At 42.0% G+C, this 288,358-nt stretch overlaps 1 protein-coding gene, 1 long non-coding RNA gene, 2 other non-coding genes and 1 pseudogene across 15 annotated transcripts; 3 read left to right on the top strand and 2 right to left on the bottom strand.

Annotated features, from left to right (window-relative positions):
- Positions 1 to 65,855: 65,855 nt before the first annotated feature.
- Positions 65,856 to 156,508, bottom strand: TLE1 (TLE family member 1, transcriptional corepressor). 12 transcript variants are annotated; one of them, XM_076008589.1, is made up of 21 exons: positions 155,233 to 156,501; positions 154,376 to 154,476; positions 152,878 to 152,941; positions 152,721 to 152,765; positions 128,147 to 128,209; positions 126,517 to 126,621; positions 112,630 to 112,834; positions 111,877 to 111,893; positions 98,360 to 98,476; positions 95,051 to 95,104; positions 94,403 to 94,555; positions 92,845 to 92,989; positions 92,150 to 92,251; positions 91,615 to 91,805; positions 89,736 to 89,812; positions 75,321 to 75,570; positions 73,164 to 73,411; positions 69,736 to 69,883; positions 67,649 to 67,799; positions 66,625 to 66,701; positions 65,856 to 66,480 (listed from the first exon to the last, which is right to left on the bottom strand). In XM_076008589.1, the coding sequence occupies exons 1-21, from the start codon at positions 155,254 to 155,256 to the stop codon at positions 66,373 to 66,375; spliced, it is 2,445 nt and encodes an 814-aa protein (XP_075864704.1). In that variant the 5' UTR covers positions 155,257 to 156,501; the 3' UTR covers positions 65,856 to 66,372. The 12 variants fall into 12 exon arrangements, with proteins under 12 accessions (XP_075864704.1, XP_075864705.1, XP_075864706.1 ...); XM_076008590.1 differs by having other exon boundaries at positions 112,630 to 112,831; XM_076008591.1 differs by having other exon boundaries at positions 126,547 to 126,621.
- LOC142874719 (small nucleolar RNA SNORD47) lies at positions 82,371 to 82,427 on the top strand. The gene has a single exon (XR_012922358.1). It is a non-coding gene; the product is annotated as a small nucleolar RNA SNORD47 (small nucleolar RNA).
- LOC142874659 (U6 spliceosomal RNA) lies at positions 148,599 to 148,705 on the top strand. The gene has a single exon (XR_012922315.1). It is a non-coding gene; the product is annotated as a U6 spliceosomal RNA (small nuclear RNA).
- A 280-nt stretch (positions 156,509 to 156,788) lies between the features above and the next one.
- Positions 156,789 to 271,651, top strand: LOC142874269 (uncharacterized). The gene is made up of 3 exons (XR_012922079.1): positions 156,789 to 156,922; positions 267,617 to 267,958; positions 270,222 to 271,651. It is a non-coding gene; the product is annotated as an uncharacterized LOC142874269 (long non-coding RNA).
- Positions 204,695 to 204,748, bottom strand: LOC142874710 (uncharacterized; annotated as a pseudogene).
- Positions 271,652 to 288,358: the final 16,707 nt, after the last annotated feature.

Below are 288,358 nucleotides of genomic sequence, written 5' to 3'. Positions count from 1 at the left end.
GCCAACTCTATATGTAATATTATAAAACAATCTCCAAAATATACTGGTGCCTTTAAAAGCAAGGTTCAAAAGAGTTCTATAGCATGAACTCTTGCAAATGTGTATATAAAATAAGGAAGGAAGGAGCCCCATTTGATTTCATGGTACTTGTAGAGTTGGACACTTCTATTTTCAGCAGCCGAGTGCATTTAGCTATGCACAAACATCACTTTGTTCCTGAGCATGAAATATTTTTGCCCTATGGCAAATTCCTCCTTTCTTCTGCCTTCCTTGTTGAAGGAGCCTAGTATCTAATGTCAGTATTCATCTTCTTTTGTCTTCAGTATGAATGGATATGTTCCTCATCCTATCACTATGAACTACTTGGTTGGGTGCAGGCATTTCCCAAGTGCATGATAATGAAAGAGGTTTTCAGTAATGTCACTCAAGGCTAGGAGGGAGATAGACACTCTTATAACAAGGCTCAGAAGACATCCTAGTGGTGCACAAATCTTCAGAGTGCAGGGTGCCCGGTTGTTTTTGTTATTAGGTATTCGCTGCCAAGCCAGACCCAATAAAGCCTTTTCCATTCCCCTATAGCCTCCCTGACCTTAATAGCAGAACCAGGGAGAAAAAGAAAAAAAACAATGATAACAACACTAGAAACAGTAACCAGAGAGAAAGAAATTTCAAAGTGAATGGCAGTGGATGGAGAGAGAGTTTTCTGAGGACAAACTCCAAAATGGGTCTTTTCAACAATTTTTAAGATAATGTGTTAAGATGATAACTGGCTTGCGAAAAGTTATGGAAGCAAGAATCTTTCTGTTCCACACATGAGCTGAAGTTCAGTTGTCAGACCATAAGCACTTTTTTGTGGGATTGCTCTTCTACCCGTTAAAGCACTGGCCCTCTACCACCATCACCAGTCCCCAGCCCAGGCCCCAACCTCAGCAACTAGAGGCCCAGACGGAAGCCACCCCAGAAGATAAATATGGCGCTATTTTGATATGCTAGCTCTTTCGACGTCGTACCTAGCTGCTCTTGTTAGGAGTGGACTAAAGACAGCAGAATCTTGTAAAGGAAGAAAAAGGACTCAGGAAAGAAATTCCAGGGGGAATAGTCTCAGCCAGCATCAGAAGCAGCATCCAAATCCACTCACCTCATCTCCACCAGTGGTCCCGACTCAGAGCTGCTATCCTAGTCTCCTGGGGTGCTCTCGGGATAGGCACCTTCAGAATTTATCTGATTTGACTCAGGACTAACATTTTTGTTTGTGTGATTATGGCATTTAACATTTCACCATTCTATCTTTGCCTCTAAGGCATAACTCCAACTCCGTAAGCCAAGTGGTAGTTTAGAAAGGGGAAGGGGAATCCTTTTCAACTTCAAATTACTCCAACAGATCTCTCAGGAGGCTATCTGTCTCTCCTGCAGTTTCTAGAACCAATTGAGTTGAGCAAGGAAAGGGTCACTCTGGAATTACCTAAAAGTGCCAAAAGTGAGTCATGACCTTCCTAATTTAGGGAATTGCATTGGTCTCTGTGGCTTCCATAAGGAAACAGAAATTCTCACAAGGGTCAAGAAGTTACTTAAAGACCTTTGTCACATCTGAACCAAGAAAACCAAAGTGTTAGCTCTTCCTTTTAACTGTTAAAATTGCAGTAAAACCTCCTCAATTTGGAAAATTTCAATCCAACGTTTGCAATGGTTTAAATATGCAAGGCTAATGTTTGTCCCTTTTACTGCATACCAAGTAGAAGAAAACAATCATTTAAATCAGGGGTCCTCAAACTTTTTAAACAGGGGGCCAGTTCACTGTCCCTCAGTCTGTTGGAAGGCCATTGGAGAGTGCGTCACACATTCCACACATGCGCACTGTGGGCCCGGGACCAATCGGCTGCTAAGCAGGACAGGCCGCGGCAGCAAAAACACCCGGCGGGACACATTCCATAGTTTGAGGATTTAAATCATCAAATTCACCTCTCTTCAATCTCTCTAAATTTTTTGTGCCCATTTGCATACAGAAAATATAATTACAAATGTTACACATATGATCATTAAGCAAATTCAAGAAAATCCTTTTTTGTTGTTGTTTTTTGTGTTCTGTTTTGTTTTGTTTTTTTTCTTATTTTTCAAGAAAATCTTTACTTGGTAAACTTTAATAGGTATTTTCACCAAGAACTACATACTTAAAGCTAGGTGTTCATATAGGTACATATGCAGGATTAAGAATTTTTTATTAATTTAGACTGTCTCTCCTCATGTTTTATTATTTTAAACAAGCAAAGGTATCCTGCAATACAATTTATGCTGATTTTCTATCTTTCCCACTCATAATTCACTGAAGCTGAACAAAACATTTATGAGAAAGACTGGAATCTGAGAAGTACATCAGGTACTATGGCTTCCAAAATGCCTGCAGAAATATTGATGCTTCTTGAGCAAATTTCTTAATACCTGTGAAAATGTGCAGTGGATTGGGGTGGGATGGGGATAAGGGCAAGAAAAACAGATGCCCCTTAACAACATCTAAAATGACACTTTTTCAATAACTACAGCTATAACAAAAATACAGAGGAGGGGAGGAAATGACACAGTATTCGTTCATTCATCTATTCAACAAATGCATGTGCCGGGCACTGTTCGAAGTCTGGCTACACATCATTGAATTAAACAGGGCCCTGTCCAGTTGGACCTTGTGTACTTGTGGAAGAAAATACAGTGTGTTATGTAAACATGAAGAAAATGAAGCAGGTTAAAGGGAAAGAGAATAGAGAAAAGATTTAGATAGAATGGCCAGGAAAGGCTTTGTTAGTGAAGTGGCATTTGTGCAGAAATCTGAGTGAAGTGAGAGAGCAATCCATGACAATGTCTTCAGAGAAAGCTCCAGACTAAGAAAATAGCAAGTGCAAAGGCTTCAAGAAAGCCCAGATCTTCTCAGACTTGGTAGGCTACGGTAAGTGCTTTCTGTTTCATACCGAGTATGATGGGAAGCCACTTAAGGGTCAAAATAAGAGAATGACCCAATCTGATTTAGGTTTGGAAGGAATCATTCCAGCTACTGTGCAGGGACCACTCTATGATGTGACAAGAGTGAAAAAAGAGAGGTTAGTTGAGGCGATCGGCATAACCCATGCAGAGACTACGCCAAGTTGGGCTAGCGTGGTCTGGTCACAGTGGTGATGGTAAGAAATAATCACAGTTTGTGCATGTTTTTAAGGTCAAAAGCAACAGATTTGCTGATAGAATGAATATGGAGTATGAAGGTGGGCAAAGGAGTCAGGGTTTGTGATCTGATTAATTGGATAAACAAAGGTTTCATTTATTGAAATGGGGAATACTCAGATCACAAAGATTTGGGGCATGAAACTCAAGATTTCAGATTTATACTTTTAAGGCAGAGTTACCAATTCACTTTCCAAGAGGAGTTGCCAAGGAGGCAAATTGGACGTAAGAGTTGGAAGGTCGAAGAAGAGATCTGAACTGCACAGATACAAATTTGAAAATCTTTGCTTTATAAATGGTACTTAAGGGCATGGACTAGATGCAGTCACATCTAGCAGTATGTAAAAAATGTGAAAAACTAGGAAGACTGAACCCTTGAGAACACTGGCATTAAGAAGTCTGGAAGATGAAGAGTATCTCACAAAAGAGACTGAAAAAAGAGTGAATAGTCAAGAGAAAAAAAAAATGTTGTCCCTGGAAGCCTGTGAAGAAAGGCAGTGATCAACTGCGTCAAATATCCCATCGGCTAGAATAATGTGAAAGTAGAGAATTAACTGCAGAATTTGACAATGCATGGTCACTAGTGCACTAGTGACTTTAGCCAAAAAGGTGACAGTGAAGAAAAATCTGATTGGAATGGAAAATGAATGAAACATGGATAATGAGAGAGGGTGGTCAGAACAGAGCTCCTCTAGAATGTGCTTATTCACACCCCAACAAAAAACATGGCCCCTGTGTGCCCACAAGCACAAGCAGGCACACACCCACGCACCTGCTTATAGGATTGTTGTCTCCGAAGTTAGGGCCTAACCCAACTTCTAGGGCCATTAGCTGTTTTCTAGGATATTCCACTTCGATGTACAACTTTACACACTTACAGTTTTATTTGACAATTTGGAATAAGTTCTTGATAAAGAGTGTCAGAAGATGAAGAGTTGTTGAGGCAACTAGAAAATATGGTTTATCTGGAGGATAATGTTCCCACTAAAATAACTGCTCCCTTCAGCAGGGCATGAAGATGGCCTCAAAGACCAAGGGGCCATTACTCTGTTGACTTTGCTAATCAGGGTAAACACATTTTCTCTGAAAGGCAGAAGCCACAGAAACTTCTTCACCCAGCCACCTGCAAGGGTTGGAGTAAGCCTAGACCCTCCAAAACACGGAAGTGATCTGGTCATTGCTCGGGGTCTAACAATAGCCAACAAACTAGAGATGCTTCAGCAGACGACTCCTGTTCTTACCAAATGGGCTGTTTAACGCACAAGCCTTTATTTAGGGTTTCTGAGCTCACCAAAGGGTACAAATATCACCTCTCAGCTTGAAGAACAAAAGAATAAATGATACACGTCATCACTTTACCAGGAGGGATAGGTACTGTTTAAATTAATGTGCTAACCTCTGATGAAGACAGTAGACATTAGTTAAATGAGCAAGCCATTAGGGTGGGAACATCAATGCTGGCGCATTCCCAGATCATCTATCCATGGCTGCTGGATATTAGCTGCAGCCTACAAATCCTAAAATGAAAGGAGTAAAATGTGATCTATTTCTAAGACTGAAAGTTCCACTGCTAAGTGAAATTGATTAGGTCTATATTAAAAGAAATTAACTGGGTCTCTCAAAATGGCTGCATCTCAAAGGCATAATGTTGAAGGGAGGGACATGACGCTCAAAAAGAATGATACAATTTGATACCACTTATGTACATTTCAAAAAGTACTCACGAAATAATACTACATATTGATTATGGATATGGAGAGAGAGAGATAAAGATAGACAGATAGGTTAGAGTTTTTATAAAAGTATATAATGGCACTCATCAAACTATCGAACGTTTGCCTTTAGAGGGATTGGGAGGGGAAATGGGACAGGAAATGATGGTTGAATGGGATATTAACAGTCACTTCTGGGTGGTGGGAATACAGGTGTTTGTTACATTTTCTTTTATACTTTACCATACTTTTTGATTTTAAAAAAATTTCTAAATAAAGGATAACCCATTGAGAATCTACTTCATGAAGTTCTCGAGACAGGAAGGAATTATGGAGATCTGCAGGCCACATGAAGAAAGGGTCCACAGATGGCCACCACATCAACAGTGACGTGGGTTGCCTGCTCCTCACCCTTAAGTCCCTCTGTGCCTCCGTCACTGCCGTGAAGTCTAGTTATCATTTCAGAATTCCCACATTTATCCTGGGATGGAGTCACCATGGAGTTTAAGATGGAGTGACAGCTTAACTGTAAAGAACTCTTGGTGGTCCAAGGAACTTACAGCTTCTGGCCCAGACTGTCTTTCGGGTGCAGCTTCTCAGCCAATCATGCAACCATTCATCAAGCTCCACCCAGCCGGACATCTGAGAACCAGGACGGACCACCCTGGCTCCTTATTGGACAAGGACTACAAGAAAATGAAGGAAATTTAAGAAGATGATGACTTTTTAGCAGGACTCAGAAGCCACCACTGAGTAAAAGCTAAGTAGCAAAGAAGTAGCAAAGCTTGTCAACAAATCAGACTCAGGAAGAACAGTAAAGTATCAATTATGTTAAAATCCAAATTATCATTTTGGCGGTGCAATTTGGCATCCAGATGGACCATGCTAAACAATTCAATTCTACTTAATTATTTAAATATCATTTTGCAAATCTCTTACTCGGCAAGTAGAGCTGCTTAAAATGTGTTTTATAGGAACCACATTGCAGTTTTGCTATGTAGGGGAAAACTTTCTAGCATTTATAGTAAATAACTCTGCTTCAATTGACTGCATGTTCTAGCGAGGAAGAAGGGAAATAATATTCACTAAGTTTCTTATATGTGTCGGGCCCTGAGCTACGAGCTTTCCCCACATCATCTCAACTCATTCTCACAACTGAGCAAGATCATTCTTGAGATGAGAAAACTAGGCTTCAACTGTTGAAGTAACTTACCCAAAGTTGTAGCACTGGGAAGGGGTAGATTTCAAACCTAGATTTGAAACCTAGATTGCTTAACTTTAAAGCCTTTGTTCTAAGAGACAGCTCATTTTTTAAAAAGAAAAAAGCAATACTGATTTTAGTGGAAATATCATGAGCGGCGATCACAGTACAAGGAAATGAAAATACTGTGAGAAAGCTGGAGGGTTTTGTTGGGAGAACCTGCAGAAACATGAATTCTTTTGCCCCTACCCATACCTGTGGACTGTGGAAATCTCCCTAATTGAGATTTAGGAATCCATGGCCAAACTTTAATGAGCGGGGGAGTCCCTTAGGGGTTTTGTTAAAAGGCAGATTCAGATCAGCTGGTCTGGGATAGAGGCGAGGTTCTGCCGGTCTAACAAGTTCCCCTCACTGTGATAACAATCTCACCTCGTGGGCCACACTTTGAGTAGAGAAGTTATGGAATATTTAACTATTTTCAAGTGATAATAGCCCCAGGGACAATCTTCCACTGATGGAATTCGTTCAACCCTCTTGTAAATGACAGGATTTACAAAGCTTTTTTTTTTTTTTTAATTCTTATATTTAAATCTTACAGAACACACCCTAAAGGATGATTTACCTACAAAAGTGCTTCTCTCAACTTCCCCAAAATTTTACAGATCCACCATTTCACCAAACAAACTCCTATGTGGTCTCTTTTTCCCCCCATTACGTCGCACACATTGATTTCTTAGTTAAATATTCAGCATAAGGAATAAGCTAGTTCAAGATGAACTTTTTTACCATTGGCCCTGGGCACGCTCTGCTTCACTTAACAGAGGAACTGGTTAAAACCAGCAGCAACTATTGAACAACTCTAAGCATTTTTTTTTTAATAAAATCTGTCTCTGATCTCAACAAAATGATCCCAAATACTTAAAGATCATTTGAGAGACTTTCTTGCAACATCACCTTGCCGATAACACTGAAGTTAAATAATTTCAAAGGACTGTTTCAAATGACATTTAAAAAAGGACTGCATTTCAACAACTTTTAAAAAACTTTTATTATCGCAATTTGATACAAATCTTTAAACTAGATATATACTCTCCAATAATTAAAAAGAGAATTGTTGTCATTCTTATCCATTCTGAGAACACAATCTTCCTCTAATTCTCTAAAGAAGATAAACGTATTGGTCAATTATAATCAGGTGGAGTGTTCATTTTGATTATAACTAAACCAAAATTATAATTTTTGGCCAGCAGCGGTCACAAGATGAATAATGCTAAACAATGCTGCTCCTTAGGTTCACTCATTTGATTAACTGGAGTGTATTTTGCGGTTAATGTAACCCTGATAAATCTATCAGAATGCCCATCTCATCAAAATTTAAACTTTTACAGGACAGAATTGAAGAAATCTCACCCTCAAAATTTTCCAAGAGCACTGACTATTATGTTTGCCTGCAAAAAATTCCACTCCCTCCTCTCTTGTTAACTACTCAGCTCTCTTTAGATATCCATATTCGTATGTAATCATACCCTCCCAGCCCCGGGAAGCCAATGTGTTTTGGAGGAAGCCAACTTCACCCCTAGCTAGTCAGCCCTAAACCAAACAGAGCATTCCTTTCCCTGGGCAGAGTAATTGGTTCAGGAATGGACTCCTGATCCAACTGGAAGTCAATAACATATGAGTAAAGTTTTCTTGTCGCAATCTGGGACACAAGCTTTTTGACCACTGAGAAGGAAGATCCAACAGGAACCCTCTCTTGTCTGTTATCATGCCAAGTGTCAACGAAGCCATCTCTTAACCACAAGGGGGAGCCAACCCTCACACTGAGGTGGACACCACCTGCAGGGAGTAGAGACAGAAACCACGTGCTGGTTGTTGGGTAGAAACTACCCTTCACATACCCTTTCAATCTTCTATCCATCCGATATTCCTCTAAGTGATCTATGAAGACATTTTAAAAGCCTTTTCAAGTGCCTTGCTTTAGTTTGAAAGTCCACGCAGCCACATTCCCCCTGGCACCATGGTCCAATATATCTGTCAAAGAAGGAAATGAGGTTACTGTAATGATGACCCAACCACTTCCTCTTCTAGGAACTCCAGGAAATAAAATAAAACTCATAATTCAATAGTTTGCAGAATCTCTCTTCCTCTTTTTGAAAACTGGATGGCAAAATAACATTTGCCCATATCTGATCTTCTACCATACCTCACGTTTGCTGGGATTACTCAATACTCTCATTTACAAGCTTGTTTTAAGATGTTGAAATATAATTTACAGAAAAATATGCATTTACAACAAGGGGGTGCTTTACCCTCTGTTTATAATCTCTTTACCCATTTTGGTTCTCTCTTCTCCTTTGTCCAGGCAGAGCTCCCTAAAGCACAATTCTAACTAAGAAAGTATTGCTATCATTTTCTCTCCTGTGTTAAATTAGAAGTTTCTTTGTCCCAGAAAAGAAGTCCAGAGGTAGCCAACCCAGGACAGGTGTGGCAGCTTCACAGTCATCAGTCTTTAACATGCACCTCATGGTCCAAGCTGGCTAAGAGTGTCGACCTTCTTGTCCGTATTCCAAGCAGCACAAAGGAGAAAGAGGGACAGAAGAATGTGCCTCTCTTCAAAGGACTGCATAGGCTATCTTGTGCTATGTCATGCTGTGGCAACAAACTCCAAAACATTAGAGGCTTACAACATGTATTTTTCACTGTCTTCACAGGTTGTCTATGGGGTAGCTGACACTCTGCTCCACATTTGGGGATTGTTATGGGCTGAATTTCTCACTCCAAAAATGTACATTTGAAGTCCTAATACCCAGAACCTCATTTGGAGATGGGGTCTTTAAAGAGGTAATTAATTTTAAAATGAGATAATTATGGGAGCTCTAATCTAATATAAGCAGTGTCCTTGTAAGAAGAGGAAATCAGAACACAGACATGTACACTGCAAAAACAGGGAGAAGATGGCCATCCACGAGCCAAAGAGAGAGGCCTGGAATGGATCTTTCCCTCATGGCCCTCAGAAGAAATCGACCCTGAAGATACCTTGATCTTTGACTTCTAGCCTCCAGAATCATAAGAAATAAATTTCTGTTGTTTACCACATTAACTGTCATGTGAGTTGTATTTAACTCACGCTAGTTTTGAGCCCAGGGCCTTGTGAAGCATATGTAACTCACACGTCTCTTCACCTTGAGAGCCACAGGAACTATTTTTCAAGATGCATATAACTCACACACAGAAAACAATAAAAAATAACAAATTTTTCATTAAATTAGAAAAAGATCATTTTATTTTCAAAGTTTTAATTCTATTTTTATAATAAAACACTGTGGCCCCAAGGGAAAAAAAAAATTGTTTCTAGTTGGTAGTCAATGTGTTAGGCCAACCAGCCAGTCTGCGGTACTCTGTCAGCCTTAGCAAACTAACACAAGAATCCAATCTGAAGAAACTGTCTTCAGTCTCATGGCAGAGGGAGGAGGGCAGTGGCTGATCTACACAATTTCTCTCAAAGCTTCTGCTTGGATGTGCCATTTGCCACTTCTGCTCACGTTCCATTGGCCAAAGACAGTCATCTGACCAAACTCTACTCCTCCTAGAGAAAAGCATTGCAAGTCACATGGTCATGGGAATGGACACATAATCCTTTCACAGGTGGATGGCAAACAATAAAAACAATAGTACCATCTACTTACAAAGACACTGCTCTGGTTATCTGTTATTGCATAGAAACTATACCAAAACACAGTGGCTTGGACTTATTATCTCTCACGGTTCTATGGGTTGACTGGGTTAAACTGAGCAGTTGTCACTTAAGGGCAGCTACAGTCAGATGGAGCTGTGTCATATGAAGGCTCAGCTGGGAGGGACATCTAAGATGCTTCACTCATGTGGCTGAGAGATGATGCTGGGTGGCAGCTGGGAGCTCAGTTGGGGCTCTTAACCAGAGCACCTGCACATGGCCTCCGCATGAACTTGGGGTTCTACAGCAAAGCAGGTAGAAAGCAGCCTCAGAGTCTGACCAGGTTCAAGGTGAGGGGGCTTAGACTTCATCTCTCAGTGGGAGGAGTATCAAAGAATTTATGGCCATTTTTAAACCACTATTGGTACATCCTACTTCCAGTATATCTTATTGGCCAGAAGTTAGACATCTGACCTCATCTAGCTTCAAGGGAAGCTGGGAAAGTACTATATGTAAAGCGATGTGCTCTGCTAAAAATTGAGATGCTATTACTGAGGAAGAGTTAGAGGGACATTGGCATCAGAAATTAGCAGTGTCTGCCACATATGCTTCTCATCATTTTTATCCAGTTTTCTCCCTTAAAATAATTCCCAACCTCTCTAGAAACTCTTCATTTGTTTTTTGCACTTGTTTATTACTATCAAAGGGATAAACACACAGTTTTTCAGTTAAACAGCTCCAAAAGTCTTATTACAAAAATTTAAAAATAACCCTTAGCTGTTTCTTATCATTCTTCTTTGAATATTTACCTCAAAATCTCTAAACAGAAATTGTCGTCCTTCGAAAAGATTTCCCATCCCACCCACTCCTAAATTGCCCACAACACAATTTCAGGAAGACCCATAGAACATTTTGTGTTCTGGCCAGATCCTCCCATCCCACGGCCACATGTCTCCAGCCTCACGTTACACACAATGTAACACACCATCCGGAAGGCAGAAGGCATGGTAAGGGCTGATTTCCATGTCCCGTAAAAATGATCGGGACTGCATGCATCATGCACCGTATCCTGTCACACCCCAGAGTCCACTCCCCAAGTTCACCTCTCACCGCTTAGACTCTGTCCCCATGCAGGTTGTTTCTCCTCTACTCTGACTCAATCTCCCACACCCTCCATGACTCCCTAACACCTTGCCCTGTGCCCTGTAGAATCCCAAAGCCTCTGTGCTGGTGACTTTCTCTCTGAAAGTTGCTTTTCACCACCTTGCTCTAGCTGGAGCCTTCAGGTACCACTTTCACGGCAGCCCTTTCAAGCAACGGCTGCTTTTATTCTCATACCCCACATTCAACAAGGCTTGGAGATGGGCTAGGTTCTCCCCTTGCTCCTTATCTCTACTACCAAACTATTGTTCCCCCCATCTCCAAAACTCCCCAGTTACATGGAAGCACACATTATTAGATTAAATTACCAGATTAACCTGTCCTTGTTGCAATAGTCTACCTTCCATTCACATTGATGTCCTAGATGTTGTCATTTCCAGCAACTGTACTGACCTCAAAATTTCCTTTTCAAGAATCTCACTTCATCTTCTCCTATTTTTCTTGTGCATCCCTCCATTTATCCTGAGCTAGTATGCTTCAACCACATTGGAACTTCCCATTGACTGCCTGCTCCATTTTTCACTGTGTTATACAGTCTCTGTCTCATTTGCCTCCCACCCTAGTCGATTCCACAATCCATTATCATAATGTTGCCCTTGCATGAACCTGCTACCTCCTTGTGCCTCTCTCCTGCTGGCTTACAACCCTGGCAAGATCCCAGCCCAGCAATGTGCCCGCATCTAAGAAGCCGAACATTGGGAGAACACGTGGAGGAGGAAGGCCGGTGACCACACTGACAGCTCACATACTGAATGTTTGTGCAGACTTCAAGTGGGGCCTCAGCACTGCCAGACACGCCTTGCTCCAGGTAATCTGCTCTCTCACTCTTCGGGAGGCCCGTCTCACTTCTATCCCCTTTCTCTGCAAACCTCTCCAATGACAGTTACTCCCTATTCCTCATTTTCAGCTTTCTTTTTTTTTTTTTTTTTGCTAAGAAAATAAAAGCAAACCAAAAGACCACCCACCTCAAAATTTCACTGAAAAGATAATGAGTGCTCTGGATGTGTCTGAAAGAGAAGTAGGGAGATAGGTGGAAAAAGTACAAAAAATAACCCAGCATCTGCAACAGACTTAAACTTCTTTACATCTTTTTTAAACAACATCTCAAGTTGCTGTGTAGGAGATCCTGCAAATGTAAACACTCACCCAGAGTCATGGAACCTCCACCCTCATCTTGGTTGTACCCACCTCACTGCTGCACAAAACTTACTGCCCTAATGTGAAGAATTGCCAACTTCATGAAAGACTAGAAACTGCAGAGACATTATTTTTCTTATAAAATGTCATAATCAATTTCTATGCTTTATTTCCTTTTTCTTTTAATGTATGCAAATGAATGGGGAAGGGGGAGTGGTTTGACTCTTCTATAAATCTATTTAAAATCCTTTGGGGAAAGATGTAAATAAGCTGAGCTACATGTTCATTGTAAAGACACAGATGTGATATTATCATCATTAGTAATAATTTAATTATATCAACTAATTGTCATTACATTCTTATGCACTCATGTGGAAGGCAAATTTTGTCTTCTCGCTATCTTTGCCATTAAAACAAAAGAATAATGCTATCTTAGCTGATAAGAATAATGGCTTCACCTGTCAAAATAGATTTATATCTTGAGTCTCAGACAGTCTCTGCAGTATGTTTTTGCCAGGAATATTCACTTGTTCTTCCCCTTCTTTCTTTCTTTCATTTTTTTAAGGGAAGAAGACAGAAAGCAGATTTCCACCTCTCCATTTGAGCCTCACTGTCCAACAAAGCTCCAGGCAACAACCCTTCAAAATTAGGTACCAATCAGTGCCAATTCCTTTGGTAACCATTGTAATAACATTAACATGATGAACTAATGAGATATTAATGTGATTGTAGCAGACATTTCCATAGGAGTTCCATTGTAATTGAGTAGGTTAATAATGTGCCTTAATCTGTGCTTGGCAAGTGTAATGTATGATGAATTGGGAAAGGCAGAATTTTGATGACTTTCAGTATATAAGGTGCTTACTCTTTCAGAAAAGAAAAGAAATTCCTGGGTGTTTTTTTTTTTATTTTTCTTATTTTTAAAAAATTCATCTTTCTTTTTTTCTAGGACACATGTTGGAAGAGAAATGTCCTGTTTTTAAAAGCAGGTGCATGAGTGAACATTTGAGAAAACTGAGCTCAGAGAGTCGTAACTTCTACTCCTCAAAGCATCTCAAGGCATTTTATACATTTAACTTTCTAAATGGCAATCGATTTGGGGACGGAATATTTAAGATCTTTATTTATATTCAGTATGCATCCAGTAGTTCATCCATTTATTTGACTTTTAGTCTATCAATACTTAGCAAATTATAATTATGGATGGCAGAGCCTTATTTTTATTTTTTATTTTATTTTCTTGTTTTTGAGACAGAGTCTCTCTTTGTTGCCCAGGCTAGAGTGAGTGCCGTGGCATCAGCCTAGCTCACAGCAACCTCAAACTCCTGGGCTCGAGCAATCCTACTGCCTCAGCCTCCCAACTAGCTGGGACTACAGGCATGCGCCACCATGCCAGACTAATTTTTTTCGTATATGTATTTTTAGTTGCTCAATTAATTTCTTTCTATTTTTAGTAGAGATTGGGGTGGGGGGGTGAGGTCTCGCTCAGGCTGGATTCGAACTCCTGACCTCAAGCAATCCGCCCGCCTCGGCCTCCCAGAGTGCTAGAAGTATAGGCGTGAGCCACCACGCCCGGCCTGCAGAGCCTTATAAATTCAGAAATGGTACAATCAGTGTTGCTTTGAAAGAAAGAAGCACCACACACAGACATATATGCACAGACACACACAGACATACACACAAATGCACACACTTACACACACAAGCACACACGTGCACTCATACACACAGAAGAGCACTTAGTGTCTGAGAGAAATAAAGAGTAAGGTCAAGAGCCTGGAAAGAAATAAAAAGGGATACAGTAACAGGGAAAAAAAAAGGCAAGATTGAAAAGCTGAGACATTCAGAGTCTTTCAATTGGATTCAAGAGGCTACCTGCAAATAACCCTGGTGTGAACTCTGCCGAGAGAGGGAGGAAAGAGCGAGGCCTTTGTATGATTATTTATTCCAGCAAACAACAGCACATGGCAACTCAGAGCCTTTCTATTCCCTGAGCTAATATTTGGAAGACATTGTATCTCAAGGGCAAATTCTAAGTGTTCCTCCTCTCTCTAAAGGAAAGAGGAAAGGGGAGAAAATTGGAGGCTTCCATCATCCAAGGATAAAAAAGAAAATACTGATGAAATTCAACATTGAACATCGTATGAGGAAGATAAAAAATTAAGGGGAAAGTGCGATGAAAAGCTTTGCTTGGCAAATACAAATGAAGGCTATGTAAACCGTGTGATTTTTTTTTTTAAAGGCAGACTGTTTCTAAAATTAACTGGCAGCATTTCAAAATCTCCTTAACAGTAAATGTTGCTGCCAATTCTCTTCATCTTAACCCCCTCTGTGCGAGAGCCACTTCCTTGGACTTCTAATAATCTCAGCTCTGAACCCAAGAAGGCGGCAGTCTGAGAATTCTCTGGTTTCCTCCTAGCTTCCCCAATTCCATTTGCAGCTGATATTAACATGGCCTCATTTCTCTGCTTCTCCTGGAAGTAGTGACTTCCTTAGTGTGACCCGGCACCATGTGTCTGCCTGGAGGACAGCTAGCTTCCAGGTCATCCACTTTCCTCTGTCATCATAGCCAACCTGCAATTATTAGAGGAAATTATCCAAGTTCTGGATTATTCTCCTTCCCTGCCTCTATTTGCATCCATCATTTCACTACCTACCAGTGGCTTTACCAGATTCTTTGATCTGCCTGTATATTTGACAACAGTAAGCGTTTTCAATACAAAGTCTTTTGGGGTATTGAGTGGGCAGACTATGTAGGGTGCAGACCATTATCTTGAGATGCAAGAAGGAGGGCCTATTTTCAAATTCTGATTATCTTCGTGACCTGTCAATCCCTTCCCATCTATAAAAACAGGACAACATTATCAACGGTTGAGATGCAAATGAGACAGCCTCTGAAAAGTGCAGATCCCATGCATTTGCCCAAACAAAAGAAAAGTACAGAGCATGACGTCAAGAACTTTGTACTCTTGTCAAATGAGTTTCCCTTCCCCTTTCGAGCAAACATATTTACATATAGCAGGTACTTTTTGTCCCCCATGACACTGAATAATAGTTCAAAACTGCAAGTTTTACTCATTTCATCCCTAAGTCTTAAAAAAGGCATAGGAGGATAGGGGAACCGTTTTCTCCATATCTCCCACTCAGCCCTAGGTGGGTGAGAAGCTCAGGAAATGAAGAGAGGAAGAGCTGTCACATCTGTGACGTTAATATCTGACTGTGCGTTTTGGGGGGGGGGACTGCTATTCCTGAGAAAGCACCTGCAGCTGTCAGAGAACCTCTCTGCCAAGCAGCCCTTTCCCCCAGTCCCAACCACTCCGCCAAAACCTCTTTCTTCACTAGATATTTGCAAGAAGTTTTGAAAACCCATCTTTTCCTGATTATCCTTCCTGATCTTCTATAATCCCTCAGTTAGGTTACTTCCCGAGACGGTAAACTAGAGATGAACTAACTTGATGGGTGATTCATTCATTTAAGGCACATTGAACGAGTAATTATCACATGATAGCTCTGTGCCAGGCACCGGGAATTCAGGGGAAAAAAAGTCAAGGTTGCAGCCTCAAAGGAGCTCACTATGTAGTGGTAAAGGAAGGTGAATGAAGAGATAATTACAATGGATGGAGGCATTATGGGAGCACAGGAAAGGGGAGATGGACCCAAATGTCCTTGGGGGTGGAGAGTTGGAAGAGGATGGGAAGGATGCAAAGAACAGTCTAGTGTCATTTACAGAGGAAATGGCACCTAAGAGAATTGATAATGATGGGTAGAAGTTACCAAGGTAAAGACAGGAAAGATATTCCAGACAAAAAGAAAGCCTTGCCAGTAGGACCCTGTCTTTATCACCACCCCAATGATGAATCTTATGTTTTAAAAAATATGGTGCGTTAGATTGGGTCCTCCAAGGAGCAGATACCAAGACAAAATGAATGTGCAAGGGATTTATGGGGGAAGCCACCTGTGGGCGAAAACAGGGCAGGGGCAGGAGGAAGCTGGGAAAGCGGTCAGGCCACAGTGTGGGCCTGACTGCTGTGAAGGAGAGGGGAGGAAGGCAGGCCAGGTAGGAAGAGGCCTGGACTGCCACGCAGCTCTAGGGGAATCTCGGCCAGACTGATGGGCAGTTCTGGAGCTAGAGCTGCCTGTCACAGGAGTGGAATGGAATGGGCCTGCCTTAGCACCTCTGCCACACGCAGTCAGTGGTGGGGAACAGCCAGGACAAGTGGGGCCTTGGCGTGAACATGGTGGTGGACGTCCGTGTGCAGTGGCTTGGGGCTTTCAATTACACTCCTCGAAGTCAGACATCTGAGAGTCCACGTTCAGGCTGCCAGTCTACGTTAAAAAATGTATATATATTTTATTCATTCCTTTTCCCATTTAAAAATACAACATAGATAGTATATGATAAAATATGAGCTACCAAAACAAATATTAAAGTGACTTGATTAAGTATGTGGTATATATTAGCTTATATGTTTGTGAAATATTGGAAACAACTCCAAAGTCCCCTTTCTTACCGCATTACTTTGTTAGGGCTGCTGTAACAAAAATAACACAGACGAGGAGGCTCAAACAACAGAGATTTATTTCTCATAGTTCTGGAGGCTGTAAGTCCAAGATCAAAGTGCCAATGGGGTTGGTTTCGCCCAAGGTCTCTCTCTCTGGCTTACAGGTGGCCACCTTCTTGACGTGTCATCACGTGGCTTTTCTCCAAGGGCACACATCCTTGGTGTCTTTCCCTCTGCTTATGGGACACCAGGCGCGTTGGACTAAGGCCCCACCCTTGGGACCTCATTTAACCGTAATTACCTCTTTAAAGGTCCTGTGTGCAAATAAAGTTACGTTGGGGCTTCAGTATTTGCATTTTGGGGAGACACAATTGAGCCCACAACATTTACCCTTAATGATTTCAAGAATGTCCAGAGTTTTCATATTCTGTGATGGGAACTCCTGAAATGTACACAGGAAATAAGAAGAAATAGGGAAGGCCAAAGCAAGGTGTATTGTTTTGGGCCAGTATCTGTGCAAAAGGAGGAGGAGGTGGAGGAGAAGGAGAAGGGGTGTTAGAGAGAGGAGGAAAAGGAGGAAACTTAGCTCATATATTTTCCCTGTACCTTATTAGCAAAGTTCTACATTTATTATTTATCAGAGATAACTAAACAATGGATCATTTTATTCTTCTCTTGTATTAGGAAACACTGCACTAACCATAGCCCACACGGCCAGAACGTGCAGCATTCTAACTTCTGTCCCCGCCATTGACTAATATGGTCATCTTAAATATTACCATTTTCCTCTGTTTTTAGAGGAAATCAAGTATTGCATAATATACTATAGTGAAAACAAAACTATGTTATGCTGCTCAGCAATTATAAATAACCAGGTAACCCTCATCAAATTGGAGGAATGCTTAGAGTCCACCAAGTCCATTAGCTGTGGTGTCAGGTAAACAGAATTTAAAGAGAACTCTTAACGAGACACAGATCATTGCTAGCTCTGCCCTAACCCTCCTCTGCACAGATACAGTGACGTGCAGAACCTTGGGACCCTCAGGTGATTCGACCCAGTGGAAACCTAACCCAAGGTTTGCCTCACCCTACGTTAGTCAAGGAAAGGTCGAAGTCACCATATCTTCCCAGCAACAGGGCCCATGAGGCCCATCTGTTAGCTCTGTTTCCTGACACACCCATTGAAACCTTATAAGAACACCTTCCCTTTCTTGGGCTGGCTGGAGTGAGTTTCTCTTTTTGCAATCAAGGGAACCATCACTTCCAATTTGGGATCTAGGACTTCAGCTTTTCTGTGCCTTTCAGTGCCATCAGAACCAGGAAAACACTCCAACACCTGAGTATCTCTCAACCCGGTACCTCCTAAAAGGACTTTTTGTTAGTATTTTGTTTATGCTATGACTTCTTCTGTTACTGTTGCTCCACATTCAAAGTGCGTGCAGGCATCAGTCAGGACTGAAGCACCGTAACAGAGTATCTCCATTTGCAAAGAATTTATCTTGGTGTCTGCAGATAGATTTACCTATAAATAATAAAACATGCCTTGAGCCAAAGAAAAACATTGATTAGTGTTCCCCAGTAGAAAAAAAAAAAAGAATCAAGAGATAAGTTTTCAAATCGGAGGTCTTACCCTTCACTGTGAAGCTTCAATCACAGGATGGTAAATAGAGAAGCCCAGAGCTAGGAATCCGGAGGCCTAGACAACTGGGCCAAATCTCCCAGTAACTAGCTCTGTGACCCAGGGCACTCAGCCACCAGTACTTGTAGTTTCCTTACCTTCCTCATGAGGATAAGAACATGTACCCACACTGTTGACAGGGTCCTTACCAGGAGTCACCAACAAAGTAGATGCATGAAGGACTTAATAACTAGAATGCAACATCAACAATAGGTTATTAAAAAACGATATATTATTTACTGGTCTAAATGCAATTCTGCCTTAATTATTTCAAAGTGGTGCTAATACTTCCATTTTGAAATGCAAGAATGTGATATTCAAAATATATGGAAATGTCCTTTTGTATAATAAGTCTCCACTTTGACATGCAAAATCTACTACCAGGAACCTCCAAGTACAGTTTTCTTGCTGTTCCTGACCTCAGGCCTGACTTGGAAGTGGTCAGACTTGGACAGGGTGGCTAACAAGAATCGTGCTTCCTCATCCATCCAAGCCCCACCTCCTATCTTCCTGTTTCAGTCTTAAGCATCATGTGGATAGAAGGGCAAATCCATCTTGCTTTGCTTTATACACTCGGTGCTCAAACAATACCGGCTATTCAGTACATATTGTTGAACAGTTTTCAAGGATATAATTAAACTTCCTTGAAAACTATTCCTTCTCATGCACAAATTTTCTCTTCCCCTCATTTTTATTCTGACATCTTCATAATATTTAAAAATATACATATCTATGTTTTATTCCTCCGATTTGATTTTAAGTTATTGAGGTCAGGAAATATGTCTTTGTTTCTTTGTATTTTCCCCAGGGATTTTTAAAGCAATAGATGCTTAATGAATAATGGTTGGTTAATTGGTTGAAATTTCAGTGACACAACTAACAATTAAAAAAAAAAAAAAAAAAAAGATCTGTTATGTCATGAATTGACTAATCAACTCCTTAATCTTTTAACACCCAAATAGACTCTTCACACTTTTGAGGAGCAGTGATTTGAACCAATAGTCTTTATGGGACATTAGGAAAGTCATAAGGTTTTTCATTCTTAGACTTCTTGTTCCTATCTTGTTCTATTTTATTGTTTATTTTGTATCCTGAAAGTCTTCTTTATTTTAATGGAGAAAGGATAGCAATAGAATAGGTAAGAGACACCTTTGGAAAAAGAAGAGAGACAGAATTTGAAGTTTTCTAGTCTGAAAAGATTTTCTTAAGAGGCATTCCCAAAATAAAACAAGTCAGCATTCTCCGTGCCAGAAAATGACAGTGACTAAAAAAGACTTTCCGCCTGTATGAGCACTGTCCTCTGTCCCCATCGCTAGTGCAGAGATGTAATTTATGATGGATTCACAAACAAAATGGTCAACGGTTCAGCACAAACCAAACACGAGCAGACACATTTCTGAACCCAACCGTCATGCTGCTTACACAATCTGTTGATCCATTGAACAAATATATGTTGAAAGATTAAGCGGGAGTTGACTGCCATTCAGGAAGATAAATGTAGAGTAGACTCATTTTCCGCCTGACTTAATGCTTAAGGATTTGTATTAGAAGGATGTTGGGGAGGGCCATGTCTGCGGGGCCGGGGCGTGGGGGAGGGAAATTCCAGTCACCCAGATCTTTAGAATGAGATTACCTCGGGGAGGACCTCACACAGAGGTTTTTACACCCTGGACTGTCTTTTCCCTTTATTCTTTTATTGTGGAGAAAAAAAAATTTTTTTTTCAGGGAAATGAATGAGTGCTGCAGGGGCACTTGCCTTGGCTATTCAGGCCGGGTTGATGGAACGGTAGGAGACAGATTGTTTTATACGGTACAGTTTGAGATTTCAACGGGGGAAAAAAAGAGTCAGGCTGTCATAAAGGCACATTGTTATCCAGCTGTCTCAGAAAAGGTCTGTGAGCCATTAAGCTATAAAGAGCATTGAAAGCCTGAAGCTGGAAACGCAGTGTCCCCGCTGGTGGGGTCAATGCCATTCCCGGGCAGAAAGCAGGGCCAACCTGATTCAGTTCATACTTGTTGACATCTTCCTCAATTGAAGTATGAGGCCCGGCTTCTGGAGTTGCATTTGTCTGGCTTCGGCCGGCTGAAAAAGACAGCCCTTCACTGCTGTTGATCCTGTTATAAGTGTTTGAGCTTCACAAGAGAGAGCTTTGTTAGAAAGAAAGGAAAGAAAAGAGAAGGGAGAGGGGAGGAAGAAGGAAAGGAAGGAAGGAATGGAGGGAAGTTGAGAGTAAGTGAGAAAGAGAGAGAGAGAGAGAGAGAAAGGAAGGAAGGAAGGAAGGAAGGGAGGGAGGGAGGGAGGGAGGGAGGGAGGGAGGGAGAGAGAGAAAGAGAGAGGGAGGGAGGGAGGGAGGAAGAAGGGAAGGACTGAAAAGAGAATCAAAAAGAAAAGAGAAAAACAACCATTTGTACAACATAAGTGGAATTTCTGTGATTTGTAAACCTGGAACATGGCAATAACACAATAATGCAATCATGTAGCTTCCTTGTTTAGCAAGCTGTGAACAATTTTCAGAGACATCCAACAACTCTGGCCTGGTTGGGAATGCATTCAAAAAGAAAACCACTGAGCACTGCAAAAAGAGATGGATCTTGACCCACTGGAGTACATGTGCCAATAAATGCACTAGAAAGCAATTCACTCTGATTCAACATTTATTGAGCGTCCAATGGGTCATGACACAGGAGCAGAAAGCACATGGCTACAAAAGACCAGCTCTTGCCCTTGCAAAGCACACAGGGCAGCAAAGACCGTGTGGATGCGTGTAGAATGGTGTGTAGACGTCCAGGAGAGGTAATTCTTTTTGTATTGAAGAGGAAGTCGAATCTCCTAAACTGGGAAAAATTTTAGGCAGGTGCTAAATTAAGGCAGGTGCTAGATTTAAGCAGTGCTGTGAAGAAGGGAAGGGAGGTGAGCATGGAATGTTCTACATACACAGGGTAGACTTGAAGGCCAAAGAAGAAATGGTATTCAAAGTAGGCTAAATACGTCTTTATTTGCCAAGCAAAGCGATGAGTTTGGAAACCAAGTAGGTGTTGGGTAAAAATGACTGATGAAAGGTCTTGAAGTTATTTTTAGCCAGTCATATGAGCCCTTGTTTTTCACTTTTAAATGCATCTAGTGCAAGATAAAGCATTGCTAAAATGTACGTGGATGTACATAATTCTCAAAATCAGACTTCTTTGGGCTTCTTTTTTTTTTTTTTAACTTTTAATTTTGTTTCTTCTCATGAAATGTGCTACTCTGAGTCATCACAGGCCTCCAGGTCGAAGAAGTTAATGATCAACATATTCTAGCCCACTGCTTCAATTTCTTGTTGTTGTTTTAATTTACTGGGAAATTCTGCTGGGATTTTAAATGATGCCACAGAACAAGTGGGTTTGGATCATTTCTTCAACATAACACCCCCATCTTCTCGTCAGTGCCACCATTATTAGCTTTATGGTTCATGACCACTTGACTTCCAACTAAAACCAACTATCTAATAGCATACAGCTCAGTCAACAAGTTGTAACTTTTGGACCTGTGAGCCTGCAGTCTATTTTATTCCATTTGTTTATCTTAACCAAATATCATTGACTTTGAACTGCTTAATCTTAAGCATCTGATCTTTCCTCTCCTTGGATGGCTAGAACCTGGCGAGTCAAAATGTTAACTGCAAGAATAGAAAAGAAGAAACACTGAAGTCGCTAGAAATGGTTTGCAGTCTAAAGAGAATATGACCATCTGGATTAAGTTATTGTAGGTTATGGATTGAGCTTTCGGTTTGGTTTGGTTTGGTTTGGGGTGGAGGGAAGTTTTTCTTCCTATCACCTTTTTATACTATGTCTGGCAGCACAGTCAGATAGCACGTGTATGTGATTTGGTCCTTATGCAAGGCTAATCCCACTGGATGAGAAAATCTATGTGAGTCTTGCACATGATGGAAATTGGAAAGTGTTCTCAGGTATATTCACACAGCTTCCGAAATCTTTCTCTCCTCTGCCCTGGGGTGCACAAGAAACACGAGGATTATGTTACCCCCTCAGCAAATCCAGTCACCACAAGTCCAGGTGAGCAGCTCTGTCTTAAAATAAGTCCACAGGTGAGTATGTGCTAGCTCACAGCAGAGCATAATCATCCAACAAGGGCAGGGACTGTGACAGGCTCTCCTGACTGATTTGTGGTGTCCCAGGGAAGGGAACAGAGTGGGTGTGGGCCCAACCCTACCTTGGCAAGAGGTAATACTGGCCTAGATGCCCCTCAATAAAGGAATACAGGAGGACTAAATCATCACTGGATGGCTTCAAGGAGAGGAAAGGTGATGATTCTGCCACAAATTCTATTCTGAACTGAAAAAAAAAAAGAATTCTGTTTTTATCCCCTAAACCTAAGAGAAATTCTTACAAAATAGCAAAACTAATGGTAGCCAAAGCTAAGGGAGTGTTCTAAAAAGTGTTTTATTCTTTCTCAATGAAGCTCCCCACGTATGATGACATTTTCAGAAGCAGCTAAATGCTATTTTGCCAAAATTAAAAGCACAGTTAGAAAATCTGCTGCAAATACAATGGGCTGTTGGATTTGAAATATTGCTCGAGAGACGAGCCCCACGGTGCAGGAGAATACCTGAATCAGCAGAAGGTGGGGGGTGGCACGAAGACTGCATTTATTATGTCTTGAGATGACTCCGTAGGTCACTGCCGATTTCTGTTTACCCTGCGCTGACCCTTCACACTCCAGAGCAGTTTGTTCAGCTGCGATCTACAACCAAGAATACACGCAGTACGTCATCTGCTGGGCCCTGCCCTGGCCAACTGGTATCCCAAGAATAGAGGCAGTATGTACTGAGAAATGCCCACTATTCTGCAGATTTATGAATTGTCTATCTTCTCCCTTTGCACTTTTATGCTAATAAAAATTTACACGTCTCGAGACACCAGTGTAAAGCATGATTCTTTAACAAAGCAGTTATTTCCACTTTGTGCTATGGTAATTGGAAAATGAGACCGTTAGAAACAATCCTATCTCTAGGTCATTATTTCACCCATCCCAATTAGGATGTGCTCAAATACTGAAGTGCAATATAATACTTTTTGTGATGGCCTGTGCCAATCCTTTTGCAAAGGGCTATTCGAGGTCACCAAATGATGGTAGCAAAGAAACCACAGGCATTGCTTTTACCCTTTGAGACTGACCTGTACATTCTGACTTACTGAGGGTTTCTTTCTTGAATTTAGAGCTCCCTGATCAGTTTGCTCACTCATTCAAAAGCAGAAGATTCCACCTGTTTGTCCTGGTTGTGAGCTTAAACTACATACACTGCCACAGGAAAAGTGTTTTTGTGATTTTCTTTTTTGAGGCTAACAATAGTCTCACACACATAATGTAAGCAATAATTATATGGTGTTTGTTTTCCACACAAAACTCTAATTCCAGGGACCTGACTAATTGGGTCATTCATTCTTAAACCACGGGGGTAGCTCACGTGGGGTCTCTCAAAGAACTCCCACATACAGATTAACCTTGATGACGTCCTCCTCTAGAAACCTTCCACACCTGCCCCTCCCCCGTGTTCACTCAGCACTTCGAGCTCCCCATATCATGGCCCTGGACATACTCTGCCACCAGCCACACAGCAGGCTATTTGAGGGCAGGACCTAGTCATAAGCGGAGCCCCCGTGCCTGCTACAGTGCCTGCCACACACCAGGAACACAATAATGTGTGCTGTACGAATGAATGACAAGGTCTAGGGCACTATGTCATGGTACTTTAAGTCTGGTAAGAATCCATGGTGATGAGATGAGAAGACGAATGTCCTTCATCAACAGACGTCTGTCTCTCCTTCCTTTCTCCAATCACTGGTGCTTTTTTTTTTTATTTTGGCATATTATAGGGGTACAGATTTTAAGGTTTCAATAAATGCCCTTTCCCCCCCTCCCCCCACAAGTCTGAGTTTCCAGCATGACCATCCCCCAGATGGTGCACATCTCACTCATTATGTATGTATATACCCGTCCCCCTCCCCCCTCCCACCTGCCCAATACCCTATTACTGTAGTACCTATGTGTCCACTTAGGTGCTACTCAGTTAATACCAGTTTGCTGGTGAGTATATGTGGTGCTTGTTTTTCCATTCTTGGGATACTTCACTCAGTAGTATGGGTTCCAGCTCTAACCAGGAAAATATAAGATGTGCTATATCACCGTTGTTTCTTAGAGCTGAATAGTACTCCATGGTATACATATACCACATTTTATTAATCCATTCTTGGATTGACGGGCACTTGGGCTGTTTCCACAGCCTTGCAATTATGAATTATGCTGCTATAACTTTTTTGAAGCCGAGGGAGAGACCTGCTTTAGTGCAGGCGTATGCTTAGTGACTGAACTTGTGTATAAGCTTCTCTGACGTGTAAGGGCTTCAGGGGCAGGGATCGTGCCTTATTTATCTTGGGTTCTCTATCATCGGTTTACAGCAGGTGCTTAACGGATGTGTATTAAATAAATCTCATCTTCCATTTTGCAATAAGTCATGAGACACAGTATGTCTTATGCCATGGAACGAATGTGTCCTCTCAAAATTCATATGTTGAAATCCCCAATGTGATGGTATTAGAAGGTAGGGCCTTTGAGAAGCGATGAAATCATGAGGGTGGAGCCCCGTGAATGGGATTGGTGCCCACATGAGGGGGACTCCAGAGAGATCCCTTGCCTTCTTTTCACCATGTGAAGACACAAGAAGAAGACAGCAGTCTGTGATCCAGGGCAAGGCCCTCATCAGAATCTGACCATGCTGACACCCTGATCTCAGGCTTCCAGCCTCAGCAACTGTGAGAAATAAGTTTGTGTTGTTTACAAGCCACCCAGTCTTTGTTCCTTTTTTATAGTGGCCCAAACTGACTGAGACACTTTATTTTTTTTTTTTTTTTTTTTTTTTTTTTTGAGACAGAGTCTCGCTTTGTTGTCCAGGCTAGAGTGAGTGCCGTGGCGTCAGCCTAGCTCACAGCAACCTCAAACTCCTGGGCTCCAGTGATCCTTCTGCCTCAGCCTCCCGAGTAGCTGGGACTACAGGCATGCGCCACTATGCCCGGCTAATTTTTTTTTTTTATATATATATATCAGTTGGCCAATTAATTTCTTTCTATTTATAGTAGAGACGGGGTCTCGCTCTTGCTCAGGCTGGTTTTGAACTCCTGACCTTGAGCAATCCGCCCGCCTCGGCCTCCCAAGAGCTAGGATTACAGGCGTGAGCCACAGCGCCCGGCCTGACTGAGACACTTTATAACACCAATGACTGTGAGCTGAGAATCCACAATATATTCTTGACTAGAGGAAGGGACAGTGATTCTTCTACTTTTCCTTTAAAACTCATTGGTGTCTCGGGCTCCAGGGCTTCAGATCCCTTAAAAAGAAAGAAAGAGCAAGATAGAGAAAAAGAGGAAGAGGGCAGCGGGTAGGGGGGTGAATGAGAGAGGAGGAAAGAAAATAAAAGAACAAGAGAGATTTTTTTTAAAGAAGGAAGGAAAATAAGAAGAGAAAATAAAGGGAAACCCATAGCTCTGAGTCCAACATAAGGGATGGTGGGATAATATAAGAAGTAATGTTGATGAATATAAAGCGATCAAGTAAGCACTATTTTTTGAAGATGATACAAAACGGAATTTAGAATTCTATTTCCAGCAACATGGCAAACTAATCCCTCCAGGCATAACTAAAATGCTGAATAAAATATTTAAAATGTCATTTGAATGCATGGCTTGGCTGGCAGGAAAATGTAGGGATGGATTGAAGGCCAGAGACGAAAAGTGTGAACTAGAAAGATAAATAAGCAGTAGAGAAGGCATCTAAGTGGTTTGTGGCTTGTATCATACCGGGCTGCCCCGTGCCATTTGGGGCTCTCAAAAAGGAACAGGTCAGGCCAGAGAGCTTGGCATAAACCCTGCTCCCCCATATATATTTATTCTCGGAGCGTAGGGAGGAAAAGAATCCACGCATGTTACAGAGGGAGATGCTTGGTATTTATTCCTCTGTTGACTTTGGCTTTGGATTTGGGTGAAGTATAATAAAAAAAAAAAGTTTAAGCCTTCCTCGTAAGGATTTCTAACCACAAGCCCCATTTCTGTGGGTTTGATGTCAGAATTCCCACTGTCTGTGTGGCTTCCAAAAATATTCGGACTAGGAAAAAAGTTTTCTTTAAGTGGTCCTCTCACATTCATATGCTATGAAGTTGTACACAACATCAGTTCTGGCCAGAACTTGGTCATATGGCCGTGCCTAGCTATGAAAAATGCTGGGAAAGGTAGTCTTCATTCTGAATGCCAGGGTTCGGATAAGGAAGAAAAACTGCAGAATGAATCCCAGGAGTGAGGAGTGGGCATAAGCTCTGCCTTGATCTTCACATGCTGCAGTGACCCCCAAAGAGAGAATTAAGTAATATTTGCCCCTTGGATATCTTTCCAATCAGTAATGGATAGGATTTTTGAGACTTATTGTGGAATAAATCAGTTTTGTTTTGTTTGTTTTCAACTTTTCATTTAAAAAGTATAAAAAATATATTTGAAATTGGGAATCAATTTCTTAAATAATAAGAAAAAGGAAAGAAGAATCTAAGAGCAAGAAATCATATAAACTGCAATTAAATTAAAGTTCTCTTTCTAAGGGAACTTGAAGTCCCTAGGATAGACAAAACTGATCAGAACTGAAGCGGCCTTATTGTTTTTTCTCTGTTTTCTTTCATTTTGCTGCTCATAACATAAGTTTCCTCAAAAGAGTGTAGTGGCAAAGCCCTCCCACAAATCTAAAAAAAAAACAGGGAAATAACTGAATTGTTTCCTTTTGATGGAATGTTGGTTTTTGTTCTTTGTTGTTTTTTTAGGTGTCTGACCAAAGCATAGGAAGTTGCACTGTTAACATTTTAAAAGGTTTTAAAAGGGACATTTTCTATAATAAGATAGCATCTTTTAAAACACACACACAAACTGAGCATGGTGGTGTGAGCCTGTAGTCCCAGCTACTCATGAGGCTGAGGCAGGAGGATGGCTTGAGCCCAAGAGTTTGAGTCCAGGCTGTGCAACATAGCAAGATTTTGTCTTTTTTAAAAAAAATAGTAATAATAATTATTAAATTAAATTTTAAAAAATTCATTCAAAAATAAAAATAAAAAATAAACACACATATACACACAGCTAATGCTCTAAATGTTCTTGACAGAAGGAAATTGTCTGTTTCTCTTTATAAGATTAACCTTGAAATATTTAAAAAACAAATCAGGGCACCAAATCTGAAAATCCACAAGAAGGGTATATGCAATTTCCCAAAAATAAGGGAAATATTGTGTGTGTGTGTGTGTGTGTGTGTGTGTGTGTGTGTGTAGTGTTTCTAGCTAATCTACAAGAAAAATTAAAATGGATTATTGTGTAAATGTCAAAATGACAGTGACTGGAGGGAATAATTGTCCTGGCTAAGTCAAGGAGAGGACTAAATTATGGGCCGATTTGGGAATGCAAAGAGGAAAGTTCTCCTGTTGCAGGCTTACACACACATACACTCTTGCACACTCATACCTACACCCATGTACGCCTGTGGTCCCCAACCCCCAGCCCCCAGGCTGCAGAACTCCGCTGCCCCACCCCCTCCCTACTCTACCCCACACCCGTCTGTGGAATAATTGTCTTCCATGAAACTTAGGAAACAGAGTGTGTGTGAGGGGCACACAGCAGGAAGTGAGTAGTGGGCTGGAGAGGGAAGCTTCATCTGTATTTACAGCTGCTCCCCATCATTCACGTCACTGGCCGAGCTCTGCCCCGACCCCAGGCCATGGAAAAATTGTCTTCCATGAAACCAGTCCCTAGTGCCAAAAAGGTTGGGGACCGTTGATGTGCACACACACCTGGGTGAGTCATAGCAACTGCTATATGAGCACAAAGGGCTCAGCCCTATCTATTATCTGAAATTTCAGATTTCAGATCCATACTCAGTCCCTGCACGTGGACAGCAATAAATCTATTATAATCTAGTGCCAGAGAGGGGAGGAAACGAACAAAAAAAGCCTCTGCTAAAACATGGGTTGCTTTTTGAAGAACAGATATGGTACATACATCTTGTCATCTACATTTTAAATGAGTGGATATTTATGTGTTGAGTTTATTCCTTGGAGCGGATCATACAGCAATCCTCTGCAATGCAGTCATCCTTCCTTCCCCTCTGAGGCTCCCTGGGTCTGGGATGGGAAGGCACCAACATGTAGAATTTAACCCGTGGGTTTAACTCTCAGAAGGATTGGGATTAAGAAAAATATTAAAGATATTTAACGAAGTCATAACTTGATACAAGTATATTTTTGAAAATTATTTTAGGTTCAACCTAATGTAGATCCATATAAAAAGGCTTCGCCAAATAGGATTTTCTTTTTTTTTTCACGTCACAAGTCCAGGAACAGGCCATCCTATTCTGACCATGTCTATCTTTTCACTCTGCCGTGTTTAGCATTTTGCTTTCATCCTCATGTTCTTAACACAGCAGACTACTCCTCTGGGCTCAAATCCACATTCCCGGCAGGAAGAAGGAAAAAGAGACAAAGAGGAAACAGGAATGCCCATATCAGGAGAGCAAAACTTTCCTACATTTCCCTAATAGAATTTGACTTAATGCCTCGCTGACCAGAAGTGAGAGGAAAGCTTTAAAAAAGACTGGAAAACGGTCTGTTCTCAGTTATAATCCCTTGTAGCCTCAGATCAATCAAGGTCCTGATAGTAAGGGTGAGAGTGAATAGTACAAATAGTTTCTGCCAAAATTCTAGAATTTCAATCCCTGGGGAAAGTAATTAAGCTTCTCCGAGGAAGGTGTAATATCATATTCACATTTTGTTCTTCATGTGCTGACACACAGAATGTGCTCATTCAAAAACTATTTCTCCAGTTCCTGTGAGGTGCCAAGTGCTATTTTAGGTGCCTGGGAAATACCCAGATAAAAATTCTTGTCCCATTAGATCTTATATTCTAGCAAGTGGAGACAGATAAATATAATAATAATAATAATAATAATAAACTATCATCACAATAAATAAATAAAGTCTACAGTTTGTTCACAGGTGATAAGTTCTATGGAAAAAAAAAACAAAAATATACCTGAATAAGGAAAATTATGAATGGTAGATGGAAGGAATGGGTTGTAATAAAAACAACACAAGAATTACGCATTAATCTGTTCTTTCATTCCTTGGACCTTTCTAATTTCTGGAGAGTAAGTATGTTTTATCTTGAAAAAAAAAATACATTTCATTATTTTTTCAACTGCCATTCTTGAAAGTGCTGAATCCACTGCTGTTATTTACACAAGAAATGTCAACGATTGTGTCAGGCAGTATGGTGGGCTAGACATTGCTTCACACGGGGGAGCTGTTTGCAATTTACTTAGAGGGTCTAATTCCATAAGGAAGAAGGAAAATTCAGGGGGAAAAAAAGCGCAATCAACAAAGAGAAAATGCTCTCCTGACCTTGAGCCTTTTGAGTGTCAGAGTGTGGCCTTTCTGGGGAATGTGGCTTTTCAATAGGCATAATGCTATTGGATTAACCCTCCTCTGCTTTAAATCATAAAAATAAGAACTGTACACACACACACACACACACACACACACACACACACACACACACAGGAGGTACATCTCAGATTTTTTTTTTAATTCCAAAATCAACATCTCCCAAGGGATTGGGGTTTGATTGATTTTATTTAAAGTCTGGGTGGGTTTCTGACCACTAAATATTTGCTTAATTATCCCAGCAATGAAGAGCGATGCTCTCATTAGCAGAGGTTAGAAGCCCATCTGTGTTCTCTGTCGGTTTTTTGTGCAGGATTGTAAACCTGCAAATTGCATGTACAGTTGGGGAGTCAGAAAACTATAATTGCGGCTCTGATATCCATTATCCCATGAACCTGGGTAAAGCCATTTTTTCCCTGGGGTCTTGGCCTATTTGTGCATAAATTGTAGTTAATAGTACTCCACTGCAATACACAATTTCAATATTTTATGCTAAGCCAAAAAGCCTTGCCTCGTGCACTGCTCATTGGCAAAAAGCAATGCCCTATCAGATCCTGAAGCTGAGGTTATTGCAGAGCTCAAAGAAACTGCCGCACAATTAGAACACAAGAGGCATCGTATCACTTTGGAACTTGCAAACACAGAGATCACAAACATAGCTGTCCCTCTCCCTGAGGAAAACCAAAAAGGAATGCTTCTCCAAGAAGAATCACTATGAGTTGAATTTCACGAGTGTTTAGGGAGATGACCTAACAAAAGTCATTTGATAGTTATTCTCAGCAGGAACAAATCCAGATTTTGAGGCCTGAAGCTTTTACATTTTTGTGGGATAAAGGCGGGTGCTCTTTAGTAAAAGTAATACTTAATAAATATACCTTTAGAATGAAAAAAAGTCACAACACATTACAAATTTTTTAAAAATGTAAACTACCTATGACAAACATCACAAAATGCATAAAGACAAATATTTACAACTGTCTGATATACTTTTATATTATCTTCCCTATGGTTTTTTTGTCTGCATTCTTGACTACTGCTTTATAGAAAAACAATTCTGAAAAAGCATTTTCAGAAGCAGATTTACCATGAAGCTCTAACTTCACTCCCATGGCTCCCTTACAACCTTGCAAGGAAGGCCCTATACCAATCTCGTATTTTCCTCAATTCCCATTACACATACACACACACAAAAATGATGGTGTCTTTATAATCCTGCATGTTGCATTGTTGGGTTGCATTCCTAAGAAGAAAGAACTTCTATTTACTAGGGTTTGATGAGAATGAAATTTTCTACTTAGAGCTGAGGATTGGAAAACATTTCCATACTAGCTTTTGACTCTGTATGTTTGCCTCCACTACTCACCCACTTGCAATGCTGGACTCTATAGTGCAAGAAAATTCTTCCCCACCCCTTCACAGCACAACACTGGGTCAGTTAGCACAATGGGCGATGGAAGTATTCATAGAGGCCATTTCCACAGCAGGACACACATAGCCTAATTCTTATTCTAAATAAACGTTCACTAGGTACTTCCAGAAGTAACTGTGAACTACATAAATGCATTCCCCTAATCCCAAACTATTAATTCATGTATTCCTAACTCAACCTCCTCCTCTTACCTAGATTCCCAACATCTATGGTGATTCCAATGCCATCTTGTGTGAGGGAAAGAGCAGTAAAAGGGAAGTTGGAATGGAAAGAGACTGTGATCTTAATATGTTTAAAATGTCTTACCTTTGCAAATGTCACAGAAACGTTTGACCTTACAAGTGAGTGGCCCTAAAACTTAAGCATCATTAATTTTGTGGTGAACCCTCTGATTCTGAGTCCTCATGGCTCCACAGATGTCCCCATTATGGAGGTGACGCCTTAGAGGAAGTAGATGGCTGTCCAGATATCCAATATTCTAGGCTTCGGAAGTAGCATTTTGGAATTTCTAGCTCCCTTGAATCTGGAGTTGTGGATTCTGGTTTGGACTTTCATTCACTCAGCTGTGGGTCACTCAGTTACCTATCAAGTTATCCCCCAAAAATACTTCCTGAACCCTATCACCATTAAAAGACTATGCCAAGAATTGTGGCTGATTGAAAAATAAGTAAGCCGTGGTCCCTGCCCTCAAGGAACCTAGTCGAGGAGAGGAGACAAAAACATACATAAATGATAAGGCAAGGCAGACTGCATTGGAAGAACAAAGGAAGTAGATGACTAAGTTGGAGTCCAAGTGTTCAAACTGGGGGCTTATTCCTTCGAATAATTGTATAACCTCTGATCTTCTCTGATCCTCGGTTTCCCCGTCTATAAAATGCAGATAGTGATACTCATCTCACAAGACTAACATAAGGATTAAAGAAGAAAAAATTACACAAAATTGCCTAAACAAGGTTTTCTGTAAACCTTACACTTAATAAGTGAAAACAAACCTATTATTTTATATATCTATGTCTGTTACATTGCTTTGTAAGTCTCTGTTGAGACAGGAATAATGAACAACAGGGTAAATGAGATGAAAAATAATAAGAGGCACAAGGGCATCCCAGAGAACATTTGTCCTTACCCATGCCTCGAAGGATGTTTTGGACATGGTGACGAGATACCAAGGATGTACTGGAACGCACTGGACATCAGTGACGACTGGTGGAAACTCAACTCAAACTGGCTTAAGCATAAAAGAGGAACCAGTTGGCTTATGAAACTGAGAGATCCAGAGGAAAAATTAGCCCTAGGCTGGCAGAACCTTGGGATTCAAACACTCCTGGAACCGGTCTCTTGCTATTGCTTGGCTCTGCTTTTCTTCACATTGGCTTTATTCCCCACAGGTGCAGCTCCAGGAGTATGTGGGAAGAGTCTCCAATGTGGGACATGTTGACGAGCCCCACGGCGGAGATGGTTGGAGGGTGGTACACAAATGGAGGAGGCATTCGGCCTAACTTGAGTCACTGAGAAGGGGAGAGGAGAGGGGAGGGGAGGGGAGGGGAGGGGACGGGAGGGGAGGGGAGGGGAGGGGAGGGGAGGGGAGGGGAGGGGAGGAGAGGAGAGGAGAGGAGAGGAGAGGAGAGGAGAGGAGAGGAGAGGAGAGGAGAGGAGAGGAGAGGAGAGGAGAGGAGAGGAGAGGAGAGGAGAGGAGAGGAGAGGAGAGGAGAGGAGAAAGTCCAGCAGGTAAGTAAGAGAAGGGAGAGGATTGCCGTGGAATTCTCCTACAAAGCACACTTCAGATAAAGAAGAAAAAAGAGCAAATGCACAAATGTTTACTGAGCACATACTGCCCTGTGTCTGCGAGGATACAAAGGTGAGGAGAATTTGATTCTTACCTCAAGTAGGGGAGGCAAGGCCTCTGAAGAATAAACATTCATAATCCAAGGTAGGAAGTGCGCAAAGCCCTGGAAGGGTCGATAAATGTCATTCGGTCAGAGGAGGCTGAGATCTTTTTGAGCTGGAAGGATCAGAAACTTTTCAGAAGAGATGTGGCTCCTAAATCGGATTTTGAACATGCTTGTAGGGAAAATGTTGTTCGTAAATCATTCAAAAATTGAAATGTCTCAAAACCAGCCCTAATGTTGGCCTTTGAAACTTTAGAGTTATTTAGGGTTCTGCTAAATCAGAATCTCGTCATTTCTCACATCATCATCATGGCCAAAGATTAAAGTGGAAACAAAGGCAGATAAGGAAGGTTAACGGAGTGGTTTGTATTGTGGCAAGAGCTACACTATCTGGGTTAAAGTCTCCATTTCAAATTTTAAGTAATTACATCATCTGACATTTTTGTTCCTTCATTCATCAATGGAACTAGATCTCCTTCTTTAATTGAGGTAAAATTCACGTAATATAAAATTAACCGTTTTAGAGTGTACCATTCAGTGGCATTTAGTACATTCACAATGTTGTTCAACTATCACCTCTATCTAGTTCCAAAACATTGTCTTCTCTCCAGAAGAAACACGGCACCATGAAGCAGCCACTGCTCATTAACACCCCTCCCCCAGCCCCTGGGAACCACTAACCTGCTTTGTATCCCCATGAATTTACCTGTTTCTGAATATTTCATGTAAGCGGAATCATACAATATGTGATTTTTTTGTGTGTTGGGCTTCTTTCACTTAGCATATGTTTTTGAGGTTAACTGAACACATTCATTTTTTTATACTCCTTCCCATATCCCGTAACTTGGGGCCGTTAACATTAATATCCCATAAGATTAACTATACATCCACCCTATACCTAAACTCTAATCCCTGGCAGCCCTCTTGTGATGGGCCTTTTATCAACCAGTGTCCACTCAGCCTGGTAGTCATTTGTCTCCAGGGATCATTTCTTAAGAACTACTTAAGGGTCTTCTGTAGCTATAAGCAAGTATTCGCTTGATGTATAACAATTAGCAAATTAGCTGGTTGTACATCGGGTGTCTGTAGATTCCAAAATACATTCTTTGGCCAAACAGAACCCCTTTCTAAGGACAGTCAATCAAGCACAAGAAGCAGGTAGCCAGCAGGATGATGGAGCTTGACTTAGGATCACCAGCTCAGCCTTCAACCCCACCCCTAGTCTCCTGCACTTTACCATGGAATTTAAAATCTGAACGGGTTCTCAGAGAATATCCATTTTTTAGGGAATGAAACTGAGGCCCTAAAAGGTTAAAAAAAGAAAAAGATTATTTAAAGATCACACAGCTAGCACATCAGAGCCCATATAGAAGCTCAGAAAATCTCAGGTTAAATTCAGTGCTCTCTGATACGGCACGGTCCAGCACTTTTCTCTAGAAACGAGAACCAAATATAAGAAGGCAGCACGTATAAGAAATCCTCTGGACTCTGGAAAAGCTGAGAGGAGTCCCGTTCAGCAATTTTTCAATCTGTACAAACAATAAAGGGAGTGACATCGTACTTCACAATGGAAGAAAAGCCAGTATATCAAAACTGAGAGCGATTTTGATTTGATATTATAATATGAGCATATGAATGAATGAACAATGCTTTCTATTATGTATAAATTTGCAGCTACCATTGGAGTGATTTTTTCCTGAGTGGGGTTCCTCCTTGTCAACATGGTCCATATCTTACTGCTTTACAGCAATGATGGTCTGCATTCCACCATCTCATTTTGAATATGTTCCCAAGGGCACCAAAAGTAAATGGCCCAGCAATGGGAGGGGGACAGAGCTGATGCTGAGGGGACAATATTTAGGATATAGCAGCAGCGAAGGTATCCCACCAGTCAGGAGCTGCTCAGCGGCTGTTCTCCCTCTCCAAAAATATCACTCATATATGGGAGCTCAGATCCTTCTAGGTAGAAATGCAAGCCTGTAAATACCATGTCAGGGTCTTTATTTTTTTGTGACATAAAGTTAATGATGCTTAAAATATGCACAATACGTACCTCTGTGGAACACTAAATTATCTTGATGTCTGAGCTTCTAAGGATGGTCTATAAAGAAAATAATTCAGAAGCGAGTAGAAATCGAATTGTAGAATTGTGAAATGCTATTGGGGTTTGGGGGATAGCCCCAGAGATATGTGCAGCAGAACAAAGAGGGAAGCCAAACAGTGCTCAGACGTGCTCATCTTTGTTTTTTAATCTCGTCTTTGAAAGATTGACTTCCTGGATTTTTTCCTTAGAGATTCGTGAGCATTTCCTTGAGATAATTTACTTTTTTCTTTGTAACTCAGGGAAAAGGTGCTTTCAAAAACAAGCCAAATGGGCTGTTTTCTCCCTGCAGAGGTACAACACTCAAACCCTCTCCAGCTAAAACAAACAAATAAACCAAAATAAAAGAAGAAGAAGGAAAGAAACCTTCCTAACTAATATTTAAGCTTTCAAAAGCAGGTTGGCTGCGAGCTTCAGCAGGATAATCATTTGCTCCCTCCTCTAGCCACATATAATACAGTCTTTATTCGGCAAATAGCAAAGCCGTTTCCCAGAAAGTCAAAGGTCAGTTTTTGCTGTATTAATAGCTGCTCTGGGAGGGTCAGTGTTGTGCTATCCTACATTTTTTCCAGGACCTGGAGATGCAATTTCCTACAATCTGCAGGCAATTTCCCACCAATTTTCTTGGGGAGCTAATAGGCTGTGACAGGAGATGGAGCTAGCAAGCAGCAGGCGGCTTCAGAAAAGACAAATTGCATCTCTGCCACCTAACTGGGCAATCTAGATCGACAGAGTTTATAGCTTTGTAGTGTTATTGGGCCCCATGCTAACAGCAAATCATTCACGCTGCTTGCTGAATTTCATATTCCCTTCCTTCTGAATTTGTTATTGCCACATATCACTTTGTAACACTTTCCCTGGAAATTGCAGTAAAAAGGGGATCACATATATATTAGTGACTTAAATGTCTCCTAAACTGCTTACCAGAAATTATTAGCATTCAATAATTTCTGCTTACGAGCTAGAGCTAAGCTGGTAATTTTTAAGTGGTGGGGTGGGATGGTTGGAAAAAAAAAACAAAAACAAAACAAGAGGGAGGGAGAAGGCACTGTGCAACAGGTCGCAGCCCTTTAGACAGCAAGTAGAGACTCTTTCTTAGATCTAGTGAGTCCCTGTGCTTGTGTGGAGTCAAATGCATCTCAAAAAATAATATAAGCGTTTGCAAAACATGCTTGCAACATTGATTTATGCTTTGCCTAGATTGTTTTTAAAAAGTTAACCGTTTAACATAATAGCGGAAATGTTTTCATAAATTAAAAAGAAACATCCTTATTTTTATTTAAGTCTTTTTTTGTGTTACATAAATAATACATGTTCAACCTAAAAGATTTGGACAGAATAGATAAAGGGGCTTGGGGAAGGTCTGATTTTAAAAAAACAAAGCAAAAACCTAGTCATTGTACCAAATCAAGCACTTTTTTTTTTTATTTAACTTAATTTATAAAAGACCACTCTGTGCCAGGCCTGGCAAGTCCTGAGGCTACAAGCATGCAAAAGACAGAATCCCTGATCCTGGGGATTTCACAGTCTAGTGGAGAAGATGGCGTGTAAGCAGATAAATTGCAAGATGTCGTGGCCACGGTTAGCCTGCATGCTACTTTTGAAGAAAGGGGGAGCAAACTGCCTACAACAGTAAAATGAGAAGAGAAAAAGCAGAGCTCAGATGGAGTTAAATAGCGAAGGTAAGTACACAGCAGGGATGCAGTCAGCACAGCTTCCCTCAAGTGGTTCTACCGGAGAGGACCAGTATGGAAACAGCAGCCAGTGCACTCTGTGATTATTAGTATCTAGAGGCTGTCACTTGAAAAGCACAGAAACAGTAATGTGGTGGGCAACCTGATCTATGCTCCAGCGATTGCTCTAGCATTAGGGTCATTGCGCAATCGCACTCGCACCCTGGTATAAAGAGGCCGGGGTGACCCTAGGGGTTACAGGAGCCCACGGGAAGGGGTTAAGAGCAGAGTGTGTGCCTGAGAGAAACGCAGAATTCCTGGCTCATCTGTGAACCTCATTCCTGGATGGTATCTATCTTCAAAGAACTTAAGAAGGCTGAAATGGAAGGGAAGGGGAGGGGAGGGAAAAAGAGGGAAGGGGAGGGAAGAGGAGGAGAGGGGAGGGGAGGGGAGGGGAGGGGAGGAGAGGGGAGGAGAGGGGAGGGGAGGGGAGGGGAGGGGAGGGGAGGGGAGGGGAGGGGAGGAGGGGAGGGAGAAAGACTAAAACTAATCACTTCCTAAAAATGAGGAAGCACCTAGATTTTACAGATTAGCAAGCATTGTGTCAGAAACACCTCCCATCTCTCTGGGCTAGATGAGCTTCAGGAAGGAGTAGATAGTCTCCGCAATATTTACTGATATTGATGATACTTCTATTAATATGAAAAGTACTGTTATGATGCTTTATTTTTCAGCCCATTATCATACCAAGTATGTGTAACAGTAGGCAAAAAAGATCACCTCAAAGAGAAAATGGGACAAGTTTTGATGTGAAAATTTTCAAACTTTGCAATTTGCAGGGTGCCTCTCAGCAGATCACCCTGGCTTACTGGTTTTGAGGACAAGCAGAGGAGGTTTGCCCGAGCAACAGAAAAGTGAACGGTCCCAGCAAAATCTCGACTCCAGACACCATCTTCCACTTGCTGGTTGTGCAATCTGAAACTTCATCATTCACATTTATTCTCAACCTAAAATATCAGGAGTCTTAAAGACAGAGTATTTTTAATCCCCAAGTGGCCAGAGCTAGGCCTCTAATAATCCTGTATACCCACCGCTTGACTGAACAGACGGAAGAGTCCCTTCACTGAAATGCTAATGCTCAGGGGTAGAAGCCAGTGACTATCCCGTGCACGCCCACCCCGGGCGATTCCAGTTGAATAGCTTTAGGGAAAGGCCCCCTGGCATCTGCATGGCTGATTCTGCTGCAAAGTTAGGTTTGAAAACCCCTCAGATAGTTATGGGGTGAGAGGAGGTGGAATGGACAGTACATGTATACCCGTAACAAATCTCTAGGGATGGTAATGACACACAGTGGAAAAGCATGGCAATGAGCCATCAAGGCAAAGCCCCATTTTAAATCTTACAAGCTAGGGGAATTTAGCCAAGTGACCTAGTCAGGACTTTTTGTTTTCTTATCTGTTACAGTGTGGGTGGGTTACTGGAGGTAATGCTTGTGGAGCTCACCCCATTATGGCCAGTGCTGGCCAGAGCGCCTTATGCAGGGGATTCTCAAAAAAAAAAAAAAAAAAAAAAAAAGGCAGTCCCTCCTTCCTCTCCTCCTCCTTCTCCTCTTCCTCCTGCTCCTTCTCCCAGGTTGGCCATGGATGATCTGCTCCCCATACCCAAGCCATTCTCTGATATATGACATGCAAAGCCTTCCCCAGGTCTCAGGTGCCACATGGAATCAGCTTAAGCACAAGGTACAGTGTTCTCTCTCCTTCCTCCCTCTTCCCTTCCTCTGCCATTGCATGTCTCTTGGGCATAACTTCCAAATGGGTGAGCCATTAGAGAACATTATTGCTCCATGAGTGGATGCACTCAGTTCCTTATCATTTCTAGATATAATGGCTTCTAATCAGATTCTGAACCACTCCTTGTATGCTGCATTCACTACTCTCTTTCCATAAGTCACAGAAAAGTGAACCCTAAAGTTAATACCACTGCAACAATAATACACAAAATATTATAGCACCCTTTGGGCTGGAAGAGAGTCAAAGGGCTTCACTGAATGTTCTACTTGCTACTTCAAGAGCAGGAATTAGGCAAAGGGGAGAATTTGACTCATTAAATTTCTTTCACAGATAAAGACAAGGTAAGGGCTTGTCCAAGATCACACAGCATTTCATATATTCCTCAATCTCAAAACTAAAAGAAAAATGTATGGGCATATTTTCATAACCTTCGTGAACTTAGATACAAGAAGGGCAGACCCTGTAACTTTTCCGAGGGCAATTAGGAATTAGGAATAAACTTAGAAATTAGGAATAAACTTAGAAAGGTCACTGGTTAGAAAAAATATACATATATCTTTCATTTATGCTTAAACTTTAATATTAAATGTATATCAGTTACTAAATCTAAGAATATTTAGAAAGAAATGCTGTTGCATAAAATTAGTAAGGCTTACAATTTTTCATGATAGGAATAAATGAGATAGAATTAAAAATATTTTCTACTTAAATTAACATTGTCCAGTGGGAAAGAAAATTAGTTTATGTTTAGTGTAAGGATAGATAAAGTTTTACTATAATTCAGCCCTAAGGAATTTTTTAATTACCTCAGTAATGAAAAATCTGAAATTACTGTAAGCGTGTGTGCTAGGATCATTCAACACCCACTCCTCAGTTTAAACCACCTGCCATTTTAATATATAATTTCATAAATACAATATTTCCAAAATGTTTGGCCCTTCAGAACAAGTAAATGCATGGTAACATCTAGCTGTAACTTGCACTCAACAAGAAAAAAATGGTAATATTCATGAATTGTACAAATCCAACAGTGTTTAAACGCTAGCCAGTAATTTCTTAATCAGGAGCAGTGACAAAATCACAAATTCCTTTGCTGCTCTGTCTTCAGAATTAGGTCCAACACATCAAAAATAACAACCTTCACTAGTTTGTGTGGTCTGGCAAAGGATTAAGCCAAAACATAAAATAATAAAATATTTTCCTAATCAGCAAATGTTCCTACGAATGGATTGGCCAACAAGCCCAAGTACATTTCCTTGAATTATATCTTGCATGCAATCCCATTTTTCCAATGATCCATTAGTTAACCAGAAATACTGTACATATTTTAATGGGTTAGGAGACCTTCAGGGAATTGATGCATCTCAAATGAATGCCTCGGGGGACTCTGGTTTATTGCATAGATGATAATTCTTTCCTGAAAAGGAGCAAGCTTCATTTGAAATTAAGATTTGGAGATCATAAATGGAATCAATTGAGCCAAGCAGTCCTTTGTAACGTCTGGCCCATGGGAGGCGAATAAGCCTTTGCAGCAGGTTACTGGAGTAGTGAGAGCGAGGCCCAGAGGTGACAGAAAGCTTTTCCCCTACCTGTGTCACCTCAGAGCCTGTACACAGGATGTTTTGTGAAGGAGACTTAAAGGATTTTCCCGGTCAGTGTGCTGCACTAAGAAGCTCATTCTTTAGGGGTGGGGGAGAGAGACAGAAAGAGAGAGGGTGAGGGCATGAATGTTGGTCGCATTCCAGAATACCTTGAAGCAGTTAACCACAAAATAAGTTATTAGCTTATTGTAAGTGCAGCCAGTTTTTAAAGTAATAGAGTAATCCACTGTGGACTGCAGCAAGGAAGTGGAACAAAGGGTGTGAAATGAACAGAAGGATTTGATTTTAAACAAATTAGACCCATGACAAGGGATGTAACAAGTCATTTTTTAGTTTTCCACGCTATGGGTTAACTTCTCTTTGTGACCTTTCCAGCCCGCGAGCTCATTATTCCTCTACCAGGAACTCAGACCTTTCTGGGAGAGCAGCTTTTATGCTCTGCAGTTGTAAACTACTGTCTCTGCACTTCCACCAACCGGATCAAACGAGGCACCACGGGGACTGCCTCCACAGAATGCCTGATTACTTAATCTCCAAACTATTTGTTCTCTTAATCTGGTACTCTTTCCTGGACATGTTGATAAATACAGGAACAAGTGTTCCGGGGGCGTCACACCTCTGTAACCCTGGATTCTGAGAGTTTTCGACAGTACCCTATTGGCATACCCTTCGATGTGGCTGACACTTACTCCAAGCGGACTCATGACATGGGTCATCTTTGCCCCTTCCACTCTTTCTTAAATCCCACCCCTGCCTCTCTGTGCGGTGAGACACACCCGTCCACCAAGCCTGAGCTCGCTGCCATATCCACCGCTGCTCAACACCCTACTGCCTCCTCACTGTCTCAGTAAACCCTCTTCCTGTCCTTAACTGCTGATGCCATCCACAGCTTTGGAGGGCAGCCCTGGGTGTTCAGAAACTCACACTAAGAGGTGAATGATGGGCCCCTTTGACTTAAATTGCAAGTCGTCTACCAACCCTCCCCCCTAGTCTACCTCCACAGAGCTACTAGGGTGACCTGTCTAAAATGAACTGACCAAGTCCGGATGGCTCCCTGTGACCTACAGAAAATGTCGAAGTCCCCGCCCTCATTCCCCGTGCATTTCTACTGCACCCGTCAATCCTCCATCTCTGCCCATACTGGCATGGCGACCTTTCCTCTACACTTTCTTAACTGAGAACACATCTCCTCAGTCACAATCATTCAGCAAAATCTGAGGTCAAAATCTTAGTTCAAGCGCCCCCCCTCCCCTCTAGAAACCTGACCCACACCCACCCAAGCAAAGGTCCTGGCTCACTTCTTGGTATCAAAATCCTACCCAGTTCATGACGGTGACGCTCAGCAATATTCACCTGATTTCTGCAAATTCAGTCCTACTCAGATTGTCCCATTAATCACCTGTAGGATGTGACTGGCACGACACTCTTGTATTACCAGAAAAACAAAATAATTCGGTGTGTGAGTAAATGTCATGAAACGAGAATGTGTGGTTGAGGGGAGGCCTGTGGCCTGTTTCCGTTCCCAGAATGAGGGACACGGAGGCCATGTCCTTTAATCTCATCCGGTAGTGAGGTGCCAGGGAAAGGCCCCCGGGACCTGAGGTGGGGGAGAAGCCACCACGGTTCCGGAGCCTGCCCGCCCCATAGCCACCGTGGGAACTGGTGAGGACTCCCCATGGTTCACTTCTCCCAGATACGCCCTCCAAGCCCTGCTCGTCCCTACAGAGAACGCTTTGTCAGCCCAGTTCTCAGTTTTGTGGTTACTCAGAATCCAGAAAATGCGTAGCAGGAAGAGCGGGAGAGAGGCAGCTGGGGCCAGAATGATGACTGCTCCAGGGCTCCTCTCAGTTCCTGCTTTCCTCGTTTCTGTGGAGGGAATCAGAGGGCAGAAGGAGCAAACCAGGGAGCCTCCGCAGGGGAGGGAAACCGAAAAGGTACAGGGGCTGGGTCTAGGAGATTCTCTAAGTTGAGCCAGTGAGAGGCTTTGAGACCATTCAGGGGAGAAAAACTAAATCGGGCAGCAGAGAGAGGGGTTGTTGAGAAGTGTTCCTGCGGATGTCACAGAATGGTGGTTGCCATGCGTGTGGGTCTTGATTGACAGAGAAGGGACAGAGAAAGGAGCATTCTGTGGCCCTGGAAATGTTCTATATCTTAATCTGGGAGGCGTAGGCTTGCCAGGTAAATTAAAGACACCAAGTTAAATATTCAGGACATACTAATACAAAAAATTATTTGTTTTTATCTGAAATTCAAATGTAACTTGTGTTTTGATTTTCTAAATCTGGCAATCCTAAGGTGGAGGTTCCATGGGTATAGACCAGTGCTTCTCAGCTGTGGTGATTCTGCCCCAGGAGATATTTGGCAATGTCTGGGGACATTTGGGGTTGTCATGACAGGGGTGGGCAAGCTCCAGGCACCTGAGGGTAGAGGCTAGGGATGCTGCTAAACACCCTGTACTGCACACAACAGGCTCCCACGACAAAGAATTACCTAGCCCAAATGCCAATGGTACACACCTCTGTAAACAGTCAGCAAGGTGACATTTGCTGAAAGAACACTTATGTATATCACAATAAACTGATGACGAAAAATAATTCTGAACTCATAAAATTTCTTATTTTTTAGTATAAGAGACCTTAAAGTGGGTAAAAATTTGAATTACATGGGACAGTGGATCTCAATAACATCAGAAAAAAATATTCCATTGTTAACAACATTTGTTCATTGGAATATGCTTGTCTAAATTCGAGTCCATGAGGAGCAGTATGGGGTTCCAAGATTTTTTGAGTTGCATATAATTTCAACATTTACATAAGACCTCATGGTTCCCTGGGGCACCCCAGCAAACTCATAGAGACATCATGACACATTTTACATTTTCAAGGGAAACACAGAGGTACTTAACAACTGCCAGTCATTGTACAAACTGCTAGCTTCAGCTAGCTAGTTCACAGTTTTAACATTAGGTCACCAAAATCAATATGTAACAGTAAGTAAGGCTGGTAGTTTTCAATCTGCTTCCAAAAACTTGATAAGCTGTGAAATTCCTAATTAACATATGCATTTCATTAGTGAGGTCATCTAAAAAAAATTTTTTTTTCTTTCACTTTATGTGTATTTAAATATCCGCAAAGTTTACAGGACACAGGTATTTTTAAGTAGTTTGGATCTTACTACTTAATAAGAAGAACTGTTAGATATTTCTTTAGGCTTGGGGTACCATGAAAACATCACGGGGTGCCATAAACAGAAAGTTTGGGAACCGTCTGCCTAAGAGCACAGACTGTGTTAAGTTCTACAGTATTTTATGCTACACATGGCACATTATTTTGCAGTTTTTGAAAATAAGTGTGTCTCCTCTCCTTGAGGAATGGGATTGTCTTATTCATCTCTTGTCTGTCCAAAGATAGGGACTGTTTGCTAAATGACTGTCAAATGAAGGGGGGAAAGAGGGAGTTTGTTACTCCCAGAAGAGTGTAGCTAACATGTGGTTTCAATTGATGAGATAAAATGTGAAAACCCACAAAATAGAGAAGAAAGGAAGGAAGGAAAATTTTAGATGGGAAGATGGGAGGACCGGGGCTTTCCCTGTGTCCTGATGTGACAGAGCAGACACAATGGCCTCTTCTGTTCATGGGAGTGGCTTGGCCTTTGTGTGAGCACAAGAGACACAAGATAAAATTCCTTGGGCTGAACATTAGAGCAGCTGATGTCACTGTATTGATCTCATAATCACCAGTGGAAAACAGCCCATGCACCTCGAGTTGGCATAGAATTTTTCAGTTACGTTCAAAGCATTGCCACAAACATGCTCATTTTGTCACCTGCTTCTTTCTCAGTTAGCCAACAGCATGAACATCGTTTGGGCTCCAGAGCCTGGCCCAGGTTCAAATTCCCTGGCTTTCCAGGAGCCACCCAGGCCTCTCCGCTTTTGCACGGGGCTGCGGCTCCTTGACCTTTTGCAATTTTCCACGGTTGTGTAGTATCCAGTCACTCGCGGGAAAGCACAATTAGTTGTATTGCCAAGTGCCAGTGGAGAAATGCCAAGCTGGTGAGGAAGTGAATCAAAATGAATCGGAATTACCTGCAGAGAACTGATGAGGAAGACTCAGGCTGCAGCAAAAATCAATGAGTAAAACGGAAAAAAAAAAAAAAAAAAAGGTCTGCCCGAGAAAAATCAATGAAACCCAAACGCGCTGACCATAGAGAAGAATTCTCACATACACACAGTCTGGGCCTGACCTTAGATGCACCCAGCAAATCCAAGGCTCGGCCAGCTTGCTAAAGAGAGCACAACCTGGCTTCCCAAGCTCTAATTTGTATATGAGTCACCTTGTTAACTTGCAGCCTCTGATTTAGTAGGTCTGGGGTGGGGCCGAGAGTCCACATTTCTAACAAGGTTCCAGGAGCTACTGGGCCTGCCGGCGTGTGCACCGCACTCGGAGTAGCAGGCGTCTAGAGGAGTGCGGTTTCTCCAAGCGTGGCCCTGGCGCCGGCATCACCAGCGTCACCTGGGAACTTGCTAGAAATTAAAATTCTTGGACCTCCTCTCCAGACAGACTGAATAAGGAACTCTGGGGGTAGGGTCCAGAAATCTGAATTTTAACAAGTCTCCGGGTTATTCTGGTGCATTCTAAAGTTTGAGAACCACCAGTAGTCTAAATCTGGACTCTGTTTCCATGTAGGTTCGTGTCCTTCTCTAGAATGAAAACTTCTCATGTTAACCAAACCCTAAGATTTCTTGCCTTCTTCTGAAATCATAGATTTCCATTTTATGTCGTTAATTTTTCACACGCCCTAATTTATCTCCCGTATTGTTTCAATATTTCGAATAGCTCTTGTGTCTTACAAACTATGTCAAGGTCTACATCAGGGCAGGAGCCCTCCCTCATTCACTATGCATCTCTGACTTCGCACCGTGTTTGACACCTGGTATGTGCTCAATAATTGCTGCTTGGTAGGCTGATGGATATTATATGGATTCATGGTGAAACCACATATGGTTAAGTGGTGTGCAGGAATTCAGCGTCTAGTTTTGGCATCTTTTTCAAGTGAATAAAATGTAAGTATTTTAAAAAATAAATAGCAATCTTGAGACTGATGAGGATGAAGACTAGATTATAGATTACTTCTACCCCCTAAAAACAATGGCAGGTTTCTGTGCTTGCCTTGTGGCTCTGTAAATGCACCCATGCAACATGATTCTCTTGCCATTTATACTTTAATATATATATATATATATATATATATATATATATATGTATTTGCATGAATTATCTAATGCTGCATAATAAACCACCAAAAAACTTAAAATAATACTCATTTATTATCTCTCATGGTTTCTGTGGACCAGGAATCTGGGACTGCAGAGGCCGGCAGTTCTGGTTTGGCTTGGAGTCTCTGACGAGGTTGCAGCCAGAAAACGGCAGGCTGAAGTCAACCAAAGGGTTGATTGGGCCTGAACGACCTGCCTCTAAGATGACTCACTCATGTGGCTGGAAGATTGGTGCTGACTGCTAGCAAAGGCCTCAGTTCCTCTCCACAGGGTTGCTTGAGGGATCTCACCACCTGGCAACTGCCTTCCCTCAAAGGAAGCAATCTGAGAGACCAAGGCAGAAAGTCCCACGCTGTCACTTTCTTGCTATTCTATTGGTCACGCAGGTTAGCTCTGATTCAGTGTAGGGGGGGGACTACACAAGGGCATGAATAGCAGGAGGCAGGTAACTGCAAACCATTTTGAAGGCGGCTGTCATGGTGTGTCTCTGGGTAGCCACAGATACCCATTTGTTCTCAAGGAGTTCACATTCTTGGAGAAGAAAACAGTAAGCAAGTTCACAGATAAGGATTTAAGATAGAAATACATGCATGAAAGAAATAAAACAAGGAGAGAAGGGGGCATGGTGGGGGTGACTTTAGATACTGAGAATAGAGACTATTTGTGCTTGATATTTCAGCTGAAGGATGAGAAGGAAGTTCCACAGGCCAACCAGACAGTGGGAACAGCTTGTGCAAAGGCACTGGGTAGGAGGAACAAGCTTGGCATGTTTCAGAAGCAGAGAGAAGGCAAGTGCGGCTGCAGAGTAGTAAAGAAACAGGAGAGTGCCAGTGAGGAAGAGATATTAATAGAATCCAGAGAGGCAGGAGGCGAACTGGAAGGGTTTGGTGTCTCCAAAGCCAAGAAAAGAGAGTGTTTTTAGAAAGACAGAGCCATCAACTGTTCTAAAAGCTGCTGAGAAGAACATAAAGAATTGGCCGATAGATTTGGCAAGGAGTGCTTCGGAGACCTTGTCAGGAGCAGTTTCCATGGCTTGGTTGAGACTAAAAGCCAGATGAATGTGTTGAATTGAAGCCAGGACATGAGGGCATGGAGGCAACCAGTATAGCATTATTCTGAAAGGAGCTGATGTCATAAGAAGACAAATAGAGCAGGGTCTTGGGGTATGGAGTTAAGAAAGCTTTTTGTTTTGATTTGGTTTGGGGCTTTGGGTTTTAGGTTTTTGGTTTTGGTTTTAAGACGGGAGATGGGACAGCCTACATGGGCTGAAGTACACTGCAGGGAATGAGGTAAGACACAGAAGTCTCTGGAACATACCAGTCACTCAATACATGCAGTTCCCATTCCTTACCCTCGAGACTGAATTGGAGACAGCTAATGTGGCAACTTGGGAGATTTTTGTTCCTGATCTAATTGAGAATTGTAGTTATTTTGTTAACTTTTCTCATTTAAACTCAGGAGCTACTTATGCTTTAGTGTCTAATTTGTAGAGTTTCTGGAAGTACTAAAGCTATCTTTTTTCTAAAATGTCCAATTTTAAATTGCCATTGATTTCAACTCGTCTCCTTTCCTCCTCTCTTTGCTGATTCCTATTGAGTTTTTTTGTGATGAAACAGGGTTGGGTGCAGAGACCCAGCCCTAACTGGGCTCTGCCTGGGTGTCTCCAGTGATCTCAGGGGGTATTGACATTTTTCCTACAGATGATTGAAGCAGTCAACTTCCATTTACTTTAATTAAATATATACGCTGTAAGGAAGGGCTTTTTTTTTTTTTTTTTTTTTTTTAACAAATAGATGAAAACTTTCCACCTTTGCCCTGAGGCACACGGGAAACCACAAGTTCCCCCCAGTAGTTGGGATCACGGGATTGGTGACCTCTATTTTCTCCATCGTATCTTATGGAGATTTTCCTTTTCTGTATGCCATGACCTGAAGAAGTTTGGGAAATGCTGATTTACAAATGTTGTGTGGGAGTCCAACGTCAGACCTGGCCTTCTTGCTTTTCTCCTGGGTCTTCCTAGCTGGGCCCCTGGGCATTCTCCCCACCTCCACTGCCAGCCCTGCTGGTCTTTCTGGGAGAATTCCTCTCCTTTTTCTGCTCACTAGCCTTGCACAGGGCAGTGCTGTGCGTGGGGCTGCTGCCTGGAGAAAGGAAGGAAACAAATGAAATCACCGATGTGCACGTGTGTTTTAGTTAATGTCAATCTCCCCGGTTGCTGTGAGTCAGCACAAACTACTCAGGAATCCCCACTCCAGGGCCAGAAAATTAGGAGGTGAAGAACCCTAATCAGGAGTCCTTTCTCCAGATTCTGCAAATGCTCCAAATATCATCAACTAAATCAGTGCCAGAAGGTTCCTTAATTAGCATATGGATGTTAGGTTTAAGTTTTTCATTGGGAAAATAAGTGTTTTCAAGATATATGCTTAGCTAAAATGGTTATGCATGCACCACCACCCTGCAGGAACAAAGTAATAAGCACCCAAGGAGCCCTGCAGTCCACATCCTTCAGAGCAGCCCGGCAGTTGCAGAATCCCACGTGGTCCCGAACAACCCCATTCCCAGCCTGATCCAGCCAGACTTGCGGATGCTTCCACGCAGGGTTCAGAACGCCCAAAATGGCGGGGAACAGGGGCTGCACCAAGCCTAGCAGAAAGGTTGTATGATGCTTTTGAACCTGTTTTCTTACAAACGTCTGTACACATGGAAGAATTCTGAGATCAACTTCCATTTCTAATCTGTTTCAGTTACCTGCTGCTACTTGTCAAACCACCCCGAAACATAATGACTTGAAGCAATGATTTACTAATTTTCATGATTCCGTTGGTTGGCAGTCTGGGTCATAATTCTGATGGTCTAGTGCAGGTACAGTTGTCTGATGACTTGACTGGGGCTGTCCTCAATCCCATGTCTGGACATGGGTGTCATCTGTCAGGGGGAGTCATGTGATCCATATAAGCACCCAACCCCAGGAGACTAGACTGAGCTTTGTTGTGTTACGATGATCTCAGGCTTCCGAGACCATGAGAATGGAAGCTAAATAGCCTCTAGAAGAGCTTGCTCAACATCACTTCTGACATGTGCCGTGGTCAAGGTGAGTCGCAGGCCAACCCAGATTCAAAGGGGCAGAAAAAGAGACCCCATCTCTCAATAGGACTAGCAGCAGCATCACATTGCAAAGAGGAGTGGCCACAGGGGGAATAATCCATGGAGGACATTATTATAATGATCAACTCACTCATCGGGTAGTGCAATGGTAGGGGAGGAAACAAAGAATTTCTACCCAGTTCTGATCATTTAACAAAAGAACCCAACAAATTAGGCTGAAGTGCATCTTTAGTCAGAGTGAATATAAACCTCTTTTTTCTTTTTGAGAGAGAGTCTCACTTTGTTACCCAGGCTAGAGTGAGTGCCGTGGCGTCAGCCTAGCTCACAGCAACCTTGAACTCCTAGGCTGAAGCAATCCTCCTGTCTCAGCCTCCCGAGTAGCTGGGACTACAGGCACGAGCCACCATGCCCGGCTAATTTTTTCTATATATATTAGTTGGCCAATTAATTTCTTTCTATTTATAGTAGAGACGGGGGTCTCAGTCTTGCTTAGGCTGGTTTTGAACTCCTGACCTTGAGCAATCCGCCTGCCTCGGCCTCCCAGAGTGCTAGGATTACAGGTGTGAGCCATAAATCTCTTTTTTCAAACAGTCCTTCATAAGTTTGAATTTTTCTTCATGACAAACTTCCTGTTAGATCTAATGGAAACCTCCTTTTTTGTCTTTAACCTCATAATTTGGCTATTGAAGAGTTCCAAGTGCTCCAAGCAGGAAAAGTGTCAGCGTGGGCATTTTTGATCACTTATGCTTGCATCATTATATTATCTTCAACTTCCAGCTCCATTGCTGCGGGGGTTTTAAGACACCTGTACAATCGGTAAGGGTTACTTAAAATTGGATAGGTTAATACAGAAGAAATCTGTTTTACCTGCACATGAAATTCACGACGCATCACAATTCGCTATTAGAACATCACTGCTCATCACTCTACACCATTCCTGCCAGCCCCCGAGATGCCTAGACCGTGTGGCCTGCTGACATCTAGACCAAGTAGGGGTTATAATGTCAACCTACTATTAAATATCAGTAAGCCTCATGTTATTATTTTTGATTATATATACAGTATATATAATTTTTCTTCTTATGCCTCCAGTGGATCATCTTTCACGCCTCTCTTTAGAGACATAACAGCTACCTTAACCCTTTGCACTCACTTGCTTTTTTCTCATCATCCACTCGGACATCCAAATGCAAAGGGTTAATGCAACACATCATCTATAACCTTTGAAAATGAGCTTTGTGTGTGGCACCTGCAAGTGAGGTATCTGTCATGGGCACAAAATTTAAGGGGGCACCAGAAAACTTTTATTTTTTTAATCTTTTCCGGTTAGAATGGCTTTTATTAAAAAGTCCCAAAACAACAGATGCTGGTACATACATGGTTTTTTTAGGCCATTGTAAGGTCTTTGGTTTTAACTCTGAAGTAAATGGAGAGTCTCTATAGGCTTTTTTTTTTTTTTTTTTTTTTTTGGAATATTACAGGGGTACAAACACTTTGGTCACATAAATTGCCTTTGTCCCACCCGAGTAGAATCTACAAATGTGCCCATTCCCCAGACAGCAGGCACCGCACCCATTAGGTGTGAATTTACCCATCCCCTCCTCCCCCCTCTCCCGCCTGCCTGATCCCCAATGAGTATTCCTTCCATATGTGCACATAAGTGTTGATGGTTTAGTACCAATTTAATGGTGAGTACAATGTGGTGTCTATTTTTCCATTCTTGTGATACTTCACTTAGAAGAATGAGCTCCAGCTCCATCCAGGATAATATAAGAGGTATTCACCATATTTTTATGGCTGAGTAGAACTCCATGGTATACATACACCACATTTTATTACTCCACTCATGTATTATGGGTGCTTGGGTTGTTTCCACATCTTTGCAATTGTGCATTGTGCTGCTAAAAACATTTGAGTACAGAGTCTTTTTTATGGAATGTCTTTTTTTCCTTTGGGAAAATCCCCAGTAGTAGGATTGCTGGATCAAACGGTAGTTCTACTTTCAGTTCTTTGAGGTATCTCTGTACTACTTTCCATAGAGGTTATACTGGTTTGCAGTCCCACCAGCAGTGTATGAGTGTTCCTCTCTCTCTGCATCCATGTCAGCATTTGTTTTGATACTTTTTGATAAACGTATTCTCACTGGAGTTAAGTGATATCTCACTGTGGTTTTGATTTATATTTCCCTGATTAGAGATGTTGAGCATTTTTTCATGTTTATTAGCCATTAGTTTATCTGTTTCTGAAAAGTTTCTGTTCATGCCCTTTGCCCACTTTTTACTTGGGTTATTTGATTTTTTTGTTGCTGAATTGCCTGAGTTCTTTATAGATTCTAGTTATCAACCCTTTATTGGATGTACAGCAGGTGAATATTTTCTCCCATTCTGTAGGTTGTCTATTTGCTGTAATGATTATTTCCTTGGCTGTGCAGAAGCTTTTTAATTTGATCAGGTCCCATTTATTTATTTTTGCTTTTGCTGTGATTGCTATTAGGGGGTCTTCTTCATAAATTCTTTGCCGAGGCCGATGTCCATAAGAGTTTTTCCAACATTTTCTTCTAGAATTCTTATGGTTTCATGCCTTAGGTTTAAGTCTATTATCCATTGTGAGTTCATTTTTGTGAGAGGTGAGGATCCTGTTTCAGTCTTCTACATGGGGCCATCCAGTTTTCCCAGCACCACAGAAAACTTTATAATCAAAATAAATACTATTTAATGCAATATTTTAAAAATCAAAATTAATGCAAAAAAAATATATCTATGACAAACACAGTTTCAAAGTTTTAAGTAAAGACAAGATCCAATAGGGCCAAGACTATGGTGAGACAAGGGAGACAGTTTTGTGCCAGTGCACAGTTGCATACTGTCTTTGTTTTAAAAGTTCATATTGTGGTGATCATAGATTTTTTAATAAGACCTTATATTTTAGAACAGTTTTAGGTTCACAGCAATATTGAGTAGAAAATACAGAGTTGCCACATACACTGCCTGTCCCTGCAGCCACAGCCTCACCCCCCCCACACACCTGAGTGGGACATTTGTTACAATCACTAAGCCTACACTGACTCATCATTATCCCCCATCGTTTACACTAGGGTTCACTCTTGGTGTTGTGCATTCTATGGCTTTGGGCAAATGCATAATGATATGTATCCACCATTGTACTATCATATAGCATATTTCACTGCCTTAAACATCCTCTGTGCTTTACCTAGTCATCCCTCCCTCCCCACTGAGCCCTGGCAACCACTGACCTTTTTACTGTCTCTTTTTACTTTGCCTTTTCCAGAATGTCATAAAGTTGGACTCATACAATATGTAGCCTTTTCAGATTGGGGATCTAATACTTAGTAATATGTATTTAAATTTCCTCCATGTCTTTTCATGGTTTGATAGCCCATTTCTTCCTTTCCTTTCTTTTTTCTGAGACAGAGTCTCACTCTGTTGCCCAGGCTAGAGTGCTATGGTGTCAGCCTAGCTCACAGCAACCTCAAACTCCTGGACTCAAGCAATCCTTCTGCCTCAGCCTCCCGAATACCTGGGACTACAGGCATGTGCCACCATGCCCAGCTAATTTTTTCTATATATTTTTAGTTGTCCAGCTAATTTCTCTCTATTTTTAGTTAAGACAGGGTCTCGCTCTTGCTCAGACTGGTCTCAAACTCCTGACCTCCAGCGATCCTCCTGCCTCAGCCTCCCAGAGTGCTAGGATTACAGGTGTGAGCCACTGCACCCAGCCAGCACATTTCTTTTTTAGTTCTGAATAATATATTCCTTTGCCTGGATGTATCACAGTTCATTTATCCATCGTAGCAGTCTGGGTTCTCCAATAGGATGGAGATATATATATATATATATATACAGGTGTGTATATGTGTATATATGTATATACAGAGGGTGGGGACAGATTGATTGATTAGTTCTGTAGTTGGCAAGCTAAGATACAGTACAGGAGAGCTGATGATATAGTTCCAGTCCAAGTTCAAAGACTTGAGAATCAGGAAGCCCATGGTTTAAATTCCAGTCTGAGTCCAAAGGTGGGAGAGTACTGATGTCCCAACTCAGGGATAGGCAGAGAGAGAAAATTCTCTCTTAGCCTTTTTGTTCTAGTCAGGCCTTCAACAGATTAGATGAGGTCCACCCACATTAGGGAGAGCAATCTGCTTTGCTCAGTCTACCAAATCAATTGTTAACCTCATCCACAAACACCTTCACAGACACATGCAGACTAATGTTTACCCAAATATCTGGGCACCTTGTAGCCCAGGAAAGTTGACACACAAAATTAACCATTATATCCACTCACCTACTGTAGGGCATCTTGGTTGCTTTGGCAACCAAGTTTGGACAATTATGAATAAATCTGCTATAAACATCCATGTGCAGGTTTTTGTGTGAACATAACTTTTCTTTTTTTTTTTTTTTTGAGACAGTCTTGCTCTGTCACCCTGGGTAGAGTGCAGTGGTGTCATCATAGCTCACTGCAACCTCAAACTCCTGGGCTCAAGCGATCCTCCTGCCTCAGCCTCCCGAGTAGCTGGGACTACAGGGGCACACCACCGTGTCTGGCTAATTTTTCTATTTTTAGCAGAAATGGGGTCTTACTGTTGCCCAGGCTGGTCTCAAACTCCTGATCTCAAGCAATCCTCTCACCTTAGCCTCCCAAAGTGCTAGAATTACAGGCGTGAGCCGCCGCGCCAAGCCAATAAATTTTCAACTCATCTAGGTAAACACTAAGAAGTATGATTGCTGGATCTTGTGGTAGGAGTACGTTTACTTCTGTAAGAAACTGCCAAACTGACTTTCAAAGTGGCTGTACCATTTTGCATTCCCACTAGCAATGAATGAGAGTTCCTGTTGCTCCACGTCATCATGAATTTTTTACGTTAATTCGGATATTTTAAACAGTGCAATAAAATGTAATGGTCACTCAGTATTTTTGGCAACATTTTAAATTTTGAGCCCAAGGCCAGGGCCTTCCTTGCCTCACCCCAATCCTGGCTCTCAATTCAGCTCCTTCTGGACAGAAACCATTTCTAATAATTTTTAAAATATGGCAAGTTAAGTACTTAGTAAAGTGCTTCACATACAGTAAGTGCTCAATAAATGTTAATTATAGTAATTACTATTGTGTCTCTCAAGCAGCACCTACCAGTTACTTGTACATCATGTTTGTTGAATAAAGTAATAGCTTTTTATATAGTTGAAATATCCTCTTACCTTTCACCTGTTTAAAAACACATGGTTGCCTATTTTGTCAGGCTCAGCAAATGTGTTATTTGGGGCCTGTCCAAATCTTTATATTCACCTATCATTTCAAAGGTTGCATTTTAAAGAGTCAAGCCTTTACTTGTAGGTAGCAAATGCTTCCACCAAGTCCTAGACAGAGAAAAGATTCTCTATTCAGCGTAGAAAAAAAAGCCGGTTTCCTTTGCCTTTCTTGTTATGGAGTGTGATGAGGATGTGTATGTGCTCTGAGATCCTACTGGTGATTAAAATAACATTATAGTTCAATAAAAAGTGCACCAGGCAGCTTCTCTTCCACATGACTACATGTCACTGTGGTGGTTTTCTATTTAAAGTTCAAAAAAACAAAGTATAATTCGGTACAGGCTTTAGGGTTTGCTCCAATGTTTTCATCTACCCCAGTTTTATTTGTAAAGATCAGCATTTATTTCTTCTGTGATTTTCCTGACATTCTAGAATCATTGAAAAGCTGATCCGAATGACTTAAAAAAAATCTCAACTGCTGGCAAATTACAGAATCGTAATTCTTAAAACCAAAATAGCCGTAAGCCAGAGTACCTCAGAACATAAACAAAGATGACAATTGAATCTTGTGAAACAGCCTATGGAAAGGCTGGAAGAAAAATGTTCCCATTCTAACAGGAGAGTCACTGATATTTTTGTGACCATGACAAGAAGCTATTCCAAAAGTTCTCGTAAGTACACAAGGAAAAGCCATTTAATAATCTGCTTTTGAACAGCTGACAATTGCCAACATAAGGAACCACATTTACCACACACAATGAAATTTCTGTTCAAATCAAATCAAAGGTTCATTTACACACATCTCTGTATCTTCCAACCGAACTCAACAAAACCATAGTACTTTATCCAACCTTAGGTGGGATAGTCTAGCCCATCTCACAGTCAATTTGGGGAAAGAGAGTAGGGAGGGGAGAAGGGAAAGTGGTCCGTTTACTGTTTTTTAGCTTGCAATAATATTTGCTAACTGGTGATTTATTTCAGTGCTTCTCTGCCCCCACGAGGGGAGAGAAAGGCCAGCACCAAAATCCATCTCAACACTTTTCTGTGACTCATTCAACCAACCGAGTCTTCATCACCTAGCTCTCAAAAACGTGTTGAGTTGTAGCTACCATGAAAGCCTCTCTCAGCTGCTGGTAAGAGGAACGTGGCTGACAAGGGTGGAATGGCCACGGTGAGCTCCTCGTACGTGAGTATTGCATCAGATTTATCACACAGGCAGGTCTGTGCTAAAAAAATTAGTTCATATATTTTGTACCACTATTAACATGTAGCAATTGAAATTTACTAAGTGCAAATCATTCCTTGAAATTTAAAACTTAAAACAGTTAAACCTCTATTCAATTTATTTTAAATAATTTAAGTCTAATGCAAGTAGAGGAGCTCAGGGTGGATAGAATGGTGAATTGTATTGACTTTAACAAAAGATGACTGGAAAGGCTAAAATTCATCTAAAATTGATAATGTGGGAGATGTGGGATCTCTACATGGCAAAGGTGAGAGTTGAGATCCCTTTTCCTCTTTAAAGCACTTTGTTTTTGTTTTTTCTTAAGAGATGGGGTCTCGCTATGTCGCCCAGGCTGGAGTACGGTGGCTATTCACAGGCACAATCACAGCACACTGCAGCCTTGAACTCCTGGGCTCAAGTGATCCTCCTTCCTCTGCCTCAGGAAGCTGACACTACAGGTGTGCGCCACCATTCCCAGCTTCTGTTCCTTTTTAAAAAGTCCCTTCTGCTACTAATTTTTCCACATCACTAAGAAATAACCACCCCAATGTTAAAATGCTCAATTGAATTATGGCCATGATGATGCATTGTTGAATAGTATCTCTTTTACCTGTGTAGGATTCTACTCCACAGATGCTAGCAACAACATAAAGCTTTTCAACTGTTTAGATGTGTACATTAAGATTTCTAAATATCACATCCTGAGAGTCCACGTCTGCCAGAAGCCAAAACACCTAAATGGATATAAACTTGTACATAATATGACTAAATTTTTAGGCACTAACAAAGATTTTTTTTTAAAAAAGGTGACAACACTAACATTTACATTCTATATGCCGAAGGGACAGGAGGTCTGCACCTTCCAAATCTCAAAACATGTGATATAATAGCAAATTACAGCCCAGAGGAGATGGTTACCATGCCATGAGGTGTTAGGTCCAGAAACTAGAAAAACAAACATGGTAGACAAGGCGTCTTGCACACTGATAAAGTGAATATCGTTGAAATCAATAATAATCACCTGGGCCATTTTCCTGAACAATATGATTCGTCTGATACAATGTTAGAAGGACAGATCTCTTGACTAGGTGTATTCCTATCTTATTCACTCTTCACATAAAAGAGTCTTTCCAGCCCAATGATATGTCATTGGCACTGTACAAATTGGCATTTGCGGGTATCAAAAGGATGCCTGCCACCCAGAGAGACACGCAGGTTTGCCGTCAGTTGCTGCCTGTCAGTGGCTTTTCTGATCCTGTTTCCATGGAAATTGACATTAGATAGGTGGGGGGAGGGCGGGGAGAGTTATGGGTTGTGTTTTTTCATTTCATTATTTCAAATAAGATGTTTGAACCCTTTACCTTCTTTGCACCCATCTGAAACTGGTTTCCCTGGCAACGGAATCAGGGATGCGGGCCCCCCAGGAGCCGAGAACTCTTCCTCTGCCAATCTCAGACCATAGCACTGATGAGGACAGTCACACAGGCTGAGACTCGACTCCTCGAATGGGCAGAAGGGAGTCAGGAAGAAAAGCAATTGGAAGCGGCCGGAAACTTTGTAGGAAGGCTTGACAAAGAATACACCAGGGTTTTATTTCAAAATCTAGTCAGTCAAGTAAAACAAATGTACAGGTGGTGAGGCCTGCCTCAGACCCCAGAGACTGACCTGCCAGCCCGCACTGAACTCTCTAGCCCCGCTGCCCTGCATGGCTCTCCCCTCTGCCGCTGTCAGCACCTGCTCACGCATTTTCTTATCCCCCATGCTCACTTGGCTTGGGGGTGGGGTGGGGGAGGAAAATTCCAGATGAGGGCTAATTAGGTCATTTTTTTTCCCATTGATCTATGTTTTTTCATACCGAGTTATCTGCTTTCCAAGGGACTACAGTTGTTTTTAAAAGGATTTTCCCTGCAGAGGGCACGTTCAACGGAGAAATGTGGTAGCACTAAAATGGCTGTATGCTGAAAAAAATACTGCTATACAAGAAACCATAGGGGAGAGAAAAGAGTGGCCATTAAACTAAACTATTAAGAATGGTAGCACTTTACATTCCAAACGCGAAGGTATGTATCAGGGTTATTACAATTGCAGAGCGCTGAGCCCTGGATTCAGCAGAGCGGCCACGTAAATTGAAAAGCAAACTAATGTCTCTTCAAGCTCTGGAAACCACAGAAGGAATTTGCTCCCAAGTGGAAAACTCCAGGCAATCAACCAATGAATCACTCACCCAAAGAACAAGAGCTTTGTCTTTCTCAACTGTCTCTTATGCAGAAGTAAGGTATGGGTCACTTCACACAATATCAGAAGGAAACCAAGAAGGCACAGGCTTCAGCACAGGCCTTACTTGGGTGATGAAGATTTGTATTATGGAAAGGGAAGCAGTTTGTTCCTTTTCTCTAATTTTGTCACATAAAACATTCTTATGAGAGGTTATACCTAAGATGCTTGGTAAAAATATAAAACTCTTGATTGACATGCTTGGGTTGGGTGGAGGTAACAGATTTTACGTTCATGCACACCAACAGAAATGAAAAACAGGCCTATACTATATTCACACCCTGTGATCTAGCAATCCCATTCTTGAGATTATTCCCAGGTAGTAGTTTTGTCAAAGGAAGAAAAAAGCTCTCTATATGAAGATGTTTAATAGAGTATTAGTTAAAATGTGGTCAAAAATAACCACAAACATTGCAGTAGTCTAATAAATGGTAGTCTATCACTTGAAGTCAATAAGAACAGAAGATTATGCAGAAATATGAGGGGAAAAAAGAACTTGTGAGAGCTAGGGAGAATAGCAGAATGCAAAATGCAATGTGTGCTGTGCGTACATTATGTATGCAAGGGAAATACACCAAAAACAGAAATTCTAAGATGGGAGAGGTTTTTTGTTTGTTTGATTTTTTTAAGAGACATAGTCTTACTCTGTCACCCAGTCTGGAGTGCAGTGGCGTCATCATAGCTCACTGTAGCCTCAGACTTCTGGGCTTAAGTGATTCTCCTGCCTCAGCCTCCTGAGTAGCTGGGACTATAGGCACCTGTCACCATGCCTGGCTAATTTTTTCTATTTTTGGTAGAGACAGGGTCTCGCTCTTGCTCAGGCTGGTCTTGGACTCCTGACCTCAACAGATCCTCCTGCCTCAGCCTCCCAGAGTGCTGGCGTTACAGGTGTGAGCCACTACACCTGGCCAAGTTTTGTTCTTTAATGCTTTGTAGCCTCTTCTTTCAACGACATATAAAATAAGGCAGTAATTCAATGTTTGAACCTTTCCTGAGTCACTTTTGCAAGTGGCTTTGGGTGTTGGCTGTTTCAACTGCATCAGTTTCGTAGTGTACAGTAAAGCTGAGTCATTACACCAAGTTATTTCTCTAAACCTAGAGTGAGGAAAATAAAGAAATAGTTGCACGCCCCATTCATAACAAAGGCAATGACCACTTACATCAAGAAATTGCTGAAATCCTGATAATTAATGGAACAGGTGGAAATTGCGAAAGCCTTATTATAGCTCATTCATTTTGAACAAAATGGATAATAAATATAGCCTTTTAGTTGCAAGAGATAAATGCCACCCAAACTCTAAGGGATGTTGAAATACACATTTCCTTCCCATGAAGAATGTTCTGAACAATCATTGTTCTAAGAAATGAAGGGTATCCTCTCGACCTAACCTATTAACTTATTAAATAACCCATTTACTGACACCACCACTACCTTCTTCCAGAGCTGAGAGGAGCTACACACATTGTGGACAAACACCAGTTGTCAACTGATCATGTCAGGACTTAAACAAGTCTGCTGTAACCCTACAACCTGCACAAGCGAGAAAATGTGACAAGTGTCTTCAGAAATTACGCCTTTTCACAAGGTAACATTTGGTTATTTCTAGGAAAAGATGCCACTTTGGAGTGTCCTAGATGTTGAGGCCTGAATTCACAACCACGCATGCAAGCTTTCATTAAAGTTCACCCTGAGACCATCTACTAGCTGCCTGAAGCAATTACAAGTAACGACCAGTTTGATAGGTTTCCGTGGTCAGCCAAACTGGGCCTAGTGGCAACTTCTCAAAGAAATGCATATCCGGCACCATGTTAAATTCTCAAAATGTAGTATCTTTTTATCCCTTCGACAACCCAGTGAGGGAAGCAATTTTATTCCAATTTTGCAGTTGAAAAAGGATCCTGAAAGAGGCTACGGAAGTTACTCAAAGCTCTACAGAAACGATAAACATGTCTCACATCTGGGATCTATACCTGGTCTGGAGTCAATTCCAAAGGCAGAATTCTTCCTAACACACCACGGTGCCCACTGGGCTGTTTCCGGTTTGCACTCTCATTAAAAACAGGGTTATTATTCATGCAACTACGGAAGAACTTTTTATTTTAAACAATAATCTAGAGGTAGGTTATAGGTTCTCACTTTTAACTCGTTATTGAGGCTTACTTACCATTATTGGGGTTTCTAAATTACCCCTTGGAGACAAGCAAAGGATAGCAAATGAAAAATAACACAATTCTTGAAAACTATAGCTTTTTTTTTTTTTTTTTTTTTTTGAGACAGAGTCTCGCTTTGTTTCCCAGGCTAGAGTGAGTGCCGTGGCATCAGCCTAGCTCACAGCAACCTCAAACTCCTGGGCTCAAGCAATCCTCCTGCCTCAGCCTCCCGAGTAGCTGGGACTACAGGCATGCGCCACCATGCCCGGTTAATTTTTTCTATATATATTAGTTGGCCAATTAATTTCTTTCTATTTATAGTAGAGACGGGGTCCCGCTCTTGCTCAGGTTGGTTTCGAACTCCTGAACTCAAACGATCCGCCCGGCTCGGCCTCCCAGAGAGCTAGGATTACAGGCGTGAGCCACCGCGCCCGGCCTATAGATTCTTAATATTGAAAATAAAACATACAAGTTTATACAACAGAAGCCTATCAAGAAAATTAGATACTCATTTTAAGCGTCTGAAAGAAGCTATCAGGAGCTTTTCTGGGAAGGATGGGGCTACATAGTCAATGAGCTGACTCCTTCAGGATGTTTTCAAAGAATGAATCTAAGAATAAAACTAAAGAGGAAAAAGAGAACTGTACTGCCTATCATTGACAAAAAATTATTTAGAGTTAAGAACATTAATGAAGTTGACCTGACACAAGATGGCATTGCCAGGCTTTGCTGGGGACAGTGTAAATAGACCCAATATTTCTGGAAAGCATTTGGTCATGCATGGTACCAAAGATCTGGAATATTATTGTATCTTTTGATGCAGTAATCCCATTTCTTAGGCTTAATCCTAAGGAGCAGAAATAAGAGAAACTGACATGAATATTTTCTTTACAAGGATTATAGTATCTTAATGTTCAAAATAACCTACAAATCTGACAAGTGAGAAATGGGCAAATTATAATATAACCAACATTGTAAATTATGAATGATGAAAATAAAATAAGAAGTTTATAAAACTTCACGGACATGAAGTAGAACAGTAAAATTAAGACTTTGGGGTCTGACCATCTGGGTTAAAATGTGACACTCACAATTTGCTGCGTGATCTCAAGCAAGTTGCTTAACCTCTGTGTGCCTCAGTCTCCTCGGTGTGGTGAGTTGATGATTTCATGGCCAAGTCAAGAGGACATGCTTGAGAAGTAAGTGTGAAATGAACATGAACCCAGTGGAACTACCTCATTGGGCTTTTGTGAACATTCAGTGGAGATAACACAAAGTGCTTAACTGTCTTTTAGCAGCAGTCAACACTCAACAAATGTTAGCAATTATTAATAATCAGGATTATATTTGACATGGTTGGCATGAAAAATGATAATATAGTTCTAGGTGGAACAATTATGGGTTATTTTCTTTGTTGCACCTTGCCCTATTTTCCAAATTGAAAAATCAGAGGTGTATGATCCTTTTATGATTCAAAAAAGGTTAAAGAAAAAAAGAGGGATATTTTTATTAGTACACAGGCACATCTAGTAATTAAACGTAATTAAATGTGAGAACATATGGAAGCCCTTGGCATAGTGCCTGGCACACAACAAACAGTCCATCCGAACACTTGTTGGAATGGCACCGTTGGGTGTCCTAGCCAGGGGCCAGCCGACATCCAGTTGGTAACTTGCATCCAAGACTGCTGAGAGCTGCCCGCCCATCCTTCCCGCTGGTTTTCCCAGGGGAGTGCCTCACCCCCAGCCCCTCCCTCCCTCCCCCATCATTAGCGGCCTCGGGACTCTTCCCCAGTGCCCCCCACCCCTCGTTTGGAATAATTCCATCCTTGTCACTGGGCCAGTGACTATCTTGCTGACCACATCCTCAATAAATTATGGCGGGTTCACTGATTCTAGTATGATAATTTAAAGAATAAAAACACTCTATAAAAGCAAGCAGCTTATTGTTTTACACAGTTAAGTATTCCAATTTTCGAAGAATGATTTCTAACTTTTCACTATGCGTCACCAGTCCAATTAAACATTGTGTACATTCTTGAGGCCTCTTCTACATTAGGTCATTGTGGTACATTTTCTAAACTTTCCACACTCACATTGCTTTTTATGACTAAGCAAAGCAACTTTAAGAATTCAATTTCAGTGTGAGTTTCAGTTTGAGATCTATTCTAACATTCCGCTTCAAAAGCTGGTTTGGGGAACCAGAGACTATTCAAAGAACAGATGTTAAGCAACTTCTTGTATGCACTTTGCTTTTAATCATTTTCCTTTTAATCCTCAGCTCCCAAGCCTAAAATGTGGGAGGGTTCTGGTCCTAAGAAAATATGAATAGCCTCTAACAGTTTTTATTAAATTGTTAGCTCTATTGTGAAGATGATTACTGTAGATCAGCACTTCTCAAAGTATGGTCCCTAGACCAGCAATCTCAGGACTACCTGGGAACTTGCTTGTTTTAGAAATGCAAATTCTCCAGTCCCTCCCTGGTTTAGTGAACCAGAAACCCTGAGAGGCTGGCCTAGAAATCTGAATTTCAACTAGTCTCCCCAGGAATGCTGATACAGATTCAATTTTGACAACTTCTCTAGAAACCTGAACCTGGTTAAGAACAAAACCTGTACCTGTTTATTAAGTATTAAAGTATGCAAAGAAGCTTTGGTTATCTGTATGGTAAATTCCCTGGGGCAGAAAATGACCTTAGCTAAGCTTCACCTGACTCAGGGAAGCCTGAGGCTGTGGTGACCTGACTTCATTGCCAGGTGAGAGGACAACCTCCAGAAGTCGAGGATCCACGGGCCCACAGCAGAGTTTGAAAAGTCACCACTTAGTTCCTTCCCATGATGACAGAGGTCGCAGTCTCCTGATGGAATTAAGCAACATGCTGAAATTAAGACTGGCCCCTCTCTCTGATCTACTGGAAAATTTGGGGAGTCACAACCATTAGCAAAAGTGTGATTTTTAAAATCCCTATTTGAACGCTCTATAGCAGGGGTCCTCAAACTTTTTAAACAGGGGGTCAGTTCACTGTCCCTCAGACGGTTGGAGAGTGCGCACTGTGGGCTAAGCAGGACGGGCAGTGGCTGCAAAAACACCTGGGGGGCCAGATAAATGTCCTAGGTGGGTGGCATGCGGCCCGAGGGCCATAGTCTGAGGACGTCTGCTCTATAGCTTTGGAGCCAACTGCTACTTACTGGTCATGTTATCTTAAGAGTTAACTCACCAAAAATCCCATTGCTCAGCCCCCAAGAGGGGTATTATAATTTATGTCAAACACCTAGCCCTGTCACCTCACAAATGACAGAAACTTAATAAATGTTAATGATCGTATCGAGAAAATATTTTGTTCTTAATTATAAAATAACCACTAGAAACATCTAGCTATGAAAAAAGCATTACAAAACCATTAGGACCTTGATTTTTCTTTTATCCAACTCCGCAGAAGGATTACATGGTAGAAATGTACATAAAAGGTATTTTACGAGTAAAGACTGTGAGTGATTAAAAATCCAAAATTAAATATATATATATGATTTGTTGATTAAAAAATGAAAAAAACAAATATTTACATAAATTAAGTTATAAATTAGTGAACACAAACCTATCTGTACAGCTGTAACACAGAGGAGGGGTGGCACATAAGGTAATTGTACTATCAGTGCCAACCTATGAGATTTGAAGAAACAACAGACAGGGCTGTAGTAAAACCTTGAGTTTGGTCTATCTTCTGTGAGGCCGGGGGACACAACGGCCCTGACCTTTGCTTTAGTTAAATAAGGACAGTGACAACCACCTCCCAACACATTTCTACCTGAAACTGCCTAGCACAGCTCTTGGCACACAGAGGTGACTAATGTTTAGTTGAACCTAAATGTGTTGTATCCTACTTTGTAACCAAGTTCAAAGCAAGAAGTACAGAAACATCTGGTTTACTGAGTCTCAATGGTCACACGATGCTAATCTCCCGGGGCAGGGGAGTGGCAGTGCCCGCCGTCACAGCTGGGGAGGAAGAAATCATTCTCCCATTAGAGCTCTCATTTGTGAGGTCCTGTTATACACCTAAATAACAGTTGTATAAAGAAAGAGCCCTGTGGCCCTCAGGAGGAAACGTACATGGTTGCTGCTCACAGCCCTGCTCACAGCCCCACTGCTGAGCCTCCAGACCCAGGACAGGCACGGTGACTTATTGTTCCCATCTTCCAAGTGGGAACCACTTGATTGGGTAATTTCCTAAGATTCTGACCCCGAGTGGTGAGGCTCGCACTAGAACACCCTCCCTGCCCCCCAGGACTTTTGCCACCAACCCGGTCAGTGTCTCATCTAGAATCAAATGAAGGCCAGGCGTGGTGGCTCATACCTGTAATCCTAGCACTCTGGGAGGGCCAAGGTGGGTGGATCGTTTGAGCTCAGGAGTTCAAGACCAACCTGAGCAAGAGCGAGACCCCGTCTCTACCAACAAATAGAAAAAATTAGCTGGGCGTGGAAGCACATGCCTGCAGTCCCGGCTACTTGGGAGGCTGAGGCAGGAGGATCGCTTGAGCCCAGGAGTTTGAGGTTGCTGTGAGCTAGGCTGACACCACGGCACTCTAGCCCAGGTGACAGAGCGAGACTTTCTCTCAAAAAATAAAATAAAATAAAATAATAAAAAAAATGGAAGCAGCTTCATCAGACTCAAGATGACCTATGAGTGGTAAGGCCCAGCCTCTCAGAAAAATATCATTGGAGAAAGAATATCAAAAGCTTGGGAAACTGAAAAAAAAAATAAAAGGAGCAATGCCACCACCAGAAAATATGACTATCTCTTTCACCCAGAATTTTTTCTTATGGATAGCCCCTTCTCCATGGGCACATAGCTACATAGCAAGACACTACACTTTCCAGTCTCCCTTGTGGCCATCACATGACAGAGACCCTGCCAATGGACTGGCAGATAAAAGTGATGGAACAAATTCTAGTCACCTGCCTTAGAAGCACATCCTTTCCCTGGACTTCCACTCTTTCCCCACTGCTGGCTGGAAGTGGGGGCAATTGGAGCCAAATGGCTGGCCTGGGTCCCCCGGTCCAAGTGGGAGGAGATAAAACCCTGGTGGTCTTTAACCCACTGCATTGCTGGGTCTCTATCACAGTGACCAGACCTCTACCCTGCTATTAGAGAAAACAGAGAAGTCAGGCAGGGAAGGAGACAGCACAAAAGGTAAATACTCCGTTAATAAGCATCTTAGTCTGTAGGATAGAAACCTACTTCATTATACAAGGAAGGGATGAGAGCAAAATCAGCTTCAGTAATTAGGGGTTTGCCATTTGCTTAATGAGAAGTGAAAATATTTAACAAACTCTGTACATAAACAATTTTTTTTTTGCAAAAAGCAAACAAAGTAACGTTTTAAATATATTAAAAAGAAGAAGGTCTCAGTAACAAACAAAAATATGAAGTCAAACTGCCAACAACGTGCCGGATCATAAGAAAATAAGAACATTAAAAATTCCTTAGGTGCTATTTTTAAAACAGCCAGGAAAATTGGCTTGAAATCATTAGCCATTACTTTCTAAAATATAACAATAAATAATAGGTATACAAAGAATGAACCACGTAGCCTTCAGGAAGAAACCTGAAGGTTTCTTCCTGAAGACTACGTAATGCATAGTAACTTATTAAAAGCCCAGGGTTACAGATTTCATCTAATCAAATTAGTAGAAGGTTGTCCAGAGAGATAAAGACCAAAGACAAATGACAGATAACAATGGCTGGAGCTGTAGGGAGAGCCTTAATGAGAAGAATAGGGTGAAGTGCTGGGTATGGTTGCCTTAAGTAAATTAATATAATAGATCAAGTAAGTATTAATGAAGACACAACCAGCTGAATTCCCGCCTTTCTTTTACAGGTTAATGAACTCTACAGCTTTCCGTGCATCACAGGTTATAACACAAAACCCAAGTGAAGCTTGTAAGAGAAAGAATATAGATTTGAAAAGATTGGGCCTTCCTAGAGAAAAGAATATTCTGCCTTCCAACGAATCAACAGGAAAAAGTAGAGCTTTAATTTGTGAACTTGAATCAGATGAGTGTCATACCAAAAGAATGAGTCTTGATGAAGTAATTTTAGCTTCCTAAATAAAACTGTCATTAATACACCTTCAATTACTCAGTGCAACAGGAGTCCGCAACCAAATATACTTAAGCCTGAAGAAGTATGTTTCAAAACTTCCTCTACAAATGTCTGGACTTTGCTTATAAAACCCACATTGATGGTCCCAAAGCTTTGATAAAAACCCTAAGGAAGGAAAAGGAAAGCCACTTATTGGTACTAAAGCCTTTACTGTAATAAACCAAATATATTTACAATTTATACAAATGCTTAACCTTCAACAAAAATACAAAAGAACATTTCACAAGATGCAAAACCAGGAAACAAGTTCACTGGAGACACCACTGCTCTACAAAGGACGGGACGTGAGGCGAACTGCAAGGAACAGAAAGGTAATCCCGCTCTCGGGCAAGGCGCGATCGACAGCTCACCCAGAAAGAACGGGCTCTGACCCGGGCCAGCAGATGCTGTCCCTCAATCCCACAACCCTTGGCCCTCTGTCCACTTGGCCTCGGTGCTCCATCTGGTCTAGGTTGACAGGTGACCTTCCGCTGATGGACTCGTCCACTCCTCTTTGTAGACTCAAAGTAGTTGTTTTGTGTCAAGGTTTGGAAACAGGTTTTTGTATGTTTTTTTTTTTTTCTTTTAAAGTTACAACTTTTCTATTTCTACAAATTCAAAACATTTTGGCCCAATTCAACTATAAATGTTAAACCACATAATGTTTTCAGTAGATGACTTCATAGACTGTAGCCTTCTTGTCCCCTGAGCCAGTGACTATGTACTTATCATCCACAGAGATGTCACAGCTCAGCACTGATGAGGACTCTTTGGACTGGAAGAGAAAACAATGGGTACATGTTTAATGTGGAGTAAGGACACTTGGGGGCCCTGCTCCCTTAGAGGTACCTTCACGTCTAGCTTCAAAGGTGACCCTGTGGTTAAACTGTCATATTTTAGGTAAGGGGCATGTACTCACCTGGAATATACTGGCTCCATAGGGGGTCCGCCAAGCATTGAGGAGGTTATCTTTTCCAGTACTCACAAACCATTTACCTAGAAGTAGCAAAGGAATATGTGCTGTTAGCAAGATTAAAATTCCTACTATGTCCAGCCTGCACGACATGGCAAGACCTCATTTCTTAAACAAATAATTCCTGCTATCATATTATTAATAACAAGCTGGACTTAAATCACACCGAGAGCATTTTTAATGCATGAACTATCATGCCCAAAGGGTTGGTCTAGGACATGAGCAGAGGTTTTAAATCTGGGCTCCTCGGTGAATTGCCTGTATAATCTTAGGCATAACTCAAGAGGTGTCGGCCTCACTAGTTACTGGGTGACTAATACCATCATATCCAACACACGGTAGGCCCTTAAATATTGAATTAATGAAGTTGTTCTCCTTTGGTCAGTCTCCTTGTGACAAAATGGGACCGGGAAGGATGAAATGACTATGCAAAATGCCAGTCACATCATATGGCATACAGAAGCAGGCACCCATCTATCTTCTGAACTGACCACCTTCAGTACAAGAATAGTTTCCACCTGAACTTCTCCCCTCTTTATCCCCACTGCAGAGTGTGAGAGTCTGGGTCCAGCTAAATGTCCCCCTCTCTGACCCTGCGTTCCTCACCCTGGCCAGCTCGTAACACCTTCCACTGCTCCTGTCCTGTTCTTCTGCAAGTTTCCACCCACCCCTCCTCCGAGTGGTAATTAATTGTCTCCTATGCCCACTAAAAACAAGCATGTGTCCAAACCTTGTACAAGGCAGTTTCATCGTCTGCTGGCTTTTCTCAAATTAGCGAAACAGACTGAAACAGACATTACTGTGCTCTGAAGAACATGTTAAAACAATAGAATTATTGCATCCAGCTGCTCGGAGAACAACATTTTTTCCAGATAGGATCTCTACCATATTTTCTTTTTTTTTTTTTTTTTACAAGTATTTTCCATTTAGGCCACCAATGGCCTCCAGTTTCCTTTCAAGCTGCACTCACCACAATACGCGAATTTTAGGGACAGCACACAGCTCTCGTGCAGGTGCAGCTGGTACTTGTCGGGCTTGTTCACATGCAGCACCTCCACGTTGCTGCTCTCCATGCCCACGGCCAGCCACTCCCCGGTGGGGCAGTAGCCCAGGGAGAAGATCTGTAAGGAGCAGACAGGCTCACTGGTGACTGAGCCCAACAAACTTAGGAATTGAAAAGGCAACACAAAAGGGGGGGAAAAATAGCAAGAATGTGGGGGAAGTAATCCGGCAAATCCAGACCACGGGGAGGTCCACAGGGCATGAGGCTCAACCCAGATGAACCAAGCATCAAAAAAACTTTATGAAACAACTGAAAAAGTTTGAACGCTTCCATCCTAAGTGATGAAACTGAGAAATTATTCCTAATAATAATGGTACTCGTGTGTTTTAAAGGAGGCCTTATCTTTTAGAAACACTAACTGCAATATGGTCATGCATCACTTAATGGGGATACGTTCTAAGAAATAGGTCGTTAGGTGATTTCGCTGTCCTGTGGACATCATAGAGTGTTTACACAAACCTGGGTGGTACAGTCTACTATACACCTAACCTATATGGCATAGCCTATATTTATACCCATACATACAAATACATATATACACACAAACATGTATGTGTGTTTATGTGTGTATATATACACATACATATATATATAGTCGCATGTTGCCTGACGACAGAGACACATTCTGAGAATTAACATCGTTAGGCAATTTCGTCGTTGTGTGGACATCATAGAGTGACTTACACAAACCTAGATGGCAGTGCCTACTGCACACCTAGGCCATATGGTGTAGCCTACTGCCCCTAGGCTACAAACCTGCAGAACATGCTACTGCACTTAATACTATAGGCAACTGTGACACAGTGGTAAGTTTTTGTGTATCTAAACATAGAAAAGGTATAGTAAAGACACAGTATTATAATCTTATGGGACCGCTGTCGAATATGCAGGCCACTGTCAATCAAAACATTGTTATGTGGTGCAGGACTGAACTTATGGATAAAATGATATCTGGAATTTACTTTAAAATAATCCAGTGTTTGGAGGTAGGGATGATAGAATAGGTAAGAATGGCCATGTGCTGATAACTGTTAAAGCTGCACGATGAACATGAGGTCTATTGTATAATTCTCTATACTTTGATATATGCTTGAACATCTTCTGTACACATTTGAGAATTTCCATAAGTTTAAAAAAAAATGATAGACCAAGAATAGATCACACTTATGTTGGGAAAGAGGGAGAATAGGGAAGACTCTGAGAAGCTCAATAAAATGTTAATAGGAAAATTAAATTTAGTAGTATATATACTTGTTTTCCATTTTGCCCTAGTTTTCTGAGTTCAATTGTTTTTATTACCAAAAAAAGGTAAATAAATGCCAAGTAATGATCAAAATAACAATTCTACCATCAGAAAGCAATGAAAACGGCCAAGTACCGTCTTTCCCAAAAGAAGTCTATATTCAGACACTCAACGTCCAATTATTTTTTCATAGGCCACAAAGTTCCCATTTATATTATTCCAAAACTCCGTACATCTAGTCAGCCATGACTTCGTTTTTTTAAGGGATGAGGAATGAAGTGAGCATCCACCGAGATACCTCTGCGTTTTTTAAAGCTCCCTAATGCAGGGGAAATGAACGAACTTGCAGAGCTGTCGTGACTTTACTCTTAGTGACATCACTGCGTATTTCTCAAGCCCTATTTATATGGGAATCAAATAATCACCTTTCACTCCACATTAGAAGGTGAGAGCATGCGCAGCAGACCAAAACAGTGCTGAGGGAAAACTGCACATTCCTCACTGTAGGAACCCCTTCAACACACTCATGTGCAAATACAACACAGCTAGCATGCCTTCACCTACAGGATTTTAAAAACCACTAAGAGTTTGAGGGGGTTTTTTTGTTTGTGTTTTTTTAAGAACCGGTTATCTCCGATTTCAGCCCGATCTGTTTGTCTAGCTGCCACTACCCTGGGGTGGGAAGAGGGGAGAGGACGACACACCCAGGCCACCTCACAGTCTCTGGGGCAGACGAGCGCCAGTCAGTCACCTGGGAGGTGAAGTCGTGCTGCTGCAGCTGCCGTCCCTCGCGCAGGTCCCAGGACCTGACAGTGTTGTCCAAACCGCCCGTCCAGAGCTTGGTGCCATCATTAGAAATGTCAATACAGCTGGCTCCGTCTGTGTGGCCCTGGAATTGCCTGATAAAACAAACCAGATTGAATAATGATTTCCTGCCAGAACTCAAGGTAAACACTGTTGTGTTGTTAGTTTTGGACTCTGTGCATGTGTGTCATCTCGCCAGCGTCTGCCGACGTGCAAGATCAAACTAACCTTCCCCCGAGGTGGACAGGAAACAGCACCTGCAGATTGTCTTTTTTCACAATCCAAACGCTAAAGAAAAGGAACGCCACTGCAGGTCACTACCCAGAAGTTAAATATGCTACTCTGACAAATCCGTCTGGAAAGCAAAACTCTTTCCAGGTCTGGAAGTATTTAAGTGTTAAAAGAAAATAAAGGACAAACACACAAAATCCCTAGTGTATTCCTTAAGGAAAGATGAAGGCCTGCCTTTCAATTATGAAGGCCTGAATTCATGAGAAAGAAGTGGCCACATTACAAGCATGGGCTACAAAGTATTCCGGTCTCCATGAGTCAATCAACTCGGCAATGCCCTTCGTGCCAACAGAGCATGAGCTCATGTGTTTACTCAACCTTGTTTTCTGTGTTATAAAGAGCCCTGCGTTAGGAAATCTGGACTCCCAGAGACAAAGGGTCATGCATGCCGGCCTCCTGACCTCAGAGGTGTTGAGCGGAGACAAAGGCAACTGCTGAGGCCTGAGGCAGACCCACAGCACTTCAGCGAGACCCCGCTTCCAAGCTGAGCGCAAGGCTGTTCTTTAAAGGGAAACTTTGTGCTTTATCCAAAAAGCACGGCCGTTCAGCCAACGGGGATTTGCTGAGTAGGGCCTGCTGGAAGGAGGTCAGTGTGAGCCACTGCAGGGTCGGAGGCTGTCCTGGACTCGGTTTTGCACGCCAAGAGAGAGCCGGTGGGAGAGCGGTCGGAAAAGGGGAGCAAGGTCTGGACTCGCCCTCAGAACCAGACAGGAGAATTCCAAGAGGAAAATCTCCATGGCTTTTCTTCCTGTAGGCTCTCATACCTCATACCCACAGAGCTGCAAACTTTTAACCTGAGCTTGGAACATAAAAGAGTGCAAGGGAAGGAAAAAGCACCACTGTTGCCCTGAATTCTGAGCCAAGAGTGAACCATCACTTCCAAAATCTTCTCTCTGCAAGCTGTCCCAACTTCTGCAATTCAGGGTCCAGGCTCAGTCCTCTCTCCACTGCAGCTGTGCTCGTGGACCCCAACTGTCCCCTCCAAGACTTCCCCACAGGCCAGGCAGGTCCATGGCAGTCCCTGCTTCGCTTTTTCAAAGTGCCACTTTTTTTTCCCTTCAAACAGCTCTGGAGACCCAGTGATCTCTTCACCCTCTGACTTCTTTTGACCCCTCTGACTCATTAAATGCTCTTGCTCCTTGGCTAAAAACATCTTTGTCTGCTGACGTACAGCACTTGGTGGGTGTTCCTCCACGCCTCCACCCTCCATCCCCATGTCTCAGCATCGCTCCCTGGCAGACCCTATGACTGACTGTGTGCTGGGTCACAGTAGACACAAAGACATTCAAGAGGCTTTATGTTACCCTGTCGCACAGGGTAGCCACGTGTGGCCAGTCCCAACTGAGAAAAATCTATGAAGTGCTACACTCTATGATATCCAACAGGTATTTATTTACTCCCTGGGAGCTGACGCAGAGCAGGGGGGTTCAGAGCACAGGTGAGAGGCAGAAGGCCTGGGCTCTGATCTCAGGTCCCCCTGCATAACCTGGGGTGAGCACCGTTACCTCTCTGTGCCTCAGGTTCCTCATCTATAAAATGGGCAGAACTACCGTACAGATGTTATGAGGATTCGATGGAGTGATATTTGAAAAGCTCTTAAAATTAATATTTTGAAAGTGATAATTATTAAGTTAAAAAAAGGAAGAAAAGAAAAAAAAAGACAAGTAGCTTTTGCTAAGCTAAAAGGTCAAAGCGGCTTTCGGCTGTGGCCCCATTATTCCATTTTGCTCACTCTGCTCCACACAGCAAGTGGTAAGAGGAAAATAACTGTCGCAGCGTCACCCACACGCAGGGACAGGGCCTGGCTCGATGATACTTAATGGATTTCTACAGAGGAGGTCTGCAGAGCGAGTAAGCTGTCATGACGACGTCTGCAGGTTGTCCCTTCTCTCTGCACACGGACCTGGAGCAAAGAGGAGGTTTGCCAAATAGGCCCCGGGCCTCAAACTGTGCCACATGGAGACAGTTTCTGAGCCAAGATGAAATGTAAAAGAGGGAAACACATGCTAATTTTATCACTGACATTTCACTAATGCTTACTTTTTAAAAGACTTTTCTAGAACATCTCTGGTGTGAGCTCTGACTTTCTTCGGGGTGCGTGTGGTGGAGGAGCTGAGGACAGACACAAAGGTACAGAGCCACAGCAGCTGCTACGGTGAGGAGGGCAGATCCCAGGAAGCCAGGAAGACCCCTGCTAGCTCCTGGGTGGAAGCGACGCTGGGCAGGTGTCTTATTTCACTCTTGGGAAACATGGATACTTTAAAACCATTTTGTGGGTGAAATTCATGGCATCTCCTTTCCTCGTGTCCCTGTATTGATTTTCTGTTATCTTTTATCAGTTGGTTCCTGTTTGCACAAACAAGATTCTAGCCAAAGCCAGAAACATCCAGTATCAAGGGCTCTTCGTACTGCCATGCAATCCACATTAGGCAACCCCTTGGCAAAAGCCAGGAATATTTTTTTTGAGACAGAGTCTCACTCTGTTGCCCAGGCTAGAGTGCCGTGGCGTCAGCCTAGCTCACAGCAACCTCAGACTCCTGGGCTCAAGCGATCCTCCTGCCTCAGCCTCCCGAGTAGCTGGGATTACAGGCATGCGCCACCATGCCTGGCTGATTTTTTCTATATATTTTTAATTGGCCAATTAATTTCTTTCTTTCTATTTTTAGTAGAGACGGGGTCTCACTCTTGCTCAGGCCGGTTTCAAACTCCTGACCTTGAGCAATCCAGCCGCCTTGGCCTCCCAGAGTGCTAGGATTACAGGCGCCACTGCGCCCGGCCTGGGAATATTTTTTAAACAAGTTTGATGTCTGTTAAGTGGGCCCAAGGAATGGAATATTAAGGACACAGTGACGCTGGGCACAGCGGTAAAGTTGTTAAGCTGCCCAAAAGCAGCGACACAGCTCTCTGTCTCTGTACCCCCGACACCTAGCACCGAGCTCCGAGCCTGGCATACAGTGGGAGCCCGGTGTGTGAGCCGAGAGCCGGGCGGTGGGGCAGCCAGAGGGAAACGGAGGTACCAGGAGGAGGTCTCCCGGCCCCGCCACTCAACGGGGAACTCTCCCTCAGACGACCACCTTTGCTCACCTCACCAGCGTCTGGTTGTGCAGATCCCACACGGCGATGTTGCCATCGCTGCAGCACGAGAAGCAGACCTTGGAGTCGGGGCTGATGGCCAGGGCGTAGCAGGCGGGGGCCGAGGACGTCAGCTCTGCCTTGATGCGCGGGGTCGGAGCGGCCAGGTCCCAGATGGACAGAGTGCTGGCCTCCCCGCCAACGATGAGAGTGCAGCCATCAGGTAGTAATTTACAGGAACGGATGTAGTTATCCCTGTTCTGTGAAATAAACATCACTCAACTGCTATAATGAATTACTGAGCAATAACAGCACCACACTCTCTAACTACTGTATTGGTTTTTGACTTAAAGAGTGGTATTTCACAGACGCTCTAACAAAGCCAAGAGTTCTGCAGTAAGATGGGTGTCCGACTGCAACTGTCTCCTTCAAAATAGCAAACAAAACAAACTCACTGGATTGCCTGTGTGTGGTGAGAGCTTAGAGAACTGTTCCTGATATTCTGCTTCATCGACAGAACTGAAATCATCTGGGTGTGTAAGGTGGGTGGACGTGTACTCCTGTTTTCTGTGAAGAAACCACTTTTCAAAAGTCATTTATAGGCCACGTGCAGTGGCTCACGCCTGTAATCCTAGCACTCTGGGAGGCCGAAGCGGAAGGATCTCCTGAGCTCAGGAGTTTGTGACCAGCCAGGGCCCTGAGCAAGAGCGAGACCCCCATCTTTACTAAAAATAGAAAAAATTAGCCGGGCGTGGTGGCAAATGCCTGCTGTCCCAGCTACTTGGGAGGCTGAGAGGGAAGACTGCTTGAGCCCGAGTTCGAGGTTGCAGTGAGCTCTGATGACGCCAATGCACTCTAGCCGGGGGTGACAGAGCGAGACTCCATCTCTACATCTCAGGAGGGAGTGGGGTGGGGGGCACAGGATGAGGAATGTAGTTTATAAATCTTTTACCTTCCATTATTAACCATTTGGAAGCTGCAGACCACTGTCCATGTTTTGGTTTTCGTTACTCTTAACACTCTACCCAGTGCTGGACTGTGTCTTCACTAGACAGAGGATTTCTTATCTAAAGCTCCATCATCACACACGAAAGGGGGTGGGGGTGGGTGGCACCTAATATGACCCATCCCTGAAAGAAATAACTGCTATCCTCCTAATTTAAATCCAAATAGATAGGGCTGAAGTTTTCTTACATGCTTTAACACTGGCCTGTCTTTCAAAGATGAGAGAAACCTACAGCACATTCACTTCAAAAAAGGATGCTCCCATGGCTACAGAAAGCTGAGCTGTATTTCAGTATGAGTTTCATGAATGGAGAGATTTTTTTTAAGTTATCTGATTTTTTTAAAATACACTAATCACTACCACCAAAGTCTCTGTGCCACTCTGCTTTTTGGAAACTCTCTCTGGAATCCTCCTAGTTCTCCAGGCATGCAGCGGACACCAAAGCAGAGCTCGGGCAGACACCGTCCCGGGCAGTGGCGTCTGCGTAAGGCCAGTGGCATGTGCTCTGTAAATCCCGGGGTTACAGTTTAGAGATCGGACATGTCCTGGCGCGTTCTACGTCCCTGAAACATGCAAAATGGTATTCTCGGACTGTGGGAGGAGGTGGCTTAGGGGCCTCGGGATAGCATTTTCCTGCATGACTGATGGCTGTCCTGATTTTCTGCAGTGAGATCCTTTAGCCCTTTCTTGAAGTTGAGGTGGTAAAACCAGCTCTCTCAGGTCTCCCTCAAAAACACAGACCCTGTTCAGAATGGTCTTCATGCCACGTTATCAAATGTTTACTCGTCTGTGTTTATCTGCAGGCTGTAGGGAAATTAAACGTGGAGCGCAGTGCAGGGATCAGAGTCCAGGCCTGGCTGCGCTTTCGTCCACTAAATGGGAAACCCCCTTTATAGTACATGCTCACACAAGGAACGCTTCTGTAACCACTGTAAATAAAATATTTAAAAAAAGAAATCCGTCAACTCTGGCTTTAACCACTGCGATAGCAACAGATGAAACCTGCACACTGGGGAAAGAGGGGAGAGTTGAATAGCTGACACAGGAAACAGAAGGGGCTTCTATTTCCTCATAATGGGAATAAAACCCAGGCCTGGACAGCTATTTCCTTATTGGGTCTCCAGGGAGAAATGACCCTTGTGCTCCAGTTCCTGCTCACTCACCAGACAGTCGAGCTGAGAGACAGGACTCTTATTGCCAGGGTGGCTGATGTCCCAGACCTTGACGCAGCCCTTCCCGCCCGTGTACACGTGTCTCGTGGGGTTGCTGATGGTCACCGCACACACCACCTCCCCGTGGTTGAGCGTGTTGATCTGGCGAGCGTGGCGGGGGATGCCGGGTCCGATGAGGGCGTCAGGGGGAAAGGGGACAGGCTGCATCTGGCCGTCTGCGGTCACGTGGAAGGAGTACGCTCTTTTGTAGAGGGATCATCGGAGAGAAGAGAGAAGACGGAAAACACATTTATTACGACGGAATCAGTCATTACACCTCAGCACTGTTCTAGGAGAAAGATGAGGGAAGATACCCTTGTTACGGTCCCTGTTGAAATGAATACAAGTTGAAGATTTACTGATGGAACAGATTTAAAATGAAAAATAGCGGGGATCTAGGGTATACAAAAGGACACATATATTTTACATTTTCTTAAGATTTTAAAAATCGTGCTTATCCACTCTAAAGCATTCCCTCAAATCTTATTATAAAACACTTAACTGTGCTTCCAAATTAATGTAAAAAACTTCCTTCCGTATATCTTGTGTAGCTGTATGATTTCTTAGTATAATTTAAAATGATTATTTTCAGTGCTTAAGATGAAGCCCTTAAAAACTTATAATAGTTTATTTACAAACAGCGAACAGTATATTTCAACGCTAACAATAACAAAGCAGCTTTCTAAACACACCAGTTTAAAGCTTGGACTTAAAACTCTCTTTTGCATAAACAAGAGAAAATGAAAGAGATTCTCTTCCATCAGATGGCTTTGTAACAGAGATTTTAAGTTTCCTACTCATCAACCTCCCCTCCCTACTGTGGTCACGAACCCCAGTTTTATCTAAGGCAGAAAAGTTTCCAGCTGGAAATAGATTACTCTTCTACTAGCTGAAGAAGAGTTCTATGTTCTGACCAGTGAGATTTAGGCAGAGGCCACTGAGTGGCACTTTGAGGTCTTAAATTGAAAGAGAGGGGAGGGACCAGGGGAACTCTGTACTTTCTGCTCAATTTTGCTATGAACCTAAAACTGTTCAGAAACATAAAATTTATTAACTTTAAAAAAAGGAGAGGGGATATGCCTGCCCCATTCTCTTCTTCCTTCCCCATGCCTGAACTATAAGCAAGACTGAGCTCCTGCAGCCTTTTTGGCCCACATGGTGACTTTGAAGATGGAAAGAGACTACTGAGGGAGGTAGAACAGAAAGATAGGAGGCAGAGGCCCTGGTGACACTACTCAGCTGTGATACCTGCCTTGGGCTGCTGACAATCAGTGTCTTTTATGGGAGAGAGAAATAAACTCCCATATTATTTAAGCTACTGCTTTCTTCCCCTGTGAAATACAAACAAACCTAATTCTAGTTGCATACTTCTATTTCCACACCAAAATTCAAAGCATTGTTTTTTTCAATGAACTAAATTTAAACTCCAAGAGCTAACATATCATGGACATTACAAAACATGCACAAAGAAAAGACACTTTAGAAGACAGAAAAAAATAGAATATTTCTACTATTTTCACTGCTAAGATTTTCATATTATCCCAACAGAAAGAATTACACACATCCCACTTTGAAGATTACTACTTTCGCTTTCTTATCTAAGACATCACTAGGATACCTAGAAAGTTCAAAATATGAACAGTCAATGAAATATGTACTGTTTCTTCCTTCCTATAATTCCCTAAGGGGAAGTCTGGGTTTTTCTCAAACTTGTCATTGGCACCTTTACACCCATAAACACATAAAGACCGTGAGTACTAATTTCATTTGATTCTATTTTCATTTTGATACTAACTCAGATTTTGTAAAATCACTTATCAAGCACAAAATTGAAAACTGATAGAAGATATCAGGTCTCTACCACCTTACATTTAAAACTCACATACTCTCTCTTGAAAATAAAATACATGCTATTATTTTCCTTCTTTAAAAGCAAAATTTCAAATACATACGTGAAGACTTTTAAACTTCCACTCCCCTCAACCAAGGGACACAATCTTAGATATGTTATCTCCTGGCAAATTGGTTCCAATAACTAATATTAAATGGCTATTTGGCCAAAATCTTTAATGTTACTCTTAATTTGAAAAACTAAGCATATAATGAGAACGTCCCAGGAAATAAATATGCATATAAACCAGTACAGCTCAAAGCCCTCACATCACCAAACCACTAAATCTTATTTTTTTTTATCCAACAGGACCCTTTGGTGTCAAATCCACGAGATATTTCAATATACATACATGACAGCTGAATAGGGGCCTAAGCCACTTACTATGGGATATTTGGAGTTGTAATTAAATAGTATATAATTGCCCTTTAAGACAATCACAGAACTGGGAGCTTAAATCTATTTAAATCTACTTATATATTACAACAATTCTGGGCTTTCAAGAATTCTCACAGGGCAAATACATGACCCAGAATCAGGTACCATGACCTGGGTCTGAAAGTAACAAATATCCCAAGTGATGCTGAGCAAATTCCAAGTGAGCTTCCATTAAATAAAGCAACTGAGTCGCACATATTTTGTAAGAACGGCCACCAAGGGGGGAGAGAGAACCACAAATCAACGTGGGCACCTCCAGGTAACGCCAAGTTTCCAACACTTGCTCTTTCAGCAATGCCAGATCTTCAGGGGAGGGAAATTTTATCTTGCTTCAAGTGGAAGCCTGCTTATTATAGAGTTAAATGTCCCAGATTAAAATAGATGCACAGCGTACAGCCGGGAGATGTGCGTGCTGGTCCCTGGAAGACACCCACTTGTCTCCCAGGTGTCCTCTTCTTTAAACTGCACAGTAGGTCTGCGATCATCACACTGAGGCAATTTAAAATTGATTCACAGTGCAGTGAAACTGCTGTCAGAAGCTGTGAACATTCATCCGTCCCCGGGGAAACCCATATGGATGCTAATATATCAGTCATAGGGGGCCTCGGAGGAAGCTGGCGCTGCCCGCTGAGCTGGAGCCTGGAGCGCCTAATCAAATGAACAAAGCAGAACGACGCACAGGGCTGATGGGTCTTGAGGAGGGGGCAGCCGGAAGGCAAGGACCAGGGGAGCAAGTGAGACCACGTGGAATTATTCACCTGCAACAATGACGGGGACTTCCTCGATAAAAGGCCACGGTGAGGGCACATCATAATGATGTTAAAGAGATCCTGAAAGGAAACTCACCTTTCTCTACTGATTCAGGAACTAAGAAAAGTAAAACCAACCAGGAAAGGGAATTTATAAATAGATAGTTGAGTATTTATAAATGTCTCTCAAACCAGAATTCAGAATAAAGCCAGATACAAAAGAATGTATGTGGTGTGATTGTATTTACAGAAGTCCAAAAACAGGCAAAATTCACTTATGGTATTTACTGAAAGGCAGAGTAGGACGGCGGTTACCCTCAGCAACTGGAAGGGCTAAGAGTGGCCTCCGGGGCAATAATCCGGCCCTGTTCCTTGATCCAGGGGCTGGTGCCCATGGTGAAAAGTCGCGGAGCTATACACCTATGATGGATGCACCTTTCTGCACGTATATCCTATTTCAATTTTTAAAGTTTAGATTCATTTATTTATTTAAGAAAAAGGTGAAGGGGGAGCTCCTAACCAAGTCACACATTACGGGAGGCGCCCGGCCAAGTCCAGAGCGCAAACTCCGCTATCAGATGGACCTCAGATGGGGAGCCCGGGCGTGCCAGCCGCTCCAGCCGTGGTCTTGTTCGCTGGCCAGCCTGCAGCCTACAGTGTGTCTGTTTCCTGATCCATACGATAGAAATAATAATAATAAAATATAGGGGTCACAGGAGTTGTTGCAAGGATTAAAGAGATACCAGCTGCAAAACACTCACCACAGCACTTGACACCTGCAGTGGGTCTCCAGGAAGTGACAGTATCGTTATTAAACCACCATGACTTTTAAAAAAGCAAAGGCTTTTCATCTCAACCAGTGGACCGGTGTGTGGGTCAGGGCACGCGGCAAGGGAGGAAGATGCACGGCGTGAGTCAGGAAAGCACAAGGGCAATGGCTAGGCGAGGAAAATCACGGAATTCCTAACTCACAGAAGAAGGGAGTCCGGGGAGAAGGCAGTCAGCAAAGACTTGAACAAACCTCCGAGGAGGAGAGAAGGGCGTCTGGATAGCACCGCGGCAAACTGCAGGGTGGAAAGAAAGAGTCCCCGGATCCCTGGTCAGGGGCCGTACCACTAAGCCCACCGGCGGGTCTAAGCATCTAAGCGGGTCTCAGAACTGAGCCTCCGCCCCGCCTACGTGACAGGATGGCTTCTGATCCTGAAATCTGGCTGAAATAGTGACGAGATAAAGCCCGCTAGACTTTACATAGTTAAAAATGAAACGAAATCAAAACTCATTCGCAACAAGGGCTTTTCATTTACTAGGCACACCGCAGAGGTGAAGGAACTGGAAGGAAAGACCGCCCCCTCACCCCCCCGAGAGGAAGACTGCCCGAAGGAGCAGCAGTGAACAAGAGTCTCGCTTCAAGGAACAGGTTGTTTTTCCCTCGCAGACTGGCTCCTGTTAATAAAGGCATGCTGTGTTCTGTGGCCAAAGGAAAACAGGTGTTTACAGAGTTGTTGCTGTGCTGGAAATAGACGGGAACTGCAGGTACACAACGATGATGAAGTACGCAATAATAAAGAACCAGGGACCCCAGAGATGACGGGGGCTCCAATCCCCCGGTGCCTGTGGACCTGGCACTGTTGATGTGAAGTTCTTTGCTGTATTAACAAGTATCAAAAATCTGATTGTGTTAATCCTTCTTTTGCTCCTTAAAGCTCGTTAGGACTCACGAGGCCCTTTAGAATTTAGTTCCAACAAGTCTTAATTCGTGTGACCCTAAATGCCCAGCCACATAGGACAACAGGCCAGTCCCCTAAAATATCACATGCTGTCATGTCTCCAAGTTGCACACAAACCATTCCCTCCCGCCTAGAACAGCGCCGCCTCCCTCCTAAGTCCATGTCACTTCCTCCCTCCCTCTGCCTGCCTGCCACGACCTCCCCAGGCTGGATGATTTTTCTCCAGGGTCTTGGCTCTTCCTACAAATCTCTACTATAGCATTTATCACACTGGGAACATTTCTGCCTTTCCCATTCCAGAGTTCTTCAGGGGCAGGTGGAATGACTTCACCAGCCAGCATACAGCTGGCGCTCAAGCAGTGAATCAGAACACCCCACATCATCTACAGCTACCTAGTCGCTTATACACTGAGACGTGAAAGGTGGCAAGGAAAATCAGCTACAGCAAGAAGGCAGGCAACCCTCTGACTGCCTGGGTCACACCAGCCAACTTCTCCCAAGGAACATCTAGCAGTCATACCAAATGTCGCTAAGAGATGGCAGCAACCTGCCCAAGGGAGAAAAGCAGTCCCTAGAGAGCTGATTTGGATCACACAAAGGACAACAAAAGCATCTATAGTGATAAAGTAAAATCCACGTTTTTTCCCCAAGTTGGCTAAATCCAGCAGGTGTTGGGCCTTTCCAAAGCAAGCTGTGAGCCCGGGTGCAGTGGCTCACGCTTATAATCCTAGCACCCCTGGAGGCCAAAGTGGGAGGATTACTTGAGGTCAGGAGATTGAGACCAGCCTGAGCAAGAGCGAGAAGCTGCCTCTACTACAAATACAAAAAATGAGCCGAGCAGGGTGGCACACGCCTGTAGTCCCAGCTACCGGGGAGGCTGAGGCAGGAGGATTGCTTGAGCCCAGGAGTCTGAGGTTGATGTGAGCTGGGCTGACGCCACAGCACCCTAGCCCAGGTGACAGAGCGAGACTCCGTCTCAAAATACGAAAACAAAAACAAAGCAAGCTGCAGCAGAAGCAACCACAGGTCATACGATGGAAAAAGCTCCAGCCTGTGTCTGGGCTTTCAAAAGCATGGCCCACAGAGTAAAGTACCAGAAGCGAGGGAGGAGACACAAGTTACGGCTTCAGTTCACTCACTAGTTAAGATGCGGGGACCATGCTTAACTTATGTGGGAGCCTTGTTTCCTTGTTTTTACAATGTGCCCTGACAAAACTCGCTAGCCTGCGAGCAGGGCTGCTGCAGTGTGGGGTAAATGAAGGTACGAGGGAAGGTGCCTTGAGAAAAGCATGAAGCACAACATATGCTCAGCCTCTGCTGACCACGGCGCGGGAGGTCGTTTCCTATCCCTGATTGTTTACAGATGAGGGGAAGAGGCACAGGAGAAGCTAGGTAACTCGCCCACGCCCACCCCGCTGGTAAGCGGCAGAGCCCACATGCTGGTCCAGGTGAGCCCCACTGCAAGAGCAGGGCCCGGGCAGAGCCCACATGCTGGTCCCAGGTGAGCCCCACTGCAAGAGCAGGGCTCGGGCAGAGCCCACATGCTGGTCCAGGTGAGCCCCACTGCAAGAGCAGGGCTCTTAACCTTTCCCGTGGCTTCCTCATCAGCACTGCCTTCGACAGCATCCCCCCTCCAGTGGGGTCACGCAAGATGGAGATGCTGCACGTAATGAGCAGTGTGAGCGTGTGGACATCACCAGTGGGTTCCTTACAGGGCCCACAGTCGAGGGACCCAGCACCGGAGACACCTGGCTTCTTCTATGATAGATGAGAATGAGAATTATGTAATTTGTGATTTTGAGGGATACTCTTCATCTGAAAACTAATGAAGGTGGTGGTCGCTGGGGGTATGGGATAATGATGTGGGAAAATGAGAGCCTTATTATCCTAAGATTTCAGGAAAAGAAAATAGGACTTTAGGTGTATAATTCACTTTCTCATAGGTAAAATCTCCCTCTGCCATAAGCTTTACTTTTAATTTTATTTTGGGGGGGGGGTCTGTACATCTAACCGATAACATCTATAAAATTCTTTACTTCTGGCCAAGATTTTTCCAATTCGGAAAAATCCTTCCCCTTAGGCAGCCTCCCGAATAGCAAATACGCAGATCAAGGTACAATTTGTATCTGTTTGGAAGATACCATCTCTCTATCAATGCAGGGCTTTATTAACTGTTATATTAGAAGTAGAGGACTTCAACCAATGATGTAATGATTCTGCCAAATGAAATAGAATGATACCACTTAAAAAAATTATTTTAAAAATTAAAAAAAAAAGAAAATTAAAAAAAAGTAGAGGACTTCAAAGCATTAGGATGGGAGACTCTGTTTCTTTATTTAGTTGAATATGTCTCTGTTCTCAATTTTTAAAAAGGCAAATACAGAACTTCTTAAAATGGATATGAACAAGAAGATTACAAGTAGAGAAAAGAACAAGAGACAACCTAGCTGATAAACAAGGAGGTCGTCTAGCCAAAGTCAGCATTTAAGAATCTGGGTTCTAAGACCTGCTTCCTCCATCAATTGCTTCTAAACTTCTCAATGTGCTGGGCCAGTAACAAGGCTCCCATGCAGGAGAAAGACACAGAGTGAGAGATTCCTACAGGAAAAGTAAAACAGAGAGAGGTTTCATACACTGTTTCATATACTGCTGTTTCAAAGCTCAATTCAAAAACGTGAGCAAAGGAACCATCCACTACAGCCAAATACAAGCATTATCCAAGAAATATACAAACTACGTTTATATCCTAGAAACGGAAAGCCATTTCTGAGGAAGAGGGAGAGTAAAGGGAGGCCCAATTTTAATGTCAGTCACCAAACATGATTGACCTTAGTTCAACCTTCACTGAACGTGAAGGGCCTTAGTTCTCAAGAAATTAAGCTACACATTCCTAGATCATCAGAGGGTAGAAGAACAGAATTTAAACTAAAACCTACAGTAATAAGGCACAGAACAGGCACATTATTTTTAGCATTTAATGGAAAAATATGTATATATTTATATATATATAAATCACCTGAATATCATTGTGATGGTTAATTTCATGCATCACCTTGACTGGGCTAAGGGATGCCCAGATAAGACATAATTTCTGTGAGAGTGTTTCTGGAAGAGATTAGCATTTGAAATGGGTACAGTGACTGAAGAGCCATCCTCACCAACGTGGGTGAGCATTACCGGCAGCTGAATAGAACATAAAGTCAGAGAAGGGCAGATCTGCTCTCTGCTTGCATGGGGACATCCACCTTCTGCTCTCAACACCAGCAGTCCTGTTCTAGGGCCTTCCGACTCAGAGTGGAACTACACCGCTGGCTTTCTTGGGCCTCAAGCTTACAGACAATCATGAGACTTCTCAGTCTACCACATCATATTAGCCAATACTTCAAAAACCAATCTCTTTCTCTGTATCTCCATCCTATTTATCTATCTAATTATCTCTTACTGGTTCTGTTTCTCTGGAGAACCCTGAATAATAGATTCACACCAAGTAAAAAGAGGGCTGCATTTTTTTTTTTTTTTTTTTGAAACAAGCAACCAAACTGTGGAATCGAGGCATGGCCAACAGAGCGACAGAAGAAAGCTCGGGAACAGACAAGAGGAGGAAAGGGGGATCATGCCCCTGGGCCACTGAAACTTCTCCTTGGCCAGAAGCCTGGGAAAGTCTCTAGTCGCTGATGCAAAACATGTTTTCCTAACAGGCAATTTTACCCCAAATGTAGTTAAGATTTCTTTTCCTTTAGGCTCTAAATCCAAAAAGGTACTTGAAAGATTTAAACACTAAACAAGTGGGTGGAAGATTTCTAAATTATATGTCTGGCATTAAAACACAGGGTGAAGGAACCTGGAACTAACCTAGAATCTTAAGCCAAACTATTATTAGTCTGAGTTATTACTGACCTCTAGGTGCTACTATATGAGGCAGGTAGAGCACAGCCCGCAGGTATTTATAGGAAGAAAAGCAGTGCTACAGTGCCAGAAAAAAAAAAGGCTAACTAAACTTGGGAATTTCTCTTACCAATGATCTCCACAGAGCTCAGGGGAATAAATGTCCTAAAACTAAAAATGAATTTTAGTTAAGCTGACTAAACAATACCAATTAAATCTAGCCTTGAGGGTTTGAAAACAAACTCTGGGTTATCTCTTATAAAATCGACACTACTTAATTCTAAAATGCAAAATGGGAATCTCCTTTCGAAAAAGATGAACCACAGGGTCTTATAACAATCTTGGACTCGTCTCCCACCCATTTGATGCAACAAACATTTCTTTACTGGGTATCTATGCTCAAGGGACAAGAAGACTTCAGGAACTTGCATTCTCCTGGGAGGAAGCAGACAGAAATGAGACTTGTACACATGATTATAATCCAAGGTCAAAGTGTGAAAAGTGTAGACACAGACATTACAAGGTGCTACTAGAGAGAGATCAGATACAGGAAGGCATCCAACTAGGGCTTCATGAAGAAGGCAGCAACTGAAGCGGGCTTGAAAAGACAGAAAAGACTTCAATAAGAGATGAAGACAACGAGAAGGGAAGCTGCTCCAGGCAGGAGGGGCAGGAGCCATCAGGGAATACAGGGTCTTCCCATCTGGTGAGCACAAGATGCAAAAAACACAGGACATGAGGCTAGAGAAGCAGGCGGGGCAATACTGCCAGCAGGGCCTTGAATGCCACACCAGTTTATACAGGTTGAGTGTGCCTTATCCAAAATGCTTGGGTGCAGAAGCATTTTGGATTTCAAACTGTTTGCATGTACATAATGAGATATCTTGGGGATGGGACCCAAGTCTAAATCTGTAATTCATTTATGTTTCACACATACTTTACACGCATAGCCTGAAGGTAGTTTTATTTTTCCCTCTGGGATGCTGAATAAGCATGTGTGTTGTGCATCTGCGTTTTGACTGCGACCTGTCATTCGAGGTCAGGCATGGAATTTTCTACTTGTGGCGGCACATTGGTGCCCCAAAAAGTTTTTGATTTTGGTACACTTTGGATTTCAAATTTTCAGATTAGGGATGCTCAATGTGTATTCAACTCTTGAAGATCTCTGAGCAACACATGGACCTGAAAAGAATAAACTGAAAGTGATCTGATTGAGGCAGGAAGAAGGGAGACAAAACACATCTAGGATCTTACAGATAAAAGTGGATATGAAAAAGGAAAGAACTTCAACAAAAAATAAGATTGGGTAAAAAAAAATGAGTTAAATGAGAAAGACTCTAAGACTAAAGTGTGGGTCCAGTTATCAGAAAGAATGGGGATGACGCTTTAACAATAATAGGGAAGTAGTGTGGGCATGTGAGAGGGAGAGAAAATGACAAGGCTCGTCAGGAAACCCTATTAAGAACCAGGAAAAAGTATGGAATGGTGGCAATGTGAGTCGTCTTGCCCTGTTCCGCTCTGAGGCCACAGGGCCTTTGCACATGCTAGTCTGTCCACCTAGAGGTTCTCCTGCTGCCCCTACTGGGTTAGTGCAGCTCTGAAAACACTTGCCCAGGGAGTCTCTGCTTAACTCTCCCCAACAGATCAGGCTCACCATCCCTTGTCACATGTCTTCATAGAACAACGTTCCACTGTCATAGCTCTCATCTTTAATTCTGTATTTGTTTTTGTGATTATTTGATTCATGCTGTCCTCCTCCCTGATGGATTTTAGGACATGCCACACCAAAATATGTCACTTTGGCTTATTGATTATTTTGGGGTGAAGGCACTTGAGAAATGGGAGAAAGTAGAAAGGACCTTCTCCTTTCTATATAGAAACAGGCCATAAAATTTCCCATGAGAAAGGTGCCCTTCCTGTACCAAAAAGAGAAAAACATCCTATCACCATCTGGGAATCAACACTGAAATGGACCTATACAAACAAACTTACCAAAATAACCCGTGTCTTCCACTAGTCTTCCCCACTGTATCTCTCAGTCACTCCCCCACAATTTACTACCTCTAGCCCAAACTCTTGTCATTTCTTCACAAATTTCTCATTTCCTTGTATGAAAAGTACACAAGCTGTTTTGCTTCGGTCACTTCTTTTGGTCTTCACTTTCTTGTGAGGACTTCCATGTACGTGTAACATTTTAGTAAAGCTTGCATGCTTTTTTTCTCCTGTTAATCTGTCTTATGTCAGTTTGATTCTTAGCTACAGACTCTAAGAGGGTAATTTTCCCTCCCCTATACACCATTCTAGGTTATGAGCTTCCAATAGGGTCCCCTGTGCTTGTGCAGGGGGTCTCCCTGAAAATCTGGGGAAGCGTGGACAGGAGGGAGGTGACAGTGTCTGCATTTTAGTGAGCAGGTGTCGCGGGAGCCCGAAATCGTATCTCACAACCACAAGATAAGGCTGAAGCAACAGACACACCGAGCCAGAGGAGAAGCCTTAGAGTAGAGCAGAGGGCTCCGGAATGAAGAGCTGTCGTGAGGATGACGGATTAGCTGTGCGCTATATGGTTTCAGGGGCTAGGAAAGAACCAGGATTGATGGGTCAAGGTTCCGGGGAAACAGATTTCAGCTCAAGGGCTGGACGAGTTCTCACACAGCCACAGAAAATGCACTGCTCTGCAGAGCAGCGGGTCCCTGGCCCTGGATACCTACAGGCAGAGGCACAGAGTCATGTGGCTATCCTAGCAGACTTGAACCACAGATGAGTATTTATACCAAAGGACTTTAAGGTCCCTCCAGCCCCAGCTGAACTCTTCTGGCTGTTAACGCTCTTGGGAGGTACTCCCCTGTCTGTACACGCATTCTCAAGCTCCCCCTGTGCACAACACGTGCTGCCCTGCCCCCAAGGACGCATTCCTTCCCGCACATGCTTCCACTTTCAGCGCACGTGCTTCACCCCAAGGAAGTCTTTCTCACCCTATTTTTGGTCACTTCTTTACATGCATCCCTGTCGTCCACTGCTCTGCCTCCACTGCACTTTATCACTAGTTTAACTGCAGTATTCACTGTTCTTTTAATGGCTGGGGAGCACCCTCCTTCCTGGAGCTTGCTCAGCGTCTTGCAAAGCCTGACGCACACAGTTCATGCTCCCAGTCCATGAATAGCCATTGCGTGTTCTACTACCTCACCCACATTCCTTTGACAGGTATTTCTCAGAGAATTATTTGCATAACATTTACTGCCTTGTTCACCCTACCCTGGACATTCTGGTTTGTCCCCATTTCTCTTGAAGGGCCCCAGACCAGCCCCACTCAACCCGTGGTGTGCAAACATTCGCTACTGTTTGCAATGGAATGAGTATAGTCACCAAAGGTAATAAACATTTAGAAACTTTAATAGGGCAACTTGGCAGTTTATGGCTGTTGATTCTCGTGACAAAAAATTGAGACTTGAGTTTTTCTCTCTTTCTACCCCATTCATTTCTATTATTTGCTACAAAAGTATCAATCTTTGGCATACTGGGAATAAACTGGTCTGTTACTATAAACGGTTTAAGAAGCACTGCCCCAGGTAATATTACTTTGCTAAATGAGAAGAATAGCAAGTCTTCTTGTACTAATTAATGGATTAATGTGGGCAATAAGACTGTATAACTCAAATCCTGGCAACAATGTATTTATTTTTCCCTCTGATATTAGTTAATTCTATCTTCCTCACATAATATGGCTCACCTCAACCATGAAAGAGAAGCCTAAAAATTATATTTTAACTGTTTTAGAGAGAGCAGTGATCACTCAGATCCAAAAGCCAATAGCCCTTTTGACCAAGGTGAGAAAAATGCCTTTATCCATGACTCTCACAACCTTACTGCTGTGTCCACAGTCCTTCACCCTAGGCATGTTGTAACTATAGCTTGCACGGCTTTGAACACAAAGAAGTGCAAGGTGGCTCACAAGCCAAGGGAACGAATATTTGGCTGTAATAAGTACGATACCACTACTGTCTTTTGTCTAATCACACTAAGCACACATGCAAACATGCGTGTGTGTGTAAGAAACAGGGCCCAAGTTAACGTGCCCTGCACATGGGCTTTCCACGCCAGCACTGTAGCTCACAGCTCTGCCCACCCGCTCCAAACCGACTCCCACTTCACGCTCAATGTGAGGTCTTCACGGCTGAACACAGCCCTATACCTCTGACTCTTGAAGCGAGCTTTCCCGAAGGATCAGCTGAACTCAGCCTGATCTGCCTATTATTCCTCGAAGAGTCATCAGTTACTATTATCATGGCTGCTCAGCACGATGTTACTCATTTGCCCTTTACCTGCTCACCAATCAGTAGACACACGACAGCTACACTGCTGGTAACCACAGATGAGAAGTGCCCACAGGTACCCTGAGCATGTCCCAGGCTGGAGGCCAGGGGGCGTCCCCAGAAAACACACAAGGTGGGAGCCCATCAGGCCCAGTTCTTCTCTGGGCCTGGATGTCACCTTAAATTCTGAACACCGCTACTAATTCCTACTGTAGAGAGAAGCCTCATTTCATCATGAATCAAATTACCGTAAAATAGATGTTATAAAGCATGAAAAGTGGAGCGATGGGAATTTGCTTTCCTAAAAAGCAGGTGATGGAGTAAGGAATTCAATTTTTCCTCATGCTGGTGGTTTACCTGAAACAAGGCTCTTGTCAAAACCACACAAGAGTGCCCAGGCAGCTGAATGGACCACTCAAAATAATGCACCAATGTGCCAGGCAAGTGACGCACAGGTGAAAGCTGAACGCAACCACAAGAGTACGGGCTGTGACAAAGATAAGCTAAAGGCCTGACCCATGGACCGCCAGCTCCTCTATGCAGAAAAATCAACACCATGAAAGACCGTCTGCCCTGTTCTAGCTCAGGAAGAGGCAGAGTACTTGCTGGGAAGTAAGACAAACCCTCATATTCCAATTTTGCTCTGTATAAAACTTGAGAATTTTAAGAATTCTTTAAAATCGTGCTTCTCATTCCTAACAGTATGGAAAGCAAGTGATTTTTTTAAGTGACCCAGGAAAAAAGTAACAAGTTTTTTTTTTCCCCCCAAATTCCAAATGTGCATTTTTAACTTTCCTTGCTTCCCAACGAAGACACTTTACTTTTTACAGCGCTAGATCTCTCGGGGTAAGGCACTCATCAAAACTTTCCCTGGAGGTCGACCTGGGATGCTGGCATTCAAATAACTCTCATTTCCACCACAATAAGGAGAAGGTGGCACTGAGCTGGGTGGAGAGGTGACACATTTCAAATTTCTGAGATTTCCAGAGCCCGTGACAGCTTACCGCCCACGGCAGGGCACTACTGAAAACCTCCGCCGCTGCCCTCTCCCCACATGGCAATGTGCGGCAGCCTCCCGCAGGGTCAAGCGTGCAGGGCCAACCACCCCGGCTCTTCCCTCCCGCCTGGCCCTCACTGCCAACAGCTTCTCTCCAGAAATAACCAAATGTATGAGATCGCCCACAGGGAGAAGACGGAGGCATGACACCTACGAGTTTGCCTATTTATAGAAAGTGTTAACACTCCTCAGGAAAAGACACCAGAAATCTCCTTGGAAACGCCCAAACCCGTACTCCCTTTGGTATTCTAGCCTGCTAATACCGACGACTGAGTCACTGCCGTTACAGCAGGGCCCGAGAGGTACTTACGGCTTCCCCCCAGGGATCCCTGCCAGGTTTGGAGGGATGGCAGGCACTCTCATGTGAGGCGGAGGGTCAAACCCCACCTGGAAACAAAAGCAAAACATTGTAGGCTCAGTCTATGCAAGGCAGGCACTTTGAGAACACTGATAAAGTCTTTTCATTAGAAACGCATACATCCCCAAAGCAATATATAAAATGAGAACAATAACAGGGCCTCATAGTAAGGGGAAAAAAAAAGGCCAGGCATGGTGGCTCATGTCTGTGATCCTAGCACTTTGGAATGCCGAGGCAGGAGGATCACTTGAAGCCAGAAGTTTGAGACCAGCTGGACAACATAGCGAGACCCCATGGCTACAAAAATTTAAAAATTCGCCAGGCGTGGTGGCATGCACCTGTAGTCCCAGCTGCTCAGGAGGCTGAGGCACGAGGATCGCTTGAGCCCAGGAGTTCTAAGCTACAGTGAGCTATGATGATGCCACTACACTCTAGCCTGGGTGACAGAGTGAGACCCTGTCTCCAAAAATTATAACAATAATTCCAGAAATAATATAACCACCTCTAACACCACAAGACAACTTCTTTTTAGGGAGGTGGAGAGGAGGTATGATTATTTGTGCACTGAGAATCAGCTTCCCATGGAAAATACATCCCACAGACTTAAAACGGTCTCTCGTGCCCAAGCAAATACAGAAAGCATTCTGTTGTGTAAGGATTTCTCAACCTCGGTGCTATTGACATTTTGGACCCGATACTTCTTTGTTGGGGCCTGTCCTAGGTACTGTAGGATGTGGAGTAGCATCTCTGGCCTCTACCATTTATGTGTCAATAGGATTTCTCTCCCCAGTTGTGATAATTGAAAGTATTCCCAGGTATTACCAAATGTCGCTAAGGGATTACTCCCGGGTGCACACGACTGGTCTGAGTTAATGCTTAAGGAGTCATACACGGCCTCCCTGTGTTGCACACATCAAGGAGAGCGGCCGGTCACTCAACTGCCCACCTCACTCACTCTCTTGCCCTCTACTGCACAGCCTTTGCTGTGAGTGCAACGTAAGGAAAGCTCAGCGAACTTTAATATCGTCCCAAACTACTGGAGGTAATGCCATGTGAAGAGGAGACAAGAGAGAAAGGTACTTGATATATTTCAGAAAACAAAAATGACTCTGGGACTTTAATTCGCCATGGGTGATCACCTACAGTTTTCCTGAAGCAATCAATGATCACACAGTCAGTTTTACCCTTCGCATGTGGTTTGTATCTATCTTCTTGGTCATTTGCACAGTGGCAGAAGGCAGGGTGAGATGGTAGGAGGGCCCGCCCCTGTGGTTTCAGTGTGTCTTCCATTCTGCCCACTGTGCAGAGATGGCTTCTTACACAAAAGCCACGCTTTTGGACTTAACGTATAACACAGGCATGGAAAGAGAAAGCTGGAGCTTCTCAAATGTTTTTTCCTAAGGTTTAAAGAGGAGGGGAAAAAACAAAGGCTCAAAGAAAAAAAAAAAAAAACCCGAATGAAAAGGCCTCTGTGAGCCATTTGAGTCATTTCATCGCCTTCAAATAAAAAAATCTCCTTTGGTAGGAGAAAACCAGATGTCGCCTGAACCACGGAAGGAGCTTCTCAACACTGCCTTCTTCATCCACAAAAACGGTAAAACAAAAGCGCCCGGCCCACACTTAGCGAAGCAGCATGCTGAGGAAGGCTGACAGGAGCAAGGCGGTGTGGGCCGGACACTGGGCATCTTTGTTTCTGAGGCGTGTGGGGCGGGCTGGCTGCCGCTGCCCACGCAGCACCGAGGGGCCTGCCGCCCGCCCTCCCCGGCCCGACGGTGCCCACTGATCACGCCGCTCCCCTGACCCCACCACAGCCCACCCGGCCTCGGCCTACCATCGGGGAGCGCCCGTAGGCCACCACCGCGGCCGCAGCGGCCGCCGCGCTCATCTGGGGAGACATGTTGTGTAAACTGGCGTAGGCGGCGCCGGGGCTGGTCAGCTCGCCGTTCATGCCCGCGTGGGGGACCATCCCGAAGGGAGCAGGGTACGGGCCGGGCACTGCCAGGGGCGTCCTCAAACCAGCTGCTGAAAGGAAACACAAGACGCACGTCACTCAACCGACCCACTCCAGTCACACCTGAGCAGCAATTCTCGTGTCATTTGTGAGTGTCGTTCATTACAGGGAGGAAGAGGCTTATGGAGAAAGGGTAAAAAAAAAAAAAAAAAAAAAAAAAAATCACCTCCAATTTATACACCGGATCCATTCATCCCAGAGCCAAATTCATCTCCGGAAAGCAAAGACCCCAGGGGAAGCGCAACCCACACATCTTCTCATTGGTCTATGCGGTGGCACCGGGCAGCCCGGGGAATTAAGAATTACTATCCCCAATTGACGGAGGGCAAACCAAGGAAGACGCTAAGTGTTTTACCTGACTTAATCTCAAAAGAAGATTTTCTTGATAAAATCCAAGATTTCTCCTTCAGTCCGAACTTTCCATTCCCTGGTACCAATTCCAAATGAAAACCCAATCCTGGATTTACGTAAACCAAAGCAAGGGTTTAGGAGGAATATTCTGGTGCCTGTTCTCCTCTGAGCCCAGGTTGCTACTTTTTTCTTTTCCCAGCGAGAAAGATCAGGTTGCAAGTTATGCAATTTATTCATGGGCCGGAGTCTCAGTAAAACCCTCCCAGTTTCTACTGAAGAAGAGACCGCCGACTCCTGCCCGAAGCGTCCCCCAGCAGCACACCAGCCTCGCTGACAGGAGGGGGCCAAACCGGCCGTTTCGGTCAATATTAGCAAAGTCAGACACACAAGCATAGTTTGGGAAGGAGCTTGTGTCTGGAATGATTATCAGAAACTTTAACTGAAGTCCCTAGGATTTGGATTATTTGGAAATTAAAGAAAAGCTGAATGTAAACAGTTGGAGACCGAACAGGGTGCAGCTGCTGAAACCCAAGGACAAACATCTGTTTCTTATCGGGGCCTTTTCGGAGATGGGAAGGGGGATGGCCGTAAGTGCGTTTCATATGCACGGGGAAATTGCGTCATGAGATTAGCAGACAGCAAATCAAGCTGGGAAAGGGAGAAACAAAACACAGTGCGAGGAGAGAGGCGATGCTCTACCCGCTTGGTTAACGAGGGGGTCCACGGCTGGAGGCTTGCCGAGGCCTGGACGCAGTCCTGGAGTGGCGCTGGTGCCCGGCGTTGGCATGTCGCTCCTCGGCGTTGGTGTGCTGGATTTCAGAACAGGCGTGCTGGCTTTTTCATGCTGGTATCATTAAACAAATTAAATGAGTATTATTTTTAATCCAAGCCATATTACACAATTTATCACAACAGCAGCTGGGACACTGGGCACCTTCTTGCTACTCCCTCGGCCAATTTTCATAAATCCACGCAATGTTGGCAGCATTAACTTGTGAGTGAGAAATGTTGACCTTTCCTGTTCCTGCCAGAATGAAAACTCGAGCTAGAGACGCAGAACAGGATCACGCTTTCTTCCTCCGCAGATTTTATTTTAAAAAGTACTTTCCATCAGGCTTGTGGACTCTGGATCTGCGCCAAGCTAGAAGGGTGACCACCCAGAGCACGGTTCCCAGTCACAACAGGTGCCCCAGCTGCCAAGAGTGTCCGAGGGAAGACATCGTTTCTAGTTTCACCTTAGGTAGCCCCGGGAGCAAGACTAACAGGTGAAAAACACACAGCCAGCATCTCAGAGGCAAAAGCCCCAAGCCTGGCCTTGCCGTTTTGTTTTGTATATGCAGAAAAAGAATAACCCTCCGGAGTTAAGTACCTCTGGTCCACTTTCCCACATGACCAACGTGAACCCCCCAGTGCAGATCACACTGAACACCAGCCAGGAGCCTTTCGGACCTGAGATAGTGACAGGGCATCTTCTTTTGCATCACAACATTTCGTGTCCTCTACAACGCAGTCCAAGAGGCACTGTGGTGTGGCAAAGCGCACAGGCCAAAGAAGAGCTCCCAGCCCTTTCTGGCCTTGGATCGTGGGCCAGGGCTGTGTAGCCTTGGCGAGTGACACAGGCTACCTTCCTCATCAGTGAGATGGGATAATGCCTACTGGGACTGTGTAAGGGTTAACCTTGGGACAGTCATGGAATGCTACCGTTAAGCGATGACGCACTGCACAAAGTTGGTTAACTGAATGAATGAGTGACGGTACGAATGGGCTCTGATGAACTCTGTCCCTGCCCCCCGCAAGTCCCAGGCTTCCCCCAGGGCCTCCTCTGTACACCACCATCCTGACGGGCTCCCCAGCATCGGGGCATGCTCCACGAATACCCCGATATCATGGGTCAGTCCACCAGGTAAATGGCCAGCATAAGAAAATGAGGGCTTATTAGAACCTAAGAGGTCTGAACTGTCTGCTAACTGGGAAGTTGCAGAGAGCTGCATACCAAGGACACAGCCCCCCAGTAAGAGAGCAATGAACACAGAAGCCTGTTCGCCCTCTCTCATCATGGTCCAAAAGAGACAACCAAGAAGGAAAAGTAAACCTTGTAGGGGACAAAGAACAGAAGGTTGACTTTCACTTTTAAACTCTTAAAAATACAACCTTCCCAGCAAAACCCCCACATTTCTAATAATATTTCAGGGTCCTCTGGTCCACAAAGAGAAATACACTGCTGCCAAGTAGGTAAATGTGAGTTCTCTTTACTTACCAAGCTCATTTCTTTGGATTTCAAAGAAGTGGAACTTCCTGAGGAGGCCGTGGAAGCTGGACTGCTAGAAGCATCTTTCTTTAGCAGGCGGTTTTTGTCGATTCCGTTTTCCCGGGGCGAATGGGCGGGACTTGCTCGTGGAGAAGAAGGGTCCTCAACAAGCATAATCAAAAGTTTTCATGATTTAGCTTACAATGAACAGACTCTCCCCTTCCATGTGCACCTCTAAACTAAAGGAGAATGCTCCAAGTCCCTCGGGTCAGGGGTATGCAACAGGTTGGGACAACGTTGTTATAATGAACAAGATGTTGCCTGCAAACACACCCATGAACATACCATAAAGAAAACAACTCCACAAACAATCATATCCCTCCTCAGCCTCAAGCTCCTTGCTTGGAGGGCACTGGAAGGAAAGAGGGGCCAGACACCCAACTGAGGGATCCAAAGGGACTTGGGAAACAAGAGTTTGTTTTAAAGGGAAATAAAAGTTCGTGCCAGTTAAACCATATACCAACAACCATTAAGCTCCTAATGTATAAAGTTGGAAGAGACCAAAACACTGTGGCTCTACTTCCTTCATTTACTGTTAGAGTTTTCCCCACTATTCGAATCATTTTGAAGATAGAGTTTGATGAAAATAATGGTTACCTCATTAGAAACATCCACAACTAAGTTGTCATCACTTTTGTCACCATCACTGTCCTAGAAAAAAGAAGTTTCAGTGCCATTTAGCAAAGGCTAAGAAAAAGGGTTTGAGGCCCAGTTAAATTTCTTTCTATAGTTCTTGGTAGCAGACAGCTAAAAAAAGCTTCCTAGGACATGCCTGCGGGCTCCATTCCAGCCTGCCAGTCCCTGGGAATTAATACCACCTTCCCCCTCTTCCCATCTGACCCGGGCCACACGAAGCTCTGAGGGGAACTCTGCTGCAATAGTAAAGCAGCTGTCCAACCACAACGTGCATACAGGTGAGGGCAAGTTGCAAATACTTGGCAGACTGTGAGAGCTCAATACAAGTTTGCAACAGGAGAATCACTCCATAATCTGAAATCTCTTGTTATCTGCAATCTTGTAACTTGACATCCATATACCCTTATATCAGAGTTCTTTTTCCATGTGATTTCAAACGAAGTACACAATTTCATGTTGTTGGATTTATACGTATCACCTTGAAGACAGCCAGCCAATCTGGTGCTCACAGACAATGCCTAATTATAGAAACAAAGTTACTTAAACCATTTTCCCACGGGGTTACTAGTTACTACAAAAAACAAAACAAATAAAAAAACGAAAAACAACTGAGTTGGCTACTGGATGGAATAAGAGACCAAGATCTAATCTCATGTTAAGAATAAACCTCTTTAGCAATCAGCCTGGAATATTTTTGGAGAAATGGAAGAAAGATGGCAACATCTGGAGGGCACTGGCATCCTGCAATAGGGTTTTTATTCTCTCTTCATAAAGCTATAAAACTTACTAATCAGAGGAAACTTCAAGGTTGCACTGGGTTTGGAAAAGATTCAGAAAAGCTGTTTAATTTAATGATGTGCTCACTACTACATTAAGTTCAAGGCAGGCTGAAAAGTCTACTTTATTAGCCAAAAGGTCTCATGTTCTTCAGTGCACGGTGATACAAATGGGTGTATGGAAAAAGTAGGACATCTCAACAGATCTGAATTCTAGAAAAGGAATAGTTCTCTAATTTATGATCTAAACAATCCTTTTACTGATGTCTTTGTCAGTTAAGAATATACAAATAGTGTCTGAGAAATATTACTACGTAAAGTGCAAATCTTACCCACACTGGCCTTCTGTGGGGCCACATGTCTAAGCTTGAAAGTTTACCCTCAAGTCCAAGTTTAGATCTTAAGTGGTTTTTTTCTAATCATGCCCAGAACACCACATGTGGGAGATCCAATTTACTTTCTTCAATAGTGTGTTACAAAATATACCTTAGCCACTGTTACAAAGGTACTATGCAATTCACTAGTAACAACACAAAATTACAACCAATGAGGAAGCCTGAGTAATCTAAAATAACAGTCCATTGAAAGAAACATTTGCACATAATAAAGAAAAAAACTAATACTAACAAAAATTTGTTTTCTCTTAGTAAATCACATAAAAAAGCACAAATGTTCTCAGGTGTTAAGTGGTGGTGAAAAATGTAAATTAAAAAGGTTTCCCTTTTAGGAAAAAAAATTATAAGAATGGCTAATGTAGTGTACAGATGGAACTGGCAAAAAGTAGCAAATAATGACTTTATTATAATGCAATTCTGAAGTGAGTTCTTAAATTTTCTGTAATTTAAATTTTAGCTTTCTACCTGACCCTTCTACAAATATAAAACCCTTCACAGCACAGAATACTCCTAACATTAATGAACTAAGGTCTGAGGCCTTTGTCCCAGATTTTCCTACATAATATCAGTACATTGCCCTCAATCGTCAATCAGACATACCTACTACATACAGGGTACAAAACTGTCACGTCAAGCTATGAATTGTAAATCACTCATTACTAAATAACTTCTTATATACATGAGCCTCATGAAGAGCAACTCAGAGTGGTATATCAGCAACTTTCTGCAAGTTATGAACCTTCTGACTTGCTAATTAACATTTAAAGTCACAAAGGAAAGTACACATGTGGGATATTTGCTTTAGGCAAAAGACAAGGGGAGAGTGAAATGTTTTAAAAAGGCTTGGGCTTGGGTGGGGAGGACCAGCAATTCTGTATCTTAGGATGGTATTACAACCATATTGCAAAATGTGAACCCCATTTGAGGATCTACTGCAAAGTATCCAATCCTATAGCTGGGTTTGGGAATCTTGGCATAGTGATTAGGAGCAAGGATTTACCACCAACTGTGACCTTCAGCAAATCACTTAAAAGCACCCTGCTCCTATGTCATCAATCATTGGGTGTTGCAAGAATTAAATGAAATAATCCAAGTAAAAGCACAGGGTTGTTGACCCTAACTCCAGTTGGTGCTCAAGAAATGTTACCTACTGTTAGCTACAGCCTTTAGTAGACAGCGGGAGACACAAAGGGCTAATGTTTGAAATTCTACATAGTCTGCACAGTAGACACCTCTTCCTCCAAGGGCAACAGGGAAATGGCCCAATTCAGCATTCTCCTTTCATACTGTTCCTGAGAACACACTCATCCTGAAACAGAACTCAGGGACACACAAGGCAACTCCAAGGCATACTACGTCAGCTGCAACGTCTATGACCTCGAGACTAGAGCCAATGGCCATTTGGCTTGATTTGCTTTCCTTTCGAATGTGGCTTTAGCTGGATCTGGGACAAGAGTCCTCACTCCATCAACTAGTTGGGTGATCTCATTTGCAGAATTTGAACAAGATGCCTCCGGTGTTTTTTTCCACTTTCACCATGAACTTAGATGACTGAAATGCTCACTGTGGAAGAACTCTGTGAACTCTGCCTTGAGGAACTAATATGAGCCTGAACACAAGCCTGAACGTATCAGAACAGCATCCAAAAAGGTATATTGTGACATCAAAATTGTTACTCTCATTTTAGCTGGAGCAGCTACCAAATTTGTAGGGCCCGGGACAAAATGAAAATGCATGCGCAGCCCTTGTTCAAAAATTGAGAATTCAAAGACGGCGAGATCAGAGCATGACACCCAGAGTGGGGCAAGGCCCTTGCAAGAGCCGGTCCCTCTGCAACCAAACAGCCCGTCTGCATTTTCATATCCCCTCTCGTGAGCAACGAGGGCAGAAAGTCTAAAGTGTGACACTGAGCCCAGCAGAGGCATCATTTACAGTCCTAAAGGGAAATAATATCCTACCATGTAAGAACCTCTCTTCTTTACAGTATTATTTTTAAGGAATGTGGAATTATCACTAAGATCTTGAAGTACACTTGGATACTCACTCAGAAGGTGAGCAGTAAGCAAACAAATATTATTTTAAGTCCTTTAATTACTTACATAATGGCTGGAGTCCTTATCATCCACCTTCCTCTTCTTGATGTCGTTGGAAAACTCAGGCCCATTTCTGCGTTTATCTGTGCCTCTTAGACTGTCTGGGACCAGGAGGGAATTACTCTGCAAGACAAAAAAAAAATTAATCAAAGATTTCTTCCCAAGCCTCTTTGTACACATAAAAACCTAACCTGGATGTGAGAACATTTCAGAAAGGTGATACCTACACAGCCTTCATTCCATTTAATTCATCTCACCTAAAGGCTTTGATGGCAAACATTCATAGAGGTTTATGCACTTAAAAGGGGGACCCTGACTTTGCAATCGAACCATCCAAAGCCTGGTGGATCCTTCAGGCCTCATTCAGAATGTGCTTCTGTTCTATTTACAGTGAGAGAAATAGGGGCTAGCTGTGGTGTACGTGCATGTGTTTTTATTCTTTCCCCCTGCGACTTCCTGGCTGGGCCTATGAGCAAATCTTGAGATTACTCTATTAGACAGATTCTTTAACTGTAAGAGTCAATGTATACCACTCTAAAAAGACACAAAGGACGCGGTGGGATTAACAGCATGGTTTTCCAAAAGGCAAATCACATTTTCCACAGCAACAATGAAGGAACTCTTTTGAAATTCTTTTAATTTATTGTTGAAAATAAGGGTTGGTGTTCCTTGCCAATAGCACTGAAATTTAAGACCCGAAGCGGGAATGTCAGCCAGTGAATCTTCAATAGCGAGGCCAGCTCCCACACACAAAAGCAGGAACAAGGACTAATCTTTTCCACAAACCACACAGGATACTTTCATTCGCATATGCTGAGTACAAACTGTTGACCCAAAGAAAACAGGCATTTTAGATATTTTGGGGTCACATGACATGCTCTGACATCCCTTCAATTCCCATCTCCCCTTGGACTACAGCATCAGAACATGTTACAATGAGTTCTTTTAAGTGTGGGATTAGCATATGCAAGGGGGCAATTTGTTCAGTGATGTGTTACAGCCTTGAACAATGCTGAATGAGCTGTGGAAAAACCTCCTTTCACAAAGCCCAGATAACCCCAATTTCTGAAAGATGTTTGAGAACTAAGAGGGGGGTGTCCAGGGCCAACAGACAATTATGTTACCTTTCTCTGCCACAATTGAAAATAGAAGGGGGTAGGAGGAACTTTTACATGAGACCACATCTAATGCAAGGGTATGCACCGGGAGCAAATACTCGATGGTATGTTTTTTAAAGCCATGGGTTTTCTTTCCTAACCAGCCAGAGGTAATCAGCCAGGTGGCTGGCTCTCAAAGCTCCCCCCCCCCAAAAAACATGCACCCCACCATTGGAGTGTTGTTGCCAGCTCAACCATATGCAAGAGGAAATCAAAACTGGGGACCAGAAGGCAATCTGAAGCCTCTTGGCTGGCCCACTTCAGGGGCTAACTCTAAAGGAGCTGAGCTCTTTTATTCATGACTGTTCAAGCTACACAAATGCCAGGAGGCTTAGATAAAAGAGGGTGGGAGGGACCAAAGCAATTCAATAGAGAGAAGCTCAAAGTAATGTCTTTACCACAGTGTTTGGGGCTGAAAGGTGAGCTGGCTGGATCCCTGAACTAATTACCTAGATAAATGTCTGCTAAAAACTAACCCCTCCGACCCAGACCCATGGTCTGGCAAAGGCTGCGGGGAGACTTAACTCTCGCAAAGTGCTAACATGCACTCTGAAAATCTGAGCCCCGGTAGCAGCTGCTTGCTCACACGTGGGAAGAGTGTTTAAATACACCTGTCTCTCTTCTAGATTCTTTTAGCCCGGAGGTCTCCTCCTCCAGACTCTGAGCAGATGCGTCCACAACAGGGCTATATCTTACTCTGCTTTACATCTGCCCGAGTGCCTGGCAAAATGTGGCAGAGTCTGCATCGGCTGACAATTTTTAAGTGAAAATCTCTCTCCCACCACCTTTCCAAGTCCTGCTGCTGTAGTTAGCACTGGGCATGCAAAACATTTGGCCATTCCAAGACAGCTTTCTAATGTCTTATTTTTTTTTTTTTTAATGATGTCAAGTGGTATTGTGAACGTAAAAGTAAACCACATTTGTTAGGAACAATCCAACTTCTGTTAGAAACAATAACATTTCTACGGCTAGATGTTTCAGACTATCAAGCTTTGAGGCCTCTGCATCTATGTGTTCGAAATCACTACTGTAATTTCCGCTTGAGCAGCTTAAATGAGGCCTATAATCTGAATGGGTTTTGAAAAGCTCTAAAAGTTTCTCCAGATTTGGACAGGGCTAGTAATTAGCACCCCCGCTTATCTGAAAATTGGCCCCATTCAACTGGCAGACTTCGACGAAGTTACGAAACAAAATGTCTTATCGTACCTTTGATGCTGTAAAACTGATTCAAAACAAGGCAGCAAAGAGTCTGGGCTAGAAAGGGCTGGGAGAGCCACAGTCAGACAGACCCAGGGGAATCCTTGGCCCACGCAGCTGCAAGATACCTGGCAGCTCTCTACTTAAAGGCCACCCTACCCAAACAGACTGCTTCCTTTTACCCTCATTCCCATGAACCCAGGTTTCTGTAACTGTCCCTGACTTCGTCCAGCCCTGACGCTGCTTCCACTGTTGTTCTTGATCTAATAAGCAAACAGCTCCAGCCTCATGAGAGTCACTGGCAGCAAGGGCTACCATCTTGGTTTTTTCACCTTCGTGGTTCCCTCACTGGCTCCCAGAAACACAAAAGTGACTTTGCAGGTATTACTGAAGGTCTTGAAATTTTTCCCCCCTCATGTTGTGATTTTCTTTCATGCACTACTACTTACTGTCTGTTCCTCATGGCTCATGGGTGGAATATGGCCATTCTGTATTGGTCACTATGAGCCACTTTATACATATTTTAAGAATTAAGAGATTAAACCTGGGTATTGACTAAATATCCTTTTGATCGATCCTTCAGAATTTAGAATTCCATACTATCCAGGTCCAAATCTAACAAATCAAGCCATCATTTAAGAGACCATTTACAAAAGAATGAAACTGAGGTTGCTTTGCATTAAATTACTTATTAAAAGTCATGCATTCCGGCCGGGCGCGGTGGCTCACGCCTGTAATCCTAGCAGTCTGGGAGGCAGAGGCGGGCGGATTGCTTAAGGTCAGGAGTTCAAAACCAGCCTGAGCGAGACCCCGTCTCTACCATAAAAATAGAAAGAAATTAATTGGCCAACTAATATATATATATATATATATATATAAAAATCAGCCGGGCATGGTGGCACGTGCCTGTAGTCCCAGCTACTCGGGAGGCTGAGGCAGGAGGATCGCTTGAGCCCAGGAGTTTGAGGTTGCTGTGAGCTAGGCTGATGCCACGGCACTTACTCTAGCCTAGGCAAGAAAGCGAGACTCTGTCTCAAAAAAAAAAAAAAAAAAAAAGTCATGCATTCCAAACACAGAAGATAAGTAGAATCAAACCTGAGAGGAGGACAAAACAACCTTTAAAGGACCTATGTTCCTCCCTTTCACCTGCCCTTCTTTCATCTAGAGGACTATGTTGTCCAGAGAGGAGAGGTGATTTGTCTAAGGCCAAGAAGCTCTATCTACCACCTGCCAGTCCCCATTATGTCCATGTGCCTCCCCTCTCAGAAGAGTGATTTTTAAACACAGAATACTTGTACCCAACAACTTACTTAAAATCCACGCTGGCTTTCTGAACCATTGCACTTAACTTTCTGATGCCACACAGTAATACCCAACGCAATCCCCCCTCCTATGCCACAGTCTCACTCTCTCTCTCTCTCACTCACACACACACACACACACACACACACACACGCACGCACGCACGCACGCACGCACGCAGTCTCTTGATTATCTGGTTGATGCCTATCATACCCAAAATGTAAACATATAATTTTTTAAAAAATGAACATTTTATAGCCTTCTTTAAAATGAACTAAGAATAGTCCCAAATTCTTGCCTTTCCATTCATGAATCCTTCCACCCAAGATTAACACTCACAGAAACCTCAGCAGAGGGCAAGAAAGTGGTCCAGTTACGCTCTGCAAGGGTCCCACCGGACGCCAACCACTGCAGGTGACAGTTCTACAAGCCTATTTGTCACCATGGATGCCTCTTCCCAGAGTTTCTATTTTGAAACATTTTTAATCTACCACACACCATTCAAGTAGAATTCATTCTTCAAATATTTATTTGCCAAATAAATATTTAATTGTGAATCGGAGCTTCTTTTGATCAACATGAGAACCAGTGTTACCACATTGACTGATATACTCTAATTCTAGCCAAGAAATGCAATGTTTTATTTCACCTTACAGCTGGTAAAATTTAAGTATCTGCCAGGATTTTTCAAAAACTGTAAATATCGGGCAGACTTCTATTACAAACTTCCCAAGGACTGGGATTTTCCAGACTGTATGTACGTTTTCCTTTGTTTTAAAATTTTGTTAAGAAATAAAGTCATCCTATTTACGTCTCCTACGGAATTCAAAATAGGAGTTATACAGCCCACGGGGGATATTATAAACCTAAGCAAATCAAGATTTGAAAACACACACTTTTCAAAACAAATTCTAAAACCATAATGATTTTCTATACCTTATGTGTTGCACACACTTATGGGGATAGAGCCAAGTAAAACGACAAAGGGAGAAGGATGTCTGACAAGTCTCAAAGAAAAGATCCTTCTAGAATGCTCAATACTAGCGACAGAAAGAAGGTCTAAAAGTTATCACTTAGCATGACTTTCTCTCCATTTATATGTAGAAACTACACAAAATGATAAGAGGAACTGCAAGAACAGAGAAAACAAACTCCACAACAAGAAGGGACTGCTCCTTCTTTAAGAAAATCTGGAATTCTATGAGAACACCAAATCTCAGAAGGCATCTTCACTGGCAACAAATTGTTCGGTATTCCTAATATATGCTTCCTAAGTAAGAGTCACGGCAACTTGCACTAACAGTGATGACAGAGTAAAATGGCTCTGACAGTTAGCAAAAGAGCCAGTCTAAAGGAAAAAGAAGTGGCAGACCTTCCAATATTACAACCTGTGTGTACTCCTGTAGTCGCACCTAGAACACAATTTCATAGCTGTGGGAACCATGTGTAAACACATACCAGGACCTTTCCCTGCTGTAGCTCAAGGGATGCAAGTTAACTAGGCTCAAGCAGTTGACAGAAGAGGCCAATGTGTTCTTTTAAAACAAAACAAAAATAAACATCCCGATGCAATGATGAAAACGTACCTTCACATAAGCATTTACAATGTAAGTAAATGAATCTATTAAACCTAAAAGACCACCCAGTAGAGTCAAAAGAAAAACGCCAAGATTTAGACTTTGTATTATCTTTATCCTGACCATTTTGGACAGTGATGTGTCTATTTCATGCTCTAAACACCCACCTTCAAGACTAAGGTAGCAAAGACCAGCTGCTTCGACAAGGATAAAAACCAGTCTTTACAGTCTTGTTTCAAGAATTTTACTTTTCTTTAGCCATTTAAGAGTAACGGTTGTTCACTTCTACTGAGATATTCTGGAAAGTAACTCCAGAAACCAGGAAAGAAAGCAAGTTTAATGAAATGTTACACTGCTACCAAACACTAGTTACAAAAGCCTTCGTGAATCCTGAGGCATCCAAGCAGCTCTTCTGCCAACAAGTCTAAACCTTGAAATCACCAGCAGCAAATCTGAAAGGAAAACCCACTCATGAACACAGCAAAAGCAAGACAGGTTTCCCTAATGTGAAAATAATGTACATTATTCAAATGGATTTCTTTAGCTGCCATGCTGATTCCCCTTGGGAACTTTCTCCTCCCCGCAGGAAAAGTGTTTGTGTCAGAGGTACAGATTGGAAACTCGTGACACCTCATTTATCCTCAGTTACACTAAGGCAGTAGGAACCTAATTTGCTAGCACACTCCATACTGACAATTAACTTCTCGGTGAACATTAAAACAATTAGGTAACGACGCACCCCATCACATCTGTGTGCCTGCTCCATCTACACCTGGTACCAATTAAGCCATCACCCTGCGCCATACTTTCTGCTGCAGTCCAATTGGTCATTCATATACATTCTGCCCGACATTTCGACGAATGCACTTTTATCCCATAAAACTGAAGAGATCCTTACTTGTCAACAACATGGAAAAAGTGGAAAATGTGCCCACGTGGCAACTGCATCCTACCTCAGAACCCAGCCTGTTGCAGTGGGTCTGAAGGGCACACGTTTGTGCTTCATACAGTTTAAATGCAAAATATGGGGAAGAACCAGTGTATTCCTGCACCTTGATCTTGGAACTGAGCACTGTCGAAAACAGGTGAATGACACAGGCAGTGGGATTCCTGGAAAGGAAAGTTAACCGTGCAGACGTAAAACATACAGAGCCTGTAAATGGTGGGGCTGGATAGGGCACTAAACCACATGATGCCTTCATCATCGCCCTCTTCCTCTCAGTAAAGCAAGACAAAACAAAAACTTTAGAGCAGACAATAAATCCAACTATTTTAAGATAATTTTTAAATGACCTCATGACACTATCATTGCCCAACTCAGAACCTAATCACAGCAAAAATCAAATCTGTATGTCAAACCTTTATTTAAAAAGCATGTTGTCTAAGAGCTACTTAGCCCCGTCTGTGCCTCTTTGCTCGCCAGCCTCTGATGAGATACTTTCTAATGCAAGAAAAGGCCCTGAAACTAGAAAGCATTAGGTCAGGACTTGACGTTATTTGGGTACCAGATGGCTCTTCCATTCATGTCTCCTTACCTCAAAGGTGAGGACACAGAGGTTGCTGCCTACCTGTGTTCCAGCAAGGAAATGACAGAAATTACTAGAGGTCAAGGGGAAACAAAACAAAACAAAAAAACACCTGCTCACAATGATGGACACTAAGTTTTCTAAGTACAGAACACAAACTCAAGTTTTAGTTTTGGAGGAAAAAAAAAAGTTCTCTGCTTTCTTGTTTCTTTAGAATAAAGATGCCCTATTTTGTCTCATCACAGTGAGACAAAATCCGAATGTTAATCCAGTTGTGCAAAAGCCCCAATATCCACCTAGTGAGTTACTGCATCCACAGGAAACAGACACCTCCGTCTGGCCAGGTACACACCCCTCCCAACAATCCAGAAACCACCCTGGCTTTCCTTTCTTCTGGGGTTCACCCAACTCAGGGCAGTGAGGACAGTTTTCCCAAAGAGGATTTGTTTTTTTTTTAAGCACGACGTTTTAAATTCTGCCAAAAGGGAAATGTACTGAGGCAACTGCTTAAGAAAACTCTATGTGTTTTCCACTGTGCCTAAAAATTTAAATTTTAGGTGACTCATCTCAGTTTTAGCCTTTAATTTCCAGGCAATCTCTTAACATGTCAAGATTAATGGATAAATATTTAGGCATATTTAGGCAAAACCAGCTCCTCCTAGGCCCTGTTTACCTTTGAGAAATTTGAGTATCATAAGAGTGATCAAGTTAATTTGAATATTAGGAGGCTGGGATCAGTTCGATGGTACAGACACACTGAGAACCATCAGAAACTGCCACCTTGGCCACTGAGCCTCTCATTCCCACAACTGTCTCCTATAATCTGTATTTTTCAAAGGAGAAGAAACCACAAGTAACCGCTCTGAATGCGACTAATAATACATTTATCGTTGTCTTGCTCCTCTGCAAATGGGAGCAGGGAGGTATATTCCTTAAGGTAGCTGTCTGCTCTCTTCCCATCTGAGGTCTCCTAACCCTGTCCCTGCGAGGCAGCCACCACAGTCTCCATTTATAGCTGAAACTAGGAAAGCACAAACGGATGAAAAAGGCTTGCCTGTGCAGTTAGAATTCCACTCAGGTCTGCCTTTGTCCAAAACACATGTTCTTTCTACCACCTGCCACACCACCGTGATCCCCAAAGGCCTCTGGGAATGTAATAGTTAAATTTTTTCCCCCCGGAAAAAGACCAACAATATTATTCTCCAAAGCAAGCCTCCTGTCTTTTCTCCTCCTTGCCTTCTATAATGTTTACTGTTGTTTGGAGAAAAAGTGAAGGATGGTTCTGAACTAGGATCTGGTCCTAACCCTGCCAATTAGCTAATGAACAACAGCCAGAGAAGAAAAACAAAAGAAAGAACCCACCTTATAAAGTCATGGTTGTCATAACTACCTTAGAGTAGGTTCTAAATACAAGCTTCCGACTCCCAGTACCTTGAGAAGTCAGTTGTGGAGTGACAACACAGTCCTACAGACCTGGTCTAAATCTCAACCTTTATTAACTAAGTAACTATGCAACCAGATGTACCCAGACTCCTTGATCTTGTGCAACGATGGGATGGCACAACAATGGTGTTGTGCCATACCATCTGTAAGGTTAATGAATGGTGCTTAGACTTTTCTGGGTCAGGAACCCCTTTTGAGAATTTGGTGAGCTATGATCTCTCCCCAAAATCATTCAAAAGAACACAGACCCACAACACTCTGCATACAATTGCAGAGCCCATCCATGAACCCTGCCTAAGTCCACACACCCTCTGCTCTGTGGTAGCACCCAGATACCCCCAGAGTCCCCTCTCTTTTCCAAAGAGCAATCACATGGGTTAGGAATTTCAGTGTTTTATAGTCAACAAATATTTAACTGTGACTACTGTGACATGAAAAGGGACTACCTACCTCAAAATGACAGCAAGTATACACAGTGCCTCTAACAGTGCTTAGCACATAGTAAGTGCTCAAAAAACACTTGTTAAATGACTCAAAGCAGGTAAACGTGTTTTAGCATATGTTTTTAAAAGCTTTGTAATTTTTTTTAGTCAGTTCTCTAATTCCAAGTCTTTCAAGCATATGTATTTAAATGGTATTCCCTTTGGCCAAAATTCAATGCAATTTATCTTAAAATTAATGGAAATATCTGAAGTTTTTATTACTACTAAATACCACTGAAGCAATAATGGCCTTTCTTAGGTCATTTCATATTTTGTTTCTTTGCTCAAGAACTACACTTATTTTTAAAAACATACACACACAACACCACAGTTTTTCTGAATTAGTAAAAAGTCAAATTTTCATTTAAAAGCAACAGCCAAACAAATTTTTAAAACCACAGCAAAAACAAACCCCTAAGAAGTTACTAGCATCATCATTCATCCCTTTCAGAAACAAGAAACTTTAAACTAGCTTTCATATTTTCACTCTGCTCTTAGTACAGTCATGTGTCATTTAACAACAGGACTTTCTGAGAAATCCATCATTAAGCAATTTTGTCATTGTGTGAACATCTGAGTGTCCTTATACAAACCGAGATGGTACAGCCTGCTGCAGACCTAGGCTATATGATATGGCCTACTGCTCCTGGGCTACAAACCTGTACAGCATGTTAACATACTGCATACTGTAAGCAACTGTAATACAATGTAAGTGTATTTAAACACATCTAAACATAAAAAGGTACGGAAAAACATTATTATACTCTTATGAAACCAGCGTCATCTATATGCTGCCATGGAAATGATACTGTACAGCACAGGCCTATACTTCCACTGTCTAGGTTTTATATTAAAACATATTGCTTATATTAAAATACATTTATTTTCCTATCATAAAAGCTTTAACAAATTAATTGTGTCATTAAAAATAAACAAATACAAACTACCTACCAACCAGTTTTAGGCTCACAAATAAAAATCAATACATACCCACATTCCCCCTGGATCTACATAAGCCTCAGATTTCTGCATGTGATATAAATATGTTTCATATAGAAAGAAGAACAAGCAAAAATAACAATAAGAAAGAAAGCCTCAGTCTTATTTATGGCTGAGGTTCTCAGAGTTTGGTCCAAGTACCCTGAGGGTCTCAGAGACCTTTACAAATCTCCTTGTGGGCAGATTTTCTTCCTAAACTTTAACTAAGACAATGTATCACAACAGACTGAATGAAGAAGCTGGTAAGAATCCAGCTATCTTATAAACCAAGCATTAAAGACATTTGTAGACATGCAAAACAATGCCACTATTTTGGAAAATAATTATTTTTCATTAATAATAACACTTAAGTAGCTCTTTATCTGTTTAACTTTTTTTTTTTTTTTTTTTTGAGACAGTCTCGCTCTGTCACCTGGGTTAGATTGCCATGGCATCAGCCTAGCTCACAGCAACCTCAAACTCCTGAGCTCTGGTGATCCTCCTGTCTCAGCCTCCCAAGTAGCTGGGACTACAGGTGCACACCACTATGCCCAGCTCATTTTTTATTTTTTGTATAGACAGGGTCTTTCTATGTTGCTCAGACTGGTCTTGATCTCCTGAGCTCAAGTCATCCTCCTGCCCAGAGTACTAGGATTATTTCTAACCCAATAACTATCAAAATATGTAATCACAGATAAATAAAATTATTTGGGATTCTTAATAATTTTAATTCAAGAATGTAAAGATCCTGAGACCACAAAAGTCACTGGCCTAGGCCAGGAGTGGTGAAAACTCATGCCTGTAATTCCAGCACTCTGGAAGGCCAAGGAGGGAGGACTGCTTGAGGTCAGGAGTTCAAGACCAGCCTGGGCAACATAGACCCTGTCTGTACAAAAAAAATTAAAAAATTAGCTGAGCATGGTGGTGTGCACCTGTAGTCACAACTACTTGGGAGGCTGAAGTGGGGATCCCTTAAGCTCAGGAGTTTGAAGCTATAGTGAGCTATGATCACCCACTGCACTCTAGCCTAGAAAACAGAGTGAGACCCTGTTTCTGGAAAGAAAACCACTTGCCTGTAGCAACTGCCCTTAACCCCTCATTGGGTGAAAAAACAATAGCAATACAGAACAATTACCTCATTTTATCTAACAAGTAAAATTAGACTTCATAATTCAAGCCACTTTATTAAAATGAGTATCATAATATTTAAGGCACTACAAGTACACACCACTCATTATCCATTGTTTCTCATACACAACTTTTATACAAAGTCTGAAGAGCTACTTAATTTTATATGACTACAGCAAAATTCCACTTTTGTGGACAGAGAAAAATTTAATTCCTCTCTACAGACTGAATTAAATGTTTAGGTTACAATTAGTTAGTACAGTTCTCCCATCTTATATCATCACCACCCAAGAGTTTTCTTTAGTAATTAGGCAGGAAACATAGTATCCATACGTACTCTGAAAATACTCATTTAAATGATCACTAAAGTTGTCAAAAATTTCATATGCAAAAGGGTCCATGCCAATAACACTGAATGAAGTCCATTGCATTTTGACTTTAAAGTTCATTGGCTGCTAACTCTAACTTACGGACTTAAAAATAACTCACAGCTGCCTGAAACTCAAGAACTATTTTGCACTTAAGAATACAACTAATCACCCTCTCTCTGCCCACTGCAGTGAACCCATGAAATAAGTACTTGCATAGATTTTTTTTTTTTTTTTTTTTTTTTTTTTTTTTTTGGAGACAGAGTCTCGCTTTTGTTGTCCAGGCTAGAGTGAGTGCTGTGGCGTCAGCCTAGCTCACAGCAACCTCAAACTCCTGGGCTCGAGTGATCCTTCTGCCTCAGCCTCCCGAGTAGCTGGGACTACAGGCATGCGCCACCATGCCCGGCTAATTTTTTTTATATATATATATATCAGTTGTCCAATTAATTTCTTTCTATTTATAGTAGAGACGGGGTCTCGCTCTTGCTCAGTCTGGTTTTGAACTCCTGACCTTGAGCAATCCGCCCGCCTCGGCCTCCCAAGAGCTAGGATTACAGGCGTGAGCCACAGCGCCCGGCCTTTTGCATAGATTTTTTAGTCAAAAATATAAATAAGCTATTAGACACACTCAGAAACACACAGAGGTATGAAAAACGCCTCTAGTGGCTTAAGCGTGCAAACTTCGACTCATTCATGCTCCTGGCATCTCAGGGAGGCACATACCACATGGTATCACTTCCACAACTGTGATTATCAGGAAGTTGTAGAACTTTTGTTGAAACTACCTATGGTCTTGTGTCTTCTAGTATTTTTGTCACTTTGTCTCAATTCTCTAAGAAAGGGCTTTGCTCTGTGCCCCCATACCTCCAATCACAGGTATATGTCCCATCCTGCCTTACACACATTAAGCACTCAATGAGTACAGAGTCATTTTAAGGTGAAACAGTAGTACTGAGGGAAAAAAGTTAAAGTCCCACAGCTAGAATAAGTTCAATAAATTAAAAACATGCAGCAACCTAAAGGACATGCATTTTCCCCAAATATTTTCTGCCATCTGTTTTCTGGTCCAGGGTTAGGCTTTTTAAATTTGACACTCTACTGAATGAACACAGCAAAAAAGATGACCATCAGTGGGGACACAAACAGCAAAGCAGTCACCTCCACAAATCAAAGCCAACTTGCTTAAATTTGCACTTTGTGCATCAGCTATTTTATTTCCTAGCTATTATTTTGTAAACCCCTCATCCTCTTACAATTTTCCAGAGAAAACTTAAAGCACGAGAATTTAAAAACTACCCACCCTTTCCTATAACCATTACCCTCTCCTCCATCTGCATCCTGATAAACGAAGTATACCAAGATCCGTCTCAAAGGGAAATTTTAAAATAACCACCATTCTACACAGAATAGGGTAAAAAAGAACCCTAAACTTTTCGAACTGAAAAGATTTACGTATCTTCCCCCTCAAACTCATAACTAAAAAGTTACCAGAATGATTTAAAAGTTCAGTATCCTGTTTGTTTCCATATTAAACATGGTCAAAATACTATGTTCAAAAAGAAGTAAAACAGGCAAAACCCATAGGCTATCCTAGATGAAAAAGGGCCAAATTCTATTTGTTCCATAACATTTAAGAGGTGCATTTTAGATACATGTCTCCCTATAGCTAACTGGCAAATGCAAGTACAAATTAAATGTGCGTCTTGTAGAACAGATGCGATTTAGGCTGATGACAAGATGAACTCCGTTAAGCATAGAGCCCGTCTGCTGAATTTCCTTGTTTTTAAGAGCTTACTCACATGCTCAGGTCTTAGGTCTAAAATAAAATTTCAGTTCAAGTTCACACTCCAAGGACAATTACACAAAGAAAACTAGCAATGGAAACCTAACAACTAAGATGCATTTGCAGAGGCTAATGAATGGTTTAGGTAGAAATAATACATTGCTAACCAACTTCACATACAGATTGTGATCTCTTGCCTGTAAAACCGATTTAAGACGTAAAAGTGAATATTCTTTTTAAACTACAGCCAACCAGGACTTGGAATGCAACAATAAACATTTTTAAAGTGGGTCTGGGGCATACAAAGTGTATTTCTAAGTGACGAATCACAGCAAATAAGCTCTGCCTCCAAATCATGCCCCTCTCGTCTGATGCAAGTTTTATCAAAAAGACAAGAGAGGGCCAAACAGTCATATAAGAAAAAAAAAATTTTTAAAGAAAAAGTATAAGAAAAAACCCAGGTCCCTGAGAGAGACAGGGAGAGTATGCGTGTCTGACTGTGCCTGTGTTTAAAGAAAGGCAGCGTGGGGACACACTGGTAGAGGGGGACAGTGTCCGTGTGCAGCAGGCGGTTGTACTTACTGTGCCCGGCTCTCTGTCTGCTCCCGAGGTTACCAAGAAACGCACAGACATGCCCGTTCAGACACAGAGGCAAGGACAGAAATAAAAAAAAGGGGGGAATAATTAGAACACAAGCCCCAAACAGTTTTAAAAATGGCTTTTATTTATATAAGTCATTGCACATTCCTAATACAGTGATTTCCTGAAAATTACAGTATTTTGTAAACATAAGATTTACAGTTTAACCATACACAAAGCCTATTTTTTTTTATTTCTTGACAGAATAAATTACTTTTCTTCAAAAAATTAGTCAAGTGCAATTTTGCCCAATATTTAATGCACACTAGAATTAAAGCCTATGAAACTAAGTAGTAACAGATGCAATTATCAAACCTTTCATTTGAACACATTCACTTTCAAATTTAACTTCTTATTTCGCCCCATTTAACAACATTACTTTCTTTGAAAATTACCCAATTAAGCAGTTAACAGTTTTCCATAATATCGTACAGGCCACTGGCATTAACTAGGCAGTTGCCAAGATGTCAAGATGCCTGCCATCTAGCGAGATCGAGAAATTTACAGATGCCCATGGCAAACCCTGCAAACTTCCAGGGTGGGACCCGTGTTTCAGTGGAAATCTTTGCGACAGTTCCTCTTATCTCATTGTTTGCTCTCTGTATAGGTTGGGGCTTTCTTTAGCGATGCACACAACTTTGCAGCACTGAATGGGTATGAGGACAAAGTCCTAATCTGGCTTGCCCGGCCTCTCACCTCTGTGGTGCTCTGCGTCATGGTGCTTCTTGTCATCTTTTATTGCCAAGTGAGACTGCCCACTCAGAGCACTAGACAGCGCGAGAAGGCCGGCGCTGCCCCCGAGGGGCGGGATTCCAGGAGGCTGCAGTCCCGAAGGGTGAGGCGTTAGGGGTACTGGGGGTCCGTGGCCGTGAGAAAGGTGCTGGGCTTGCAACTGCTGCTGCTGTTGGTGGTGGTGAGAGAGGAGGTAAAGGAAGAGGAGGAGGAGGAGCAAGAGGAGAAGGTGGTGGTGGCCGCGGTGATGGTGGTGGAGGTAGAATCCAGACATGACAGGAGAAGATGGAGGACACACAACAGAGACACACATACACACACACAGGGAATCAAGAGAGAAACAGGGAGGGAAAGGGGAAAAAATGCAATTAGTGCTTTCAGTTCATCAAAAGCTTTCACCTACTCACAGTTACCTCTCTCCACCTTCCCAAAATATAACTCTCGCATCTACACTGTCACTTTCTGGTGTACCTCTCCCCCTGAGAGGTACATACCCCCACCCCCCAGGTATGCCGCCAAGGCTGGCTACATTCGCAAGCACGCTGAGTTAATTCCATCTCTAAGCACCTCCGGGGATGAAATCCAGTATTGCCATTGAATCTAAGGTGCCACAGACTTTAAAACTCATCCTGATTCAGAGAGGTTAAAATGGGCGGGGGTGGGGGTGGAGGAAGAGGTGACATGCATCCCACAGCGCAGCAACCATCTCCCGACTAGTCCCCAGTTACCAGGTGACTCCATTTTACCCTCGCATTCTTGCATTAACTCACCACAATGGTATAATGAGACAAAACCAAAATAGTGTTTTTAATGAACAGGATTCAGAAAGGAAGAATGAGCATCTGGGTGTCTCTTATGTACCACCCAGGCACTTACGTGTCCTCATTTCATGAAGCCCTCTCAGAACTGCAAGGAATTACTGATATTCCCATTTCCCCAGAAGAACAAAGACTCAAAAGCATTGAGTAGATGGCTGTGGCTGTCCCCCCAGGTGGGAAGGGACTGCAGCCAGTGCAGGAAGGACCCTTACAAGCTGCTCTCTTTACACCACCACCACATACAGGGGGGAGGGTCTCAGGGGGCCGGGGGCAGGCTGGTGACAGCTAGAAAAAACCTTAGAGACAAAATGCTGCTTCTCTTTGGCCTTTCTCCTAAGCCCCACACCTCAAACTCACCTCCCCACCTTCTAGGTCACCAATGAGAACACTGAGACCCAGAGAGGTTAAGATCCTTGACGAGGAAAGCGTTTTTCACCAGCTGTGTGGGACGCCAGCCAGAGCGACCCAAGGCCCTGTCCCCCACACCCGTCGCCTCCATCACACTCATTCCAGAAGTTCTAAGTCTTTTTGCGTTAAAACGGTATCGTTGCTCTCATATATATGTAAAAGCATGTTGTATGAAATGAGAAAATACCCAAGAAATGGCCCCTGCACCATGAATCTGGCCACATTTCAGCCATCCAACATAAAACTCGTTTTTGATGAGACTGTAAAAACGATTAAAGCTCAACTTCTAATGTTAGAAAATTCTTCAGATTCTGATTTGTGCTCACTTCCCCGGGACTCAATTACTCGTTTTATTTATTACCCCCTTGCGTGTACAGAATATATTACATCTTCACACCAGACGCTTGGTAATTCCCACCCAGCCCGCCGATTTTTAATGGGATCCCAAACACCCTTCCCACCCTCAAGCGTAAGAGAAAACAGCATCTTAAAACTAGAAATTGGGTGTCTAAGGTAACTACTTTTTTTTTACAATAAATTTTCAAACACTTCTAGCAACTTAAAAAAAAAAAATCTTTAAAGAGCCAACCTTTTGAAACTTCCGTTCCTTCTTCCAAAGCTAGCATAGTTCTAATTAGATGGAAAATGGAACGGAGGGGGAGGTCAGAGCGGGCAGCATTCATAGTATTCTTGGAAAGTATTTATAAACCACTCATTCACCACTTGAGATCATAATAACAATTTCTTTACGCATAAAATCACCTTCCTGTCATCCCAAAGACACTAATTCTTGCTCTGTCACCTTTTAAGAGCTTGGCAGTAGTGAGACATAAAACTGGAGAAGCCTGCAGCAGCACCACGGTCCACTAGGCGTGCTCATTAGCACTTAATTAGGAACTAGACACCTGCCATGAGAAATGTGCTCGGAGAAGGATGAGGAACAGGTCTGCCCTACCAGCAATTACCATCATTACTCGGAGAGTAAGAGCTATGTCCGGCTTCTGTGGGGGAAAGGCAGCGATGCATACACAAGCAAGTGCAGTGGGGTGATTAAGCACGGCTCTAATTAAAAGAAGATGAGAGAGGCTAAGCAGAGGGGAAGGAATCTAACTACAGGGTGGAGGACACCACCTCTCACCCCTCTCTGCTTCCCTCACACTCCCCCCAAAAATCCAGAACAGAGTCGCCAGAAGATGGCTTCGGAGGTGGGATTTTTATGTCACAGCAAACACATATTCAAGGTAATTATCTGTATATACAGGAAGAAAATAAAGATTCTGCCCCCCTACCCCCTGCCAAAAAAAAAAAAAAATCCAAATCAGCTTTCAGACAGATGAAGTGGAAGAAACAGACTCTGATAGATTATTGACAAGAGGGGGGCTAACATATGTAATAATGGGGCTTCCCCCACGTCTGTGACGTAGAGCTATGCAGTCAAAACTGACAGTTAGGCTGGTGACTATGCACAGGGACATTACTAGAGGTAACTGGGTTCTTCCATCCTTAGCTCAGGCATGATGAAAGCTGCTGCTTTTTTTCTTCTTTTTTCTAAAGCAAACATCCTGTCAAACTGAAAGGCTTAGTACTAAGCAGCACCGGGGTGATCACGCCTGTTGAAGGTGCTGCAGTTCCAGGCAGTGTGGACACACCCCACGTTCTACACTGTTCCTGCTCCCAGACAGCATCTGCACGTCCAGTGTCGGGGCTGAGCTCAGCACGGCCCCCGCTGCACAGATGAGGCTGGCTCAAAGCTAAGAGGCCTGCCTGGGGCTCTGAGCCAGCAAAGCATGAGGCGTACTACGAGCCTTTTGTTCCCTAGATCGTCAATTCCCCTGTAAACCCAGCGTCCCGGTCATGTTCCCAAACACAAGAAAGGAAGAGGGCACCCAAACTCTTTCTCCACTGCAGACTTCAGGTTTCCATCCTCGCCCCGCCGACCGGCCGCTCTCAAGGGCGCACCACCACACACGCAGAGGCCAATCCACCCTCCCCATCAGGCCTGAACGCAGTGAGGGGTGGAAGTTTATTCTTAAACTGCACAAGTGCCATCTCTCTTGTCCCCACTTCTCACTGCCTGTCCCTACATCTGAGAAAACAGGGTATCATTTGCTCCCAGCTCTCTTCCAAGGAAGCCCGTAACCAAGAATCAAGACTAAACAGAGAAGCCTCTGGCTTTTCTCAGAAGTAGATGCTTAATATTACAAATAAAAAGTGTCACTTCTAAGATAAAGCATTTGTTTAAATGAATAGAAGGCTCATATCTAGAAGAGTAAAACAGCTCACTCCAAAAGGTCTGCCCACACCTGTCCTACCTGTCCCCTATGTCCCTCTAGAACTTTCTCTCTCAGGCTGGTAACCCATCACCTTCACCAAGAGGAAAACGCAGGAATATTACTTAATATTACTTAAAGAATATATTTTAGGACAAAAGTGATGCTGACATTGCCACACAGCCAAAAACCCAATGGCTCTGTCAAGCAGGGGGATTTATATGCATCTTGTCCCTCTGTGACCGAAATGAGCGCCTAACACATTTGGAAAACTACAGGATGTTTTTCAACGTGACAGACAGCAAGGGCAGGGAAAATAATCCTTCCACCTAGCCATTAGTTTAGGGTAATTAGGAAACTTTTTAAAAAGTTAATGCTTGCAGGTTTATGCAGCACAGAATACACAGGCAGAACAGTTTGTAAAGCTATTAGAAAAAGGCGTTTTTGATGAGTGATGGTGGTTTTCAGAAATACAGCTGGTTTCTCCGGCAGTCAATATAGACCCCTGGTTCTCAAGCAGAGCCAATTTTGACACCCTGCCCCCCCCTGCCCTGGGGACATTTGGCACTGTCTAGAGATATTTATGGTTGTCACGTTGAGGGGAAGGGGGCTGGGGCTACTGGCATCTAGGATGGCAAGGATGCTGTAAAAACATCCTACAATGCACAGGACAGCCCCCACCAGGGAATTATTGAGCCCAAGATGTCAGCAGTGCTGAGGCTGACAAACTCTCATCTAGATCTAAGCCGAAATTCTGTCCCATTACATTAGAATTCATGTTCTTATATGCCAAGTGACTTGCCAAATTATTGTTTAAAAAAATAAAAATACTTTCAACATTCAAGCATTCACTGTCCCTTCATCACCATCCAAATATCCTGTCACAACTCAAAAAATGAACATCTGTCTTCCAAAGCTGATTCCACTAACAATTTCAAATTTAAAACAAACAGAACGCCTTACATCTTACAAAACAACTTGGGAAAGGGCTACCCTGAGAACTTTCACATACTGGTGTGCTCTGGTCCCTCAAAGGGAATTATGGAAAGGTTCAGGTTTGGGAACAAAGAGATAAATGCACTTGCTCTAATCAAAATAATCTGAACAGGGTGAGATTGAGACAAATAAAACAAACACCAAACCCTGAGCTAATGATACTGAAAACCCATAAGGAATAAAGTAACCTCAACCATGTGTAACAACAGCCACACATTTAGAATTTTAATTCTTATTTTACTTAGCATAGCTTGGGTCAACTATGTTACTATAATGAAATTGTGCTGTTTACATTCAGAGCTTTAAGGCAATGGTGCAGCAGTTTCTACAGTTTTGTTTCTAAAACACAGTTTTAGCACATGGTCTATCACCATAGAGCTGCCTATACCCACCTTTTACTCACTAGATGTCAAGCTCCCCACTACCAACCACTAAATAAACTTTATTTATTTATTTATTTATGTTTTTGAGACAGAGTCTCGCTCTGTTGCCCGGGCTAGAGACCATGGCATCTGCCTAGCTCACAGCAACCTCAAACTCCTGGGCTCAAGTGATCCTTCTGCCTCAGCCTCCCGAGTAGCTGGGACTACAGGTGTGCTGAGTCACCATGCCTGGCTAATTTTTTCTTATATATATATTTTTAGTTTTCCAAGCTAATTTCTTTCTATTTTTAGTAGAAACAGGGTCTCACTCTTGCTCAGGCTGGTCTTGAACTCCTGACCTTGAGCAATCCTGCCCCCTTCGGCCTCCCAGAGTGTTAGGAATACAGGCATGAGCCACCATGCTTGGCCTAAATCAACTTTAATTTCTGAAATTTAACCCACTTTATAAACCTCAAAAGAAACTAGGTAAAAAAAAACAAACAAAAAACAAAAAAAAAAACCTATGTCACAAAAATCACAAACTTAACCCAATCCAAACTAAAACCATGCCTCTAAATGGCATCTCTAATGCTAAGAGTGACAGTGAGTGGCATTTGTAGCACTTGGTATTTAAACACTTTTAAAAGGGGACAAAAATGTGAAACATAGCATTTATTGACAGTTCTCTCCAAATAGCCCTTCCTTGATTTCTGCTGTTTCCCTATTTTTTTTACAACACTCAGTTCTTATCTTGGGAGACTTCAGAAAAATGAAAATTGGTATGCTATGTAAACAAGTGGGAAAGAGCCATCTGGCAGCAGAAACATCAAGGATGGTACTAGAGGAGTTATCTGAAAACCTCCCATTATGTGAATGGCCTCTCACATGAAGAGGGGCAAGGGTGATAAACAGGTAAAAACTGCTTACGGGGGCCAAGAATTCTCCAGCTACTTGAAGATAATAAAAATAAAATAAATTCACTAAAAGACCCCATTTCAATGTAGGAGTGCAAAGAAAATAACACATGGGCAACCTAAGGAATGTGAAAAAATATTTGCAAATGGCATCTAATAAGGGGCACATATCCAAAATATATAAGGAACTCAACTCAATAGCAAAAAAAATCCAAAAAACAAAAAACCCAAATTAATAAATGGGCAAAAACCCTAAATAGACACTTCTGCAAAGATGACATATAAATTGCCAATAAGTACACAAAAAAATTCTCAACATCATTAATCATCAAGGAAACGAAAATCAAAAGCACAATGAAATATCACCTTATTTATGCCTGTTAAGATGGCTACTATCAAAAAGACAAGTGATAACAAATGTTGGGGAGGGTGTGGAAAAAAGAGAGCTTTTGTACACTGTTGTTGGAAGGTAAATTGGTATGGCCATTATGGAAAAAGAGTGTGAGGTTCCTCAAAAAGTTAAAGACAGATCTATAGGCTGAGTATCCCTTTTCTGAAATGTTTGGGACCAGAAGTGTTTTGAATACCAAATTTTTTTGGATTTCGGAATATTTGCATTTTGTTTACTGATTAAGCATTCCTGATCTGAAAATCTGAAATCGTCATATTGATGTTCAAAAAGTTTCAGATTTTTGGAGCATTTTAGATTTTGGATGCTCAACCTGAATATGATCCAGCAATTGCACTTGTGGATATATATCCAAAGGCAATGAAATCAATACGTTGATATTGAAGAGATACTCATGTTTCTCACAGCATTATTCACTATAGCCAAGAAATGGAAACAACCTAAATGTCTGTTGATGGATGGATGCACAGACAATGTGGTATATAGATACACAATGGGAATACTACTCAGCCTTTAAAAAGAAGGAAATTCTGCCATTTGTGAGTGACAACATTCATGAACCTGGAGGATATTACGCTAAGTGAAATAAGTCAGAAAGACAAATACTGTATGATCTCACTTATATGTGTAATCTAAAAGAATGCAATTCATAGAAGCAGAGAGTAGCAAGGTATGGGTGGGGAGGATGCAATGTTAGTCAAAGGGTACAAAGTTTCAGTTAAGCAAGATAAGTTCTAGAGATCTAACTATGATCGCACCACTGCATTCCAGCCTGGGCAATGGAGCGATACCCTATCTCTTAAAAAAAAAAAATAGTATTAATACTGAACTGTATACTTGAAATTTGCTAACAGGTTTGATCTTAAAGTGTTCTCACCACACATGTACATACACAAAGGGCGGTATGTGAGGTGATATGCTATGTGAGGTGATGGATATGTTAATTAGTTTGATCATGGTGATAATTTCCCAATGCATGTATGTTGTATACCTTATATACAATTTGTCTGTCAATGATATTCCAATAAAGCTGAATGAGAGAAAAAGACACATAAAAGCAAAACTGATGGCATGTACACAGGCAGGCACCAGGACTAAGAGTCAACGCCTGTGAGAAGGAGACAGTGCTTCACACCCACCAGGATGGCTAAAATAAAACAGATGGACAGTAAGTGCTGGAGATGATGTAGAGAAACTGGAATGCTCATACACTGTTGCACGAATGAAAACCGGTGCAACCACTTTGGAAAACAGTTTAGCAATTGCTGAGAAAGTTGAATATAAAGTTACCATATGACCCATCAATTCTGCTGTCAGGTACAGACCCAGGAGAAAAGAAAGCATGTCTGTACAAAAACTTGTACACAAATGTTCACAGCAGCGTTATTCATAATACCCAACAAGTGGAAACTATCTAAATATCCATCAACTTATGAATAGATAAACAAATGTGGTATATATTAATGAATGGAATATTTGTCAATAAAAGGGACTAAAGTACTGGTGCATGCTACAACATGGATAAACATTACGCTAAAAAAAGAAGCCAGACACATAAAGTTACATATGTGATTCCATTTATAGGAAATGTACAGAATAGGTAAATCCAGAGATGGAAAGCAGACTGGGAGTGACCAGAGAGGGGGCATGGAGAATGAACAGTAATGAATATAGAGCTTCTTTATGGAAGTGATAAAAATGTTCTAGAATTAGGCAGTAGTGATGGGTGCACAACTTTGTGAATATACTAAAAACCATTAAATTGTATACTCTGAAAGGGTGCATTTGATGATATGTGTATCACATCACATTTTTAGAAAGTAAACACAGAGTTGTAACTCCTAAAATGGGGTAAAATCCATTCTCTGGAGCTTTTTTCTTCCCTTTGGGAAAAAAACATATAAATAATGCCTTGTTTCAAAGAATGAAGTAAATGTCACATGAAAATATGTGGGAAAATTAAGAAGTAAATAACGCTTCAGTAATTCATCAAATAACTAAAAAGCATGATTATCCAGAAGAACCCAGACACTGAGGCCAACTCTGCATTTGTCAGAACCTAGTTGTACTCTCAGCTTAAAAAAAAAAAAAACCTAAATATAACCAAATGAAAAAAAGGATTAGACTTCCTTGCAATATTGCTCCTTCTCTTTGGAAATTTAATAAAAGGGCTAGACTAGTGCAATTTAAGTAAAGGGTATGTCACTAAATATAAGTTAGCAGAGCCAGAAGATCCATGTTTGTTGTAGCTATTTAGTCTTCTTCTTTCAGTAGCAGGATATGCATTATTCTCCTAGGGCAAATTTGTTTTATAAAGAAACCTACAGCTGGGTTACTGATGGGCTTTCCAGGGATTAACTGCATACTCATAAGAATAAGAGGCTAACTTCATCCTCTTAAACTTCACACACTACAATCCCATAGATAGCTGACAGCTATAGCCAAAGGAGAAAAATAATCCAACATTTTGCTAATCCTTAAACCAATCATCTCACGCAACAGTGGAGAGTCCTTTAGGTCTACAACTCAATCTCTTAGAGACAGAAAAGCTCCTTCTACAGACACATCAGTTTGTATTCACAGCCACCTCCTACACAAACATACACAGACAGACATCATAAAATACCCTAGACTTTTATTTCATACTAAGTCGTTTTAAAGTACAGAGAATTATAAATCTGTCTATGGAGCAGGAATATACAAATCTGACCAATAATCTGGAGTTGCATGAGCCCTGACAGAAGTTAAATTCATAAAAAACAATTTAGACTACATTCAAATAAGTGAGAAAGGAAAACAAGCTTGCCTAGATTAAACCCAAATTTCTTGAGCTCTTGAAGTTCACAGGCATTGCTATGGAAAACTGCTCAAATTTTCTTATGCCCAACCGTATGTACTAAGGCCACTATCAGAAATCTGGCATTTTGTGGATGGGTAGGACAATCCCCACTGGTCATCTGCCCGTCTCTTCTTCTTTCTTTCTTTCTTCCCAATTTTATTACAATGGCCCCTGTAACCTCTCAGTGCCAGCAAAGGCATTGTCTGCCTTCATAAGCAAGCCAATGATGTTCCATCCTCACATTTTTGCTCTAAATTCTGTCCCCATCTGTTTCCAAAACTTAACTTTTTCCATTCACAGTTTTGAACTTTTAAGTTTGTGCATCACGAGCTAAAAGGCAGTGCTTTTTCCACTGCTGTGTCCTTATTAAAAGTCATTCATGCACAACAACTTAATGGCAGGAGCAGAGCATCTGCTTGGGTTCAATCTCAAACACCCACATCCATGTAACCACTAGAAAAGACAAAGGAGGAGGTGACCTGCTGTTTAGACCAACCACCCCCCCCACAAGGGCTTGGCCAACTGGACCCACAGATCTGCGACAGGTCTGTAAAGAAACCAGGCAGACAAAAACTGCAGGGCGAGGAGTCAGGACCACGTGCTCAGTGAAGGCTGCCAGCCAAGGTCTTATCCCCACAAAAGCTGTGCCGGTAGATGGCATTACCATTTACAGATGGGGACACTGATAAAGATTAACTGACTGTACGCGGTCACAAAGCTGATAAATGGAGGCCAAGTGTCCTGCCCAAGTCCGTCTGATCCTAGGCACTGTCCAAGGTAACATGATGTAAATGCTCTTGTATAGATTACCACAAACACCATGAAGTTGGGCAACAGGTGGTTAGAAATAACATCTACAACAATGCGACTGTTTTCTCTAAAAAAGAAAATTTCACTCAACTGATTTTTTTTTTTAAAAAAAAAACTATCCACTCAAAAAACAACCATCCCTCAGGGAGTAGGGGGAAAGTGACTGAAAAGAAGCACACAGGAACTTGCTGGGGGGACGGAATCCACCTGCGTCTTGTGGAGTGTGGGTTCCTGGGTGCACGCAGGTGTCAAAAGTGATCACACTGTACATTTAAGATCTGTGTATTTCACTACATAAAAATTATATATCACTTGAGAAAAACAGATCTGTGTATACAAATATGTATCTGTAGCTATACAGGGATACAGATACCGATATGAGACACTATTATTTGCGGTGTAAATGTGATTAACCAATTATTTGGAATCCCAATCTCAACTAAAATCAATTATTTACTATCTAACAGAGAAAGCAGAAGAGAGCTTTCTTTAGTTCCAAACTTCCCAAATAATAAAAGTGGAGAACGGTTTTGACGAATCTTTCAGTTAATTCTCTCTATATTCAGGTAGTCATTCCACAAATAAGATGTTACAACACTGAATGACCAATTTTGTTTTGATCATTCTTAAGAGAATTCCAAATTAAAAAAAAAAAAGATCTTTCAAGGAATGTTGCTTAAAGTGTCAAGTCAATCCTGATCTAAAAACTCAAGGTCCCAAATGAGTAAGTTTCACAATGCAATTTGTTTTCCGACACCAAAGTGAGCTGCTGGGTGTCAAACCAAGTAAACCCAGTGCCTATTAAGATGTCTGCACTATTAATTATCTCTTTAATTGCTATAAGAACACAACATGTTTAATGGCAAAAGAGCTGGTAAAAAGCAAAATACAAAAAGTAGGGCTGCAATTGTTACTCTGCCAGTCATAAAATTTGCTATCAGTCAAAAAGCTATTTAAAAAAAAAAAAGTCAAACAAAAATATTTCAATAGTTTCTCCAGATATCAAATACCTGAGCTTATCTTCCTTAAATATCAGTACTCTATGTCTTACATGGACGGCAGGTGCTGTGGTAGGAAATAATTAAAATTCAGTATTTTCTATTCGATATGAGAACTACAATTTCTATGCTAGTGAGAAATGGGCACCATTACCACACTCTACAAGGATAGGAAAAATATAACCTTACTTCCTCCTCAAAGAGCACCCACAGGCCCAGGACACACCTTGAGCTTATCCAGAGACTCATGTCCTTGAGCAGATTTACTTTTTCCAGGTTTCCTAAAGAGAAATATCTTTAGCCCCATCAAGCAAGCAGTAAGCTCCCTGATTGTACCTTAAAGGGAATGAGTGTTTCGGCTCATTTGCATTTTAAAGGGTACTCTTTCATGATCTTTCACACTTGTAATAGATGTCTAAACCGTTAAATTACTATTTCTTTTCTTAGCCTGAAAGTCGATGCAGACTAAGAGCGTGGCCTCTCCCATTGTTCTCTACCCTAAGTCGGTCCCTGAACAATACTGACAGCTGCTATCAAACCAGGCTGCATTTACTCTGCGAGCAGCTGCTGCTTGTAGGAACAGACAGTCTCCTGGTACCCCCTCCCCTCTGGGGAGACAGGTTGACACACTGCATGTTCAATGAAGGGGTGCAAAGGTCCACTGAATTGTCAACCCAATTTTATGCTACTTCGATTTTCCAGGACGCACACAATTCCTTTCAAGCAAAAATCAAGCATATGCCAGAGCATGAAACTTATGGTGCGGGATAATTATTGATCACTACAGACTTGAAAAGAGCCTTCTGACATAAATTAATATACTGATCCAAAAATTACAATGATAAGAACCGCAAATGCCAGTATGGTGAAGACATGCAATGGGTGTAACTCGTGCGTTGGGCCCAGTTCACCAATTTGGGTGACTGTTGCCACGCTCTCCAGAGCTAATCTGCCTTTATAATCTCAACAACATTTTTCCTGGACTAATGCCATTCATAAAATTAGAGATTCATCTGCCCTTCTAAAACAACCACTATTTTTATTTTCTGATTTAGCTTAACATGGGTATTACCTATAAACATCTGGTTAATACAATTTCCTCCTTTCCAAAGTGTGGGTCCAAAGGAGATTGACAAGGGCTGGGCAGTGCGCCTTAGAGAATTTAAACGTGAGCGCTTTACCATCAAGAAATTATGTGTAAAAATTTAGAGCCTATCAGAAAACAAACATGTTCCACAAAGTTTAACTGGGTACTTGAGAACTGCTTTGCATATGTTTTCTTTTAATCAAAACAGGCTTTTCCATCCTTATTCATTTGGATGAAAAAATTCTGTGCTGGAGCTACAAGTACAATTCACTATTAGTCTTTGCTAATCAAACACGGTACATGTGAAAGTACCAGTGAATATTTGATTTGATCTCTGAAATAAAGCAATTCATTACACAAGAAAAAGGTACAGAAGGCAGCAGACAAATGCAGATGTAATTGTGTTTTTTGTTGAATGTGATTAGAGAGCCCACTAAGTAACAGTCAAAAATGTGATACTGAAGGGGGAGAAAGGCAATGCCTGGATCTGGGGGGGAAGAGGAGGGAGAATTGTTTATGCAGAGCTAAGCTGTCAAGTGTAATAAAGCAGCTTGAATAAAATTTAAGCTGAAAATCCACTGAAGCTCCCCATTTCAGGGAGGAAAAAGCTATTAAAAGGAAATGAAGGTCACCCTCCCAGTTTATTTCACCTAATTGACTGCCAATAGCTTACCACAGACAACCCAACTGCAGATCTGCAATTGAGAAACTGATGAAAGGAGAGTTTTCAAGCTGAGGCTCATTCTTTAATCCTCCTTGGCTCTTATGTTTTTTCTCCATCTCCAGTTGGGATGTAATTTTAAGCCCTGATGGATTAACTGGTTCCATTGTCTGTGGCCGTCATTGGACTATGGCACTCTTAATCCGTACAGCAGCATGTCTAATTATCATTACAAAGTGTCTGAGGGAACTATAAAGACCAGCAGGGCATCTTCTCACAAGCAATTAACATAAATTGATAAATGAGTGATTTGAATCTGCTCAAGGCACTCACATATGAATAAAATCAGAAAGGACGGTCCCTTGTTTCAGCTACTTTTTTCACTTGGTCTGGAAGGGGCAGAACACATGAGAACCATCCCTGGTCCGGCAGTGGTGGGGGTGGGGGGACGAACTCATGCAAGGGGTGGAATGCGCGGTTCACTGGGTCCCCTAATGCAGAGCAAATGACTTGTGATTGATCACCAGTCACCAGCATGGAGCACTGACTGAACTCAACAGAGGAGAGCAAGAGCCCCGGTGAAAGGCTAGAGAGCACCAGGGCAGACAATTAACACTTCTTCCTCAGCAAGAGAGCGCTCTTTTCATTGGTGCGCCCCTGAAAAATTCATGAAAGAGGCACAAGAAAGAGCAAACAGTTATATAGGTTCGAATACCCTAGAAAGCAAAAGGCAAAAGCAAAGATCACTAAATGAAATGATAATTCAGACACCTGTCTTGACCTCACTGTGATCTAACATTATAAGACAGAGGTAAGGAAAATATTTAAAACTCTAAACTAAAGCTTTTACTTGACTAATGGAGCAAGAATGGTTTAGGTGACACAAGGACAAACTACATTTATTTTCTCATTTAAGAGCAGATTTAGAGCCAGCACACTGGCGTGCACCTGTAAGTCCCAGCTACTGGGGAGGGCTAGGGCGGGAGGATCGCTTGAGCCTAGTAGTTCAAGGCCAGTCTGGGCAACATGGGGAGACCACATCTTTAAAAAAAAATTTTTTTTAATCAACTAGCTAAAAGTATATTTATTTTTCTTCCCCTCCTAAAATGTTTCTTCTTTCAACTTTCTTATGCTAAGCCCTCTTCCTGTACACAACCCAGCACATCCTGACCCCTCTGCCCTTATCAAATAGGTCAACATTAAGCTACACAAAATTATATCTGTATATATATACACTAAGCCATCAAATTAATAAGAAATGAAAGCTGGTTATACACACTGTAGGAGGTAGACCTGGTAGGCCACGTACCCCGATGATGGCATTCAACTCTGCCATGGTCACCTGTTTGGCACGTTCGACAGCCTGGGCCACTTGCTGTTGATGCTTTGAAAACAAGGAGAAGAAAAGGTGTTAGCAACAGCCGAGAACTTCATTGCACATTCTAACATCACAAAGACAAATGCAAAGCAGGTTGATGTACAAGGGTTTAAATACATAGTTTCTAAGCCTCAGGTTATCTCACGGAACACCAGGAGAAGGAAAATAGAGTGGTGCTACCCTGTATTCCTGAACACCACCAGTCACTACTTAACTTCTGACAATAATGGCTGAGACTAACAGAAAGCCAAAAGGGACATCAAGAATAACAACTTGGGCTCGTACAAAATAAACAGAATGGGTTGTGGAAGATCACTCTGGTTCACAGAAGGGGTTTGCAATGGTAAGTTTGGGCAGAAATTTAAGGCAATTTTAAAGCACTCATTTCAATACTTAAAAATTTAGGCATTAAATCTGCAATCACTTCTCTGATCAACAAATCTTGACCCACAAGCAGTTTCCTGAAATTCTTGAGAATCCCTCTCGTTCTTTTATAGCCTTTTGATTTTTTTCACCCTCCACAGGGGAAAGGAAGTACCCCACCCTCATGTCAAAAGATGGAAACTCACCCTGTACACCTCCCAGCTCCACCCGCAAACAGAAACAAAGCATGAGAATGGAGCACAGAGACCTGGATCACTAAAGTCTAACGAACAACTAGAATCAAAAGGCCAACAAATCTATATCGTAACATGGGACAAAAGTCATGCTGGAAGTGGTTGCTACTACAACAGAGATGGTGACCATCCAGCATGGAGCAACAGATGCCAACAGAGCAGACACCCAGCATTCCAACCCCCCGTTCAATAAGCTTTCGCCCTGCCTCAAGACACATTTGCACTGTGCACACTCACAGTACATTATAGCATTTATTAGCTTGTATCCAAAAGGAACGTAAACCTTTCAAGGCAAAACTAAAATATAAACTAAAATACAACGGTCTTGAGTCAATTTCATATAAAGAGCTTTTCCCCCACAAAGTATTAAGGTTAAACCTCTATGACTCTGTAACTAAATATAATGGCTTATCTACACACCTGACTCAGTTAACGTAATGTGAATTCCTATTTTGGACTATTATCATCTGCCCCCTCCATGGACAGCATTAAGTCAACCAAATGGATATACAAGGACAAAAGACATAACTGCTTCCATGGTAAAGTCAACCCTGACAGAACCATTTTTAAAAGTCAGTACAAGAATAGCTCTCTAATTAAAAGATATAAAGGACACCTGAATCATCAGTAGCTATCAAGCTTATACTACTCAAAGCAAGCAAAAGCATTATGTTGGATAGTCGTTTTGCAGTTTTTCACAGAAAAAAATTAATTTGGGAGTTGAGCTATTGTCGCCACTTCTACAGTGCGCTCTCAGATGTGCTAGATAGACTAGCAGGGGGTGCACACACTTCAGCTGTAACAGATGTTCTTCACACTTGTTCCTTGTGATAAAATTAACATCTTAAAACTAGCTAATTTGCAAACAGAGAAGCAACATAATTGCACTTTAACAGCTGAACAGTTTTACTTACTTCCTGAGACAGAAATGGGATGACTTGTGCACAAATCGTATTCAATCTCTTGGCGATTTCAGTCTATAAAGACAAAGCCATACAAATGTTTAGAATACTTCACAATCAGTTTAGAAAGGTAAAACTTCATGCCTCCAACATTGCAGTCCCTCTTCTACCTCACTCTGGAAGGCATACAGTTGTTTCCCCAGGTTATATCACTAATATCTATCTTGAGATAAAAACAGTAGATATCAATCCCACTTGCAAAGTTAAGGCACAACTGCATGGTTTATTGCTCACTTAATAACAGATAATGAGTAGTTTAATGGAGTTGGAAAATATGTGTGGTATAAAGCTATATGATCATTTAATTTGGCGATTCTTAAGCCCCTTAATGGATTTTTCCAACAATGGCACATCTATGTCGTTAAAACAAGTTCATTCAAACTGGAATCAGAAGCCACTGGAGCCACACAGCAGTGTCAAAGCAGTCCAGCTTCCACAGGAGAGGCCTAAGGTGACAGAGCAGAAGAAAGGGACCCACTGACCTCCTTCCCACACATGTACAATTGAAACGGGATTTTAATGTTAGTAGCCTTCATTAAGTCTCCAAATTTCAAACAAGCCAACAAAACATTACTGAAGATCCTCGAGTCTGCAGTGATGGTCAAATACCAATATCTGGAAATTTTACCACAATTCAGCATCCAATGCAAAGAACTCACTGACAGGGGCCATGGGTCAGCTGAACATAAAACAAAAGGCGTCTTCACACAATGTCACAAGCTGTTTTAAAGAAAGCAGGAAAAAATTCTTGCTCGGCTTCAGATGCACAGCAGTCCCTCTGCTATAAGGGACAAACTAGCAAGAGAGGGGACAGAGGGTCCTCTGCTCCCAGCCTAGGGGAGGATCCACCTGGCTACCTCCAACACCCTGCAAGGCAGCTCTGCTTTCCTCTAACTCTGAAGAACCAGATCTGCCTTTTTTTAAAAGGAAAAAAAAATTCTTCCATAAAGAGGCCTAGCATTGACTTTATTTACTTCATCATGTTCTGTCAATGCTTACCTTTTTTTTTTTGAGACAGAGTCTCGCTTTGTTGCCCAGCCTAGAGTGCCATGGCGTCAGCTTAGCTCACAGCAACCTCAATCTCCTGGGTTCAAGCAATCCTGCCTCAGCCTCCCTAGTAGCTGGGACTACAGGCATGCGCCACCATGCCCGGCTAATTTTTTTTCTCTATATATTAGTTGGCCAATTAATTTTCTTTTTTAAATTTATTTATAGTAGAGACGGGGTCTCACTCTTGCTCAGGCTGGTTTCGAACTCCTGACTTCGAGCAATCCTCCCATCTCAGCCTCCCAGAGTGCTAGGATTACAGGCGTGAGCCACCGAACCTGGCCTGTCAATGCTTACTAAATGCCACCTCTAATACTGAATTGGGCAATGAAAATGATCATGAGGAGAAGAAAATTAAAAAGCACACAGTCCGTGCCCTTGAGAAACAGAGAATGGAATAAGCACAATATAGTAGAAACCCCAGGAACTTTACAATCAAGGATATAAAAAAAGAGCCTCCTTTTGTCCTCCAAGATGACTCCAGTTAACTAAGCAGGAAAGTCTTGGTTTTATGGGCTGGATGTAGGCCAGCCTAACTCAATTCTCCCTGACCACCAATGAGACAGAGTTATGTGCCATGCCATGGAAAACATGTACTAGAATAAGAGGAGATGACTGATACATACAGCAAACCCATGCACAACCTGGCTTTTAGCCAATGAGGCAAAAAGATGCACGCAAAATGGGTGCAGCTGTACCAGGTACCAAAATAGAGCTGGGTCAGCCCTATCCAGTTCATTTGTTCACAGCCACCCAACTCAGGCTAACTCAAGGTGATGCCTCTCCTAGAAAACACAAGTGTCTTTTGCAACAGGGTTCTGCACTGTGTATCAGGTGCATGTAAACCAGGAATGCCTTTCGTGGACTCCTACGTAGGTCCTTGCTCCCTACCCCCTGCCTACCATACATTCGAGCAGCATTCCATACTTTACTCCAAAATTCACACTTAAGGTTTTCCAATTCTAAAAATGATATATGCTCACACACTGAGCACACACACATACACAGATGTATATAGACAGACAAACAGAAAAGAACGTCAACCCCAAGTCAGTCACCCAAGTAGCCTGGGTAACACGCTGGTGACTCTGGGGCATCACCATTCCAGGCTCTCACTATACGTGCAGAGAAGGCCAGCCACAGAGAGACACGCTTTAATACCCAAGGGTCCACTTATATACACTGCCTTTCCATAATTTGTTTTCCACTCAAAAAAATGTGTCACAGACACCCTCCCAGTCAATAAATATCTACATTAGTAAGTGCATCAACATATTCCACCATATAAGGCATATAGATGTTTAAGCACCCTTGGCATCAGTAGGTATTTACGTTTCATCTAATTTTACTCAATCACAAACTCTGTGTCAAATAACCCTCCACACAGATCTCTAAAATGAATCCCTAAAAGCGAAACTGCTGGGTCAAAGTGTGGGCATATTTTAAATTGCAATGCAGGATGCCAAAGTGCCCAGCAGGAAAGCTGCACCAATTCACATTGTTGCCAGTCTAGGAGGGCGCTTGCTCTCCCAGCCAGTGTCCATATTGGGTCTTGTTGACCTTTTTTGTTTCTTTTTTTTAAATCTTCATCCATCTAATAGATCAAAAAAAAAAAAAAGATCTCATTTTTATTTGCACTCCTTGGATTCTTCCTGAAGTTAAATATTTTTTCATATATTTACTGGTCCACTATATTTTTCCTTTCTCTATTTTTCAATGGATGTTTCATCATTGTTGTCTTTTGGTAGTAGTTCTTTACATAAGACAATTATTAACCCTTTGTCACAGTTTGCCCAGCTTGCCACTTGTCTTTCAACCTTACTTAACATGGATTTCTTGCCGTATAAAACTTCTTAAGTTTTTATTTGGCTAAACAAAAAGAATTTTCGTCCTATGCTTCTGGCCTTTGGGTAAGGATTAGAACACACCAAGATTATAAAAGCCATGCTTAATTTTCCTCTAGTGGTGCTATGGCTATACTTTTTAATACTTAATTACTTGATCTATCTGGAATTTATTTGGTTTACGATGACGTCCTCATCTTTAATAACAACTCTGCTATTACACAGAATGGCATCAAAGTAAAATCAAGTATGGTCAGAGAACAGTTAAGACCCAGTCTTAACAGAAAGAGCTTGTTGTAACCCTTTAATAACATTAAATTATATTTTTTAAAAGTACAGATTAAAGCAAAGACAATATAGTAATCCCTTGGTATCTATGGGAGATTGGTTCCAGAAACCCCCAAAGATATAAAAATCTACAGATGCTCAAGTTCCTTATATAAAGTGGCATAGTATTTGCATACAACTTATACACATCTTCTCATATACTTAAATTATGTCTAGATTACATTATGATGCCTTACAATACAATGTAAATGCTATATGTAAACAGTTGTCATATTGGTACTATTCAGGGAATCATGACAAGAAAAAAGTCTATGTTCAGAATTTTTGATCCATGGTTGGTTGACTCCACAGGTGCAGAACCCATGGATACAGGAGGGCTGACTGTACCGTGCAAGCTGGGTTAGACTAAGACTGAAACAGAAGGAGGAAAAGTTAGAGCCCAGAGCTCAAATTGACAAAGAAGCAACCAAAGCCATACCATATGTTCTAGAAATTCTATATAAAGGGTCTGGAGAAGAAACGGAAATAGGAGCAATCCCGCCCTCTGCCAGGTCTCTAAACCCTAATGTTCAGCAATATCCTGACAAGTGAGCTTGATTTCTGAACCAGGAAACCTAAACTCAAGTCTTACCTCTTCTCCTTACAAGCTAAGCTGGCTTAACCTGGACAAGGCACTGAGCTGCACAACGTCCACGAGAACGACCTGTCACCTGGCAGGGCTTTGTGGATTCTAAGGCATCACACCACCACCTTCCCAGGAGGACTTCCTGAACATATTCCCTGTCACCTAAAACAGTATAAATGGCAGCAGCATAAAAACTGGCAATAACTCTTAGTTCTATCTCTTGCTTTCAACACAATTGTATTCTGATAAGATTCTTAATGTGGCACCAATTAACAAATAGTAGTGTCTTCACCCATGCTTCTATTTCTGATCAGGACTGCTGGCTGGATGTTGGACGCTGCTGCCTTCCACCTCTTCCAAAGGCTAGACAACTGCAGTGAAAAACCCTGTGAGCTCACTGTATCTTCCACCTGGAAATCATTCTCCTGCCCAAAGATGAAGGTGTATTTGGTGCACCTGCTGAATCACAAGATTTATAAATAAACTTTTCCTGTGCCTGGATTTTTGGCACTGTATAAGGCAAAAACAATAAATCAGCATTCAAGACCTATCCCCAAACCAGATCTGCACAGAAGCCTCCACCCAGAAATTTAAGCAGCTGAATGAAGGGCCTAGCAGCACCAAGCCTAACTTCACAGATAGCCACTGCTCACTGAGGCAGAAGGAAGCAGAAGTAGTCCAAATGACACGTCTGAAACAATCTTTTATTCTCCTGATCTATTCCAACTCCCCTCACTGATTTGGATATGGTAATAGTTGGCCTTTATTATCCAAAAATCTGGGTAAACTACTACTAGGCGTCCTGAGTCATTTCAACTGCTGAGTCTCAGGTGTTCTACCTGAGTAACGGAAACACCACCAATCTAGAGTTTCATCAAAATCAAGTCATTCGATATGTGAGCAAAAGGTTTCTGCTCACATTTGCTAGATGCTATTCCAAAATGCTATACAAATATAAGTGATCTTCCTCATCCTTCAAGGCCTACCTGAAATCCACTTAGAAGCTGTCTTTCCCTGTCGAACACCAGTAAACACACTCTTCTCTAGGCCCTTCAAGATCCTCCAATGCACTTACTGTCATCATTTGGTAAACTAAACCTATATGCTTAAAAATCACATGTCATATAAAGCTTCCATATACTTTCTTGACAGCTGTCTGCACAGTCTTCTCAACACAAGATGAGAAGCATCAGGAAAATAAGACTCTTACTAAATACTAATCCCCACTGAAACTCATCCCAGGGTACATATTCAAAATACTTTCAAAGTCATGCTTCACTGAATTAAAACTGAATCTTTATGTACCCCAAAACTGTTCCCAAACAGTGCTAGAGAAAGATCCTGTTTACAAAACGAAATTGTATGTTAACAGGCATAAGACTCATGTACATATATGTTTTAACTGAGCTAAAATATGGCCAAATACCTCAGGGACCAGCAATCAATCAAACCCTGGTGTACCTTGCAGGGCTTTTAAATTCAAGGTATGTTTTTCTGGGCATCCGAACTTCAAGTTTACAGATTTTATGATCCCTAAGCTGGTTCTGCCACCTTTTCATACTCCCCACACCTTGTCTAATTACAATATTGAAGGGCCCACTCCTCAATGCCCACCCGCACACTTCCCCACTACACACAAAGTAATGCATAATGAGTGTTCGAAGCTCAAAACAGGGTGAGGACTGTTTAAGAGTAATTGCCCATCAGTCTCAAAGCAATCCAATGGCACCTTGCCCAAAGTCAGCTTAGGGAGGGGAAACTCCACCAGCATTAAATTGCAAATTGATGGATCATAAAAAGTGGTGCTTACGCTCAAGGCTGGCAAACTGATCTTTTGGTTTCTTTGAACCAAGCGGGAAGCCAAGATACAAACACTGTGGAGTATTGGTAAGAAGTGTCTGGCAACAGACAAACGGGCAAGAACATGAAAACAAAGCACACAAAGGAAATAAATAGATCACCTCCACATCCCTTACTGACCAGAAGTTTCTGAGTCTGTGAAATGACAACCTTAAATACAGAAAGAAGTTCAACCTCACCAGCAACCAAACAAAATGCAAATTTTGTTGTAAGTAAGGTGGGACATTCAGAACCAGTAAAGGTAGTTTAAAAAAAAAAAAAGAATAACATCCAATGATGATGAATCCTCAGGGAAACTGGAACAATCGTACATGACTGATGACAGAGTAAATTGGTACAGTTGTCTTGGAAAGCAACTGGGCAATGTGTTTCAAGAGCATGAAATTATTCAAACCCTTTGGTAAGGCTTCCCACAGCTAAAAATCTATCCTAAGGAAACAGTTCAAATGAAAAGCATTCCATGCATGAAGCTGTTCACTGCAGCACTGGTTTTAGAGCAAAAGAGAAAAAGCCAGGTGATAAAGATGTAGCAGCAATTCAACACATCACAACCATCTGCCCAGTTTTTGAAAAACTTACCATTTGCACTCGCGATAAAACAGTTGTCTAATACTAGAAGAACACTTATTTAAACACACTACACCAGCCCACAGGCATGGTAAGTAACCATTAAAGTCATATTTATAATGATGATGCCAAAAAGTCCAACACATTTGCTAGATGAAGCAGGAGGAGAAGAACAAAGATGTGGGGTTAGTATGCCTGTGGATGTTTTTTTTTAAACATCATGCATGTGGCCAAGCACTGTAAGCTGATACCCAAAACAAAAACAGTGATTATGCTGAGATGGCAGGGTTATCGATGAGCTCTTTTCCCTTCCAGTAACCTTATGAACACTGCCCCGGATTTCTTGTTTAAATTCATAATAAAATTCAGAAAAGAGAGAAGAGTGGTCATGCCCACTATGCCTGCAAATCCAGGATCCATTTGTGTACCCAGCCCTTTTAAAACCTTTAAATCACATGGAGAAGCCAGCTGCCTAAAGGAAATGATTTGCCCAAGATCATAATGCAAGATTAGAAGCCACATTCCCTGCCTAGTCCTTTTTCAAGGAAGGAGAATTAGGAAATTGGGACATACTCAAGACCAGAAATGGAGCTGACAAAGTCAGCCTCCAATGCAAAGCAATACAGGTGAATGGCCATACAGCCAACAGGGCTGCAGCAGCCACAAGGCCACCATGCCATCCCTTAGCCAACAACGGCAGTACAAGAAGTGGCCCTAGTTTGTCAATGACAGGTTCACTGAATCCTTGCTACTCTGGCAGAGCTCTGCACTAAAGAATAGGCATTTTATAAGGGACTTCAATTATAAATTGCAAACCTTAAACGAGTTGCAGCCAAACTCACTTTAGTGTTCTCCTTTACAGGCAGAGAATTAACCATCAACCCTAACATCAGACCATCTAGCCCACCAGTAGAGCAAAATCCATAAAACCACCTTCAGTTTCAGAAGATGACATCTGATAAACCCAAAGAAAATTAGAGATGAATAAAAACTACGTCAAAAATGATACACACACAAAACACTGCAAATACTCTTCCAACACTCCCTTCCCCTTCACAGGAGAAGAAACATTCTTTTCCAGAGGCTTCCTTCAGAATATTTGTGACTCACAGACTCTCCTTCATCATAGCACCTTGCTCACCAATTTGCTCATGAAAAGGTAAATTTATCTTCAATTCTAACGCATCACAGTAGCCTTGGTTTAAAATCTGACTACACTACTAAAATAAATGATTACATTTTGGGGAATCCAAATTAAAATAATGTGGGGTATCTTTAGGTTGAGGTTAGAATGGTTAATGAGGTTTTCAGTGGTGCTCAAACTTGAGTGTGCACTGGGATCACTTGAGGGGCTCGTGAAAACAAAGCAGGGCCTCAGCCCCAGAGCTTCTGACAGAGGAGGTCCAGGCCTAAGAATGTGCATTTCTAACAAGTGCCCAGGTGATCCTGAGGCTCCGCACTTTGGGAACCCCTGCTGCCTGTTATCATAGCATCCACTGCTCAGCACCCCCCAGCCCCTCTGACATCTACTCTCTAATCTTCATGCAGACACCAAGTCCCCTGTGAGAAAGAACTAAAAGGTTAAAATAACTTGCCTAGGGTCAGAACAAGCTAGTGGAGAAGAGGTCAGGCCCTCCTCTCCCCAAATCCTTGCAACAACACGAGGGTCACCTTCTCCACACATTTTTTACAAAACACTGAGGCAAGAACACGAACCGGGGGTGGAGGAACACATCCGCCTCCCGTGGAAAACCTCAGACACTGCTCATTTAAATTATTCCACCCATGGCAATGTCATCTCGCCCCTTCTTAAAAACCTATGATTAAAACAAAACAAAGAGTACCAGATGACAGAAACCCTTTAGAGGCTCAACTAATCAGAACATAAGTCACCAATTACTGGCAGATAATAACTTTTATGTTGCATCCCCCTCTCATTTGGCAGGCAGCTCCTGCAGCATTCGAAGCCTGAGCTCTTTCCAACTGGGCCCAGACTCTATCCTTTCCCTGCTCATCTTTCACACTCACAGCTTCTCTGAAAACAAGGAGGGGTTAAAAGAATGGAAGGGGGGGAAAAAAAAAACACCGAAGGCTGCTCAGGCAGAGATAGCAACACTAATTGCTCCCATTCTCTGGCTCCTTGTGAGGCAGATTGCAGAGGCCTGCATCTCCGGAGAAAGCTCTCCTATCTTCGAGGCAGCTCTCAGCAGAGCAACTCAAGTGCCCTTAATTGTTTATGTTCTTAATGCAGAGCCTCTTGAATGCATTCATTTTTAATAGCAGGCTTGAGTGTGGGGCCCATCAAAGAATGACAAAGCAACTCTATTCACTGGTTCTCCTTCCTGCAATGATGGTCTTTTGATTTATTTGCAAATGACAAGCTTGCCAGGCCCCACTTGAGAGCTGCCCTCATTTTTTTTTTTTTTTAAAGAATTCAGTTGCATTTTCCAAGATGAAGTTGAGTCTACAATGCTGTGTATTTGTGTAAATTTTTCCCCCTTCAGTTCCTTCTAATTAATGACTTAAATGTTTTGACCCAACTGTTGCCAAGCAGAGCATTTGGGCTTTAATTTGTCATTTTGGTAAAGATGCATCTTTGACAAAAGCATCGCAGCTGTTTCAGTTCCTAAATAGCACATTTCCATTATTCAGAAACCCTTGTTATATGGAGTTCAGAAAGGGCCAGTTCCCAGGAAACCACACTGACTTGTCCCGGGATGGAAAAAGGACAGCTTTTGGTGGCCTTAAAGGAAAATGCACTCTGTGAGCCAAAGAAGGTTTTCAAGACAGACTCAGCAGCATGAATCACAGAGCATCACCATGAAGTCATCGCCTATTGTTCTCTGGTGGAAAGAAAAGCACACCTCTTCCTTGGAACACACCCCAAGCAATCCTACACCTTTAACCCTCTTCACAGATCTTAGTCATTAGGGAGCTCATGAGAAATTAGATAATACCATCATACAATAGCAGGATTAGTGGGAGGAAAGGCAGACTACATTATCATCATCACTGGATGAAGGTTAAAATTACAATTATGAAAGTAAGATATGCCTATGTAAAGACAAGGACTGCACGAAAATCTGCAAAAATCAATTTACCTCTGAATGCCTCCCTTAACACATTGAAATCTTCAGTCAATCCATATGGAAGGGAAGGGAACTTCCTGCTTGAGGTGACTATGGGCCAGTGATTCCCTAATTTTAAAAGCAGCTACAGCTGAATGACCCACACCACACACGAATTAACAATTACAGCTGGGTAACTTCTTAGGGAAAACAGCTACTCCAGGAGGAGATCAATGCCACATAATGGCTGCAAGTTTGATAAATGTCTGCGTTGGCAAGGCCCCAGGGCAAAGCCATCACTGGACCCCCAAACTCAAAGCTGGTTGGAAAGTCTCAGCCCCTGAGCTGTATCTCTGCTTTCCCCAGGCTGAGCTGTTGGCAAAAGGCGGTGGTCCCCAGGGAAGCAAAAGAAGGTTCCTGCCCTTCCCAAATGGAACCTGGAATTCTCTTTTCAATCAACATCATATGCCAAGACACCTGCAAAGCTCCAGAATTTACTTTCAAGTAGCCAGAAGGACTGAGGGGAGGGCTTCTATTTCAAAAAGGGCACCAGAGTCTGCCTTAGGACAGTGCACTGTGTAGCCTGCAAGTTGGGGAAGGGGCTGGAATCCAAGGCTGGGAGCCACTGAGGCAGTCAACAGTTAACAGTCACAGTTAAGAGTTAAAAAAAAAAATTTTGTTTTCTCAAAAGCATCTGAGTCATGATTAAAATGAAATCTGGGATGCTGGCTTTTGGAAAAGCTTATTTTAAGTATTTAGAAGAGAATAAGTATAAGGACCCTAGATGACAGACATCATGGTGTACGGACTCATCGAATATTGACTCTGTTATGCATGTGGAGGCAAACTGGAATAAATACAATCAGCTCTTGCCAAAAACAACCCCAGTCACTGCATGGTGATACAATCCACAGAGAAATCTAAGCAAAAGAAAAATAATCACCATTCCTCCAAGATAACAATCAACCTACTTTCTGGAGAAAAAAGTGTGTTGTAGAAGAATCTATTTAGGGTTACAGGGACTGACCAAAAATATATATAATTAAAAGTATGCCAGCCTGGCGCAGTGGCATGTGCCTGTAATCGTAAGCTACCACGGAGGCTGAGGCAGGAGGATTGCTTGAGCCCAGGAGTTGGAAGCCTGCCTGGGCCATACAGCAAGAAAGACCCTCTTCTCTTTAAAAAAAAAAAAAAAGTATGCCAAAGAAAAAACCCCGAGTCTACTTATGCTCAGTCACATCAATTTATAATTTTAAAATTACACAGATTACAATGTTGTCTAAGAATACCTACACTGGGGAAGTGTTAAATAAAAATAAGAAGGGGAAAATAAAGGCAATAAAATAATAAACCAGGGGCCACCAGAAGTTACCACTCCTATAATTCACAAGTTATTTTACAAGTGGACAAATCAATTGATGTGCTCGTGTGTGTTTTTAGAAAACATCCTAGATATCTTCCATTAATTATGTGGGTTCCAGGACATGTCAATTCTCGTTTCCCCAGAGCACCAGAAACCAAATTTAACCCACGTATTCTGTTACACTGGTCTGCACTTGTGCGGTTCCCACAGGGCTGGGCTGGCTCAATAATGCTGTTCTTCCTTCTGGAAGAGCAGAATAGACTTCCTGCCATTCGGACTGTGAAACACAGTAATCCACCAGGGAATAAAGGTCAATGTTGCACTTTTGGTCATTACTGAATCATTTGAGATGATCTGTGGTGAGGATGAGAGGAAAATCGAAGGCTGTGAGAAAGCTGCAAATGGCTTGACCTCAGACCAATTTTCATCTCCATTTGTCTAATAGACATGTGCATAAAAAGCCCTCCCTCCTTCTGGGCCATTCGGCTATTTTCAAATCCGTGGCACAAGCCAGAAACCAGTTAAACAATATATTAACAAGGGGAAATAACCTTCTTAAGCCTCAGACTAATGCTCATTCGGGTTTTAGGTCATCGGCTGAAGTTTGGAATGCAATTTTCCAGACTGCACGCAGTACTGCGAAGTAGAAATTTTAACTAATGGAGAATCATCTGCAGTGCAGGGGCCATGTGCCAAAATCTCCTTACTTGTACATGCAAATGTATGCATGCTTACACCTCCACCCCCCACCAAAAGACATCCACACACAAAGGAGAACAGCAGTTCCGAAAACTATGTGTTGCTGCTAAATAAATGTGGGGTTTTTTTCCCCCGTATCCAATTAAAGCTGTTTAATCATTATTAAGGCATTTCAATCCTTAAACACAAAATATTCTTGGGAACCCAGAGCCTAATCATCATTTAAGCCATGGAATAAATGTCAATATCCCTCAACTTAATACCAACACTCCCCTTTACTGGTTTGGCCGAGCTACTTTTTTTTTTAAGGTAATGTCGTACCATATATAAGTTTAGGCCCCCACAGTATATCAATGTCAAACAACATCGTGTCAAGCTAAGATTCAATTCAGGTAAGTGCCACTGCCAAATTTTCTTGTTCCCAGACGGGCTTTAAGATTATTTTATTGCTTAAAATTTAATTTGTTCCAACTCGTGTCTCCATGACAACGTTGGCTAACCCTGCAAATCATTTGGGTAATTGGATATCTTATCTTTCTATTGCTCTCAAATCGAATGATTCTGCTAGAATTGTAACAGCCAATCAAATTTACAGTCCTCCTGAGTAATAGACTTGGAGAAGTAGCCACATTCATCTCCTCTTTACAGCCATATTAACCAGTATGCGACAAACAGTAGAATCCGGTCTTCAAACTATACCCCAAATTATAAATGGTGTCAATACCAATATTCGGACAGTGCAAAGTCTACTCAAAAGCCCCTTCCCTTTTACACTGCTTTAATTTGAGAAGCTACAATTGGTAGTTGTTCCACATAAACTTGGAACAACTTGGAGAGTAATTCCAGAAGCTAATCAGAAAAATAAATAATAATAGTAATATTTTAAAAAATCACAGCTTTGGGGGGAGGGATTTAATCTTGTGATAAAATAATGACCAAAACACTGGCCACACAAGATTACAGTGATGCACCGATGCTGACTTCTCAGGGGCCCTGTATGTAGGTAAGCCATACTTAATAATTAGTCACGAATGAATACAGACTGAACAACTTGTTTGAAAGTCTCTGTACACCCTTACAGAAACCCACATAAACAAAATTTGACACCTCTTTGTACTTCATTTAATTCCCAAATATCACACAGCATCCACGGTAGTCAATTATGAAACATGGATTCCTTTTAAGATTCAAATGTCAGCAGTTCCCCCCTTGAGTTAGTGGTATGCTTTTGGCCTTTGGTCAGCTAAAAAGTACAGAAGTTGGATACATTTCAGTGGTCCAATTCCAATCTTCTCAGTAGCTGTGCAAAGACACTGGCTCCAAGGGAGCTCACGGCCCAGGCACTGTAAAAGAGCCAGCCGCTTACAAATGGAAAAGGCTCTGGAAGCCAGGCCAGCTGGCAAGCGGGGAGGTTGTCAAGAATCTAGTTGCTTCCCCTAGAACGTCAGGGCCACTTCTCAAGCTCAGCAGAAAGAGACGTGGAGCTTCTCAGCACACCCACATTGGATGGCAGCTGAGCTTTTAAGCTAGTCTGAGAGCAGGAACTGGCACGACTTGTCTGAACTGTGCCCTGCTTTATCCCCAATACAAAGACATGCAAGAAGTTTCTACCACATCATGCTTGGCAGTCAGGGTCTACAGCCTACAGTTCCTGTGTGTCCAATCCTAGCGGCTCTGCTTTTCTTCTCCCTCCTAAGATTTGGGCTTTCATTTTTGTTTTTTTCACTTCCCAAAATATTAGCACAGAAGCAGCAGCTGTGAATGTGACAGTCAACAAAAATCCCCAGCCCGGGGAGTAGATGAAGAAATGTAACACTGCAACTATTCCACTCAAACTTTTGCATAAACTTTACAAAAAGCAAAAGAAAACACTCCCAGCATGTGTATGTGTTAACCTCATCAAGGTGAGACTTAACTTCATTCCCTAACCAAGCAACAACTTGACCTTGTAATTCCACCTAGCCTCCTTATTTGAGATGACAAATTCTCTTCAAATTCAAGAGATGATTTTCCTTGTTACATTAAAAAGAAAAAAATCTGAAACGTATCTCCCCCACTTTATTCTGCCAAAATGCACTTCAATAGAACGCACCAAGTCCTCTTTGTCGTTCATCCATCTCCTTAAATGAAAAAACTCCACACAACTTTATTCTCACTGGTAGTTACGTTAATTACTTAAAGCTGTTGCCTTCCAAGGACACATTTTGCTGTTTGGCCTAACAAAGGCATCTTGCTTAGATTCCTTACACAATAAAGACTGCCAACGGGGGCCTTATTTTATTAAAACAATTTTTTAAAAATTTTTCCTTTTGAGCCTAAAGATAAATGTGTATGGAAAGGAAACAAGACTTTTGTAATTGAGGGGAAAGGGGAATGAAAAGTGAATTAATTCAAGATGTAGGGAGGAAAACAAGATGGAAGTATAAATGAAGCAAGGCCTAGAAGTCCAACAGCAGGGGGAGAGTTTTAAAGAGCTTGCTAATAGACACAGGCAACAGCTATCTCTCAAGACCGTAGGTGTCCTCAAACTATGGCCCTCGGGCCACATGCAGGTGTTTTTGCCTGTTTTGTTTTTTCACTTCAAAATAAGGTATGTGCAGTGTGCATAGGAATTTGTCCATAGTTTTTTTAAAACCATAGTCCGGCCCTCCAACGATCTGAGGGACAGTGAACTGACCCCGTTTAAAAAGTTTGAGGACCCCCGCTCAAGAGTATCCCCATGCCAGGAACCAATGCAACTGCTCCTGCACACAGCAATTCGTTTAATCCTAAGAACTACCTATGGGTGGGTGCTATTGTCATCCCCTAACCTTACTTACCTGTTTTCTCTTTTTACCTTTTTCTTTTTGAGACAGAGTCTCACTCCGTTGCTGAGGCTAGAGTGCCATGGCATCAGCCTAGCTCACAGCAACCTCAAACTCCTAGGCTCAAGCAATCCTGCTGCCTCAGTAGCTGGGACTACAGGCATGTGCCACCATGCCCGGCTAATTTTTTCTATATATATTAGTTGGCCAATTAATTTCTTTCTAGTTATAGTAGAGATGGGGTCTTGCTCTTGCTCAGGCTGGTTTCAAACTCCTGACCTCAAGCAATCCGCCCACCTAGGTCTCCCAGAGTGCTAGGATTACAGGTGTGAGCCACTGCGCCCAGCCTAATTTTTTCTACATATATTTTTAGTTGTCCATATAATTTTTAGTAGAGACAGGGTTTCGCTCTTGCTCAGGCTGGTCTCGAACTCCTGAGCTCAAACGATCTACCCTCCTCGGCCTCCCAGAGTGCCAGGATTGCAGGCGTGAGCCATTGCGCCCCGGCTTGTTTTCTCTTTTTAAGGAGGGAATGATTAATATCCAACACAGAGGGAGGTTTTGAGACTTGACAGAACAACTCCTAGGATACATGGGGGCTCCACAGATGGAGGCTATGACCAATGCTAATGTCCCAAAAAACCTGACTCTACAATAATAAACCCAAGAAGCTGACTTCCGAAAGCCAAAGAGCTGCAAAAGACAACCGAGTGAGAATGGAGCGGGCACCTGTTGCTGCAGGATGCATGGGGACTGCATGCCCTTTCCCCACCCGGAGGCCCATCCTTTCTTCTCTCCATACCAGGCCAAGATGCTGATCAATGTCCAGACCCCCTTTCCTAAACCAAAAGCGACCTTTTTACTTTCACTCACTAATCCATAGAAGCCTTTCAAATGGCACAAATAAAGGCGGCTGCATTTTGTTCTCTAAATCAATTTTCTCCCCAGCCATCAACTAGATGTTCCCGCACAGAGAAAGAACAGCCCTTCCCTTCTAATTCAAAAATCCATACTGCCATTGCCCTTGCAAACTGCTAAACAAGCAGTATCGGCAAGTCACTTGTGTTCTGTAATATATTTACTGCAAATCCCAATGGCTTGCCTCCTAATGCAGTTTTCTATTGTGTCTGTGCGTGTCAATACACTGGCTGGCCACCGTACTTGTAAGAGGCTCTGACCGGCTGTTTGCTCAAGGCATCAAGAGGGCACGGAGAAGGAAGAGAAGGAACAAAGGCCGTGCTCCTGAAGAGCGACCTGGAGGCCACTGCCTTGGAGAGAGGTCCACACACTGGGGTCCTCAAAGAGCTCTTGCTGCTGGTACTTCACACCCCAGTACCACCCACGGCCCCAGAGGCCGACTGAAATTCTCCACCAGGACAGTGTCCATAACACAAAGTTCAAAATCAGAATCCTTCTGCAAAATCACGGCCAACTTTCCTACGTATCAACACTAAAGCTGTTTGCTGTTTCCCCTAGCAAATACACTGGTCACATCTTTAAAGGTGCACTCTTAAGTCAAGTCTCATTAAAAAGCTGAAAGGAAGGTAGACAGGAGGGCTTGGTAAGGGAAATCTGGCTTTCCTGTTTAAGTACAAATCTCTGCTTTTAGGTTACAGTTGAAAAAGAAAGCACCTTAACACCCTGCAATGGTGGACTACCTAATACAACCAAGCCAAAAACACCAAGGGCAAGTCTAGGAGGAAAACGGTTATAAAAATCTGTTAAGACAATTCTTAAAATGTACATGGAAATCCCTGCTTCACCTATCAGTCTAAACTGAGGTTGGTAGCCAAAGGAAGGCCTAATCCTCGAACAGGTCCTTCCAAGTTCCCCAGATTATTTGTTTATTTCTCTATTTGGGGGTGGGGTGGGGGTGGAGGCAGTCTATGTAAGATATGTATGTAACAGGCAGATGCTATAAAATGTTAACTTATAGGCTCCAGGTATAATATAGGTGTTCACTGAGCATCTCTCTCCTTTTCTGCATACTTGAAATTTTTCATAATAAAATGTTTGGGAGGGTGGGGAGGACCATGTGACGACTACTTTAAGTAAATAATCAGTGGGTATAATCATTATTTTACTACGAAATCTGGTGACAAAATCAAGTTTAATGCCTTGAGAGAAGCTTGTAATGCAATTTATCCACACTCCATTGGCAGCTGTGGTTCCAGGGACGGTAACACATGCACGTGTTCAATTCACACCAAGATCCAGGCCTCAGCAATGTGCCAGGCTTTGTTTTCTCTTTTTCAGTACAAACCCAAATATATTACTGCTATAATTAAACTCCTCATTGAGAAGCTTCAGTGGATATTCTGATCATAAATCACTTTCCCAAAAGAAAAGCAACTAGCAGAAGTGGATAGATAAGGTTATTAGGACTGGACCGAACAGATTTCATTTTAGCATAAGGACCTATACTGCCACTCTTGATTCAAGTTTTCATTCTGGGTTCCATGGACTAGCTGAAGGATCTTGAGATTACCACAAACCATCAAAACTGTTAAGCAAAGCTATCTTGTGTATTTGTGTGTAAAAATGTATACAATCATTTTTTTTTTTTTTTTGCAAAGTAGCTTTCACCTGATTTTCAAATGTTCAGGATTTAAAACAGTTACAGCTGCCACTCTGCAGCAGGACTATACGAAAACACTATTAACCGACACCTGCTCTGTGCAACTCCTTGGGAAGGGTGGATAGAAGTCTCAAAGTAAGCTTCAAGCAGACTGCAACCCAGCCTGAGCGACGCAAGAGGCACAAGAAAAACCATTCTCACAGAACACTGAGCAAAGTGCGGGCCACGACAGCCCGCTGCTGGGGCAGTCGCAGCCGCGCCTGGAATAAACAGGCGGTGTTGGAACTGGGCCTCGAGGAGACGAAGAAATCCCACATCAAGCCCGACAAAAAGGCCTGGACTTTTTATAAAGAAAACAAGAAAACTCAAAACATACTTTTCGGCAAGAAAGAGAGACCCGTTTGGCTGGACTGAGGGAACTGCAGGGAAGAGAAAGAGGCAGTGGCCAAGACTGGAGGAGAGAGCAGTCAGGGGCAGACCCAGCTGGCTGTGAGTGACAGTCAAAGAGGCCGTTGGAGTGGGAAGTCGAAATTAAAAAGGACACGCGGACAGAGAGGCCCAAAGCCCCAAGTTCCTGAAGATGTTTTGCATTCGCTGTCTTCCCAGGGCCAGAGTTCTGAGTGTGCTGCCAGGTTTGAAATGTAGGCTAGTGGCCTCTGAAGGACAGTGGGGACATAGGGCAAGCTAATGGAGTACCCTGAGGACAGGAGGACTTTTAACCCCTCCATTTAAAACGCCCGTTTATTTTAAATGTATACATTAGTACAGCAATGTATATAAAACTTACACACTTGCAAATAAACTATTAGGGTGATTTGCACTCAAACTTTTTACCAACAGGTCACACACAGTCCTAGACTAATAGTGTGGATTAATAACCTAGTTAGAGCAGTAATAGTACTAATATCAAACCCAGTCTCAAATTCCATGTATTTCAGTGGTTTAACAAACTGCATGATTTGGATTGTGTGCATTCAAAAGCACCTACATTCTCACATACTGACTCCACCTCATCTAATGGATAATGAGTATCTCAAAAATATCTTAGCACACTGGGAACAGGTTTCAGGGCCACCTCAGCTAGTTGTATATACAGCACCATCTCTTCCAGCATACACAGTGCTGTGCATCCAACACACTTAACAGTTTTTCTCTACTTGGCAGAAAAAAGAATTCAACTGATAGATGTTTCAGAATTTGTTTTTTCCTCCCACCAAAAATGTACCCTACCCTACCCTTTTTCTGCTAACATATTTTATGGTGAAAGGATGACTAAGTAGCAAATACTACTACCAAGAAATACTACTACTACTGCTAAGAAAAAGTAAAAAAAAAAAAAATTGTTTTATACCTACTATGACAGCTTATAGGGAGAGTGGGTAAACAATTGTGCTCACTGTTATGATTTCATATTGCTTCAAAGCAGGCAAACAGAATGAAACTTCATAATTAAAATTTAAATGTCAATGAAATAGATAACTGTGCTAAAATCACAGGTTATTTGATAAAACCATGCATCATTTCTTGGATTTTCATAAAAAAAGACATTAAGGCAACTGGGTGGTCTACAACAATTCTGAAAACATCATACTCTTGCAAACCACTTTCGAAACCATTTTGTTAAATCAAGTGAGTGATAATACATATATATATATATAAAAATGTTAAAATTTCAATGTGAATTTCATTTTTCAAACCAAATCATGCTTCAGAAAAAAAATTAGAAAACCTCTTCTACGCCTACCCACACCTACATACACACACCCATACACACACTAGCTCCACTTAAAACGTCAAATCATATTCCCAGCACAGTCCTACAGCACACTTACGACTACGGAACTCACCAAGCCCAACAGTGAAGACTATTTTGAAGGTATAAATGACTAATCTTGCCAAATACAAATAAGCCAACCAATAAAACCAGCTGTCTAAAATTTAATTTAAAACCACTATACCGAATATCCCACAATAAAGGTACTAGCTGTGAGAATTTGAATTTAAAAAAAATCGGAGGCAACAATAAGCAAGAGTGAAGGGAGGGTTTGGGGAACTGAGACGAATCAGAGCTTTGAGCAGAGTCCCGTCAGTGTCTCACTTTCCTCCTATTTTAACCCACTTCTGGAGACCACAGAAGGTTTGATAAAAGAGCAAAGACGCAGATCTACGAAAACTTTTTTAAATGGCTCCATGAGCCAGTAACGGAATACACTCTTGGTTCAACTCAAAATAATTTATTCAGGCCGGGCGCGGTGGCTCACGCCTGTAATCCTAGCACTCTGGGAGGCCGAGGCGGGCGGATTGCTCAAGGTCAGGAGTTCAAAACCAGCCTGAGCGAGACCCCGTCTCTACCATAAAAATAGAAAGAAATTAATTGGCCAACTAATATATATAATATAAAAATCAGCCGGGCATGGTGGCTCGTGCCTGTAGTCCCAGCTACTCGGGAGGCTGAGGCAGGAGGATCGCTTGAGCCCAGGAGTTTGAGGTTGCTGTGAGCTAGGCTGACGCCACGGCACTCACTCTAGCCTAGGCAAGAAAGCGAGACTCTGTCTCAAAAAAAAAAAAAAAATTATTTAAATATTTACTAAAAGAACAGATTTTCTTCCTGTGTTTCTTAATAAACACTACTTGGGAGAACATCGTAAGCCCTGTGACGATGGATAGACTCTCCTCAAGTTACACACACCTCGTACATTGAGATGACTCCCGCCCTGGGAGGGAAACGAACAGACTGTATGTAGTCTAGTCCAACACCCTCACTATCCACAGAGGGAAACTGAGGCCCAGGGAACTTGTTCATGATGTACTAGGTCCCTAATTAAGTGACCTTGATGAGCTAAAACAGAACCAAGATACATCCTACAGAGCGTGGCCATTTCCCACGGGACATTCAGCCTCTTCTCTCCACCTGGAAAGGCAGAAAGAGGGGGACTGAGGCACTGATACCCCCCCACCCACATGGAATGGCCGGACTCTCCCTCCTTTGCCTCACCCTAATCCTGATCAAAACCTGTCCTTACAGAAAATTTGGATATTTTGTTCCGTGTGGATTTTGGGGGTAAGTAATTTTAGTTTTTTAAAAATTACTTACCACGATTGCTACATTTTCTGATGCCCCCTTAAATTTCATACCCAAGACCTCCCTCACCTTACCCCAGTGCAGGCCATGGACAGAAACCAGCAACTAGTCCACTGCCCAAAGGGCTGGGGAGGTGACTGCTGAGTAGTAAGAGATCAGCCCTGCTTGCCGCCAAAATACAAAGGCTAATCTTGCACCTGGAAATCTAAGGTCTAAATGCACAGGGAGATTTATCTCTTGTAACTTATGCTTGTAAAGGGCAGGCCTGGCTAATGAAGTTGGGAACCACTCCAATCTTGATGACAGCTACCCTCTTTGTATGACAAGGTTATTAACACCTGGTAGAGCTTAACTCTAAGTGCCTATACTCCAGCTAGTCATTTCCTGGTGGAGACTCTGACTTGGGGGAAAAAAATCTCAATGTGAGAAACTGTAGACAAAAACACAGATGGTTAAAAAAAATGGGAAGAAAGATAAAACTTGCACAGGAAGAACAAAAGAGTTACATCTAAGGAATTAACCCATGGGAGAATAACTAACAGTTTTTAGTATTCATCTAAATACTTAAAAAAAACACTTGTGCTCACTTTGGCAGCATATCTACTAAAACTGGAAAGATACAGGGATGATTAGCATGGCCCCTGCCCAAGGATGACATGCAAATTCATGAACTGGCCCATTAAAAAAGAAAAAAAGGTGCACTAAAAACCTACGTATTTTTCTAAAAGAAATTTTAAAGCACACATCAAAATCGCTAAAGCAGTTTCATTTGAAAATGTACATGATCAGAGACACTGTGCTTGCTGAACTATCACATGGAGTTTGGAAACATTAAGCTCTTTCCCCTTCCCACCCCAAAACCAGGATTGCAGAATACATCATCCTTCCTTCCAGAGCCAGGCCTTTCTTTCATCTATTTTTAAATTCTTCACCGCCCAGCAGAGGCTCAAGTGCTTGCCTCTGCCCACTCTTCAGCAGAACACAGACCAGACAAAGTGACTGATCACACTCACTACAGAGCTGGGTCTCCACCGGGATTCCTAACGTGCTTCTTTCACCCTTAACTATATTTTAACCTGAACACTGAAGACACTGTGGCTCACTGGGATACATCTTTCTACCTACCCACGGGTCTGACCCCCACAGACCAGTCATCAGCACTGCTAATGTTCCCAACTTTTAGAACACATGCCTAGCCAAGGTGTGTCTTGTAAGTCATGAAGTTGACCAGCACCGCCAGTGAGAACTGAAGAGATGCACAGCTAGGGGCCCACCTCATCTTCCAGCGTGGTAGGGACCTCGGGAAGCACTGGCAACCCTGGACCAGGTAACCCAAGCTCAAGCTTCAACAGAAGCTCAGCCTTGAGCAAGTCCCAGACTCCAAACACATTCCCCACAGCTGGAAGAAGAGCAGAACACCTACCCACTCTATTTCTCGGGATGCCTGTAGAGGTCATATTAGACAAATAACTATTGACAACTGTTAATTACTGTGCAAACTGAAGCCATCAATGACAATTTATAGCATGGTTTTTATCAGTGTGCTGGAAAGATACATGAGTAGGCTAGATAAGGCTTATGTATGCATTTACAGTACATCTTGTTCCTAAAAATGTCAAATGAAGTAATACTAAGCCATATGACAGAAAAATAAATTTAAAGATCATGCTGCCACACACACTAGGCACAGCCATGGAAACAAGGACTCACATCAACTTGCTATTTTTGAATGCACCGTAACACTCTGATGGTATCAGAATTGTCTAAGTTTTTCAAGAGGGTTTCCACCTCCTTCTTGTAGAGAAACAGCTAGAGCTTACCATCTACACAGATGAGAGATGGGCAGACAGAGATCTATAAAAGGCTCCAAGAAAAATAAAAATTCTTAGTGCTACAGTAAAAGATTTAAGTATCTATTACCAGTCCTGTTCCACTGCCTGTTCGGTAACCAGCCACAAATGGGAGCAGAACATATAAGGGGAAGGCTTATCAGGAAGTGTTGACACAACATAAACACAGACTGTGGGCACCACACCAAGGAAGGAAACCACAATTATACCATTCTTGACTTGGATGCACTTTCACTTTAAAACTTCCAGACGGAAAAGTCAGTGGTGAGATTTGACACTGAAATCTCTAAAACTCACTCCTTCAACAAACCCGTTGAAAGGTGGGAAGGGAGAGCAGTCGTCACACTGGAGACAAATCTTAACAGCATTAAGCCTCTCTGCTTTAAAAGTTTCCCCATCACTGCATTTTTTTTTTCAGTAACAAAGATGTTGTCAGAAATGACAATTTTTTGTGTTCCCTGATGATGCCTTGCTAGCATTTGGTTATAAGCCATAAAGCAGGAATAATTTCAGCCTGTCAGGAGTCTCGCTAATGCCCAGTTTCCCCCTAGAGAGAATTCCTGTCAAATCTAATGAGAGCTCCAAAGGCCCTCTCTACAATATAATGAGCACTTAGGCCATGCTGGTGATCAGGCGGCAAAAAGCATCAATTTGAGCCTGGCTACACCCTGGGGGCCAGACGTCACCAGTTTTAATAAGAATTATGATTACTAGCTGCACCAAATGCCTCCTCAGAACTTATTATTAATGTGTGACATTCAGAAGGATGTTTTTCAAACGTAAGGCCACTTTAAACTGAATTATAGCACTACTCTGCACACCACTCTAGTTAAGGGTCTGTCAGCATTTACAATATAAACTAAATTTCAGGGGGGCTTAATACCCTGTTACTATGAAGAACATGGTGTCTCCCAGTTTTTTACATTTTTCAAATTACTGAGCCAATTATACACAGCATATTATTAATGCATACCGGCTCACGGACAGACAGTATATACCCACAAATGCCTGACACAGTACAGAAACTCATTAGTAAACTATTTTCACACCATGGGGCTTCTGACCCACTTTGCTCCTTCTTCCTATACCATAAAGAAGAGGTTATCCCATCATGTAACCTATAGGAACCCAGAAAAACTACACAACTCTTTCAGCTCTCCCAGTAAAGCCAACACCAGCATTCAACAACATACATAGGTAGTGTTGCCTTGTAAGAGTCCATGAAGTTATTAAATCCTTTAGAGTTATGGTTTTAAGAAAAAGCTCACTCTCCTCTTACTCTTCCAGAGTACCTGTCACCAAACACATGCCCTTCAGGATAACTTTAAAAAAAAAGTTTAGGGTAGAAGTCTTGGGCCAAGTTTATTTGCATAATTCATTTAAATGGCCATAGATGCTAGTCATAGATCTTCTTTCCCATTTATTATCAACAAGTTACAACTGCCTCAATAAGCCACCAGCCACTGAAACACAAAAACAAAAACATAAACCCAACACAAACTAGGCTACCAACTTTGCAAATCAGAATAAAATCAGCACTTTAAAGGCCCAATTATATTATTAATGAAAGGCCCTGAATGTGTTACTATATCTCTTTCCAAACACATATCTGAGAACAGATCTAATGTACATGATAACTTAACACTATGAAATCTATGATGAATTAAAAATCAAAGAGTGCAAAGTTACAAAAGCAGAATTCAACTCTGAAACACACTTGCTTAATGAAAGTCTTTGAATATAAGGAAGATCTGAAGGCTGAACTAATCAATTTCTCCACTGTGCCCCAGCCGGTCAGCCATGCTCTTTAATTTAATGAAACAAGGGTGTGAGATGAAATAGCACATATACATCAAGTAAGAATTGTATTGTTGCACTTTGAAATGTGTCCAACTGTGCAACTTCATCTGATGATAATTTTTTAAGAGGCAATCGATTTCTAAAAGACTTATTGTACCAGCGTCTTGATGAAAAAGTGAATGTCAGCATATCTCCAGAATACTTACACCCTGCCATTAATGCTTTCTTTGGCAGACAATGACTACTCAATCGAGGGTCCTTTGGGCTGAGCAATCATTTAGCTTTTCTTCTCTTATGAGGTCCTTAGTGCCTTGTTCCAGCTCAATACTCTTTTTATACACCATTATAGTAGCCATAAGTGTGAATTTTATGGGAACTTGCAAACTCATAGTCATAGCTAGAGCTTTCCAGTCACTAATCTTTTCATGCTTTTAAAACCACTAGGACTGAAGCAACTTGCAACATATGCTCTGGCCATAAAAGGAAGCTTTTTTCCCTACCACGAAACCTGCAACAACTGAGGAATTTTTCAAAAATTTGCTTGCTAATAAGCCACTAATCCTGAGCGTTGCTTTATACCACCTCAAAGCAGGAAGAGTACTCCACAGTCTGTAAGTAGTACACTTTGTTTACCCTGATTAAAGAAACTCTTGAATGCTCTTCTTTCCTCCCTCAGGTCTACACTTTTTCCAAAACAGCACTACAAACATTAACTATTCTGAACTTCAGCAACTCTACGGGATACCCAGATCTTTCAAGTGGAGAATAAATCTACCCAGGTGAAAAGTAAACTCAAAGTCTCAATTCCTATCTGCCTATAAGCAGGCTAGTTTACATTTCCAAAATGCCTCTCACCTAGTCACTTAAATGCTCCATAATCAAGAAGCAACACTTGCTGCAGACTACTACCACCAATTCACAGAAAAAAAAACAAGGCAGAAAAATTGATGACAAACCCCATCCCGAGAGCCCACTATTGAGAACAAAGCCAGTATTATAAAATCATATGAACTGATTTCTCATTTCAGTTTGAGGTTTAACTAAAGCTTACCTGTTTATGCATTTCAATGTTTAATCCATATGACATTTCATAATACTGTAAAAAAAAAAAAAGAATCAAGCATTTCATTAACTTGTGTTTTTATAATGCTAACACATGTTTGCTAATATTACATGCAAAGGGAAAAAGTCCAATCTTTGATACCTACCATCACATAGTGCCTCTGCATTTCTGTCTTTTCACTTGCCAGTTTCTCACATTCCAATTTAAGGCTATGAAAACAAAACAGGCAACTTAATGTAAACATTATGTCACTTGTTTTAACATCTGCCTCACATATTTGCACTTCAAGTAAAAACACAGACCAATTTGGAAAAGCCATAAAAACTATCTAGGTAAACACCCAAAAGCTTTGTCCTTACATTTAATAAGGGAAGGGAATAATGTGAACAGTACAGGGTGTCCATTAAGCCACCATCCTTTTTCTTCTTGGTGCATACCTGATCAGATGCTAAGAAAGAAAAATCTGTCACAACCTCTGACTGATTCCTCTTCATGGTCATCTGTTCCCTACCTCCCTACATAAACCTATGTTTCTCTAGACTCCACCAAACTCTGGCCTTTGCACAATCTTCAGTCTTAGGCATGGGCTGTATCATTTTTGCCAACTCAGTCTTTAGGTTTGAAAATCCTATCTGTTAAAGTTATTTCTACAATTGCTGGTCCCTTTCAAAACCTTTGGTTTTTAAATCCCTGCCAAAATATGTCAAATAGCTGCTGCAATAAAGTGGGTTGAAGTTTACCCTGTTCGGTAAACATAGTGTGCAAGTATGCCTCAAGCTCCAGAGATACTATCTACAAGTAGACAAAAGGTCAATAATAAGAAAGCCCCTGACAAAATACGAAAATTCACACCCAAGGCACTCACAGCCTCCTCCGTAGGCTTTTTCTCAAGCACGACAAAACTAAAAATTGACATTCAGTTATTTCTTAGCTCACATCAGCTAAAACTTCATAGGAACGAGGGAAAGAAATTAACCTTTCTGGGAAGTTCATTATGGATAGAATACTTTACAAATAGTTTTCATTTATAAAACCTTTGAAGGGAGGCATCATTACATGAATCTAAGATAGCTAGAAATGTGACTCCACTCTCTTGTCCTACCCAAGCCGTCCCAGAATGACGCCAAAGCAGGTGAGGTCCCCCCCATAATGCTATCCACCTCCCTCATCATCACCAATGACGGCCACTGGTGAAAGCATGCAGCCCTAAATGGACTTTGCCTCCAACAACCCAATTCTCTACTATGGCAAACAGCAATTTCAACATGGCTTTGCTTCCCTGAACCCCCCCCCCTCCAGGGCTGAGGCATCGATTGAACCAATGTTTCAGCTCAGCCTGTTGAAAAATAAATAAGTGACGTGCAAATATTGACGGTTCTCATGCAACTCCTGAAGACACGAAAAAGGGCCTCCCTGGAAGAGCAGCAAGCGGGTAAAAGGGAAACAATGGGAGGAGGAGGAGACAAGAGGCGGCCCGGGAAGAGCCAGGCAAGGGGGTAGCGTGAATGACAGGTCTTAACTGCGACTCCACACGCCACCGCCTGGACGCAGGAACTAAGTACAGCCGCCGCCGCCGCCGGGCTGGGAGCCGCGGGCACGGGGCCGCCCGCACGACCCGACGCCCGGCGCAGGCGGACACGCACCTGTGATACTGCGCCTGCAGGAACTGGAATTCCTCCTTAATCCGGTCCAGGGACTCCGGGATGGTGAACTTGAAGGGCTGGCCTGCAGCCTGGTGCGGCGTCTGGAGGCGATCGGCAAGGGGGGCCGAGGGACGGGAACGCGGGCGGGCAGATAAAGCAGTAAGTCAGAGAAAGAACGGGTGGCACATAAACAAAAACATAAAGTTGGAAGTGGCACAAAATGGAGCCCCGAACTCGAGTTTGCGCTTCACGTTTTGGGAAGGGAGAAAGTGGACTTCCCCTGGCCCTCCGCTTCTACAGAGGCTCGGAACGGCTCCCGGCCCCCGGAGCGGGCCGCGCCAAGTGCGCCCAGGCCACCCGGCCAGGGGGAAGGGGCTGCCCGGCGGCCAGGCAGGACCGGGCCAGAATGCCGTCGCCGCCCTCCCCTCCCCCACGGGGGCGATAAAGACCCGGGGAACCCGAGGAGGAAAACAACTCCTTCCCGCTCCCCATTCCCAGAGTCGCCGGGGCCCCCTCCAGGCGCACCGGAACGGGGGCCGCATTGACATGTAAATAGGCGAGACCAGAAACAAAGGGGGGCGCCCAGCCCACCTCGGGGAAGGGGGAGGATGTGGCCGCAGGAGAGAAACCCCATCCTCCCCCGGCGCCCCGGTCCGCTCAGTCTAGACGTCAAGTAGGGGGTGCCCAAGGGGAGAGGAAGAAACCTAGTGTTTCAGCCCACTCCTCACCCCGGGAGGGGGACCCCGGCCCTCCCCAGCCCTACACCACCTGGGGAAGCGGGGTGTCCGCCGGTGGCGGCAGCCACTCGCCTCCCCAAGGCACAGGACAAGCGTCCCCCCCACTGGGCCGCGCCTCACCGGGTGCCGGCTCTGCGGGAACATCGCTCTGGCGGCGGCCGCGGCTCTGTTCCCGGGCAACTCAATTCTCCGCTCAATTTCCAACTTTAATCCCGCCGAGGAAAATTAAGCCGGGAAGCCAGGCAGAAGCGAGGAGTGCGGGGGGTGCGCTGGCCACGCACGCAGGCGCGCTCAGCCGGGCGCACCGGCCACTCCGCGCCCGCGGCTCCCGCTCCCGTCGGCGCGGGCGCCCGCCCTCAGGGCCACATCGCAGGGCGCCCCAGGCCCAGCCACTCCAAGAACCTGCGCGGCCACGCGGGCGCCCGGGGGCTGCGCTCCCACACGCCGGCCTCCGCGGGCGGGGGCGATGCGACTCCGGCAGCACTCCCCTCGGAGACCCGCGCGCGCGGCGCCCGTCCGGGGCAAACAAATCCAAGCGGGCTGCTCTTCTTTGCTCTTCTCCTGGCCCGCCTGCTCTCCGGGCTTTCCCCGCGGCGGCGACTGGCGAGGTGCAGGTGGCGCGGCGGCCCCAGCTAACCCCACACGAACAAACCCAGTGCTTTCAGGACCGACCCCACGGCCCCGTGTGCGCCTCCGGCCGGGGGCTCGCGGGCTCTCGGGAGGCGGCGGGGAGAGAGGTCGAGGGCGCAGCGGAGGCTCGGGCCGGGGAGCGAGGGATGACGAGGCGGGGAAAGTGCGGAGGGCGCGCCGGGAGGCGGCTCGGCACGCCCCGTGCTCCCAGCACACGGCGTTCTCCGCGGCCGCACAAGCCCTCCAGGCGCGACGGGGCTACTCCACGGAGGGCAGTCCCGCAGCCGCCCGCCGTTCCGCGAGCTCGGGGCGCATCAGGGCGCCGCGCCCCACGCGCGCTGGTCCCGCACGGCCGGCCCGGCCGCTCCGGAGTCTCCCTCCTCGGTCTTCTTTCTTCCCTTCCCTACGTCTGCGCCCCGCAAAGGGCGCTCCAGCCCCCTGCAAAGTTCTCTCACGACCTGACGGGCGACATCCACGAGACGGTGGAGAGGAGTGCGCCCCGCCGCTCGGCCTCCCTCCCGCGCGGGCAAACTCCGCGGGCCAGTCCGGAGTCGTCGCCGCGGCAGGGCCGAAGGGGGCTTGGGCGCCGCGGGACAGCGGAGGTCCGTGCGGGCGGCGCGGGTCCCGCCCGGCCGCGCGAGGGTGGGGGTGGAGCAGTTGGTGCCTCGGGGACGCGGGGCACGGGGTACCCGCCGCCGCTGCTGCTGCTGCTCCTGCAGCCGCCGCTCCCGCCGCCGCCGCCCGCGCCTCTCGCGCCGGTTACATTAACACGCGGTTTCACACTCCGGAGCTAACCAGCGCCGGCCCCGCCCAGCCCCGCGCGGGCGGGGGCCGCGCGCGCGGGGCCGGCAGGGGACGTGGGCCCGGCGGCTGGGCGGGGGAGCGGAGGCCCGCTCAGCCAATCGCGTGCGCCGTGCCCAACGTGGGGCGCTGACGCGACACCTCCCCGGAGCCAATGGCAGCGCGGCGCCGGTCGGGCCGCTCTCCCTCCCCTTCTCTCCCGCCCCATTCGCTCCCGTCTGCGCCGTCTCCTCGGTCTCCCCTCCCGGCCCTCGGCCCCGCCCCCGCCCGCCGCGTCCTCCCGGGCCTGGTGAGGAGCTGTTCCTGGAGGAGCCGCGGGACGCCAGGACCAGCCAATGGGAAGCGGCGCGGCGCGGAGATTGGCACCGAGGATGGGAAGGTCGGTGGGAAGGAGAGCGGCGGGGCCGGGCTGTCAGTCAAAGTAACGTGGGGCCGGCTGGGGAGCGCGCGGGCGCGCGCGAGCGGGAGGGACTGGCGAGCGTGCAGCCGCGGGAGCCGGGGGCTCGAGTTTGCAAAAATCTCGCCACTTGTCTCCCTAATGAAAATCCGCGTATCTCGGTGAAAGTAACTCAGAGACTAACCGCGTAGTTTCTCACTGGGGGCGGGGGGAAGGTGGTTTGATAATTCGAGGAAATGCGTTTTTCAGTGTTGGCCCTTGTTGGATGCCACTCTTTGAAAGTGAAGCCGCAGTTAAAATTTTCTCTGAGGTTTGTTTTTCCTTGAGCTGCCTTTTTACGGGTGCACGAGGAATGGACTGTGCACTTGGTAGAAAAATGCATAAATGAGCAACGCGTTGGCTGGCGTCCCTACCCAAGCCGCGTAGGACTTGACTGTGATGCCCGCCCGTGCCACCCACCCCCTCTGCACCCAAGGCGGTAGATTGGGGTTTTTATTGGAGGATTTCAAACCACTTTGCAAAAAGGTCGTCGCCTTCGTTTGGCGGGAAGGATCGCCAGGGTGCCGCCAGAATGAGGCTCGCGCGTCCCGGGAGCAAAGGATACGCTTTGCCCGCGGCGCGAAATCCCGGGTTCTCCTCTTAAAAGTCCCGACTGAGCTGTGTTGAGGGAGGGCGGGGGCGGCTCAGATTTTTAGGGGCATCTTAGCTACAGGCCCGCCAACATGTTTCCAGTTCCCTGAAACAAAGACAATGGAACAAACCAGCACTGAGGCCTGAAAAACCTGTGCCACCCCAACCCACCCCCGTGGTACCCCTGGGCTGAGCGGGGCAAGAAGCTAAGTGGGAAGAGTCGGAGAAATGACGTGGCTAAGGTCCTTGTGAGGTAGAACTTGAGTTAAAGGGGATTTTGAGACTTTAAATAAACAAGACATGAAGTATGATTAATATTGAGAATTTCCATTTTTTTGTATATTTCTCTATGTACACCACACAGCAGAAAACCTTCAGCATTGCCACGTTTATACTTACGTTTAAAGAACAGTTCAGCAAAGCTACTTCCATATGAACAGTGAGTGAATAGTGCTGTTTTAGCCAAATGGTGGTGACTTCCTTCATAAGAACCCATCTTCGACATGTATCCATCTTATGTTGGAAAATGGTTAACAAGTTTTGCGTATTAATAACCCTCAAGTTACCATTATCTTACCTTCAAGAGACTTATGGGAAGGAGCTTATTTAAACAGACATACTTTTATTTGAAGATTTGCTTTTACAGAGATCTTTTTCTTGAAATATTAAAAGAATCGTTTTAGATAGTACATTTCACTGTTGGAGTTGTTTTTAAATATGTATGATATTGATTTGTCTGTAATTGCATCAATCCCAAATATCAATTATAAATGAAAAATAAAAGAGCGATTTTAGCCAATCTGCACAAGGCCATAGTAAATTCTTAAACAGGTTGGGCATTGTAGCTTCGTGGTATTCTCTTTAAGTGGCGTTGGGAAAGGGGTTGTATTATTCATTTTGCTAAGGTGCAGAATGGCAGGAAGAGAAGCACTGCCTCTCTTGCCTTGGTTACATTTGGTGATGATGAGAGCAGGCTTGCTCCATATACAGGACTTCTTGAAATTATATGATCTGTGAGTGTCTAAGCCTTGTCTTTCGGCAACCTGTGTTCCTTGAAATCATCAGGTAGTGATTGGGCCACATATGCCAGTCTGTGTTCACTTCATCCCATAATCAGTTCCAGGACTGGGTAGAAAGTGCTTAGATGCCATCAGTATGCTTGTGTACATGCTGCCACAACTGGGGCAACTGAGACTTCTCCCTGGATTACCCAGGCTTTACCTGATGCTTGTGCCTTAACTAACTGGCGCACTCCAGTAGTTAAGTTTAAACAGAGCAATTAAAACAGTATGGAGCAGGAGCAAAAGTGCTGCTATGTCTCCCTGTCCAGTATGGACAGGAGCAAAAGTGTTGCTATGTCTCTTCTTTCCCCACTCCACCACCCTCAAAATCAGTTCTAACTCATTGTCTTTAACATACTCACAGAAAATCTGTCTGCTCACCATATTTTCTGGTTGGCCACGAGTAAAAACTGGAAATTCTCTTTTAACTAATGTTTGCTTACCAGTAGAGTTCTGATTTCCTTACAATGTCAGATCTGCAAGAAAGAAAAAGCATAATGAATTTTAAATTGAAAGGCTTTTAATTGTTGTACATAAAAATGGATAGTCTTGCGTTTTGGAAGCCTTCTTTCCCATTTAGAGCATCCTCCACAAGAGTGGGAGAAGGCTCTGCCCTTTTTCAAGGTCATATTTTCTCCGTGATTGTCATGCTGTAATAATTATACTACAAAACTCTCATCAAACTGCATTACAAATCATGGTGTTTAAACAATCAAGTAGCTTTAATCTTATGTTTTAAATAAATAATATATGTGCAGATTGCCTACAGCCTGTTTAAAAGAAAATAGTCCTCATGAAATCTGTAATTGTGGTCTTCTATTTAAAGTCTCTTAACCATAATCTTCTTTACCTTTAACATTCATATGTCGATGATGTTTTTACATGAAATGGTATTAAGTATGCTGCTTCCATAGGAAATTGTCTCTGAAAAAAAAAGTACTCTTTTCATCGTCTGCAAAAGAAACAAAAAGATTGTCAGACTGTTTATTTTATCTTAATGTACATATGGCCATATTTCCATTCATTTGTTGCTGATTATCAATTTTCAACTCACCAATAACATAAGTAATTACAAAAACTAAACGTTATGCAGTATAGATACTAGACAAAATAGGAAAAAGAATGGATACTAATCATAGAAATTATTTATCTTTAAAATCTATTACTTTTTTATTTGAAATAAATAATTGTGACAATTTTTTAAGAGACCACTCTTGTCATTTTCTCTTCCTTTTAGCTGTAAGTTATTGCTCATACATTTCCTCATTTGGCTTTTTTAACTGAGAGTTTTCTTAAACCTAAGAATGTAGAGTCCAGAAGAATTTTCCCCAGCATTGCTTTATAAGCTTTTTCTACCCTACCCTTTTGCCAAAGAAAAGGGAGGGATGGGCGTGGAGGTGGAGGGGCAAAGGCAGAGAAAGGAAAAGCATCAGTAGCAGATTCATGCAGCAGTAAAACCTCAAATAAAATCACATCCAAAGAATCTCTTGCGGTTTCACACAATATGGTAAAATTAGAGATTGCAGGAAACCAACTAAATTAAACTGGGAGCATTTGAAGAGAAACGAGCAGACTTTATGAAAATGACACATTGACTGACCAGTATGCTTCTTTATCAACAATTTCTTTGTTAAGACGCAGATCAAAGGAACCTGCATATGTTTTCATTTTGTTCTAACTAGAAAATTACATCCAGATGTTTAATAGGCATTTGGTTGGTTTTTCAGCATTGATTAGATATGTTGGTTCTGTTTGCTTACAAGTGTAGCCGGATCATTAGCTAATGCAAAGAAATGTTTGCTGTGAGTTGCTAATTAGGGCTTTTGGAAACTCTCCATGCTCAAGAACAATTTGTACAGTGGCCAGAAGAACTTGTGGGACTTGGGGAAGTTGTTTTCCCTTCTCTGTCAGGGTGGAGAGAAGCAGACGGCCCAGTTCCCTAATCTCCCTTTGCCTAGGGGGATTGCGATGCAATCCCCAAGGATTGGAGTGCAAATAAATTAGGAAGAGACCACACAGGCACTCCCAAACACAGAGATAAATGGGCTCTTTCTGGAACCACCACTGTGCGGTCTTTGGGGGTGGGGGGAATGAACATCTAAAACGCTGCATATTAACATGTGGAAAAAGCTTGGTGCTAATGTTATCAAATACACAGCATTTTTAAGTATACTTTAGAGACAGATGGGAAAGCCCTTTATGATAAACGAGTGTACTTGAATTCATTACTGTAGTACTTATAATTAAAAATGTCTCCTTTGCAATTTCAGTACTTTTACAGGGTACAAGACACCAAGCTTGAGAACCGGAAGGCTGGGGATAGTGTAAGGCATTAGGGAGAGGAATTTTGGGAGCTAGGATGAGCCTGGGAGGAAATGCAATGTTTACTTTCACAGCCCACCCATTTGTTTACCTTGTTAAAGCCCCCAAACTTGTAGAAGATTAGCCATTCACTCTGTATTCAAATAAACTCTTTGAGAATTTGAGGCACCCGGTGGATAAACTTTTTAGCTGTCAAGTCACGTTTTTTTTTTTTTTTTTTTTTAACCGCTTGACTGTGTCTGAGGCCTGCAGAAGAACCCCACCTCAGCCAGGGCCAAACTTTTGTTTATTTAAGACTACATTTCTAGAGAGATATCAGTCCAAAATAGCATGTGTTTATAAGCAATCATAGCAGTGCAGACATAATGGCATTGTAGCATATTCTTCTGCATATCAGTGCCCCTTCTAAGCCTGTTTACATCTAATGCACATGTAGGGCACACTCCTATGTGTTAATGTAGTCTGATTAATTTGGGATTCTCACACCAGTAGGACAGATTCATGATTAGTTTCTTTGAAATAGTTCAAGCAGGCCAGGCGCGGTGGCTCACGCCTGTAATCCTAGCATTCTGGGAGGCTGAGGCCGGTGGATCTTTGAGCTCAGGAGTGCAAGACCAGCCTGAGCAAGAGTGAGACCCTGTCTCTACTAAAAATAGAAAGAAATTACTTGGACAGCTAAAAATATATAGAAAAAATTAGCCAGGCATGGTGGCACATGCCTGTAGTCCCAGCTACTTGGGAGGCTGAGTCAGAAGGATTGCTTGGGCCCAGGAGTTTGAGCTAGGCTGATGCCAAGGCGCTCTAGCCTGGGCAACAAAGTGAGACTCTGTCTTAAAAAAAAAAAGAAAGAAAGACAGTTCAAGCAGAGGGCCTTTCTGTCAAAGCTTACCCTGCCTAGCAGAGAGATGCCCTGGAAAAGCAAGGACAGTGTTTATGCACATCATCAAATACTGCACATGATGTTCAGACCATAATATTAAGTCTCAGTGAAGGTTAGAACTCTCCCTTTTCTTAACCCATTCTAAAATCTGATAAACATTGGAATAAAACACTTTTTTTTTTATTCCTACAGTTTAGCATTTAGCTCCAAATGAAAGGGAGGGACAGTAGGCAGACAAATGATAAAAGTAAAGGAAGCACCTTCCTCCGAATTCACATAACAAGAGCAGACCTTGGCCCCTTAATGGTCTCTGCTGTGACCCACCCACCTTTGCTGCAGCCCAGGGACTTGCTAGGAAATCAACATTAAACTGACACATCTTTCCTTTTCTTTTAAAGGCTTATTGCTTGGCAGTATCATTTAAATAACTTTTCTTCCTAAAGCTAGCCTTGTCTTTGAAGGATTAAAGCTTGAGTTCAATTAGTTGGTGATCTCTGGGTGTTCATAATTGAAGGCAAGTGGCTCTGGGGGTGGGAAAAGGGCTAGAAAGCAAGTGTGTATTTCCAGATACCCTTCATGTTTCCAGAATGTAAAGTTTAGGTTTAGATGAACAAGCTAAATGTTATTATAAGAAAACTAACCCGGGTTGTTTGAAAAGTCAGTGTCAGAGAGAGAGAGAGAAGAAAGGAAAAAGTGGGGAAGGATTGTTCCCTAAAAACAGACGCATGTAATGAAAATACAATGTATGAATCTTTATTGGCTCCTGGATTTAAAAAAAACTATGGAAAATGTTCTTGGGCAATTTTAATGTGGACTGGATATTAGGTAATATGGAATTATGGTTCTTTTTTGATGTTAGAATATGGTGGTTGTGTAGGAGGATGTTATTCAGAGATGAATGGTAAAGCATGCAACTTCAAATGACATCTGAAACCGCAAATAAAAAGTGTGTAGAGAGAAAGAGAAAGCAAATTTGGCAATGTGTTAACAGTTGTAGAATTTAGGGGTAAAATCTACAGCTACTAATTTACTATTCTTTCAACTTTTCTGTGTTTGAAATTTTTTCATGATAAAAAGCCTAGGGAACCGATTCTGGGTTAATTGTCTATATCTTTTTCTTCATATATTAAATGGAATTCACTTCACTTCATAGTTAAAAGATTGACTTATAATCTTTCTTTTTAAGTATGAAAAAAATGGGGTTTTGCCCTGATCATTTAAAAGCTGTCATACTAATAACCAGAGTATTATTTTCCTCTGGACCTTTTGGTACTTTTATTTTGTTATCTATGCTATTTTATTTTTGTTTGATTTTTTTACTGCAGTTCCAAATGTCCATTAGTTATCAATCAATATAAAATGGAAATGTTTAAATACATTAGGGCATTACATTAATAATCCTCTAAAGCATTGTTTTATGGGCCATAAATCTCAGAATCACCAAAAAATCTACCATAAAATAAAGAGGAAAGCTGCTTATATGTGAAGAATAAGGCAGTAGCAAATAAATTTTAATTTCTTTATTCCTGTTCTGAATAGTTGTTCTGCTGGTCTTTTCATCACCTGAGCCTAGCAGTGAAATTCATAAATTAGATTGATAGTTTGATTTTGAAATTTCTTTAATATTTTGAAAAATAATGCTGGTACAGATTTCTCTGTGTACTAAGCTTTAAATATTAATCTTGAAAAGAAATGAAAATAACACCAAATCTTGGACACTAATGTTATGTTTATCCAGAATCACAGAGGCACATATTTATGATGTGCTAATGAATAAATGTTTTCCAGAAAAGTCATGAAGAGTGACAAGGCATAATCTTGAGAGTTGACAGTTGGGATGCCCCACCTAGCAATTTTTTTCCTTTAATCATAACTATTTAGTATGTTTTTGTTTTTCCTATCACTATTATGTGTATTGAAGTGAAAACTTCTGGGACATTGGTAAACAGATTATACTTTGTGTGTGAACAGATTAGATCTTCAGTTTGTGATGTAAAACTTGAGTGCCTTAAAGAAAGGGGAATACAAAAGTACAGGGAAACCAGGACTTTTCACACGTAGTGATGATCAGTCCATCCAATACTTCTAGCCACCATCCTTCCACGTAACTAATTATTATGTAAAATGAAACGAGGGAAAGAATTTATGCTTCACCATGACAGAAAAAGCCCCAGGGGAACAGAGTTCCTATTCTGGTTTCCCTGGTTTGCAGCCTCCACACTTCAGAAGAGCTGGCAAGCTACAATTGACACTTGAAAAAGTGTTACAAAACACTGACAAGTATTAGAGAAATGTTGATTAATGTAAACAGCCTGCCTCAAGGAATAATACCTTTCTTAAGAAAACTGGTTTTCAATTAGCATCTCTATGTTCAAGGAACTCCAGTGAGTGTTTCCAGAGAAGTTATTTGCCTTTGCTGGAGAGAGGGGGTTTCTCATTATACTTTACATCTTAAATTTCTGAAAATTTGGGAAAAGAATTAGTAAACATAAAAAGTCAATAGGCTTCAAAAGAGGGAGAAAAAATCCTGGCACATGCTACAACCTGGGTGAACCTTGAGGATATTATGCTAAGTGAAATAAGCCAATCACAAAAAGGAAAATACTAAAGGATTCCACTTACATGAGATACCTAGAGTAGTCAGATTCTGAAGAGACACACAGTAGAATTGTGGTTGTCAGAGGCTGGGAGGAGGGAGTTACGGGGAGTTACTGTTTAATGGGTATGGAGTTTCAGTTTTGCAAGATGAAACAGTTCTGTGGTTGGATGGCAGTGATGGTTGCACAGCGATGTAAATTTATTCAATACCACTGAACTGTACACCGAAAAATGGTTGAGATGGTAAATTTTATGTTATCTATATTTTTTCCACAATCTAAGAAAACAAAATAAAAGGATTCTGTATTTTCATATACCAGTCTTATTCTGGATTCTCATTCTATTCATTTCCTAAACTTATGCATACCATTATTTTTTACTGCACACTTACTACTGTGTTTCCCCGAAAATAAGATCTACCCATAAAATAAGCCCTAGCAGGATTTCTAAGCATTTGCCCAATATAAGCCCTACCCCAAAAATAAGACCTAGAGATGGCATGGCTACTCAGCGTATCTGCACAACCCGTGCATTTCGTTGCCGAGTGATAAAGAAGACCAGCAGCCCTTCTCATCTGCCCCATCATGACAGCTACTATCCCAGAGGTGACCAGAAAGGTACAGGCAGCCCCACCAACAAGGTCGGCTCCCCCCCCCCCCCCAGGTTCTGCTATCTTGTGCAGCTTTGAGGAGAAAATAACACATTCCCTGAAAATAAGCCCTAGGGTGTCTTCTTGAGGAAAAATAAATATAAGACGGTGTCTTATTTTTGGGGAAACATGGTATGTGCCAGACTCTAAGTGCTTTGCATGTTAGTATTTCCTTATGTCATCCCCACATGATTTCTGTTAGATAAGTACTGTTATCATGCCCATTTTACTGACAAAGAATCTGAGGCCCAGTACTTTCCCAGAGTACTGGTAAATTAGAGTCACACGTGGGAGAGCTAGGGTTTCAATCTTGGCACTCCAGAGAACTCACTAGTGGCCACTAGCCACAGCTGAGTACTTAGTTATCCTTCCAGTGCTATTTTTTAGTCTGTTCTCACATCCTCCATGGATCTACTGATAGGAAAGCATATATATGTATTGTGTCCACAAGCTTGGTAGGATTTCTCTTGGTACTTTTGTGGTGAAGTTGATAACTTTTAGAATTTATATTCCTGCAAATAGAACTAACAGCTGCCTCAGAGCTCTGGAATTGTGTCTGCCAGCAGAAAAATGCAGCCATTTTCAGTTGTGTGCTTTCTGGTGGCAGCCGATCCATACCCCAAGTTGCAGTTCAGCAGATAAAGAAAGGGCTCAGTAGCCAAGCTGAAACCCATGAGTGAGGAAGACTACAAGTCTTACTTTCAACTAAGACAGCAAAGCAACACACTGAGTTACAACTTTGCAAATGCTATGATTAAAGGGGGAAAAAAAAGCCAGGAGATACATATGTATATACGCACACATATGCACACATAACATACATACATACATATAGTTCTGTGATTAATAATGATTTGAGCACCAATTGTGGTGGTTCACACCTTTAATCCCACCACTCTGCGAGGCTGAGGCAGGAAGATCACTACCTGAGACCAGAAGTTTGAGATCAGTTAACAAAGCAAGACCCCATCTCTAATTTAAAAATTAGCCAGGCATGGTGGTGTGTGCCTGTAGTCCCAGCTGCTTGGGAGGCTGAGGGGAGAGGATCACCTGAGTCCAGGAGTTCAAGGCTGTTATGAGCTGTGATCATGCCACAGCCGTCTAGCCTGGGCAAGAAAGCGAGACTGAGACTCTTGTCTCTAGAAAATAAAATAATAATGACTTGGAATGATCTTGGTAATAGTAGACATATAGTCTGGGTACTAATAAGATATTTGGAAACATTTACACTACTCAGTGTCAATGGATATGTTTGTAGCCTCCAAAGCCCTCTTGAAAATTGATGGCTTTCAAACATTTTTAACCATGAACCATGGTAAGAAATAAATTTTAAGTATCTCAACCTAGTTCTTGGACATATACATGTTGCGGCAGTGTGTATAGCTAGTGTTACAGCTCTCATCCATTTGACCAGGGAAAGAACCAAGCGCACACAAAGAGTCAGAGAACAGCCTTTATTCTTCTACAGCAGACTCAGCACACCTAGTGTTACAGCTCTCTTCGTGTCTTCCTATGTTCTCCCCTTCCTGCCCTTCTGCCCCTGCTTTTATACTCTTGGTAGGGCTCAAGAATCGTCCAGTCAACTACAAGCTTTAACATCCAATCAGCAACAGGCTTTAACATCCAATCAACAACAAGCCTTATCATCCAATCAAAAACAGTGGGATTCAAAAATTACCCAATCAGGAACACGCAAGCAGCCGTGGCCGGAAACAGGCCGCTTGCACGTGGGCCTGGGGCATTCCGGCACTTGGGTCCTGGAGGCACTGGGGTGTCTGGGACGGCTGTGAACCTCACAGCCGAGGGGCCGGCCCCAGCAGCGTCCCTCTAACTGGCTGGCCCCCGGAAATGCGGGACTACGGGGGAGGCGGCAAGCAGCTGCATCCTGGAGCCCGACATTTTCCGCATCACACATACACACGTACAGGTCAAATACATAGGTCACAACTCAAAATTTTAAACTATTGCTTTAAATTATGCCATAGAATTTTTCAATTCAATTATTAACCTTCCAGCTTATGGAAAGTTATTGCCTCCAAAACCATGTTCTCATGAAAAAATGGCAACACAAGTTCGATCAATAAGGATAGGACAGGTTTTCTTTCCTTTATGCTTCTTTTATAGTAAGAAGTCATAATCCCTGCTTTTGGTGAAGTTAATCTTAAATTCCAAATCAATAGAATTTAAAGCTCTTCAGAGAATTTCCTGGATAATTCTTTGGTTGCTCCCTTCTCTGCTGACCCTTTTCTGCCTCAAGTCCCCCAACCCCTGCCCCAGTCTCAGCATCCCCGTCCCATCTGCCATATTCCATGGCATCACTCATTCACTTCCTTACCCACCCACATATCCCAAGCCTAGAGAGTTGTAACAAAAAGAGCACCAGGTTCAGAGACAGAGGGTCCTGAAAGGGAATCCCTCCTTACCTCTTGCTAGAAGACCTTGGGCAAACCACTTCCTTTCTCTGGGCCTTAGCTTCCTCACTTATAAAATGAGGATAATAACAGATTTCTCCAGGTGGTTGCTTGGACTGAATGAGATTAACTGAGATAACTAGAAGAGTACTTGACAGTGCTTGGCCTTGTGAACATTGTGTCCTTTCTCTTTTTTTGCCTGGGACTTGTTGAAGGGCCTACCCTAGGTCAGTAGGAGCTGGGGGAAATACTACCCCTACTATGGTTGCATCCTGGAAAATAAGAAGGCAGCATGGATTCCAAAAGTGTGTAATGCAGAACTCTAGTCCAGCCCTGGCCCAAAACTCCGGGGCCCAAGAAAGACATCATCATGGTTTTTTTGGGGGGGGCAGAATAAATTGATCTCAGGGAAAGGCAGGAGCTGGTGACCTTGACCTTGAACTCCCTCTCACAGCCTACCTATTCATAGACTGTTTCTTACTTAGGAAAAAACAAGACTGGTACACATATCTTTTTGGAACTAGAAATGCAAACTTCCAAACTTTGGTTGGGTGGGCTATGAAAACAAGTAATGAACAACATACAATAGCTATTTTTGGTGGCTAAATACCCTGAGTTGCCCGTTTAGATAATATAAAAAAAAAAAAAAAAGTGTGGCTAACCTGTGAGAGGTTAATGGAATTAGGTCTCAAATATGCTCTCCTTGAATGTCATGCCATCTCACCCAATGAATATGAAGTTATGTGTTAGAAAGACCTTGAGAAACACATATAGAAATTAGGAAGTCAATTAGATACCAGCTTGACTCTTTTTAGGGATATGATCTGGTCTAGGATTATTTTTGAACTGAGAACTTCCACTTTTCCTCCTGGAGATTTTCCTTTCACATGATCAGTTTTATTAGCGATGGCTGAGGCCTCTCAAATCTGTGAATAAGGTTTAGTGAGAAATGATGAGCCCTGGTTAAATAAGAATCCTAATGGCCATGGGTGGCTGTTAGGTGGTAGAAGTCAAACTCAATTATCTTTTAATTCAACAATTCTCTGTTTACCAAGAGACTCTCTAGAACCTCTTCTATGTGTCTTTTTTTTTTTTTTTTTTGAAATTTTTCCTTTGAAATCAGGCCTACTTTAGAAAGACCAAAAAAAAAAAAAAAAAAGATAAAATTAAAAAGAAAGAAATACAAAACCTTCATTTTATGGGGAGAGGGAGAGAAAAAGAGAAGGGATTTTTCTTTTTAGATTTGTCTTTTTCCAGTAATACTAGGCCATCGGGTGAACAATCTTGGCTACTCAGATCGAGTTAAAAAAAAAAATCCATAGTATGGTTGGCATTGCTGTGTACATAGACCAATTCTACCAGCTTTTACATGGCTATTACTCCCCTCCCCCACTGCAGCCATTTAAGAAAAGTTCTATGTGGGAAGATAGAACAAAGCCTATCTTTATGCTGTGAGCAGTGCCTAGCTTCCCGGGTTGGAGGCAGGGAGAAGGAAAAGGAATAATGAATGAGGAGAAGGTGATACTTAGTTCTTCTTAAATTTCACTCATTAAGAATTCCTTCAGTGTCAAATGGGAAAGCACCTCTAGGATTTGCAATCTGTCAACTGTTTTCCAATTGATTTTCTTCAAACAAATCCTTCGAAATGCACCCCTCTTTTTTCAGTATGCACGTTCACATAGTAATACATTAGGAGGCATTAGGACCAGCGTGGCCTAAAAGGTCCACAAATGTGCCAGGCTAGAATTAGAAAACTCTGTGATAGAGCGGAAGTATTCTCATTTCCATCCATTGTCCTTTGGGGTTGAAGACAGCAGCTGGGATAGTACTGGGGGCAGGTGGGTGGAAGAGGTTAATGTTGACAGTTTTTATTTCCATTACAAAAAGAGCCTGACATGTCCCTTTTGTGAACTGTCATTCACATTTTTTGAAAAACATTCTGATAGGATACTGCCTAGTTCCACAATCTCAACAGATAAGCAGAAAGAATCCCAATCTGGATTTAGTTTCACTGAGTTTAGCTCAGTGATCTGTATGGAAAACAAAAGCAGCATTTCTTCCACATGTGGGCTCTGGGACTCAGAAAAGGGCAAATAGTTTGCAATTTGCTAACGATGGCCTCCTGCAAGCCTTTAAAGCAAAGAGAATTTCTTTGGTGAAGCATTTTCCTTTCCATAAACAACAACTATTTTAGGGATCAATGCCCTGCTCATAAATTACCCCTCACCATCCTTCTAGAATGTGTTCTCTGGTGGTACTGTTGGTCCTTTGTGAATGGACATTTTCTAATTCCATACTCCTGAAGATTTAACTGTCCCATGTCCCATTTTGGGGGCAGAGGGGCATTAATGGAAATTAAAATGTCAATGCACAATCCATTCTATGTAAAAGGTTATTAGCCAATATATTCATTTAGAGCTCCTAAAAAAAATACAGTTCTCTCGTAGGTATTGAGGACATAAGGAACTATTATATATTAATAAATGGTAATTCCTCTCTCAGAGAATATACAGTATAACTGGTAAACCAGCAGGTGCGGTGGCTCATGCTAGCACTCTGGGAGGCCGAGGAGGGAGGATTGTTTGAACTCAGGAATTCAAGACCAGCCTGAGCAAGAGCGAGACCCCGTCTCTACTAAAAATGGAAAAAATTAGCCAGGTGTGGTGATCCGCGCCTGTAGTCCCTGCTACTGGGGAGGCTGAGGCAGAAGGATCACTAAAGCCCAGGAGTTTGAGGTTGCAGTAAGCTACAATGACACCACTGCACTCTACCCAGGGTAACAGAGCAAGACCTTGTGTTGAAAAACAAAAAAAACAAAACAATATGACTGGTAAACCAAAACTTTAAATGATGGGTAATAATAAAAGACTGTAAGAGAATATATGCCAAGGGTCAAATGAGGGTCAGTGAGTGATCCCTGTGAGAACTGGTGGGGCTGTGTGACTGGAAGTGGGGTCCTGAAGGCCTTCAGTGTCTCAGGTAGGGACTCAGATCTGTCTGGGTGGCACTGAGCCTTGAGGTACTGCTCCTGGTGTAGCACAACCACCTGCTGACATATTTCATTCTCTCATACCAAGAAAGACTGATTTTACTGGTGGAAAATGGCTCTCCTATCTCCACAGTGTAATAGAAAAGCCATGAGTACATCTTCATGGGAAATAGTCTGGCTGTTGAGTTAGGCCTGGGTAACTGTTTCACAGCTTTTCCAATAATACTTGTTGTTTTTTTTTTGAGACAGAGTCTCACTTTGTTGCCCAGGCTAGAGTGAGTGCCATGGCGTCAGCGTAGCTCACAGCAACCTCAAACTCCTGGGCTCAAAAGATCCTCCTGCCTCAGCCTCCCGAGTAGCTGGGACTACAGGCGTGCACCACCATGCCCGGCTAATTTTTTCTATGTATATTAGTTGGCCAATTAATTTCTTTTTTATTTATAGTAGAGACGGGGTCTCGCTCTTGCTCAGGCTGGTTTCAAACTCCTGACCTTGAGCAATCCACCCGCCTCAGCCTCCCAGAGTGCTAGGATTACAGGCGTGAGCCACCGCGCCCAGCCTCCAATAATACTTGTTTTCTGCTTCTTCATTCCTTCCAAACACTCATTAGCACAAAAGGCATAAAAACTTATAGGATGAAAATTAAAACTTCAAACTTCTATCCATTAACTTAATTTGTGCTGCAGTTGGTGGGGAACATGGGTGGGGAAGGCTGTCAGTGCTAAATTTTAGCAATAGATTGCTTTGGCCCAGCCCCTAAAACACCAGCTTCCCTGTAACATAGTTTGGAGACGATTTTCAGGCTAAAGGAGTGGTCAGAGGGGGAATTTCAGATACTGTGGCAGGTGGAGGGGTAGTCATCATCATCATCATTTTCATTTTCTAACCATTGTTCCTGAGCTCACTATTGTGTTTGACAAATGGATTTGTTTATTCCTCACAATGACTCTATGAAGTCAGGACTACCATTGCCTCCATGTCATATGAGGGGAAACTGGGGCACAGGGAGGTGATAGTTTGCCCCAGAACTCGCAGCCGGTGATGGGCAGAGCCACTCCGGAGTCAGCATTCTCCGCCGAGATGCGTGTCCCGTCGCAGATAGATTACTCACCACCCCTCTGAGCTAAGGCCTAATCTCAGGATTTAACTGAAGGAGCCGGACTTAGAGAAATCCGATCTGGAGATGTTGGGAGCTCTGTTACCCGGGAGCGTCAGAAAAGCCCGAGAAGGAAGAGCTTTTTCCCGAGCTCACGGACAGTAGAAGCAACGTGGCATTAGCGCATTTTGGACAAGAGCATGACTTGTCAAGTTGAACAGTATCTGCTCTGATTCTGGCATCTTTTTCTTCGCTTCCAGTTCTTAAGGATATTGGAACAGCTTGAAGCAAGACTTATTCATTCAAGGGCCTCTCAGTCTCTTTTGGAGTTAGTTTGGGTGTGCAAATGTGGGCCCTGCCACGGGAAAGGAGGAGAAGACAACATGGTGGGAGGGTATGTCTGGCAGTAGATTTGGGAAAGGGAATTTCCATGTCTTCGTCACAACTGGCAACTCTCATAGAGCCCTCTTTGCTCTCTGCTGCCTTGCCACCCTCCTCTTGGTTACTTCCTCACCTGTCTCCATCCCCCCCATATGCTAATCAGGGCCATATTTACTGGTGTGATCCTACTGTTCATTAACACCCAGAAACCATGTTCCATCTTCCTCTTCCTCGCCTCCCGCCATCCCGCAGGGCCAGGCCAGCCTGCCTTGTGCGTTCTGCGGATGCTTAGACTCAGCAGGGAAACAGGTGGAAAGCCCCGATCAGGAGTCCTGGCCTCGGCCACATCTTTCTCTGCAAATTAACCAGAGCTGCTCTGATTTGGAGAGCACATAGAAGTGGAGCTGTTGTGGCACTTGACCAGCTAGTTCTTTCTTCCCCATTTGGCTCTTGTTCAGGACGCGTCTGCTCTCTCCTTCAGCAAAGGAGAGGGGAGTGACAGGAGCTGTGTCACAACTCTCCCCGAAGCTCCTGTATCAGAGAGCAGTGTTACAGCTGAGGGAGGAGAGGAAAGAGATACTGTCCCAACGGAGCCCAAGACTGGACTGGCTGTACCTTTGTCCGTGTTGAATCAAGAGCCATAAAATTTGTCAGTTTTTCTAATCCAGTAATCCCACTGCTGGAGCTGCATCCTGAGGAAACAATTCAAAGTAAGACAAGAGAATTCTAAGGATACTTGGCGCCCAGATCTTAGTTTCTAAATACCGTTATCGACTAGAAGGTACCAGAGCTCCTTGGAGAAATGGCTGATTCAGATCTGAGGCGAGGAAACCTCATGTTGTGTGTCAGAACGAAAAATGGTGCTTCGTCAGAATGAAATGGTGCTTCATCAGAACGAAAAAAGGAACAGATTCGGGCAGAGAGGTAGTGAATTCTGTTTTGGATTGAGCTGGAGGTACCTGGGACATGTACAGCCAGAGACATTCAGTGGGTGCCATACAGACACGGATGTGAATGTAGATCTATGTGTTGATACAGATACAGGTATAGACACGGTGCATATGGATAATAGGGCCAAAGAGTTTTTTGTGTCACTTTGCTCGAGAATTCTCTCAGATGCTTGGTGGAAATGCAAATGTCTGAGTCCCACCTTAAGGAGCAAGACAGCGGCATTGTAAAGATGTTCCTCAAATGTTTTTTTAAAGCACACATTAGTTTAAGAAATATTTACTTAAGGGCTTGTAAAAATTCAAGGAGCCACTGTGGGAAACTGAGACAAATAAGAGAAGCAAGAGCAGCCTGTAATCCTAGCACTCTGGGAGGCCGAGGAGGGCGGATTGCTCGAGGTCAGGAGTTCGAGACCAGCCTGAGCAAGAGAGACCCCCGTCTCTACTATAAATAGAAAGAAATTAATTGGCCAACTAATATATATATAGAAAAAATATAGGCATGGTGGCGCATGCCTGTAGTCCCAGCTACTCGGGAGGCTGAGGCAGTAGGATTGCTTGAGCCCAGGAGTTTCAGGTTGCTGTGAGCTAGGCTGATGGCACTCACTCTAGCCTGGGCAACACAGCGAGACTCTGTCTCAAAAAAAAAAAAAAAAAAAAAAAAAGAAGAGAAGCAAGAGAGCAGTAAGAGGAAACCGGGGCATCTTGGACCTCCCAGCTAGGAACAGTGCTCCCCTAAGGAGCCCGAGGGGGTACTGCTGAGAGGACAGGAGAGATATATGTAAAAAGGGGAGCCATAATAAACCAGGCAAGGTGTCTCACACCTGTAATCCCAGCTACTTGGCCAAGGTGGGAGGATCACTCGGAGGCCAGCAGTTCGAGGCTGCAGTGAACTATGATCATGCCACTGCACTCCGTCCTGGGTGGGCGACAGAGTGAGGCCCTATCTCTAAAATAAATAAATAAATTATGAAAGCCACATAAATCTGTATTTTCTAAAGCCTTCACAAAACTTACTTTAGTAAAAGGATCCTAAACTTGGTGCCAAGCAGTAACAGAAGTGAAGTAGGCTGGATATAAAGTGGAGACATGGAAAGAAGAATTATTTCACTTTCCTCTTAACCCAACCATTTAAAAAAAAAAGTGCAAGTGAAATTGCAAATAGAATTGGCAGTCTCAGATGGAAAACAATAGGGAGTGGTGGGGACTGCAGGGAAGCAGAGAGCACAGGGGTCACCTGTTCCCCAGCGTCACACGGTTGAACACTCTGTGAGCCAATCAAACCTATTTATTCGCCACCAATTTATTGTTCTATTTATTTATTTTGCGACACAGTCTCGCTCTGTTGCCCGGGGAAGAGCGCCGTGGCGTCAGCCTAGCTCGCAGCAACTTCAAACTCCTGGGCTCAAGCGATCCTCCTGCCTCAGCCTCCCGAGTAGCTGGGACTACAGGCATGCGCCACCATGCCCGGCTAATTTTTTTCTATATATTTTTAATTGTCCAGATAATTTCTTTCTATTTTTAGTAGAGACGGGGTCTCGCTCTTGCTCAGGCTGGTCTCAAACTCCTGACCTTGAGCAATCCTCCCACCTCGGCCTCCGAGAGTGCTAGGATTACAGGCGTGAGCCACCATGCCCGGCCTATTTATTTATTTTTAAATTTTAAAATATTAAGGGGGTACAAATTACTTTGGGTTACATGGGTGGCTTTTGTAGTGCTTGAGTCCTAGCTATAGGTGGTCCCATCACACAAATAGTGTTCATTGTACCCATTAGGTAGGGTTTTTCCTCTCCCCTTCTCCCCCCTCTCACCACCAGTTTACAACCTTTGCTTTAAAATTTTTATTGGCAAGAGAATGTTTATAATTGCTAAGTGAAAAAAGTAGGTTATGCTGTAATAGTATGTGCAATACAGTATGATATTGAATTTGATAACAAGCGTGTGTACCTGGAAGGAAATAACCCAAAATGTGATTTTTATATGGGTCTTATGATCACAGGCGGTTTTAATCTTTTTCTTTAATATTCTCTCAATCCTGTTCATTTTCCATAACAAATTCATATGTATTACTTCATAAAGAAACAAACCGGCAAAAGTTTATTTTGAAAGCACTTAGTCTCAGTTTTGACACCCAGGAAGGATGTTCCTAAAAAGCATGAGGACCCTCTAGACATACCATTGTCACCTCTTGACCTGGAGCTGGATCTGGGAGCTTGGTTATTTTTTATTATTTTTTAAGTTATTAAAAAAAATGTTTTTTAAATGATCACTCACCTTTGGCAACCTTGTGCTGATCACCATTGCCAAGAAGTTTATGGAAATGTGAGGCAGTGAGAATTTCCCCATTCTAAGTTTGAAGAAGTTTTATTTCTTGAAGAAGTTTTATTTCTTCATGATGGTTATAGATGTTTTATTTGAAGAAGTTTTATTTCTTCATGATGGTTATAGATGTATACTTTAATACAGACAACCATATAAATAATGTATAATGTCGACACAGGACCCAGCAGCGCTATTGGTCGAGACAGTAAAGATCCCTACTTCAGTTGTTCAAATGTCTTTATAAAAACAGTTATGAAAAAGTTGCCGTTCACACAAGTACATGGACGATCTTAAACGTCGGTAAGCTGGCCGTTTTCCTCTTAGCTTGAAACAGCGGCCAGTTCGAACTTTGGAAAGTTAGGCCAACAAATCTCAGAATGCAAATAGAGTTAGAAACCTGGAGTTCTTTTTATTCCCTGCACAGACTTATATAGCAAAATGGGTTACTTTGCAATTGTGTAGGGGAAAAAAAAGAATAGAGAGAGAAAAGGAAGAAAAGAATGTGTTGGCTTTGTATGCCAGTGGCTTGGGTATGGGATGGTTTTTTTCTTTTTTTTATGAAAAGTGGGATCTTAATGGTTGCTCACAGTCGACTTGGGCAGCCTCTGAAAGCTCCCCTTGTCAGGCAGCACCCTGGATAGAAGGACCCATTGTTTTCTACATCTGAAGTTATCACTCTTCCCTTTATCCTTTCTTTTGGACCTTTTAGTGTTTGTTTAATCAGAATATTTTAATCCCTAATGTGGTGACTCTGTGTAATTTATCTCATTAAGCCTCTCCTATTTTCTCCTGTTTACATGACTAATATTATTGTGTTTTATAGAGCTTATACCAACAAGCCACTCCTTTGTCCCATTGTTTCAGCTCCAGGCCAAAAATCAACAATGAAGTTTTATCTTTCCAATCTTGGACCTCACCTACTTGTCATTCAGTTTGTATAGATTGCATGAAGAGCATGTTCCTTTGAAAACAAAGCAAGGATTCATTTTTATGACCTAAAAACAAACAATTACCTTTCTCAAAGGTCCTGGTCATCTGTTTTTATGAGTATAGACTGGCAAAGACTCACCTTGGGATGGGAAAAAAGTATATACTTCCTTGTGGGCAGAAAGCCCAAAGTCCCCTAGCAATAGTGCCCTGCTCCCTAACTTTTATTTCTTTCATTGTACTGTGCATAGAATATTCTAGAAGCAGAGACTCTGAGCACTGGAAGGCCCCTACTGAGGTTTATCTCCTCCAAATCCCTGCCTTTCAGCAAGGCCACACCCAAGCCAGATGGAGCCAGATCGAGGAGAATCAATCTTGTTTTAAGCCTTATGAAGCAGAGCATTCTTTGAAACAGTCACATATTTGAAATATCATGTCAGAAAGTTCCTTTTCTAAAAATTCAGCCTAATAAAAGCTTTACTTGTCATTTCTTCAGTTACTCTTTTTCTTTCCAGACTGAAAATAACCAGTTACCATCCTCAGAGAATCAACAACAATTTAATAAGTAATAACTTCCTGTAAGGCAGTGGTTCTCAAATGTTAGCATGCATCAGAATCACCGGGAGGGCTTATTAAAACACAGATTGCTAGACCCTATCCCCAGAGTTTCAGATTCTAGAGGTTCAAGGAGGGCTTTTTTTTTTTTTTTTTTTTTTTTGAAACAGAGTCTTGCTCTGTTGCACCAGATAGAGAGCCGTGGTGTCATCATAGCTCACTGCAACCTTAAACTCCTGGGCTCAAGTGATCCTCCCGAATAGCTGGGACTACAGGCCCTCACCACCACGCCCGGCTAATTTTTGTGTTTTTAGTAGAGACAGGGTCTTGCTCTTGCTCGGGCTGGTCTCAAACTCCTGACTTCAAAGGATCCTCCTGCCTCGGCCTCCCAGAGTGCTAGGATGACAAGTGTGAGCCACTGGCCTGTCTGATGGCAGGCTTTAAAATTTACATTTCTATCAAGTTCCCATGTTGATGGTGTTAGACCAGGAGCCCCACTTTCAGAAATGCTGCTAGAAAGCCCAGTGCTAGACACTCAAAAGGATAGAAATATGAGGATACCCAAGAGGTGGAAACAAGTGGAGTGGTTAGCAGCTTAAACAAGTTGACTTCCATATGAAAAGTGCCGAATGCCTGTCAGATAAGTTCTTTGCTATCACAGAGCTCACAAGGCTCAGAGTGCAGTGCAGGCCAACTAGCAGCAGTTTAGGATGTTAGCCGTTAACACAGGGAGCTGGGTGAGCACAGTTTAGGATGTTAGCCGTTAACACAGGGAGCTGGGTGAGCACAGTTTAGGATGTTAGCCTTTAACACAGGGAGCTGGGTGAGCACAGTTTAGGATGTTAGCCGTTAACACAGGGAGCTGGGTGAGCACAGTTTAGGATGTTAGCCGTTAACACAGGGAGCTGGGTGAGCACAGTTTAGGATGTTAGCCGTTAACACAGGGAGCTGGGTGAGCACAGAAGAGGAACACCATGTTCAGGATCGGGGAGCACAAGGCCAGGGGCAGCTTCCTACAAAACTAAAAGACTCTGAAATCCCTCCTGAGTGGATTCTTAAAGAAGAGAACGTGTCCAGACCAAGGGGCAGGCCTAGGCGTGTGCTCTTCCAGCAGAACGAACGAACGGCATGGAACTAAAGAGGGTACGTGGAGTGTTCACCAGGCTGCCTACTTTTCCCCAAGTGGAAAGTGCAAGTGAGATAGTGAAGTCAGAATTGGAAAGGTGGCAGAGACTAGATCCAGAGGGAACGTCCAGCTGGTTGAAGGAGTTTGAGTGATATTCTGAAGACTACTATTTGCTATAGAATATGAAGAACGGTTTAATGACACTCTATATAAGAGGACATCAGAAATGAAAAGAAGAGAGAACACAGCTCTCTCCCCCAGTCCTGTGGGTCCTTCTCTGTGTAGGACTTCTCGACCAGGTTCATTCTGTTTCCTGCTAGTATCAGGGCCCCGCCAACCTTCCAACTTAGTACAGACAAAATTCTCTTTCCTTTTTAATTTAATTGAATGATTTTAGAATTTCACAAAGGGAAATTTGTAAAGGCACTAGGCAAACATGAAACCCAAATGAACACAGAATACAGAAGTTGGATCTGGAGGCAAACAGACTAGGCTTCTAGCTCCATGTTTTACTGGCTATACAGCCTTGAGCATGTTACTTAACTTCCTGTGCCATAGTCTCTGTTTTTAAATAGAGATCTTATTCCCTAAGATCCATAAAATCTTACTTGGTCCACTTTTATCTGCTTCTTTCAGTATGAGCTTACATCCGCTGACCCTTATTCTTTCCATTCCAACTACATAATCTTTCTTTGAAACTATATTTGTCATGTTCCCATCTGCCACGGGGCCTTTGCACATGCTTGTTCCTCTGCCTGGAATAGTCTTGCCACTCACATCACTAATGAAGGTCTATTCCCTCGGGGAAATCTCTGATCTTCCTGCATAGGTGAAAGTCCTTTCATTATAAGGCTTCATTAGTATCTGGAACTTTTACTTGACAGCACTTAATGGATGTTTTTTGTGTTAAGTATTTGCTTAAAGTTTGTCTCTTCTACTAGAAGAGAGGTCTGCAAATCTTAGCCAGCTTTGGCCTAAAGCTTGTTTTCATATAAAAGTTTTATTAGATCACAACCACACCCACTTTTTTACATACTGTCTGGGGCTGCTTTTACACTACAGTGGCTGAGTTGTTGAAGCAAGACCTATGACCCACAAGACCTAAAATATTTATGATCTGGTCCTTTACCAAAAATATTTTCCAATCCCTGTCTAATCTCCATGAGAGCAAGCACAAGGTCTATTTTTGCTTACTTGCTTATCTTTGGGATTTAGCACGATGTCTGCCACATAGAAGATGAACAATATTTTTTTAATAAAAGGAACGCAAATAAGATTTTTTTAAAAAATACCAGGGCATTGAAAGGGTTAAATAAAAGAATGTATTATTTTAAACACCCAACAACATATGCCTGGAACATAGTAGGTGGTTAATAAATGTTAGCAGTTGTTATTCTCAGTCTTTTCCTTATCTGTGCTTTTTAGTCCTCTCTCTGGTCTGGACCCTAGCTGACCCTTAGCCCGGGGCTGAAGTGCATTCCTGTACTCCAAGTCTTGTCCTCTGACCTTGGCCTCTTGGATGAGAAAGGCATTTCCATTTCTGACTCCAGGACTCTTTCCTTGGACTCAGATTCTTAGCAATGTCTTGTCTACCCTTCCCAGAGATTTCTCTCTGTGATGATCAGGCTATTTGAAGCGTAATTACTCACAAGCCTCATTGTATAGTCTTGGGATGATGTGCCTTTGAACCTGTCCCTAGGGCTTAGCTTCACAAGGGTCATCTAAAGATATGGACTGTCTTATTTTACCGCCACCTCCTGCTGGGACAGCAGACAACGATTTTTCTTCTGGTTGAGCTGGAGAACCTGGAAGAGGGAGCTCCTGATGGGAGAGTAACGAGTAGCAGTTTGAGGACCGAATGTGGGTGGTGGTATAGGCCAGAGGAGCGAGGCAGAGGGAGCAAGGATCAAAGCCCAGCCCAGAAGCTGTTCAGTGGGACTTGACCCAGCTGGATGCAGAACCCAAAAGATGGGAAGGTTTGGTAAAACCATAGCCAGCAAACCGTTACCTGTGGGCCAAATCCAGCCTGCCTCCGGTTTTTATGTGATTCTCATGCTAAGAATGGTTTTTACTTTTTTAAATAGCTGGGGGGAAAAAAATCAAAAGAAGAATAATATCTTGTGCCACGTAAAAATTATAGGAAATTCAAATTTCAGTGTCCATAAATAAAGTCTTAACTGGAACACAGCCGTGTTCATTCATTTATGAGTATGGCTGCTTTCATGTTACAAAATCAGAGTTCAGTAGTTGGCAACAGAGACCATATGGCCCATAAAGCCTAAAATATTTACTGTCTGGCCCTTTACAGAAAAAGTTTGCCAACCCCAGAGTTACACCGTTAGCCTAAGCTGTGACAGTAACTTTGACCTGAGCCCATCAGAACACCTTCTTTGTTCAGTGTTGCACAACTTCGGCAAATTCTACCAGTTTCCATCCCAGGATGTGGCAAGGACAGAACAGGTTAATTATATAGGTTAATTAGAGGAGCCATTCCTCAAAGAGGTGGGAAGGGGTGAGATGAGACAACACAACGGAGTGAGGACTGGGCTCTGATTCAAAGGTTGCTTTTACCTCTTATAGCAGTGGGACTTTGAACAAGTATCGTAACCCTTCTAAGCAGCAATTTCCATATTTTATTAACAAAATGTGAATAATTATACTGTCATATATATAACATGACATGCAGCAATGCCTGGCATACAGTTGGCACTCAATAAATATTCACTGCTATTAATTACTACAATTGGATGGAGTACACCAGCAGAAGAGTTGGCCTAGGAGAGGAAAAAGCATAGTGCAGCATGTGGTATAGAGTAAAAAATACTCTATTGGAGATAAACAGACCTGGGTTCCATTCTGTATCTACTAGTGATGCTGTGTGACCTTAGTAAAGTTGATTAACTTCTCTGAGCCTCAGTTTTCCCCTCTTTACAGAACTCAGATGTCAAGGGGAAACTTCCTGTTCTTGAATTTAAGAAACGTATTTCCTTTATGGTGCCACCTGTCACCATCTTGGGTGAAACATAAGTGGCTTCTGTTTTACCCTGTGCCAGTGGGCCCCTTTAGAAAATTGTCTTTTAGCAAGAATTTCATGAGTTTAGTACATTTATTGGAGATTTTAATTTGAGGGATGGGGCATATTGTGCCACACACAGTCTTTCTCTAAAGTTCCTATTCTCTTCTCACCTCTGTTCTTCTTTTTTCAGAGTGAGGAGCTCACAGTCCCCCCTCAAAGCCCCCCATCCTCCCCTCATCCAAGGAGGCCGATCAAGGCATTTCCCCCCAAGATGGCTCCCTCCCCAAGAGGAATGCTCACACTAGCTGCTGAAAGAATATGATCTCCTCCAACCCCTAACAAGCAAAGTAGGGATGATGTCGCCTACCTCACAGGGCGTTTGTGGGAATCCAGTGAGGTCATGCTTCTGGAAGCTTCTGGCACGCAAGGCAGTCAGTAAATGTTAGTTCCCTCCTCCCGTGATTCTTCCTTTGTGATTTGAAGGAACAAAGAGAGATGCTGAGAGATATTTTGAGGTGGGGATGAGGATAGATAAAGCAGCCAGGAAGGTCATCTCCTTGACCATCGCCCTCAAGAGGTTATTTGCCAAGAGCAACTGGAAGAGGTGGAGGCGCTCAGGGCGGAAGCCAGACAAGCCTGGTTTATCTTGGAGTCTATCCAAAGGGGTTTAGTTACTAAAACAGCAGTTCCTCTCCATAAATCCTTCAGGTTCTTGAAAAATGTTATTAAATCACTCCTGCATCATAAATAATCCTAATGTTATTACTCTGGCCTCCCAGGCCAAGGTGTGAGTCCTGCAAGGCCCCCCTCCTGCCGAGCGTGCAGGCCCCCCCGGACGCACAGCTGCATGGCCGGGGCCTTGGGCGGGTGTACCGCTTGGCCTGCGTCTTCACCTGGCGCTCCCTGATGTTTTCCAAGTCCTTTCAAAGCTGATTTCTTCTTAGCAATCTCTTCTTAGGTGTAGCACTCCAAAGGGAAGTGTATTAGCAAGGTTCCACAAGCACAGGCATGGGAATTTTGGAATCCTGTTCTTCGTCTATTTGGATTTGTCTGGTGTCCTGTTTGTGTTAGTTATCTTTTTCTTTCTTTTTTTTCTAAACCGCAGAATTTTTTTTCAAACTTTTCCCGAAAGAGCTGATGATGGCTCTCTTCCATTTTATTGTGAGCCAAGGATGTTTCTCATCAGTGTTGTTATAAAAATGAATGGTTGTGATTAGTCTATACCAAATTGATTCCTTTACCTTAAGAGGCCCTTGCTACCTTCCCCAGCTGCCCCTAGCTGTATCTATTCATCTATTTTTTCTGTTTTTTTAATTTTAGAGACGAGGTCTTGCTTATGTCGCCCAAGCTGGAGTGCAATGCCTATTCACAGGCATGATCATCATTTCACATTGTAGCCTCAAACTTCTGAGCTCAGGCCATCCTCCTGCCTCAGCCTCCCAAGTAGCTGGGACTACGGGTATGTGCCACTGCACCTGGCTCTATCTATATTTTTTTAACCAAGAGATTTCTCATAGATTTTGTTTCCAGAGCAAAGATAAGTTGAAGGGTAGCAACACTTGCCTCTGTTTTGTGGCCTTGTTCTGGGCTATTAAAAACTAGGAGCTTGGGAAACATGGGTTTGATCCCTAGTTCCTGTTAGTACACTGTATGTCTTCTGAAAGATTTTCTTTATTTAAAGAAAGACTTATTTTATGACTTGATGTTTTCCCCAAATATAAAAATTGTTTGCATTCTTGTATAAAATGTGAAAGGCACTGAAATATATAAAGAAATGTAAACAAAAACCATGCATAAGTCCTTCCACACTCAAAAATCTCACTGTTAACATCTTGATGCATTTCTCTGGAGTTTTTTTCCCTCTGAAATGTGCTTAGATAGTTACCAAATGTGATCCAGTTGTAAACACAGTTTGAAGGCCGTATTTCTACTTACATTTATTTTATAACATTTCCTAGTCATTAAAAATTCCTAAAAAGCATATTGTGTCATAACTTATTTAATCATCCTCAGATTGTTCTACATGTAGGCTCTGTCCAGTTTTTCACTATATAAATAATCCTGCAGTGAGCTTCTTTGTACCTTGTCTTTGCGTACGGATCTGAAAATTTGCTTAGGAGGTATTCTTAGAAGTAGGAATTCTGGTAAGATAGAAACCTGGAACTTCACTTCAGTCTCACTATTAAGTCAGCCCAAGGTGTTTCATCTTGGATCTGGTAACAAATAAATAACAAATAAACAAAAGGATTTGGTAATTTTTGCCTTTAGTGTGGTTTCATGGCATGCAACTGGAGGACAATATAATGTAATGGAGGCAATATATGTAACCTAAACATTTGTACCCCAGAATATGTTGAAATAAAAAAATATATATAATGTAATGATGTTGCGTTGTAATTATGACTCTGAGATATTTCAAGGAGATGATAATGATAATAATAATAGCTAACATGTATTGGGTGGTTAATATGTGCTGAGCTGTGTTTTGTTTTGTTTTTTGTCTGTTGCCTGGGTTAAAATACAGTGGCGTCATCATAGCTCACTGCAACCTCAAATTCCTGGGCCGAAGTGATCCTCCTGCCTCAGCCTCCTGAGTAGTTGGGACTACAGGTGTGCGCTGCCATGTCCCACTAATTTTTCTATTTTTTGTAGAGATGGGGTCTTGCAGTGTTGCCCAGGCTGGTCTCTAACTCCTACCCTCAGGTGATCCTCTTGCCTTGGCCTCCCAAAGCGCTAGGATTACAGGCATGAAACACCACACCCAGTCGCTAAGCCCTGTTTTCAATGTTTTCAGGTATTACTTCCTTTAATCTCACAACAACTCTATTGTTATCGCCATTTTATAGATGGGAAAGCTGAGGCACCAAGGGGTTAAATGACTTATCCATAGTAAGTGACCGAGCCAGGATTCAAACCCAAGAACTTTGGCTACCAGCTCATGCCCTTGATCCTGCCTGGAAACACTCAAGTGGGGAAGAGTCCTCACCTCCCACATGGTGGGGTGCACTGCGTGGGGCTGCCCAAACTGGAGGGAGGGGTGCTTCCCTCCTCGCCACAGAGGTCCCGCCCTCCTCCACCCTGGCTCTTGTTCCCCCCTTTACGAGCTGTGCCCCTCCCCCCCCCCTTGGTTTGGACAGGACAGAAGCCAGGCTGCAAAGCACTTGATTCTGTAGCTGGAAAGGAACAGGAATATGTATCAGGCTGTTCTCAGGAAGCTGCTTATTCAAGAAAGGAAGATGGAGGGAGGAAAGGAAGGGAAAAACACTGCTTCAGGGTTTTGGTGTTTTGTTTTCACTTTCGTTTTTGACAGTTGTTAGGACATTAGGCTTGCCTAATTAGAAGTAATATTTCCTTTTTCACAAATTCCCTTTCAAGAGGTTCTGGACTCACCTGCTGGTGCAGTGCCAGACGTGAGCTGTGAAATAGGAGTCATCAGAGAGGATGGTGGCCGTGAATTCTGAAGGAGGTAACTAATCATCTTTGATACTGTCCACTGCAGATTGCCGTGGTTACAAATGACCTCCAAACAGCTGTTCAGCTTGGATGGTTCCACGGGCGGCTCATTGTGCAGAGAGTGCTACTTGGGGCTGAAGTCCTGATTAATAGCCATTTTCTTTTGTACCACCTCCTTATGTTGACTTAAAACAATGCCAGTGTTATAAAAGCCTGCACAGGGTGTTCCTGTTTAGGTTGAGTAGACTGGTGCCACAATGAAACACAACACAGCACCCACAGCAAAAAACAAACACAGCAGCAGATCCATCCTGCTTCCCCCCCCCCTTTTTTTTTTTACTTTGCCAGGTTCCTCTGATGAAAACCCCACCAGAGGATCTGCCTCTGTTCACACCCTGGCTCGAGATCGAAATCTGTAGAACTTCTAATAATGCCAGAAGTGAACTTGGGAAGAAATGAGCCCCAGAACCTTTCAGGGATGCTGCTGCCAGAGATCCTGGCAGGGCCCTAGGTCTCTGCAGTGGGGGACTCTGCGCCACCAGCAATGTGCTTTAAGTGCGTGCTCTGCCCGGACCTGAGCATGGTGCCTGCCTCAGTCCACATGTGCCGAACTCCAGTGAGTCAGAGTGCACGGCACGGTGGACAGTAGAATCAGGGATGCTTTCTCCTTTGCTTGTGAGATAGTGTAACAACAACAACAGCGAACCATTGTTAACATCCATTTCCAAAAAGCGCTTTACATGCATTATTTCTTTAATGCTCATAATATTCCTGGGAGGAAGGTATTTTTAATATTTCCATTTTACAGATAAGGAAGCCCAGCTTAAATCACTTTCCTAAGGCCGTAAAGCTAGCATGTGGTAGGACGGGAACCCCAACAGTCTGACTCTAGAACCATTTACCACTCCACTGCCTCCCAAATGGAATATTTTCAGAGCTTAATTTTCTCTGAGTAGTATATCTGTCTAGTATCCTGAAGAAATATTGCAATGGAGTTTGCACCCTAACAATCATGTATATTTTTACAGAAGATGTTATTTGTACCATTAAATCATATATAGACAGTATATATCTATATCAATTTCTACAGACTGATCTGAGGCTAGTTTGAGCAATCTTCTGTCATTAGAGAAGTATTTCTAAACATTTATTGAAGGATAATACACATACAGGAAAGCATACATATCATATGTGTCCAGCTTTATGAATTTTCACAAACTGGGATAGACTCATGCACCCACCCCCCAGAACCAGAAACAAAACATTTCCAGCACCCAAGCGACCCCATCTCATCCCATCTCTCCTTCTCCTGGGGGTGACCTCTATGCTGACACTCAACACTGTAGACAACTCAGCAAAGGGAAATTTTTCATGTGGGGAAGTTGTCAAAGTTCATGAAGAAGCCTTAGTTTCCCTGAGTGCCTCTGTGATCTCTAGTTGACCCAGTTACTCAGAGCCCATAACAGCTAAACGTTAGAAAGGTTAAGGAGTCAACTTCACGTTAGAAGATAAACCTCATAAATAAATAAATAAGATTATTTATTGAGTTCAGTCTCCTTGAGGTTCCGTCGTTCCAATCCACTGCCTTCGTTGTAGAGACCTAGAAGCACCTGTCAAATGACTGAGCCTAGGACGGGCCTGGGGAGCAGGCTGGTGTACACTCATCTGTGCATATTTGTGAACAAAGCAACAAGCAATTTAAAGGGCAGCCTGGTAGTGTTTTATATATGGATAAAAACATCCAAAATGCCTTCCGGCATTCAAGCATTGGGCATGCTGCTGTGTTTGGAAGACCCTGGGCCCCCTTCTAAGAATTCCCACAGGGAGCTGGGCAGTGGGAGAGGCTCTGAACTGATGAACATCAAAGTTATTCGTACATAGTCTTACTGGGTTCTACCCAGAAAGCGGCATTTTAAAGATGACTAGTCCCTTTGGTTCTAGAACCATCTTATGTTTTATTTTACTGTATAATTTGGTGTGGATCAAGTTCAAATCCCTTGTGGTTAGTAATGAAAGGTTTCTGGTCATCTTATTTTCAAATGTCAATTGTAAGTGTATCTATCCCTTCTCGCTTGGTAAATGAGGTTTTGCCTCCAACTGGACCCTTCTCATTCTCTTAATAAGTAATCCAGATTCACTGGAAGGATGAAATCCTTGTTGACGTCATCTGAAAATAGGTACATTCAAAATACTCAAGGGCTGTAAAATAGGGACTGCTGAAGGATGTCTTAACTCCTTTAGGCCTCCTTTTTTTTTTTTTGTCATTAAAAAAACTTTATTTTTATGTTTTTTACAAAGAATATCCCCACCTGGGGTGAAAATATATCTGGTTAAGTACAAAATATAGTATTTATCATACAAAAAGATACATAATTAAAAAATAAAAAGTGAAACCATCTTCAGCACACATTTTCTGGCTGTAATAATTCTCAGCAAAGGGTGGAGCTCAGTGCTGACACAGGACAGTGAACAAAGTGCTATGGCTGAGGGTGACTGACCAACTGTTGGCAGCTGCAGTGAGTGAGAGAGGCTAATATTCCTGTCTCCTAACACTGGGCAGTAAGGAATATTGAGGGACTTCAGTGAAGACTTGCCCTCTAGTTGCCCTCAAAGCAGTGTCTGGAGGCTCTGACCAGTGTTGGAGCTTCTTGATCTAGAGTTCCTCCTTGGGTTTGGAGAAGTCATACTGGACAAGGCTGACAGGAGCAACCCTTTCATATAGTTAAAGTGTTAGAATTATATAGTTCTGTACACTGGGACAAAGTCTCAAAAGTAATAACACTTCTGTTACTGTGCTTACCCCTAGAGACATAGTAGACCAGTTTTAGCTTACATTTAAGATGGAGGGGAAAAAAGAACAAAAAAATTGACAGGAACTAAAGTGCTAAGAACATCACCTCAGAGTCAATTCCAAGGACTCACATGAAAATAAAAACACATCCTCCCATATGAAAATGTTTGCAACAGGAGAATACAGTGCAACAGGCTCTAAAAATGGCTTTTAAGACCTTCGGTAGGACAGTTACTATTGCCTTAAGCCAGGTTAAAGTACATTCTAAGGATAGACAACCTTAGAGCTGCTATTTATTAATAAAATGTTATTGCTTCATATCCCGTAATAGAAGCTTAAACCTTATTGACAGCTTTCTCTTGGTAGTGTGTGTGTGGAGGTGAAGACTCAGAGAGGAAGAGTTGGTGAACTTGAATAGGATGCTGTGTTAACTTGTTCAGTAGGGCTTAAAATAAAAAGATACAAAATTAAAAATTAAAACGTCTTATAAACTCTAAAGCCTAAAAGATACTGCATCTTCCAGAATTTATCAGTAGCTAAGTCAGTGTTATTAGATGTAAGAACTCAGTAATCACTGGAAGGATGAAATCCTTGTTGATGTCGTCTGAAAATAGGTACATTCAATGCTTACTTTTGTTTTCTTTTTTGAGACAGAGTCTTGCTCTGTCACTCAGGCTGGAGTGCATGGGCATCAACCAAGCTCACTGCAACCTCAAACTCCTCAAACTCAAGTAGTCCTCCTGCCTCAGCCTCCTGAGTAGCTGGGACTACAGGTGCACGCCACCAAGCCTGGCTAATTTTTCTATTTTTTGGAGAGACAGGGTCTTGCTATCTTGCCCAGGCTGGTCCCAAGCTCCTGGCCTACAGCAGTCCTCCCTCCTTGGCCTCCACACCTGGTCATTCCCCCACAATTCTCTTTGGCCAATGGGCTGATAGTAGAGATAGAAACATTTAAAAGTTGGTTTGTGGACCAATTGGGGTGGCTCACACTGTAATCCTGGCATTCTGAGGGGCTGAGGTAGGAGGATTACTTGAGCTCAGGAGTTCAAGACCAGCCTAAGCAAGAGCAAGACCCTGTCTCTACTAAAAGTAGAAAAACTAGCTGGGTGTGGTGGCGCATGCCTGTAGTCCCAGCTACTCTGGAGGCTGAGGTGAGAATCTCATGAACCCAGGAGTTTGAGGTTGCTGTGAGCTATGATGATGCCACTATACTCTAGCCAGGACGACAGAGTGAGACTCTGTCTCAAAGAAAAAAATGTTGATTTGCGACCTCCAGCCCACTCTTCCCTTACTAGTACAGTCCAGGAGGTCACATGTTTCCAATAATGCAGATATAAGGTGGAGGAGCCTTTATCAACCTCCATCCATGAATGTCTGTACCCAACACCCATTCCACCCACACTGGCTGTGCACCATGCTTCACTTAGCTACCGCTGCCATAAAATTTGCCACCCCATGCAGAATGTTTAAAACAACAATTTATTGTTATCTGTCAGTTCTGTGAGTTGGCTAAGCTCAGCGGGGGAGTTCTGCTGCTGCCGTCACTACTTAGGGTCTCTGGGTGGTTGTGGTCAGATGGTGGCTGGGGCTGGGCTCCTTAGGGAGCTTGACTGGGATTGAACTAGAGATGGCTTCGTTACTCATGTCTGGCATTTCGGTCCTCATCCGAGTGGAGTCTCATTCTCCAGGCATCCCCACGTGGCCTCTCTTTCCGATAGGAAGGCCAGACTTCCTATACCGTGAGTGGCTTCAAAAGTATATCAGAACCTGCCAGGATTTCCTACGTCTCTGGCTGGGGACTGTCACATGTTGCATCTGCCACACTTCCTGGGTTCAAGTGTGTCCTGGGATCAGTGTAGAGCCAGAGCGGGAGGTGACTCTCCAAGGCTGTGATTGCCAGGAGGGAAGAGTCATTGGGACCCCTTTTTGGAGACTGGCTGGCTACCACATACTGCAGAAGAAATAGACTTTTGTTGTGTTAAGCCATTTAGATTTCAGGGTTAATTTGTTCCCTTGGCAAAAACCTAGCCTAATCTGACTAATCCAGAAATTGGTACTGTATTAGAGAAGATAAGCTGGGGTATGCTGAAAAACAAAACAAAACAAAAACCCAAGTCTCAGTGGGCTTCACACATAGTCCCCCTGGGGGTCAGATGACTTTCCAGGGTGACTCAAGGGTCCAGGCTGCTTGCCTTCTGTTGGTACACTACCCAGAACATGTGGCTTCCAGCTAACTGGGGTGGAGGAAAGAGAACATGGGGACCCATAGCTCTCAGGTACCTCTTGGCCAGAATTACTCCCGTGCCGCCCACCTCAACCACAAGGCGGCTGAGAAACTGGGGCCAGCACATGGATATTTGGTGATTAGTAAATGTCTCTGCCATAAAGTTCTGTAGGGTTCTTGGCCTCTTTTGTCCTTCCTTTTCCTTTATCTCACCCCCTATAAGAAATTTAAAAGCAAGAGAGAGGGAGGGGAGGGAAGGAGAGAGAGAAGGAGGAAGGAAGGAAGAAGAGAAGGCAAATGGAAGGAAGAACACCAGACAGAATTTACTCTATAGGATGTAAAGTACAACCACTAAAACTACTAATAAAACAAAACTATTAACAAATACTGCCAAACAATAACCATTAACAAAGAACTGTAATAGCAGAGGCTTTCACTATGTTTTTAACCTGTTTTGTTTTTTTTTTTTCTTTTTAATCAGCAATGATAAGGAAACTAAACCAGATTAAGTGCTATCATCTTGGAGATGCAAAGGCAAACAAGGGGAAAGAAGTGATTGAAGAGCACTTCAGAAAGCTTGGTACATTCAAATCAGCAGGGCCTGATTACTCACAGCCCGGGGCACTTAAGGAATTGGCAAGTGTAATTGCAAGACCACCAGCCTTTATTTTAGAAAAGGAAGGTTGGGCGGGAGAAGGTCCTGACAGGTAGAATCAGCAGGTGGAGTACCTGTTTTTTAAAACAGGGGAAGGGACAGCTGTAGTAATTACAGACTATTCCGCTTATCTTGGATACCTGGGAAGATACAAGAACAAATGATCAAACAATCAATTTGCAACCATCTAGAAGAGCACAGGGTACTGGGTAGTAATCAACATGATTCCGTGAAGTGCAAATTATGCCAGACCAATTTAATTTTATCCATGATAGAGTGATGAGCCTGGCAGAAGAGGGGAAAGCAGTACCTACTACTGGACTTCAGTAGGATTTTTTGTTGTTGTTTTATAATTTAAAAAAAAAAAATCCCATCCCCCAGCATTTCAGCATTAACGCTCTGAGAAGATGGTACTTAGAACAACAGTTGGGTGGGCGTGACTCTGGGTGAGGCACTCAAAGCAGGCTGACACAGTTATTAATAATAATTATTATTTTAATAGACATGGCCAAAGATGACAGTAGTGAAGAAGATGTTGAGGTGGAAATTAGCATTCTTTACTGCCGTTGGGAAATATAAGAGAAAATAGCAGATATAAAAACCAATCTGGCCAGGTGTAGTGGCTCACACCTGTAATCCTAGCACTCTGGGAGGCCGAGGTGGGAGGATCACTTGAGCTCAGGAGTTCAAGACCAGCCTGAGCAAGAGGAAGACCCCACCTCTACTAAAAAATAAAAAAATAAAAAAAAAAGCTGGGCAACTAAAAATAGAAAGAACTTAGCCGGGCGTAGTGGTGCATACCTATAGTCCCAGCTACTCGGAAGGCTGAGGCAGGAGGATTGTTTGAGCCCATGAGTTTGAGGTTGCTGTGAGTTAGGCTGATATCACAGCACTCTAGCCTGGGCGACAGAGTGAGACTCTGTCTCAAAAAAAAAAAAAAACAAAAAAAAACCAATCTAAGAGGTTCACCAGCTACCAGCTAAGTAACATGAGATCCAGAAATGGAGAACAGACAAAACAGTATAAAAGAAAAATGGTATAAGGGAAATAACTAGACAAATTACAAAGGAAAATTTCCCAGAAAAGGACACGTATCTTTGCATTAAGAGGGCCCTGTAAGTGGGCCCTATGAAAAATGGGGAAAATAACCCACTTGGACACAACTTTGTAAAATTTTAGAACTCTGAGAATAAACAAAATTTGCTAAAAGCTTCCAGAGAGGAAAATTAGGCCACCTATAGAGGAATGTAAACTGAGCAGCCAAATTCTCATTAACATTTCTGGCTGCCAGAAGATGATAGAGCAGTCCTTTCTGTTCTGGGGGAAATTGAATTTGAAATTAATTTGCATATCTGGCCAACCTATCAATCAACTGGGAGAGTAGAATATGGGCAGTTCACACAAACCGGGGCTTAGAAAATGTACTTCCTGGGACCCCTTTCTTAAGTAATTTGAGTATGTATTCCAGCAGAATGAGGAAGCTATCCAAGAAAGAGCAAGGCAAGAGATCTTTTCTAGTACAAAATAGGAAAGTAAAATATAATATACAACCATCCATTTTAGGGTAGAAGGACAAAGAGCTCCAAAGAGAAAAACTCTGCGACAAAAGAGATCTCAATGCAGTGCATAGTAAGATTAAGAGGACATCAACAACAAAACTTTTGAGTATAAAATAAACCATATATTTAGTCAATAAAAAGATAGGCAATTAAGAATTCCAAAGAAAAAACAAAAAGCTAATTGAGAGCATTATGAATGTTATGATAATTGAGAATTTTTAGAAATATAATAAAATATTGTGTAATTTTCAGAAATTTAGGGAGTATAAGAAAAACTAGTCCATGGTGCTAAAACATTTTCATTTAAATAGAAGAGAGGGGTATGACACTGTCCACATAGAAAAGGAAATTGCATTCCTAACATGCCTCCTAGCTTGGCACTGTACAATATTGATGTAGTCTCAATAATGTAATTACTCTGGTCTTGTTTTTTGTTTTGTTCTTAAACTATAGTCACTCTGCTGTACATTAGATCCCCAGAACTTATTCATCTTATAACTGAAAGCTGTGCCCTTTGACCAACATCCCTTATGGTCAACCTAAGCACAAAGAAAGGAAGATCTTAGTTATGTTGCAAAAAAAAAGGCAAACATTAATCTTCATAATATAAAAATATAACTGAAAAAAGGTGAGAAGTGGAAAGTGAAGGAAATATAAAGAGAAGGATAATATTACTGATACCTGGAACTCTTATCATCAAAAGTCAGGATACTGACTTGAGTTTTGTATTTTTTTTTTTTTAAAGACAAGGTCTCATTCTGTCACCCAACCTAGAGAGCAGTGACATCATCATAGCTCACTGCAACCTCAACGCCTAGGCCCAAGCCATCCTCTTGCCTCAGCCTCCTGAGGCAGTGTGCCACCATGCTCAGCTAATTTTTCTTTTTTTTTAGTAGAGAATGGAGTCTCACTATGTTACCTGGGCTGGTCTTGAACTATTGGTCTCAAGTGATCTTCCCTCCTTGGCCTCCCAAAGTGCTAGGTTTATACCCATGAGCCACTGCACCTGGCCTGACTTGAGTTTTTGTAATGAAAAATTAGGGTGTGCTTCTGTATTATCCTGGATGGAGCTGGAGCCCATTCTCCTAAGCAAAGTATCACAAGAATGGAAAAACAAACACCACATATACTCACCATCAAATTGGTACTAATTGATCAACACTTACATGCACATATGGTAGTAACATTCACTGGGTGTTGAGCAGGTGGGAGAGGAGAGGAGGGGACTGGTATACTCACACCTTATGGGTGTGGTGCACGCTGCCTGGGGGATGGGCGTGCTTCTAGCTCTGATTGGGGCATGCAAAGGCAATATATGTAACTTAAATGTTTGTACCCCCATGATATTATGAAATAAAAAAGAGAAAGAAAAATTAAGATGTACACGCTATTTAAAGTTACAAGGGTAACCACACTGGAGGACTTGGGAGGAAGAAGAAGATAACACAAATGAGCTAAATTTTTATCTTCTGTATCTGGAAGCCAGTAGATAACCAAGAAGTTAAAAAGAATGATTTTCTAAACACCTCATGTATTCAAAGCATACACAATTCATGAGTAATTTTTTGTAGGCAGACATGTCTGGCTGTGGGGTACGATCTCAGAACACAGGTGCAATCTCCGTAGCTTAAGGACACATTATGGTGCTGCTGATCTAGCAGTCACAGCATTTTTTCCATTCTATTATCCATACCCAGTTATAAGATTGTATTTGCAAACTGAAAGTCATATTTGCTTTAATGCTCTCTTAAATTTTCTCAGAATTATCTCTAATATTTCACAGAGTACTATCACCAAAATTAATAGCATGGTACATGGTCATGTGGCTTTTCTGTAGTGTTTTATTGTCTCTAAATTCTGTTCCAAAATAATATATTCTCAGGATTGGGTTTTTTCCCCCCACTGAATGAAAGCTCAGATGACTTTGTTATAGAATAAAAACTATTTCAAACTTATGAATCTAAAAATTAAAATAACAACGTAAAAGTCACTTGAATAACATCTAGATTTAAACTTAAATAACACTTAAATAACAGCATGGTTTACAAGCTGCTGTTAAATGATGGCAGGTGCAAGTAAAACCTTGCTGCAACTCAGTGAGTGGAGTACAAAAACTTCAGTTGAATAACATGTGGAGCCAACTTAGTGCAGAGTTAATGAGATGACCTGGGTGATCCTGCTGCAAGAGGATGGGAGCCAATCATCAAACTTGTCATTTCTAAATTCCCATTATCAAGGAGCATGTCATTGCAAGTTTCAGAATACTTCTGATTACCTGTTAAAGTGGCATGCTACATAGCCACACAGATAACCACAGTTGCCGTTCACACTGCCTGCTAGCTTTGAAATCATGCAGTTCTTGATTACTTTTGGCAGGAGTTAAATTATTTCAAATTTTGCACAAAACTAGGACTTTCTTAATAGGCCAATTGTACTATTTCAAATGTTCATCATTCTAATTTATCTAAAATATGAGCATATTGTAAAAGAGCAGTATTTATAAAAAAGTTTTGGGTGAAGGAGCCTGTTTACAACTAGAAGAACTAAAAGCAGAAATGTTTAAAAGAAAGTCTTTACACAAACCCACAGCTAACATCATACTGACCAGGAAAAAGTGGGAAGGTTTTCCTCTAAGAACTAGAACAAGACAAGGATGTCCACTTTTGCCACTTTTATTCAGCATAGTACTAGAAATCCTAAGCAGAATAATTAGAGAAAGAAATCAAGGGCATCCAAATTGAAAAGAAAGAAGTCAAATTGTCCCTGTTTCCAGATGACATGATCTCATATATAGAAAACCCCAGAGAGGCCACCAAAAAACTGTTAGAACTGATAAATGAATTCAGTAAAGTTGCAGGATACAAAATCAATGTACAAAATCAGTAGCATTTCTGTATGCCAATAAGCGAACTATCTGAAAAAGATATCAAGAAAGCAATCTCATTTACAATAGCTACAAAAAATTAAAATATCTAGGAATAAACTTAACCACAAAGGTGAATGATCTCTACAATGAGAAATATAAAATACTGATGAAAGAAATTCAAGAGGACACAAATAAATGGAAAAATATCCTGTGTTTATGGACTGAACTGAAGAAATTAATATTGTTAAGGTGTCCATACTACCCAAAGTGACCAATTCAGTGCAATCCCTATCAAAATCCTAATGGCATTCTTTACAAAGATAGAAAAAATAATCCTAAAATCTGTATGGAACCACAAAAGTCCCCAAATAGCCAAAGCAATCTTGAGCAAAAAGAACAAAGCTGGAGTCATCATACTACCTGACTTCAAAATATAGTGTACAGCCGGGCGTGGTGGCTCACGCCTGTAATCCTAGCACTTTGGGAGGCTGAGGCGGGCGGATTGCTCAAGGTCAGGAGTTCGAAACCAGCCTGAGCGAGACCCCGTCTCTACCAAAAATAGAAATAAATTAATTGACCACCTAAAAATATATATAAAAAAAAAAATTAGCCGGGCATGGTGGTGCATGCCTGTAGTCCCAGCTACTCGGGAGGCTGAGGCAGTAGGATCGCTGAGCCCCGGAGATTGAGGTTGCTGTGAGCCAGGCTGACGCCACGGCACTCACTCTAGCCTGGGCAACAAAGTGAGACTCTGTCTCAAAAAAAAAATATATAGTGTACAAATCTGTAGCAACCAAAACAGCATAGTATTGACATAAAAACAGACATATAGACCAATGGAATAGAATGGAGACTACAGAAATAAATCCACACACAGCCAGCTGATTTTCAACAATGGTGCCAAGAACACACATTGGAGAAAGGACAGTCTCTTCAATAAATGGTGCTGGGAAAGCTGGGTATCCACATGCTGAAGAACGAAACTAGACCCCTATCTCTCACCATATGCAAAGATCAACTCAAAATGGATTAAAGACCTAAATGTCAGACCCAAAACTATAAAACTACTAGAAGAAAACATAAGGGAAATACTTCATGACATCAGTATGGGCAAAGATTTTTTTAGGCAAGAACTCAAAAGCACAAGCAACAAAAGCAAAAACAAACAGGAATACTTCAAACTAAAAAGCTTCTGCACAATAAAGGAAACAGTCAACAGAGTGAAGAGACAACCTATAGAATGGGTGAAAATATTTACAAACTGTGCATCCAACAAGGGGTTTTTATGCAAAATATATAAGGAACTCAAGCAACTCAATAGCAAAAACCTCCAAATAATTTGTTTGGAAAATGAGCAAAAGACCCCAATAGACACATCTCAAAAGAAGGCATACAAATGACTAATAGATATATGAAACAATGCTTACATCACTAATCATCAGGGAAATGCAAATCAAAACCACAATGAGATATCACTTCATGCCTGTTAGAATGGCTGTTATCAAAAAGACAAAAACCAACAAATGCTGGCATGAATATAGAGATATGTGAACCCTCATACACTGTTGCTGGGAATTTAAATTAGTGTAACCAATATGGAAAACAGTATGGAAGTTCCTCAAAAAATTAAAGGTAGAGTTACCATATGATCCAGCAATTCCACTACTGGCTATTTATCCAAAGAAAATGAAATGAGTGTGTTGAAGACATTATCTGCACTCCCATGTTCATTGCAGCACAATTCACAATAGCCAAGGTATGGAATGAACCTAAGTGTCCAACAACAGATGAATGAATTAAAAAATGTAATACACACACACACACACACACACACACACAATGGATTATTATTTAGCCACACCAAAGAATGGAATCTTGTCGTTTTGGCAACATGGATGAACCAGGAGGACATTATGTTAAGTGAAATAAGCCAGGCACAGAAAGACAAATCTGTATGATCTCACTCATTTGCAGAATTTAAAAAAAGCTGATCTCATAGAAGTATAGCATAGAATAGTGGTTACCAGAGGCTGAGGAGGGGGAAAATGAGGAGCGGATGGGGAGAGATTGGTCAATGGGTACAAAATTACAGATAGGAGGAATAAATTCTGGTGTTCTATTGCACAGTAGTATGACTACTGTTAACAATGTTGTGTTGTATATTTCAAAACAACTTGAAGAGAGGATTTTGAATATTCTCACTACAAAGAAATGAGAACTGTTTGAGGTGATGGGTAAGCTGATTACCCTGGTTTGATCATTAGACAATGTACACATGCTTTGAAACATCACTCTGTATTCCATAAATATCTACAATTATTATGTGTCAATTAGGAATAAAATTTATAAAAAAAGAAAGTCTTAACAGGAGGTGGGACTGACAGTGGAAAGGGATGATAACAAGCTTTTTTGTACCATTTCATCTATACAATTAATTTATTATAAGTATACTTATTACGATAATACAGCATTATTTATTGAATCATAAATACTACAGCAGTTGCCGCTGATATTTCTCAAAGTGTGGTCCCTGCAATACTTGCTAAAAATTCAGATTCCACCATTCCAAACACAATCCTACACACAATTTGATTCAGTACAGGCTTAGGAATCTGTGTTGGAACCACTGGTTTAGGCACACATGTTCCTGAATGCTAGTTTGGGCATTCTCTTCAAACACATTTTAGGATCAAGATTCTTGTGAGACTAGTGCATGCCGTATTGTCTTCTTTGGTGTTTGCCATTACCCAGCATCTTTTTTTTCCAATGTATTTACCACCAAGATAGAAAAAAACCAAAATGAATTCAAGGAAAATATTTGTCCTTGAGGAGCTAAGAAGATATTAAGATAAGCATATGCAGCACTAACATCCTCTCTCTTTTGCATATGGTTCTATCTAAGGCAGGGGTCCCCATCCTATGGTGCATTGTATAATTATTTCATTATATAGTACAATGTAATAATAATAATAGAAATAAGGTGCACAATAAATGTAATGCACTTGAATCATCCCCAAACCATCCCCCTGCCCCCCTAATAGAAAAATGGTCCCTGGTCCCAAAAAAGGTTGGGGGGGGGCACTGATCTAAGGGAACAACAATTCTTTTTATGATCCTTTAAGCTGTGCCACCTCTTGAACATATAATAGCTAAGAAAATCTGTTAAGTTTTAAAATTCATGACAATGACTTGTTTTTTAATTATGTAGGCAGAAACACTTTAAGACTGCCTTTGTCTCTTGTTTTGGTGGTGATCATTTTTTCTCCTTCCCATGACTGCAGGAATATTGATCTCAGCATTACTTTGACCGTTAATGAATTATGATGGCAATAAGCAAAGATTCGCACCTCTAGCCTCTTGGGAGCTTAATCTTCCTGTACAACGTTTGCATTTGTAAGTCAGCACCTGTGTAATCTATATTCTAACTATTTGTTATTCTCCTTTAATTACATATTGGTAGTGGTCCATTTGCAGGCCGAGAGTAACCAACTGGAGACTCAAAGAGATTATTAAAATATTGACTTTAAATTAAAAGGCCAAACAGGAAACAAGACCGGGTTTGTTTCTACCCATTCCTGTATGATGGTTCAGGGACAATTATTCCCTTTCATATCAAGGAAAGTTTCAAGAATTATGCAAAGAACTCACATATACCATTTACACTCACTAACTATTTACATCTCTCCCCATTTGCTATCTTTCTTTGTCTCTATCTACATAATCCACAGTCCAAATTTAAATTCAGATTTTTCCCAATTGCTCCAATGATATCCCAATAATTAGTTATAAACTAGTTTTTTTTCTCACTAGTTCAGGATCCAATCTGGCATCAATGCATTGTATTGAGTTGTTGTGTTTCATTTCCTTTAATCTAGAGAAATTTCTTAGCCTTTTTTGATTTTCTTAATTTTACATTTTTGAATGTCAGTGGTCTATGATTTTCTGTAGACCAGTGCTCTTATTTTTTTCTTCTTCTTCTTCTTCTTTTTTTTTTTTTTTTTTTCATAGAAGGCCCTTAATTCTGGGTTTGACTGTGGCTTCCTCTTTTTAAACTTAGGTTGTGCAGGTGGTGTGTTTTTGGCAGGGATAGCCCTGAGGTGACCTCGTGTCCTTGTCAGTGCAGCAGGTCGGAGGCCCTCGAGTCCCAGTACTGGTGAGGTTAGTTTTAATCGCTTGGTTGAAGTGCTTTATCTACTTTAATGTTATGGCTTTTCTCTTTATGAATTATAAGTTATTAGTGGGGAGATATTTTGAGACAATACCCTGTTTTTAAAAATTTCTTTCTGACAACTTCAGCATCCATTGACAATAGCCTAACTTTATCATTCCTTCTAGATTTCCTTCTCCGCCCATTTATTTATATATTTATTTATTTAAATATGAATATACTCCATTACTGTTATTTCTTCATTTTGATCTCAAATTTTCCCATATTTGGCTGGTGAGTGGCCCCTTTAACTGGCTTCTTTGTCTTTTTGACATGTTTTCATGATGCTTTTTTCTTTTTTTTTGTTTTTTGGGACAGAGTCTCACTCTCTTGCCTGGGCTAGAGTGCCGTGGCATCAGCCTAGCTCACAACAACCTCAAACTCCTAGGCTCAAGCAATTCTCCTGTCTCAGCCTCCCGAGTAACTAGGACTACAGGCATGTGCCACCATGCCTGGCTAATTTTATATATGAATATATATATATATATATATATATATATATATATATATATATATTTTTTTTTTTTTAGTTGTTCAGCTAATTTCTTTCTATTTTTTAGTAAAGACAGTCTTGCTCTTACTCAGGCTGGTCTCGAACTCCTGAGCTCAAACGATCCTCCTGCCTCAGCCTCCCAAGTGCTAGGATTACAGGTGAGAGCCACCGCGCCCGGCCTCCATGATGCTTTGATGCACTACTTTCCTTTCTGTAGCAATTGGCTTATCTTATATTTTCTCTGCTCCATCCCTGGAATTTGCCATTTCTCCAGTAAGGTGCCAGGTGAACTTTGGTAATAAAATCAAATATCATCTTTACCTGCTCTTTCTCTCCCTTTCACCTGTCTCATGAGTTCCTAGTATGATCACAATTTTCTGTATCTCTAGTTAGAGAGGGCATTCTGACACACTCATCTACGTTAAAACTGTTCTGGAACAATTGTATTACCTTTCTTAGAAATGTCTTCATTTTAAAAAAGGAAGCCAGTTAGAAAGCAGTGCTAAACAAACCAAACAGTAATCATACAATGTTAATGGCAAAGGAGATTTTAGATCTGAGGGTCACGCGCTCACCTGCCTTAGGGACCTGGTAGTTAGCGTGAACGTGCAGGAAGTCCATTGGTGTCAGATAACAGGGAGTGGTACAGACTGGGCTGAACTGGAGAGTTTGAGCCCACCTCATAATTACATTCATATAAAAAAGAAAAAGTTAAACATTTGGGCAGACCAAGCGAAACTTGTTTATAACCCTTATTTGCCAGAGGGCCTCCTATTAATGATTTGTGTTACAGTAGAACTAAACCAGTAGCTTTTTTTTTTTTTTTTTTTTTTTTTTTTTTGAGACAGAATCTTACTCTGTTGCCCAGGCTAGAGTGCCGTGGCATCAGCCTAGCTCACAGCAACCTCAAATACTCAAACACCTGGGGTCAAGCAATCCTTCTGCCTCAGCCTCCCGAGTAGCTGGGACTACAGGCATGTGCCACTATGCTCGGCTAATTATTTTCTGTATATTTTTAGTTGGCCAATTAACTTCTTTCTATTTTTTTTTTTTCTGTTTTTTTTTTTTTTTTTTTTAGTAGAGATGGAGTCTCGCTCTTGCTCAGGCTGGTTTTGAACTCCTCACTTTGAGCGATCTGTTTGCCTCAGCCTCCCAGAATGCTAGGATTACAGGTGTGAGCCACCGCACCCGGCCAATATTTTTTAAATGTATGTTAAATATTAACTTCTGATCGCTTTTAGCCTCCTGGGATGATTAACAGAACTGAGAGGCCAGGAAGCATTCAATTTCAAGTCCTTGCAAACTAGATTTAACTATTCATTTCAAATCTAAGAGCAAATGTAGTTCTGTTTAAATTTAAGTCACTGCTGGTAAATCGTAGGCATTCTTAGAAGAAGCCTTACTTTAAACCTATTTTGTGGATTATTTTCTTATGTATTAGATTTTACCATTCCTTTCACTTTTTATTGTTATTATTCCCCCCTTTTTTTAAATTTTTTTTGTTTAATATTTTAAATTTTTTTAAGAAAAAGTAGAGACTTGCTTAGGCCAGTCTCGAACTCCTGATCTTAAGTGATCCTCCTGCCTTGGCCTCCCAAAGTGCTAGGGTTACAGATGTTAGTCACTGTGCCCGACCATTCCCCTTTTTCTCAGTTTGGGAGGGGGGAGTTTTTGTTTTAAGGAATTACTAGGCATAATTAGTGAAAATACAATAATCCTATATTATTACTGAGCCTGAAATGAATTGTATTAATATCAGTATCTTCTATTTAATAAATTATGGTCTATATATATGCTTTCCTATTATATTTTCTTAACTAGTGAATACTTATATTCCAATTACTGTTTGTATCTTTTTCCCTATCAAATAATTTTCCAATAGATACATCATTTTACTAAGCCAATATTTTATTGGTATATGAATTTTTCTTTTTTATTAATTTTTAATCATCATAGGACTCTATACATAATTATTCTCTTTCATCAAAAAAACAGTTATTAAATGCTCACAGGGTTCATGGAAATAATTCAGTTGTTAGTTATTCTTCCCTTCCCTTTTTTATGTTAAAATTGTCTTTACCTTCTAACTAGAAGAGGCAGGTCACAGGGAATAGACTTTGTAACTATAATGCCTACCTCAGAGGACTGTAGGAAGAACTAAATTAACATAATGGGTATTGAAGCTCCTAGCACAATCCATGATATCCAGTATTTACTTTTATTTTTTTGTCCTTTAAGGAATCTTACTTTGACAAGCTTGACAGTCCATCAAAACCACCGTGCTGTGCAAAATTTTACTTTTAGTAAAATGAAAGCCTATGATCACCAAGCATGTCTCTTTTGGGGTTTACATTTAAATTGTAGGGAGATTAATAGTTTTTCTAAAGGTAGAAGCAAGCCAGTGTGTTGTGAAGGAAAGACCCTGAATCATAGGACAAAGGGCCACGTCTCATTCACTAACCTGCCATGTGACCTGACTCACCTTGTTCTTTGGGCTTCAGTTTCTTTGACTGTACAAGGATATGAATGATCTCCAGGGCACTTTTGGTTCTAAAATCTGATGATTCTACAAATGCAACACTGAAAAATGGTTTTGTCTGTGTAGTGAAAAAAGTCTTGGAGGTTGTACGACAACATGCTCACTCTGGTTACTCCTGGGTGATGGGATGAGGGAAAGTCATTTCTTTATTCTGACTGCTGGCTGGCCAGCCTGCCTGCCTTCCCTGCCTCCCTCCATCCCTCCCTCGCCTCTTTTCTCCCTGTCTTTCTGTCATTCCTTCCTTCTTTCCTCTCTTCCTATCTTCTTTCCTCTTCCCTGACTCACTTCTTTTAGCAATTATTTATAGCACTTTCCACGAGCCAGGCACTGTACCTAGGCCCTGAGATGCAAGAGTGAACAAGAATATCTCAGACCTGGATTCATGGAGCTTATTACGGTTTTTTTGATTTTGTGTCTTTTTTTTTTCCCTTTCCTGAATGTTTTATTTCAAAAAAATGTCAAATATATAGGAAATTGAAAGAATAATACCATGCACATTTATCTGTAATCCCAGGATACCCCAATCATTAACATTTTTTGTTCTCTTTCTTTTTCTCCCTCTCTCTACACACGCACTCATACACATACATAGTCTTTCTCTCTCTTTTCTGAATTTGGAATTTGCAAACATCATGCTTCATCCCTGAGTGATTTAACATCCATCTCCAAGCATCAGTCCATTCTCATAAGTAACCATAATATCATTATCACACATTACTTAGGTGACTTAAAAAATTAGCAACAATCCCATATATTATATAACATCTATTCCACATCCAGATTTCCTCAGTTATCTCAGGAATATCTTTTATGGCCCTAACTCTCCAACCCAGCTTTAACAATCAAAGTTCACACATTACATTTGGCTGTTATGCCTCTGTAGTCTCTTTGAATATAGGGCTGTTCCCCGGCCGTTTTCCTTTTAAATGACATAGACTTTTAAAGAGTGTACGCTGATTGTCTCATATACTGCCCAGTGTTCTGGGCCAGTTGTTTCCTTTTGGTGTCATTTAACTTGTTTCTGTATTCCCTGTATTTACTCTAATCTGGAAATTACGTCTAGAGGTTTGATTGGATTCATATTGGGTGTTTTTGAGAAAAATATTTTATAGATGAAGTTGTGCTATCCATTTGAAGTTTTCTAAAAAAGATCATTTATTATTTGTGTTTAAAAAAATAATTTTAAATTATATTCCATAATACATAATTGAAATATAGTGGGAAAAGCATGAGTTTTGCCAGAAGTTTTTAATGTGGGGTCCGTACTGACTGGCAGTAGGACCAAGTTAAGTAACCCAATAGATTAGTTCTCCGCAGAAGATCAGAGAAGACATTTTCATGAAATGGCTTTCATGACATGAAATGTCAACTGTCTGGGCGTTTTCATGAAATGTGCATGCTTGTCCCTCTGCTCCACTCTCTCGTGTTTTTACCAGGGAACTCTTTTTAACTCTTTTATGCTATACCTCATCCCTGCCACCCTCCTACCTCTGGCCCAGGTTAAATGCTAATAACGTTCGGTGCCTGGTGTCCTCACTGTAGAAAGTTGAAAAATCTCTCCCTTGAAGAGTGGTTGTGAGAATTGAGGATCAGTAATGATATGTGTAAAGCACACAGTCTGCTATGTTCTTTTTTTTTTTTGAGACAGGGTCTTGCTCTGTGGCCCAGGCTGGAGTGCAACGGTGAGATCGTAAGATCATAGCTCACTGCAACTTTGAACTTCTGGGCTCAGCCTCCTGAGTAGGAATAGGAAGGACTATAAGTGCATGCCGCTATGCCTGGCTAACTTTTTATTTTACTTTTTGTAGAGATGGGGTCTCACTATATTGCCCAGGCTTGTCTTGAACTCCTGGGCTCAAGCAGTCCTCCCGCCTCAGCATCCCAAAGTGCTAGGATTACAGACATGAGCCACTGTACCCAGCCTGCCATGTTTTTATACACTCAATACACCATCCCTATTATTCTTATCACCACCGTATTCGAAAAAAAAAAGTAGAACTTGGAAAAGGACAGGGAAGCAGTATTGTATAAAAGAGAGGAATATTTGCTTTTTTTTGTTTGTTTGTTTGAGACAGAGTCTCCCTTTGTTGCCCAGGCTAGAGTGAGTGCCGTGGCGTCAGCCTAGCTCACAGCAACCTCAAACTCCTGGGCTCAAGTGATCCTACTGCCTCAGCCTCCCGAGTAGCTGGGACTACAGGCATGCGCCACCATGCCCAGCTCATTTTTCCTATATATATTAGTTAGCCAATTAATTTCTTTCTATTTATAGTAGAGACGGGGTCTCGCTCTTGCTCAGGCTGGTTTCCAACTCCTGACCTTGAGCAATCCGCCTGCCTCAGCCTCCCAGAGTGCTAGGATTACAGGCGTGAGCCACCACGCCTGGCCGGAATATTTGCTTTCTAAGTTTGCTACTTCAGAAGCTATCATGAGTGTCTGAGCTTATGCTGGGACCTCAGTAAGTGCTCAGTGGGGGCAGTGCTGTGTCACAGTATACTCAGCCCAAGGACACAGAGTAATCGCCAGGGAGCCCCAATGAGGAGTACTGACTTCAGCACAGACCTTGTGTGCTGAAAATGTGCAGCCTGGAGCAGACACCAAATGTCTCCTTTCTCAATTCCTGACCCAGGGACACTTTCCTTATGGTGTAGGTCACTGAATGACGTAGTTGAAGCTCTTAGAGTCAATTTCAGACTTGCAGCTCCTCATCTGTCATATTTTATCTGCTTCGGGTGATGCTTCCTGTACTGTCATGTGTTGTCAATCAGCCAGAAGGCTTTAGTTATTTCTTTCTCTCTGCTCTAACAGAAAGAAGTACTGCCTAATAAAACTGAATCGACACTATTACCTGCATATTAAAAATGCATTTGAGCCTCTTGGTTGGACTAATTGCCTTGTTCAAATTGTATAGGGCTGGGCAAAGTAAAGATTCACCTGAAAATGGCTCTTGTGTTTTGAAGAGGTTAGAACTGATATTTCTCAAAATATGACCTTCATATTTTTGCCTGGTCATATATACATGCGTAACTCTGTTTTTTGGTTTGTTTTTTTTTCTTTAATGTGGAGAGTTTTCTGGTTTTCTGCTAAACAAATTTTAAAAGAGCTGTAATACTTATATAACTCTTTTTTGAGTAAGAAAAGTATTGTTATTTTACACAAAGACTGACTACCCTGGTTTAGTAAACTAGTAGTAGGGCATAAAACATCTGAAAGTGGATGACTTGTTCTTTATCATTCAGTTCTAGATATTTTCTAATTTCTTTTTCGATTTGTTCTTTGTGCCACAAAATATTTAGAACTATATTGCTTCATTTTGAAATATTTGTGAATTTTTTACTTATCTCTTTGCTAATGGTATCCATATTTCTATTAATAGTGATACTTTAGGATAATTCTGTGATGTCCAGGGAACAGATTCTGTATGATTTTGGTCATGTGAAAGCTGCTGAGACTTGCTTTGCTATCAGTGTATGTCAGTTTTATAAATGCTCCAAGTAGCTGGGCAAGGTGGCTCACACCTGTAGTCCCAGCTACTTGGGAGGCTGAGGTAGAAGGATTGCTTGAGGCCAGGAGTTCTAGACCAGCCTGGGCAATATAGCCAGACTCTGTCTCTAATATTAAAAAATAAAAGTATAAATGCTCCAAGTGCATTTGAAAAGGAAATATTTTGTGAGATTGGTGGTGGGAGTGTTCCTTTTGTCAGTTGTGACAAGTGTATTAACCTTGTTCAAATCTTCTATGTTTTTACTGATTTGCTTATTTTTTCTTTTTGCTTATTTTAAGTGTTCGCTTATTCTGTCGTTTACTGAGAGAGATGTGTTAAAATCTCTCACCAAAAGTATCCCTTCATTTCTTTCTTCAGTTTTTGCTGTATATATTTTGAGACTAGGTTATTAGGTTGAATACAAATTAGGAATTCTTATGTTTTCTGGTGAATGTAACCTTTCCTCATGATGAAGTGTCTTTATTTATCTCTAGCAATGCTTTCTGCTTTAAACACTGATATTAATGGATATTAATATTGCTATACCATCTTTCTTTGGATTAATATTTGTACCCTTTTTTCATCCTTTTCCTTTATCTACCTAATTACTTTCAGTCATTTTGAATATTTCATATGTGTCTCTCCTTAATATTTTGCTATATTTCCTTTACATATATTTTTGCTGCTTTAAAAAAAATTAAATCACAGACATTGCAACTATTCAAACTAACACACCTCCAAAAATAATCTCCTAAAATCATCTAATGCCTACTCCCTACTCAGCTAACCCCAGTTGTCCATAAGGTGGCTTTTAGAACTGTGTGTTTCATTGCATTGAACTGTATGGCTCTTGGTCTTTTTAAACCTACGATAAGCTAACTTAATTAATAGAATGTTAGGTTAGGAATGACCAAAAGGAAATGAAACAGATATTTTTAAAATCAGTCTTAAAAATATATAAGAAAGATAGTCAGTTTATAAATAATATAGTCAATACATCCCCTTTGTAATAAAAATCATAAAGATGCAGAAAGTAGAAATAAGAAAATAAATATTTTACAGTTTCTACCAGTTGTGAGCATGGCTACCTTCCTGTTATATTTATTTCTGTCTACCTTCCCACCTATTTGTCAATATTTTCACATGATCGAGGCTGTTCTGTGTATAATTTTGCCTTAAATGTAGGCAGTTTTATATCTTGCTTTATATCTTTAAAATTAATATCATTGTAATTTTTAATGGCTGCATACTGTACTGGTAAGTGACTGTACCATAATTTTGCAAACAATAAATTTCTGTTGAACATTTAGAGTTTTTTCCCAGTTTGTAATAGTTAATCATGCAATAAACATTTTTTTAAGATGTCTTAGTCTGTTACACGATACCCTAATTTTTTTTTTTTTTTTTTTTGAGACAGAGTCTCGCTTTGTTGTCCAGGCTAGAGTGAGTGCCGTGGCGTCAGCCTAGCTCACAGCAACCTCAAACTCCTGGGCTCAAGCAATCCTACTCCCTCAACCTCCTGAGTAGCTGGGACTACAGGCATGCACCACCATGCCCGGCTAATTTTTTTCTATATATATTAGTTGTCCAATTAATTTCTTTCTATTTATAGTAGAGACGGGGTCTCGCTCTTGCTCAGGCTGGTTTCCAACTCTGACCTTGAGCAATCCGCCCGCCTTGGCCTCCCAGAGTGCTGGGATTACAGGCGTGAGCCACCGCGCCGACCATGATACCCTAATTACAGACTCTGAGAAGTGAAAATTCTGAGTCTAAAAGTTTAACCCTTTTTAAGGCTTTCCAGGATGGTGTCCCAAATTTAAAAATTTTTAAAATTCCAGTGACCTAAAGTTTACTGACTTCAAATGGATGTACTTTTCGAAGCAGACACAGCATCCAAGGCCTTGGGGACAACTGGTTACCTATGGTGCATACTTACTTTTTGGGCACCTGTCGTAGAAGCTGAAGATGCCAGACATTTTCCCAAGCTTTCTCAAAGCTGCGGCTTTGACCTGCGACCTGGGGTGGAGCAACCAAACTGGCTCCCTCCATCCCTTGAGGCAGAAGCTATGCGGGCACAGACGCAGGCATAATGGAGACTCCACTTGGGGCACATCTGCGGTGGCAGTAGACGAGGGCCACAGACAGCAGTGCCGAGGGGGTGGTTGGAGCCATGAGGTCCGGCATTCAGAGCTGGTGGCAGTGGTGTCCTCACCAGTAGGGCTCAGGCACGATTGGGGCTCTGGCCCCAGCCAATGTTGTTTTTCTTCTTCTTGTGCATTCACTGAACCAGCCTTTCCTCATCTTCTGTCAAGTTCCAGCAGCCGTTACTTTTCTGTTGAAACCAGTCAGAGTTTGACTCTATTGCTTGCAAAGAGCTTGACTAAACCTTTGTGCAGGGATTCTCCCTTGTGTGGCAGGACCTATTTCCAACAGCAGGAGAGCCGGCGTGCCGAGGGCGAGCTGGGCACAGAGAGGGCTCAGCATGGTAACTTGCTGGGACTGGGGAAGAGCCAAGGTCCATGGGCTGGGGTGATATTGGCATCTGAGGGTAGATGCAGCTTCTTAAGAAGGCAACATGTGTGACACTTGGGTGTCTGGTTTGGTTGGCAGCAGAGTGACCCAGGGGCCAGTTCAGGAGGCCAGCCCTTGTTACAGTGTCACTAGAAACCCAGTCTGAGAAGGTGACTACAGGGCAAGCCTCCGGGTGGACAGGGCCGGGCAGCCCTGGTGAGGAAGGACACTGGATCTGAGACTTGTTCTGGGGAAGGGCGCAGTGCTAGCTGCAGCTGAGCAGACTGAAAGAGGACAACTAACAACCACCCCCGAAGGCATGGCGCGGCCACTTTGGAAATTCTTTTTGGCACTTTCTTCAGAACCAATTTCCAAGTAACGTGAAAAGCACAGCCTTATTATGTAGGAGGTAAACTTTGTTTCTGACCAGAAACAGTATTGCCCAGTGTGATCATCTTTTCCCTGATGGGCTTTGAATAAACTTAGGCCGTTTGAAAAATCCAGAAAACCCAAGATTGTAACCACTGGAGATATTCTAAAGGCAGTCTTTAGAATAGCTGTTTATTTAGGCTTTGTGTGTTTCCAAAGTTGTCCCCCTGCTTCACACCAACTATCTTCTCCAAATCTCTCAACAACCCTGAAAGGTAGGTATTAGTAACCACAGTTCACGGATGAAAGAACAGGCTGAGAAGTAAATTGTCAGGTTGGATGGCAAGTGAATGGTGAGGCGGGACTTCAAGCCCAGGTCTGGCTCTCTCGAAAGCATGTGCCCTTTCTGTAGGCGGTGTTTAAGGAGGATCCTGAAATACTTCTAAACGGTGTCGCAGTAGCGTGGCCTCCTCAGGAGCCTGCTTCCAAGGGGACAGTACTCATCTGGCTCTGTGAACTCTGGATGAGAAATGTGACAAAGACTCTCTCCGTCACCTAACTCTAGTCAGGCTCCTTCTAGGCTTCTTTTTGAATTGGCCTCAACCTTGGGCTTCAGCGTCTGCCCTTGCTGGGCCAGCATTGCCCAGTTTTAGCAGGAACCCTGTTAAGCCACTTTAGAGACAGTCCCCCACCCTCGATGCCTGACCCCCTCACTGTCCGATCACATTCGTGCCCCCACCCTCGACGTCTCGACCCCTGGCCTGCCTTCACCAAGAAGCCCCCTCACCCTCCATGTCTCCTCTTAGAAACTTCCATCTACCACCCACCCCCACCCGTCACACATGCTCCTCGGCTATAAATCCCCACTTGTCCTTGTTCTGTTTGGAACCGAGCCCAGTTCTATCCTGAGGTCTCCTTTCCCCAGTTGCAATCTTTCCTGGATAAAAATCTGTTTTTTACCACTTTAACTGCAAGGCAGCTCTGGGTTTCTTTCACAAAAGTCACAGTTAACATATGTGAAAGCCCATTTGCAAAACAAATCCGCAGGATTCTGCCCAAGTGCTGTGAAATCTTTGATTAAGGGCTTAAAAACAAGGAAAAGTAATAAACAGTAGATCCGAATACAGTTCAGATAATAAAATACTTTCACTGGTTCTCATGCTCAACACAAGTATTTTTAATGATTAAAAAAAATAAGTAATCCTCACTCTGCTAACTCAGTGACACATTGAAAAATTAGCCTAACTTGTGCAGCCTTAAATGAAGCTACTCCCTGTATGGACATGGTCCTTTCTGCCAAGGTACCAAAGAACAAGCCCACTTGTGCAGGGGTTCATCTCTGGACATTTCCTTCTGCAATTCTTAATGTATATTTGTTAAGGGCTGCACACTCACAGCAGCTAAAAATCTAACCCTCTAGATTTAATGTGGCTAACATCAGGCCGGTCTTCAGACGAAAGCACCTAATTGCAGTGCTTTTACACTTCCTCCACGATGGTGCAGGGAAGGAAGGGCTCTTGTGTAGGAGATGTGATGGGTGGGGAGTGAAGATTTCAGATTTTCTTTTTTAAAATAGTAGTTTGCTGCACAGTAGGTGGTAGAGTCGCACCTGTCCTGCTCAGGGCTGGCCAGTCCCACACACAGACTAGAACTGCTTGTTGTGGGATTGTCTCTGTGTTGTTAGGAAGCCTGGCCACTTTAGGGTCCTGGGTGGGGGTATTGCATGCCTCATCAAATCTTTTTTATTTTTTTATTTTTTAAAGACAGGGTCTTGTTGTGGTAACCTCAAATTCCTGGGCTCAGGTAATCCTCCTGCCTCAGGCTCCCAAGTAGCTGGGACTACAAGTGCCCACCATCTCACCTGGCTAATTTTTAAAAACATTTTGTAGAGATGGTGTTTCCCTACGTTGCCCAGGCTGATCCTGAACTCCTGGACTCAAGTGATCCTCTCACTTTGGCCTCCCAAAGTGCTGCCTGGCCTGATCAAATCTTAATTTGTCTTCTCCACCCTGGGGGGTGGCGTCTGTCCCCTTCATCTCCCCATCTCTGACACGGTGGGGATGTTGATGGCAGTGCTGTGTTGTCTTAAGGTTTCTTTCAACAGAGCAAAACCAAACCAGCAGCAAACACTGCCTGCGAAGCAAACACTTGGCAGCTCTGCCGCCCTAGGTGGGATTCAAAGGCTGTCCTGACGCAGACAGGCGCTGGCGATTCTGCTGCCACGTGCACGTGGGCTTTGCAGGGATGGCAGGAGTGGAGGAAAAGCAGGGGAAGGGCCGCCTGAGCAGAGGGCCCTCTGTCGCCATTCCTTCCTGCTATAGTTGCGTCAGACGGCCCAGCTCCAGCCAGACAGGCCCCTTAATGGCCCTGCACAGCATGCAAAAAAACCTCCTTTGTAAAAATAACTCCTTTGATTTCTCCCAGCCTTGGACCCTGTTTAGTTAGGGCAATGACCAGGAGGCAAGTCGTTGGGGCCTTCCTGGTAGAGAGAGGGGAGACACCCATGGCTTCCCCAGCTGCACTGCCTGTGGAGCAAAGGGTTCGGAAGCAAAGGAGTTTTAAAAATATAATAATAATAAAAAAAAGAACAAAAGAAAGAAGCCCTTTTTGAAAATCCTTAATGTTTCCCACTATCTCCTACAGCGATTGCCCTTTCATTAGTGTGGAAATCCAACAATGTGGAAATCGACATTTTTTTTTTTTTCTCTTTTGCTTTGATATCAGCCTAACCCTTGAGGCTAAACTTGTGGTAAGCCACCTATCAAGGTTAGCTAAAATAAAGTTGTAGCTGGAATCACCACGGAATCCTTTAGCATTTTCATGTTCCTCCTTTGAGGAGGGAGACAATAATCATATGTTATCGGAATCCCCTCAAGTTGCTGGCAGACGAAATCCAAATTGAACTTGGTTAGGAATAAGGAAGGAATTATTGGGAGGAGGTTGTAACTGAAGGAGGGATTAAAAGTGAACCTATGAGGAAGACAAGGAAACAGCCAGAAATTAAACATCAAAACAAAATAAAACCGGAACCAGAGGCCGAGTGCTACGACCCGGATTATCCAAGTCATTCTTTCTCATTGTAGATCTTGAGTCATACATGTTACGGGTTAAACCACAAAGAGGGACTGACTTTGATATTTCTATATAGAAAAGTCTTGGGGAGGGCTCTTGTGAGGGCGTTCAGCAAGGACCCTCAGTCGGGTCTGGTCAGCCCTGGGTGGTGGGGTAGGGTCTTATAAGAACATGGCAGCCCCACTCCCTGCCTCCTGAACCACACATTTGGAGGATGGAAAGGAGCAGTTCCAAGAAGGCAGTCTCTTCTTGGAAGAAAGGACGCGTTCTGTTAATAGTCAAACCCAGCAGCAGCCATCCGCCGTGCACAGATTATACACTTGCACATGGACCTGAGAAATGCTTCTCATGTGATTTTGGCCATCTTGGCAACCAGAGTAGAGTCCTGATAAAAGTCAGAAATCAAAAACCAAATCCAGATACGTATATATGGCAAGAACTATATTCTTTTATTTATTTATTTTTAACTTGGAACTGCAAGGAGGACAAAATAAATTGAGGATGACGGGGACCCACACTCTGAAGAAAACCAAACGCATAGTAGTTTGCACTCATATTTGTGTCCTCTACAGGATAAGGGACTTTAGTGGGTTCTTATAGTAACCTCTACTTTCTCCTCCCTAAGGAAGCAGTGGCCACTGCAAATTGCAGTAGCTAAGGGAATTTCGTACGCTTGTTTGGACCAGATTGTCTTTTGCATGCTCTCCATTGTTTTTCTCTCATTTGGTTTGGTCTGAGCTGAGACGTCCACTCTACCTGAGGGCTGTCATTTCGGAGTCTTGCCTCTGCTGACTCACTGGGTGGGCTGAGCTTGCTGTGGCCTCCTCACCTGGATGAGTTAGTCTGCACACTCTCAAAGGGTTCTCTCTCGTTCTGCGTGGGTGGCTCCCTTTGCAAGCACTGTGATGGTGAGTAAATTGTTTGTGGCTCCGCAGGCAAGATGAACTTTCTCCTAACTGGCATCTGAATGGTGTTGTCCATTTACTCAACTCAGTGAGTTATCATAGGTAAGATCATGAAACACTCCTCCTCTTGGCCACTCATCTCGCCTGACCCGACCTGCCCGCAATATGTTGCCAGCAACCTGGATGCTACTGTTCATTAATTCATGCCTAATGTGCAATAGCTTACACTTGCTGTTATTGAATGTCTAAAAATGGGCACAGAGCCTGGAAGTGAGAAGTGAAAATTGCAAAATGGCTGGGTGGGAGAAATGATGGGGGATAGAGCAGGCCTTTTGGTATTTTTCACTGTAGTCCTTTAGGAGTTAAATAAAAATTAATATTCATGGTGAACCAAGAGCAACTAACCACTTCATATGTTTTACTGCTTCTTAGCCTATTCCAAATCTGTTTTATTTATTTTAATAGAACTTTCCCCTGATTAAGGCCATTCGTAAAAGACCCTGTGCTTTCCATATTTGCAATAATGTTTGCATGTTTGCATTTCTAAAGTTTTGCATTTCAAATCAGGCAACTAGTTTGAGCAAATATACTTCATGTACACATGACCATAATAAGGGCATAAGACTGTACTACAACAAATGGTCTTTTGGAATCAAAGATTTTATGTTTTCTATTTGTAAGAAGAATTGGGGGTGTGGCAGGGGTTGGCTTTATTTTTAAAACAGAATAATTCAGTATGTAATGTAAATGCAAAATTGTAGACTGGTATTTTTCTAATTGTAATCAAAGCCTGAACCCTCTGACAGGGGCAGATGGAGGTCGGGATATCTGCATGTGTGATGATGACTTTTCCCCTTCTCTTCCTCCTGCTCCCCTGGGACATCTGTCCCCACTGAGTGTCACACGCACATTGCTTACTCCCATGCTCCATGTTCCAGGATGCTTCTAACATGCTGTAAAGATGACTTCACAAATAATTTTATCACTGTGACTGTATTTAATCTTTCTAACAGAGCTATGAGGTAAACATCCTAGGCCTACTTGCTACAAATGTCAGGGCTGGGATTTTTATCCATATTTTTTGACTTTTAATCAAGGACCTTTTTTACTTCATATTTCTCACATTAGGGTCTGAAGATCCTTAAAAGTCTGCAGTCATATTCTCAAGGGGCCTCAAGTTCTCTGCAAGATTTTAATTTTGTATTTTCGTTTTGGCGGCAATAATACATGAATAGCAACATATTTTGGTTCATTTGGATGATCGACTTAATAGAGAGCTTCCACATACTTTCAGGGCCTGCAGTTTTACCTGTGTTTAAGATTTTGTTAGTGCCGGGGAGTCCCAATTTATTTGTCATAAACAAATAATTTTTTAAAAAAGAAGAAGACATAGGCAGCTGATACGTGAATATTGTGTTCTCACCAAGCAAAGGCCAAATGACTTCATCACAGGATGTGCAAAGGAAGGTCCTGCATAATTTAAATAGAGACAGGCAGTGGAAGCATTGAGTCATTGCAAAGCATGTGGTTGGCAGATTGAATTCAGAAGAAACTGCATGTTGGTAGGTTGTGGGGTGGAGTGGCCATTCTGCATTTGTCCCTTTTAAGTTCAAATTGTTAATTTGAATTTTATGAGTTTCCTACATTTGTTGACTGTTGAAGTTTGTTTTAGTTTTATTGTTGCATGATATCTACTTGCAGACATTCTTTGTATCTAGTTTTAATTTTATACCTATTAAAAATGTTATTATAAAAATCATTTAGATGACATCAGAGGTACATGAGAATGTCTTTCCTTTAAAGAAGTCTGTACATTATTCAAGTTTGAAAACAGCACTACATCATAGGCTAAGTTTCCAAAGAGGTTTTAGGAAAGAGGAAAATGAGTGAGTTTTATGCAATTTATATTTTTCTCCTTTGGTCATTCAGTAGTGTGTGTGTGTGTGTGTGTGTGTGTGTGTGTGTGTGTTAAACCAAATGTTGATTTTGTGCTGTGTGTTCCCTCATGTCTGTGAGTGACTTGGCAGTGATCGTTACTGAACCTCACTCCTCTAGGTCTAGGAAGGGATAGAGGAAAGACACGAGTGATAAGATCCTTGCCCATAGGCCAGCAGTTTTATTTCGATGCCAAGACTTATATGTAAGAAATTACCAAGGAATAATATAGGAAAATATGTAACTGATACAAAAATTTACAGTATAGGTGCAATATGTGGGATGTAAGCTTTTTTTTGACTTACTTGGTAGAAGAGATGACAAAAAGAAACACTTGCAGAAAAACTGTACATTAAGAGCTTTCGGGTGGTGATGAAAATGTCATGCCTCCTTTGACAATCAAGCTTTAGCCAAATATGTGGAGAGTGAGAAAAATTTATGAAGATTTCTGCTCTTCTTTCTCTGGTTAAATATTTCTAACTTTACCACTCATTTGCCTGACAGACATGCCTGGGGAAATCTCTCCTTATAGAGTTAGCTGGATTTTCTGGTGGTTTGTTAGTCCAGGGCTGACTCACTAAGCCACCAGAGGCCCTGCCTTCAAAATACACCCGGAGCCTGGTCACTTCTTACTTGCCCTACTGTTAGTACCTGGTCTAGTTACTTCTCAGCTGCCTGGACTGCAGCCACAGCTCCCAGCTCCTGCCAACCCCTTCACCTTTCTCCACCGGCAACCAGGAGGCTGCTCAAGCCTGAGCCAGTCCACGTCACTCCTCTTCTCCCCACCTGCTAAGGCTCCCCCTCATTCACAGTGGCGGCACAGACCCCTGTGGCCAGCAGGCCCTGCACAACTCAGCCCCCTGAACCACCCAAGCTTCTCTCTATTGCTCCCACCTTGCTCCCTCCAATGCAGGTGCACTGAATTCTCCTTGTTCCTTGAACACACCAGGCCTGCTCCTGCCTCAGGTCCTTTGCACTTCCCTGTTCCCACTCCTGGAAAGCTCTTCCTCAGATTCCAGAGGACACACCCCCTCACCTGGTCAAGTCTTTTCCCTTGTCAGTGATGCCTTCCTGACCTCTCTGTATACAGTTGCAACCGCTTCCCCTCCGGTACTCCCCTGCCCCCTTCCCTGCTTCATTTTTTCCATATGACTTATATTTAAAGATACTATGTACTATATATATTTAATACAGGAAAAATGAAAGTATCACCCACTGTCCAATGACCAAGAGACTTCCAAGTTTATATTGTCTTCTTATACTGTATACATAAGTCTGTGTCCCAATCTTTATTGCTTTATAGCATCAGCTTTGTTACAAATTAACATATAATCTTAGTAATATTTCAAATTATTATATTACTATTACTTTACCTTTTTGGTATATGATAATTATTTGCTATTACAAAAATGCTGTGATGAATATGTTTGAAACCTTTTCAGGTTTGGATTATTTAGATTATTAAGTATGAAATGTCTGATTGCCTCAAGTACTATGTTTGACAGTTGATATCTCTGACATTTCACTTTGACACCTCTTGTTTTATTTTTATTATGAAGGTACATGCTCATTCTTTCAAACACATAGTTTGGCTTCTGATTATCTTTCAAATATTTTAGAGCAATTTTTACTAAACCATGGATAAATCAGATAAGTTCTATTGTGGAACCAATGCAGCGCAGACAGCTCGAAATATCAACGAAGTGTTTGGGAAGGCTGTGGCTAATGAACGAACGTATGGTACACAGATGATTTGAGAAGGTCCATTTTGGTGATTTTAATCTTGAAAATGAGCCACATGAGTGACATGAGAGTAAAGTGGATAATGATGAGCTGAAACCTGTAGTGGAAGCAAATCCATCTTAACTTACACGTGAATTAGCAGCAAGGTTTGATGTCATTATTCCAACAATATTGGACAATTTGAAACAAATCAGCAAGGTAAAGAAGCTGGATAGATGGGTACCACACGAATTAAACGAGCTTCAGAAGAGAAATTGCCTTGAAGCTTGCCTTTCTTGGCTGTCATAACATAAAGGTGAACCTTTCTACACCATATTATTACATGTGATGAAAACTGGATTCTTTTTAACAGTCGCAAGCATTCGGCACAATGGTTGGATAAAGATGAAGTGCTGCAATGCAGTCCAAAATTGAATATTAATCAAAAAAGGCTAATAGTGTCTTTTTGGTGGTCCAGCATTGGTATTATCCATTATAGCTTCATGAAACCTGGTCTGTCGATTACAGCGGATGTCTACTGCAACCAATTGGACGAAATGATGAGGATGCTTGTGACTAAGCAGCCAAGATTGGTCAATAGAGACAGGCCAATCCTCTTGCAAGACAACGCTCAACCACATATTTCACAAACAACGATGCTCAAACTATAGAGGCTGGACTTGGAAACTCGCTGTCATCTACCGTATTCACCTGACCTTGTGCCAGCTGACTACCACTTCTTCCAGGCTTTGGACCATTTCTTGCAAGGAAAAATATTCAATTCTCAACAAGCAGTGGAAAATGCCTTTCACGATTTCACTGCCATTCACTCTCCAGGTTTCTTTGCTGCTGGCATAAACAGGCTACTGTTAAGATGGCAAAGCTGTGTCAATAGTTTAGGCACCTACTTTGATTAATTATACTGTTTCTTGTTTGACATATAGTAAACTATTGAATTAAAATTGGACATTTCATATTTAATGTCATAAATATTTTCTTAAGAGATATTAAAAGAAGTGATATTCCTAGGCCAGTCCTTTGAATGGGCATTTTTGAGGTTCTTGATTCATATCACTAAATTACTTTTGTAAAAAGCCTATAAAAATGTGCCATTCACACAGCAAAATTTGAAAGGTTTGAACCAATTTTTTAGTACACCTTTAACAGATATTCCATTTTCACACATACATTCTTGTGATGATAACAGGAGCCAGAACTGATTGTGGTTCTCTTTTAGAGCCACTTCTCCAGCTGTTATGGAGCCATCAATGGGCTCGCTGCCCTATGCACATAGAAGCCAGTACCATGTACCAGCCTTTGAGAAAAGAAACACTTTGTTGCAAGTTGATTAGCAAGGAAACAGGAGGAAATGCTCAAATCTGTCTCCCTGATGTGAGGCTGGGTCGGTTTTATAAGCATAGGATAATGAGGCATAATCTGATTGGATCTTTTCAATGGGGTGATGCATCTGGGCATGCTCATGTTACAAGACCTTCAACCTGGAGGCCCATGGCAACTGCAAAATAACTCTCAATTTTGTTACATAAAAGTTAAGCCAGATTGGTCTGGTGCAGTTACACAGCTACTAAAGGAAAGAGGGGAGAAGAAGGGTTAGGTCAAATGGGCCCTAAAAGTATTTTGGGGTTCAACATCTTTTTTGTAGTGTCGGCTGAGACTTTGTTGAACCCAGAGAGATACAAGCTGGGTTGGGGTGTAGACTGGAATGTAAACAAAAATCAGTAACTATGGGCTTAAAAGTATTCACTTTCTGGGGGATGGGTGGTTGGGTGGGAGAAAAAAACATTCGCTTTATGACCTATCACAAATGCATTGTGATAGCATTTTGTATTGACGTGTTCCACCTTAGAAATAAGCATGATAATACCCAGCACTTACCTCATGTAAAAAGATAGATTTGGGTATTTAATATTCCTTACATGGCCCACGGTACATAAGTCTAAAACATTGTGTTACTCCATTTAGTGATTAGTAGTATTTAAGTGGAAGAGACCCCAGGCAAGGATAATTGTTTGGATGGAGGAATTCCAATCCTAAACTCTCTTGCTTCCTCATTTTAATTCCAGTACAGAAAGACACGGATTCTCTAGCACATGCCTGAGAGCAGACACAATAGTCCAAAGGGTGTCTCCTAAGGGATGTTATTGGTTCTTTCATTCTTCACATGATTGAGAAAACTGAAAAATATTAGACTGTGGAATGATTTTTTTTCCATGAGAAAAGAGCAAGAGAAATAAATATAAGGGACTAGTAATAGGTGTTGTCTCTAGGGAGGGCTTGGCTTAGGAATAGGGAGGAAGAAAGAGTATTCACTTCTGTGCTTTTTGAATTTCTAACAAGTAAGGGTGTTACTTGTGTAACGATGCATCAGTCAATAAACACAGTGACACGAAGGTGCGCCCTGTGCCTGCTGATGCTGTCAAGAGGTCCCGTGGTCTTTGCTGTTCAGCCAGACGGTCCCTAGCACTGAGCACTGCAGTAAAATCCCATTAATCGAGCTTCGACTGTTAAGCAGACTTTATGAGGGAAACGGCAGTGTGAGGAACCGCTTTCGGTCATCTTGGAACCAGTTGCCTTCGATTTCTTTCATCAGATGTGTCTTGAGTGACTGTTGTGTGCCAGGCGCTGGGCTCCGTGTGGCTCTGGACAAGATAGACAGGCTTCTTGTGGAGGTTACATACAGCAGGATGAAGAGGACAATGGTGAGCGTGGTGGGGAGTATGGAATAGAAGCGCAGGGCACTGTGGGAGCAGGGGGAGTCGCCCTGGTTCAGGGGTCATGAAAGGCCTTCATGATTCGTGAGCGGTGGGTAGCTATTGTCTGGTGGGGAGGAGGTAGGAGAAGCCAAGGTGAGGAGAAGCCAGCGTGTGCTCAGGTCTGACCTGCTCTGTTCCCCGCAGTGATGGCCAGACAGACTCCAACAGCTGCTGAGTGCTTGGAGAGAAGTTGAAGTGAAAGGGACAGGAGAGATGAGGATGATGGATGTCTCCGGGTCTGTGAGAGGCTGGAGGAGACAAAATCAGGAGACGAGAAGAGGGTGGGCTGTACATAGGAGGACGCCACCTCGGCTATAACAGGAGGAGAGGTGGGACAATTACCCAGCCCTTAAAATCGGCAAACAACACAGAACGTGGCCCCCATCTCCAGGAAGCCGCAGGCTGGCTGGTGTGGCAAGACATTGCAACCAAAAGAATAAAATAACTCAGTGTGAAATAATCCTACAGGCAACCAGTGCTGTAGTATTTCAGAGGAGAGCAAGATTAACTCCTGATGCTGTGATCAAGGAAGTTTTCATGAGAAGTGGCGTTTGATTTGGGCCTTGAAAGCAGGGAAGCATCTCACTAGCTGGAGATGGAAGTGGTAAAAGAAAATAAAGGAGGAGAGTGCATTTCATGTCTAGGGACCGGCATGAACAAAGGAATGAAGTGCTGTACTTCCATCAGTTTATCCTTCAGTTAGGAAACAGACCTTTTTTTCTTTTTGGTCTATACTCTGATAGACCATGGTAATTTAGAGGAAGAAAGAGACCTTAGAGATTATCTCTTCAAATGTCCTTATTTTTCTAGGTATGAACACTAAGGTGCAGAGAGATGGAAATAACTATTGAAAGTCACAAAACCGGTAAGTGGCAGAGTCAGGCTTGGATCACAAATGTAGCTTCTACAATGGCATTATTGTAGAGATTGTAAGGTTAGAATATATTCAGTAAAACCACAGCACATGTTATTGAATTACATCAGAGGTGCAAGAAAGTAAAGTCTAGATCAATTTTTAAATTTTTAAAAGAGATATGGTTATTTAGTTACAGTGATTACAATAATTCTAACAAAGTTTCGCTACAAAGATGTTTCATTGTAACCTACATTAATGAAGAGATCAGGATGATTTGTTACTAGGAGATTAATTGATGACTTCCTGCAATTCACCAGATTTATTCTAGTCTCCCATGTGTTGGCCAAAATAAGCCCCAACTGGCCAAAGTGAATTTGAAGAAAAATCTATGTTAACTGGAAGTATAAATTCACAAAAGAGAAGGAGCAGAAGGACAATGAGAAGGTATTAGTTTCTTATGGCTGCTGTGACAGATTACCACACACTTAGTGGCTTAAAACAACACAAATTTATTATCTTATAGTTTTGAAGGTAGAAGTTAAACCCAGATCTCATTAGGCTAAATCAAGATGTTAGCAGGGCTATGGCCTTTCTGAAGACTGTAGAAAAGAATGTTTTCTGTTTTTTTCCAGCTTTTAAAGACTGCCCACTTTCCTTGAGTGGGACCTCCTTACTCAGTAGTCAATGCCAGCCATTGCACTTCTCTCAGAGAATTTGAGCACCTCTCACCACACCTGAAAAAGGTTCTCTGTTTTTAAGGGCTCCTGTGATTAGATTGGGCCCACCTGGACATTCCAGGCTGCCCTCGTCATCTCAGGGTCTTTAACCTTCATCACATCCGTAAGGCCCGTTTGCCATGTAAGGTAACAAATTCTCAGGTTTTGGCGTTAGGACAGGGACATATTTGAGGGTCCATTATTTTGCCTATCACAAAGAAGAAAGAGGAGGAAAAGACATGGGGTAGATTATTAGAAAGATGACTTATAGATAATTAGAGAAGAAAATGAGCATCAATTGCTAGTATAAATTCATTAAATCATGGTAGATATCATTTCTTATTTAACAGAGTTACTGAGCAAATAGATCTGGGGAATGCCAGAGACACATTTGTCATCTGGTTTTCCTTAGGATGTTCTTGCAGAGAGATGAAGGGACGTGTGTAGATGTCACTGCAGTAAGCCCCATTCACAGCTCATGAAACAACTGATGAAAAGTGGGAACAGATGTAAACCTGGAGGAACAGCTCCTCATGTGGCACAGGGCTTTCTGCCCTTGGTCTTTCCTTATCCACAGCATTATCTGTGACTTGAATGAGGACTTAAAAGGTCAGGTGTATCAGATTTTCATGTGATCTAATAGGTTTAAAAATTGAGGGAAAATCTCAATAAGAAGACAGGATGAAAACACATGAGCCATTTCAATTGTAAACATGAAATCTTAAATTTCAGGGGAAAAAAAAATCAATTAAATACAGCAGAGATGGCACCGGATTTGGTGTCATTTTTATGTGAAAATCTTTTTTTGAAAAAAGCAATGGCTGTGTTTATGAAAGTAGAAGTGCTATTAAGGGGATCAATTAACAGATGTTGAGCATCTACTACGTACCAGGTACAGCACTAGGGGCTTTCCATATGCCATATGTTGTCACCCTCACAACAGATCTATAAGGAATAATGATAATCTCTGTTTCACAGGTGAAGTTAGGGTCCAGAGGTGTGAAGCAACTTGGCCAAGGTTATAAAATCATCTATCCATACAAAGTTGGGACTGACTCGACTCCAAAGACATATAACAGAATGACGGTGTTTTCAACGCGCTGAGGAATTGTAGCTTCATTAGTAAAAGCGCAGTGTCCAGGTCATTATAGAAAACATCTAGGGCCCATTATCCACTTTGGTCTCCTCACTTTAAGAGGGGCTTTGACAAACTTGAATGTGTATAGAGGAGTGTTCTGGACCCTAAGTCATATGGGCAGTAATTGAGCAAACTTGGTATGTTTTGCCTAAAAAATCCTTGGGGTCAGGGTGGGTGGCACAAAAATTTAATACTCCCTAGAAATCGTCAAAGACAGAGGGATTTTCTCTTCTGGAAGTAGTGTGGAGGCGATTTGGGTTCAAGAGAACTTGATGGTAATGATTTGTGTTATGAAGTCAGCATTCAAGGACAGACTTGGTGTGAGTTTCTTAGATGTCGCAACCAAAGCGCTTTCATCTTTGTGGTTAAATAAATGGTGGTTGACATGGACAAGTGCTCAATTTGTGTCTGTTAAGTATGCGAACAAGTGACTTTGTCAGGGACATTTTACGAGAAATTAGCAAATTGAGGAGGAGGTTAGAAGAGACAAACTTTAGGGTTATTTTCAAGTTTGGGATTTTTCTTTGATTTGATTTAGATTGTTGAATTGAGATAAGTAGGGCAAACAACCCATAGTTCCGGGTTTGCTGTCTTTTTTGTTTTCTTACTGATAAGTCAATGAGAAGTTCTAACAGCCTGATTGACACTAAGTTCTAATGACCTGAAGGTCAACATCAAAAGTATTTCATATTTATATTACAAATAAGTCTCTTTGTAAACATGTTGACATTTAAATTGTTCTTGAGTAGCCCCCATTATTTTTTTTTCTGCATTCTTGCAAGGATGATTGGCTAAATCATAGAAAAACAAATCAAATTTGCAATCTAGCCACTTTCTATAAACAAGCTGACAATAGAATGGTCTTAAAGGGTTGTGGCTATCCCCTATAACCAAGTAGGATGTATTTAGAGGGTTTATTTAGGCAATGGGTCATAAACTGTGGCACAGTAAAGATGATCAGGAGGATACAGATATGGAAGGGGGTGTCAGAGCTGAGGCAGGGTCAGCAGTGGCTTATATTGTATGCTCTGAAGAGCTCAATGGAAGGCTACTGTCTGGCTTTAATATATTCAAAAATAATGTTGAAGCCATATACATGTATGTCAAAATCCCATCTTTAATACAACCAAACATATGATATTACTTATTTGTGGTTCCAATGGAGCAGACAGCCGAATTTCTCTAATATTCCTTCATATCTTTTGTTCTATTTTGATGCCCAGCTATTGGACCCAATGGGATAGATGCCATTATATCCATCCCTGACACATCAGTGTTTTATACCCAGTTATTTGGAATCCCTGCATTAGTAAACTCTTACAAAGTTTATTACAATATGAGACCATGTCACCATAGATAACTGCAAGTGAGTTACATATACAGTTACTTAGTTCTTTGGAATATGCCTCATTGGAATTTAATCTTTGGGAATTCCCAAGTTAATTTACCACTACAGTCATTCTAGCTAACAACCACTTACTCCTTTGTCCTAGATACCTGAAATTTCCACTTTCAGGGTTATTTCTTTCATGTTAAGACAAGTCTGTTTATTTAGGAAAGGTAATCTTCTAAAGCACTTTAGTAGAGTTAGTTTATCAGATTAGTTTGTCTATCTTTTCTTTCCTAGGAATCTTTGTGTATCACTCAGTCTCTTTAGAAAACTGATGGCATCCTCAAGCTGAGTGATTAAGGGGATTTTAATAAAAGGGCTAATTACAAAATGTGTGTGTGTGGTTTGGGAAAACCAAGAAGGGCTAGGACAGTCCCCCAGGCTAGTGACAGTGGGGCTTCATCACCACACCTGGGCCTGACGGGGGAGTGGGCCGGTACCTGGAGAGGTAGTTGTATGAAGAGGCCTCCCTGGAAGTTGCTGTGACATTTGGTGGAGGGATGAACAGGGAGTGAGCTGGAGAACAAATATCTGGTTGTCATTCTCCTCTCTCCTTCTCTCTACTGCTGGGCTCTCACATCAGCTAAACCCAAGCAAAACCAGAGGGCAAGGGTGCCCACTGGTGTAGTCCCTATAGGTCATTCTTCTGGGGCAGCAGCAAAAGTAAGAGATCTAGCACAATTTGTAACAGAGTTGGTGTTCCCAGGGCACTGTGCTTGACCTTCTTACACCAACTATTTCCCCTGGACCCATCACATTTATGATTTTAACTCCTCCCCTCACCCCATACGCTAATGTCCAGAGAAGTCCACCTGGTCCTCCCAAAGGCACCTCCCCTCAACATGCCTTGAACAAACTCATTAAAACTCATCATCTCTATGCCCTTCATCCAACTTCTCTTCCTCCTGTATTCTTTTTTTTTTTTTTTTTTTTTTTGAGACAGAGTCTCACTTTGTTTCCCAGGCTAGAGTGAGTGCCATGGCATCAGCCTAGCTCACAGCAACCTCAAACTCCTGGGCTCAAGCAATCCTACTGCCTCAGCCTCCCGAATAGCTGGGACTACAGGCATGCGCCACCATGCCCAGCTAATTTTTTCTATATATATTAGTTGGCCAATTAATTTCTTTCTATTTATAGTAGAGACGGGGTCTCACTCTTGCTCAGGCTGGTTTTGAACTCCTGACCTTGAGCAATCTGCCCGCCTCGGCCTCCCAGAGTGCTAGGATTACAGGCGTGAGCCACTGCGCCCGGCCCTCCTGTATTCTTTATAAGATATCACCATCCTGGTGCCCAAGTCAGAAATCCAGGAATTATTTCATGCCACAATCTTTCCTTCAGCCCCAATATCCAATCACCAATTCTGCTGATTTTACCTCTGAGATATTTCTCCATCTAACTTCTTTTTTCTCCATTTCTACTCCTACTTTTCTGGTTTAGGTCGTTACTACCTCTTGCAACATGTCCCTTGGCCTCTAGTGAGTTCCCTTTTGAAACAATGACCCATATTGTTCTCAGAGTATATATTTAGTAATAAAATGTGTTTCATTCATGCATTGATTTAGAAAATATTTATTGAGACCTATAATGTGCCAAATACGCAAAGCATTGGAAATTTGGGAATGGATAGACATGTTCTCTGCCTTTGGTTGTGTCTTGTGGTTGATAGAGACAAATACAGATTGATAGGTACAACGATAGAATTGTGAGCAAGTCACTTAGATTATGTTAGCGGTAATGGTGGTGGAGAAAACTCCCTGGGTAAAGTAGCACCTAAGTTTAGCCCTCAAGGACTAATACAGGTTAACCAGGTAAAAGGAAGAAGAAAAGGAGACACAGCCAGGGAAAGATGTTTCAGACTGAGTGCAACCTGGTGCAAGTTCTAGAAGCAAGAGAGAACAGGAATTTAACACAACGGTGGGTGAGGCAGAAAGTGTGAAATCAGTATCAGATGGTGAAGAGTTTTGTTAAGGATTTTGCACTTTCTCTCAAAGATTATGGGGACCCCTGGAGAACTTTAAGTTGAGGCTTGGCATGATCCTATTTGTGTTTTGAAAGGATTATTCTTAAACTTATTTGGTGAATGGACTTGAAAGGGGGTAAGACCAGAAGCAAAGTTGCTGGTTGTTAAGCGCTTTCGCTGAACTAAGGAAGTAGCAGTGGGTATGAAGTGATTCAAAATATTTGGGGGTGAGATTATTTATAGGACACACCAAGAGATTGAATTTGGAAGGTGAGGGAGAGAAACGAATTGAGACTGATGCCTAAGACTCTGGCTTGAGCAACTGGGTGGATGTTGCCAATATTTACCAGGGTAGGGAATTTCGAAAGATGAGTTGTAGGCACATTAGGTAATGACCTTGATTTTGGACATGCTGAATTCGTGATTCCTGGGGGCCATTCAAGTGATGTTGAGTTGGATGTTCATGTCTATACTTTGAATTTTGCCAGGAGATGAAACTTGTCAAGGCATGCCTATTGACTGAAAATAGGCTCCACGAAGAACCAACATATAAAGCTTGTTGGAGGAAAGAGAGAACAAGCGTTCAGTGAGTTAGGAAGAAGAATTTTCAGTCCACATTAACTACCAGACCAAGGCTAAGTTCTTAAGTTAAAACTTTTCTCTCCAACTTCATAAGCTCTATTAGTACAAACTGCTGGTGGTTCTCCATGCACACACTTCAGTCTTTGTTTCTTGGACATCCATCTGTTCTTTGCTTTTAGCGTTTTCTTTGCCTAACATCCCTACTCTTCCCTCTCTATCTTGTTATTGCCCAAAAACTTTAAAACATTCCAAAATTATCTCAAGACTGTCCACTCTAGGAAGATTTAACTTGAGCCTCTGATTGAGTTGATGCCCTCTCCTCCCTTCCCATAACTTTTTCTTTATGTGCCTATTCTAGTTCTTCTAGAACTAGAATTGAAACTGGTATTGAAATCATCTGTCTACCTGGCTCATCGTACAGATAGTTTCCTGAGTTCAAGGACCATGTTGCATGCGGAATCACCCAGGAAGCTGGTTCTGAGACAGAGTTAGTGTATGAGATGTTTATCCAGGAGTGACCCTGGGATCATCACCTGTGAAATGGAGGAGAAGTAATGCACGAGTGGGCTAGAGGGGGGGAAGACGAGCTCTGTTGCAAACCTAACAACTCCCTCACCTGACACCATGAAGAGCTCTGGAGCTAGAATGGCCTTTCAGAGTTGTTCCAAATTGGAGTGAGGGGCCCTGCCTCCATTATACCCCTGCCTCCATCAGTCACTAGGTATGGGCCACCCGGGAAGGGGCGTGACCTTGGGTGAGGCAGCTCTGCAGCTGAAGCAATAACCGAAGGGGCCGACAGCTGAGGGCCGCCTGCTGCCAGCACTCCCTGCAGCTGGGCAGCGCATCCTTTCTTGAAGGGGGCTCCATCGGGGCAGGGCACCGCAGTGTCCACCGTAGGCTATGTATTTTTCCTTCGCATTCCTAGGGCCCCCCCATAGTTGTGTGGCACATAGTAGACCACACTGGAGGGCAATAGGACAAATGTGGCTAGTAGATGAGTTCATTGTTTTGTTCACCTACAAAGGGAATTTTAGAAATTAGTTGTCAACATTTAAAACAGAAAGATTTTACATTAAAATCATCATAGTTTCTAGCTTTTCTTGAAAAATCAAAACATTTGGAAACACTGTATCTTTTTCTCAGATGCAGGCTGTGGGCTGGAGCTGAGTGGCAGTTGTCCTCAGACAGGCTTGTGAGCTCCAGTTCTCCAGACACACAGCCTTCCCAGTGCCCAGTGTGCGGAGCCCTGCCTGCTGCATGCATGTATGTCACCTGTAGTCCTTTGAGTTTGCCACCGCTTTTAGTTGTTAAATAAGTGTTTATTGTGAACAAAGCAAAGATTAACGTCCCTGCAGTATACTTCTCAAGGAACATTCATGTACACTAATTTATTTAATCCTTAACCCTGAAAATGAGTATGATCACTCCCATTTTACAAATTAGAAAACTGAGTCCCAGAGTGGCTCAGTGTTTGTCCTCGGTCTCTAGCTAGGAAGTGGCAGGATTGTGATTTGGAATCGAATCAAGCACTGGGATCTTAAGCCCCATGATCCTCCCACTATGACACCTGAGGGCCCCAGGATGTTACTGCTGGACGGCAATCAGACGAGGCTGTAACTAGTCTAGGCAGAACGAAAAAACTTCTTAACAGACTAAAAATACTGAGCGAGAAATTGGAGTATTTCTAAGCTGGCGGCAACAACTGGAAAGGGAGACCTTCTTTTTTTTTTTCCTTCTTTTTTTTTTTTTCTTTTCCCAGATGGGTTCAAAGGAATAAAAACAATTAGAGCTGCAAGGGAGAGAGAGAGAGAGACAAGACAAGGTTGATGATCAAAGGGAAGAGCGTGGAGGAAGGAAAATAGCAACGTCTCTCGTACACAGCCACACACACACTGCAAACGTGTCAGCAACGCGAGGTCATTGGAACTGCCAAGAATAAGCCTGAAATAGATTGTTGAATGAGAGACAATATTGCCAAAGCCGAGTTGTTTGCCTGCTTCAAAAGGACAAAATTCTGAGAGGTGGGATGAAAGAAAATTTAACCGAGTGACTGGAAACAGGATGAAAATATGATGGCATCAGTGCCAGATAGTATAGATGAGAACTTCTTCTTCATTATACTAAACTTGACCAATCCAAAGGCTTTGAAAATAGCAATTTTCTTCTCTACCTAATTTTAAGTAAGGGATTTTATTTCTTAAAAAGAAGTTGGCTTTTTATCAAAAAGCTGAGAGATGAAGTTTGTTGACTTCATCGCTAAAAAAAAGTTTTTGCTGATACATAATTATAGATATTTATGTGATACTATGAGGGTAATGATCAAATTAGCAGGTTATTAGAATATATATCACCTCAAACATTTACCATTTGTGTTGAGAACATTCCACATCTTCTCTTCTAGCTATTCTGAAACATACGATAAATTATTAATAACTATAGTCTCCCTACTGTACTGTGGAACAGTAGGATTTATTCCTTCTGTGTTTTTCTTTCCATCAAACAACTCTTCTTCATATCTACTCCCGCCTCTAAAAAACATTTTAAAGCTTAATTTTAATGATTACAGAATACTTGTTTCTGTAGACAGGAGACAGGAGTGATATAAATCATATGGATGTGAAGATGAAGAATATAAAATTATATAATCATAATTTACATCACATTGTATAAGTCACATAATGAAGTCTCAGAGGTGACTTTGTTCCTTTGTAATTTAGACTCATATAACGGATTTTTAAAAATAGAATTTGGAGACATTAGGTTTTTAAAACATGTCTGATAAAATTAGTTTTTGGTGGAGGAAGGCACCAAGTGAGAAATTACCAATAGCAGCTTCCTTCAGTTTCATTAGTTGAGGTAAATATATTTAGATCAACTTTTACTACAGTATATCTTTATGTGTCTGTCTGTCTTTTTTTGTTTGTTTAAAGAAATGAGGTCTCAGCAGGGCACGGTGGCTCACGCCTGTAATCCTAGCACTCTGGGAGGCTGAGGCAGGTGGATGGCTCAAGGTCAGGAGTTCGAAACCAGCCTGAGCAAGAGCAAGATCCCGTCTCTACTAAAAATAGAAATTAATTGGTCAACTAAAAATATATAGAAATAATGAGCCGGGCATGGTGGCGCATGCCTGTAGTCCCAGCTACTCGGGAGGCTGAGGCAGAAGGATTGCTTGAGCCCAGGAGTTTGAGGTTGCTGTGAGCTAGGCTGATGCCATGGCACTCTAGCCTGGGCAACACAGTGAGACTCTGTCTCAAAAAAAAAAGAAAGAAAGAAATAGGTCTTGCTCTGTCCAGCTGTTGCCCAAGCTGGAATACAGTGGTGCAGTCACAGCTCTCTGCAGTCTTGAACTCCTGGCCTCATGGGACCCCCCCACCTCAACCTGCCAAACTGCTAGGTGTCAGCCACCACGCCTGGCCTATCTAGTTGTCTTTCAGTTTACCTACTTACCTTCCTTCTCTCTGCCTAGCTATCCCGTGGGCCACATGTGGCCCAACGAGGACATTTTTCCGGCCTGCCGGGTGTTTTTGCCGCCGCTGCCTATCCTGCTTAGCAGCTGACTTGCCCCAAGCCCACAGTGCGCATGTGCGGAATGTGTGCTGCTGCACTCTCCAATGGCCCTCCAATGGTCTGAGGGACAGAACTGGCCCCCTGTTTAAAAAGTTTGAGGACCCCTGAATAGAATATAGGTGAACATGGAGATCCAAAACATTCCTTTTTGTTTTGTTTTTTTCCCCCCATGACTGAGTTTTGCTCTGCTGCCCCAGCTGGAGTGCAGTGGCCTCATCATAGCTCACCACAACCTCAAACTCCTGGGCTCAGATGATCCTCCTGCCTCAGCCTCCTGAATAGCTGGGACTATAGGCTTGTGCCACCACGCTCAGCTAATTTTTTCTATTTTTATTAGAGATGGGGGTCTCATTTTTCCTCAGGCTGGCCAAAGTTTTAAATATAAACATGATCCAAGCCAGGACTGGTGGATCATGCGTGTAATCCCAGCACTTTGGGAGGCCAAAATGGGAGGATTACTTGAGGCTAGGAGTTTGAGACCAGCCTGAGCAGCTAGCAAGACCCCCTCTCAAAAAATAAAAAATAAAAAAAAAAATAGCTGGTCATAGTGGCATGTCCCTGTAGTCCTAGCTACTCAGGAGGCTGAGGTGGGAGGATCCCTGGAGCCCAGGAGTTTGTGGTTGTAGTGAGCTATGATGATGCCACTGCACTCTAGCCATGGTGACAGAGCAAGACTCTGTCTCTACAAATAAAAAATAAAAATAAACATGATACAGTTTCTATTAAAATCCTTATTTGAAAAAACAACAAAACAGTTTGGCTGCATTGTGAGAAATGGTATAAATAGGGACCAAGTGGAAGGAGAGACCAGTTGGGAGTCTGTCAATTTTTGGGCAGGCAAGAAGTCACTGTGGCCTAGACTAGGGTGCCAAGAGTTCAGAGTAGAGAAGTGGACACATTCAAGATATATTTTGCAGGTAGGGCTAGGTTACCCTACCTAGGGTAGGGTAGATTGGACATGCAGTGTGAGGGCAAGAGAAGAAAGAAGATGACACCAAAATTTTGGGCCCAAGTAACTGGTTAAATGGCAGTGGGTATGCAGACAACTATGATAGAAAGAGTTCTGGTTTGCATTTAAGTTTGAACTGCCTATTAGGACACTAGGTAGATATGTGAAGTTGGTAGTTTGATACAGAAGTCCAGAACCCAGTGGAGGGTTCAGTGATAGAGATATCACATACACCATTGACTCTAAGATGACACTCATAAAACACACCAATTTTTATGTACTTCTAAGAAAGAAAGAGAATGCTGCAACTAAACAATGACATAATACTTTCTTTTCACCAAGAATTTTTATTTAGCTACTACTGAGAAAATTTTTAAAAGATTTATTTAGACCTTGAAAAAATCATATATCCCTCTTTTTTATACATAAAATGGAAAATATAAGTGAAATAAATTGGTTAATATTTCTAATGCTTCTTCCATGCAGAGTCTAAATCTTCTGAATAATTTTTCAGCTGAGAGTTGCTGACGCCTATGATTTCATAATGCTATCCTATGTGCCGTAGAAACATCAGGGACGCAGCATTTCTTAAAAGAGTGCTCCATCACTATCTCTGGGATTTTATCACAACCCACTGACACCGATCCTATAAATTTTGATGCTGCTGATGAAGGTAATTAATACAGATTTCAGGCAATAACCTGGGATCCACTGGCTTCCTGAAGGATAACCACTTCATCCTCAAGTGGTCTTTAAGTGTTTTGTTCACTGAAATGGGATTACTCTCAACTAGTCATGCCTGTTGGAATGACAATCAAGTGCACATGTGCACAGGCGGTGACAACTATGGCACAGTTGTAGCCTGGCCAGCAGTCAAAAGGTTCCATTATTTGTAAGATACAACTTGATGTCAAAGATGTTAAACGGTGACAACAAAGTAAACAATGAAATACGATATTTTTGCAGAGGCCTCAGTGATAGATGGTACTTAATATTATGTGATTTGGTAAGATCATTAAAGGAAAGCATTTAATTAGAAAAAGACAAAGACCCAGGAATAAGCACTGCAACACTCCCTTGTTTAGATCTTGCTGAAAAAAGAACCAGCAAAGACAATTAACAAAGAGCGACCAAAGAAATCAGAAGAAAATCAGGAGGTCATGATGTTACTTAAACAAAGAGAGAACTATTTTTTCCAAAGGAAAGAGAAATTGGTTAGCTGTGTGGGATTTTGTTGAAAACCTAAGAGAATAGAGAGCTACACTTCAGAATCTGGCAATGGAGAGGAAATAGAGACAGCGCATGTGCAAGTTTTGCTTAGAAGTGGAGCAGAGGTAAAAACTAAAGTAGAATTTGGAGTTAAAGAATTTTTTTTTTTTTTTTGCCATAAAATGGGATATGTTAGAGTGTTGTTTATAGAGTTGGAGAAGATCCAGTAAAAGAGAAGATACTGATAGTGGAGGAGAAAGAGAAAGAGAATCCAATAGGATTCAGTACTTGACACATAAAATTAACCAAGAAGGGAGGGGACATGATGAGGGATGTTTGATCTCCCTTTGTTGGCTGGCAACTCAGTTTTTTAGGGTATCCCCTTGGTCAGCAGGGGTGTTCATTCAGTCAGCCCATGTGAGTGGGGGCAACCTTAAGATTTTATTTTGGTTCACAGCACCAAGTAACCAGTACTAGGGCCTTCCTTGAGTGAACTCTAGCTCAGACTAAGACCCCATCTCTAAAATAAAACAAAACAAAGTGATCTGGGGCCCCCTGTGGATACCAAAATCTGAGGATGCTTGTCAAGTCCCTTATATAAAGTAGGGTAATACATACATCCTCCTATATACTTTAAATCATCTTTAGATTACTTATAATACCTAATACAATGCAAATGCTATGTTAATAGTTATACTATATTTTTTATTTGTATTACCTTTTTTGTTTTGTTATTTTTAATTTTATTTTTAATATTTTCAATTTGCAATTGGTTGAATCCATGGATATGGCATCCGTGTATATGAAGGGTCAACTGTATTAATCAAAAGAGAGCTGCAGTGGCTTTACTAACATCAGACCAATACACTTTAGAACAAGGAAAAATACTAGAGACATTGCATACTGCTAAAAAGGTCAACTCACCAAGAAGATATTAATATAACCATCCTAAATATGCATGTACCCAACAAAGAGTTTCAAAATACGTGAAAAGAACTAATAAAATTGAGAGGAGAAATAGACAAATCCATTATACTTAGAGACCTTGAAACTGCTTTCTCTGAGTAATCAACAGAAAATCAGCAAACACCTGAACAACACTATAAACATTTGGAAATTTATAGAACACTTCACACAACAACAGTCTTTTAAGTGCACATGGAACATTCACCAAAATACACCATATCCTGGGCCATAAAACAAACCTTTACAAATTTAAACAACTAAAATCATAAAAAGTGTGTTTTCTGATCATAACAGAATTAGACTAGAAATTAATAATGGAAAGATTTCTGGAAAACTCAAATCTTTGCAAATTAAAAATATATTTTAAATAATTCATAGGTCAAAGAAGAAGCCTCCTAGGAAATTTTAAAATATTTTTAACTGAATGAAAATAAAAATATAACATGTCAAAATATATGGAATGCAGCTAAAGCAATGCTTTGAGAAAAATTAGCTGGGTGTGGTGGTGCAAGCCTGTAATCTCAGCTACCTGGGAGGCTGAAGCAGGAGATCACTTGAGCCCAAGAGTTCATGACTGAGCAACATAGTGAGACCCCATCTCAAAAAAAAAAATTTATAGCACTAAATGCTTACATTAGAAAAGAAGAAAGGTTTCAAATCAGTAATCTGTTTTCACCTTAAGAAACTAAAAAAAAAAGAGCAAACTAAACCCAAAGCTAGCAGAAAAAAGGAAATAAAGAACAGAAAGCAAAGAAATTTAAAATGGAGAAAAAAGCCAAAGTCCAATTTTTGGGGGAAAAAGTCAATAAAATTGATAAATATCTGGCCAGACTGATCAAGAAAAGAGAAAGAAAAAAGATACAAATTACCAATATCAGAAATGAAGGAAAGGATATTATTACAAACCCTACAGACATTGAAATTATGATAAAGAAATCCTACGAACAACTATATGTTCATAAATATGACATAAATATGGCAATTTATATCAAATGGGCCAATTTCTTGAATAATACAAACTATAAAACTTACTCAAGAAGAAATAAATTACTTGAATAGCTCTATATTTATGAAAGAAATTGAACTTATAGTTACAAGCCTTCTCGCAGAGAAAACTCTAGGCCCAAATCATTTCATTGGTGAAGACTTCCAATCATTTATATAAGAAATTATACAAATTCTACATAATTTCTTCTAAAAAAGAGGAAAGAACATTTTATAACTCATTTTATGAACCTAGGATTACATGATACCAAAATGAAAACAGTAAAAGCTGTAGACAAGTTTCCCTCATGAACATCGATGCCAAAATCCTCAACAAAATATTATCAAACCGAATCCAATAACACAAAAATGTAATACATCACAACCAAATGGGAATTATCTTGGGAACGCAAGGTTGGTCTAGCATTCAGTGTGTCAATGTAATTCACTACAATAACAGACAAAAGAAGAAAAACCACTTGAGCATTTTAATAATTATAGAAAAAATTTGGTAAAATTTAACATTTCTTCATGATAAAATTCTCAGCACTCTAGGAATAAAAAGGAACTTATTTTACATGATTAAGGACATCTATAAACAACTACAGTTAACATCATACTTGATGAAAAATGGAATGTTTTCCCCTAAGATTAGGAACAAGATGAGGATGTTTGCTCCACCACTCCTACTCAACATTCATATTAGAAGTCTTAGCCACTGCAGTAAGGCAAGAAAAATAAATAAAAGACAATCAGATTGGAAAATAAAACTTTCCAAATGATATTTTTGCTTAATAGAAAATCTCAAATAATCTACAAAAAGCTCCTAGAACTTAAAAGTGAGTTTAAAAAGGTCTTAGGATATGAAATCATTATACATAAAGCAATTGTATTCCAACATGATAGCAATAAACAATTGGAAACAAAAATTAAAAATTAGTACCTATTATAACACCTAAAAGTAATGAAAAGAAATATTTAAGTACAAATTTATCAAGACCTGTATGCGGAAGACTACCAAAACACTGATGAAATAAGGAAAGATCATTTTCATGGATTCGAAGATTCATTATAGTTAAATAGTCAGTTCTCTCCAATTTGATGTATAGATTTGATGCAATTCCAATCAAAATCCCAGTAGGTATTTTTGTATTTATTGACAAACTGATTTTAAAATTTATATGGAAAGACAAATAATTAGAATATCTAATGCAGCATTGAAAATGAACATAGTTCATGCAGTAGTTCTTACAATAAAGCTACAGTCATCAAGACAATGAAGTATTGATGAAGAGATAGGCACACAGATCAATGAAATGGAACAGAGACTTTACAAATAGACTCACAAAAATATGGTCAGTTTATTTTTGAAAAAGTTACAAAGGCTATTCAATGGAGAAAGGGTACCATCTTTAAACACTGGTGCTTGAATAATTGGATATCTATGTGCAAAAAAAAAAAAAGAATCTTGACCTATAACTTCACAGTTTACACAAAATTAACTCAAAATGGGTAATAGACTTAAATGTAAAACATTCAACTTTTGAAGAAAATATTTGTGGGCTTGAGTTAGGTAAAGATTTCCTAAATATGATACTAAAAGTAAGATTTATATGAGAAAAATTAATAAATTAGACTATCAATTAAATATTTTTGCTTTGTCAAAGCTGCTGTTAAGAGAATGAAAAGTCACAGGTTGAGAAAAAACATTTGCAAATCATATTTGACAAAGCCCTTGTACTTAGAATATATAATCAACTCCCAAAACTCAATTATAAGAAAGCAAAAAGCCAAATTTTTTTTAAAAAATCAAATTTCAACAGACTCTTCATCAAAGGAGACACATAAATGGCAAATAAGTGCTTTGAAAGATTCTCAGCATCATTAGGATTTAGTCATTAGGGAATGGCAAATTAAAATCGCAATGAGATACACCATATACCTATTAGAATTACTAAAATTAAAAACAGATGAGCAGTTGACCATACCAAGTCTTGATGAAGTTGCAAAACAACTGGAATTCTCATACATTGCTGCGTAAGAAAGTTTATAGCAGTTTTATTGATAATTGCCCAAAAGTGAAACAAGCCTACTCAATTGTGTGCTGTTCTATTGGCAGGGTTCTGTAGTAGGAGATCATGAACAGATCTGGGGTGGAGGAAGCCATGAATGACTAGAGAGGATACTCAGGGAGGACTCAAATATGCAAAAAGGGCAAAAGCGACCTCCTTGAGTTCTCAAGTTCTTCCTGCATTGCCCAAGTCAAGTTTGCTTGCGACAATGATACTCGACTAGTTCCCTTAGTCAAGCATGGTCTAAATGGATAAAAGTCCTAGCATGGCATAGCCACACCCCTTTCCCCTTGTCCTTGTTCATGAGTAGAGGAGGCTGTGTCTATCATGCAGGAGTCTCTGTTCTTTCTACACAAAGATCTCTTTAAGACATTCAGCCACTCTGAGTACAGTGCACTCCACTGGGACATTTGCAAATTAACACACTTATTCATTAGGGACACATTAAACTATAGCAAACAAACAAACAAAAAACCCCCGAAACCTAATTATCCAATTTTGCAGTTTAGTTAGAACCAAAAGTATTAATGTATGTTAAATTTTAAAAACACACCCAACATTATGAACACAAGTGTTAGAAGATCAGTGAAATAAAAGTCAAACAACCTCACTAGACCCTCATAAAGGGCTTATTTTCATAAATACAGGACTTGGGGTTTGGTCCCAAATCCTTTAAGGAAGGAATGCTGGTTTTCCAAAGTCCTTTGGAGGGAGAAATGAAGCTAAAAATGAATGTTCCCAAAAAAATAAAAAGAAAAAAAATTACCAAGTGATATTCATTTATTCATAAAGAATATTTATTAATTTCCTACTAATATCAGTAAGTTTCTGGTTTTTCTTCCTGACAAGAAAAGCAGCTATTGTGGTTGGTGATTCAATTCAGTTGAAGTGTAATGGTTACTAGTTAGCAAAATTGGGGTAAGATGGACATTCTTTTGTGAAAGTTAAGGAAACTGACAAAGATACATTCATTCTATCTATTTTTGACTAGAGGGTGAAATATACAAATGTGCTTGAGTAAGACCAGGTTTTTCCAGTTGAAGTACTTAGGGATTGTTCCTATGTGCAGGTGCATGTGCCTGTAGTCAGATCTTTCTGATTCCCCCCATGGGGAAGGATTACTGATACTTGCCATGTGCTCCACCACTCCACCTCCCATGCCCTGTTTCCCTCTGCCAGACTCCTTTTTAACATAGTGCTGCAGGCAGCCAACAGCAATCACTGAGTGTGTTGGTGTCCTAGGACTGTCTCTTCTTGATCAGTCAGATGAAGGGCCCTCCCTATGTCCTGTTTCAACTTAATCATCTCTGTAAAGGCCCTATCTCCAGATACAGTCATATTCTCAGATATGGGGGATTAGAGCTTCATCACATGAATTTTGGAGGGATACAATTCAGTCTATAGCATTCAGATATAATCTGTTTGCTATCTCTGCCACAAAGTATGCATGCAGTGTTTTTACCCAGGAAAAATTTAAAGTGAGTATAACCTTTTTTTTTTTTTTTTTAACTAAAAATGTTTGCTGACCTCTGGACTGTAGTGCACTGCTTTGAGCATGAGATTTTATTGCATGATCCTATCTTCAGGTGGCCTCCTGAGCTTTGGGGGCAGTGCAGAGGGAGGTGTCCAGTGTGAGCAACACTTCCCTAATGGGGACAGCAGGATAGTCTGGAAATGGCTGAGATTCTCCATGGAATCTGGGTCATGGCATTACTGCCACCCCAGAGACAATACAAACCAACAGCTGAGTGGGGACTTCCCCTAAACACTGAGCCAATGTCACTGCATTTGGGAATGTTCCTCCACCTCCTTAGCCTGGAGGGAAACCAGGATTGTAAAACCTAAAGAATTTGAGCCACAGTGATTCTGCCTTGCTGGAAGATACTGCAATCACATTTGCACACGTATGTATACAGAAGGGTATTTCATAACAATCTTCATTTAACAGCTTATTGTCACTAGAGAATAGCAATAATGCTTTATCGTTTAAGAAATGACCAACACTCACAGGAAGAAAGCTAGGAACAGTCCCATTATCCTATCTGTAAGATCCAAAGAAATTTCATCGAGAAAATCGAAGAAGGGGCAGTTAAGGGTTACAGATGGGCATTTAGCAAAAAAACACGCACATGTTTCTCAGGATTGGTGCGTTCTCTGGGATGTGCAACATATACTGGCTCAGAAACAAAGCAGTGACCGTTTTCTGGCTACTTTGTTACTGATTTTCTAGGGGATACACAATATTCTTTCATTTGAGATGCACATTTCAGCATTTCTACAGATGGACTTCATTCCTGCAATAAACATAAAATGTAACATGGTCTTTTCTCCTCCTTCTCTTCTTTCTCTTTTCCCTCCCCTTCTTTTTTCAACCCCCCTGAAAACCGTTATTAAAGAGCAAGTGCATTTTATAAATGGTGATTCAGAGTTGAAGTAATGTACTTCCAAGTTGTTTGAAGTCCAGTTTAGATAATGTCTTGCATAATGATTCAGTTTAGTTCTCCCCATTTGGTTCATAGAGTAGACACTAATAATTTACCCTCCAAAACTGGAAGGAACCTCAGTGGGTCTGGGTACTGACAACCTCTCACATCTTAGATGTTAATGGGACTCTTATGAGAGGTGTGTCCTAATAAAGTCCTGGGAAGACTATGCCTGACAAAGGCCATGTCAAGTGCTGGCAAATGCCAAGTTCCAGTAATGAACACAGTGTCCTTGATGGCAAGGCAATGTAACATGTCTTTGCTCCAAGTCTACACAAATTTAGGCTTCTTTTCAGAGGAAACCTTTGTTTTGCAAAGTAATGTACACCGGTATATGTATGTGTGTGTGTAACCTCTAGCACAAAAAGAAGCCATCGTCTTACGGTAAATTAGAATAAAAGAACCATTAACTCTTAAATCACTGGAATACATTAAAGAACTAATTACATTAAGAGTAGTCTAAAAGTCAGTCCTCTGGAACAATCTGCTTCATAGATTAGCATGAGAGCTCATTTGCATATATGCTATAGACACATTTAAAAGAGAGAGTGTGTGTATGTGTATATATAGCATATATGGCATAGATAGCATTTTAAAGAGAGTAAATATCATGTTAGTTCTTGTAGCAAAAGACAATTTCAGTGTTTTTGCAACATTTGACAATCACTTCATCTTTGTAATACCATCTAAATTAGCATTTTTTTTAAATCCCATATATTACTTAACAGAAAAGGCCTAAGTGGTATCAAATGAGACTGGAGGCAAATTAAGTTTCCTTTTGTCCAACTTTGTGTCACTTCCTGCCTCCATAAATAGGGAAAGCAAAATATCTGTGCTTCTTATTCATGTACATCTGCCAAACCAATTAACACCTCCTGAATGTTATCTTAATTGCATTTATTAACATAACATTAACATAGCAGGGAGATAACATTCAGGAGGTATTAATTGGTTTGGCAGGCACTCTAGAATGGGGAGCAATGAGAAGGGCCCTTCTCAGTATCTTGCTTTTTCTTTCTTTCTTTCTTCTTTCTTTTTTTTTTTTTTTTTTTGGTAGTGGAGAGGAAATGAGATTATGTTGAAAGAGAGAAAACATATATATCTTAACCAAAATGGTAGCCACATCACTTGATTCTCCTTCCTAAAGGTTGCAAAAGAGTATGTGCTCTCCACCCTGCCTCTTTGTCAGTTTCCCCAGCTGCTCTCTCTGCCTAAGGAGGCCCGAGGAGGAGGTGTGGAGGCACCGGCTCTGCTTCTCTGAACGCACTGAGCTCCAGTTGTAAATTTTTATAGCACCTCAACTGCTTTACAAATAATCCAAATATGTTCTTCTGATGAGAATTTAATAGGGCTCCTACCCGTATAGAATCGTAGAACTATAGAATGTTCTAACTAGATTCATCCATTCATTAACTCCTTCATTAGGCATTATTGATCACCCCCTGTAGTCCAGGGACTGTGAAATGCTGGGATAAAGAGATAAACAGGATTCAATACCTGGCTCAGGAAGTGCAGCTGGCACAGGAACTGGACGCGTAGACGGTAATTGCACCGTTACGGTAGATGCCCGGTACGTATTCATGGAGTGAATGCATTAGCGAAAGGTGATTATTGTGGTTCTCTCTGGCGGTGGTATGGAGGCTGGGGAATGAGGGGGTGTGGGAATATGTGTATGACAGGGCAAAACTGAAGACAAAGAGTTGATTGTGAAAACAGTTGAAATGATTAGGGGCTGAACTAAGGGGTTGGAATAAGAGGTCTGCATAATAAAAATAGCTGCTAACATATGCTGAGATTTTCTTTGTGCCAGGTAGCACTCTTAGCACTTGATACGCATTTAATTTTCTCAACAACCATATGAAGTGGTCTTGTTGTTATACCCATATTAAAGACGAGGTAATTCAGTGTGGTAGGCTGAGTACTGTCACCCTTCCTCGCGCTGTCCACACCCCAGCTCCCAGGACCTGTGAATATGTTACATTAGATAGCAAAAGGGACTTGGCAGATGTGATTTTGAGATGAGGAGATTATCCTGGATCATCCCCCGTGTGCCTGATGTAATCGCAGGGCCTGTATGTGGAGGAGGCAGGAGGATCCCAGACAGAGTGAAAAGATACAAGGCTGAGAGCAGAGCTCAGAGACGAGAGAAGGTGCCACACTGCTGGCTTCGAAGAAGAAGGGGCCATGAGCCCAGTAATGTGGGTGGCCTCCAGAGGGGTTTCCATGGCACCCTGTAATGAGACTCCTCCCCGTTACTCACCCTGTTCACTTTCTTTAGAGTACTTATCTCTGTGGGAAAGTACTTTGTTTAATTGTACCGTTATCTTTCTTTTAAAAGATAATCGTATCCTCCATTAGATTATAAATTTCTACAAAGGCTGTTTCTGTGTTGTCTGCCATTGATCCAGCGCCTACACTGTGCCTGATGCAAAAAAGCGTGCTCAATAAATGTTTGTTAAAAGAACATATAAAAAATGTGAGGGCTGTCTTGAAAAAGAAAGAAAAAAAAAAAAAGAATAGAGGAAGAAGGCCAGGTGTGGCAGCTCACGCCTGTAACCCCAGCACTGTGGGAGGCCAAGGCAGGAGGATCACTTGAGGCCAAAAGTTTCAGACCAGCCTGGGCAACATAGCAAGACCTCATTTGTCTCTACAAAAAATAAAACACTTAGACAGGCATGGTGGCATGTGCCTGTAGTCCTAGCTACTCAGGTGGCTGAGGCGGGAAGACAGGAGGATCGCTTGAGCACAGAAGTTTGAGGTTACAGTGAGGTATGAACATACCACTGCACTGTAGCCTGGTGACAGAGCAAGACCCTGTCTACAAAAAATATATATAGATATAGATACATACGTACATATGAAGGGAAAAAGTTCTCAAACTTGCCTAGGGTGGCATATTTCCTGGCTGTCAGGGCTCTGAGAATCTTTTTTTTTTTTTTTTTTTTTTTTTTTTGAGACAGGGTCTCACTTTGTTGCCTAGGCTACAGTGAGTGCAGTGGTGTCAGCCTAGCTGCTCACAGCAACCTCAAACTCCTGGGCTCAAGAATCTTCCTGCCTCAGCCTCCTGAGTAGCTGGGACTACAGGCATGTGCCACCATGCCCAGCTAATTTTTTTTTCTATATATATTAGTTGGCCAATTAATTTATTTCTATTTTAGTAGAGATGGGGTCTCACTCTTGCTCAGGCTGGTTTCGAACTCCTGATCTTGAGGGATCCTCCAGCTCTGGCCTCCCAGAGTGCTAAGATTACAGGCGTGAGCGCCCCAAGGACATTCCTTAACAAATATCCTGCAGACTAAACTCTGCCTTGGAGTCTGCTTCCTGCAGACCCCAATCTCAAGCATAGAATTTTATCTTGAGCCAGATAGTTATCAACAAGCAGAAATAAAATCTAAAATTTAAGAAAAATTTAAGAAAAATTTGTAAGAGAGTTTAATATTAAAGAGATCCTGTCCATTAATTACTATCTTTCTACTGGATTAGGAAAAGGCTGCCATCATTAAGGACACATCAGTGGAATCCCTTAACACACTGATGCCCCCCAGCAGGTCTGGCGGCTGGTAATTTTGGTTTTCAGGAGCCTTTTCACATCCAGAATCTCACATGTCATCTTTCTCTTGAACCTGCTCTTCTTCCTGGGTTTCCTGTGTCTGTGAATGACACCAACATCATTCCCGCCCGTCCGGTCTGAGCCCTGGGAGTTGACCTTCAGAGCTCCCTCTCCTGTTTTCCCTAGTGAATCACCTCCTCACGATAAAATGTCTCTCCTAAGTGTCTCTTGAGCTTGTCTCTTTGATCCGTCACTATCATCACTCATTTTTGTGTGTGTGTGTTTTTTTTATTCGTACAAATTTATGGGGTACGTGTGAAATTTGTTACATGTATATAATGTTTAGTGATCAAGTCAGGGTCATTAGGGTATCCAGGTCTGAGTAAAGCACATTATTGTTAAGTATAGTCACCCTACTGTGCTGTTAAACACTGAATCTTTTCATTCTATCGTACTGTATGCTTGTACCCTTTAACCCACTTCTCTTCATCCTCTCCTCTCCTCCCCACCTCACCCTTCCCAGTGTTGGTTGTCTGTCTTTTCACTCTCTCTTAGTTCCCACATATGAGTGAAGATATGCTGTATCTGTCGTTCTGCGCCTGGCTTATTTCTCTTGAGATAATGAGCTCCATTTCTATCAAGGTTGCTGCATATGACATGATTTCATTCTTTCTTATGGATGGATAGTATTCCGTTGTGTATATATGCCATATTTCCTTTATCCATTCATCCACTGATAGACATGTAGGTTGATTCCATATCTTTGCTATGGTGAACAGTGCTGCAGTAAACATGTGAATGCAGGTATCCCTTTGATATATTGATTCCTTCTCCTTTGGATAAATACCCAGTCTCATGGGATTGCTGGATTGAATGGTAGTTGTGTTTTTAACTTTTTGAGAAATCTCCATACTGTTTTCCATAGAGGTGGCACTAATTTACATTGCCACCAGCAGCGTGTAAGAGTTCCTTTTCTTACTGTATGAGTTCATTTATATAATATTTATTAGTGGAAGTCAGGGATCAGGAATAGGGGTGGAGGGGAGTTAAGTGTGGCTATAAATGTCGCACTAGGGATCCTTGTGGTGACATAACTGCTCTGTCAATATCTGTGTCTGTGTCCATGTCAATATCTGGGTTGTAATATTGTACCATAGTTTTGAAAGATGTTACCATAAAGAAAAACTAATCAAAGGGAAAAAAAAAAAAGAGTTCCTTTTCTTAGCATCCTTTCTAGCTTTTGCTATTTTTTTTTTCATTTTAATAATAGCCATTCTGACTGGGATAAATTGATATCCCATTGTGGTTTTGATTTGCATTTCTCTGATGATTAGAGATGTTGAGCATTTTTTCATGTACCTGTTGACCATGTGTATGTCTTCTTTTGAGAAATATCTATTCATGTTCTTTGCTCACTTTTTAATGGGATTATTTGTTTTTTCTTTTTGAGTTGTTTGAGTTCTTTGTATATCCTGGATATTAGTCCCCTGTCAGATGAACAGATTAAAAATAAAATTTCTCCCATTCAACATGTTGTCTCTTCACTCTGCTGATTATTTCTTTTGCTGTACAGAAGGTTTTTAGATGAATTAAGTCCTATTTGTCTATTTTCGTTTTTGTTGTCTGTGCTTTTGAAGTCATAGTCATAAATTATTTGTCTAGACCAATGTTTAGGATAGTTTTCTCTAGGTTTTTGCTTAGTATTTTTAGAGTTTTGGGTCTTATGTTTAAGTCTTTAATCCATTTTGAGTTAATTTTTTTATATGGTGAGAGATAGAGGCACAGTTTCATTCTTCTGCATGTGGATATCCAATTTTCCCAGCATCATTTATTGAAGAGGATGTCCTTTCCCCAATGTAAGTTCTTTTAGCTTTGTCAAAGATCAGTTGGCTGTAAACATGAAGTTTTATTTCTGGGTTCTCTATTTTGTTTCATTGATCCAAGTGTTTGTATTTAGACTAATACTAAGATGTTTTGGTTACTATAGCCTTGTAATATATTTTGAAGTCAGGTAATGTGATGCCTCCAGGTTCATTCTTTTTGTTCAGGATTGCTCTAGCTATTCAAGGTCTTTTGTGTTTCTGTATGGATTTTAGGATTGCTTTTTCTAATCCTGTGAAGAATGACATTGCTATTTTGGTAGGGATTACATTGCATCTGTAGATTGCTGTGGAAAATATGGTCATTTTAACTATAGTAATTCTTTAAATCCATGAGCATGGAATGTTACCATCATTTCTCTTAATTCAAGCCACCCATTCCTTCTCTCTTGGTTTAATGAACAACTCTCTTGTTCTCTTATTTTATCTCCCTTCAATTTTTTCTTTATGTTGGAGCGGTCATTGCTTAACTTAAGGCTCTTTAGTAGCTTCTCAGTACCCTAAGCATGGAGTGTTATTATCCCTTAACATGACATCCAGGGCCCTTTCTGATTAGGCTTTTCCCTATGTCTTAGACTCACCTCTGCCATACCCTTATCCTTAACCCTTCACCACTGCCTTCTTTGTTTTGGCTTTGCTGAAGTTCTCCAAAATGTCCATGCTGGTGCATAGGCCCATCATGTCCTGGATTCTCTTTGGAGCTTCAGCCTCCAATTATGCTATCACTCTCTCTTCCTAGTCTTAGCTACCAAGTAACATGCAGTTCCTCAGTATGACTTGTTCTTGTTTGCCTCTGGGCCTCCACACTTGTTTTTCCCTCTGTGTGGACCATTTCCCCTTATCTGCCCACCCACTTACCCAGATTTCTTTGTTATGACAATTTCTGCTACTGTTACCTTTCTGCTACTGTTACCCTGATTCCAAGAGGATGGGTTTGGTGCCCTGCTCCTATGTGTTCTCACAGTACTCTGTGCTTGGTGCTGTTGATGAGTTGTACCATTCTTCAGTGTCTCTCAACTTGGCTGTCTCAGCTAATGGATGAAACTCCTTATTCATATCTGTGTCTCAGCAATTAAGCACAGTGCCTACCACATAGAAGATTCTTGGGAGACATTTATTGATGAATAAGTAAATGAATGAATAACTAAAGTTTCATGAGAGATCTAGTATTAAATATACAGGCAGGGCAGACATTTTGGGCCACATTTTAGAGATATGGAAATTGAGGTTGACCTAGTCAAGGTTATAGGGCATCTGAGTCTTCTGATTGCAACTCTAGTGCTACTTACTATAAATGCCTTAGTCCTTTCTTCATTCCACAAGCATTTGAAAGCCTGCTCTGTGTTGAACTCCATTATAGCCGCTAGATTGATATGGTCTCTCTCATGGAGCTCACATTGTAGGTAGAAAGATTGAAAATAAACAAGTAACAAAATTATTTTAAGTATAGATAAGTTCCATGAGGGAAATATAAGGTGAAGTGATAGAGAGGTCATATATAGGTGAGGGTGGTTCTTTAGGAACAAGAGTCAGGCTTATTGGAGGTGGTGACAGTTGAGCTGAGATCTGAATGAATAGAAAGAACCTACCATGAGACAAGCCAAGGAGGAACTTTCCTGGCAAAGGGAAGGCCATGTGCAAAGCCCTGAAATGGGAAAGAACTAGTGTGTTCGAGAATCAGAAGGAAGACTAGTATGGTGGGATCACAGTAAGTAATGGGGAAAGTGATGGAAAATATGGTCAGAGATAGGCTCTGTCTAGGTCATGTAGGGCTGGCAAATACTGGCCAGGAGTTCCAATTTTGTTCTAAATGAGATGGGACCCAGTGGAGGATTTAAAACAGGTACTGGCAGTTAATTAACTTAGAGTATGATAGAGTGGGAATCCTAATGATATAGGAGAACTAGATGATTAGGATTTCAGAAAATAAAATCCCATGTAATTGGGAAAATGGAGTCTAGTGTGATAAAAGCTCTAGAAGCAGTATAGACCTAGTGACCATTTTCCCTGGAGAATTGTAGATACTTTTAAAAGCCTTGATTATGGTTTGAACAATACCTTCATGCTATTAATATTAATAATAAACTCCAAGTCTCAGTTTCCAGCCTTTTATTTCCAATTGCCTGTCGAACCGATCTACAATGTCCAGAAATTCATGTCTCAAGGTAGATCTGTTAGCTTGCCTACCCACCTACCATTCAGTATGCTCCATCTTCATTAACGATCTATTCAAGTCGTAGGCATCCTAAATGACTATCCAATTACAAAAGCCCAGATGATTGTCAACTTCTGCTGTTTCCACCCCCCAAATATTTCTCAGATTCATTTTCATTGCCTTTGTCCCTCTTCATGTTATCATCAGCTGTTACCAGGACCTTTACAGCAACCTCCTACCTTATAATGGGCTTCTTTATTCCATCCCCTCTTTAAACTACTGCCAGACCTAATCTTATTTTTTTTCACAATGCTAACTCTTCTATGTTTTATTTCTACTACAAAAGTAATATTTCCTTATTGTTAAATAGTCAAAATCCTATCACTCAATGAAAACCCACTAAGCATTCTTCAAAGACTTTCTTCTACGATTATATAGATATACACAACCTTGTTATATTTTTATTGCTGCCAAAATTGGATTATAATATAATTTCACTTGACAATCTGCCTTTTAGTTTAACAGGTCATAGGTGTTTATTTTAAAACGAGTAAACACGCCACGTCATTTTTGTGGCTTTAAATTATTCCAGTAGAGGAATGTACTGTAATTTATTTAAACAGTTTTCTTTTAATAGCCATTCAGGTCCTGATGTGGTGGCTCACTCCTGTAATACTAGTGCTCCAGGAGGCTGAGGCGAGAGGATCACTCTAGGTCAGGAGTTCAAGACCAGCCTGAGCAAGAGCAAGACCCCATCTCTACTAAAAATAGAAAGAAGTTAGTTGGACAACTAAAAATATATAGGAAAAATTAGCATGGTGGCGCATGCCTGTAGTCCCAGCTGCTCGGGAGGCTAAGGCAGAAGAATTGCTTGAGCCCAGGAGTTTGAGGTTGCTGTGAGCTAGGCTGATGCCATGGCACTCTAGCTGGGCAACATAGTGAGACTCTGTCTCAAAAAAAAAAAAAAAAAAAAAATATATATATATATATATATATATATATCACCATTTGGGTTATTTTTCTTTTATGAATGATATGTTGAATGTTTTTCTAGATTTATTATGTATATCTCTTTATGTCTCATTTTCGTAGGAAAAATTTACCTAAAATGGAATTGTTAATCACATACAATTTCTTTTAATATTTTTGTGGTTTCACGATTTACAGTTAAGTTTTAAATTTTTACTTGGAAATCCTTTGGCATGAGGTATGAGGCAATGGTCTGAACTTCATTTTTCCTAAAATAGCTGGCCAGCTTTGTCAATATTATTTATAGTTTAATGCAATCTTTCTCCAAAAATTTGAGGTGCCAACTTTGTCATACACTAAATTCTTATATATACCTTCCGGGCTTTCTATTCTATTTCATTAATCTGGCTACAAATTTTGGCAAAAATGCCCGGGTGTTTTGACTCTAGTAGCTCTAACAGGTTTTAATATTTGGTAGGCCAAGTCCTCTTATTTTGCTCCCCCTCTTTCATTATTTTTTTTTGACAGAGATTTTCTAACTTCTTCCCCCCTCATTTTATTTTTCAAATAGAATCTAATACCATTTTATCAAGTCTTTTTATAAAAACAAACTTGTTGAGATTTTTATGTTGATTGTATTGAATTTATATGTTATTTTGGAAGAAATTGGCATCTTCAGAACTGACTTTCTGAAATAAATCTGGTCTCATTTATATGCTGCTTAGAATCCTGTCTTAAGTCTCCCTCAAGGACAAGTTATGTTGCTTGGCATGGCGTTTAACACCCTATGTATTTTGACCCCTGCATACTTTTCCTTGCCCTTCAAAGACTTAGAAAATAAAATGAGTTCCTTAGATTACAATACTTCAAAGGATATGGAGTTGTCATTTGAATCTCGAAGTTGAGGGAAGGAGTTGGGCAGTAGAGAATCCAATAGCAGATTGAAGATGTGATTTGAAAATCTGTATTTACCTCATTTGCAGTGTGGCTGGAGCCAGAGGCTCCTAAGCTTGATTGCATTTTGGCCTCTAAAATCGAGTGGAAGAACATTAGTTCTAACCTATAATTAATCCAAGGATACGTGCATGATCAAGGCTATCTTTCTTTTAAGTCTTGGGAAAACTGTGACTTTCTAAAACTTTGGCTCCTGCTTCTTGACATTGAAGAAGAAAATTCCACTAACTACAAAATAAACAATTTGGCTGCTTTGTGTTTGGTTTGCAGCATAATCTCCAAACCCTGGCCCCAGTAAAGTTTCTGTTGGCTCTTTTCACCCCTCCTCACCCTTCCTCATTCTCCGTGTGTTTCCCTGTTCTCCACCATGTACAAATCTGGTGGTGCAGATCTGGGTCAGTGATAGTGGGTGCTTCAGAGGAAAATGAGAGGGACAAGGAGACAGGTCAAGAAAACTAACTTGGCAATGTTAAAACTTGCTGAGAGAAGACTTCACTATCTTTGTTTAAAAGTTATTTATTTAATTTTTTTAAAAATTAATTTTTAATTCATCCATTTTTCGACATTTTTGAAGACATAGACAACATATAAGAATTCAAATGCAAACATTCTCTGGGATGTAGATTTTGGTTTTTCAGACATCCAGCCAGGATCCCAGATACTCACAGTGTACTTAGTTATATAAACCATGTTCGCTGGAAAATGTTGTAAAAATTTAGTCATAGTATTTGAGAATTGGATTTTGTGATTACCTTGCTAATGTTGAGATGTCAAAACAACTCCTTCATTGCTTCCAATACTGGAGGAAGAGTAATTGCACAGGTCTTCCAAACCCCAGAGTTTTCACTTTGATCAATGGTTTCAGATTTCTCTCCAAACAGTCTTTTTGGAGAGATGCTAAAATGGGTCCAATAAATTAGCTTGTGTTTTTTTAGCCTTTAGTTTTTTGCTTCTTCTTTACTGAAGTTGCTATTGAATAATAAAGTAATGAAAAAATAAACAGAACAAAAACAGGAATAGGAGAAGATAGGCACAATTTATAAAGTGGATTATCACCATTGAATAATCAAAAGCTTGTTATCATAGTCCATGTAAGTTGAAATCGAATTGCTATAAAGCAAAACAATGCTAAAACGTTTCTTGACCTTTATTCTTGATGTGGGTTGTTTTTAGGATGTCCTGTGTGTCTGAAGATACCCCTACTCCATAATCACTTTTAAGATGAAGTTGCAAAACTATTACTATTTTTTTGACAGAGATTTTCCAACTTTTTCCCCCTTCATTTTATTTTTCAGATAGAATCTAATGCCATTTTATCAAGTCTTTTTATAAAAACAACTTGTTGAGATTTTTATGTTGATTGTATTGAATTTATACGTTATTTTGGAAGAAATTGGCATCTTCAGAACTGACTTTCTGAAATAAATCTGGTCTCATTTATATGCTGCTATACAGGAGGGATTGACAAATTTTTAAGAATCATCTTTCAAAAATCTAGGATAGCTATTTGAAACTAGTAAAAGCATGGTTAGAATGTATCAATTATGAAACATAAAGGATAAGGAAGGAAATATAGAAAGCATGTACAATGTAGTTTTTATCCTTAAGTAGTGTTACAAATCACCATGAGCCTAGCTAGTTTTCCCTTTTGAGTGTGGAAGCTTAGTCATAGAAGGGAGAATATATAAAAAAAAATCAACCATGCCATTTGCCTCTCCTAAGATCTGATTATGAATTATAGAGCTTGGGGTTCAAGGATGCTAATTGCCCATACAGCCCTGCAGGGAGTTGAACTAAGCTGGGTTGGAGGTCGCAGCAGGGCGGCAGAGGACAGAAGGTAATGAGAGGTCTGGGCAGTAGGGCACCAGCTCATTGGCTGCTCATCTGAGGAATCCTGGTGCATGGATGAGGACCAGGCTCTGAAAAATAATGAGGTGGATATGACTCATTGGTTCAACTTGAAGCAGAAGAATGGTGACAGACAAGGAAGGGGACCAAAACATAACTCAAGATGAAAAGCAGTCTTTCTGGGGGGCATTACCTAACCAGGGCTAAGAGTTAGAAATGTACCTTTATCTGCTATTTGTCTGCGTATTTGAAGGGAATTTCTGAGGCTTCATATGGTAGAACCAGAGCATGCACACACATTTTAATAAATTGTGTCCTTTGCACAGGGAAGAAGCAAAGTTATCGAACATTCTAGAACTTACATTCAAAAGTAGAGAGATACTTCTGGGTTTTGGTTTTGGTTTTGTTCCCCCTACCCCAATTAATGAAAGAACATTTCAAACATACACAGAAGTAGAGAGAAAAGTACAGTGAACCTCATATTACCACTGCCCAAATTCAACAATTGTCAACATTTCTCCTATCTTGAAGAAATTTTTTTTTTTTTTTTTATTACAAGAGTTGGCATGAGAAGAGCCCCAGAAGGTAAAACTAGTCTGAAAAAGAGTGAGCAGAGACCCTGGTTGTCAGCAGGGCCCCTCAAGTCCCCCCAGTGTGACATTATCATCTGCATTACTTGGTAAATGAAAGGTATTAGCTCTGTGAATAATCAGGTAATCAAAAACTAGTTACTGCTTTGACTTTTTATTACAGGTTCTTCAGCCACTTACATTTAAAATTTTTTAATATATCATTATTTTAAACACACATCATTATTTTAATTATATCCAATTAAATATACCTGCCATCTCTTCAGTATGCGTCATTATATACTTTACTAAAAAGCACTTTGAATCAAATTGCATACCAATGTTCTTTATTATAATTTATGTGCACATGTCTGCAGCAGATTTACACATTTTGGAGATTAATTATCAAGGATTTTGTTTAGACTTTCAGTAAATGCGAAACTTAACTTGAACTTCAATTTAGTATTTATAATTTTATGATATTATTTTATTATCCTGTGAGACATCATTTTGTTTTTCTATCTGAGGAAAGTACTATACAGATACATAACAGGAAGTCTTTATGGCTACCAAAACCATTTGTGCCCAGGGCCTTAAATTACTCATGTCTTTTGTGTCCTCTTGAGACTCATTGTCTTTTTATTGAGATGGGCTTTTACTGTGTTGCCCAGGCTGGTCTTGAACTTCTGGGCTCAAGTGATCCTCCCACCTCAGCCTTTGTGGAGCTGGGATTACAGGTGTGAGCCACCACACACCACTACAATGGTCTCTTTGCATTGTGCCAAATAGTGGCCCAAAAAGTTTCCTGAGACTCAGTCCCAATCATATGAAAATAATACCACTATGCTACAGGAATATAAGAAATATAGCCCTTAGTGATTGCTTTTAGCTCCAGTTGAAGTATTTTTATTTTTATTTATTTATTTATTTATTTATTTATTTATTTTTATTTTATTTTTTTTTTGAGACAGAGTCTCGCTTTGTTGCCCAGGCTAGAGTGAGTGCCATGGCGTCAGCCTAGCTCACAGCAACCTCAAACTCCTGGCTCAAGCAATCCTCCTGCCTCAGCCTCCCAAGTAGCTGGGACTACAGGCATTCGCCACCATGCCCGGCTAATTTTTTGTATATATATTAGTTGGCCAATTAATTTCTTTCTATTTATAGTAGAGACGGGGTCTCGCTCTTGCTCAGGCTGGTTTCGAACTCCTGACCTCGAGCAATCCGCCCGCCTCGGCCTCCCAGAGAGCTAGGATTACAGGCGTGAGCCACCGCGCCCAGCCGAAGTATTTTTATTAATAACTCCTTTTACCCATGGATCTATAGCTTTTTATATCTGCTTTTGCATTACTCAAAGGGACCAAGAAATTCTTCCTACTGATGTTTGACACATGGTAGAGTAGTGCAAAGGTCTTGAAACTAAAATTCAGCATATGGCATCTGTATTATAGCCAGTCCCGGCCATCAGCTGTGACCCCCCTTCCTCCTGGCTTTTTACAACAAACTGATCCACTAAATAAACCCACAAAGGAAAGATCTAACCTCTAGCAATGTTGGAGGTGACCAGTTGCCCCAGTTTGATGCTGACATCTTGGCTGGTTCCCATGTTCTGGATCCCAAATCCTTGAATAGTCTCTATGACTTGGACCTTTACCTCTCCCCCAACCCATATCTCCTGGTTTTGGCATATTTTCTTCCTCTAGTATTTGAACAAAAGCTTTTTGGTGTGGCTTCTGGATTAACTCTTCTCTCAGATCCTGGCAGCTCTTGTTTTCTCAAGGGACAATGGCTGTTGTCAGAGCAGCTCTGGGCGGTCCCCTTCTACCCCTGTAAATGGAGGTTGGGGTTAGAAATCAGGTTACTCTATGACCTGGGGCCTATCAGTCAGATTCTCTGGTCTCAGTTTTATCACTGATACATGTCTTAGTCAGTTGAGGCAGCCGTAAAAAATACTATAAGCTGTAGAGCTTATCAGTAACAGAAATTTATTTCTCACAGATCTGGAGGCTGGGAAGTTTCAGATCAAAGCACAGGTAGATCTGGTAGACACAGGTGATGGTCTCTTTTCTGGTTTGGATGGTGCCTTCTCATGTGTCCTTACATGGCAGAAGGGGCAGAAGGGCTCTATGGGGTCCCTTTTATGATGGTACTAATCCCATTCATGAGGGCTCCACTCTCATGACCTGATCACCTTCCAAACATCCACCTTCAAATGCCATCACATTGGGGACTAGGTTTCAACATGCAAATTTCGAGGAGGCCTAAACGTTTATTCTATAGCATTACAACTGAGGGATTTGGGAGCAGGTCATTTCTAACAGTGCTTTCATTGTTAACATCTTGTTTTGTTTGTGATTTTTGCCTTAATATTGCATAATTGATATATGATTCTAATTGTAAAAGTTTTTTTTTTTTTTTTTTTTGAGACAGAGTCTCGCTTGGTTGCCCAGGCTAGAGTGAGTGCCGCAGCATCAGCCTAGCTCACAGCAACCTCAAACTCCTGGGCTCAAGCAATCCTACTGCCTCAGCCTCCCAAGTAGCTGGGACTACAGGCATGCCCCACCATGCCCGGCTAATTGTTTCTCTATATATTAGTTGTCGAATTAATTTGTTTGTATTTATAGTAGAGACGGGGTCTCGCTCTTGCTCAGGCTGGTTTCGAACTCCTGACTTCGAGCAATCCGCCCGCCTCGGCCTCCCAGAGTGCTAGGATTACAGGTGTGAGCCACCACGCCCAGCCTAATTGTAAAAGTTTTAAACAGTATACAAATATACAGAAATTGGCTGTAGAGTCCAGCCAACTTCACTATTCCTCCCACCCCTCCTCCATGCCCAAAGATAACTACTTATATTAACATTCCTTGATTGATTTGTATCATAAAATTTTATCATGCAAGCTTGCTTCTTTGTGACCCTTCAGCTGCTTTGATTTGTGCATTCTATTTTGGACACCGTTAGTCATTCAAGAAGGCTGTGCTAGTGAGGAATGGTGTGGGTGATCTAAAAGGCACAGGCTTTCAGCATAAGATTTAGAATATGAATAAAGAATTATTCTCCTTGGTTTGAAAAAGAGTCTGCAAAATTAGTTCTCTCCCTTTCCAATGACAAGGAAATTTGATGGGAAGGTGGCGAGAAGAGCAATGGGATGAAAAAAAAAAGTTCTCTGTCGTTTTACAGATTTCAGTATGTAAAACTAGTCTTTCATAGATTTTACTTTCTACTTCACAATAAAACTTATGTGGTGAATGATATTTTTTTGGATTAAATTTTGTGACCCTGGTCATTAAGTTTGTCATTGACTAAAGTAACTGAGAACATGGGTTGTGGTAAAATTCTATATAAATAGATAACAATATTACTTTCGATAAAATGTTCTTTATTAAAATGATGAAATATGACAATTTCTAACGTCAAATTATTGTATAAATAGCAGAGTATGTTAGAGCAAAATTTAAAGAAATACAACTGCATGGTATGATCTGGTTTCTTTGTTACTAGCATTACCTAGTATCAATAGCTAACTATTTGAATAACAGTACTATTGTAGAAAACAATTTTAACATACCCAAATCAGACCCCTTCTAGAGTGAATGTAATTCCAAGGCTTTTAGAACATGATCAGGGAAGCATATGAAGCTCTTGCAGTTTCCTTTCTGTTGTTCACCTCTTTATTTTAGCAGATGGTACTTCAAACTCATTTATATAAGAGTTCATAAGAATGAATTCAATTTTCAATTGCAGTTTCTTTGTATCATTGCCTCATGCAAAATTAGAAGAATAAGAAAAAAGGTCAATTCTTATATATAAAACATTAATCTCAGTAATATTTTTTGAAAGTACAAAAATGTAATACATTTTCCTTTCACTTTTTTTTTGAAACCAGTGACTAGTGCAGAAAGTCAGAGTACTAAAGATTATGTATTCCTGAAAGCAAATAATTTTGTACCTCGAATTCTATACTCAAACTTGTATTCCAGTGAAAAGACAAAATAAAGGTATTTTTGGGTATGACCAGAGATCCTCCTCAAAAGTAATCTTCAAAACATATTGCTGTTAAACAAAAAGAGAAAGAAAATGTTATGAATTCATAAAATTTCTGTATTTAAATACATGCATATATGAATGCATGTATTTTATGAGTACAGCAATGAGAAAGATGTGAGTCAGAAAATATTAAAGGTATAACTGAGTCTAGAAAACTTTTGACACATTATACAGAAACACTTATTAAAAATATAGAACTAGAATCCTAATCTGTAAGTATTAATAGTATATGTAGGAATATGAGGGTTAGAGACTAGGAAGCAGAGGTATAGCCAGAGTTGAAGTTGTCTTAAAGATTCTTGCCTTGATCAGGAGGATAATAGAGGTACTGATAATTTCTGGACATTGATAAGATATATACATTTAATGTGATCATTATAATGTAAAGGTAATCCCTAAGAAGAATAGAAAAGGATACCTTTTTTAAAACATTTAAAAAAGAAGAAAGAAATGGAACTAGATTAATCCAACACATGACAGAGGCCAAAAATAGACTGAATATAAAGCAATGATAAATAGAAAACATAAAAATAAATGGTCAGAAATAAGTCAAACATATAAGTAGTTTCACTAAATGTGAATGGCTTAAATTCTCCCTTTAAAAAACAGTCTTTCAGACTGGATAAAGAAAAAAATCCAACTTTATGCTGTTAAAATATGTGTCACCTTCAAAGCAAAATAATACAAAAAGTTTGATAAGAACATGCAATAGTCATGAAATTGTATGCAGAAAAGTTACAAAATATAAATACAAAAAAACAAAATCTACAAAGATGACGCAAAAACAAAGAGAAACAAATTGGTAAACCCACAGTTATAGTGGGAGAATTTAATACAACTTTCCCGAAAACTAATAAATCCAGGAGACAGAATTTTAAAACATATTTAATAATCCTGATATAAAACATATAATACATATATATATGGACATATATATACATATGATGGACTTAAATGTCCATCAATAAGAGAATCCATAATAATTTGTGGGACATCCATATATTTTATTTCCAAGTGGCAGATCAAAAGAATGAGGTAGAGTTCTGTCTATTAAACTGAGAAGATCTTTGACACATAATATTAGAGAAAAATATTAAGTGGCAAAACTATATATAAATATGACCTCATCTATATAACATGTTAAACAAAACTAAACCATATATTACACACCAAATTGTTTAAAGATACTCCTTCTGGAGTAGTGAAAAAAGATTGTGGGGAGGGAAGAATCTCTACTTTCATTGCTGATGTTTATATAAACTTGTTGATAATTTGAAATGAATTGCTTATTGTATTACTTAAAAAAAAAAAAAACCTCTGTCTCCTTTCGTACTTCTAATTATTAAAAAGAGAAAGTGATGATTCCACCAGTTTATATTTGATGTATTTTATAGATGACATAATACCATTTACCATTACAAAAAAGAATTACAGTATTTTTATGTGTTATGCTAATTCTCTTTTCACTCAATAATACTTACTGGGTGCTCAGTTTGTGCAAGGGTGCTCTATCCTCAGGGGCAGTGCCTGAGAGTGGACACATTTTCACTGCAGCATTAGTCTGGATTCGCCTGAGAGACTGTGTGTCTCATGACAGTGCCCAGGTAGAGGCGTACAGCATCTTCTTCTGGTACTTTCGTGCATCTTCCCAGTGTGCTGAACAGAGATTCCTTCGTGGTGAAAGTCAGGCCGGTACTATTTTGTGTGGGGCAGATGAAAAATTCATCGGGACCAAGGGCTTCTCTGAATTTCACATATAGGAAAAGGAAATCACATTTGGAATCTTTAATCTTCCATATTTATAAGATCAGTTCTTTGTAGAAGGAAGTCAGAGATCATCTGAAATACCTTGCTCTACAACCAGCCATGTTGGTGGCTGTTAGTGCCTTTGTACTCTTCCCTGGAATGGTAACAAATTTAAAACGACCAGTGTACAATTTTCCCTCTCTCTCTCAAATTTTACTTGCCTGTTTGATATTTTCAGTTACATCCTTTTTTTTTTTTCTGCCCATAGTCAGTCAGATAGTAATTTAACTTAAGATACTGCCAACATGAATACAACAGCCCGCTGCTGTTCCTTCCCTTGAGGAGAGCATCCCTGAGTTAGAGCAGAGAAGTGACCCAGAAAAAGCGTGGCACTAGGAGTCGGAAGATTGAGGCTGGAGCCTGCCTTCTGGGGCCTTCTGGAAGTTACTAAGCTTCGAAGAGGCCTCACTTTGTGTCAGCTGTCCAATGGAGAGAGTGGGGAAAATTGGGGTTGAGGGGTAGAGGTGAAGAAGGAGAAAGGGCTTTGAATGTATAAAGCAGCAGATGAACCTGAGACCTTATATAAGCCCATTGCTCCCCTTCTTGTGGTCTCTCTCTCTCTCTCTCTCACACACACACACACACACACACACACACACACATGCACACACACACACACAGCTGCATTCAGGCTTTGGGTGTCTTTTTTTTTTTTTTTTTATGTATGGTCCCTTTAAAAGTAGGCATTTGAATCCCTGGGAACACAGCTCTGTTTTTTGTCACTTGTACCCATTGATCTCCCTGGCACCTGAGGCCTTGAATGGACTTAGTTCTACCTTTTAGGCAGTACCTGTTTTCTCCCAGAGGGGCATTTAACTTAGTGTTAAAAGCACAGTGTGTTCCCTCTTTGTTAACTTAACCTCTGTGTTGTTTTTTTAAAAATCAGATTTGAAAGAACAGGGACCCAAAGAAGCCTGTGATATGTAAATATTTAGCCAGGCAGATAGGGACAGTAAGCATTTTCTCTCTTAACACAAAACATGATTTTATTTGCTAAAGCTGTAATCTTGTTTGATAATCCATCAGTTTATTATCAGCTATGTGGTGAGACGTAATGCCACAGGGAGATAATCAAGAACCTTGCCTGACACTACAGGGTTGATTACAGTACTGGGGAAGAGAGAGAGTCTTCTAGTGAGGATTATGCTAAACAGGGCCTTTCTATTTACAGTTGATTTCCTCCAAGCTTTAACCATTCTGCTCCCAGCCTACATAAGTAGGTCATCTGAAAACCTTCAAAGAAGAGGAGGCTTTGCAGGTGTAAAAGAACTAGACACGTCTCTTTACCAGGCCCCATTAAGCTATTGTTGCATGCTCAATGCATTTGCAAATCAAAGAAAAAAAGAGATAAGAAGGTGCTCCCTTGAAGACAGGGTTTAACCAAAACCCAAACCAAAGAACAACAGAAAAGTCCAAGTTGAAAACAACAGGAAATCCTTCTACCCAACAGGTAAGACTGGGACCCCAGCTCTATGTGTTAGGTCCAATAAACCAACTTAGTAAAATGAAACTTGAAAATGACATTGATTTGTAGGACACTCAAAGCTGTAATCAATTTGTGGTTTCTGAACCTACACACTTGCAGGGTATCTTCTGAGACCCCTGGTCAGGGCAGTTGGAATGTGTCAGAATTCACAGGCGTTACAATGACAGTGGTGCCCCTGTGCTTCTGCAAAAAGGTGGCACTACTTCCAGTCCCTGGTGGGAGGCAGAGAAGCATTTCTTTCCAAGTCTCATCTGTGTGTATCCCATTCTTCTCTTCCTTGAAATTTATCTCCTTGGATTGCCCACTATGTAAAATGTCTCCACCGCAAATCCTTCAAGTCACAGGCCTATGGTTACCTGTCTGCTCTGTGGCCACTGAACATAGAAGCCATGTGGTCTGCAGCACCCTGCAGTTGTAATGCCTCGTGTATATTATCTCACTTGAGCGGTTCTTGAGATAAGCAGATGAGGAGACTCAGTTTCAAAGAATTCAAGTGTTTTGCCCAAGTTTACACAATTGCTGATTTCTTCCCTTCTTTTGTTCCCTTCCTATCTTCTTCCTTTCCTTCTTTTCTTTCTCCTCAAAAGGCATTTTCTTGAGAATGTAGACTGGGAAGCCAGATGTCTGGTTTTAAATCCCTGGCTCTGTGTGGCTTTGGGCAAGTTTACTTATCCTTGGTATGTTGGTCCCCAGCACTGAAATGAGGATAAACATATCATCTACTTCATGTGGTTATTGGGAAGGTAAAGTTGGTGAATACAAGTGTACTATTCTAGTAGTTGGAATCGTGCCTGGCACGTAGCAAAGATTTAGTAAGTCTTAGTCTTTCTTGTTACTATTTTTGTTGTTTTCTTCCATTCCCTTCCCCCACTCCCCTACCCCATCAAACATTAATTATCTTCTCTCTGGTGGGCATTGTGCGAGGCTTCCTGGATGAGTAAGAGGAGTCCCTGTTCCATGGGACTCACTGTCCATGAAGAAACAGGCCATAAAGTCAGTGCAGAAGTCACAGCCTCCATTAATCACAGATGGATTATTTGGTGTCCGTGGGTAGCTGGGAAGGCCTCATGGAGGAGGAGACCTGGCGTTTGAGTTGAACTCGGAGGTGAGGAGGGGTTTGCCAGGCCAACAGCAAGGCATATGTGTAGCTGGCAAAGAAGTCAGTGTGCAGCAAACAATGGAAACGAGAAGTTACATTAGTCTGCTCCAGCTGCCATAACTGAGTACCACAAATGGGGTGGCTTAAAAACCCGAAATTCATTTTCTCACAGTTCTGGAAGCTAGAAGTCAGAGACCAAAGTGTCAGCAGGTTTGTTTCCTTCTGCGGCTTCCCTCCTTGGCTTATAAACGGCCACCTTCCCCTGTGACCTCACAAGGTCTTCCCTCTGTGTGCGCGTCCCTGGTGTCCTAATCTCTTCTTCCCAGGGCACCAGTCAGGTAGAATCAGGGCCCACCTGTACGGTCTCATTTTTCCTCAGTTGCCTCTTTAAAGGCCCTGTCTCCAAATACAGTCACATTCTCAGGTACTGGGGGTTAGGACTTCAGCATTTGAATTTTGAGAGGGATACAATTCAACTCATAACAGAAGCGTCCGTTATGTCCGGCCAGGGCCGGGCACGCGTGTACTCTAGGATGAAGCCAGTGTGCCAGGCAGGGCCTAGATCTTGAAAGGCCTGGCCTCTCAGCAGGCTACGGGGCGTGCTGGGGAGGGGCCCGACCTCCATGTGGAGGCTCTGCGGGCCCCCTCGGGCTGCGGCGTGAGGGGCAGATCGGCAGGGACCACCTTGCAATCTGTCTGACGAAACACTGGTTTGAATGCCAAGCGTCTGCGTGGCATTAAAGGGAGACAGCGACTCCCGAGAGGCAGGAGGGTCCACGAGAACAAGGATGTGCGTGGGTGCAGGGGCTGGGGGCGGAGGGAGCACGTACAGCTGTGCCGGCATCGGTGGGTGGCTGCCAGGCCCGGCTGCAGGCAGCTCAGACAAGTGCAGAAGCGCTCGATAATGGATGGAGCAGGCTCTGGGTTTTTCTTTTCACCCAGAAGCCCCCTCAAGTGTTCCTAACATAATCACATATCTTACTACCGTATTTTGTAAATGAGAGAACAGCCTCCCTTTCGTTTCCCTGCCAGGTAGAGGCACACAGCAGCTCATTGCTGTTGACAGTCAGAGAATGAGATAATTACCCTTCTCCATTTTTAGATTCCTGCTCTAACTCAAGCATTTCGGTGCAGAGAGAGACACTGCCTTGCGAAGAGCAGCATCGTTCGGTGCAGCCCCCGTTTGGTTTGGAGGCCTGAGGCAGAGGCGCCCGCTCTGGTTTTACTTGTTTTCGATATGGCCTCCTGAGCAGATCACTTCATCTAGGACCAGGGCTTCTCTTTTATACAATGGGAGTAATCATATATAAATGACCAGGACAGTGGTGAAGATTCAGTGAGAAATCATACACTAAGAGCCCTTTGTAATCGTTAAAGCAAATATTTTCTTAGAATTAAAAAAAAAAAAAGTCACCTTTTTAGAAAGAGACAAGGTGTTTGCATTTTGTAGTTTTGGTGACTTGCTGTCTCAGTAGAAGAAAACGAGCAGTTTGGATTCTCACCCCAGCTCTGCAGCTGGGTGTCCGGGCCTGGGGTAAGGCCTTTGCACACCCTGCTTGTCCAGGGCTTTGTCAAGTGGGAGGTGGTCTCTCTGGGATGATGTGAGGATTAATTGGATGGTGTCCGCGCCTGTCTGCAAGGAAGATGGGAAGCGCTAAGTATCATCTGGGTAGGTTTGGTAAGCACTAGATTCTCCTTCCTCTGCTTTTGACAAACAGAGTGACAGCCCAGCGCTGTGTTTAAACAAGTTAATATGTATGTTCCTTGACATAAGGAAGCGCTCTAATCATGAAATACAGCTTGCATGTCATTTGGTTTTGAGATTTTATTGAGTACTACTAATCTTGACATATTTTGGTTGGCACCACATTCTTGGTATAGTGGGTTAGCGGTTGAATAGTTTGCAGACTTTGTGAAACAAAATCCTCATTTAATGGTTTAGTTTGGCTACATTTTGAAAATATACAAAAACATAATGCGCTTTTATTTTATAGCGATTTTTTTTTTCAACTTGTGGCTTTGGGTTTTTTTTTTGTTTTTTTTTTCCTTCTTCATTTTCCTCAATGCCCTTTCTTTTCTTTCTCTGGTGCTCTGTCTCTTTGTCTGTTTATCTCTCTGTGTTTCTTTTTAATGTTCCAGTTGCGGCAGCCTACAAAGAAAATGCCAGAGAAAGACAGTCTTGTGAACCGCCTGAACTTCCTTGTACTGCTCGAGGTCGAGAATGTGTTTACACCCTGGGCTAATACTCCCAACTTTTGCCGAGGAGCAGAGGGTTGGAATCTCCCCAGCAGAAGCACCTGGACTAAATGTGCAACAAGACTTCAGTGAACACCAGTCCCCCAAGTCACTGACCTCAATGACATCATGCCCAGGCAGAGAAAGTCAACAGGCCTCTGGCCCGGGTCCCCTCCCTCCTCTCCTTCCCTCTCCCTCTTGCTGTTCCTAACCCAGGGACAATATTTAGAAAGCAGAGCTGAGTTTAGGCAGCCCTCTCAATTACTTTGGCTGGAACCTTCCTGAGTACATTCTGCTATCTCTTTGTGATGTAAACAATGTAAACAGGGGCACTCACAGTTGGCAGGGGATGCTCTGCCTGTTTTAATTACACAAGGCTTAATTATAGTCCCCGGGTCTGGAAACAGCACAAAGTTCTTTGGAGAACTTCACAGGGATTTTTCTGTTATGACATAGTTTATCTAGGGGGGGAAAAAAAAGTAAGGCAAAAGACATTTCCAAAGAGGAACTAATAACACTATTCATGGTAGCATTCCATTCCATATTGAGTAGATCACAAAATCACAGTAGACTTTTTTGGAGGGGGGTGGGGGGGAGGGAGTCTCAAACTGTTGGACTCATGGGGATAATGGTGGCAAAATCTGGATAAATATTAATGAATGGATGTGGGAGAAGAAGGATATAAAAATAAATGTTTTTACTTAGGAAAGCAATAATAAAGCATCTAGCTGTATCTGAGTGAATTTGCAAGTACCCTGGGCCCTGGGGGTATGGAAAAAGATCCCACCATAGTAATAGTAATCTGGCCTAAACCTGAATCATAAAATTCTCTCTGCCCCCAGATGTTCAGTAAGAGGGCACTTCGTTACTCTGCTGATGTAGCGAAAAATCGAGGAACTGCCACAGTAATGGAGAGAGCAGTGACGGAGGTGGGGAGAGAGGGCTGTTTCTCTGTTATGAAATGTGTTTTTATAGGTAATTCTGATGTACAGTAGGTATTAAATAGAGCAACGAAAAGATGTTTTATTTTAGATTAGTGCTAGAGTGATATTTCCCCCATGGCACTAATAATCCGGCAGCTTGCAAAAGCCTATTTCCCCTCCCAGTTTCTCACAGACTCCCAGCTCTGTTCTGGCAGAAGGGTAAACGATTGCACAAAAATTTCTGCCTTGGAAAAGAAGACCTTTACATACCATGTATGTGATATTTAGAAAAGAGAGGGACATCACTCTTCTTCATCTTTTTTTTTTTTTTGGTTAGGAGGAAGGTATTAAATAAATTCTGTTGCAATTTAGAGATAGGGATGTATATGGGGCAATCTCTGGGTAAAAACATGACATCTCAAGATGGCTTTTTGTAATTGATTGATCATTGAAGATACCCCTTTTTGTATGCATGCTGGTTTGCAGTCCGGGGGACATACCAGTTTGGCTTAACATCTCACCGGCTATCTGCACCAAGCAGGGTCTGCAATTCCTGTTTAATTGTGTGCTTCTTACATATTCCAAGGGTTGTCACAGGAACAACAATAAGAGGCCTGTTGTTGAGACCACATTATTTTCATCATAGTGGAAAAAAAAAAAATAAGGTCATTGTAGGCTTGGAGCATTGTTAGGTTTGAGCCTGCCCAAATTATTTTATTCACGTTAAAAATGTAAGGAGATGAGAAACATATTGCATGAGAAGACAGAAGTTAATTCATATCTGCCCCTTCCCCCCCCCAACTTTCTCCCACCCCCCTTTTCACTGGAAAATGAGTCTTCTCTGCAAACCCCCGCCCCCTCTACTGTTGTTTTGGGTATTTTTTTTTTTTTTCAATTTGTTAAGATGCTGAAATCTGCTTTGTGTGATTTATGAAGGAACTTGAAGCGATTAGTTTCACAGTGCATGAAAATTCCTCAGGTTCAGGGGGGGATGGCCAATCTGTTACACTGTTTGCCGTGGACTGGATGGGAACTTGAGCAGCTCGGAGCCATAAGGAGATTGTGTTGAGTTATTAAACACTTGTGGTAAAGCTGCTTATTGTTAATTCCCCGATGTCCTGCTGAAGCGATAGGATAAAATCAGATCGGATTAGATCAAAGAGCCTGGGAGCCAGCCTTTGGAGCAGATTCATTTAATCAATAAAGAGACCTCCTGAGAGGCGGGGAGAAAATGGGCAGCAGTGGGGGCACAGGGATTAAGATGGGCTGGGGGGGGACAGTGGGAAAGAAACAACAGTTTGTACGTGTATGTTTCCCCCTTCTATAGGAGGTGTAATTCTCCTCTCAAACATTTTAGCCACTTGCTCCAAAGGTTACACGAATTTCTTTTAAGATTTCATTACTTCAGCCTTCCATTACTCCAATAATGCCGTGTAAGCCAGGAGTTTACTTTTAAAAAAAATAAATAAGTAAACCATCAAAAAAAACCAACTTCTGTTCCATAAAAGGTATTTCAACAAAAGCAATTTAGGCTTAAGTGATTCCCCAAGAAACATTAATCCCTTATGAGTTAATCTGCAAAATTTCCCATTGTCCCTTTGTGAGGAGAAATAATAGAGAAACACCAAAAGGCCAAAGTCTAGCTCCACCCCGCTCCTTGTAATCTCCCTGCTTTCTGCGTCCCAGCCCCCGCCAATAATTATAAAGCATTGTGTATTAAGAGGTATGATGTGGCTTCCTTCATCCGTGATTAACACTTAAACCGATGCATATTCATTCATCTCTTCGCCCTACCAAACCCTGCTACAATGAGGACTTGCCAATAAGGAAGTGACACCCATTAGAAAGTTAACCACAGAAAATGAGAAAAAAAATGAAGGATAGAGCAAATTAAGAATGCGAGTCCCTCAATGGTTATTGGCCTTAATGGTGTTATAAAAATGATGTCGGCTTTTACCAGGAGTAATTTATATTCCGAATTAAATAAGGATATGTATCTATAAATCCATTCTATAAAACTTAATTTTCCATCTAGATATGCTGATTATTTCGAACCCAGCATACCTTTACCGGTTGTTAATTACTGCGGGATGGTTTAACACTATTTTCCAAATCAGCATGCATGCATAAAATGACTGCAATCCAATTTGACACATTATTAGTGATGATTATTGTCATAGATAAATTAGATTGAACAGAAAATAACCTTCATCCTTAGCATGTTTTAGCTCTCAGAATTAATGTGATTTGGTGAACACATATAAATAAAAATCTGATGAGTCCCTGCTGACTACAGGGCCTGCTGGTGCTGAAGTGTATCAATTTCATGCAGATGATGAATTCCTTAAGCATTCAATGATAATCATGCTTGATTTGACAAGACTTTCTCATGCTATTTTAGGGCCTTAATTTTCTGTGAAGTTCTGTCAAGTGCTCATCAAGCACCCACTTATCTCCGTATCTTAACCTGGCAGCCAATCACAAGGTTGCCTAACAGTACAGCTACTGAGTGCCAGCCCATTAATATTCGAGTCACGTGACTGTCCAAGGAGAGAAACCAATCAATGGCTGATTAACATTCAGGTCACATGACTCCCAAGGAGAGTAAATGAGTTACACAGTAAGACATCAAACAAATTTTCATCTTGAAAGAGTGATTGCTTTTTCTGCTGCTGTGATGTTTGTCAAATTCGCTCTAGCCTTGTCCAATTAAGCTCCATGAGCTGAATTAATAATGAAGAGATGTAAGCACCGAGCCAGCGTGAGTGCTGCAATCGGTGCCACGGAATAAGAACTGCTAAAAAAAAAAAAAAAAAAAAATCCTAGAATGATTGAAAAATCACATCTGGATAACTGGAATAATTGCTTTTGCAATCTCGATGCTGTTTTGTAATCTCCAGTGCAAAATGTGAGCTGGAATATGCTGGGATGTGGCACTCAGTTGGCATTGTACTTTGGAGATGAATATGGTTTTGAATTTAGAATGATTTTAAAGACATTACACAAATATATGTTAATTGGATTATTTGTGACTGTAGTAATGAATTTCATTTGCACACTCAATTATGTTCTCGGGCCTTCTAGAGTCATGATCTCTGGAGATTTTTTAAACTATCAGAAGAAGGGAAGGAAATTATTCTCTATTTTTGTATTCTGGGTGAAGAAAGGACTGAACCAAGTACCTTAGAGACAATTTGTGTGTTGGTGTGGGTAGAGGCTTATGTGTATGCTGTTCATTTTATTAACATTCAGAGGTCAATAAATTAAATTCACTGAATTATTTCAAAATGCACTTGTGCACCCAATGAGAAATATCAGGAAAAGTAGATGCTCTCTTTCTATTGATAGCCAATGGCAGCTTTCTTGTAGTTTCAGGGAAAGTTCTATTCAATCACAAAGTCCATTGCATTTCAGCACAGATGCGCTACTAAATTCAGGTGACATGTTTAGAATAGAGACCCTATGACTAATAAAGCTTTCATTCCTTCCCTGAAGGGAGTGAGACTTGACTAATGGTTTATTGGAATTATCAAAGAGTGTCAAATCCCACTTAATAAGTTCCAGCATGAAATTAGCTAAATTCCCGAAGGCCTTTCTAAAACAATATAGTCAAATAAAAGGTGTTGGGCGTGCTGGAAAAAGTGTTAAAGCCAGTTACTTGGAAGTGACGAGAAATAAATCTAACCATAGGCAGGAGGCAATGTTTATGTATACAGTTAATAACCTTCTTAATGGGACTTCTTGGCTTGGTGATTCCCGAACAGGGAGGAAAGTGAGATGTGGAACACAGGGTAGGCGAAGGGCCGTAAGTCAATTCCCAGCACTGTTAGTCAAGGATGGAAATTGCAAAGAGAGAAGCAATGAATTTAAAAGCTCCAGCAAGCAGAGAGAGTGGAAAGAAAGACAAACTGCATTTAGGGAAGACGAGAATGGAGGTAGAAGGGGAATGGTTGACAAGACCAAGCTGGATCATCATAAGGTTATTAAAACCGACTTAGTCCAAAGAACAAGCACCCCACCATTTCCTGAGCATTGTCTTCTCGGGGCGAGGGAGGTCTGAAAGAGGACGTCTTATAGACATGTTTTTTTTCAAAAAAGCACAAGTTGAGATCCCAGCCACTAAGGCTCACGTGCGAAAACGCAGCCCCGAGTTGGTATGGAAATACCTGATGTACCCAAGGTAATGTAAGTGTAGCTGGCATTCTTTTCCTAAATATTTTACCCCGACTCACTTCGTAGCAGAGTGGCAGCCTGGAGCTCTGCTCACATGCAGCTCACGCGCAGCAGAGCCGCTTCCTACAAGCACCCCCACTTCCTGACACTTGAGAGCCACAGAATGGAAGGTGGCTCAGGTTGTCCTCAGTTGGCTGCAGAAGGCCCTGAATAAAAGAGTATTCCACTTTCTGCATAACTTTGCATAATTAATAGTTTTCCACGCAAACTATTGTTTGCCTTAATTGTTGTTTCAACAGCTGTTTTCATTAAATTGTAAAGCCCGCTGTGTCTAATCCTTTGAGCCCCACTATTGATAACAAGAACAGCTCTGAAGCTCGCTCTGGAGGAGAGTTCCCTGCCAAGCTGGAAAACCGTCCTGAAGTTACTTGAAAAATAAGGCCTACAGAGGGACTGGTTGTGTAGCTAATCCATTAGGCTTTTCAAAAGAGCCATGCTCTGTACCCTTATGGCTAAATTGACCCAACAACCAATCAATGCCTTTATTTGCTGAGTGGCTGCCCCTGAAGGGTCTTCTAGCTGGGTCCAAGTTGTAATCAAAGCCTCCATCAGTACTGGGGCCCTGATGACATAAATGGCCAAACTTTCAACGCGGCTGGCCCCAGTCCAGTCACACCATTTTGAAGATACAAAGAGGCTGTGTTGCGCGGTGGAATTCATTTTCTTGTTTACTTCCTCCAGAAACAAGAGCATCATCAGCACGCTCGGTGCATCGGATCAGACCGCGGAGTTGTTGACAGAAGCTTGGCGAGGCCTGCCGGCTTTCCACATGAAACGCTGGCTTTCTTCTCATGCAACCCCTACCGTTTGTGTCTCTGCCAATTGTAACACATCAGAGCGGCCATTGAGATAATGACCGTGAAGTCTCATGATACACTTTGATGAAGTGTAACATTTTTTAAAGGATTTTTGTCTGTGCCAAAATGATCGAGGCAGCTGACTAAAAATCGCCCCATCAAAATCAAGACTGACGCACAGCAGGAGGAGGCTGGAGCCTCCCCAGAGAAGATGGGGGTGGGGGGGATTGCAGCCAAAGTGTCTTTCTCTCCCTGTGACTGTGTGTGCCACGGATTCCTTTTTTTTTTTAAAGTTGTCTTTGTTTCAGATGAATCTATGTCAGTTGCTGAGGCTTCAACCTCTAACATTTTTTAATTCTTTTTTTTTTTGCTATCAAACCCCAGAAGATACAGGACTGATTCCTTTCTGACAGTTCCTTATGAACGACTTAGAACATAACATTGTTGTTAATGCCTTCATCTTGGTGGAAAAAACAGCGCAATAGCAGAGATGTTCAGTCAGAGGCTGACCCCAGATTAGTGTTCAGGTAACTGTGGATTTCTCTAGTTTAGCTGGAATTGAGAGTAGGATACACAGGAGTGGCTCTGAGCCAATGAAAACCAAAATAAAGCTGGTGACAACATAGACAAAACTGTGTGAGCTTTTCTGGGAGAAATACCGCTGCCTGGCCGGTCACAACTACCATTTATGGAACAGCTGCTGTCACCCAGGGGTTGTGCCAGGTTAAGTTAGGTGTTCGCATGGCGTCCACCTGCACCGCAGCTCATTTTACAGGTGGAGAAAGCAAGGCCCAAGCGAGGAGCCTGAGATCAGATGATGTTAAGTGGCTCGGCCCAGCCCGGAGAGCTGGGATGCGGGAAGGCAGGTCTGACCTCTGCGCTTGCTTACGAGATGTTTTCCCTTTCTGTGGTTAGCTGTTTCCACTGCTGATTTAATTGTGCTCAGTGGAAGAAGAGAAAACAATCTGTGGTTGAACTGGTAAAGGCAGTGAATCAAATGGGTTTACAGTTTGCCATTCTTACCTCTCGGCTTTTTCGAGGAAGACATTAGCTAGACATTGGCATCAGCTTTTATAGGTTAACAAGTGCATGTTCAGAAACCAGGTTTGAGTGTGAGCGAAGCTGCAGTGAGGTTTGGGCTAACCTCTCTCCCTCTGAAATTTGCCTTCTTACTCAGGGCTAAAGCTGGGGAGAGGTCCCACCCTTGGGAGGAAGTGGGGGCTGTGAACTTGAGGACTTCTCAGAATGTCATATTTAAAGAGACACCTGTGCTTAAGTAAGTTTATGCAGAAACCACAAGTTGAAAGAGGGTTACTGTTTCAGTTGCCTTTAGAATCTTCGCTTCTATATAAGAATATTTACCAGAGTGGAGTGGAGGGTGGTAAGTTGGGGGAAGAGTGAGTGTAAAGGGAGTCGGGGTAGGGAAATAATCATAAAAACACTTGTATTTGAATGTGCAAATGAGATTCCCTTGGGTTTCTTTTAAATGTCTTCATACTGTTTTCCTAAGTATAGTCAAGTAAAAGGTGATAAAAGCTCAGACAACTGAACAAAGGAACAAGGCTAATTTTGTGCATACATTGTAAGGAATAAACTGCAGGGTTTTCACTGCCCTCTTTCTAAAGAAAGCCCATTTCAGGAGTCAGGATGGGTTCGTCCTAGTTTGCATTTAGATTTTATTTTATTAATTATTTGGATTTTAAAAGGGAACAGCACCCAAAATCCAAGTTTTGTCAATAAGTACAGGCAACCAAATTCTCTTTAAAGTTTTATCTTACTTTAATTTTTTATAGAGATGGGATCTCACAATGTTGCCCAGGTTGGTCTCAAACTCCTAGCTTCAAGTGATCGACCTGCCTCAGCCTCCCAAAGTGCTGTGATACAGACATGAGCCACACCATGCCTGGTCGAGGATGCCAAATTTACACACCAAAGGCATTGTGGAAGAAAAAGGACAATGGAGGTGGAGCCAGCAGACATGCAGCTAAGGCTTCTCATCGCTGGGAAGCCAGGCAGGAGTTACGTAGATCCATTTGCACAAGGAAACTTGCTTAATGGACTCAGAGGTTTTCTGAGAGTTCTTTCAAAAAGCCCCACTTCATACCAAAGTACAAGCCATATGCATTTTATCACGGGTGAGTATTCTATTGGGAGAGTCAGTCACAAACCCTTTAGCTCATTTCAGGTAGAAAGCACTCAGACTCCAAAGGAAAAGGACTCTAGTTTCTTTCTTTCAGGAGCCCTTGAGTGAGAGAACCACACAAACCCGTCGAGTGTAAAGAGAGCTCTCACTATCTGAGCTAGTACCCTACTCCCATTTTCCTCCTCTGTGAAATGATGAGTTTAGATTCTCTGAATCACTCCCAGCACTGAAAGTTTATAGTTTTAAGATTCATTAATTACAGACTAATGATTTTCATTTCCAGTGATTCTAAGAGGATCAGGAAACTACCTGAATGGGTCCAGATCGACAAACAAAAACATCTATTTGTTACTTTGCAGATATGCTGTACTTCCGAGCCTTTGCTCAAGTCTGTGTTTCCCAAGTGCGGTCTCTGAACCCAGGCCCCCGGCATCACCTGACCTGCCAATAAATCCCACCCTGTACTTACTGAATTAGAAACTCCAGAAGTTGTCCAGGCTGCCTGAAATGCCCTTTATGAGATCTATTTGAGACCTAACTCAAATATTTTGCTTTTGTTCAGGAATACTTCCCAGCATCTCCCAAATGAGATTAAGTTCTCCTTTTCCTACCATCATCGCAGAGCATGTATCCCTTCTTCTCTTCTCAAACGACTTGTTATAACTTCCTTGCGTCTGCCATATCTGTATATGTCAATCTTTGTCCAAGATGAGGAGCCTGGCAGGGTGTGGCAGGCAGCCATGAAATGCCTCCCAATGATCCCTGTTGGTTGTCACACAGCCTGTATGTTCTGCTCCCCTGGTGTGGGTTCATCTTTTTTTCTTTTTTGTTTTTTTTTTTTTTGAGACAGAGTCTTGCTTCGTTGCCCAGGCTAGAGTGAGTGCCATGGCGTCAGCCTAGCTCACAGCAACCTCAAACTCCTGGACTCAAGCAATCCTGCTGCCTCAGCCTCCCAAGTAGCTGAGACTACAGGCATGCGCCACCATGCCCGGCCAATTTTTTCTATATATATTAGTTGGCCAATTAATTTCTTTCTATTTATAGTAGAGACGGTGTCTCGCTCTTGCTCAGGCTGGTTTTGAACTCCTGACCTTGAGCAATCCTCCTGCCTCGGCCTCCCAGAGTGCTAGGATTACAGGCGTGAGCCACTGCGCCCGGCCGGGTTCATCTTATTGATTTCTGCTGCAGAAGTGATGGGATGTCACTTCCGAGATCAGGTTATGAAGAGGCTGGCTTCCACCTGGGGCACACTCTCTTGATCCCGTGGGTTCTCTTGCTCCCATGGGTTCTCTTGCTTGTCCTCCCCACCTCTTCCTCCCTCACAGCCCAGACGCCACATAAATAAGCCGAGGCTCTCCTGCTGGAGAGGTCCATGTGAGGGAGCTTGCCAGTGGGTCCTCCCGGCGGCTGCAGCTCCTGCCCCTGCCTTGATGTGCAGCGGGAACCACCTAGTGAAGCCGATTCTCCATTCCTGAGCCACAGAAACTGTGAGGGAATAAATGTTTATCACTTTAAGTTGCTAAATTTTGGGGTAATTTGTTATGCAACAATGGATAACTAAATACACGGGACCCACATGTTTTTGTGTACTCCAAAGCTCCTAATGGGTTGCTTGGCTCGTAATAGAATCTTATTACATGAGGAATTTCGCCTTGAGAGATTTTCAAGAGTAATTTCTAGGTTTAAAAGGGACACATTTAATGTAGGTTCCAGGGAACATACGCCTGAAGAAGTTACAGGGAAAGAACAAAAAGGGTGGGGTCAGAGTAGCACAGAATGAAAGGAAGAGGAAAAATGGGATAAGTTGGAAGCAAACTGTCAGGCTTTGTAGACTCTTTCCTTTGAGTTTTCCTGCAGTTGTGGTTCTCAAAGTTATGAAATAAGAGACTTTTTTATTTTGCCATTTAGGGAGGATGGAGGCCCAGCTACCCAAATAAATATCTCCATTGCAACAAAATCCAACAGTTCCAAAATGTCAGGCAGAGCCCACCGTTTGAGGATAAAGGGCAACGCTCAAGAGCCTGAGCGAGACTGAGCCTTAGCTGAGACCAGTATCCAGCTGACTATCCCTCACTTCTATTCTTTCCCCCAACCACATACATACCTTTTTTTTTTTTTTTACAAAAATTGACAACTAAAAATCGTGTATATTTAAGGCATACAACGTAATGTTTTGAAATATGTATGTACTGTGGAATCATACATCTTTTCTTCTCAACATCCTAATAGTCATATTTTCTAATTGTCACTTCCAGACGTTGCCTTGAATAATGTCCTGAAAGGAAGAACAACAAATCCTCTGGATTTGGGAGCAGCTGGACGCCGGAGTTCCTTCTTGTATGCATATGCTCCTCTTTCCTGGCGCAGTGTCACCTCGGGGTTGTTCCCTTTCTTGTCTGAAGGAGGACTGAGTGTGCAGAGAGAGGTGTGCAGGACTGAGTGTGCCTGAGAGGACAGAGGGGGTGTGAAAGACAGGCCAGCAGCCCTCCTGCTCCTACAACCAGCAAGCTTGTGCACACAGTGATGACGGGCTTCCACCCTGCAGAAAAACGAGCCCTGGGTGCCTCTGAATGCTGCTGTTGGCTTCTGCCCCCCCCCACACGCATGCACGCACACACACATGCATGCACACAGACATATGCACACAGACGCACAGGCATGCATGCACACGGACACATGCACACACATGCACATGTATGTACACGGACACATGCACATGCATGCACACACATGCATGCATGCACACGGACACATGCACACACATGCATGCATGCACAGACACATGCACACATGCATGCACGTGCACACACATGCACATGCATGCACACTGACACAGAGACATGCGCACATGCATGCACACATGCATATGGACACATGCACACATGCATGCACATGCACACACATGCACATGCATGCACACTGACACACAGAGACATGCGCACATGCATGCACACACAGACACAGACACACATGCATACACACACGCACACACATGCAAGCATGCACACGGACACATGGGCGCACACGCACGCGCACACATGCACACACAGCGCAATGCATTCTTCCGAAGACACCGATCTCTGAGAGAATGCAGCCAGCTGGAGCCAGCAGTGGAACATCCTCCTGGTGCCTCAGGACATAATGGAGGCTGACTTTCTGGGAGATTGCTTGGCTGGGTGGGGAATGAAAACTTTAATTTCAAATCATCTTGTTTGCCACTTTCCTTGAGAAAAATCTTGGCTTGGATGATACCCAATATAATATGATTTATTTTGTTTGAGTACAAGGATTTTTCTCTTCGTTTTAATTTTCTCATTTCCTAAACATAGGGCTTTCTTTTAGAGATTTTTTTTCCCCTTTCCACTGTTGTCATGTTTGGTTTCATTTAAAAAAATTATTTAGAAGAAAGGCTCAATTAAGTTTTATAATATAGGGATATTAGCTTGGTGATTACTTGTGTTACTTAACTAGAGAAAAGTCAAATGAAACTGTATGACTGTGATTTAAAGGCACAGCACTTCAAAATAAGTGTCAGACAAAATTGTCTTCTCATTATGATCCGAGCGGTGGCCTAAGCAAGATTTTTTGAGTTTGGAGGAATTTTGAAGTTGTTCCTTTATGGAAACCTTGGTCTTGCTGAGGAGATCCTCTGGGTTCTACATTCTGCTATTTCTTTTTTTTTTTTTTTTTTTTTTAATTTTTAAATTGTTTTTTAGAGAGAGGGTCTCACTCTGTCACCCAGGCTGGAGTGCAGTGGTGTGACTATAGCTCTCTGCAGCCTCGAATTCCTGGGCTCAAGCAATTCTCCTACCTCAGCCTCCTGAGCAGCTGGGATTACAGGACCCTGCCACCATATCCATCTAATTTTTGTTTTATTTTTTGTAGAGATGGGGTCTCACTATGTTACCCAGGCTAGTCTCAAACTCCTGGCCTCCAGACCTAATCCTCCCACCTTGGCCTCCCAAAGCACTGGCATTATAGGTGTGAAGTACCACCCCTGGCCCATCCTGCTATTTCTTACTTGTCCCTTTCTCTACATGCCTGCCTCACCCTTCCCAGGAAATACTACTCACTGAGGTGTATTGGGTATAAATGGCCATCTCCTCTCACCCAATCTGGGGCTCTCTCCAGTGAGAGGGGAAATGACTTTTCTCACTCTGAGACGATGAAAGGTTCACGCCTACCAGTTCACAAGCTCAGGTAGGTGAGTGACTGGAGGAAGTGGATGCTCATGTGTGGCCAGTTTCTCTGGAGTTCTCAGTGGAATCTAAGCTAGCTACATCTCCATGAGTTAGGGTAGATCACTATTTGCTTTGCAAATCTCTCTCCCCTTATGGGCTTATCTAAGTCTACATTTTTAGGGAAGGAGTAAAAACCCATATTGGCCTCTGGTCCGAGTAGTGATTGCTAAGCATTTTTATTTGCCTGATATGAAAAGCAACATATATATATATATATATATATATATATATATATATATATATATATATTTTATACAGAGTCTCACTCCATTGCCCTGAGTAGAGTGCCATGGCATCAGCCTAGCTCACAGCAACCTCAAACTCCTAGGCTCAAGGGATCCTCTTGCCTCAGCCTCCCGAGTAGCTGGGACTACAGGCATGCGCCACCATGCCCGGCTAATTTTTTCTATATATTTTTAGTTGTCCAGCTAATTTCTTTCTATTTTTAGTAGAGACACGGTCTCACTCTTGCTCAGTCTGGTCTCGAACTCTTGAGTTCAAGCGATCCTCCCGCCTCGGCCTCCCAGAGTGCTACGATTACAGACATGAGCCACCGCGCCTGCCGGAAAAACAATATTCTGACCCTTGTCCCACCCTGGTGTCCCTGTCTCTGTTGACTGAGCACTCAAGGCCCAGAACACCCTGGTCAGCCACCCCTGCTCTGAGGGCTCCTTCTAGCTCCCCAAGCTGCTCCTTCTAATCTAACCCAGTCCTGCAGTTTCCGGACTTCTCTGTGATCCAACCTTGATCCATTTGGTCTTGGCAATGCTGAGATGGCTTCAGCTCTTCCCCTTTCCTGACTTCTTGCAGCTGAGGAAGGCACTGAGTGTTGGCAGAGGCCAAAAAATGGCGGTGCACAGGGACGGCCTTGAAGGAGCAAGGCTGCCCAGCCCTGGCCTCCTCCTGATGTTTATACTTTTGTCAACATGGAAGACGTTGGCCAGGGTAGCAAAGCCACACATTCCTGATATAATTGATAGGGCGCTGCCAAGCGATGGTGTAAGTGGTTTATTTTGAAGGAGGTTATTACTGGCCACAGAACTCCAAGTCAGCTGTTTGCTGGGAACCCGCATGAAGGAAGCCCCTGTTTGCAGCATCTACCCTGGGCAGCGTCTGACAGAGGCTTACTGTACGTTTGCACCCAACCACATTCAACCCCTTTATAAGACCCCTTTGTGTGAGACACCTCGCCAGAGGAAATTAATGTAGGATATTGCAAACAGCTTTTAAGAATGTCTTTTCTATAGAACTGTGTAGTTCTGAGAGCAAAGTGGGCTTTTTCCCCCCTCCACATTGTTATGACTTGACTTCTCCCATGTGGAATGTTTCCAGCCAGTTATGATAGGAAAAGGCTGGACTTTTTACACTTGTGGAAACCACAGCAGGAGAAAGCCATTATATTATCTGTTCACTTACTCTCCTCCTGTAAATATAAATGCATTTAAGAAACAGGTCCAAGTTTGGGGAGGCGAGGTGGCAGCACTTAAAAAGCAGGCAATGAAAAATTGAACGTGCAGGATTATAATGGGTACAACGTGGACAACAGAAGATAAACATTTGCCTTACAGGGAGGAAGGTATTCTCTGACTCAGTAGCATTATAAATTTTACATTTTGAATTTCTGGGAATGGAAACCAAGGTTTTAAATGACAAAACTGACATCGAGTATCACAACTTTTTGCTTTTTTTTTGTTTTGTAAGCAGAGCGTTTCGAAGAAAGCAACTACCATCTTCAAACTCATCATCTTATAAAGGACAGTTATGGCATCAAAAAAATAAGGCATAATCTCATGAAGAACCATTCTTTCTATTTAATAAAGCTCTGTCTACGCAAAAGGTCATTACCTTGGTCTTTTTGGCTTTTGTTGTTTTCATTTCACAACCGGTCAGCGAGCGTGTCCTTACTCTCTGGCCCGGGTTCAGGAGCTGGAGTTAGTGCGTTGGCTTTGAAGCCAGATAACCTGGGGTCAAGTCCGTGCCTTCCCACTGGGTGGCTGGGTGGCCTTGGGCAAGTTATTTGCTCAAGTTTTTATTTCTATACAAGGTGGAAAAAAGTGAAACCTGCTCTTTTGAAGGCTGTTGGAAGGACTAAGTGAGGTGACGGGAAGGAGGCTAGGGTAGAGTGAGCCCGCAGCCCTGGGTCTTGTCGTCAGAGCACCCATGACACAGCCCCCAGGGCCATCACGAGGACAGAATATAGAGTTAAAGCAGAAAATGTTCAGATGGCTGATGTGGGACAGATGTGATTTCTGTTTGTTTCTTTGCCAAAGTCACCCGCATTTTATCTTTTACATTGACAAGCAAATCATTTGGGACGTAAAAAGTATAATTTTGGAAGGAAAGAAGCAGTGGCTCATGAAAGTGTAGGTGCCAGGTTAGAAAATGGAGTTCATAGAGGCAAGGCTTCTTGCTCAGCAAGCAGAGACGCAAGATCCGGGTAAGAGTCTGGACTCCGAGAGCCATTCTGACTGCAGACAGCTAGAGACGGCTCAGGACCCCCCCCAGTCCTCAGGTGCAAGCATGCTCCCTCCCACACCATTCATTTTCTTTCCCTTGTTCTGATTTTGCCATCCTCGGTTGACTTCTGATGAATAACTGCCTTTCCTCATGCTTTTGCCCGATACTTCCTGCTCTCTCAGACACTATCCTTTCTACCTGATAAACTCCAATTCATCCTGTAAAGTGTCCTCTTTTAAAGAGATTCCTCTATGTGCCAGTTTCTTAGCTCTTTTATAGTGAATTATAATTTTTTTTTAAAGTATGTCTTTTTCATGAAACTGTGAGCTTGAAAAGCAGCAATGACCTTGTAGTCTTACTGTGAAGAGTTAACCCTCTTTCCCAGGCGCCACATCTCGTATGCAGTAAGCACTTAACATATACTGGTGGACTGGATATTGAATAACTGCATCAAGTGAATGAAGATCAATTCATAGGTGAGCCAGTGTTAGTGTTTTTTTTTTTTTTTTTTTTTTGAGACAGAGGCTTACTCTGTTGCCCGGGCGAGAGTGCCGTGGCTCACAGCAACCTCAAACTCCTGGGCTCAAGGGATCCTCCTTCCTCAGCCTCCCGAGTAGCCGGGACTACAGGCATGCGCCACCATGCCCAGCTCATTTTTTCTATATATCTTTAGTTGTCTGGCTAATTTCTTTCTATTTTCAGTAGAGACGGGCTCTCGCTCTTGCTTAGGTTGGTCTCAAACTCCTGAGCTCAAAGGATCCTCCCACCTTGGCCTTCCAGAGTGCTAGGATTATAGGCATGAATCACTTTGCCTGGCCTAGACAGTGTGTTGTAGCAAAGTATTATGGGCTGAATTGTGTCCCCTGAAATTTATGTATTGAAATCTTGACCCTCAGTACCTCAGAATGTGATGGTATTTGAAGATAGGGTCTTTAAAGAAGTGATTCAGTTAAAATGAAGCCACTATTTCCCTTAATCTAATCTGACTTGTGTCCTGATAAGAAGAGATACCAGAAGATTAGGAGACATGAAAAGACATCAAGGATGCCTGGGCACAGGGAAAAGGCCACATGAGGACATGTGGAGAAAGCAGGAGAGATAAACTAAACCTTCGACACCTTGGTCTTGGACTTCTAGCTTCCAGACCTAGGAGAAAATAAATTTCTGTTGTTTAAGCCACCCAGTCTGTGGTGGTTTGTTATGGCAGTCCTTGCAAACTAATACACAGAGTCATGTGAATGAGCCATTTGTGGGGAAAATATTGATGTATTATTAAATTGACGTGAAAGGAGAACTTAAAGGGAGGAAGTTACTTAGCATCAACTAAACAGAAGCGATAACAGCACGTCACCATTATTGAGTGCTTACTATATGCTGACACTCTTCAATGTTGCTTACATGCATGATCTTCTTTAATTTATACAATAATCCCATGAGGTAGTTAATCATCGTCCCTATTTAATAAATGAGAAAATTGAGGTTTGAAAGAGTCGAGTGAAGTCTTAGGTCGCCCAGGTTCTGAGCAGTAGACTGGGTCCTGAACCCAGTCTGATTCCAGAGCTCAAGTGCATACTCTACCCTCTTGCCAAGTTGCACCTGTCACAGGGTGCAGGCCAGAGCAATGTCAGAGACCTTATAGTCTCTGAGGCATGTTTTCTCAAAAGCATTAAACTTCAAAGGAATATGTCTTCAGAAATAACATGGAAATATTACAGCCGAAGAGATTCTGAAAGTTTGCTGATGGATGAAATGATGTATTTGCGAACTCGAGAAGGCTTTTATATAGGGACAAAATTGACTTTGCAGTAGGCAATAACTGAGTAAAGCCAACAGGTACAAATGTGAGACTTGCAAAAAAAAAAAAAAATTGTAGAAGATTCAGCCTAAAACATCCGCAATTAATTTGTATCCGAAGAGCTCAAGCCCTTGGTGAGTCCCTCGGCAAATGAACCAGTGCCCATTCGTAGAGGTGCTAAATTGTCAGCATTCTCCTGTAAGTGACTTGCAGAACATGGGCTCAGTTCCAGATCTTTTCACTTAAGATCTAGTTCTTTTCTCAGTAAACAAATAAAAAGATTTAAAAAATGTATTTTATTTTCACTAAGAATTTCTTCACCAAAGGCATATTAAAAGGCTTTTAAAAATCTGTATTTATTAATGAAAACACGTGGCTTGATTACACCACTGATTACTATCTTTTACTGATTCCAAAGTTTAGGAGGAGTCTATTGACTGGAAGCAATGCGATTCAGATAACAAACCACAACAAAATCTTGGGAGAATGAAATACTTTGTCACAAAAGCTTTTGACCTCTTATCATTCCTGTATTGTTCTCTAAGTTTCTTGAAGACTGGGTTTGTGTTGACTATTGCTTTCATATTATCTACAGTTTCTAGCACTGATTGAACTGTATTGAATTCTGCTCTTCTAGGAATTGGCCCAACTATCGGTCAGTTTCCTTTGAAGTTAGCTCTAATTCTGCTTCTAGCATAGCAGAGGAGAATCAGGATTATGTTCCAGATTTTCTTGACCATGGCTGCTCTTGGCATATTTAAAGTGTATAGTCTGCTTTTGGGTTCTAAATTCACTGTAACAAGCCAAGAGTCTGACTAGCTTGAAATCTGTATGTGATATGGAAAAATGTGATTTTAACATGTAAAGACAAAAGAGTACCCTTTATCCTCTATTATCCTAATTTCTTTGGGAGAAAAGATTAATTAATTTCAAGAAGAAGTGTGCTGCTTGTAATTATGGGGCATGTGTAAGAAAAGTCCAGCTCAAGTGCAAGAATACAGCCTCTTTTGTAAAACAAGACCTGACTTGGCTATATAAAAGCAATACTGGGAATCAGACCAGGAAAAGAAATCAACCCAGATGTCAGTAAGTTTTATTATGAATGTAACAATAGCATGAAATCACTTTTTTTTTTTTTTAATTCAGAAACAACCTACACTTATTCTCAGTGAGAACTCATTATTGGTCCCTGGTCGAACTTTAAAAAGATTTAAGCTGAAAGAAACCAAATGTTCAGAATGCACCAGCAAAATTCTCCTTAATTTAATGATTGGAAAAGAAAAGGATCAGTGGAAGGTTAGATGTAGCATCAAATCTTTAAAAAAAAAAAAATCTACCAAAAGCCCACACATTTTGTCTCATCAAGTGGGACTAAGTATAACACTGACTTCTTTCAACAGAATTGGGTAAATATTTGACCTCCAATGTCATTATGGTTAATGTATATTCTAGACCTCGGAGGACATTAGGACGGAAAACTTGCTTTCTGATTGGCTTTCTAATAGTCTTTGCTTGCTTGGGAAAGACTGATAATATACTCTGTCCTTAACTTGGTGCAATTCAACTCTTAGCTGTTCAATAGATAAAACAATAATGATCTCATCCTTTGATCCTTTAACTTTATGTGATTTATAAATCAATACATAATAATAATAACTTCTGGGTTAATTATTAGCTCTCAGAAAATATTCTCACCAATAGCCTTCAGGGCTAAAATTCTTTTATTTAATTCTGAAAAGATTGAAATATAGTTGCTGCACATCCACGAATGTCCCATAAAATCAAAGTCAATTATAGTTACACTAATATTTCTAGAACTCATGTCTCTCTTGTAATTCCCTACAAGACTACAACAAACTCCCCTATATTAAATTACTCATTTTGATAACTATGTGAGAAGAAGATGCACAGATGGTATTTCTGAGAATGGCATCAAAGCATTTCAAATGCTGATTGGCAACATGTCACGTATTTATATATGAGATGAAAGTCATCTTTTGGCTATGTGAATGCTGCAAAAATAAACACACTTTGGTTTCTGATGCAAAGTTTAAAGTTCTCATGGCAATATCTGTTTGTTCACTTTGCTTACCAGGTACAATAATACACTCAACATTTATCAGTCAACTGCATTTATTAATCACCCACTGTGTGTTCAGCGTCTGGTGCTATGGAGCCTTGGCGAGAAAGACATTCACGGACTTCATAGTGTAATGGAGGAGAAGAAGAAACACAAATGTGTACATGTAAACAAGCAGGCCTGGAGATGTTTAAACACACACACGCAATCCTGAGCATCTGTACAAAGACGCAGGTGGAAAAGACAAAAGGTAGGTGGAATGGAATGAGTGCAGCAGCTAAAACGAGGTGAATTTTGTTTTGTCTAAGCTGCATTAGGGTTTGAACAGGATTTGTTTTCCATTTCCTTTTTTTTTTTTTTTTGAGACAGAGTCTCTCTCTGTCACTTGGGCTAGACTGCAGTGGCATCATCCTAGCTCACTGAAACCTCAAACTCCTGGGTTCAAGCGATCCTCCTGCCTCAGCCTCCCAAGTAGCTGGGACTACAGGCATGCACCACCATGCCTGGCTAATTGTTTTCTATTTTTTGTAGAGACGGGGTCTCACTCTTGCTCAGGCTGGTCTCAAACTCCTGAGCTCAAGCAGTCCTCCCACCTTGGCCTCCCAGAGTGCTAGGATTACAGTCGCCTGGCCGGTATTCCATTTCTTAAAAAAATCGAGGACTCATATACATACAGGAACAGAATTTTTTATTACAGTTTTTATGTAGCTGGGAGAACTCTATGGAATTTGAAGGGAGGGAAGTATATTTCCGGTGGAAGGAAATGCTCATGCAGTGGTTCTCAAAATGTGATCTAGACCTATGATTCTCCAGCCCTGGGCTGCAGACAGTCTGTGGCCTGTTAGGAACTGGCCCGCACAGCAGCAGGTGAGCGAGCCAGTACAGCCGCTCCCCATCGCTTGCCATCCCCGACCTGTTTTGGTCTGTGGGAAGACTGTCTTCCATGAAACCAGTCCCTGGTGCCAAAAAGGTTGGGGACCACTGGTCTAGACCATTAGCATCAGCTCCACCGGGGCACTTGTTAGAAATGGACATTACCAGGCCCCACTCCAGGCCTCCTAAGTCTGAAACTCTGGGAGGGGGCCCAGCAATCTGCATTTTGGCAAGTCTGCCAGGGGATTCCGATGCTCACTGAGTTGAAGAGTTACTGCTCTATGAGATGGCTCTGAGTCTGGAGCAGCGGTAGTATTCCTTTGAAATGGCAAGTCCCGGAGGCCAGCTGACATCCATAGGAGACATTCTACAAGACAAAAGCAGTTGGTGAGGAAGGGGCAGTTACTGAAGCCTTCAAAGCTCACCACCAGAAACTTCGAGAGGCTACACTGAGCCCTCTGAAATGTTTATGTCAGAGCCAAGATACTGAGTTACTGTCTTCAGGGAATTCTAACTTGTGCATTTCCTGACTTTTATAAGCGTGTTGAGTGTTGTAATTCCAGGAGGCTTTTAAATCTAATTTCCTTTGCTTTTAAGGAAAAGATGAGATGCTGGGAGGCGCCTTATAAGGGATGGGTGGCTGGTAGTAAGATGGTAAAAATAGGATTTTTTTTTTAATTTTAAAATATAATTTTTAAAAGGAATTCTTGAAAGACATTGCTTCAAAGCCTATATACCTGGAGTGAAACACAATAGAGTAAATCAGTAATAATAAAAGCTAACATTTATTTTTCTCTTATTATGTGCTGGGCATGTTCTAAAGTGTATATATATATATATATAAATTCATTAATCCTCACAACTTCTGAAGTAGGGCCTATTACTGTTCTGATGTTATAAATGAGGAAACTGTAGCACAGAGATGTTAAGAAACTTGCTGAAGGCCACACAGCTGGAGGTGGTACTAGAACTCAGGCTTTGGGGCTGTGTTTTGAACGATGACACTATGTTATGCTACAAGCACTGAAACACTGGAAGACAACTATTTCTATTTTCAAAGAGTGACTCATTGTTCTAAGTCGTTTGGCATGAGTATTAGGCTTCAGGGCCTGATGACTTTCTTATTTAATTTTCTGGTTGGCCGGCAGAGTATTTCCTGGGCTTGCCCAGTTCTCACAGAAAGTAGCTGAGGCTGACTTCTGGGTAGGGTAAATCAGTTACAAAAGAAAGGTTCGGCTCAGTGCCCAGAGCAAAGCTGGACAAGACTCTGGAATGATTTGCCCTCAGCCTGGAACGGCTTACCTGGGCCTCAGCAGCCCCTGCAGGTTCGTGGGGGCTCCTAAAAGGCTGGGGTCCCTCCAGGAACGCATGGAGAGCAAGTTCCATGGGACGGAGGGAGTTAGAGGGAGCAGAACAGAAGACACGGTTTGTTGGTACCATCCTGCCTTCCCTGGGTCATTCTGGGGGCAAACGGTGGTCACCTTTTATGCATGAAGGGCATGGACTTTGGGGTCAGACAACAGCCAGGTTTGAGTCCCAGTTCCTTCACTTCCTGGAAGTGTGAATGTGCTGCTACTCCTCATTCTCCTCACTTGCTAAGTGCAGGTGTTAGTGCCTACCTTCAGGTTGTGGAGAGGACTAAGTAAACAATACACTTAAAGTTCTTAAAACAAAGCCTGGCAGGAAGCGGGGACCGAATGTTCGTTCTTCTTCTTGCCTGTTGACCTGCTGCCCGCCTGGCACTGTTCTATGAGCTTTTACGGACACTAATGACCACGCACTACTATTTGTCACAATAACACTATGACTTGGGTGTCTCCCATTTTCCAGGGGAAGAAGTTGAGCCTTGGAGGGGTTCCCTGGCCCAAGGGGACCCAAGCAGGGAGGGGCACAGCCAGGCTTTACTGAGGGGACCTGTGGCCACGGCTTGGCAGGACTGCTGCCCCCTCTCCCTCAGGCAGATATGCACCCCGCTGGGTTGAAATAATTGTCTCTGGGGTCCTGGGGACGCTGCTGCTGAGTTGCCGCTTCGTTCACTAGCTTTAAAGCTAGATTCGAGGCAGCTTTTAATCATTTTGCTCATAAACTTTCAGCACTCGGTGGGAGTCCTCCCTATAGGTTGTCTCATGGATGCATCAGCGAAAGAAATGTTTGATGGGGCCTGCGATTCGCTTGTCATTTTCTGCCCACGTGAATGATGGATAAGTGGTTCGAGTCTCCTACGAGACCTCCTCTTAGGGAACGAATGTAGATCAGCAGTCACATTCCCTGACACTTCCCACATCTTCTGCCAGGCTGTCACTAACTCGCTGACAGTGGGAGCCCGGAGCCCTCTGCTCGTTCGGTTGTGTACATATGAGGAGACAGCTCGTCCAGGTCAGCAGAGAGGAAGCACAGTCAGGGTCCACTGTGACCCCTAACCCCTGCCCTCTGGCCAGACGAGAGTGCCATGGCTGGACTGATGTCAGTGTCATTCCCAGGTACACTGCTCAGCCCCATGTGGCTGCGAATTTAATTTGTCGTTCTCTGCTTAGGCACACAACAAGTTTGGACGTCTTTCGGTAAATTGATTTCCCTCCCTGGTGTCTTGCAGTGTACATGCCAGACAAGGCAGGGCAGTATTTCAGACCCCAAAGTAGGTGCCCTGGATGTGCTGTAAGAGACTGGAAGCCAAGGGGTATACTAATGGGCCATTAGGTCACATCTGTGCACATTTGATCGCCATTTGCACAGTAAATCTTTTGGCTTTGCAATGTTTACTTTGAAGTATATTGTATACCAAGAACATGAAGCAAGAAACAAAATTCATAATATCAATGACGACAGAAACTGTATTTGACTTTTAAGTACCAAGTTGAAACGTATAAAATTGAGTATCTTTAATATTTTTGACGGATAAAAACAGAATATCTCTTGGGGCAACAGTGGACACGAAACGAGGTGAAAAAAGAAAAGATGCAAAAATATCAAAATGGAAGTTCCCACTCACCCACCACATGTTATCAAGACAAGTGCTAAAGTATTAGAGGAATTTGAGTTGGAACATTTACCAATATCTATATTGGAGAGGGATGGGAACTCTTTATAATTCAGGCTAGATAAATTTGGTAAGGCAGAATATCAGAGGAAAGATATTAGCAGGGGCATTGGCTTAACCCATCTGGGTCTCAGTTTGCTCATCTGTGGAATGGGGCATCGCACTGGATGCTTCCTAGATTTTTCAGTGTGAAGAGTCTGAGATTGGATGGGCATTTGAAATGGAGATGGGATCGAATTTTGACTCTGCATGAGTTGAGATGCTCCAGACTACACAGAAAATCTTTCTTGAGGATATATGGAAAAGGCAGACCAGTTTAGGATTGATATCTTTACATATGTTCCTAAATCCTGTTTGTTTATTTATTTGTTTATTTCCCACTCTGTTGCCCAGGCTAGGGTGCAGTGGCATTATCATAGCTCACAGCAACCTCAAACTCCTGGGCTGAAGCTATCTTCCCACCTCAGCCTGCCAAGTAGCTGGGACTACAGGCACACCACCATGCCCGGCTAATTTTTTATTATATTTTATAAAGATGGGACCTCGCTATGTTACTCAGGCTGGGCTCGAACTCCCGGCCTCAAGCGATCATCCTGCCTCGGCCTCCCAAAGTGCTAAGATTACAGATAATCCGCGCCGGGCCAGGCCAGGCCTGTTTAAATCTAACATTAAACAGGACCATTCCTTAACAGGTGCAGTTGCTGCACCCCAGAGGATTTCCGTGGACGTACATGCAATGTTTTGTGCCCACCAAATTTCTACCCAGTAGGAAAAAAAAAATCCATTTATAACTTGGACCACCCCAGACTTGGAAACATCTTCCTCATTGCAGTGTGGCAAAGTGAGTAGGGCATACACCCTCTCCCCCTTAAGAGCATGCCAAGGACACAGGAGGCTGGGTACGGGGTGGGGGGGACCTTTTCTGGGCCGTTACTAAGCAAGTCAGGTAAGAGCATTTTACAGAAGGCACTGGAAAGAAGCAAAGTCTCCTTGGCGATGTCATGGTAATGTCTGTATTTTCAAGCAAACCCAAGAACAGGGATTAAACTGAGTTCTTCAAATGGTAATATGATCCCCATACAAGGAAATGGCATGAGGCTTAATAGGTAGTATTTTCAAAATATCAGTAATATGCCAGACCCTCTTCTAAGTGTTTTAAAGGCATTAGTTGTCTTAATCCCCCAAATGCTTAGAGTTCAGTGCCTCTTATACAGATGATAAAACTGAGGCGCAGCTGGGATGTCAAGGTTGCCAGTCTGCACAGAAATGGGTTAGGAAAACCTTGGTGACACAGGAAGAAGAGAAACCTACCAGGGAACACAAGGCTTCTTTTAGTTGGGAATATTGGGAAGAACTGGATGTTTCTATCTTAGCCCCACTATGTTTCGCTTAATGGAACAATAATAATACCATATATCATTTTAATTAAATATGTTACACACACAAGAAGTTCTCATTCTCAGAGACTCCGTTGTCTTCATAGATCCTAAAACAATGAGTCTTTCTGAGTATCGTGGATAGCTGCCCCTCGCAGTGCGTGCAGGGCTGGGTGGTGTGCTTACTGACCGGTGTTAAAACCCCAGCACCACTACTCATGAGCTATGTGACCCGAGTAAATTGCCTAATAAGTTTAACAGCTCCCACTTCACAGGGCGGCTGGGAGATTTAAATGAGATCTTGTGTCTAACATAGTTAGCACAGTGCCTAACACATAGTAAATGCTTAATAAATAGTGACTAAAATAGCTGTTTCTAGAGTCCCCCAACAAGGTAAGCCTCCTCCTTCCACAAGGCCCGGTTTCATTGGGGTGTGACACTCTATAAACATGCTCCCCAGGGCACAGAGACCCAACAAATAGAAAGAGATTTAAAGTAATGAATGTGTTCATTATCTCACCGATTTTATGGGCCAGTCCAACAGGATCTGCCCTAATCACAGGAACGAAGTGATAAAAGCGATGCTGCCAAGCTCAGATTTTTGCTGGGGCAATTCTTCCCCATAAGATGCCTCCACTAACCACCCCCTCCTTTTACCCCGTTTGCTTTTTCCACCGCTGTGCATGAAACCAGAGCCCTGTGTATTTTCATTCCTAGTGTCTCATGTGCTGGCTTTTTTTTTTTTTTTTTTTTTCATTTACTAAAAAGTAGTGAGCTTAAGAAAAGTTCAATTAAAATGAAACATAAATATTTTCTTTCTTACGGTGTCATTAAAAACTCTCTCCCCACTCCCCAAAGTTACTTGGCACCCACCCAAAGAAAATGTTTTCCCCTTCTGGCCCCTACTATTTAAAGCATAGAGGAAACAGGTCTGGTAGCTCTGTCTCGACAGGATCCTCACACGGGGAGAGGAGCAGAGGTTTCAAAGGCCTGGAAAACAGAGCACAAAGCAGAAAACCAAGCAAAGGGGAAAAGGGTGGTGAGTGAAAGCTAAATGAGGGAGAGAAAAAAAAATTTTACTTCATAAGACAAGCCTAGAATGGACAGTTTCTGGAAGGTGGGGTCTTATCTTGGGTTTCTGCATTAAAGGTGTAAAGCTCACAGTTAGCTGGGGGCCTCCTCCAGAGGAGAATCCGATCCAACGTTATGCCTGGTTATTTATCACCATTTCCGATATTATTCAATACAGCTGATACTTCAGGTTTTCTTATCAGGTGATAGATCATCTTCATGAGCGGCAGTGGCACTAATATTTATTGAGCACTTACTATATGCTATGAAGTGAACAGGGATTATTTTCTTTAGTCTTTTAAAAAAAGCCTTATGAACTAGGTGCAATTATAATCCTGATTATAAATATAAGAAACCCTATATTTGGCCAGGCGCGGTGGCTCACGCCTGTAATCCTGGCACTCTGGGAGGCTGAGGCGGGAGGATTGCTTGAGCTCAGGAGTTGGAGACCAGCCTGAGCAAGAGCGAGATCCCGTCTCTACTAAAAATAGAAAGAAATTAGCCAAACCACTAAATATAGAAAAAATTAGCCGGGCATGGTGGCGCATGCCTGTAGTCCCAGCTACAAGGGAGGCTGAGGCAGGAGGATTGCCTGAGCCCAGGAGTTTGAGGTTGCTGTGAGCTAGGCTGGTGCCACGGCACTCTACCCGGGGCAACAGAGTGAGACTCTGTCCCCCCTTCCCCCCCCCCAAAAAAAAGGAAACCCTATGTTTAGCGAGGTTATGACAAGTAAATGATTGAGCCTATATTGAAATCCCACCAGCCAGACTCCAGAGCTTGTGCCTACTGTCATATTTTATAGTACATGCCAAGCTTAGACACCTTTTCAAAATACTGTAACTCCTCTCTCTTCCCATCCTCCTCCTCCTTTTTCCCTTCTGCCTTCCTCTCATTACATGGATCCTGCCCAGACAGGTTCTATTTTGTAAGTGGTGGATCATCCAATTCTATTTCCTATCACAGAGCTAATATATTCCTACCAGGCACTTTCCCAACAGCTGCTAATCCAGTGAAATCAGGCTCAGTCGCCACAGGAAATTCAAATAGAGGGAACTGCTCCATCTAGAGTTCCACTTTGCAAATAAGTTATTTGTTATTTCCATTTACTACTCTTCCTCTCTTCCTCCCTTCCCAAGGAGACTTTGCCTTGTCTAAACATTAGACTTTCTATTTTCTATTCCAGGTTAGGCCAAAAATAAAGCTATCTCTGGTGGCGTGCTCAACAAGTGGCTTCCTGTCGATATTTGGAGGGCAGAACATTCCTTTTTCATCTTCTCTTTTCTAAACAAACATGCCTCTATTTCGATCTTTTTTTCCTAGGGAAATGCTCTTCCCTGTTTCTTCCCATAACCTGAGCTCTCTCTTCTTCTCTCTTTGTTTTAGCCATTTAGCAGCTTTAGTTTCTGTTCCGCTCACTTTAAAACAATATAGTAAAAATTTAGGTGAGGATGGGCTATTGTTTTACGGTGTGCTTTTTAAAACCTCCTCATTCTTATTTTAGCAGTGTCAGTTTGCTACTCATAATTCCTTCATTCATCCTTCGTTCCTTCCATCCTTCCTTCCAAATGTGTTTGTTTAGTGCCTAATAGGTACCAGGCACTGTGCTAGGCTCTGGGATGCAATGGTAAGCAGAAATAGAGTCCCTGCCTCCATGGAGCTTATAGTCTAACGGGGAAGCTGGGCAGAAAGAAGCCCAACCATCACATGAGATTGTGTGAGTATTCTGTGACACAGTTTGATTGATGACGACAAAGGAGTTTAAAACATGGGGACTTGGCCTAAGTAGGGAGCAGAGGGTCTTTCTCAAGCGCCTCTCAGGAACTGGTATGGGGGTAAGAGCTGAAGGGTGAGGAGGCAGTGAGTTGGCAATGCGGGAGGGGAAGAATGTTCCAGGTAGGGCAATGAGGGCGGTGAGAGCAGAGAGTGCAGAGGGAGGAACGAGATGCAACAGGAAGAGGGGAAGGATGGTGGCATAGTGGTTATGCAGAGCTCTTGGGGGCCAGTTCAGTGAGTCAAAGTCTTTGGAGCCATGGGGAGCCTGGGAGAGGCTGTTGCAGTATCTACAGGAGAGATGACGACAGCCTGGACTGTGCTGTTGGAGCCAAAGTGGAGTGGTTGTGTGTGTGTGTGTGCGTGTGTGTGTGCGTGTGTATGTGAATGACATTCAGCAAATAAAACTCATACCACTCAGAGATGGATGAGGTTGGAGATGGGGCAGGATGGGCCAGGTGCCACAGATGACTTCATGAATTCCAGTGAGATGGAACGTTTTTTCCTTTTGTTCCCCTCCAGGGCCAGGGGGATGGGTCTGTGAGTTGACATGTGGGGTCTTTCCAGAGCTGAAATGGTTAGTGTTGCCCAAAACATTTGAGCAACTCTTCTTAGGTGTGCCAATGAGCCAAGACCGAAGGACGTTGACCTTCAGTTCTTGCCTTTGTTTCGTTCTGGCTACAGAAATCATTTTCGGTTGCTGTCTGATTCGAGTAAACAACAGTCCCTGTCCCTTTATCCTTCTGATGGCTTGATAGCTGGTTCCACTTCTGTATTTTCACTTGGACACAATTCTCACTGACAGTAGAAAGTTCAGCACCAAGACCTGCAGCTGTGAAAATACTTGCTCCTCTCTAGGACTATGAGTACTCCCGGGAATCATGTCACAGTGGCAACCACTTGCTGGTCCTGAAGTGACCCTGTTATTTTGGGAGGTAGTAAAGGAAATGATATTTTGAAACCCCAAGTGGCACTGTCTTTGGGCACTGAAAGGTGTGTAAGTGATAAAACACTCACTGTGCTTAAGGACTAGGGGAACAAACAGGTGCTAGATGGTTCCTGAACTTTCTGTGTCTGCAAAATAGAGCTGAACTTGGGGAAATAAGGACCAAAGTGTTCTCTTCAGTTGAAGAATTAGACAACAGAAGTGATCAGTTTAGAAAAGCCACCTCCCTTCTTCTGTACCTGCTTTAGGATTTTTATTACAAACAAAACACAATGCTCAGGTAGATTTAAGAACATAGGAAAAAGACTGCTGGAACTTCTATGAGCTGAGCCCATGTTTTATTCATCTTCGTATCCCAAGCGCATCCACAGTGCCTGTCCTGTAGTAGGTACTCAACAGATGCTGGTCGGATAAAGGATTCATCTGTGTTCTCATGGGGTATTTTATGATATGGCGAGTTAAGCATTTTTGCCCCACCTGGTGGAGATAAATACTTCTTGTGCTCCTTATACATTTTGAACATTCTTTAGCTACAAGAATGCTTTAAAATAAAAGAAGAAGGGATTCATTTTGAGTATGATTTTACATATACAGATAGATATACTTGCTGACTAGGTGCTGATAGAGTGCTCTCCCTAGAAGATGCTTTTGGCACCTAGATTGCACTAGAATGAGGTTATTAATGTGAGAGGAAGGGGAAGTAAGGTAAAACTCACAACTAAATTCCTAGACAGGATTGCTATTTT

The sequence above is a fragment of the Microcebus murinus genome, chromosome 12, assembly GCF_040939455.1.
Source record: "Microcebus murinus isolate Inina chromosome 12, M.murinus_Inina_mat1.0, whole genome shotgun sequence".
Classification (NCBI taxonomy): Eukaryota; Metazoa; Chordata; class Mammalia; order Primates; family Cheirogaleidae; genus Microcebus; species Microcebus murinus.
Note: the sequence above shows the minus strand (reverse complement) of the source record. Positions and strands in the feature narration are given on the sequence as shown.

Coding starts and splice junctions, on each gene's coding strand:
- TLE1 (XM_076008589.1), bottom strand. CDS start 155,256: ATGTTCCCGCAGAGCCGGCACCCG. Junction 152,942..154,375: donor CTGCAGGCGCAGTATCACAG/GTGCGTGTCCGC, acceptor TTGTTTTCATAG/CCTTAAATTGGAATGTGAGA. Junction 94,556..95,050: donor TTGTGGATGTTTCTAATGAG/GTAACCATTATT, acceptor ATGCTTGTTGAG/GACCCTTCTTCTCCACGAGC.